This window comes from Neoarius graeffei, chromosome 5 (assembly GCF_027579695.1).
Source record: "Neoarius graeffei isolate fNeoGra1 chromosome 5, fNeoGra1.pri, whole genome shotgun sequence".
Taxonomy (NCBI): domain Eukaryota; kingdom Metazoa; phylum Chordata; class Actinopteri; order Siluriformes; family Ariidae; genus Neoarius; species Neoarius graeffei.
The window spans coordinates 78,502,008-78,790,365 of NC_083573.1; the positions used below are offsets into that span (position 1 = coordinate 78,502,008).

At 41.9% G+C, this 288,358-nt stretch overlaps 1 protein-coding gene across 1 annotated transcript; it reads right to left on the reverse strand.

Moving 5' to 3' along the window:
• Positions 1-2,808: 2,808 nt before the first annotated feature.
• sspo (SCO-spondin) lies at positions 2,809-240,478 on the reverse strand. The gene is made up of 105 exons (XM_060922454.1): positions 240,426-240,478; positions 238,214-238,423; positions 237,563-237,645; positions 236,606-236,776; positions 236,086-236,309; positions 233,713-233,815; positions 228,259-228,417; positions 227,690-227,778; positions 226,573-226,698; positions 226,307-226,463; positions 222,932-223,172; positions 222,349-222,490; positions 221,995-222,121; positions 221,196-221,368; positions 211,696-211,914; positions 211,242-211,407; positions 210,796-211,048; positions 203,376-203,553; positions 201,757-201,851; positions 197,533-197,789; positions 196,872-197,006; positions 196,414-196,616; positions 195,839-195,966; positions 176,734-176,843; positions 176,420-176,569; positions 172,877-172,970; positions 172,311-172,720; positions 171,822-172,058; positions 166,765-166,995; positions 165,825-165,925; positions 164,890-165,106; positions 163,023-163,175; positions 154,010-154,147; positions 153,538-153,720; positions 153,273-153,423; positions 148,568-148,741; positions 148,382-148,395; positions 148,171-148,290; positions 139,753-140,001; positions 139,350-139,477; positions 138,011-138,152; positions 136,627-136,847; positions 128,789-128,815; positions 125,939-126,119; positions 125,477-125,632; positions 125,194-125,355; positions 121,437-121,601; positions 120,998-121,189; positions 120,561-120,683; positions 120,323-120,452; positions 120,097-120,222; positions 119,921-120,012; positions 111,861-112,031; positions 111,546-111,716; positions 109,595-109,847; positions 109,439-109,485; positions 109,159-109,329; positions 108,556-108,690; positions 108,206-108,348; positions 108,027-108,121; positions 105,974-106,023; positions 105,716-105,886; positions 105,437-105,607; positions 105,239-105,318; positions 101,548-101,717; positions 101,390-101,436; positions 100,651-100,851; positions 97,944-98,114; positions 94,275-94,472; positions 91,192-91,288; positions 90,924-91,030; positions 88,568-88,660; positions 80,869-81,035; positions 78,495-78,640; positions 73,764-73,984; positions 73,583-73,618; positions 71,374-71,538; positions 66,687-66,896; positions 61,835-62,002; positions 61,515-61,649; positions 56,281-56,524; positions 55,986-56,138; positions 55,713-55,759; positions 53,118-53,288; positions 50,748-50,924; positions 49,047-49,202; positions 48,700-48,821; positions 42,225-42,361; positions 42,075-42,121; positions 41,720-41,974; positions 39,733-39,894; positions 39,431-39,547; positions 38,172-38,310; positions 37,751-37,947; positions 33,400-33,570; positions 30,951-31,078; positions 27,145-27,290; positions 26,667-26,713; positions 24,242-24,406; positions 23,847-24,070; positions 23,251-23,346; positions 19,597-19,657; positions 18,925-19,055; positions 6,633-6,783; positions 2,809-2,965 (listed from the first exon to the last, which is right to left on the reverse strand). The coding sequence occupies exons 1-105, from the start codon at positions 240,476-240,478 to the stop codon at positions 2,943-2,945; spliced, it is 15,726 nt and encodes a 5,241-aa protein (XP_060778437.1). The 3' UTR covers positions 2,809-2,942.
• Between the last annotated feature and the right edge of the window lie 47,880 nt (positions 240,479-288,358).

Below are 288,358 nucleotides of genomic sequence, written 5' to 3' on the forward strand. Positions count from 1 at the left end.
GGCCCATACGGCAGCACGGTGGTGTAGTGGTTAGCACTGTCACCTCACAGAAAGAAGGTTCTGGGTTCGAGTCCAGTAGCCAACAGGGGCCTTTCTGTGTGGAGTTTGCATGTTCTCGCTGTGTCTGTGCTCTGGTTTCCCCCACAGTTCAAAGACATGTGGTTAGGTTAACTGGCAACTCTAAATTGTCCATAAGTGCGAATGGTTGAGAGGAGAAAGCCTCTATAATAATCTAGTATTAGGCAACGGGAAACCCCTACTGTAATTCTTTCCCAGAAACTTTGATGGCTGAAGCTGTCAGAGCGGACCTGCCATCAGGCAGAACACTGGAGAAGAGAGAGATGGTCTTTTTTGGACTTTTTTTTTTCCTATAAGTGTTTTTGTTGACTTTCTGACAGTTGTGCCAGTCATAGCTAATTCCAATCACATGTTTTTAAACAATGAATTCAATACATTATTTTTTCCATACTAACCACTAATTCACACTACTTGTATGGCGGATGCTCCACTTAATCTAAACCTAAAACAAATAATTTTAAAATGTATGATTTAACAAAGAAAAACAATCACAGATACAATAAAGTTGATTTAGCATTTATGGAAGGAGTCTCCAGTGTCAGTACTTTGTAACGGTCAGAGGTAAAGCTGTAACTTTAGGCTTTCCAGCACAATGGACTGATTTTTAGTTTCTTGATAAGAGGACGAGATGTCTTATCGTGAAGAGAGAAAAAGAAAGGATGGAGAGGGAACGACTGTTTATAGCTGCTGTAACATAAGGCATATTAAGAAATAACTTGAGGATGTACCACAACATCTAATGTACATATAAATGGATTAAAAAGTGTAGTGTTCTTTTGGAAGTAAAAATTTTAATAATTGGCAGATTGCTGTGGTATAAGAGGAATAAACATTTTTGGACAGGCTATATATATATTAGTACTAGTCAAAAGTTTGTACACCCCTACATATAGGTTTTTCTGTATTTTGACTATTTTCTACATTGTAGAGCAAGACTGAAGACATCAAAACTATGAAATAACATTTGGAGCATATATGGAATTTTGTGGTAAACAAAAAAAATGTGTAAAACCCACAATGTTTCATATTTTAGGTTCTTCAAAGTATCCAGTGTTTACCTTTTGCACACTATTGGCATTATCTTCACCAGCTTCATGAGGTCGTCACCTGGAATACTTTTCAATTAACAGGTGCCTCGTCAAACGTTAATTAGTGCAATTTCTTGACTTAATGTGTTTGAGATCAAACAGTAAACAGCTCAATTCCACAACTGTAGTAATCCATATTATGTCAAGAACCGCTCAACGAAGTAAAGAGAAACGACATCCATCATTACTTCAAGACATGAAGTGATTTTTAATGAAGAAAAATAAAGAAAAAACATTGAATTAGAAGGCGTGTCCAAACTTTTGACTGGTAGTATCTATCTTTCCATATGCATGCTTCATTTAATGGCAGAAATGGATCTAGTTTTAAAACTACTTTTTTTGGCCCTTTGCCTTGTGAAATCTTTCACAAGTCTGTGCTCATGTCCAAGACTGCCAGAAACTAGACTGATGAGCCAACATTTAAAATGGTGCTTGTTTAATGGCAGAAATTAAAGCTTTATGACTAGAAATATCTGACTCTTGCAAGAATAAACCCAAAGCATGTGATCCATCAAAAATGTAGATTTTCCCTTGAAATTGAAATGTAATACCTGGTGTGTTTGCATTTCCTGAAAAGGCTGCAGCTGTAATGTTAAACCACTCAAAGATTTTCTCCTCCATTGTGTGTCTAACAAGCCTGTTATATTTAGCACTTTAAAAGATCTGCGGTTGTTATCGATGTGTGTATCTGACTCCAGCTGCTGCAGTGAGTCATGCAGCAGACAGAAGGGTGAACGGACATATGAATATCGTAATGCTCATTATATTTACTTGGCAGAATTTATAAATGTACAGTCACACTATGAGTCGGACTTCAAGTGTGCAGAGAATCTTTCTCTCTCACACACACACACACACACACACACACACACACACACACACACACACTTGTATTCTTCCATTTTTATTATTAAGAATGATTTTGGTTTATGACTAATTATGTATAAATGCATGATAGATACAGCTTTTTTAAATGCATATCCTGTAATGAAAATGAAAAAAAATATACATTTTAAATTACTTTTTTTTTTCAGAAGAACAGAAATATCTTTGGTCATAAAGCAGAGCATTGAGAGTGTGAGGTTTGACTGCGTCACTTAATATCAAGTATAAAATACTGTAATATATGTGTTACCTATTCACTACAAAAAAATGAATTTGAGGAGAAAATTCCTTAATACTAGTGAAATAATCTTGCTGCATGGACAGATAATTTTACTTGACAAGACATCTTGGAATAAGTTGGTTACAATCTAGAACTAGTTTTAATAATCTCAGAGTTGGTGTCTTGTATCCTTCTACACTGCAAAAACGATCTCTTAACAAGTTAGAATATCTTGAATATAGTTGAAATGATCTAGCATTTCCTATTAGAAGAATACAAGACACCAACTCTGAGATTATTAAAACTAGTTCTAGATTGTAACCAACTTACTCCAAGATGTCTTGTCAAGAAAAATTCTGTCCATGAAGCAAGATTATTTCACTAGTATTAAGGAATTTTCTCCTCAAATTCAGTTTTTTGCAGTGTTTGTAATGTGTCTGTGTATGTGCATGTGTGCATGTGTGTGTGAGAGAGAGAGACTAAAATACATAAAAGACATTAAGACATAAAAGCCATAATTTAAAACCTGTACATTTGTCTGAGAGCTTCAGAAAGTACTCTATAAAAAGTATTCAGTCATATAATGACTACAAGCTACTTCAAAATATACTGGAGGTGTTCAAAAGATTCACTTCTTTCTTTTCCCAAGCTGTCACTTCCTCCAAAAGTGTTTAACGTTTGGCCAGATCTCCTCCTATGAGGAAAGAAAAAAGAATGAAGAACAATAAATCATCAGCAGCTAAACGTTAAGTCGAGTAACACCTGCTGTTTGTGTATACCAGTGAGAGCTAAACAATGTTACTTCACTGATCCAGACCCCTCTCTCTCCCCACACACACACACACACACACACACACACACACACACACACACACACACACAGAGCTTATTTCATTTTCAGTCCTGTTTCTAGCGAGCATGGCTCTGTAACACCACACAGTGACAAATGTGAGCCACTGAGTGACTGCCCAGCTATTCAGTTAGCCAGTGCAATCAGGCGCAATGATGAATGGCCTAATGTGTAATTGCTGGAAGGGAGGGGAAGACCCTGATACAATTACGCATGTTTGAAAAGCAAACATGCCTCATGATGAGAGTAGTACAGTTTCTGCAAAAAGCCAGGATGGTAAATGGAAAGAAGGAGAGAGAGGTTGTCACGACAACAGAGCGTGAACATCCTGGATACAGTAGAACTATGGACTTGGTGTAACGTCAGGAACTGCTGATATGAAATCTGAAGTGTGGATGTTTTGAGTATTGAAATGATTATAGCACGTTCAGTGTGATGTGCTATTACTGAGTCAGCTTTGTGACAGTTACACACTCAGCAGGTGTTAATTACAGCAAATACAGGGCAGGTCATACAGGTAAAGGCAGAACAACGGTGGACAAATCACTAGCCCAAGCACCCATAATAATAGGTTTTAGGTTACTCATTTTTTGTTTTGTTTTTTGATTCTTAGTTGCCTAGTGGACAAGTATTTTCAACAACCAGAAAAAAAATCCTACTCCTTATAGACGTTTCCATTTTTTTTAAACTCAATGGCTTCAGGGTGACGTGACACATCAATGCTGCAACTAGCATTACTAATACTAATACAGATATTTAGGCACTGCCTAAAAGTGGCACTCCTGATGAGTGTAGCGCAAAATATTTGCAAGAGCACAAAATCAGCCTGAATAGAATAATAATATTATAGCATATGAACCATTGAATTGTGTAGTGTCATGTATTTTGTGTCAGTAAATTGCTGCATCGTCTTGCGACAGTGATGCCAAAAATGAGATACACATTGCAGTTACAAATACATATTTATTCCTTTCTTTGACACTGCATGCCATGCGCCAGAAAAAACACCAGGACATTTATTATGGCGTGACTCTGCTGGGTGCCTGGTGGACAGCAGTGAACCAGCACTTTCACTTTACATTATTACTGTATAGTTACCATCGAATATCAAACTTGACATGCCACACAGTTCTCTGGTTACGTCACTCACATCCATGCGCATTGGTACTAAGTACCATGCACCTGTTCCTGATTAGAGTGCAATCACAGTAACACACAGACTTTGCAAAGTATACGCTCTGTACCCTATGTCTGAAGTTACCAAGCCTTGTATTTTACATTGCTTTTTTATTTTGACCCTGTTTGTGTTTTTGGACTGAGTATTGTATTACTTCTGATATCCAGTCTGTTCCTCACTCGACCACTGCCTGTTTTTCAACTCTGCCTTTGTTTAAGTTTTGGATCTGTTTGCTAGCTAGTTTTTAATAAAACTTTTCCTGCACTTATATCCGTCGATTGCTCTCACATGACAAACTATCGAAGCTAGTGGACTAATAAAACTGTTTTAGCTAATTTTATATGAAACTGTCATGAATATTTTCTGTACGTATGTCAGCCCTGTGATAACCTGGCAACTTGTCCAGGGTGTACCCCACCTTTCGCCCGTAGTCAGCTGGGATAGACTCCAGCTTGCCTGTGACCCTGTAGAACAGGATAAAGCGGCTACAGATAATGAGATGAGATGAGTGTTAGTAAATAATCCCATGTTATTTTTCAAAAAGCACATTAAAAGTAAGCTCTGGATAAAAACCCATCTCTCTTATGTAAATAAAGATACAAATTTCGTTGTCTGGTGGTCAAGTGTTTATGAGATGTTGCCTTGTACTTACGATTGGGGTCCCTGTGGTAGTACACATACATACGAACGTCGTACGATCAACCATCAAAAATCAGGTCGATGCATTCTCTTAAGTATGGGGCTCTGCTCTACGCGCGAAGCTCCGCTATTAATTAACAATTAATTGATTCCAGTCCCCACCACCTGCTGCACTACATACATCGACGAAAGCACAATGACCTGTCTGACTGACCAAATAACAGTTTATTTATTAGGCAGATTAATTAGCATGCACAGATCAGAATCAGGAACACTCACGTATGTGGAAATACTGATAAAAATAAAGCCAAGCACAAGGCGGTTATATAACTTCCCTGCAAGCCCCATACCCCTCGGTTAAACATACTGAGATGAAATAAAGGCATTAGCTGAATTCTAATAATATTTTTTAAATGTGACACAAGGAGAGAACGCTATACATCATAGGTGAAATGTTCGCCAATGACTTACTGACTTTTTGTCAAGGGTTCAGACACATGATTTGCTACATAATCCTATTAAATGCACTTAATTAAATAACTTGCTGCATTTTATTACATTAGCTTTTTAGCCTTGACAGATAGGATTCCAGGCAACCACAAACATGGTACTGGGCAGCACTTGTAATAATAAATAGTCACGATATAGGCAAAGACCACATCAGATTCACCTGTTTTTGTTTGTTTGTTTTTTAAGCTCTGATGGAGCCCAACAGTGGCCCAGCCAGCCATTCTAATCAAGGCTTTTTATATCCCCTTCCTTGTTTTTAAACATTTCAAGCATCTTGTGCAAATATTGTTTCTCTAGAAAGCTTGTCTCTTTATATCTCTCGTATCTCAGAGTGAACCTAATTAGTTGAGTTATTTCTCATACCGTCACTATGGTGTGGATTTTTCTGCACATAGTTGTTTAAGCCAGAGGTTCTCAAAGGTTTTTTGTCTCATCTCATTATCTCTAGCCGCTTTATCCTGTCCTACAGGGGCGCGGGCAAGCTGGAGCCTATCCCAGCTGACTACGGGCGAAAGGCGGGGTACACCCTGGACAAGTCGCTAGGTCATCACAGGGCTGACACAGACACAGACAACCATTCACACTCACATTCACACCTACGGTCAATTTAGAGTCACCAGTTAACCTAACCTGCATGTCTTTGGACTGTGGGGGAAACCGGAGCACCCGGAGGAAACCCACGCGGACACGGGGAGAACATGCAAACTCCGCACAGAAAGGCCCTCGCTGGCCATGGGGCTCGAATCTGGACCTTCTTGCTGTGAGGTGACAGCGCTAACCACTACACCACCGTGCCACCGTGGTTTTTTGTTTGTTTTTTAAATCCAGGGACCTCTTAAACTGTAAAACAAGTTCCACTAACCCCCACAGTACAGATTTATTTCATGAAAAATATTTTTAAAATATTTAAATGATATTTTTAGAGCAGTAGGACTTTCTATTCTTGAAATTTCCATGATTTCACATTATGTCTGAGTTGGCTTTTGTGCTTGGACGCTAAATATAATAACTTTCTTCATATGATAATGAGATTTCCAACACTGTAACAAAATAAAATCATATATTATGGACCCACTGGCTATATTTCAGGGACTCCTAGAGGTCCCTGCACCCCACTTTGAGAAGCACTGGTTTAAGCCATGTCTCAGTGTTTGTGTGGTCACACTGTGCCTGTACCGTACGTACCCTGACAGCTGGTACATTCGCAACTCTGTATGATGGGCAGCACCACAGGCTCTTTTTCTCCACTAGAACAGTGCAGGCTGAGGAAGCGCACAGGAGTCTGAGGGTCCAGCCTGTAACTGCAGCAGTCACACATTGCTTGTAGGTAGGGCTCCTGACACACACACACACACGGAAGGTGAATCAAACACAGATAATGCAATAAAAAAGAAGAAAGGACAGCATGTAAAGGTGAGGGGTGAAGACAAGAGCAGGGAGATAAACTGACTGAAGATAAACAGGAGGAGAAAAGGAAAGAAGAGCACAAAAGACAGAGACAAAGCACTGGAAATGACAGAGAGAGAGACACGACAGGGAGTGGAAGAAAGAAATATGAAAGGGCAAAACCACAATCATCACCAATCCAAATATTAGATTCATGGCACATTTACGTCCATATGAATGAGCTGCTCTCAGCATGACAAAGAGAGAAGGTGGTGTAAATTAGAGTAATGCTCAGGATGAGTTACTGTACGTTTCCGACACACTGGAACAAGGATTCAATTGACAGTCCTGTGGGGAGTATGAATGAAGAAAACATGGAAACAAGCTGTGCTTTTGGTGTTAAAACTAACAAACAAGAGATTTATATGGTTGCAAGTGCTCTGCTTCTCGTCTCCATGGCAACTTGAGAGACTTTCCAAGCTGAAACATATTTTTACAGTCACAGCAAACACAGACACAAAGATAGAATCGCTCAGATTAGATGGTTGGCTCGAAGAAACCTTGCAATGACAAATCAGATTTATGATGTGAGTCAGTGTTGATTTTTTGATCCCACACATGGAGCTCGAGGTCTGTATTCACAAAGCATCCCTCAGGGGGACAGCTGATTTTATACCAGATGTCCCACTGTCTTATTGGCCCTAGTCACTATGTGGTCAAAAAAACAAACTGATCCAGAAACAGAAATCCTAATATTATTGCCTTCCTGTTGCTGTAACTCTTCCTTTATTAGTCTGGCTTTACTAAGATATACTATAGTTTCACAGTGGTTATTTGTGGTTTTCAGGCTATGAACTATGATAATGTCAAGATTTTACTGTGGCATTTCATAGTACCACATACAGGACATGGAGTTATGTCTGTGAAGGTTCTCAGTCATCCATGTCATCGTAATCCGTAGGTGCTCAAGAAGGCAACTGGACTTGCTTGAAATCCTTGAAGATGTTTCACCTCACATCCAAAAGGCTTCTTCAGTTCTGTCTGACTACTGGGGAGTTCCAGGTATTTATCCTCTAGTGGACCAAAAGCAACCCTATGGAGAGTCGTTGAGGTCACATGGGTAGTTGACCCTCTCAGTCATCCTGTAGGTGTTAAGGCCAATTTATGCTGACAACCCAGTCCTCGCAGACGGCGTCGCAGATAGCGTCTGCATAGCCCCCCCACCTTCGCAGACGCTCTGCGCGCACCTCCCAAAAATTGTGACCACTGCAGAAGCCTCACAGACAGCGTCGCAGACAAGAGGGCTCTGATTGGTCCACTCTACATCCGCTGTACACGCACTTCCGCTTCCCTACTTTCCCGGTTTGTTTTGTTTTCACGACTGCCATTTTTAAAAACATGAGCAAAGATGGAGCAGCACGAAGAGCGGTTGATCGAGGAAATGAGGAAGTACGTACATCTATACGACTCCAGTTCTAGTCATTATAAGTAACCGGAGGAAAAACACTCCACTAACCACACCCACCAACTACTCCTAGCGATTTCGCGACTTCGCACCCCCTTGCGTTGTGGCGGTGAATAACATCTCGCACGCCTATTACTCCCCGCTCAACGATAAATTACAACTGTCTGCGAAAAGCTATCTGCGAAAGTCTTGTCGCAAGAGCATGCAGAGGCCTTTAGGGTAACTGGAGGCCAGGAGTGAACAGAGTCAGAGCACTGAGCGCCCACTTACGCAGTCAAAAAAAAACTATTCACATGGTCATGCAGGGGCGCCGCTAGGGGGGGAAGTTAGGACGATTCTAAGGGCCTGGCACTGACAGGGGGGCCTGTGAGGGATATTAATATTATTTTAATAGTATTGCCTTGTGTAAGTTTTTGAAATAAAATATTTCATTTCATCTGTTAAAATATGCAAATTATACATAGTTATGATTTGCTATCACATTTTCCTTGAATTATTTATGATAGTCATTTCACCCCTCCTCCCTTTTTAGTAATGGTACAGTCTGATTGTGGGTGGGGACAGTGAACTGTGTAGCTCCGTGTGTGCACAGCGCCGCTATTAGCGCAGCTCACAGCAGCTGGCAGTTTCTCTCCGCGCGCAACAGAGGTGAACATTCTAAAAGTTGCTAAGCAGGAGCAGGTGTGATGGTGGTGAGATAAATTATGAAGTCCGGATATCAAAAACGGAAGGAGAAGCAGCAGAAAGCTGAAAGGGAGAAAAAGGGTCGACAATTGGTGACTCAGTTTTTCCCAGAGGGAGGCACGGTGGTGTAGTGGTTAGCGCTGTTGCCTCACAGCAAGAAGGTCCGGGTTCGAGCCCCGTGGCCGGCGAGGGCCTTTCTGTGTGGAGTTTGCATGTTCTCCCCGTGTCCGCGTGGGTTTCCTCCGGGTGCTCCGGTTTCCCCCACAGTCCAAAGACATGCAGGTGAGGTTAACTGGTGACTCTAAATTGACCGTAGGTGTGAATGGTTGTGTGTGTCTATTTGTCAGCCCTGTGATGACCTGGCGACTTGTCCAGGGTGTACCCCGCCTTTCGCCCGTAGTCAGCTGGGATAGGCTCCAGCTTGCCTGCGACCCTGTAGAACAGGATAAAGCGGCTAGAGATAATGAGATGAGATGAGATGAGTTTTTCCCAGAGAAAGCTAGCCTATTATTCACTGACACTCGATGCCATTACAGCATGCTAGCTAATGATAGACTAGCAGATTTCATTTTAACTGAGTTGGAATATCAAGACAACACTTTTCAATAAGCAGTGCAGTGTCATTTTATTTAAATACTTAACGTTTATTGCCATGGAAGATCAGATGACTAATGTAGAAGGTCTGCACAGAACTAGCTAAACTTGTGCAGTAAACTAGCCTACTGGGCTAATACGTGAGGTAAAAATATTAGGCTAGCCTACATGATACTGGTGCTAATAACTGGTTTCAAAACTAATGAGGTGCCCTCAACATACACAGATTCAGCCTCAGGAATAGGACCCCAGCCCTCAACCCAAATCCTAGGAGAAGGAGGTGAGCAATACAATCCACGAATAAAGGATTTAGGGTTAAAAACTATTTTAATTGCTAGGCTACAGTAAGCAGCATTAGGCTATTAGGACTTACATTAAAACGAAAAGACTTTTTTTTATGAGCAACTATTCTTAGGTAACTTAGTATGGAGTTCATTCAATCAAAATGTTCATGTGTTAAATCTCGCTGGGGTACACGCTGCAGGATCAAGTGAGGAAGTGTCAGCTTTTTTTGGCTTCATCATTTGTTTTTACAAATTTGTAAGTGCCAGTCCAGAACGATGGGCCATATACAAAGAAACTACCGGCTGCTCTCTCCACAGCTTGTCTGACACTCGCTGGAGTGCAAGAATTGATGCTGTTAAACCGGCAACAGTCTATTCAGTCTAAGGTGGTGTTTACATTAGACCATATCCGTCTCGTTTTCGTCGCGGATGCACTGTCCGTGCACATTAAAACGCCGGGAAACGACTCCACAGGCGGAACAACTTGAATCCGCCAGGGCCCACGTATTCAACCCAGTTCGTATCTGATCTGGTGCTGTGTAAACATTGAGGAACGAGGAAACGCAGTGCTGAGCTCTAGCTGACATCGTCATTGGACAACATCACTGTGACATCCACCTTCCTGATTCGCTGGCGTTGGGATCACACACACAGCGGCTCAGTCCCGAATCACTGCTTGTGCGCTTCACTCGCGCGCTCTGTGAGCTGCGCAGGGCCGGAGTGCGCACCCTCCAGAGGGCACTCGCTGTTCAGGGCGGAGTGATTTGGAGCGCAGGAGGAAGCGCTGAGCCGCACTGAGGTTTATTTACACATTTCAACTTATTTACCTCCTTCAGGCACTTAAATTCAGTGAGAACATGAACATCACAGCCAGGTGTGTTTATCTGCTGGAGAAGGTGTTTGCTTGCCATCCTTCCACTTGCAAGTGGTGAGTGACTTGCGCATGCCCGATATGCACTAGGATCATGTGACGTGCCGTCTAATTAGTCATGTGATTAGCGTATCCGTGTATTGGCGTTGCTGTGTGCACGCGAATCGTGTATTGGCGTTGCTGTGTGCACGCGAATTGTTTTAAAAACGTTAATCTGATGATCCGCTGATACGGTCTAATGTAAACACCACCTAATTCTGACAGTTCTGCATTTAAAATTTTTATATACCAAATAATTGTATCACCTAAACTTGCTCGGCAGCTGATCACATGCATAGTAAAGTAGAAGTGCCAGCCAAAAACAGACTTCAAATTCAGTTGCTTGCGCTTGAAAATTTTACCGGGGGGGCCTAAATTGTAATCTTCCATAGGGCCCAAGATTTCTAGCGGCGCCCCTGTGGTCACGGAATGATGACCACTTTCACTCTTTCAGTTTTGATTGGTTTCTCTTTCGTGGTGGGAACACCCACTGTAAACAGGATAAAACATGTCAGCCATAGTTTAGGGCTACCTGTTTGGAGGTAAAACTTGTTGCGAGATACCACGCGTATTTTATGTGTTTCAGATGATTCAGGACAGCGATTCAATTTCAGGACAGCATTTCAATTCATGATTCAGGACAGAGATTCAATTTCAGGACAGTGATTTGATTTATGATTCAATTCATGATTCAGGACAGCGATTCATTTCAATCTTGAGAAATGCGACACTGATGAGTGGTGCCTTTTTTTTTTTTTACTTCAACTTGATCCAGCCAAAGATCAACTCGAGTAAGTGTAGATATTTCTTCTATTTCTGATGAGCAGCTCGGTGGATATGCGTGTGCTGTAGTGCATACACAGGAAAAAATGACTGAGCAATTTTTCCAGAATTAAAAGCAGGGCTTTGAACCGGTTCAAGGAACGAAAACCGGGAACTTTTTCTATTTCACATGGAACAGAAATGAAACCAGAAACTTTATTATTTTTTATGCTCCGGAACAGAAACGCTTATTAAAAATAATGGTAACCGGTTAATACCGGTTTTTATTTCGTTCCTCAAAGTTTCCGTAGCCTACAAATAAAAAAGCCATTCTTCTCCTGCGCAAGTTTCTATGACCCGCTGGGGTTCACTTCCTGTGTGACGTTCGCTGACTGAATGGAGAGAGCGGGAAGGTGGACTGCTAGTGAATAAGTGCATTACTGAGTGTCTGAGCAAAGAAGAGCCTGAACGATGCAACCTCCCTATTGGCTGTTTGTAAAAATGTATCAATTGTTGCCTTTCCCACGGGAATCATCGCGGGCTCGAGAGACGAGACCTGACGAGTTAGTTCATTGGTAGCAGAACAAAATGTCTGGACACAAATCGGGTTTTCAGAAAAGGAAAGAAAATAAACGGAGGGTTGAAAATACAAAAAAGGAGGCAGAAAATGCAAAACGAGTTTTAAGGTAGGACAAATGGTTACTTTTCTGAGGCAGCCCGCCGTGGCTGCCTGCAGGCTTATTTATTATAGCCCATTTAGTTAAAATAGTTGATATAAAATGTTTATAGTTATGTGATGGTTGTCCTGATTTAGACTGGTGGGGGTTTTTTTTGGGGGGGGGGGTTGCGCGATGTTGCACCCGGGTCCAGATTAGGGCAGAACCGGCCCTGGCTACATTTCAGGTGTAGTTTGTTTTATGTATGTATGTACTTGCATAGATGTGTACTTGGTCTTCCAATATGGCGCCTAACAAAATCTCGCGGCGCGGTGACGTCATGCGGTAGCCCTCTATAGGGCCTGACTAGCCTTTGGTAACACACTAAACGAATTATCTTTCATTTTTGGCACTTTTTCTGTTTGTGTAGATGGGAAGACATACTGAGAATCCAAATCGCCAACATTTGAAATAATAATTGTTTTGAATTATTTCTTGTCTTATTTAATGAAGGTTGTAATAGAATTAGCCTACATTTGGCTTAAGCTGGATGAGACAGAGACATAATTTTATAGCCATTTGTTAAACAGCTGACAGGGAACGTAATTAACCGTTCCGGGAACGAAATTTTTTTGTTCTAACCGGTTCGGGAACGTCTATTTAATGGTGGAACCCAAAACCGGAAACGTTAAAATTCCGTTTCTGTTCGGAACGAACCAATAGGAAAAAAATTCTGGTTCAAAGCCCTGATATAAATAGAGTTTGGGGGGGCTATTTTGTGAACACACAATCTTTACATCATTTGTAACCAGAAGGAGAGCCGAGATGAACTTTCATTCACTATTTTCTTTTAAAGTGCTGATGACAGGTTTTTGACATCTTTGGCGATGTTTTATAACATAAAAAGTAATTCCCGATGAGCCATATATTAATTCACGAAGGCGCCTATTTTACAAGTTATGATAAAAAACGCGGCTATTTGGGCAAATTTGACAGGGCTGCAGCACCCAGGAGACGAAAGAGGAGGAGGAGCTATATGACGTCAGCGAAAGAACCTTCCTCCTAACTTACCAGTTTGTTGTTGATGCGACAGGTGTTCAGTTTGTCATTATTAGTATTATTATTACACATTATATATATATATTAGTTATTATGCCTTCGCGTTGTGTTGCCGGCTTTTGCTCCAAAACCTACAAGGATGGGGTAAGTTTATTCAAGTTTCCCAGAGATCCCAAGCTGCATGCGAAGTGGGTGAAGCAAGTCAGGCGCACTCGTGACAAGTGGGAGCCCTCACCAACATCCGTCCTGTGCTCTGAACACTTCGATTTGGATTGTTTTGACACCCTTCCCAGCTTAAAAGAATCTCTTGGGTGTTCAGTTCATCACAAATGTGTGTTACTAACATCAGCAGTGCCTACACAGTGTTGCCAGATTGGGAGGTTTCCCGCCCAGTTGAGCGGTTTCAAGTGCATTTTGGTGGGTTTTGAACATATTTTGGGCTGGAAAACGTCAGCAGTATTTGGCAACAGATACTGCTGACGTTTTCCAGCCCAAAATATGTTCAAAACCCACCAAAATGCACTTGAAACCGCCCAACTGGGCGGGAAACCTCCCAATCTGGCAACACTGCCAGTATTCCGGAGGGGGTCTACTAGTAGCTATGCTGGATCCAAAGACAGTCCTCCTGTCAGAACATGTGTTGTGAAACGACATAAGATAAAGGTACGTAGAGCTATAGATTCTACATGATAATCATAAATGTAATCATAAAGTCGGCGTGATATCAGTCATGTATTTGCTTGTGAAAGCTTGCGGCTTTCATGTAACTGCCGCCTAGCAACAAGAGGCAAAGGGTAAAGAGGGTAGGCTATCATAGATTCTATTCGGAAGAGATCAACACAATTCTAGACTCCCAGAAGAGGAAGAGTTAGCACTAGAGAGTTCACCGGCGTTTTCATGCGCCATTTCCATTGAATAGAACCAGAGTACAACAGCCAGTGAACCGCAGCGTGTTCTTCCACTGACGTCACAACATGGCCACGAGCCACGGACCCAGTTTTTTTGCGCTGTGCAATTAAAAGTTGGATATTTGTGTAACAACAGCTTCTTTTCACGTAATTATAACAGAAATCTAACATGTTTGCCATGTTGTATAGTTTATTTAAGAAATTGCATAGAGTCATGTTCGTGTCATCAGCCCTTTAAAGTTAATTTTACAAAAATGCAGGTTCAGAGAGTCAGGATCATTTGATTAGATCAGATCAAATTAGATCACTGATGGATGACTTAGGACAAGAATATCTCAAATCTGGCATCTCCCAACATTTTTCCCCATTGGTTAACAGTCTATACATTTAAAGTACAGAGTAAAATATCAATTTCTCCAAATTCTCTCATAGTTCCTTCAAATAGTTAGTCAAGTCTTATTATGTTTACGAGAGGAATGACATGGTGATCACAGTAAAAAGACTGACTGCTACGCAGTAACATAGTTTGCAATCTTTGGGTTTGTTTTGAACCTATAGGATATGATATCTTGAGTTTACAGTGGTGCTTGAAAGTTTGTGAACCCTTTAGAATTTTCTATATTTCTGCATAAATATGACCTAAAACATCATCAGATTTTCACACAAGTCCTAAAAGTAGATAAAGAGAACCCAGTTAAACAAATGAGACAAAAATATTATACTTGGTCATTTATTTACTGAGGAAAATGATCCAATATTGCATATCTATGAGTGGCAAAAGTATGTGAACCTTTGCTTTCAGTATCTGGTGTGACCCCCTTGTGCAGCAATAACTGCAACTAAACGTTTCCGCTAACTGTTAATCAGGCCTGCACACCGGCTTGGAGGAATTTTAGCCCATTCCTCTGTACAGAACAGCTTCAACTCTGGGATGTTGGTGGGTTTCCTCACATGAACTGCTCGCTTTAGGTCCTTCCACAACATTTCAATTGGATTAAGGTCAGGACTTTGATTTGGCCATTCCAAAACATTAACTTTATTCTTTAACCATTCTTTGATAGAACAACTTGTGTGCTTAGGGTCATTGTCTTGCTGCATGACCCACCTTCTCTTGAGATTCAGTTCATGGACAGATGTCCTGACATTTTCCTTTAGAATTCACTGGTATAATTCAGAATTCATTGTTCCATCAATGATGGCAAGCTGTCCTGGCCCAGATACAGCAAAACAGGCCCAAACCATGATACTACTACCACCATGCTTCACTGAAGGGATAAGATTCTTATGCTGAAATGTGGTGTTTTCCTTTTTCCAAACAGAACTCTTCTCATTTAAACCAAAAGGTTCTATTTTGGTCTCATCTGTCCACAAAACATTTTTCCAATAGCCTTCTGGCTTGTCCACATGATCGAGCAGCAATGTTCTTTTTGGAGAGCAGTGGCTTTCTCCTTGCAACCCTGCCATGCACACCATTGTTGTTCAGTGTTCTCCTGATGGTAGACTCATGAACATTAGCCAATGTGAGAGAGGCCTTCAGTTGCTTAGAAGTTACCCTAGGGTCCTTTGTGGCCTCGCCGACTATTACACGCCTTGCCCTTGGAGTGATCTTTGTTGGTCGACCACTACTGGGGAGGGTAACAATGGTCTTGAAGTTCCTCCATTTGTACACAATCTGTCTGAGTGTGGAGTGGTGGAGTCCAAACTCTTTAGAGATAGTTTTGTAACCTTTTCCAGCCTGATGAGCATCAACAACGCTTTTTCTGAGGTCCTCAGAAATCTCCTTTGTTCGTGCCATGATACACTTCCACAAACATGTGTTGTGAAGATCAGACTTTGATAGATCCCTGTTCTTTAAATAAAACAGGGTGCCCACTCACACCTGATTGTCATCCCATTGATTGAAAACACCTGACTCTAATTTCACCTTCAAATTAACTGCTAATCCTAGCAGTTCACATACTTTTGCCACTCACAGACAACCCTCTCAATATATTTCTGAGAAAGGGGCAAGTAAGAAAGAGTAGTAGGCAGAGGTTAAGCCAGGGATCCCAGCAGTAATTGAAAAAAATAGAGGAATGTAAGAAACTATCAGCATGGGTCAAGGGGGCTGCAAGCCCTTTGCGGGGTGCAGGGGCAGTGCCCCTGCTGGGGGTACAGGGGGCAAAGCCCCCTGAAGCTGTTGAGATTTTAACATTTAAAGATGCTATAGAACACATTTTTTACATTGATTTAACATAGAAAAGCAACAGAATTTAACAATAATGTGTATCTATTTGATGCCATATTTTGTAATTATTACATAAGTGGCAAAAAAATTATTTATAAAAATTAGACGAAAATGTAGCTTTGAAGAATATACTTGCCTAAATATTCCACTGATTTTGTTATAACAATAGTATCCATAGTTCATCTCATTTGTTTATTTTTTTGTTTCGAGTTAAATGTCAGTACTCGTCTAATATAAGCCACATTCATTTTTCAAAAATCATGAATATGAGCAGAAATCAATGATTCAGTAATATTAGATATATACATATGTACAGCAAATATTGGAGATATTTGATTTAAACCTTTCTCTTTTTGAAAGGTTTCACTGCAGAGGAATTTAATGCTCTTTTCTGGGGTGCATTCTGTGATCTTTCCTCCAGTTTCCTCTGCTTTTGTTTCTCTGATCTTTCCTTCTGCTTTTTCTGATGTTCCTGCAGTGCTCTTTTGGATAGTTTCTTGGCTACTCTGTTTGCATGAGCTTTTGTTTCAAGTTCTGTATTCACCACATTCATTAATCTCTTCTTGGATTCAACTTCCTCTCTGGCTAAGCGCAACTACGCTTTCCACGACATATTGAATTAAGTTCAACGCATTAGAAACAAAAGCACAAACGGAGTTAAAGCACATTTTCTAGCAAATGGGCGCAGCCATATTGTTTTCTCGTTCTATCGCGTACAGTCTCACGGTATTTACCGGTACATCAATTTAACTTCCAAGTGTTCCCGAATGTCAATGAGAACAAACGAAGCCGACAAAAACATTGCTAAACAAGCAAACCAAATCAGAACGTATTCTGCTGGTCATTTTACTTAAACATATTTTTAATGGATATACAAGAGATTTAAAAAAAAAAAAAAAAACACTTTGGCTAGAAAAATAGCGGAATTCCACTAAATAGCGGACGTCTTGGATCCATGTTAAACGTAAGCTGAGCGGAGGCTGTGTTAGCCGCCGCTGCAATGTATGAAAAAGCGGGGGGTCCGGGGGTCCTCCCCCGAAAAATTTTGAAAATGTAGATGTTAAATGGTGAATTCTGAGTGATCCTGAATGCAAAATTTTATTTTTATGAAGTATAAATTATGAAGTAAAAACTTCTGAATTTCAATTCTTTGAAAAGCCACTGTGAGTAGCCGGCAATGGAGCGTTTGTAGGTGGCAAAATCGCCGGTTGCCGGCAGTTATTGAGAGGACTGACAGATATGTAATATTGGATCATTTTCCTCAATAAATAAATGATCAAGTATAATATTTTTGTCTCATTTGTTTAACTGGGTTCTCTTTATCTACTTTTAGGACTTGTGTGAAAATCTGATGATGTTTTAGGTCATATTTATGCAGAAATATAGAAAATTCTAAAGGGTTCACAAACTTTCAAGCACCACTGTATTTCTCATCAGGTTCTGTGCAACATCCCATAGGTTTACCAACACAAATGACCTCATAAACTTTACCTCATAAAAATTACCTCATAAACTCTATATGGTGTCTTTTAAAATCATTCTTGTACATGGTAGTACAATGTTCCCAAAACTGATCCATAATATGGCACCAAAATCAAGTAATCAAGATACACCAAACACCTGATACAGGAGCTGAAAGAAATTAAACACGTGGACCATTTGGTATCCTTGGACTAGTTTGAGAAACTTAGAAAAAAATAGATACATGGAGATATGCACTAGAGAGAAAGGGGATGAAAGTCAGTCGGAGCAAGATGGAGTACATGTGCATGAATGAGGGTGAGGACAGTGGAATGGTACAGCTACAAGGAACAGAGGTGGTCAAAGCAGAGGAGTTCAAATATCTGGGGTCAACTGTACAAAGTAATGGCGAGTATGGAAGAGAAGTGAAGGAGAGTGCAAGCAGGTTGGAATGGATGGAGGAGAGGAGGATGTCAGGAGTGATTTGTGACAGAAGGTTGCCAGTAAGAGTGAAAAGGAAAGTGTACAAGACAGCAGTAAGATCAGCAATGTTGTATAGTTTGGAGACAGTAGCACTGACAAAAACACAGGAGGCTGAACTGGAGGTAGCAGAGCTGAAGATATTGAAATTTTCACTAGGAGTGACAAAGTTGGACAGGATTAGAAACAAGAATATTAGAAGGAGAGGACATGTAGGATGGCTTGGAGACAAAATGAGAGAGGCGAGATTGAGATGGTTTGGACACGTACAGAGGAGAGATCCAGGTTATATTAGGAAAATAATGCTGGAGATAGAGTTGCCAGGTAAAAGGAAAAGGGGAAGACCAAAGATGAGGTTTATGGATGTGGTGAGGGAGGACTTAGGATGGTTGTTGCTACAGAAAAAGATATGGAGGACAGGAGGAGATGGCGGGAGGGACATTATCCACTGTGGCGACCCCTAACGGGAAGAACCGAAACAAGAAGAACTACTTTGAGAAACACTGGTGTAAATCACATACTAGAGTTTCTATTTTTGGCATGTCAATTCGACACCTTCCAGCACCAGATCAGTTATTTGTATAGTGGAGTATTTTTGTACCTCTAGAATGACATCAGTTCCAGACAAACAGTGCCCCCTGCAGAAGCTGACCTCCACATTGTCCAGGTGGCAATCGCCCTTTGTGATGTTCCTGATCTCAGTGTGGCGGTGACACTGAGAGAGCGGCTCTTCTACAGGCAGAGAAAAGAGCGAGATGCACAGAATAGAAAGGAAGAGTTACAGAAATGTCAGTTTGATTAAAGGTTTTTAATACCTGATTGAATTCTAAACATATTCCGATGGTGTTGGGGGTGGTTTAACTCCTGATAAGAATAGTTCAGAGCATGTATAATTGGCATTTTTCTTATTTGTGTCAACCCTACATTGGTGTCCATATTGTAAGACTGCATTAGCTAGTTTTCAGAAAAAAAAAAAATCTGCTGACGAGGTGACTCATTGGACATCGTTTGTTTAAAAAAAAGTATGTTTCTGGAGCTTAAAACTTTTCTGTTGAGTCCTCCAATTCATTCCAGTTCAAATCCAGGGAACAGCAAATGAGGTCTGACAATCCTTTATACACACCCCAGAGTTAATAGTGTGCAACAAACCTGTCATCCGTTGCACATGGATCCTTAGGAATCGCTGACAAAGCTCAGCAATTCCACAGAGGCCAAAGAGTAGCACTAATATCAGTGTATGTCTAAGTTGATGTAAGACTTTGGCCATTCCTACCAGTGTACAGTTTCCTGCAGACAGGGCAACACTGTCCATCCTCCAGCACTTTGACTTCACTCTGGGCACAGCAGAAGGGATAAACAAAACAAAGGGGCAGAGTCAGCAAAGAGAAACTCAGAATAACACGCACTTATTTGTGATTCATCTCTCCAGAGATGGACTACAGCAGCAGGATGAGCCGTCAGGCAGCGACAGCCGTAATACTCCAGCTCCCACTGGGCCCTGTTAAAGCTCTACCTTCGGGAGTGGTGAATGTGTAAGAGGAGGGGTGAGGTTAAAGGTCCATAAAAACATTTAAAAATATTTTAAGACATTAAAATTTAATAACAGTATGATTTGGAGACTCAAAGAGGAAAGCAGCAAAATGCAAGCAATATTAAGTAGCACGTGTAATGAGTAAATAGCACCATTGCTTTTTGGCAATTTTGGGAACAGTTTGTTAAGGACCATATTCACAAAAAAAACCAAACATTCTTATAAGTTCTTAAGGTGCCTGGGTTTAGAGAAAATCTGGGGGCACTCCTATTTTTTATAGTCTGTGATCCAAGAGGGCTGCTCCAAAAAAGCTCTCTTTAAAAGTAAATAAAATTAAGTATTAGCCTCTAATTGATCCATGATGTGTCATGGATCATGACAGTGAATTTTATTGATATCTCTGACCCCTCCAGGAGGTATGAGATTACAAAAAATACACGTTCATAAAACACAATGAATATTTTTTACAAAATGACAGCAGTTGAACATTTCTAACTACAATTTTTGCCAACATGCAACAAGTGAATACAAAATAAGATTATTACGGTACATGGTACACTAGTGTTTCCCAAAACTGGTCCATAATATGGCACCAAAACCAAGTAATCAAGATACACCAAACACCCGATTATAAACTCTCGATTATTTGGGTTCCACTTTTAATTATAATGGGTGCTACAGCAAAGCTAGTCACAAACAGGTATGTCAAGCTAGACGTGCTATGTTCAAATTTCAACAAAAAGCACGGAAATTACAACTTCCTATTGATATACTGTGTGAACTTTATGATCAGCTAATTGTACCCATACTTTTACATGGTAGTAAAATCTGGGGTTATGAAAATCTTGATGAAATTGAAGCTCAACGCAGGAAATTTCTGAAGAATTTGCTGAAACTCAATAAGAGGACAGCTAATTGTATGGTGTATGCAGAACTAGGATGTGGAGAGCTAAAATCATTACTAAAATGTAGAATGACCTGTTTTTGGCTTCGATTAGCCCAAGGTAAAGAAACAAAACTGTCTTGTATAATGTTAAAATTGTTAAGGAAAATGTATGTATCCAATGTCTACCAATCCAAATGGTTGACCCATGTAAAGGGTATACTAGATAACTGTGGCATGTCAAATGTGTGGGATGATTATGAAAACATTAGTCCTGAATGGTTTAAACAGAGTATTAAGACAAAAGTTAATGATATTGATGCTTAAAACACGTTATCTGAAATAAATAAAAAAAACAGACTGTGTTTTAACTATAGAATGTACAAAGACAGAATAGCTTTTGAGGAATATCTAGTCAAACTAGACAATGTAAATAGAATAAACTTATGCAAATTTAGGTGTGAGGGCGGCATGGTGGTGTAGTGGTTAGCACAGCAAGAAGGTCCTGGGTTCGAGCCCAGCGGCCGGCGAGGGCCTTTCTGTGCGGAGTTTGCATGTTCTCCCCATGTCTGCGTGGGTTTCTTCCGGGTGCTCCGGTTTCCCCCACAGTCCAAAGACATGCAGGTTAGGCTAACTGGTGGCTCTAAATTGACCGTAGGTGTGTGTGTGAATGGTTGTTTGTCTCTGCGTTAGCCCTGTGATGACCTGGCGACTTGTCCAGGGTGTACCCCACCTCTCACCCATAGTCAGCTGGGATAGGCTCCAGCTTGCCCGTGACCCTGTAGAACAGGATAAGCGGCTACAGATAATGGATGGATGGATGGAAATTTAGGTGTGATAACCATAAGTTGCCAATAGTTCTCATCTCATCTCATTATTTCTAGCCACTTTATCCTGTTCTACAGGGTCACAGGCAAGCTGGAGCCTATCCCAGCTGACTATGGGCGAAAGGCGGGGTACACCCTGGACAAGTCGCCAGGTCATCACAGGGCTGACACACAGACAACCATTCACACTCACATTCACACCTACGGTCAATTTAGAGTCACCAGTTAACCTAACCTGCATGTCTTTGGACTGTGGGGGAAACCGGAGCACCCGGAGGAAACCCACACGGACACGGGGAGAACATGCAAACTCCACACAGAAAGGCCCTTGCCGGCCACGGGGCTTGAACCCGGACCTTCTTGCTGTGTGAGGCGACAGCGCTAACCACTACACCACCGTGCCGCCCTTGCCAATAGCTGAAGATAGATATTTACCCAATCAAGACAGAAAACCTTGCAATCTGTGTGACACCCATGAACAGGGTGATGAATTCCATTATATACTTGTATGTCCTTATTTTAATGTGGAAAGAACTAATTTCTTAAAAAGATACTTTTACACTAGACCAAATGTGTTTAAACTGAATCAGTTATTCAACTCTCGAAATGTGAAGGGGTTGCATAAGTTAGCCCGTTTCATCAGGGTAATAATTTCACATTTTTTAAAAATCAAAATTTGTAAGTACTGTAGTACACATAGATATCTTGTTATTTAGGATTCACTTGTTGCATGTTGGCAAAAATTGTAGTTAGAAATGTTCAACTGACTGTCATCTTGTAAAAAATATATTCATTGTGTTTTATGAATGTGTATTTTTTGTAATCTCATACCTCCTGGAGGGGTCAGAGATATCAATAAAATTCACTCTCATCCTTAGACTAGCATTCATCACAAATAACCTAATCATTTGGATTATTGCTTCAATATCCAAAATCAGTGACATTTTAATTTTCTTCATCATCATCATTTTTTGGTAAGGCAGCATTTCACAGTTTAGCATGCAGTCTGGGAGCATATCAACCAATTACTGTCAAAATACATTCATTTAAAATGCAAATACGCAATATTAGCCCGGATTTGTAATTTTACATCACCTTTTTTTTTTCTCAACACAAATAAACAAATGACAGGGTACACGCACGCGCACACACACACAGACATGGTGAATTATTCAGGATTATTCAGGGCTATATCGAATTATTTGTGAATTAGTTAAGTCCTTAAGAAAAGCTTAATTTTTAATAGAGGTTGCTAAGGTTTCAATTTTGTAAATAGGTTTAAAAGAAAAAACAAAGCTCCGAGGAATGCTAGGAATATTTATTTAATTTTAAGACCTTTTCAGAATACAACCCCTGAATTATTCCAAAAACAAACAGCAGAAATGCCATCTGGGAGCCACTCTGTGACAAGAGCAGTAGCCTGGACAGTGAGACACTTTAACCAGCAGCATCTGCTACTCTCCTGGGACTCCTTTCACACTCAGGACACTTTCTGATGCAATGCCTACAGTATGGTTTCCGATTGCTGCATTTTTTGTCTGGATGGTGCAAAGCTGCACAGTATGCCACCACCAACAACAAAACAAAGTTATGTAAAGGAGAATCTAAAAAAAGTTTTCTAATAAATCAACTTGGGGCATGTTACAGGTGAATAATTATCTGTAGAGAGCCCTGTGGATTTCTCACCGCGTCACACAGAAGTGGAGGACAGCTGGCTTTACACTGCTTTAGGCCATTTACACAGCGACAAGTTTGGCATGCTTCTTCCCACTCAGAGCCAGGCTGGAACGAACACACACACACACACACACACACACACACACACACACACACACACACACACACACACACACACAGAGAGAATAATACATTTGTTTTAAATACATTTCTGGTTTAATTAAATCCTACCCATAAAACATACTGTGCATTTCTTTTCTGAGATTGAGATTTTATGCATTATTAATAAATGTAATTATAAAAGATGCCCGAGAGACTCATCCATCAGGTCCAATAATCAGTCCCCTAAAAGGATAAACATACAAATAACTAGCAATACAACCGTCGCATAAAAAGAAAGCTGTCGTTTTCTTGATGGATGGTTCTGTGCATTGCTCTGGGATCTGACTGTCTGGAGGAGTGAATGATGGCTCGAAAGCACTAGCTGTAAGACTATACCCTGCATGTTTTCTAATGTGTGTGAGTGTATAAGCATTTGTTTTGGTCTGCCTAGAGATAGTCAAACCTGGCAACATTTTAAAGACAATGTGTGTTTGTGTATACACCTCTTGCAGTGTGCCGTCCTCCCCCTCACACTGACAGAGAGCAGGAATCACACACCGGCCCTTTGCATCACGATAGCGCCCTTCCTCACACACGCAGCCCTCAGAGAGCCTGCTTGCTTCAGTGCAGTTCAGTGGTTCAGCGCTGTACATGTCCACACACCCTCTGTCACACACACGCTCTGACTCAGATGTGCTCCGTCTCCAACGCTCTCCCTCTGGACACACTACAGCAAAAGAAAGACATCTTAATAAACAGTCCCACACACACACAGTGGTATAATCAAAACAGAGCTGCACCATAGGCAATACACACACACACACACACACACACACACACACACACACAATCCTAGAATATTCCAACCCTATCCCTAAAGTCTTATATGACTTCTTACCACAATCAGGTCCTGTACACACTCTGCTCCTGTGACCGGGGCCTTCACACTCACGTCCTCCATACTGCCTGGGCTGCACTATAAAGTGACTTGAGCTCTGCACTCCATGGCCACACGACACTGAACACGAACTCCACTCGGACCAGCTGCTCCATTCACAGTCCACTAAAACAGATACGCATGCATCAAGTGACAAGTTGCTTGTCTTTCTCTAAATTTGTCTCCTCTGTGTTCGTAGAAAACCGCTGTTGTTGCTTTTATACACACACTCTATAATTACATGCCATTATGTGAGTATTGTTTCAGTGTTTTAATACTGTTGAAAAAGGAGAACAAGAAGAAGAATAGACTAGACAGAAATAACAGGCTGTATAATGAAATGCAGTAATTGACCAATCAGAATTGAGTATTCAACAAAGCCGTTTTATATATATATTATGATGTTTGATTAAGCACAATTGGTTTGTTTGACTGAATCGACTGAAAGCAGTTTTTTTTTTTTATAGGGCCCATGGGACTTTCAGGGGGTTTAGGGGGGCCTCGATGGGCTTCTTTGCCTGGGGCTCTCCAGGGTCGAGACTGGCCTCAAGTCAACTGTCTCCAGAATCATTGCTCCTTGTCACAAACTGAAACAGGAAATCAGTGGTTGTCTGTCACTTATTCATATGATTGTAGGGTGACAGACAGACATTCTCAATAATTATATATGAAAATATTTAAATGCTACTTTGAAGTCACTGCAGCCATTAAGACAGTGATTTCAACTGTGAAAACATAGGCTTTTCAATGACAGCAATGCTGGAGCAAATGCACAAGGCGTGTAATACAATACCATTACCTGTATCTCTTTCATGTTCCAAATATCCACATCTGTATTTGTATTCAGATTCAAAACAGAAGTGGGTATGGCTTAAACCGGAAGGGGTTTTTGTGAATAAACATGAATCCTACCACAACACCTCTGGAATCACTGGAAAACACTGGGGGGGAGGGGGACAGAAGTAGAAATGCCAGCACTTTCAATAATCACTATTCTTAAGTGCAATCTTTTTAAATTCCTCTCATGGAGTTATTATTTTTTGTTTGTACCTGCCTGCGATACAGTATAACAAATTTACTTTATACATCAAGAGAACAGTCAGTTCTTGAAGTTGATGCGTTGGAAGCAGAAAAAATGGGCAAGTGTAAGGATCTGAGCGAAATTGACAAGGGCCAAATTGTGATGGCTAGATGACTGGGTCTGAGCATCTCCAAAATGGCACATGTTGTGGGGTGTTCCCAGTATGCAGTGGTCAGGACCTACTAAAAATGGTCCAAGCAAGGACAACCAGTGAACCAGCAACAGGATCATGGGTGTCGAAGGCTCACTGATTCGCATGGGGCACGAAGGCTAGCCCATATGGTCCAGTCCCACAGAAGAGCACAAACTGCTGAAAAAGTTAATGCTGGCTAAGAGCAATTCCAGCGTTATGGACGTGACACTTGAACTCAAAATGGCAACAAATGACCCAGTGCATGTTTTATTGTCTCCCAGTATTTAAAACAGGTGTTGCATATTTTAAGGCTGTACCATACTGGAGAAGTGATAGAACAAGAACAATTCCCATAGTACATCTAGGGCATGCCAGAAAATGCCAATAAAAGATGCGTTATGGATGTGACAGAAAAAATATCACTTTTCTTGGGTGACTGTACATTTTTATCAAACTCTGTGAAATTGTAAACCTAATGTCGAAATGGAGATATCCATTTGATAGAGGGGTCCCAAGGTGAATATTAAAAAATCTTTGTTTAAAATATTTTGTATTTCATGCAGAGTTTCGGAAGGAAAAGTCAGCGTTATGGATGTGACGAAATTCCGTTATGGATGTGACGCGTCTGAAATAGACATGGCATACGTTTAGAAAATCAGCAATTTAACCACCATAACCCTTTGAAAAACTCTCTAAATATCAGCTAAAACTATCAAAGTTCTTAAATAATATTTAGGATGGCTATTGTTTTGCTGTTTTGTGGATTTTAGCATACATTTCTGTGGCTTGTGGCAATAATATAGAATTGTACATGATCAAAGTTGATTTTAGCTTGGGTTTTACATTATAAGAAAGAAAGACTGACAGTGACATATTAGGTTGGTTACAAATTGGTTCAACTTATTCACATCTGTAAAATACAGGCCTAGGTGATATCTCTGGGAGTGGTTTTGATGTATTACATGTTGCTTTATTTTTGCATGGTGAGGTTGACATTTATATGGAATTGCCCCCAAATAAAAGGTGTCCGTATTAACTTTTTCAGCAGTTTCAGCACAGACACACTTTTCAGTGATTTTCTTCACTAAGCAGGTGCTACTGTGTTAACAGGCATTGAAGCTTTCTGCCTAGCTTAATGAAAGGCAGTAAAGAGACAAGCTAATGACACTCACCATTACATGACTCTTCCGTACAGTTGAATACTCCATTTTCACACACACTTTATGCACAAAAGGTGAAGAACACACACAAAAAGAAGAATTAGATTCACATATCAATCTACCAATGCAGATGTTTTGTTTGTGTGCTACAGCATAATGGCCAAATCCCCCCAACCCCCTATTATATCAAAAGAACCACTCTAATCATCACGCTGTTCAATGAGAGAGGCGTTTGTTTTATGCTGCCACCATGTACCCTCTCTTTCTATCAAGCCTGCCATAACCCAGCTCAATGTGTGAGTGCAAAAACCATTTGCGATCTGATATAAAGTCTATACGCTGAGCCATTTTCACCCCGTCTCCCTCAATGTCCTCTTAGTACCCACATGACATATTGCACATTCGTAATCGATAAACTCTTGGAAATATTCTCTATCCCAGTGGGAAAGGAAATGAAAACAAGGCAGGGTTACTGAATGAGAATCATTACCAGGCATTGCAGAGATGTGGTATAATGGTTCCAGGTGGAAACTCTTCCTGCAGGGGGTCCAGTGTGACATTGGCTAACTCCAGTGGCAGAGACAGTGGGGAACAAGGGCACTCAGAGAAGGGCATGCATGATCCATTAAGCATAACCTGGGAGCAAGAAAAACAGTTACTTGCACTGTAATGCGTTTCTACGACAGTTTGTTTATCTCAAAACAAGGCTGTGGGAGTGTAAATAGCATTTCAATATTTATCTCTGGTTCGGTGGGAGGATGTTTATACTTATATTGTTGAAAAGATATCAGGGTTGTTCTTGTTTTTTTTGTTTTTTAAGAAATCCATTCTACAGTTTCTGAATTGTGTGAGCACTGGACTGTGTGCATAGCAAGACCATTGTTAATGTATTCATTACACTGAAGAAAAACAAAATGAAAACTAGACAGGGACACTCTAACGAGTGCAAACCCCGCCTTTTCCCTATTAAAATACATTGGGCGAAAATTTCGAAGTTCTGCCATGACCTTGACCTTTGACCTCCAAAATTTAATGGTTTCCTTCCTGGGTGATTGGCAACACATGTACAAAATTTGGTCCAAATCGATCCATTGGTTCTTGAGATATCTTGCAGACACACAGACAGACAGACAGACAGACAGACAGACACAGACTGACGCAGGTGAAAATAATAACCCCTCCGACTACTGTCGGCGGGGTTAATAAAAATGGCATTGAAGTTGTAACCTGTTAGAAAAATAAGAGTAGTTGAGTTCTGGGGCTGGGAATATGACTTCTCAGGTGTTTTGGTTGAGTATATAGCTGTTTTTAGGTATTTGGGTTGAGTACTAAAGCACTGAGCTAGTGTATAAAGCTGTCCTTAAGCAATGGGGTTGAGTATTGAGGTGTTGCATTGGTGTAATAAGGTGTTACAAGGCATTTGAGTATAAATCTATATCGAGGCGTTCGGGTTGAGTAAAAAAGCACTTCTGAGGTACTTTGAGCATAAAGCTGTTCCACTGCATTTGGGATAAGTCTAAAGCTGTTCAAAGGTATTCAGTTTTAGTATATAGCTGAGGAATTTGGGTTAAGTAATAAGCTATCCAAGATAAATCCCAAGGCACATTCCAAGTATACTGCTGTTACAAGGCATTTAGATTTAGTATTGTGCAGTTCCACTGTATTTGGGTTTAGTATACAGTAAGTTGCTCCAAGAGATTTGGGTTGGGTATAACTGTTCCAAGGTTGAGTTGGTTGAATACAGAACTCTTCTGAGGCATTCTGGTTATGCCTGACTCTGTTCCATTGCATTTGGGATGAGTTTGGACCTGTTCCAAGGTATTCAGATTAAGTATAGAGCTGTTACAAAGCATTTGGGTTGAGTGTAGTACAGTTCCAAGGCATTCAGATGAAGTATAGAGCTATCCCAGTACATTTGGGTTTAGTACAAAGCTGTTCCAAGAGATATGGGTTGAGTAAAGAGCTATTCCAAGGCATTTGGGTTCAGTACAATGCTATACGTATACAACCCCATTTAAAAAGGTTGGGAAGCTGTGTAAAATGTAAATAAAAACAGAAGGCTATGATCTTCAAATCATGGAAACCTGATATTTAATTCAAAATAGTACAAAGACAACATATCAAATGTTTAAGATGAGAAATCTTTTTTTATATTTGCTCATTTTTATTTTAGTGCCAGCAACATGTTGCAAAAAAGTTGGGACAGCAGCAAGAAAACACTGGAAAAGTTGTGCAATGTTAAAAAAAAAAAATCAGTTAATTGTCAACAGGTCAGTAACATGACTGGTATAAAAAGAACATCCCAGAGAGGTGGAGTCTCTCAGAAATAAAGATGGGGAGGGGTTTACTGCTCTGTGAAAGACTGCATGGGCAGACAGTGCAACAATTTAAGAATAACTTTCTTCAATGTGTAGGGACCGGTGAGTGGCCTAGTGGTTAGCGTGTCCACCTCTCGATCAGGAGCTCGTGAGTTCTACTCATGGTCAGGTCATACCAAAGACCATCATAAAAATGATGCCTACTGCCATCTGGCAAGGCATGCTGCAATACAGATGCAAGTAGGGAGTCAAACTCTCGTGGTTACCAGAGGACTAGCCCCCCACTGTAACCCTAGCTATGTAATATAGGCGAGAGGCCGAGGGCTACGAAACAGAGATTGGCGCCGCCAGACGTGCCATGAATGGTGCAGGAAGGACTGACTTTTGAATGTGTAGGGTGAGAAGCTTGGTCATTCAGGAGAGACTCAGAGTAGAACCGCTGCTCCTCCACATTGAAAGGAGTCAGTTGAGTCAGTTGAGGTGGTTCAGGCACCTTGTTAGGATGTCACCTGGATGCCTCCCAGGGGATGTTCTCTGGGCATGCCCCACCGGGAGGAGACCCCGGGGCAGACCCAGGACATGCTGGAAAGATTACATCTCTCGGCTGGCCTTGGAACGCCTCAGTATTCCCCCGGAAGAGCTGGTGGAGGTGGCTGGGGAGAGGGAAGTCTGGGCTGCTTTGCTTAGGCTGCTACCCCCGTGACCCAGACCCAGATAAGTGGCAGAAAATGGGTAGATGGATTTCTTCAGTGTAAAACTGCAAAGAATTTGGGGCTCACATCATCTGTGGTACACAATATCATAAAAAGATTCAGAGAATCTGGAGAAATCTCTGTACAAAAGGGACAAGGCTGAAAACTGACATTGGATGCCTGTGATCTTCAGGCCCTCAGGCAACACTGCATTAAAAACAGACAAGTGTCTGTAGTGGAAATGACTGCATGGGTTCAGGAACACTTCAGAAAACCATCAACTGTGATCACAGTTCATCACTGCATCCACAACTGCAAGTTAAAGCCAGATATAAACAATATCCAGAAACACCACCACTTTCTCTTGGCCCAAGGTTATTTACGATGGACTGAGGCGAAGTGGAAAACTGTCCTATGGTCTGACAAATTAAATTTGAAATTCTTTTTGGAAATCATGGACACTGCATCTTCCAGGCTGAACAGCAGAGGGACCATCCGGCTTGTTCTCAGCACATAGTTCAAAAGCCAGCATCTGTGATGGTATGAGGGTGCATTGGTGCACATGACATGGGTAGCTTGAACATCTGGGAAGGCATCATTAATGCTGAATGATATATACACGTTTCAGGGCAATCTGCTGCCATCCAGACAATGTCTTTTTCAGGGAAGGCCTTCCTTCTTTCAGCAAGACAATGGCAAAGCGCTTTCTGCATGCATTACATTTGCATGGTTCCGTGGTAGAAGAGTCTTGGTGCTAAACTGGCCTGCCTGCAGTCAGGCAATCAGGCAAGAACATGACAATAGTTCCCTTTCCAAACTACACCACTTGGTCTCCTCAGTTCCCAAACATTTGCAGTGTTTTTAAAAATAGTGGTGATGCAAACATGCCCCGTCCCAACTTTTTTGAAATGTGTTGCTGCCATCAACTTCAAAATGAGCATATAATTTTCAATAAACAATAAAATTTCTCGGTTTTATCATTTGATATGTTGTCTTTATTTTCAATGAAATATAGGGTTATCATGATTTGGAAATAATTGCATTTTGATTTTATTTTACGTTTTACATAGCATCCCAATTTTTTTTGGAATTGGGGTTGTACGTCTGGTTGTGTATAAAGCTGTTCCAAGGCACATGTTATAGTATCAAGCTATTAGATTACATCTGGGGTGAGTATAAAGCTGTTCCATTGTATTTGGGATGGGTATAGAGTTGTTCTATCTACATTTGTGTTGTGTAAAAAGTTGTTTAGAGGCATTTTATTTTTAGACCAAGGCTGTGCTCACCATGGTAGGGGGGCAGGAGCAGCCTGGGTTGCAGGGTCCCGGCACACACTGGTTCTCAGGCCACAGATCCTGGCAGGAAAATGGGCATGAGTCTGCACATAGACTGAACACCTGATCTGGAGGACACTCTAACACATGACAAAGAGAAGAGACAGGGGAAAAAAAAGAAAAAATAATAAGACTGTGCTCTTAAAAACTTCTCTTTGGGATTACCTTCTGGCTCCATAAGATAAGAAAATTGGCAGATATAGTTTTAGCCAACATAATGAAAGCTAAAGATTTAAGTTTAAAGCTTATGCTGAGTCACTGTTATGAATATTGCACCAGCAGCACATCCCTATTACTCTTGAGAAAACATTCATTTTTTATCTTACAGCTTCAAAATTGGCTTGTCAAATCATGGTCTGTTGGACTCCAACACGACAATTTATGAAGATGACAGTAGCTGAAGGCCTAATTTCATTGACGTATGAGAGAGATAAAGCATTAGATGAAAGCAATTTTATTGGGGCTTTTCAACAGTCAGAATGGTCAAATACACAGGTGCATAATGTTGTCAGAGGCTGACCTGACCCACAGTTTTATATCAGAAACATGAAATAAATTAGCAGACTAAGCCAAACTTTGTAGGTAGTGTTTCTAATAGTAAGCCAAGAAAGTAGTTAAAGGGTGATTTGTTTAAAGCCCATTTGTACTTAGATCTACTCAGGAATCTCTTCACATTCTACCTCATAGTAAACAGGTCCTGAGTTCGAACCTGCCAGTCAACCGGGGCCTTTCTGTGTGGAGACTGCTGCTCTCCCTGTGCCTGCGTGGGTTTCCTCTGGGTGCTCCGGTTTCCTCCCACAGTCCACAAAACATGTGGGCTAGGTCAACTGGCTACTCTGTAGATGTGAACGTGTGTGAATGTTTGACTGTGTCTCTGTGTTAGCTCCACGATAGATTGCTGACCTGTCTGGGATGTCCTCCGTCTCAGCTGGGATTGGCTCCAGCTCATCCACGACCCATAATGGATAAGTGGTATAGAAAATGGATAGATGGTCTGGTTGGAAAAATTGGGTGTTTTTGATAAAAGTTGTTTTTGAAAAGCTAGCAGCACATTTTTTTAATCTGAACTATATGATTTACCTTTAAGGAGAAATGTTCTCATCTACTAGCATGGCACTATTCTCCAGTGATGCAAGTTTCCATAAAAATGCAGCAGGCTTGCTGTACATGAGATGAGTAAGGCTGTTTTTATGGCCCATTCAGCTCAGAAGAAATATAAGCACTAAAATCTATAATAAGGTTTAGACTCTCATTTTCAAGTTGTGTGTGGTGTGTGTATGTGTGTTTATATACTACTGAGGATCAAATGTCCCCACAAGGATAGTAAAATCTGATAATTTCGACCTTGTGGGGCTTGCTCATTGGGGATAGAGGAGGGATAAAATTAGCTCATGTTAAAGTCATTAAAATTCTGTAAAGCTGCTTTGCGACAATGTCTGTTGTTAAAAGTGCTATAAAAATAAACTTGACTTGACATTTGGATGGTCCCCATAAGGAAATTGCTGTTATGTTGAAAAAAAGGCCAAAAAAGTTTCCTTTTCATTACTGAGGTTAAGTTTAGGTTTAGGTGCAGCATTAATTAACTGCAATAATAATTGTCAATGGAAGGTATTTCCAAGACTTTCCATTGACAAACGTGTGTATGTGCGTGTGTGTGTGTCTAGGTGTGGTGAAAGCATGGAAAACTTATTGGAGTTCCTCATCTTAAAAAAAAAAAAAAGTGAATTAAAATTGCATTGACTAGATTTAATAGAAAATTTCAAATTCAGCCCTGCGACAGATTGGTGTCCTATCAGGGATGTATTCCTGCATCATGCACAGTGTCCCCAGGATAGGCTCTGGTTCCACTGCAACCTTGACCAGGATAAAATAATTTAAAAAGGTGAATGAATGAATAGAGGAAAAAAATTAACTTACTGAACAACTCAATAACCAGCTTGGTTGCACTGTTCAAAGTCAAGGGAACATGGGATGATGATAATATGCATATGTCTGTTTGTGTGTGCATGCGTGCATACCTGTGTATATAAGAAAAATATATTTTTCTTAAGAAAAACAAAATTGGGGCCTAAAGGTCAGAGAAGCAACTTTAGGACCAAAAGGTCACCGGTTCAATTCCATGGACCAGCAGGAAAAACGTGTGAGTGGAGGGAGTGAATGAACAGCAGTTTCCCCTCCCTCTACACCCATGGCTGAAGTTGCCTTGAGCAAGGCACCTAACCCTCAACGGCTCCCCAGGTGCTGCAGCGCAGCTGCCCACTGCTCTGGGTATGTGTGTGTGGCCACTGTTTCAGATGGGTTAAATGCAGAGAGAGAATTTCACTGTGTGCTTGAATGTACACAGATAAAGGCTTAAAATTCCGAAAAAATAAGATGTGTAGTGTATGCACATTCTCCTCACCAGGCAGGCAGCTGTTGGTGTTGCAGGCAGTGTGCTGCTCAATAGGAGTCAAGCAGGGCAGTCCTCCAGGTTCAGACTTCTGTTGAAGAGCCTTCCTGCGCACTGACACTCCTCCACCACAGGAGGCGCTGCACTCACTCCAGGAGGACCACTCACTCAGCACACAGTCAGCTAACAGGAGACAACACTGAATCAGAGCAGAACTTCAGCCTAAAATACAACACTGGAGGAATTTTTTCTTCATCTCATCTCATTATCTCTAGCCGCTTTATCCTGTTCTACAGGGTCGCAGGCAAGCTGGAGCCTATTCCAGCTGACTATGGGCAAAAGGCGGGGTACACCCTGGACAAGTCGCCAGGTCATCACAGGGCTGACACATAGACACAGACAACCATTCACACTCACATTCACACCTACGGTCAATTTAGAGTCACCAGTTAACCTAACCTGCATGTCTTTGGACTGTGGGGGAAACCGGAGCACCCGGAGGAAACCCACGCAGACACGGGGAGAACATGCAAACTCCACACAGAAAGGCCCTCGGTGGCCACGGGGCTCGAACCCGGACCTTCTTGCTGTGAGGCGATAGCACTAACCACTACACCACCGTGCCGCCCCTAAACTCAACATGAAATTGTTCAAATCATGCACATAAAATGCTTCAAATCTACATTAAACACATTATAAGTGGTTTCAGTTTCTGTTTGTGGAAAGAAATAAATTGCTTCAATAAGTATTTGACACCGCTGATCACCTCATCCTCCTGTCATCCCTATCAGCACTGGGGATCTGTGGGACAGCCCTGGATTGGTTCTACCTCTCCAGTTGCTCCTTACAGGTTACCTGGGCTGATACAGTATAGGCACCACACCTACTTGGGGTGTCCTCCAAGGTTCAGTCCTTGGTCTGCTTCTCTTCTCCTTCAACACCCAGTCTCTCGACCTGATTATCTCTGCTCATGGTCTGTCCGACCACAGTTATGCTGATGACACCCAATTGTTTCTATCTTTTCCTCCTTCTGACACACAGGTCTCTGCTCGCATCTCTGCTTGCCTGCGTGACATCCAGAGCTGGATAGACAACCACCACCTGAAGCTCAACCCAGGCAAGATGGAGGTCACCTACATTCCCGCTCCATCTTCTCCACCCCTGGACTTTGTCATCTCCCTGTGGGACATCTCTATGTCACCTTCGCCTAGCACAAAGAACCGAGGGGTAGTGTTCATCGACAGAGTCTCCTCTTCAGCGAACATTGCTGCAGTGACCCAGATGTGCAGAGTTCTCCTTTACAACAGCCAAAGGATTTGCCCCTTTCTTACTACCTACTCTATTCAGCTCCTGGTCTAAGTCCTTATCCTCTCCCACTTGAACTACTGCAACTCTCTCCTTGCTGGCCTCCCAGCATCTGCCACCAGACCCCTGCAGCTCATCCAGAACACTGCAGCCCACCTGGTCTACAACCTCCCTAGTTCCTCTCATGTTACCCCTCTGCTTGCTGCCCTTCACTGGCTGCCTGTGGCAGCTCACATCAAATTTAAGACATTGCTGCTAGTTTACCAGGCAGTCAAGGGGTTAGGTCCAGCATACCTCCAGAGTCTGATCTGCCCCTACATGCCAGCCAGATCCCTATGCTCTGCTACTACTGGTCACCTTGCCCTTCCTCCTCTCCATTCTTGCCCAGCCCGCTCAAGACTGCTATCTGTCCTGGCTTCCCGTTGGTGGAATGGCCTTCCCATCAAGGTCAGAACGGCTCACTCCCTGACCACCTTCAAACACAGACTGAAGACCCACTTCTTCAGGCTGCACCTCTCCCCTGCCCACTGTGTAATTGTGTAGCAGTCTTGACCAACCCAAGCTGTATACTGTCTAGCCTGGTCATGACGGCTTAGTTTTAGCCATTGGAGTGTTTATTTTTCTCTATTTAGTTGTATTTTGTCAGCTCATTTGTATGGTTGGCCTGTTTTTCTTGGCCGTTTGCTGATTGTTACTTCAACAGAAAAAGTGTTATTTTGTCACTTGTTCATTTGGTATGAGAACTTTCTTGGCTAGAAGTTCAGCACTTCTTGTACCTGTCTTTTACACTCATTGTACATCACTCTGGATAAGAGTATCTGCTCAATGCCTGTAATATACAACCCCAATTCCAAAAAAGGTTGGGACAAAGTACAAATTGTAAATAAAAACGGAATGCAATAATTTACAAATCTCAAAAACTGATATTGTATTCACAGTAGAACATAGACAACATATCAAATGTCAAAAGTGAGACATTTTGAAATTTCATGCCAAATATTGGCTCATATGAAATTTCATGACAGCAACACATCTCAAAAAAGTTGGGACAGGGGCAATAAGAGGCTGGAAAAGTTAAAGGTACAAAAAAGGAACAGCTGGAGGACCAAATTGCACCTCATTAGGTCAATTGGCAATAGGTCATTAACATGACTGGGTATAAAAAGAGCATCTTGGAGTGGCAGCGGCTCTCAGAAGTAAAGATGGGAAGAGGATCACCAATCCCCCTAATTCTGCGCCGACAAATAGTGGAGCAATATCAGAAAGGAGTTTGACAGTGTAAAATTGCAAAGAGTTTGAACATATCATCATCTACAGTGCATAATATCATCAAAAGATTCAGAGAATCTGGAAGAATCTCTGTGCGTAAGGGTCAAGGCCAGAAAACCATACTGGGTGCCCGTGATCTTCGGGCCCTTAGACGGCACTGCATCACATACAGGCATGCTTCTGTATTGGAAATCACAAAATGGGCTCAGGAATATTTCCAGAGAACATTATCTGTGAACACAATTCACTGTGCCATCCACCGTTGCCAGCTAAAACTCTATAGTTCAAAGAAGCCGTATCTAAACACGATCGAGAAGCGCAGACGTCTTCTCTGGGCCAAGGCTCATTTAAAATGGACTGTGGCAAAGTGGAAAACTGTTCTGTGGTCAGACGAATCAAAATTTGAAGTTCTTTATGGAAATCAGGGACGCCGTGTCATTCCGACTAAAGAGGAGAAGGACGACCCAAGTTGTTATCAGCACTCAGTTCAGAAGCCTGCATTTCTTTTAAAGATATTTTTTGGGCTTTTTTTCACCTTTATTGGATAGGACAGTGTAGAGACAGGACAGGAAATGAGTGGGAGAGAGAGACGGGGAGGGATCGGGAAATGACCTCGGGTCGGAATCGAACCCGGGTCCCCGGATTTATGGTATGGCGCCTTAGCCACCTGAGCCACGACGCCCCAGAAGCCTGCATTTCTGATGGTATGGGGTTGCATTAGTGTGTGTGGCATGGGCAGCTTACACATCTGGAAAGACACCATCAATGCTGAAAGGTATATCCAGGTTCTAGAGCAACATATGCTCCCATCCAGATGACGTCTCTTTCAGGGAAGACCTTGCATTTTCCAACATGACAATGCCAAACCACATACTGCATCAATTACAGCATCATGGCTGCGTAGAAGAAGGGTCCGGGTACTGAACTGGCCAGCCTGCAGTCCAGATCTTTCACCCATAGAAAACATTTGGCGCATCATAAAACGGAAGATATGACAAAAAAGACCTAAGACAGTTGAGCCAATAGAATCCTACATTAGACAAGAATGGGTTAACGTTCCTATCCCTAAACTTGAGCAACTTGTCTCCTCAGTCCCCAGACGTTTACAGACTGTTGTAAAGAGAAAAGGGGATGTCTCACAGTGGTAAACATGGCCTTGTCCCAACTTTGAGATGTGGTGTTGTCATGAAATTTAAAAAAAATCACCAAATTTTTCTCTTTAAATGATACATTTTCTCACTTTAAACATTTGATATATCATCTATGTTCTATTCTGAATAAAATATGGAATTTTGAAACTTCCACATCATTGCATTCCGTTTTTATTTACAATTTGTACTTTGTACCAACTTTTTTGGAATCGGGGTTGTAATGTAAAGTAGCAATAATAAATATGATGGTATAAATAAATTGCATTTGTGCCTAATGTCCAGCATGTGGTAATTTACGGTAACTCATCACTGCAGTGTTCCTTCACTGAGTACGAGAAACTACAGAGCAAATATTAAGCCAGAACCATAAACCATAAATGTCCATTAGGATTAATATCCATTCATTTTAGCCGAAGGAACAAATGGACTATTTAAATATAAATGCAACTTTATTTAATACATTATTTCATGGTGATTGCTCTTTAATGTGCTCTTGCTAACTCTGAAAAAACACCACTGCTGCAATCATAAGATGGTCTGTGGATTTTTTTTTTTTAATTGGATGGCTGAGAACCCATTACATACAGTACAGTATCTCTGTTTGTGTGTGAAGTGTAAGTACATATATTTAAGCACACCTGGACATGCAAGCAGAGTGCAGTTTTGGCTCTGAATGGTCTCTATACAGCTAGGGCCACCAGGTGTGTGTTTGCAGGTACGTGTTCGTGTCCTTTGTCCTGTCCCACATGACACTGAGCACTCACTCCAGGAACTCCATGCTCCATACATTGGACAGGGCCGGTCCGTACACATCAGTGACCCATTCACACACACACTGCAGACATTAAACATGAAATGTTTTAAAATCAAGTTCAAAGCTGCAGGAATGTGTAATGAGAACGTTAGTGTGAGGTTATGTTTATAACTCACTTATCTTCATAATCTTCTATTGTTGGCTAAGATCTTCATAGTGGAATACAGTATTACCTCATACTGTATCATGCTTGAAACATTAAACCAAACCCATTGGTATGTGTATGTCGATGTGTATGTTCTCACCAGGCGTTGCACTCGACTGTGACATTCTGTCCAGGTGTAATCTCGAGTGTGCCGCTCTCTATAGGAAGCCCACAGCGACATGCTGACACTCTCACACACTCGCTGTCCTGCAGCAACCATCCGTCAGGACACCTACAACCTGCACACATATCAGTTAAAAAAAAAAAAACTTAGAGGATAAATTGTAGCTTCACTTTAGTTTGGGTAATAAAAATAATCTTTACTGTGTAGATGTTGTGACTTTTTACTATGTGCTGAAATTTTGGAAAATTGCAAGAATTCCTTTTTAACACAGACGTAAAATAAAGCAAGTCTTTTCACGCTTCCATGGTGCATTGTCCTGGTGCATGTTTTGGAAAGAATGACTCAGCATGGAGTAACCATTGTTACTGAAACTATTAAAGGTCAACCGTCTTTCAGATTTTTCAAGTGTAGCTCATAAAAAGAACTTTCCCTGACACCCAATTATTTTTGTTTAGTGGACCGAAAGCTACTGAATTTGGATCACAGGCTTCCAATTTTATTAGTTTTTTTTTTTTAAATAGAACAACTAATGAATTTAGCGCCACATGGCCCTAAATTCTCCGCTATTTTTTCCTGCTTCACCATGACCCAATTCAAGATACTACATCATGCATCACATGGTGGGCTTTCCCTGTTTGTGCAAGGCATTGTGAGATACAAATTTGAAACAGGAGAGAAAAATGGAGGACGCGAGTGTGCGAATGAAACGTGAAAGACCGACTACAGTAACGGAAAGCGAGAAGAAAAGACGTTATGTTGCGAAGGAAAGGAAACGCAGGACCAAACTAATAAATATGAGCGGTCAGCGAGCACCTCGGTGTGATCAGCTGTTTGTTTAGCGACAGAATGATGGAACTGTCAGTGCACGGTCAAAGATAAACCTGTAGATGGCAGTAATGCAACACTGGATGCCGCATGCTGTAAAGCCCAAAAGAAGAAGGGAAAAAAAAAAAAGGTAAACCTGCGCATGCGCACACCAGACTTCCTCTGTCTGCTTGACTGCGAAATGAGTATTTCATGCACATTATTTGCTCAGGAATCCCCTCAAATTAAATAACTTCCCAGCCACAGAATGACCTGATTTTTTTTCTTGACATATTGCAGAAATAAACATATAATTACAACAACCAAATTTCAGAGGGAACTAAATTTCACCGATTTTATGAAATCGAAAGGCCGTCTAGCTTTAATAAGTGAAATATAAAAGTAAAATTTTGATGTGAATTTGGTTGTACCTGGCTGACAGACTCCCTGGAGACACTGCACATGCTCCCACAGGTCAGCACAGCTACGAGGACACTGGTTAGCACAGGACGCCTCGTAGACCCGCCCCCTGTCTTCACAGCGCTCACCTGTAAGCAGACACTGATTCTCAGTAAAATAATGCATATTTTAGTTTAATAGAAAATAACCATGATGTTTGACATGTGTGAAGGTTAACGTATATGCACGAATAAATTAATGTCCACGCATCCTTTTGACTCTTATCATATTATGTACAGCACACATGTCTGTGTATATTTGTGTGCGCGCATACTTGGACAGAGGCCAGTGTTGCAGTTCTGTGATTGGCTCTGCCGTCTTGTACATTGTGGTCCGAGGGTTGTTGCCAGGGCTGTTCGCTCACGCTGGCGGAATCCTCCACTACATGGCTCCTGACACACACTCCACGGCCCCCACACACTCCACTGGCATGGGTCTGCAGATGACAAAACATCAGTGTAACACACTTTATGGACAGCATGGACTGTCAAAGTTTTTCATAAAATTCTGACACAGAATTTTAACATAAGGTCAAGGGTTTTTATTTATTTATTTATTTATTTTATTTTGTGTGTGTGTCCCCCCCCCCGTGTGACTCAACCATGTAAAATCCTGCCAGAATTACTGCACTGCGTTTCATATTGTGGTTCCTTGATAAGGTTTTTGGTATTGGGGCCACAAATAGAAGGACTATTCAAGCATTTCCAATTTAATCTTCTCCCACTTCTTCTGTAAAAATTTCAAAAGAATTTTGACAAAATAAAAAGAAGAAAGATTGATGTCTGGTGGAAAGACCTTTCACATTGTGAAATTCTGACATTTTCTACTACACTCACTGGCCACTTTATTAGGAACACCCATACACCTGCTGTTTTATGCAGTTCTCTAAATCAGCCGATCCCTTGACAGCAGCACAATGCACAAAATCATGCAGATACAACTCAAGAGCTTCAGCTAATGTTCACTTCAAACATCAGAATGGGAAAAATTGTAATCTCAAAGTGTGACTTTTGCTGTGGCATGGGTGTTGGTTTGAGCCAGATGGACTGGTTTGAGTTTTTCAGAAACTGCTCATCTCCTGGGGTTTTCACACACAACACTCTTTAGAATTTACACGGAATGGCGCAAAAAAACCCAAAAAACACTGAGTGAGCAACAGTTCTGTGGGTGGAAACAAATGCCTTGTTGATAAGAGAGGTCAGAGGAAAATGGCCAGATTGGTTTGAGCTGCCAGGAAGGATATAGTAATTCATAGCAACTCTTTACAACCGTGCTGAGCAGAAAAGCATCTCAGCATGCAACAGCAGAAGAACACACTGGGTTCCACTCTTGCCAGCCAAGAACAGGAATCTTACACTACGTTCACACTGCAAGGCTTAATGTTCAATTCCGATTTTTTTGTGAAATCTGATTTTTTTGTGAGGTCGTTCACATTAACAAATATATGCGACTTGTATGTGATCCTCAGTATGAACGAAAAGCGACCTAAAAGTGTTCCGCATGCGCATTGCAGGATACGACGACGTCACACGCAGTGAGCATGGCCAGTGTTTATGGAAGTAACCTAAAGTTTCCTGTGTATGACAGTAGCCAGCGTGGAGTACCTGGCGATGATGCAGTTGTTGTTGCGACGGAGCCAGAACATGCACAATAGCCTGATGTTAAGGAGGAGGTTGAGAAGGAAGAGGGCAAGGGTTTTGGCTCAGGCGTTCTGCGGGGTAGTGACTGCAACCTCCGTTCAAAGGAACATCAAAGCCATGTTGTTGTAACTTTTTTTGAGAGACCCGCCGCCTACTTCAGCGCAGAATAGTGACGTTTGTGGCTTGTTGATGACGTGTAAGTCGGATGAATGCGACCTGGCGGTTCAGACTGAAGTCGCATATGAAAAGATCGGATAGGAATCGGAATTAGGACCACATATCCAAACGGCCTGGGTCGGATTTGAAAAAATCGGATCCGTGTCGTTCATATTGTCAATAAAAGATCGGATACAGGTCACATATGGGCGAAAAAATTGGATTTGAGTCACTTCAGCCTGCAGTGTGAACGTAGTGTTAGAATCAAGTACAAGTTCACATATATATATATATATATATATATACATACACATATATATATATATATATATATATATATATATATATACATACACATATATATATATATATACATACACATATATATATATATATATATAAAACAATGAAGTATTCCTTTAAGTTGACACTCATGAAGTTTCAGTAATATAAGTACTATGATACCTTTGCAGATATCAGGTTGGGGGCAGATCCTCTCCTCCTGCAGGGGTTTGGAGCACTCCCCTTCTCCATCACTGACAGGTAACCCAGAGTCCACATCCAGACATGCTCGGTAGCGCCTCTGCACTGACACCAGAGCTGTTTCAGGCATTCCACTCATGTCTCCACCATCACCCATGGCAGAGTCAGAGTGGAGGAGTGAGGAGGCATAAACACATGGAGAACAGGGGGTCCACTCTGACCACTCACTGAGTGACACTAACAGAATAATAAAGTGTGTGAGTAGCAAGCCTTGCTCTTGAAAGATTCATTGCAAGTCCAAGCCTTTTTTTTTCCATCAATTTCATTTTTTTTATACCTTCACATTCTCGAGTATCACACTGCAAAGACCCATTATAGCATAAACTGAAATACAAGAAAATATCAAAAAATATAATCTTCTATGCTTTCTCTTGAACCTTTATATAAAAGGAGAAGTGAAGTAAAAGCTGAGTGTGGATGGCCTTACCATGTGCTGCAGTCTATATTGAGCACCTCACCCTGTGGGACAAGGACAGGAACAGGTGAGCCCTTGTCCTGCTGGACGAGGTGAATACAGCCACACTGTTCTGGAGGTACACATGTCCCATTCTGTTGCAGTAGACCCTGCAGGCATCCCAAAGCACACAGAGTTCATGATAATTTAATAAGCTAATGCCAACAAGCAAAAGAATAAACGTCAGGCTGGATTCTGGAATACGGATTTAAGAAAAATACTCATTTTGTGTTTACACTAATTACCCTGTTATGTGTCATAGTAAGAATAACTCAGTGGGGTTTACAAGCTATGATTGGAAATAAAATGTGAGCTTGTATACTTCTGTTAAAAGAAATACTCCAATGTTTCAACCTAATCTCTAATCACTATAAGCTTGATTTCTACTCAGGAAAAACCAGAAAGCCTGTTGACTTGGATCGGATTTGGAACAGATGTCGAAGGGGAGTTGTTAAACTCCGTAAAAATAGATGTAAAAAATATATAAAAATGTACAAATAAAAAATGTATCAGACTGAAAATGTGCATATTCCAGAACTCATTCACAATGTGCTCATATTGAACATCCTTTAAAAGACACTTAGTATCTTTACTCTTTACCTTTACTCTTCTACAACTATTCACTCAAGCTGTTAAGACCAGCATCAAGTCCAAAATCAGATCAAGTCAGGACTGAATGTTAAAGGAGATACACACAGCCATGGCCTCACTTTCGTTTATAAATGCCTCGAGACCTCAAAAATGGCACAGAAATAGTTTTAAGCATTAAAGGAACAGTCCACCGTACTTCCATAATGAAATATGTTCTTCTCTGAATTGAGACGAGCTGATCCGTACCTCTCCGAGCTTTGTGCGACCTCCCAGTCAGTCAGACGCGCTATTACTCCTGTTAGCAATGTAGCTAGGCTCAGCATGGCCAATGGTATTTTTTGGGGCTGTAGTTAGATGCGACCAAACTCTTCCACGTTTTTCCTGTTTACATAGGTTTATATGACCAGTGACATGAAACAAAGTTCAGTTACACAAATTGAAACGTGGCGATTTTCTATGCTATGGAAAGTCCGCACTATAATGACAGGCATACTAACACCTTCTGCGCGCTTCGACAGTGCATTGATACCTTCACTCCTGTTTTCCCCCTCTCCCCCGCCCCCCTGACTAGACTGTGTTCCAAGGAGTGCAGGCTACTTGTCTTGGTGGTCACGTTGGTTGTATTGACGGAAGTTAGGGGGGGCGGGGGAGAGAAAAAAAAACAGGAGTGAAGGTATCAATGCGCTGTCGAAGCGCGCAGAAGGTGTTAGTACGCCTGTCATTATAGCGCGGACTTTCCATAGCATAGAAAATTGCCACATTTCAATTTGTGTAACTGAACTTTGTTTCATGTCACTGGTCATATAAACCTATGTAAACAGGAAAAACGTGGAAGAGTTTGGTCGCATCTAACTACAGCCCCAAAAAATACCATTGGCCATGCTGAGCCTAGCTACATTGCTAACAGGAGTAACAGCGCGTCTGACTGACTGGGAGGTCGCACAAAGCTCGGAGAGGTACGGATCAGCTCGTCTCAATTCAGAGAAGAACATATTTCATTATGGAAGTACGGTGGACTGTTCCTTTAACAACAATTCTAATATAGTATTAGTGACACAGACAGACAACTTCAACACAATGTCAGAATTTTGTTTAATTGATTACGAGACTCTTGAAAAAACTGTACAAAATCTCAGTTCCTCAACATCTGAATTGGACATTCTGCCCACCAACTTTTTTAAGTCTGTTCTTCACCTCATAATTACAGATGTGCTTCAGATCATAAATACATCCTTAGAGACTGGCATTGTTCCTGTGTCCCTGAAAAAAAGCCATTGTAAAGCCCCTACTTAAAAAGAATAATCTGGATGCTTCAGTATTAAACAACTACAGGCCAATATCAAATCTACCATTCATCGGGAAAATCCTTGAAAAAATTGTCTTCAATCAATTAACTGCCTTCTTGATATCAAACAGCTGTTTTGATAACTTTCAGTCAGGATTTCGTGCCAATCATAGCACTGAAACAGCGCTGATTAAAGTTACAAATGACATACGTCTTAATACTGATGCAGGCAAAACATCGGTCCTGGTGTTACTGGACCCCAGTGCAGCTTTTGATACTGTTGATCACAACATACTGCTATATTGACTTGAACACTGGGTTGGGTTGACTGGTAAAGTTATCAATTGGTTAAAATCATACTTAAAAGATAGAAGCTTCTTTGTTACCATGGGAAATTGTACTTCAACATCAATGTCCTTGACCTGTGGTGTCACCTAGGGGTCGATTCTTGGACCATCACTATTCAACCTTTATCTGCTCCCACTTGGACAAATTATCAAGAACAACTCAATTTTGTATCACTGCTATGCAGATGACACCCAAATTTATTTTGCTCTATCACCTAATGATTATGCCCCCCTTGAATGTCTCTACCAGTGTATCGACCAAATCAACAACTGGATGTCACAAAATTTTCTTCAGCTGAACACAGATAAAACAGAAGTAATTCTATTTGGGAAAAAAGATGAAAGACTCAGGATTACCACTATTCTTGACACAAAGGGGATTAAAACAAAAGATATGATTAAAAATCTTGGTGTTTTCATTGACAGCGAGCTAAACTTTGACAGTCACATGAAAGCAATCACTAAAACGGCATTTTATCACCTCAAAAACATTTCCAAACTAAGAGAACTTGCGTCAAAAAATGATCTGGAAAAACTGATACATGCCTTCATCTCTAGTAGGGTTGATTACTGCAATGGCCTTTTCACAGGCCTGCCAAAAAAGACCATCAAACGACTTCAGGTGATTCAAAATGCAGCAGCTAGGGTTCTCACATGAACAAAAAGAACAGAGCACGTTACTCCAATTCTAAGGTCCCTTCACTGGCTTCCAGTAAGCTACAGAATTGACTTTAAAGCATTGCTGCTGGTGTACAAATCTCTAAATGGTACAGGGCCCAATTACCTCTCTGATATGTTGCAGCGGCCTAACCCAATCAGATCTACCAGATCGCAGCAGCAAAATTTACTGGTAAAACCTGTTGTTAAAACAAAGTGTGGTGAAGCAGCTTTTAGCTACTATGCAGTACAGCTATGGAACCGACTCCCAGAGGACGTTAAAAATGCTCCTGCTGTTGGCAGCTTCAAATCTAGACTAAAGACCAAGCTGTTCTCAGATGCTTTCTGCTAACTGATAAATATCATCATCTTTACATGTTTTAAACTTTCTTAACTTTTACAGTCTCTGCATGTTTTAAACTTTACTTAACTTTTATTCTATTTTATTCTGCTGGTTTTTTACTGAACTTTTACTTCATTTTATTATTTTATTTCTACTATTGTTTAATTCTTATTATTTTTCTTCCCCATTTATTTTATGTAATTTTATTTTCTATTGTTTACTGTTTTGCTTTTACTTCTGTAAAGTACATTGAACTGCCACTGTGTATGAAATGTGCTATATAAATAAACTTGCCTTGCCTATAGTAATTTTTACGATTAAAGTGATTCATATAGGTAGCGGTCTGAGTGAATGACCTTGACATCTGTGACGTCACAGCAGGAAGTCTATCGGTCTCATTGCCATTTGTGCTATACTAAAACACAGAGCTGACTACAACTCCGATCCTCCATTTTGAGCTAATTTATCGCCATGCCACGTAGATGTGTTTTTGGCTGGTGCAGCAACACAACAGAAGGTGGATTTATGTTGCATTCATGGCCCAAGAATGTTCAAACTGCAAAGATTTGGACGCGTTTTGCAAGAAGTTCATGGGCACATTGAGCGCCTATGAAGTGGTCTCTCCTCTGCTCTGCACATTTTACTGAAGACTCGTACGAAACCTCTGATCTGTTGAGGAGCATTGGCTATACGCCCATATTGAAAGAGGGTGCAGTACCAACAATTAAGTAAAACTACAAGACAAGGAAAGTATTTATTTATTTTATTTTATTTTTTTTTAAAGGAAAATGAGTTTAGTTGCACCAGTCCTCCCTGAGCGTGAGCCAAGAGTTGTTGGTACAACCCGGGACAGAACGAGACAGGACATATCGCTCAAGCAGTGACCTCCCCGTGGTTGTTGCTAAAACCGGTGACATCCCGTTCCATCCCGGGTTTTAGTAATTGCCTGAGCCGAGCAGTAATGGCGGAGTACTCCGTATGGAGAGAATGGAGAATGAGTGGACCAGCCGTCTGATTTCTAAACTGGATATCGCTGCCATCTTGCCCTTACGTGGAAGAAGCGAATGAACAGAGAACTGAACGACCAACTGAAAGTCAGATTGTTTCAAAACAATCAGCCACAAGATCGGCCTTCAAGAAGTGAGAACACAGACGGGTAAGCTCCGACTCTCATTTGGATAAAAAAACCCAACAAAAACACAGGTTGTTTACCTGCATTTAGATTAATACATGTAACTTGTATTGTGTGTTTAAGTTACCAGCATAAGATTATTTAATTTGCTTCAGAATATGATTGCCTCAGTTCATCTGATTATTTAATTAGCCTTTTACGTTTTATCAGTGAAAATGCATGCATGTACATGTATGTTGCGTAAGTTATAACACCGATCCTGTTTTAATGAGAGTCAACCCACAATCAATGAAGTCAAATCAGTCTTAGTTGAGCAAGTCGGTAACGGTATTTCTTACTTTCACCATAATTTATTTATATGACCTTGGTCTATAGCTGTAAAAGGCCTTGGCCTTAAAACCGGTTACCGCTGTGACGTCACGCACTCAGGGCTGGCTGGCTCAGCGGGGCAGCTCGAATGACAACTTTGCGGTCGATTTTAACTCTCAAAAATAGATTTTTTTTATTCCCATTTATGCAGCATACAAGAGTCAAGGATGGAGATACTATCCACTCAGAAATGTATTTAAAAATAAAGGGTCTGCATATCTCCTTTAAGGAACTCGATGCCAAATTGAGAATCCAAGATTGAGACAGAAATCCATCAAAATCTATTTCAATGCCAAGCCTTTGTGCTAATGATTCAGCTGTTTTCTAAAAGAATGAATTACTTCTTGTTAAAAGAAAATAAGAACATTATTTTTTAACAAACTTTTGGTTGAAACCAAGGGTGGCACAGTGGTGTAGTGGTTAGCACTGTCGCCTCACAGCAAGAAGGTTCTGGGTTCGAGCCCAGTGGCTGACGGGGGCCTTTCTATGTGGAGTTTGCATGTTCTCCCTGTGTCTGCGTGGGTTACCTCCGGGTGCTCCAGTTTCCCCCAAAGACATGCAGGTTGGCTAACTGGTGGCTCTAAATTGACTGTAGGTGTGAATGGTTGTCTCTGTGTCAGCCCTGTGATGACCTGGTGACTTGTCCAGGGTGTGCCTTGCTTTACCCTGCCTCTCACCCATAGTCAGCTGGGATAGGCTCCAGCTTGCCTGTGACCCTGTAGGACAGGATAAGCGGCTACAGATAATGGATGGATGGATGGATGAAACCAAAACCATTTTTAGTGAGATCACTGCCCAAGTACAAATGCCAATAACTCTGAGACACAAGTCAATACAAACAACATCTGGAGCCCGGACTCAAGTCCTTCATCCCTACTATATACTATAATGGATTTTAACCCTGGTTCCTCTCAAGGTTTCTTCCTTATGTCATTTCAGGGAGGGTTTCCCCCCCCTCACTGTTGCCTCTGGCTTATTTATTAGGATCCAAATCTCTGGATTTCTATAAAGTCGCTTTGTGTGGATTGTTAAACGTGCTATGCATTTTTTCCAAAACTGTTGGTAGGTGGATTGGGTTTGCTAAATTGCCTCTAAGTGTGAATGAGTGTCATAAGATCCACAGTGACTCAGACCATAATAAAGTGATTACTGAAGATGAATTATTTTTTTTCTCTCACTAGAAAAAAAAATACCACAGCCCATTTTATTTTATTTTATTTTATTTTGGCTCATGCTCAATTTTAATTCAAATGATTTAGATTTTATTTTTGCCATGGATATTTTATTTACATTCAGCCTGATGAATGAATGCATGAACATGCAACCATGCAATGTACATTACAAAACCACAGCACAGCCACAAAAACAGTTCACTTTATAAAAGAGAAACTTGTACAGATTTAGAGCTTAACTTTCAAATATCTGTGACTGCTTCAAGATAAATACATTCCATCGAAATTTTTTCTGCCTTTGTAAGTGATTTTCAGGGAAATGAGCTTTTTCCCCCTCTGTGCAGGAAAGCAGACCAAAATATTTAATGTACACATGCCTCAGATACAACTGATAGAGAGAAACTCTGGAGTATTTCCTTTAAAAACACAGAGAGCCTGAGTCTTTTTGCAGGTCAGCACTTTAAATCGTACACATTGAAAGAGGCAGCTTAGCTACGTAAGGACTCCTGGGGATATTCCTCTTAATTATACGGTGTAGAAGGTTATGCTGACCTGAGGACAGTAGCAGCCGTCTGTACACCCCGACTGCCCCTCACATGCGTCCACCTGCCCTTGTAATGCACACTGCTTCTCACATGGAGAACCACAGTCTGGCTGGAATGGTTCCATACATTCTAAAGCATGTGTGCACACACACACATAGAAGGACAAATACATGTGATAGAAAAGGTTACACACCAGATATATCTCTCTCTCCATATGGACAATAAGGTGAGATATAAGGTTGAAAAACCAGGGCAAAGTTTTTATGACCTTAACTTTTCTTAGGAGTCTCTCTCTCTCTCTCTCTCTCTCTCTCTCTCTCTCTCTCTCACACACACACACACCAGTAGGCTCACCCTGGCAGTCCTGAGGTTTGCAGGCTCTGCTCTCCTTCTTAATCTCTGTGCAATTCTGCCCCCTAGTGGCCAAAGACAGTGGCACACGATAGCGTTGCTGCCACTGAGACACACAGGAACAGCCTGTCCACTCACTCCACTCAGACAGGGGACAGTCTGTGAGAGGGTGTAAAAGAGGAAGAGAAAGAGGAAAAGAGACTTCACATACACTTGACTGAAAACACATTGAACACCTTTCCTTATTGTTCTTCACTTAAACTGTACTCCATCCCATGATTTCATTCGAGTACTTCGATTTTGATTTTTTGTTTTGATTTTCACACTGTCGATGTGTTCAAAGCTACACATGTTCAGATAATAAGTATGAAGACAAAAAAAAAAAATGCTGTCTATAATGATTCATACATACAGCCTTAAAATACAGCTACCAAATCTGGACAAAAGTTTATGCTAACCGTTTATGTAAGAGGGCGAACAACATTATCAAGGACTCAACACACACAGGTCATAAACTGTTTATCCTACACACAAGTTGCTGCTAACACACTGATCACTTTACATTCAGGACTGTAAATGCAATTATTACCGTCTGTGCAATATCTGCTTACACTGCACTTTATTTTACTCACTTGATCACTTTACACATAGGAATGCAAGCACACCTAGTACAATTGTGCAATATCTGCCTATACTGCAATTCCCCCACTTACTTTATCTTGTATTTTATTTATTTTATGTTCTTTTTATTGCTGCTGTTTTCTCTTAGTGCTACCAGTTTCGTTGTACAACTACAATGACAAAGTCTCATCTTATCTTAACCCAATTGAAATTGGGTCAAGGAGTTACAATAGATCAAAAAAATTCAACTGTCCAACCATCTTCATAAACCTGGTCAATGGGACATCTATTGCCAAGTAGTGAACAGAACAGGAAGGCTAAGTATAAATACAAGTCAATATCATTCCCTTTACTAGCTTGAGCTAGCAAATGAATACGTTTGGATTGTACTAGATAGATAGATAGATAGATAGATAGATAGATAGATAGATAGATAGATAGATAGATAGATAGATAGATAGATATTGTCATTGCGCAACTACAGGTACAAGGCAGCGAAGTACCATTTCGCATCTACCAAAGTTTGCACAGTATGTGAACAATATAATGTTACAGGATTCTATTTTGTGGTTGAATTCAATTCAATTCAATTCAATTCGATCTGATTTCTCTAGCAGGTTTAACAACAGACATTGCCACTAAGCAGCTTTACAGAAATCTGGATGGACGTTTAGATCCCTAATAAGCAAATCAGGGGTGACAGTATCAAGGAAACACACCCTGAGATGACATGAGGAAGAAACCTTGAGAGAAATCAGACTCATCCTCTTCCAGGACACCGGGTAGTGGGATTAGAAATAATTCCAATATACAGGTGTAGAAGTGTAAAGTTAAACAGAACTACATGTGTAGAAAGGTTGTTCAGTATGAGTGTACTGTGAATGAATAAGAGTCCTGGGATGAACAAAAGACCCAAGTCTTTAGCAGTTCTTCGGTAAAGGATGAGATGGACAAAGTATTTTGGGGGGAGTGCAAATCTTTCGGATATCTACAGTATGTGAGACCATTCCATTTTCAGTATGAACTATTTTCTTCTTGTGTGCTTTAACACCATATCTGGTGTGATCTATGGTGCCAATTCACCTGGGCATGGCCGCTTGTAGCACAGACGAGTCTCCTCTCTGTGTCTTTCTGTCTCTGTGGAAATGGGACAGGCGTGATCACCTGCTTCTTCACACAAACAGTGCCTACGCCTGGACACCACTCCTGCACCACAGCTCCGTGAGCATGAAGACCAGCGGGACCATGGACACAGATCATCTGAGGAGAAAAAAAAACCAAAACAAACAAACCACATGATCAGGATATTACTCATCATCAAAAGGTATTTTGTTACCATGAAATATGACCAAAATGGAGATAGCAGTTTTAACAATAGACGACGCCAGAAATAGATTTATGAACATCAAGATCAATTTGAACGAATGAAACTGGAAACATGAAACATGGCTTCTAGGGAAGCCATGGCCAAATGGTTAGAGAAGCAGCTTTAGGACTAAAAGGTTGCTGGTTCAATGCCCTAAACCAGCAGGACTAGCTGAAGTACCCTTGAGCAAGGCATCTCAACTGCTTTGGCCAGAGTGGTGGTGTACCTTGTGTCTGATTAGCTAAAAAAAATGTGATGATCAGTTCAGGAGGTAACCTGGCCAAAGCTAATTTATAAAAAAAAAAGCCCCATCAAGATTAAGAGAGTGTAGAGTGGGCAAGAAAAAAAATCCACTTAGAAGAACTGGGTCTTTAATTATTTATTAAAATGTACAAGTAAATAAAAGTTTTTTGCATGTTCTCCCCGTGTCTGCATGGGTTTCCCCTGGGTGCTCTGGTTTCCCCCAAAGTTCAAAGACGTGCAGATTAGGTAAAGTACCTAGCCACTTGGGTTGCACAAGTCATTGCATGTCGGTCCCAAGCCCAGATAGATTGGGTAGGGTTGCATCAGGAAGGCCATAGGTAAAACCTATGCCAAATCAAATATGCGGATCAGAATGATCCGCTGTGGCGACCCCTAACGGGAGGAGTCAAAAGAAGAAGAAGAAGAAAAAGGAAGAACTAAATAAAAGTGTTTCCTTAAAGGGGACATTAACCCTGTGTCCGAAATCACTCCCTACTCACTATATAGGGGACTATATAGTGGGGACGCCATTTTGTAGTGCTGTCCGAAACCTTAGTGAGGATTACTTACATCCAATATAGTGCACTCAAAGTATCCCACAATGCATCACGAAAAGTAGTGTACAACCAATGGTCACTAACCAAAGCAATATATCCCATCATGCATTGTGGTCGTGCTGAAAGAAATCAAAGTCAAATTTGATTTAATAAAAGGCAGCGGCAAAGAAGAAAGTATTCAGCCTTGATTTAAAAGAACTGAAAGCTGCAGGTACTTTGTATTGATTGTGGGAAATGCGCTCAGTATAATATGGATTTATCACAAAAATACATCTCATCTCATCATCTCTAGCTGCTTTATCCTGTTCTACAGGGTCACAGGCAAGCTGGAGCCTATCCCAGCTGACTACGGGCGAAAGGCGGGGTACACCCTGGACAAGTCGCCAGGTCATCACAGGGCTGACACATAGACACAGACAACCATTCACACTCACATTCACACCTACGGTCAATTTAGAGTCACCAGTTAACCTAACCTGCATGTCTTTGGACTGTGGGGGAAACCGGAGCACCCGGAGGAAACCCACGCGGACACGGGGAGAACATGCGAACTCCGCACAGAAAGGCCCTCGCCGGCCACGGGGCTCGAACCCGGACCTTCTTGCTGTGAGGCGACAGCGCTAACCACTACACCACCGTGCCGCCACAAAAATACATGTATGTGTTTATTATTTTAAAAACCCACCAGCCGACTGATCTGGCATGTTTTAATTGTGCGACAGTAATGACGTAAATACCAGCGCGATGGACTAGTGTCTGAAAGCGTTTTTTTCATTTTACCAATGAGCTCACTATATAGTCCTCTATATAGTAATTCCCTATATAGGGAGTAGGGAGTAGTGAACGAGTGAGTGATTTTGGACACAGGGATTATGAAACACTTTTCTTTTTTTTTTTTCAGTGCTTGCACATATACTTTTGGGTATTTGGAGTGTCTACCAACCCACTAACTCTGAAATAAGACAACCCAGTCAGTGATATTACATCTTGATAATTAACACTTTACAGTCAGAGTAACCATTTGAAAGAGATACATGGAAACACAAAAGCAATAATAATAATAATAAATTATTATTATTATTATTATTATAAAGCTATTCAGATATAATTCAGTTTCAAGCAATAATTTATTGGTCTGAATTTTAAATAATTGTCAAAAAATACATTTTAATTAATAAAACATAATTAAATAATAATATGTCTGAATAAAGGATTCAGATATTATTAGTCTACTGTCAATAAGCAGTCCTGAGTTCTGTATAGCACATGTAAAGAAAACACTGTTACCGATGCAGGGAGCAATGTGGCAGTGCTGCGTCTCTCTCTCTGTCCCAGGACAGTGTGTGCCATTGTTTCGTGGTGGAGGGTTAATACAGGCCCGAGTGCGGATCCGATTTCCTCGACCACATGTCGCAGAACAGTCAGACCAGACCGACCATGGAGTCCAGCCTCCATCCACTGACAAGACAAAATCTTTCTTAGCTTTATTATTTACAAAATAAGAGGGGAAACCTAGCCCTTACAGTATTAATGCCATCAAGATTGTTTTGGTTTTGACTAATATACTTCGTAAAATGATGAAGTGTGTAAAATGTGATTTCTAAAATGTTAAGTTTTGATCTGTCTGTCGCGAAGGAGGTTGAACTGACAAAGTATGATCTAGGAATGTAGATCTCTGACACCTAAGAGATTCTGCCTCACAGATCGATCTGGGACCAAACAGTCACCGACACAGACACAGCTGTTCAGAGATGTTTCTCAGTTTATTGTAGGACAAACATGAGGATATATTCACATTCAAGAGTGCGTTGTAGCTGTGATTGGATGATGATTTCATTGACGAAGCTAGGTTATTTATGCATAACGTAAATGGGTGATGAAGCATTACATCACTGGTTTAGACTACACCACTGTATGAAAGAAGAGAGACATTATGTACCATTTACACCACCCGTCAGGATCATAATCTTGTGAAAAAAAGAAAGACATTACTGGTCATCATAACCTTCATTAAGCAGAGAACAGAATGTGCGAGCAAAGGTACAGTGGTGCTTGAAAGTTTGTGAACCCTTTAGAATTTTCTTTATTTCTGCATAAATATGACCTAAAACAACATCAGATTTTCACACAAGTCCTAAAAGTAGATAAAGAGAACCCAGTTAAACAAATGAGACAAAAATATTATACTTGGTCATTTATTTATTGAGGAAAATGATCCAATATTACATATCTGTGAATGGCAAAAGTATGTGAACCTCTAGGATTAGCAGTTAATTTGAAGGTGAAATTAGAGTCAGGTGTTTTCAATCAGTGGGATGACAATCAGGTGTGAGTGGGCACCCTGTTTTATTTAAAGAACAGGGATCTATCAAAGTCTGATCTTCACAACACATGTTTGTGGAAGTGTATCATGACACAAACAAAGGAGATTTCTGAGGACCTCAGAAAAAGCGTTGTTGATGCTCATCAGGCTGGAAAAGGTTATAAAACCATCTCTAAAGAGTTTGGACTCCACCAATCCACAGTCAGACAGATTGTGTACAAATGGAGGAAATTCAAGACCATTGTTACCCTCCCCAGGAGTGGTCGACCAACAAAGATCACTCCAAGGGCAAGGCGTGTAATAGTCGGCGAGGTCACAAAGGACCCCAGGGTAACTTCTAAGCAAGTGAAGGCCTCTCACATTGGCTAATGTTAATGAGTCCACCATCAGGAGAACACTGAACAACAATGGTGTGCATGGCAGGGTTGCAAGGAGAAAGCCACTGCTCTCCAAAAAGAACATTGCTCTCGTCTGCAGTTTGCTAAAGATCACATGGACAAGCCAGAAGGGTATTGGAAAAATATTTTGTGGACGGATGAGACCAAAATAGAACTTTTTGGTTTAAATGAGAAGCGTTATGTTTGGAGAAAGGAAAACACTGCATTCCAGCATAAGAACCTTATCCCGTCTGTGAAACGTGGTGGTGGTAGTATCATGATTTGGGCCTGTTTTGCTGCATCTGGGACAGGACGGCTTGCCATCATTGATGGAACAATGAATTCTGAATTATACCAGCGAATTCCAAAGGAAAATGTCAGGACATCTGTCCATGAACTGAATCTCAAGAGAAGGTGGGTCATGCAGCAAGACAATGACCCTAAGCACACAAGTCGTTCTACCAAAGAATGGTTAAAGAAGAATAAAAGTCCATTTTGGAATGGCCAAGTCAAAGTCCTGACCTTAATCCAATCGAAATATGGAAGGACCTGAAATGAGCAGTTCATGTGAGGAAACCCACCAACATCCCAGAGTTGAAGCTGTTCTGTACGGAGGAATGGGCTAAAATTCCTCCAAGCCGGTGTGCAGGACTGATCAACAGTTACCGGAAATGTTTAGTTGCAGTTATTGCTGCACAAGGGGGTCACACCAGATACTGAAAGCAAAGGTTCACATACTTTTGCCACTCACAGATATGTAATATTGGATCATTTTCCTCAGTAAATCAATGATCACGCATAATATTTTTGTTTCATTTGTTTAACTGGGTTCTCTTTATTTACTTTTAGGACTTGTGTGAAAATCTGATGATGTTTTGGATCATATTTAAGCAGAAATATAGAAAATTCTAAAGGGTTCACAAACTTTCAAGCACCACTGTAAATCTCAAGGATTTAACTAACCAAAACAAGTAGCAATCAGGATCGCCTGTACCATTTTCAAACATGCCAGACAAATATTTTTATTATAAAATGTTTTTTACAAATGATGAAAAAGTGGGAAATCATTATTGAGCAAAAATAATTATTGTGGAACTACAGATTTTAATGTAAGTGGGGATTGTGTGATATAGTTTTTGAGATAATAGTAAGTTATTAATTTATTTTTAAGGCTGTACCTACCTCGGCAGTAAATATCCTGGCAATATTCTCCTTCAGGAATACATGTGCTGAATAGAAAAACAAATACCAAAACAACTCGTAACATATAGCACATAACACAGTATGCTTGTGTGTGCAATCTTCCCATGTGCATGCATCGTACACAATATTTATTTAGCTGGTGCTATTAGTCACATCACATATCAAATTCAATTTTCAGTTCGGGAAATCTGAAAACCTAGTTACAGAAATAAATATTGGCAGAGTTTTTTTTTTTTTTTAACAGTAACTCACCATTGTTTACATTCCCCTTCTAACCATGTGTCACCAACAGACAGTGACTGGTTGTCATGGAGACAGAGTGGTGGGCAGGGACCTGAATCACATGGCTTGTGTTGAACTTCCTCAAACTGACAGTCGGCATCTGGAGTCTCGGGAATCAGTGACCTGAAATAACAGTACATTTCTCAGCATTCATTCATCCATTTTCAGTATATGTCCCATTCCCTCCCTGTCCATCACCACCTTCTTATCTATGCAAGCTACAGCTTTCCTTCATCTTCAACAAACTCTCCGTCTAACTCCTCACCTGAAGCGTGTTCTCTGTCCTGCCTCACAGGTAACACTGCAGGAGGCCCAGCTGGACCACATGCTCCAGGAGCAGCTGCTCTTTCCTGCACAGGTGTAGTTGGTACAGGAGAGCACACCGTCTGCGCAGCTGCAGTTGTTGCAGTCAACTTGGTGCTGACTGCCTGCAGCCCAGCTTTGCCCGAGTGCATCTATGCAGTCACACTGCCACAACTTCACACACACCCCATCCTGCTCCAGCTCACCTACATACAGACACGTGCACTAATGATGAAGGAAGTAACTACTCACAGAAGGATAATGCTAACCCTGTCAAACACCTGCTTTACACTGGTATACAGTGGGGCAAAAAAGTATTTAGTCAGTCACCAATTCTGCAAGTTCTCCCACTTAAAAAGATGAGAGAGGCCTGCAATTTTCATCATAGGTATACCTCAACTATGAGAGACAAAATGAGGAAAAAAAATCCAGAAAATCACATTGTCTGATTTTTAAATAATTTATTTGCAAATTATGGTGGAAAATAAGTATTTGGTCAATAACAAAAGTTCATCTCAATACTTTGTTATATACCCTTTGTTGGCAATGACAGAGGTCAAACGTTTTCTGTAAGTCTTCACAAGGTTTTCACACACTGTTGCTGGTATTTTGGCCCATTCCTCCATGCAGATCTCCTCTAGAGCAGTGATGTTTTGGGGCTGTCGCTGGGCAACACGGACTTTCAACTCCCTCCAAAGATTTTCTATGGGGTTGAGCTCTGGAGACTGGCGAGGCCACTCCAGGACCTTGAAATGCTTCTTATGAAGCCACTCCTTCGTTGCCTGGGCGGTGTGTTTGGGATCATTGTCATGCTGAAAGACCCAGCCACGTTTCATCTTCAATGCCCTTGCTGATGGAAGGAGGTTTTCACTCAAAATCTCACGATACATGGCCCCATTCATTCTTTCCTTTACACGGATCAGTCGTCCTGGTCCCTTTACAGAAAAACAGCCCCAAAGCATGATGTTTCCACCCCCATGCTTCACAGTAGGTATGGTGTTCTTTGGATGCAACTCAACATTCTTTCTCCTCCAAACACGACAAGTTGAGTTTTTACCAAAAAGTTCTATTTTGGTTTCATCTGACTATATGACATTCTCCCAACCTCTTCTGAATCATCCAAATGCTCTCTAGCAAACTTCAGACGGGCCTGGACATGTACTGGCTTAAGCAGGGGGCACTGCAGGATTTGAGTCCCTGACAGCGTAGTGTGTTACTGATGGTAGCCTTTGTTACTTTGGTCCCAGCTCTCTGCAGGTCATTCACTAGGTCCCCCCCCATGTGGTTCTGGGATTTTTGCTCACCGTTCTTGTGATCATTTTGACCCCATGGGGTGAGATCTTGCATGGAGCCCCAGATCGAGGGAGATTATCAGTGGTCTTGTATGTCTTCCATTTTCTAATAATTGCTCCCACAGTTGATTTCTTCACACCAAGCTGCTTACCTATTGCAGATTCAGTCTTCCCAGCCTGGTGCAGGTCTACAATTTTGTTTCTGGTGTCCTTTGACAGCTTTTTGGTCTTGGCCATAGTGGACTTTGTAGTGTGACTGTTTGAGGTTGTGGACAGGTGACTTTTATACTGATAACGAGTTCAAACAGGCGCCATTAATACAGGTAACGAGTGGAGGACAGAGGAGCCTCTTAAAGAAGAAGTTACAGGTCTGTGAGAGCCAGAAATCTTGCTTGTTTGTAGGTGACTAAATACTTATTTTACAGAGGAATTTACCAATTAATTCATTAAAAATCCTACAATGTGATTTCCTGGATTCTTTCCCCCCATTCTGTCTCTCATAGTTGAAGTGTACCTATGATGAAAATTACAGGCCTCTCTCATTTTTTTAAGTGGGAGAACTTGCACAATTGGTGGCTGACTAAATACTTTTTTGCCCCACTGTAATTGCATAATTAAGCCAGCGATAAAAATATTCCTGAGAAAGAAAGTTAGTTTAATGTTATAAAAGAACACTGCTGAATTCTTGAATCGAATTGGTGAGAAAATATTGATTGAGTTTCTACAAGGGCAGTATAATAATAATAATAATAATTATTATTATTATTCTATCCACACTCACTGGATATGAGCAATGGCACACTCTGATTGGCTACTCTACTACTAGGATATCAGCTCATATACCATGGGTAGAGAAAAACAAAATGGCGGCGCGTGTTGCTGAAACAACCGAGGACGAAATAAAAACTCTCCTCGAAAACAAAACCCCAAAAACATACAGAAAGAAAGCAACAAAATATGGAATAAAAGTATTTGATGGTAAGAACATATCTTTAAAAAAATAATTCAAGAATTATTATAGCATTTTTCACTAATTGCTACTGTCATTTCGCCGGTTTGTTTACATTCTAAGTGGAAATTATTTTGTCAGAGGTTTTGTATAAAGTTTTTATTCATCAAATTTGCAAAAATTAAAAATAAAAATGCTCCATTTCTCAAAATCCAGTGAATGTGGATAGAATAAAACAGTTATTCCATGAAATCGAGTCATACATGAGCTGTGTGCCAATGAGGCGCATAGGACAGAAGAATAGTACTATAATAATTCATGCAAGGTTTATACCAATCATTCTAATTTGGTATTTTTAACAACTTAGACAGGTACTTCAGGTACTTCCAATTCATTATATGGAGGTCCATCCATATAATGAATTAAAAAAAAAAAGTCTGTGACTGTTGTTACTGATATGGTGAAATTTTTGGAAAGAATAATTTTGTTGGCGTTTATGGAGAGAGTCTCCAGTGTTCGAGTTTTAGAGGTAAAGCTATAAGTTTTCTGAGACATGAAAGTCTTCAGATCTGAGGACTTTGCACTTTGATTAATTAAATAACAGAATGATGCCCTGTTGCATTTTATCCCTTACTTACAGCGGCTTCTACTGAGATACATGCATAAAAGTTGGAAGACTACCTTAAAGGTATGTATTGTACATGCATATTAAATTTGGTGTCAATACAGTTGCTCTCTTTGAGGTAAACTACAGTGCTCTACTGTATATACTGTAGTATACAGTATTATGAGGTAGCATGGTGGTGTAGTGGTCAGCACTGTCGCCTTACAGCAACAAGGTTCTAGGTTCAAGCCCAGTGGCCGATGGGGGCCTTTCTGTGTGGAGTTTACATGTTCTCCCCGTGTCTGCATGGGTTTCCCCCACAATCCAAAGACATGCAGGTTAGACTAATTGGTGGCTCTAAATTGTCCGTAGGTAGGTGTGTGTGTGTGTGTGTGTGTGTGTGAGAATGGTTGAGAGGAGAAAACCTCTATAATAATCCAGTAGAAGGCAACGGGAAACCACTACTGTAATGTTCCCTTGAGACTTTGATGGCTGAGGCCGTCAGAGCGGCTACGTCACTGTAGTGATATGCCAAAATGGATGGATGGATACAGTATTATGGGCTGACTGAACACTTGTGACTATTTTCATTTCTATAAAGCTGTGAATCTTTTATCAGCCTGACTCTACATATCGTCCGACTCCATTTTGATGAAGAGATGTGATCTTCAGTAGCAAAAAGAACAGGTACGTACTGTATAATACAACAGAGCAAAATACTTCCAAGTTTGTTTGGTGTTGAGCAAAAAGTAGTTGTTAAATAATTAAACATAGGAATTGTGTTGGCTAATAATAGGTTAAATAATCTTAATCCATTAAACAAAATTACATGGAAAAAACAACTAATATAAAGTTTTGACAAACCTGGACAAGCTGCCAGGTACTGCCTTTTGCCTTAACGATGTACAATAATTATTATGTCCCTACAGTTTCAGTCAGATGTTTACATACATGGACACGAATGTCATAATGGAGATGACATTCATGACAATATCTGGCTTTCAGTGATTTCTTGGAACTGTTCTTTTTCTGTGACAGAATGATGGTACAATATCTTTAACAGAAAAAAACAAGAATTTGGTGCACAAGATATAATTTATTTTGTGTTTTCTAAAATCAACACAAGGTTAAAATGATATATCCAAATGTTTGCATACACGCACTTAGATTATTAATTCAGTGTTGCTGAAATTTCCAAAATGTCTTTTAACTTGCCAAGGACTCTTAACTTCCTGTTAGTGATCATGGTTGACTGCAGCTGGTAGCTTCTCTGTGCCAACAAACAAAAGGCTTGTTTGACAGCACTTATTGGATTGACCAACACACAGTACACTGGGAAAATCCAAGGATCTGATTGCAGATCTGAGAAAGAGGATCATAGATTTACACAAATCATGAACATCTCTTGAAGACATTTCTAAACAGATCCCAAGATCATCAATTCAAGCCACTGTATGTAAGTACAAGTTATTGGGAGGTGCAGACACTTTCCTGGAAGGAGACCCAAACTGCCACCTGGAGATGAGAGGAAACTGGTTTGGATGGTTAGGAACAACCCAGAAACCACCAAGGCAGCGGGCTGCCATGAACTGGAAGCTATTGGAACACTGTCTACGGTCAAGCGAGTTTTACATTGGCATGGATTGAGAGACTGTTTTTCTTGTTTTGCTGCCAGTGGAACTGGTGCATTGCACAAAGTGGATGGATAATAAAGAAGGAAGATGACCTCAGAATTCAACATAACTTCAAACCATCAGAAACTTGGACACAAATCGGTGCTCCAAGAGGACAATGACCCCAAACACACATCAAAGCCGGTTGTGGAATGGATAAAGAAGACGAATATTAAGCTTAAAACAAGTCCTGACCTCAACCCAATGGAAACTATGTGAATGATGTTCAAAAGTTAGGTCCGTGCCAGGAAACACACAAATTGTCAAATATCCAACCAGAATTCTGGCAGAAGCTCATTGATGGTGACCAAAAGTGTCTGATGAAGGTAAAGCTTTCTAAGGGACATTTAACTAAATATTCGGTGTGTTGTATTTGACTCTGTGTTGATTTCAGAAACCAAAAATAAATCAAAACTTATGCAAATTATTTTCCTCTTTTTTTTCTTAAAGATGGATGTTGTATAATCATTCTGCCACAGAAAAAGAACAGTTCAAGGAAGTTTGTAAATATTCATATATTCAAAATTGGCAATAACCTTCATGTCCATGTATGTAAATTTCTGACCGCAACTGTATCTTCACAGTAAAACTGATCCTTTAAATATAGTAATAAGTGCTAATATTTTATGCTAATATCATTATTATAAGTGTCAGATTGTCTTATCCCTGACCCCTTACCCTGAGGGCAGCGGCAGCCTGGCTGGCACTCAATACTGTCATGGCACTGAATGTCTTGCTGTAGGTCGGAGCAACGCTGAGGGCACTCATTGGCACAGGGTACAAACTCCTGACCTATTGGGCATCTATGCTCGTCTGAAATGTAGAAATCAATTAAACAGCACCACTACACACTAGACTGCATATACAGGACATCTGCATACAACTGTGCCGCCACCTCCTCCTCCTCCTGTACACAGATCTATAACAAGTGTTCATTTTAAAATGTTCTTCTTTTCCACCTGGCTATAAATATTAATGGGTGCATTGGTGAGGCATACCACATGGTTTAGTGTTGCAGGGTTTGACCTGGATCTTCTCTCCAAGACATTTGAGTCCTCCATTTTTGGGTGGTGGGCTGGAGCAGGAACGAGTGCGAATAGAACGACCACCCCCACATGACTTATCACAGTGTGACCATGGACTCCAGCGAGACCAGCTCCCATCCACTGATACAAAGAAGATACAAAAACAAAGAGCTGCAAGGTTTATATTTAAAATACAAACTCTCAATTTGATTTGGCAGACAAACCAAATGATCTTATGGTCAGATCTGATATATTGATTTAGATTTACATTTTTTTTTTAATTTACAGTATATTCAGAATACAACCCCGATTCCAAAAAAGTTGGGACAAAGTACAAATTGTAAATAAAAACGGAATGCAATAATTTACAAATCTAAAAACTGATATTGTATTCACAATAGAACGTAGACAACATATCAAATGTCGAAAGTGAGACATTTTGAAATTTCATGCCAAATATTGGCTCATTTGAAATTTCATGACAGCAACACATCTCAAAAAAGTTGGGACAGGGGCAATAAGAGGCTGGAAAAGTTAAAGGTACAAAAAAAGCAACAGCTGGAGGACCAAATTGCAACTCATTAGGTCAATTGGCAATAGGTCATTAACATGACTGGGTATAAAAAGAGCATCTTGGAGTGGCAGCGGCTCTCAGAAGTAAAGATGGGAAGAGGATCACCAATCCCCCTAATTCTGCGCCGACAAATAGTGGAGCAATATCAGAAAGGAGTTCGACAGTGTAAAATTGCATCATTTACAGTGCATAATATCATCAAATGATTTAGAGAATCTGGAAGAATCTCTGTGAGTAAGGGTCAAGGCCGGAAAACCATACTGGGTGCCCGTGATCTTCGGGCCCTTAGACGGCACTGCATCACATACAGGCATGCTTCTGTATTGGAAATCACAAAATGGGCTCAGGAATATTTCCAGAGAACATTATCTGTGAACACAATTCACCGTGCCATCCGCCGTTGCCAGCTAAAACTCTATAGTTCAAAGAAGAAGCCGTATCTAAACATGATCCAGAAGCGCAGACGTCTTCTCTGGGCCAAGGCTCATTTAAAATGGACTGTGGCAAAGTGGAAAACTATAGAATCAATTTTGTGCCAAAATGTTCATACAATACTTTTGAAATATCAAACAAAAACGACAAATCTAAATACGAAAAAAGAAAAGTCAATTTTTTTAGACTGGCAAACAAATTATTCGTGTAATCGTGCAAAATATCAGTCTATTACTCTTCAGAAACCTTTTATTTTTGTTCTGCGTCTTTCTCAGTTTTGCTTGACGTAATTTATTTTGGCTGCGATTCCAGCTTTCTTGTTTGCGCTCCCTGACTTTTTGCTTGCAGTTTTGGCACAAACTTAACGTGTGGGTGGGCTGTCCAGGAACGCATTCCCATTGGCTAACTTGTGTTTGACTGACAGCTACGCTCAGCCATTCCCTACTCGGATTCTGGCGGACTGTTTGACGAGTGACCGATCCATTGACGGTAAACAAGGATCGAGTGGACTTCAGTGGCGACTATGATATTGAATTAATTCAACAAAGTGTAAATTCAATATCATAGTCGCCACTGAAGTCCATTCGATCCTTGTTTACCGTCAATGGATCGGTCACTCGTCAAACAGTCCGCCAGAATCCGAGTAGGAAATGGCCGCAACAGCCTCCGGGGAATGGCTGAGCGTAGCTGTCAGTCAAACGCAAGTTAGCCAATGGGAATGCATTTCTGGACAGCCCACCCACACGTTAAGTTTGTGCCAAAACTGCAAGCAAAAAGTCAGGGAGCGCAAACGAGAAAGCTGGAATCGCAACCAAAATAAATTACGTCAAGCAAAACTGAGAAAGATGCGGAACAAAAATAAAAGGTTTCTGAAGAGTAATAGACTGATATTTTGCACGATTACACGAATAATTTGTTTGCCAGTCTAAAAAAATTGACTTTTCTTTTTTCGTATTTTGATTTGTCGTTTTTGTTTGATATTTCAAAAGTATTGTATGAATATTTTGGCACAAATTTGATTCCATAGAAAACTGTTCTGTGGTCAGACAAATCAAAATTTGAAGTTCTTTATGGAAATCAGGGACGCCGTGTCATTCGGACTAAAGATGAGAAGGAGACCCAAGTTGTTATCAGCGCTCAGTTCAGAAGCCTGCATCTCTGATGGTATGGGGTTGCATTAGTGCATGTGGCATGGGCAGCTTACACATCTGGAAAGACACCATCTATGCTGAAAGGTATATCCAGGTTCTATAGCAACATATGCTCCCATCCAGACGACGTCTCTTTCAGGGAAGACCTTGCATTTTCCAACATGACAATGCCAAACCACATACTGCATCAATTACAGCATCATGGCTGCGTAGAAGAAGGGTCCGGGTACTGAACTGGCCAGCCTGCAGTCCAGATCTTTCACCCATAGAAAACATTTGGCGCATCATAAAACGGAAGATATGACAAAAAAGACCTAAGACAGTTGAGCAACTAGAATCCTACATTAGACAAGAATGGGTTAACATTCCTATCCCTAAACTTGAGCAACTTGTCTCCTCAGTCCCCAGACGTTTACAGACTGTTGTAAAGAGAAAAGGGGATGTCTCACAGCGGTAAACATGGCCTTGTCCCAACTTTGAGATGTGTTGTTGTCATGAAATTTAAAATCACCTAATTTTTCTCTTTAAATGATACATTTTCTCAGTTTAAACATTTGATATGTCATCTATGTTCTATTCTGAATAAAATATGGAATTTTGAAATTTCCACATCATTGCATTCCGTTTTTATTTACAATTTGTACTTTGTCCCAACTTTTTTGGAATCAGGGTCATATCTCTATATTTAAAAAATAAAAATTCAGGAACATCTCAGCAGTTGCCCAAAAGCTCTGGGAGATGTTCGCTACCGTTGGCACCATGACCAGGTCCTCAAGGCAATTGCGGACAGTGTAGCCACAGTTATCCACAACAACAAGGGCCACCACCAGTCCAAGAGGACTGTCTTTGTGAGAGCTGGTGAGAAGCCACACGCACATTTAGGACCAAAGGCTGGCCTCCTCACCACTGCCAGCAACTGGCATTTGGAAGTAGACCTTGGCAAGCAGCTTAAGTTCCCAGCCCAGATAATACCATCATGTCTGCAGCCAGACATGATCATTGTCTCAAGATCCACCAAGCAACTGATCATGCTGGAATTAACTGTAGCCTGGGAAGAGCGTGTGGATGAGGCCAACAAGAGAAAGCATGCCAAGTACCAGGAGCTTGTGGACACATGATAAAGGCAAAGCTGGTGGGTCCAATGTGAGCCAGTGGAAGTGGGTTGCTGAGGCTTTGCAGGGCGGTCACTCTGCAGGGCATTTACAATGCTGGGCATCACAGGGCAAGCACAGGAGAAAGCCATGAAGAATGCAGCAGAAACTGCAGAGGAAGCCACAAGGTGGCTTTGGATTAAGAGGGCAGATCCGTGGACGAATGCTGCTGGGATGCAAGCTGGGGTCTGATCAACCCTGGCTGGGTCGCCTGGGAGTAGTCTGGCTAACGCGACTGCAAAGCTCTACGAGCTATTGGTCTGGCCAAGATATTAAGCCCAACCGTTTCCCAGAGCGCGTGGTTGACCCGTCTCCCTGAAATGCCTCAGTTTGCTACTGGTCGACGCCAGAAAAGGCTGTGATGAAGCTTAAACCAATCACATCACTCTTTCCTCTGACGTATGCGACGCGACGTGGCTAACTGGTAGATTAAACCATAGACATCCTATTATTAAACTCTTACCGAAGCCAGTCGGAAGCAAGGCGAAAACGTCCTTCCTTTCAATAAATACCTCCAGGGCTGCTCTTTGCTCCGTTTTCAATGAGAACTTCCCGTTGAATGCTTTCAATACAGCATTCGTGAATGAAGCGCTTCTGGCATAGATTCTGTAAACAATCTATGGCTTCCGGTCGCAGTTCTACTACATCAGTGCCTTGAACACGCCTCTACCCAGGGCCATTGGAGATGCTCAAAGTTGATTGGTTCCCGATTTTTCGGGAGCTTGGAAGAGCTGTAGATAGCTTGCCTGGTCAGACTAAGCTCGCAACAGGCCCTCGTGTTGCGTCACGCTTAGGATGGGCGGGCCCAGGCTACCTGGGAGAGGGTTATAATGTTGAAAGACCCGAAACACCCAATGACTCCAGGTTACATCACTGATGATGCATCCCAGCGCATCCATGAGATGCATCTTTCATCTAGACTACACTACATTTGGTATATTTCTATATTTAACAAAACCCCAAACATTTATTCCAGATCTGATCAATGTTGTTCTATATTTGACTATATAATAAATATACACAGGGCTGACACATAGACACAGACAACCATTCACACTCACGGTCAATTTAGAGTCACCAGTTAACCTAACCTGCATGTCTTTGGACTGTGGGGGAAACCAGAGCACCCCCACGCGGACAACATGCAAACTCCACACAGAAAGGCCTTCGTCGGACACAGGGCTCGAACCTGGACTTTCTTGCTGTGAGGCGACAGCGCTAACCACTACACCACCATGCCGCCCATAGGAAAATATATCATGTAATTTTCTCTATTATATTAAGAACAGAGGGAAACTTCGATCTGGTTTTATACATAAAACTAAAAAAAAAAAAAACTATTATCTCGAAGAAGTTTAAGGTTCTTACATGTCCATAAATTAAAAAAAGAAAAACATTTACAAGACACCATCATCACAATTAAGAAATGCATACTAATATTAAGAAATACACAGTCTGCATTCACTGATACAGTATACTAAACAAATCAATCACTACATAAAACTGAATTGTCTCACCACGGCAGGCACGTATGTTGCAGAAGCGGTTCTCTACATTGCCATCGATGATGCCTGAACACCAGGTTCCATTAATCCCAGGGGCGATGAAGCTGCGGAAGCGCTGCTGCTGACCAACGCCACAGGAGCGTGAACATACACTCCACTCTCCCCACTCCGTCCATGAGCAGTTTCTATGGACACATGTCTCATTGACACATACTCCACCATCTACCAAACAACAACAACAACAAAGCAGGTGAGTTCAAGAGTGTTTTCAGTACAAATTGTCAACAAGGACTTATTTACTGAGTCCCTGAGAGCTTGGAAGGTTAAATAAGGTTAATTGAATGTTTAAACAAACATGCAGCGTGAATTGACAATTCGCTATCTGGATTAAGGTCACAGAGCTATCCATGACTTGTACAATAAAGATGGTACAGTGGATATAAAAAGTGTACACACCCCGTTAAAATGATGGGTTTTTCTGATGTAAAAAACATGAGACTACGATAAATAATTTCAAAACTTTTCCCCACCTTTAATGTGACCTATAACTTGTACAATTCAATTGAAAAACAAACAAATCTGTTAGAGGGAAAAACACTTCAATCGGTTCAACTAGCCCACGTCCCCCCCACCCTCTCCCTCACTGCAGCCATCTCTCCTTCTTAGGCCAAGTTTACATTAGACCGTATCTGTCTCGTTTTCTTCGCGGATGCACTGTCCGTTTACATTAAAACGCCGGGAAACGGGAATCCGCCAGGGTCCACGTATTCAATCCAGATCGTGTCTGGTCCGGTGCTGTGTAAACATTGAGAATGCGCGGATACGCTGTGCTGAGCTCTAGCTGGCGTCGTCATTGGACAACGTCACTGTGACATCCACCTTCCTGATTCGCTGGCGTTGGTCATGTGACGCGACTGCTGAAAAACGGCGCGGACTTCTGCCTTGTATCACCTTTCATTAAAGAGTATAAAAGTATGAAAATACTGCAAATACTGATGCAAATACTGCCCATTGTGTAGTTATGATTGTTTTTAGGCTTGCCATCCTTCCACTTGCAAGTGGTAAGTGATGTGCATGCCCGATATGCACTGGGATCACACACACAGCGGCTCAGTCCCGAATCACTGCTCGTGCGCTCCACTCGCGCGCTCTGTGAGCTGCGCAGGGCCAGAGTGCGCACCCTCCAGAGGGCACTTGCTGTTCAGGGTGGAGTGATTTGGAGCGCAGGATGCCTGCGGAGCCGAGCGTATCCGTGTATTGGCATTGCTGTGTGCATGCGAATCGTGTATTGGCATTGCTGTGTGCACGCTAATCGTTTTAAAAACGTTAATCTGATGATCCGCTGATACGGTCTAATGTAAACCCCACCTTAACCTCAACACACCTCCCCCCAGTCATCACAGCAGTCCCCTCCTCCCCCTCATCCCCCACCTCAACACAGACTCCTCCATGCATTACTGCAGATCAGGTCAGAGGTCAACTGAGGAAGCTTCACCCCAGGAAAGCAGCAGGCCCGGACAAGGTGTGTCCCCGACTACTGAAGACCTGCGCTGCTGAACTGGGTGAACCACTACAACACATCTTCAACCTCAGCCTGCAGCTGGGGAGAGTGCCCACCCTCTGGAAGACATCACGTATCGTTCCAGTTCCCAAAAAGAATCGGCCCAGCGAGCTGAACGACTTCCGACCGGTGGCACTCACTTCACATCTGATGAAGACATTGGACCGGCTCTTCCTCAGCCTCCTCAGACCCCAGGTACAACATGCCCGGGACTGTCTGCAGTTTGTGTACCAGGCAGGTGTTGGTGTGGAAGACGCCATCCTCTACCTGCTACACCGAGCCCACTCGCATCTGGATAAGGGAAATGGCACAGTGAGGATCCTCTTCTTAGACTTCTCGAGTGCCTTCAACACTATCCAGCTCCTATTGCTTCAGGACAAACTGAACAGGATGCGAGTGGACCCCTGCCTGGTCACCTGGATCTCCAGCTACCTCACCGACAGGCCGCAGTATGTCAGGCTGAAGGACATCACATCTGACACTGTGATTAGCAGCACCGAAGCACCCCAGGGCATGGTGCTGGCTCCTCTTCTCTTCACCCTGTACACCGCAGACTTCTGCTACAACTCGGAGCTGTGTCACATTCAGAAGTTCGCCGATGACACAGCCATCATGACACAGAGAGGAGGAGTATAGGAGCCTGGTGAGGGACTTTGCTGTGTGGTGCAACAGAAACCATCTGCAGCTCAACACCTCGAAGACCAAGGAGCTGGTCATTGACTTTGGGAGGTCCAGACCAAGGTCACGACCAGTTCTGATCGAGGGAGACGAGGTGGAGGCTGTGGATTCCTACAAGTACCTCGGGCTGTGGCTGGACAGCAAGCTGGACTGGACTTGCAACACCAAACACTTATACAGGAAGGGACAGAGCAGGCTATACTTCCTTAGGAGGCTGCGGTCCTTTAACATCTGCAGGAAACTCCTGTGGATGTTCTATCAGTCTGTGGTCACCAGTGTCCTGTTTTACACCATGGTGTGCTGGGGGGGCAGCACATCCAAGAAGGACATATCCAAGCTGGACAAACTGATCAGGCAGGCCGGCTCTGTGGTCGGCATGAAGCTGGACTCTCTGGTGACGGTGGCAGAGAAGAGGTCTATGGACAAAATATTGAACATCATGGATGATGCCAGTCACCCTCTGCACACCATCATCAGCAACCAGAGGAACCTGTTCAGTGACAGAATGCTCCTTCCCAAGTGCAGGACTAACAGACTCAAAAACTCCTTTGTCCCTCACGCCATCAGACTCTACAACTCCTCTCTGGGGGGGAGGAGGGGGAACAGGAGGACAGAGGACGGGAAGGAGCAGTAGCCTAGCCTAATAATAAGCAATACCAGACAACGTGCAATATAATGTGCAATATCTCTCATGCTGCCCCCCTTCCCCCCTTTTTTATTTTTCCTCCCCCTCCCCCCTTCCTCTCTTCCCCATATCTTATTCTTTTTATATTTGTATATCTAAATACTTAATTTATTTTAATTTATCTAGAAGTTTTCCTCCATTTCTTTTCTCTGTTTATCTGTAATGATGCTGCTGGAATCTTAATTTCCCTGAGGGAACCCTCCCAAAGGGATCAATAAAGTTTTATCTAATCTAATCTCATCTAATCAAATAAAAAATTCAAAATGTACAATAAGCTGGTTGCATAAGTGTGCACACCCTTAAACTAATATTTTGTTGAAGCACCTTTTGATTTAATTACAGCATTCAGTCTTTTTGGATCGGAGTCTATCAGCCTGCCACATCTAGACTTGCCCACTCTTCCTTGCAAAAGCACTCCAAATCTGTCAGATTATGAGGGCATCTCTTGTGCACAGCTCTCTTCAGGTCACCCCACAGATTTTCAATTGGATTTAGGTTTGGGCTCTGGCTGGGCCATTCCAAAACTTTAATTTTCTTGTGGTGAAGCCATTCTTTTGTTGATTTCGATGTATGCTTGGGGTCATTGTCATGCTGAAAGATGAAATTCCTCTTCATCTCCAGCTTTCTAGCAGACACCTGAAGGTTTTGGGCCAAAATTGGCTGGTATTTAGAACTGTTCATAATTCCCTCCACCTTGACTAAAGCCCCTGTTCCAGCTGAAGAAAAAAAACCCCAAAACATGATGCTGCCACCACCATGCTTCACCGTGGGTATGGTGTTCTTTTGGTGATGCGCAGTGTTGTTTTTGCACCAAACATACCTTTTGGAATTGTGGCCAAAAAGTTTAACCTTGGTTTAATCAGACCATAACATTTTCCCACATGCTTTTGGGAGAGTTGATGCTTTTTTTTTTTTTGCAAAATTTAACCAGGCCTGGATGTTTTTCTTTGACCCTACCCCATAGTCCAGACATGTGGAGAATACGGGAGATAGTTGTCACATGTAGTACACAACCAGTACTTGCCAGATTCCTGCAGCTCCTTCAGTGTTGCTGTAGGCCTCTCGGCAGCCTCCCTGACCAGTTTTTATCTTGTCTTTTCATCAATTTTGGAAGGACGTCCAGTTCTCGGTAATGTCACTGTTGTCCCATATTTTCCCCACTTCTTGATGACTGTCTTCACTGTGCTCCATGGTATATCTAATGCCGTGGAAATGTTTTGTACCCTTCTCCTGACTGATACCTTTCAACAATGAGATCCCTTTGATGCTTTGTAAGCTCTCTGCGAACCATGGCTTTGCTGGAGGATGCAACTGAGTAAATATCAGGAAAATCCTACCAGGACAGCTGAACTTTATTTGGGGTTAATCAGAGTCATTTTAATTGATGTGAGGTGTGAACCCAAAAAGACTGAATGCTGTAATTAAATCAAAAGGTGCTTCAGCAAAGTATTAGTTTAAGGGTGTGCACACTTATGCAACCAACTTATTGTAAGTTTTTTTTTTTTTTTTAATGGTTTCCCCCTAACATATTTATTTGTTTTTCAATTGAATTGTACAGGTTATAGGTCACACTAAAAGTGTGAAAAGTTTTGAAATTATCTATCGTGGTCTCATTTTTTTTTTTTTACATCAGAAAACCCTATCATTTTAATGGGGTGTGTACACTTTTTATATCCACTGTATTAACTAATATTATACACTTCTAAAGCTAATTATATTTCTTGGCTGTTGCTATAATTTGAAGAGCAGAGTGTGGATAGTAACGGCATGTTTACCAGGACACTGAGGGAGGTTGCAGACTTTCCGTTGTCTGTTTTGTCCTGAGCAGGGTGCAATGAGACACTCTCTCTGACGAAACTTGAGTGCAGGGTGACCTGCTTCATTGCAAGATTGAGAACAAGAACTCCATGATGTCCACTGGGAGAACCCCATGTCCTCATCTAAAGACAGACAAGGCACAGAAAGAGAAGACAGGAAACAGCTCAGTGTCCTAATAATGCTTAGTGAGACTTGTGTCTGTTTCTTTTTGAACCTTGAGCATGACTTTACTTCAACTAATGTTAAAGACTGTACAGATTCTGGGTGACGTTTCTCAAATTTTTGCTCTCTCTCTCTCTGTGTGTGTGGGCTCTCAAGACCAGTGTTCCCAGAATGGGCTCCAGATTCAGCATGTCCATGACCAGAATGGCTGTTACTGATGATGAATAAATTAAAGAATTAATCCATCCATTTTGTTTCTCAGGATTTAAACCAGGGCTTTGAACCGGTTCAAGGAACGAAAACCGGGAACTTTTTCTATTTCACATGGAACAGAAATGAAACCAGAAACTTTATCATTTTTTATGCTCCGGAACAGAAACGCTTATTAAAAATAATGGTAACCGGTTAATACCGGTTTTTATTTCGTTCCTCAAAGTTTCCGTAGCCTACAAATAAAAAAAGTCATTCTTCTCCTGCGCAAGTTTCTATGACCCGCTGGGGTTCACTTCCTATGTGACGTTCGCTGACTGAATGGAGAGCGCGGGAAGGTGGACTACTATCACTTCTCCATGTGATAATAAGTGAGTAATTGCATTACTGAGTGTCTGAGCAAAGAAGAGCCTGAACGATGCAACCTCCCTATTGGCTGTTTGTAAAAATGTATCAGTTGTTGCCCTTCCCACGGGAATCATCGTGGGCTCGAGAGACGAGACCTGACGAGTTAGTTCGTTGGTAGCAGAACAAAATGTCTGGACACAAATCGGGTTTTCAGAAAAGGAAAGAAAATAAACGTAGGGTCGAAAATACAAAAAAGGAGGCAGAAAATGCAAAACGAGTTTTAAGGTAGGACAAATGGTTACTTTTCTGAGGCAGCCCGCCGTGGCTGCCTGCAGGCTTATTTATTATAGCCCATTTAGTTAAAATAGTTGATATAAAATGTTTATAGTTATGTGATGGCTGTCCTGATTTAGACTGGTGGGGTTTTTTTTTTGGGGGGGGGGGTTGCGCGATGTTGCACCCGGGTCCAGATTAGGGCAGAACCGGCCCTGGCTACATTTCAGGTGTAGTTTGTTTTATGTATGTATGTATGTATGTATGTATGTATGTATGTATGTACTTGCATAGATGTGTACTTGGTCTTCCAATATGGCGCCTAACAAAATCTTGCGGCGCGGTGACGTCATGCGGTAGCCCTCTATAGGGCCTGACTAGCCTTTGGTAACACACTAAACAAATTATCTTTCATTTTTGGCACTTCTTCTGTTTGTGTAGATGGGAAGACATACTGAGAATCCAAATCGCCAACATTTGAAATAATAATTGTTTTGAATTATTTCTTGTCTTATTTAATGAAGGTTGTAATAGAATTAGCCTACATTTGGCTTAAGCTGGATGAGACAGAGATATAATTTTATAGCCATTTGTTAAACAGCTGACAGGGAACGTAATTAACCGTTCCGGGAACGAAATTTTTTTGTTCTAACCGGTTCGGGAACGTCTATTTAATGGTGGAACCCAAACCCGGAAACGTTAAAATTCCGTTTCTGTTCGGAACGAACCAATAGGAAAAAAATTCTGGTTCAAAGCCCTGATTTAAACACTAGAAAGAAAAGACCGATCAACGTGTTTTGTATTGGCTCATACTCTAAGTTGACGAATATGAAGTTAGCACAAAGTAACTGTTCCAAGAAGTTAATTCCTTTTTTTCATGGGTGGTGCAGGGGTTTGAACTGTCACCTCACAGCAAGAAGGTTCTGGGTTCGAACCTTGCAGCTGACTGGGGCCCTGCGATGCTACAGATAAGCAATATACTGGATGGATATTCTTTTTTTTTGTTTGACAAAAAATGTTATTTGCATTTAGTTTGGTAGCTCCTTATGGATGCAACACTGAGTATGAATAAGTGGGTGGGAAAGTAATAATAATTATATTATAGATATATACTTTAATATTTGGTAAGTGTTTGATAAGTTTACAGTATTAACTTTGTGATTGCCTGATTACCTGATAATGGAGGTTCACCTGTTGGATGCACAACCACTGCAAATAGAGAGTGGCTATAAATTAGACTCATATGACACTTGGGATCACAGTTTGAGGAATAGCTTAACAATTAGAAAGCACAGCAAATTTAGGATGAAATTACAACAATCAGGCTTTAAAAACAGGAAGGAACTAGGCACACCTGGACAGTCTGGGGTCTGGCAATACGCTGTCTCCTGCAGGTCTCCCACACAGTCTTGACCTCCATAAGCAGGGCTTGGATTAGTGCAGCTCCTGTTGCGCACTTTCTGCCCCAAACCACCACAGCTGAGTGAACAGGAACTCCAGGGACCCCAAGAACTCAGACCACCATCACGAGGACAGGGCACTAGAGAGCAGTTCCAGAGGCCGCGCTCACACACACTGAGGAAAGTTCCAGATATAAACCAGCCATTGTTAACTCACATTCCAAATGTGTGGTGCCCAGAGAAAACCTTTCAAATTCTCTCATTTTATATATATATATATATATATATATATATATATATATATATATATATATATATATATAAATAAATAAAAGGGTGCATCAGTTGCCCTCACTTTCATAAAATCTGATGCATTTTTGTTTGGGTGTTCCTTTTCACCAATAAAGACATCCTGTAAAATTTTTTGACCATATTCAAAAGTCTAATGGTGGCACCATGAGGTTCATTTTTTGCCAGAAAAATGCTTATTTTATGTTTTCGCGTAAGGTTTGAATCACAATGTTGGACTCCATTTATTGATTTCTTGTGACCCAGAGATCATGTTAAGAACCTTTGCAAGGGATTGAGAAGCATTAATGTGATTCATAATACATTTGTATTGTTTAAAAGTAGTTGAACAATGATTCAATGAACAGCTGTGCTTGATAATATATTTAGAATATGTACTAAAAATGTGTATCTAAGATATTTGGTATACTCTATAAGGTGCCATAATGTTTCATGAAAAGTGATCGAAATTTTGTCATAAAAGTCATAAAATAGCAGCTTTTTCCATAACTTTGAGCTCCTGATGCCACCATTAAACTTTTGAATTTTGTCAAAATATTTCACCCAGTGTGTTTTCTTACCAAAAGGAACATAAAAACAAAAATGCATCATGATCGGAGGAACTTTTCATTTTTAGGGGGCAACTGATGCACCGTAATATATATATATATATATATATATATATATATATATATATATATATATATATGAATAATATTACATGGTTGCGCGAAGATATGAAGTTTATCTTTGAGTGGTGAATGTATATTTCACGAGTGAGTGAAGCGAACGAGTGATATATTTTTCAACACGAGAAGATAAATTTCATATCTTCGCACCACTGTGTCATGCTCTTGATATTATACAGATACATTCACAAAAAAAAAAAACCCACAAGTTAATCCAAAGAATTTTAATTTTTAATCGGTTCCCCCATTTTGACAATGCACGTCCAAGCAGTGGGAAAACACTGGGAGTGACATCATAGGTGTGAAATATCGGGAATTATTATACATACAGGACACTTCTTCCATGGAATAAAAACATGTATTCTATTCCCTTCTAGCGGGTTTATTGATGGCATACAATATTGTAATCATATCGCTTATCCTCCATGTATTACGCCACTCTCCCCAAAAGAGAATGAGCGTGCAATATTGTTATAATATTGCATGTTGTCAAGACAGCACGACGTCACATGTCAGAGCACATGCGAAGATCCAATGACAAAACTTTTCTGCTGCGCATGCGCACAATCATTTCTTTGTCAGCCGGGAAAGAGAGAAGATGAGGCTAATCCAGTGCTAGATTTAAGCACTAAATAAATAAACTGAAACTAAAGACGCGCTAAACACCTGAAAGGCTACCAAAACTTCATTATATATTCTTCACACATATTTACAAGAGAAAAACATACCAACAGACATAAAAAAACCTGGAAAAAATACACAGCGAAGATGTAAAACTTCCATGCTCGGTAGTGACTGTGACAATTTGTAAACAAACATGGCCGCGAGGTTTGCTTCATTAAAAGTGGAAGATTTTGAGAGAATTTTGGCTGCCAGGTCACTCCGTTGTGTGTCGTTGTCAATGTTTATTTTAAAAATAACTAAGTAAATTACACAGGGATAATAATAAGAAGAAGTAGAATATCAGCTTGACTACTAGCATTGGCCTTTGCTAACACTGCACCAGCTAGAAGGTAACTGGACTGCCGCGCTAACAGCACCAAGTCGTGGGTAAGCTTGCGCTGGCCTTCAAGAATGCTGATATGAAGAGAGTGTGTATTATAATAATAATAATAATAATAATAATAATAATAATATTGGCTGGCTTTTTTTTCGTGGTCTATCAGATATATTCCATTCAGCTACTTGTCTTCGACTCGTTCAGTATCATGCTAGCTGAATGGAATACTGTATATCTGATAGACTAGTCAAAGCCAGCCAATATTTTTAAAATATATCACTCAGATCTGCGATATATTTCGTATGAAAAATGCGAGTTTTTCAACATGAGAAGATAGACTTTGTATCTTCAATCTAACATGTGATGTTTTTATTATATAGACACAAACAAAAAGTACCCAAATTTATCAAAACAATTCGATTTCCTCACAAGCAACATAGAGATTTATGTCACGATTTTAGTTCTCCATGTCCCGGATGTAGCACATAAGAAAAATACGAGTGGTGTATTTCCCAGTAAAACCAGGGCTGCCAACTTTTTGAAATTCCTTGGAGTGAGATTTTTTTTGGGGGGGGGGGGGGGGTCGACGGCAAAATTTTTCCGCACACCATGCAGTAAGTGGGAATTTTGTATTCAGTTTGATATTCACTTGTCCCCCTGCATTCTGGTGTTTTGTTTGTGGGTCGTCCAGCTGGAGATGGACAATGAAACTAAATGTTAAGTTTTTAATAACTGTTGCAAAAAATAAGATTGTCCCTCACTGACTATTCATTATGCATTTAAGGGCTTTCCCCACCACTGGGTTCAGCAGAAGATTGGCATGGGGAAAAATATCAACAGCAAAAGAACAAATAAAATGCTTAAACAGTAAGCAAAATGTGCATGTGCTACAAGAAACATTAAAATGATTAAGTTTGAACAGTACTGAAACACAAAAAGCTGAACCTTGGCCATAGGTGGGAATGTGCACACAAAGTTGGGCTTAAAAATTTTGGTCATACTTAAATAAGCTATATTAATATATTTCTTATTAATTTATTTCTTATCTATGTTTCTTATTAGTAATAGAGCATTCGTCAGGGCCTGTTATCTGACAAATATTCTCTACCTGTCTTGCCCTCTTTGAAACCCTGTCTCCTCAGTATATTGTTCTCAGTCTTTTTTTTAATTATTCACAAGTTCAAGTTCTTTGATATTACAGGTGACCATGCTTTATTTACTTTAACTGAGCAATTACATACATCATAAATAATTAAAAATAAATACCCTGTAAATAAACAATAGGTATGGTGGCTAATGGCTCTTCTTGCATTTGTAATATTATCTCTTACTTGCTTTATTTTACAACATTTCCAGTATGGCTTCAAATAAAGTTATAAAGTATGATAACATACAGTAAACAAACTAAAAATGCACCTCAATAAACGTGTGCTAAGGAGGTGCTCTCCCGTGCTGCTTGTTGGGGAAGATAGAGGCTGTGGCACGGCAGGAGGCCTATAATGATTTAGCATGCCTAGTACACAGCTCTCGATATGGCATTAAATATTCTCACAACACTTATAGGCTAAAATGATTAAGAAACTTTATATAAGTTCATAATTACACCAGTAACACCACACATTGGCGTGCATATGTACAAACCTGTCTGAGACACCCATCTTCAACTCGGATACCTTCTTCTCTCTCATCTTCCTCTAAATTGACGGTAGGCAATTATCCAACTTCCGGCGAGTGCAGCATCATTAGATGCGCCACCTACCATAGGGGAGTGTGTACAGAAGGGAACACCTCTCTGCCTGTTTAGCCGTGCGTAAGGCGTAATTGATCGATCGCAAGTGGTTGGCGCGACACAATGGGTAGCCTAGATCAGATAGATAAACTAGATTTTTTTCTAGCGTGAGAAATCGGAGGTATGGCGTGTGAGCGTGTGAAGACAATCAAATGCGTGTGTCTCACGCTCATTGCGTGAGAGTTGGCAGCCCAGGTAAAACACTTGTGTCTGTGTAATATATAAAGCTCTAGAAACTCCAGGATTTCCTGAACAGAAATATTTTTCTCTTTTATATATGCGTGTCTTCACCACAAGTTTTAATATGTTAAAGTCTGCTTAAACTCAAAAGTGAAAAAAGAGAAAATCAGATTTCATGATTCCCTTCTGACTGCACTGTAGGACCTCTGCAAACATTTTCACTGCCAATATCTGATTTCAAACTGAACTGCATTAGGCTTATGCCTGTTTTGCTAGTGTGAATAGCTATACACCAAGTTGATCAAAGCCTGACATTCACTGAGTAAGGAAATCACACTTGGCTATCAAGGGCTTAGACATCTCTCCACAGACTGGCCGTGTTTGTTAAGCTGGCTCCTTATCCAACATGATATTTGCAGAAGGATAGCCTATGCAAGGCTGAAAAGTCATTTTGGTGAAATATTTATGCTTTCTTAAATCTGAGTGAGAAATCTGAGTGCCAAAATTCACTCAGAGCAGCATGCAAAGGGTTTTCCTAGACTCCCACACAAACAATTACAGAATGTGATAAGCGGAGATTTTATGCTTTCTATATGTGTAATAGCGGCTCTGCAGGTTCACAGGATACAAAATGGTCCTGGCAATGAGCCTTGGGCCAGGCTGCTCTTTCCATATTGCTATGAGTAATTAAAAAATATGGCACTATTGTAACTAATGTACAAAAAAAGCCTCTCCTTACCAGGAGCTACACTCATGCATCAGCTCTTCTCCAGACCTGAGCTCTGTTCCCATGGTAATGTTGTCGAGGTCTGGGGTCAACTCTGGAGTCACAGACACTCCTTGAAGTGAAGCCAGGAGCTCACTGTCCACTAGGCATGGACACTCCTACACATTATCAAATAGTATTTAGCCAAAGTATTATACACAAATGATACACAAATATTTGTGCCTTACATATAACTTAAAATGCAATACATAATTTGGAGTACTGCTGATAAATAATTTTATTGTATATTGTATTTCTACACTCATAAATGCTTTTAAAGGCTTAAAATTCTTGGACATTAAAATTCTTGGTGGGTGCAGTCTTACATTTCTCCATCTTGTACCTACACACTGTCTTTTTTTCCTATTGTGTTCACTGTAACTCATAGCAGTTGCTCAATATTATGCTTCAAGATGCATAACTAAAAAAAATAGCCTCAATGAGGCTGTAGCTCATACCGGCCACTGTTGTTGTGTGCGAGTTTGAAATCTGATCAATCCTGTGGGAGGAGTAGCGATTTTTGTGAAATTGCATATGACCCCTGTGTAGCCACATCCATGGTAAGTGGCACCACCTGGTGAACAACTTGTCTTTAGAGTCTTCTGGGTGAGTTTCAGTGAAAACATCCTAAGGCAGCTGGGCCATAGAAGGTTCACGCTGCACGCTGCACGCTACACGCGTGTAAAGAAAAGTGGACAAACATAGCATGACTTGCTCTGGGCCATAGAACGGAGTTCACGTTGCACGCTGCACACTTCACGCGTGAAGCGAGAAATGAACATGCACACTTTTTTCTAGGCGTGAAGATGGAAATTCCAGTCAATGCATGCAGTCACCGCCGCGCCAGCCAATCAGAACGGGTCTAGGGAGATAACTCTATGCTTTCAGGGGAAAACTTCAGAAAAAATATAATTGAATGGTATAATTGAAAAATAGTTCTTCATCGGGATTGTCAAGCAGATTATAGAATGTTCGGTGAAATTCACCACGGGTTTCTCTCAGAAGGAAGTGTTCTCGGCTCCAAATTCTGTTCCTTTTTCTCTTCCTCTGTCTCAGTAAAAGCAGAATGAGGCAATCGTCGTCATCCGAAGAGTTCATATTGTTGGTTACTCGGTCAAAGTAGAACAGACGCAACACATGAACATCCAAGCATGAAGTTTAATGGCCCAGGGTCCGGTTCTTCACGTGAACGTGTAGCGTGTAGCGTGCAGCATGCAGCGTGAACCTTCTATGGCCCAGCTGCCTAACAGTTTACAAACAGTAGTGTTTGGTGTGACGAGTCACCCAAAATTTTCAAACACCCATAAAATGCTAAATATGACAGGTGGCGCGACCATCTGGACAACTTTTATACATACCAATCTGAGGAACATTCCACAGGAGTTTGATCAAAATCTGATCACTCTTGTCAGAGGAGTAGCGATTTTTGTGAAATTGCACGTGACCCCTCTGTAGCCTCATCCATGGTAAGTGGTGCCACCTGGTGAACAATTCTTGTTGGTATATGTCTTTAGAGTCTTCTGGGTGAGATTCAGTGAAAACATCCTAGCAGTTTACGAAGAGTAGCGTTTAATGTGACGAGTCACCCAAAAATTTCAGACCCCCATAAAATCGTAAATATGACAGGTGGTGCCACCATCTTGACAACTTTTATGTACACCTACCTGGGGAACATTTTATATGAGTTTGATCGAAATCTGATCAATCCTGTAGGAGGAGTAGCGATTTTTGTAAATTGTGGACGGACGATGGACGGATGACGCGTGATCGCATAAGCTCATCCGGCCTGGCCTGCGGCTGGATGAGTTTATAAACTGGGACTATAAGGTGTTAGATAGTCTTTGAGGTGCACGTAATTTTGCAACATATTTTTGAGAGAACATTTGTTTGGGGAAAACTAAGCAGTCAATTGCTCAAATGGAACATTTGAATCATTCTGTTTAATGCCTTTTTTAGATGATAGTTTTGATTTTTTAAATACAAAAGTAGTTTATCAAATGGTGCCAATATTTATGGAGTTTAATGGAGGTTATATAGCCCATGAAAACCTTCAAAACAGTGGCATTTACAGGCTAAAAGGTCCCCACCTTCTGCTTAGGCACACTCAGTTAGAAGTCATCCTGGGAAACTACAGGAGGAATAAATCAAGGCAACTGGACTTTTGGGAAAATCCTCAATATGTTTATTTACTTTTTCAGTTCTTCATGCAAAATGATGAAGCCTCTTAAATGCATGACGAAATGACGAACATCTTCACAATCTTTCCACAAGTCCAAGTCCACTGAGTTACTACTACTAGACAATGTATATTCATGCATCCATCAGCAGTTATAATGAGTCATGTGACCTGTAGGCAGGCTCCATGGTGCTGGTAGGTGCTGGGTGGACAGTGACATCCTTCCTCACAACCCTCGGAGTAACAGCCTTCGAGCCCACTGAACTGAGCACAGTTGAATGGACAACCCTCACCTTGCTCACACTCCCGGTACAGACGACCTGGAGGACAGCCCACCTCTGATACACACACACACACACACACACACACACACAATTCCTCATGATGTATCATACCAGGGGCGGTTCTAGCCATTTTGGGGCCCTAGGCGAAATACAGACATGGGGCCCTCAAAAGTCAGTCTTGAAACACACATACAGAATAATGGTCATCCCTACTTGGCACATGCCATATCTCCTTGCTGTAAATTCAGAAAAAAAGATACCAAACTGCCACTAACAATGTGCCCCAAGTAAGCGCCACAGTGAAACAGGTTTGAGATTACTCCAGCATTTGCCAAAATTCTGACAGTGTTTATTGCTCAGATCAAGTCAGAAAGAGAGAGAGTGACAAGGCAAACAACAGAAGAAGAGACAGTAGAGAGAGATAGCCAATTTTAAGAGTCAATCTCCATATTTTAATAAAACAAGGATATCTGAAATCCAATTATTATTTTTACTCCACAGATACATATTACCAGATATAAAATGATCTTATTCTTATCAGAAGTAGAACACAAATGGATACATATTACCAGATACACATTACCAGAGATACAAAATGATCTTACTGTTATCAGAACTACAACACAAATGGATATTACTCTATCGAAACCTCTACATTTCAATGGGATAAGACTGATGCCAAGATAAATGTACGAGAGAGAGAGAGAGAGAGAGAGAGAGAGAGAGAGAGTGAGTGAGTGAGTGAGTGAGAGAGAGCCATTTAGTGACAGGCAATACAGTGGTTGAGAGACAGATACAGAGGGATTGTGAGTTTGTAAAGGATGCAGCCAGTACATTATTGAAATGTCCTTAATCTTCAAAATTCCATTGTTCATGTATTCCATCACCATTCCATAATGGGGTGTGTGTGTGGGTGTGTGTGTGAGAGAGTGAGTTTGTGTGTGTGCGAGAGAGAGAGAGAGAGAGAGAGAGAGAGAGGGTAGAGCAGGGGCGATTCTAGTATCTGATCTTTGGGGGTGCTTAGCCCCCAGAGCTGACAGAGGCACCTGGCTTGAACGACAGTGTTTCCACATTTATTCCGCATTTAGACTAGACTTAACTAGACAAGAAGACTAGACTAGACAAGACTAGACTTATGCAATGTTTTAACAGAAGCTGACCCAATAAACTATGATATCTACACATTTACAACCACTGACACAAATATTTACGTTATATTTTTAACTAAACAAGACCTACTACTGCATTTGTAATGTTGGAGCTATTCATTTTGAACAGTGGTAATTGTTAATTAATGTGTTATTGTGTATTGTGTAATAATAGTGTGTATTATTATGATTTTACATTAGTTTACATTTTTTGTTATATTTGTTATATTTTGGTCGTGTTCTTTTGATAGTCATTTGTTTAATTGTTTGCTTCGTGCATGTACGTTTCAGTGTCTGTTTTGATTAATTTGCTAATTATTATGATGTTATTTATGATAAATATATAAATATAAATATATAAATGATAAGCAAACGTAAACGCTCTGTTACAGTAAATAAAATTGACTAACCCACGGTGGTCTAGCACCGTAGCACTTGTACAGCTCTGCACAAAAGTATCTCGATATGGATGATAAATGTCGTTTTTATCATTCTGTTCATAGACCAGGGAACATCAATATTGCATTATGCATATTATTGTGTTGTGTTTAACAACTGTAACTCCAGTCCGTACCTTCACATCTCGCTATGCCAGTAATACTCAGGTGCTACTTCGAGTTCCTCATTGGCGTGGAATCCAGTTAAAAAACCACCATGTCGTAGCAAGCACTCGCGCGGACAGGCAACCCAATCAGAGGGGACGCAAGGAGGAGAGGGATTTTACTGCTCATAGAACTATCACCTAACAGGTGAATTCAAGAACACACACACGGCCGCGCACACATTCATTGCGCAGTGCGCAAGGGCGCTTATTTCTGAAAATTACGTCCAAAAGCAGTGTTTTTGAGGATGCTGAGCTAGGGGGTGCTGAGCTCGTTTTTGGGGGTGCTTGAGCACCCCCAAAAATAGGCTAAACACGCCCCTGGGGTAGAGAAAGAGAGAGGTACGAGTTTTTAAAGGTTGCAGCCAGTGCATTACTGAAAAGTCCTTAATCTCCAAATGTCCATTGTTCATCATAAATCATATGAGAAAGAAAGTCCTATTTGTTGCTGGCTTCTCCAAAGTCTTTTGGAGCACAAGGAACACATTCCTCAACAGAGTCAATGTAGTAGACTCAGGCGATTTGAAAAATGTAGTTAGTTTCAGAAGTGCAGCTGCATTCTTTTTGCTTTGTGCCCTTTTTTTCGTTTAGCGCAACCACTCTCATAACTGCGCTTCATCTTGTTCACATTTCCCTCTGCTTTGGTTTGAATTCCCATTGCGCACCTGTCTACGTCATCAGAATCAGATCATCGACTAGTCCAATGTAAAACAACCAGGGGTGTGTGTGTGTGTGCTGGGACAAATACTATATACACATGAATTCGATATTCTGATGCTATTTTGGTGTGTTTTTCCATTTATATCGTTGACTACTTAATATCAGAGACAAGATGACATATATATTGTTTGGTGTTTACCGTGACGGGACTGACTGTTAGGGGCCCCCAAACTTTGGGGGCCCTAGGCAACCGCCTTGGTTTGCCTAATGGTAAGTCCGCCCCTGCATCATACATAAATGGAACAGAATCCTATATAAATGGATTCTGATGACTGGTGTTGGTGCTACACCCTTTACATAGGCACATTCTGCTGGAGGATATGACAGGTGGTGTAGTGATTAGCACTGTCACCTCACAACAAGAAAGTTCTGGACCTTTCTGTGTGGAGTTTGCATGTTCTCCCTGTGTCTGTGTGGGTTTCCTCCGGGTGCTCCGGTTTCCCCCACAGTCTAAAGACATGTGGTTAGGTTAACATGGGGCAGCCATTGGACTGAAGTGCCCTTGAGCAAGGTATCTAACCCTAACTGCTCCCCAGGCACTGTAGCATAGCTGCCCACTGCTCTGGGTACAGTATGTGTGTGTACTCATTGCTCACTTCTGTGTGTTCACTGCTTCAGATGGGTTAAATGCAGAGGAGGAATTTCACTGTTCTTAAGTCTGTGCTTGAGTATACGTGTGATAAAGGCGGCTTCTCTTCTTCTTCTTCCAGAGTTCACTGCACATGAGCAACATCTGTCTTTTGATTTGGTCTTGGCCTAATACTACTTTCATTCATTCATTCATTCATTCATTCATTCATTTTCTCTAACTCTTATCCATTGTGGGTCATGGGTGAGCTGAAGCCAATCCCAGCTCACTTTGGGCGAAAGGCAGGGACAAATCACCAATGACAAACACAGATAGACAGATGGCCATTCATACTCACCTATGGGCAATTTAGAGTAGCCGGTTGACCTAATGTGCGTGTCTTTGGACTGTGGGATGAAACTGGTGCTCCTGGAGAAAAACCCATGCAGGCACAAGGAGAACATGCAAACTCCACACAGAAAGGCCCCAATCAGCCAGCAGGTTCAAACGCAGAACCTGCTTGCTGTGAGGTTGCTGTGCGAACCATTGCACCACCGTGCCACAACTCAGTACTACTTATTCATCTGATTTTCTCTATAAGAAGATCCCATTTTTCCAGAACTGGACTCAGAGTTTTAGCAGCTGATTTCACAGCAGGTCCCCAGAAAGAGCTCATCTGAATTTCTGAAAGAATGAGTAAAGACAGCGAGCTGTGAAAAGGAGACATTTCACTTTTAGATGAGAACGCTGCTTCACTGGGTGTTTCAGCAGGCCAACTCGGGAGGCCTTCACAATAGGTTGGATGATTAGGCAAATCTCAAAGCCAGACACTGCTGCTCTTGTGGGAGAGTTCAATCACAATTGCAAACACACCTGTGCCTCAGTGTGGAGGAGCAGATGGATATAACTAATTGCAGAACCCCAGAAGACACAGATAGCTGATTTTCATGGATTTGAGCTTTAAAGCAAGCCTGTTCACCATTGTGTTCTCAGACATGTGCTCTCAGATAGGGAATCAGTTCCACAGACCCTAGTCCACATTCATTTTATGAACAATCCAAATGTTAGGATCATGAATCAAATTTATACAGTAATGTTCTGGCCATTTGTTAGAGCCATAGAGCTTTTTATTCCTGAACTTTCCACCAATACAACACATTAAATTAATCAAAGTTGCTAGTCATTATTTGAGCTCCAGCTTATGAGATATTGAGGTTTGGATTAAAGTGACACAGATCGATGTGCTGGTTCAGGAATAATTTAATCCACTCCCCTTTCTGAATTGTTTGAGCTAATACCCATCCCCATTGTTGGAATGCATCATCTTGTTTCAATACATTTTATTTCCTACTGCAAGGCATCCTAACCACGTCAGTCTGTTTACAAACCGCTCAGCAGCCAGTTCAGAAAAGTCATGTAAGGTCATGCATGGGTCAGAGGTCGCGACTGCAGAGCTACAGCAAACATGGCGGATCGCCCAAATTGAACACAGATTCCTAAATCGAAACAAAAAATTATGATTTTAAGGAAGTATCTGACATTGTCAGAAGCAAAACACGCCAGAAAAGAGAGGGAAAATACATGGCTGACAAGCCGTGTCCGTACCCAAGTGTAAACATGCACGCTGTGTTTTTCCAGCTCATTCTCCTTCACAGGCATGAGGCAGCAGGCAATAAAGCATATGATTCAAGTACCAAGGGGTTATTCTAGCTCTACAGGGGACTATTCATATTTTTAATACATTGACCTGTGTCACTGTAAATCTATTCAATAAAATTAACTCACCAGTCAAACAGGCATTGGAGGGGATATACCGTATGATGTCTTGCAAAAGTATTCATCCCACTTTGTCTCTGTCCTGTTTTGTCGCATTACAAGCTGGAATTAAAATGGATTTTTGGAGGGTTAGCGGCATTTGATTTACACAACATGCCTACCACTTTAAAGGTGAAAATTGTTGTTTTATTGTGACACAAACAATAATTAAGATGAAAAAACAGAAATCTGGAGTATGCATAGACACCCTCCCCAGTCAATACTTTGCAGAGCTACCTTTTGCTGCAATTACAGCTGCAAGTCTCTTGGGGTATGTCTATTAGCTTAGCATGTTGAGCCACTGGGATTCTTGCCCATTCCTCAAGGCAAAACTGCTCCAATTCCTTCAAGTTAGATGGGTTGCGTTGGTGTACAGTGATCTTCAAGTTATGCCACAGATTCTAAATTGGATTGAGGTCTGGGTTTTGATTAGGCCATTCCAAAACATTTAAATGTTTCCCTTTAAAACACTCCAATGTAGCTTTAGCAGTATGTTTTGGGTCATTGTCCTGCTGGAACGTGAACCATCCCAGTCTCAAACCTCTGGCTGACTCAGACAGGTTTTACTCCAGAATTGCTCTGTATTTAGTGCCATCCATCTTTCCTTTAGGCCTGACCAGCTTTCCTGTCCCTGCAGATGAAAAACATCCCCACAGCATGAAGCTGCCACCATCATGCTTCACTGTCAGAATGGTGTTCTCAGGGTGTTGGGTTTGCACCACACATGGTATTTCCCATGATGGCCAAAAAGATCAATTTTAGTCTCATTTGACCAGAGAATCTTCTTCCATGTGTTTGGGGAGTCTGCCACATGCTGTTGGGCAAACTCCAAACGTGTTTTCTTCAGCAATTACTTTTTTCTTTCTACTCTTCCATAAAGCCCCACTCTGTGGAGTGTACAGCTTAAAGTGGTCCTATGGACAGATACGCCCATCTCCGCTGTGGCTCTTTGCAGCTCCTTCAGTGTTATCTTTGGTGTCTTTGTTGCATCTCTGATTAATGCCCTCCTTGCCTGGTCTGTGAGTTTTGGTGGGCAGCTTTCTCTTGTCAGGTTTGTAGTGGTGCCATATTCTTTCCATTTTTCTATAATGGATTTCATGGTGCTCCCTGGGACATTCAAAGTTTGAGATATATTTTATAACCCAACCCTGATCTACCGGTATATTTCTTCACAACTTTGTCTCTGACCTGTTTGGAGGCTCCTTGGTTTTCATGTTGCTTGCTTAGTAGTGTAGCAGAGTCAGGGTCCTTCCAGAACAGGTTGATTTATACAGATATCATGTGACAGATCATGTGACACTTTGATTGCACACAGGTGGATCTTAATCAACTAATTATGTGACTTATGAAGTGAATTGGTTGGACCAGCTCTTAAGGGGTTTCATATGAAAGGGGGTGAATACTTATGCACACTCCAGATTTCTGTTTTTTCATCTTAATTATTGTTTGTGTCACAATAAAACAACAGTTTGCACCTTTAAAGTGGTAGGCATGTTGTGTAAATCAAATGGTGCTAACCCTCCAAAAATCCATTTTAATTCCAGCTTGTAATGCAACAAAACAGGACATAAACCAAGGGGGATTAATACTTTTAAGTCACATTTAAGAACTATAAGAATTAAATTATAAATATACTAATGTATGGTAATAATAGCATGTTGTAATTTCCACCACTGTGGAAAAAAACAATGCAGAACCATTAGATGTGCTTCATTAACCCTACTCTGATGGGGAGCATCTTGTAGAATTTTTTTCTCCTTTAGACCTTCAGAAAATAGATGTAAGCAGGCATAAAACTTGTAAAAAACTGCAGATGGATTTTGTTGAAGCTTTATGCATAAAGATCTCATCCATTCCGACTCTGATTCCACAACAACTGTAAAACTCTCCATTTAACCATTCGTGCATGGGTGCTTAAGGTCATGTATGGAGGACTTTCACGTGGCATCATCATAACTACGGATCTGTTTACGCAGCCATGTTGCTGGGCGAGCTTTGTTTGACAACGACTGGCACAAGTGTACACGAGTGATTGTAAGTCCAATTCAGTACATCTACATATAATATTTATTGTAGGAGTTACAGCTAAAAGAACAATGCCAGAAACCTGTAGTGCTTTTGGATGTAATAACAGACGTGGAAATAAACCTGGTTTAACTTTTCACCACTTCCCGGCGAACCCAGAAAGACAAAAAAAATGGCGAGCTGCAGTTAAACAGGAAGACTGGATGATAAAACCATTCCCGTGCGTGTGGAGAAAATTTTATATTAGGTTAGTGTGAAAGCTCTGTGCAACATTAAAATGTATATCTGGATGTGGGCTATGGACGCGATATATTTTATTAGACCTCAAGCTTGGCTCAACTAGCAGCATGTTTGTTATGTACTGATAATGTAGACTAGGCTAAACACCAATAGAGAAATTGTACTGACTGCAGTCATCTCAATTTTCATTATTAACTGTCGCGGCTGTTTTTTTGTTTGCTCGGCAATATGGCGGACACTGCGTGATAAACAAAAACCTGTGATGTCAGTGAAAGATCTCTAGTGTCTACAGGAGATAACTTCCTTTCCCTATGGCATTCTTTGATCCCTGTAGTACTGGGGGGTAATAATTCCACATTATTAACATCTATGGCTCAAAAATACCTGGGTCATGTATAAATAATGCTTTCTCATTTTCATCATCCCTCTCTTCAGTGCAGGTTGTTTAAAGACGCAGCCTGTGACTCACCCAGGCACACTTGTGTGTTACAAGTCTTGCTCTGGCGCGTCATGCCGCTGCATGGAGGAATGTGGCAAGAACGAGTGCGTCTCTGTTCTCCTCCTCCACAAGTCACAGAACACATGGACCACGCAGACCAGTCGTACCACATCCCAGAGTCTGAGGAGCACAGTTATACATGTTAGATGATGGCTGCAAAAAAAAATTGCATTTAAAATGTGTGCATGGTAAATCTGTATTATGGTTGCAAATTGAACATATCGCTGTTATTATTTAAATCACCTCTATTTTTCTGTATTCAGTTCTATCTCTGCATGAATAGATGAATATACAGGACACATATCAGATGGTATGGTATGCATACACTAAATAATCTGATTATTGAGCAAGAATTCAGGTGTCTTTAATCCAGTTTAATACATCATAGTGTGTTGTTTATATAACCAATCATAATCTGGAATCAGGTAATTAGATTATTAGTGCACGTTAATACTCTTATACCTCAGTGCTGTTGCACGCTAGATTGTGATCATAAGATGTTGATTACTTTTCTATTTTCTAACAGCTCTGATAATAGTGTCAGCAACAAGGTAAGATCACAGGTTTATATTAATGTCCTTCAAATACATTGCTGTTTGTGTAATAACAACTTATGTAGGGACTTGTATGGAATACATTGCACAGAAATTGATTTATATGTACATAAGTGTGTAAATGTTGATATGGTGCAGACTTCTGTGCTTGTTTTTAATTTTTGCAAGGAGTCTCCAGTGCTATCACAGTGTAACCGTCAGAGGTCAAGCTGTACCATTTTTGTCTTATTAACTTCGCAAAATAGAAAAAAAGAGGCTGGTGAGAAAACAATGTTGAGAGTTGTTATGATGTAAGATAAAAGGGATGAACTTGTTTCAAGGACAATCCACAACATTAAAAGTAACTAGAAGCAAAAAGGAAAGTATGATGTATATTTCATAAATGAATGAAAATATGTAACTGCTGGCAAACTGTAATGGTATCAGTGAAATAAAACACTTCAAAGATGTGGTGTTTTAAGAAAATAATCACACCACCCTGTCTCTGATTATTTTCCTTTAAGAGCACTCCCCATCATGCTTCCTTCCTTCCTTACTGCCTCCTGATATTGTTGGCTTGCTGACTTTAGGGCTGCAGTTGACTTGCTGACTTTAGGGCTGCAGTTGGCTTGCTGACTTTAGGGCTGCAGTTGACTTGCTGACTTTAGGGCTGCAGTTGACTTGCTGACTTTAGGGCTGCAGTTGACTTGCTGACTTTAGGGCTGCAGTTGACTTGCTGACTTTAGGGCTGCAGTTGACTTGCTGACTTTAGGGCTGCAGTTGACTTGCTGACTTTAGGGCTGCAGTTGACTTGCTGACTTTAGGGCTGCAGTTGGCTTACTGACTTTAGGGCTGCAGTTGACTTGCTGACTTTAGGGCTGCAGTTGACTTGCTGACTTTAGGGCTGCAGTTGACTTGCTGACTTTAGGGCTGCAGTTGACTTGCTGACTTTAGGGCTGCAGTTGACTTGCTGACTTTAGGGCTGCAGTTGACTTGCTGACTTTAGGGCTGCAGTTGACTTGCTGACTTTAGGGCTGCAGTTGACTTGCTGACTTTAGGGCTGCAGTTGACTTGCTGACTTTAGGGCTGCAGTTGACTTGCTGACTTTAGGGCTGCAGTTGACTTGCTGACTTTAGGGCTGCAGTTGACTTGCTGACTTTAGGGCTGCAGTTGGCTTGCTGACTTTAGGGCTGCAGGTGACTTGCTGACTTTAGGGTTGCAGTTGACTTGCTGACTTTAGGACTGCAGTTGACTTGCTGACTTTGGGACTGCGGTTGTCATGAACGGTTTTGCGCTCGGGTTTCTGTCGGTGGGGGGTTTATAGCATCAACGAAGCTGACTTTATGTTAGGACTGTTAATGTTATAGTCATGTTGTCTGTTGTCACCCAAATGAGGATGGGTTCCTTTTTGAGTCTGGTTCCTCTTGAGGTTTCTTCCTCATGTCGTCTGAGGGAGGTTTTCCTTGCCACCTTTGCCAAAGGCTTGCTCATTGGGGATAGATTAGTTAAAAGTGCTATACAAATAAACTTGACTTGACTTGATATACCTCAAAATATATAAGTTGATCAAACTTAAACATAATTACTTGTGACCGAACATTTAAACCTTACTCATTTGAAATGGACTGAGTACACAATACTGAAATGCTTGCACCAGTGATCAGTGCAAGCTTACATACCTGTGCAGGCGTGACCATTACACTCCTTCTGCTGGTCAGAACCACCACTGCACTCTCTCCCACCTCCCTGGGGGACGGGGTTATTACACTGACGAATCCGCTGTTTAACTCCACCCCCACATGGGGCTGAACACTCTGACCACGGTCCCCACTGGCTCCACCCACCGTCAACAATACAACCAGGAAATGAGTCACAGTGTAAGACACCAGCTTCACACGTGCTAATAAAATAATGACAATCCCAATGCAAGTCAGCACAATATATCAGAATAATGTAAGAGTTTTTGAAACGTCATAATTTCACTCTCAAGAATGAAAAAAAAATATGTAGACTGTAAATATTAAATACGTATTGTATAAAATTGCAAAAGATTGAGGTTACCAGTTGCTGCAGTCTGTGATGATGCTCTCTCCTGAATTTGCATATTGCCAGTCTGTCCTCCCTGGCCATTCCCATGCAGTATTTGTGATGTTTAAATCTGCTCATATATGGGGAAAACAGAAAGACACCCAGTTAATGGCTTCAAAATTTCTTAAGCTTTTACAAGGGAGGGTTGTAGGGCAGCATACTGGTGGCATTTCAAAGATTTCTAAACATTTTTAGATCAAATATTTAACAATTCTTTCACTGTGCCTGAAATCTGATATAAATTACCAAGCAGCTTGACACAAACACAATTAGCACAATTTGCTGTATTAGAAGAAGAAACCTTTATTTGTCACATGCACACTTCAAGCACAGTGAAATTCATCCTCTGCATTTAACCCATCTGAAGCAGTGAACACACGCACCCAGAGCAGTAGGCAGCCACACACAGCACCCAGGGAGCAGGTACCTTGCTCAAGGGCACCTCAACCCAAGGCCACCCCACGTCAACCTAACTGCATGCCTTTGGGGGAAACCGGAGCACCCGCAGGAAACCCACGCAGACAACATGCAAACTCCACACAGAAAGGCCCTCGCCAGCCATTGGGTTCTAACCCGGAACCTTCTTGCTGTGAGGCAACCGTGCTAACCACTACACCACTGTGCCGCCCAATTATTAAATACACCACCTTCAAGTATGTGTTGAATTTATGGGTCTTAAACAACATTTATCTATCTAGCCATCAATCTATCTAGTGTCATGGCCCCTCGAGCGTGGTGCCTGTGTTACTGTGTTTCAGCCCTGTGGGCTGCAGCGTTACACCGGGGCACTACGTGTCCCTGTCTTTGTCTGGAGTGTGTGTTACAGGGTTGTGTAGAGTGGCCGGCCATCAGCTGATTGAGCTACACCTGGGTCCATTGTATCGTAGTCTGTCTTTAAATCTCAGTTTGCTGCAATTGTTCTCTTTCTCTGCTCACCCACTTGTATGATCTGCCTGGGGGAGGTGTGCATTGCCAGCAGACCAGATGACAGCAGCATTTTTTATTTTAGATTGATTTACCTTTTTTTTTTAGATCTACATATTTTTTGCAAATTAATAATCTTTTTCTATATTCTACCTCTTGTGTTGTCTCCCATTTTTGTTGCAGTCTTGAGCCAAACTGTGACACTAGCCATCTATCCATCCACCCGTCCATCCATTCAGAGACAAATGAATCCCTCATCAAGAAATATTTATTTTCAACAAAAACAGATGTTCCACTATTACTAGCACCTCTGTAAATGATAGTGAACACAATGTAACTAAAGCATGTTTCCCATTTAAACCGTACATTTTTTAGTTGATTGGAGTGTGTAGGAACTTTCAAGCTGTAACCCATGTCTTCCTGATTAACTGGGGGACAAATCTGAGGTGACACAGAGGCCAAATTCCCTTCGGCATCCATCAACATGGGAAAGATAAGAGAACACACAAACCAAATGAGGGAGAAGTGTATTGACCTTCATAGGGGAATGGGTATAAAAATAGCTACTCACCTGAAAATGTCCATTTCTACTGTTAGGGCCATAATAAAAAAGTGGACATCAACTGGAACTGTCACAAATTTACCTGGAAGAGGAACCAAATTTATTTTGCCTCCACCCTGCCCCCAAGGATCACTGTTGATGAATTCCAAGAAAAAGTAAAATCTTGGGGTTTCCAAGTCTCCAATACCACCATCAGATTCCACCTCCATGCCAACAGATTATTTGGAAGGTTTGCCAGAAAAAAGCCTTTTCTGTCAGTTAACTACAAACAAGTGCCTGAAGTTTGTGAAACACTACTAGAATTTTGACTGGAATCATGTTCTATAGTCTGATGTAATAAAAATTGAGCTTTTTTTTTGCAATAAACACTCAAGGTGGTTTTGGTGTAAAAAGAAAGATGGCGGTAATGAAAAGAACCTGATCCCAACTGTAAAATATGGTGGAAGTTCTGTGATGTTTTGGAGCTGTTTTTCCTTCAAAGGCCCTGGAAACCTTGTTATGGTACATGGCATCATGGACTCCATGAAATACCAGGACATTTAAATCAAAATGTGGCTGCCTCTACCAGGAAACTAAAACTGGTTTGTTATTGGCTCTTCCAGCAGGACATTGATCTGAAGCATATGTCCAAATCAACACAAAAATGGTTCACTGACCACAGAATCAGGTTCTGCCCCAGCCATCTCAGTCCCCTGACCTGAACCCCGTTGAAAACATGAAATATCAGGACATTTCAGGGAATGGTTATGAAAAATAGCTACTCGCCTGGAACTGGAACTGTTTCAAACTTGCTTGGAAGAGGACCCAAGTTTATTCTGCCCCCATGTACAGTGAAGAGGATAGTAAGAGAAGCAAGAAATCCCCAAGGATCACTGACAGTGAATTCCAAGAAAAAGTAAAATCTTGTATTTTTGTCTGTAATCAGCATGCCACACTACCAGTTAGAGGTTAGGTGCCTTACTCAAGGGCACTTCAGCCATTCCTGCTGATCAAGGGAATAGAACCAGCAACCTTTTGGTCCAAAAGCTACTTCTCTAAGCATTAGGCCATGGCTTCCCCCAACATACTAGCTGTCCATTATGCCTTACATAATTAATACACTCAAATATGTTATTGTTTTGATATTAACAACTCCTTTACAGGGACTTGTAGTGTGGCACACTGATTTAAGACTACAGTGATGCTTGAAAGTTTATGAACCCTTTAGAATTCACTGATAGTGAATTACAAGAATAAGTAAAATATTTTCTCCAACCTTATAAAATATTATAGGAGAGACTCAGTGCTGTTTTACTGACAAAGGGAGGTTGTACAACGTATTAAATGCAGGGGTGCCAATAATAGTGGCACATTCTTTTTTTTTAAATAAGTATTCCTTGATAAGGGATTTGTTTTTCTCTGAATAAATTTATTAACACTTCAAATAGTGCACTCCATGGTGAACAGGGAATGAATTCAGACATTTTTTTCCAGAGCTGCTGTCAAAAATGTACAACAACTTTTAAACCCACTAAACATATATAATAATAAAGAATGCAGAAATTATTTCACCCTTAAATGCTTTTCTCACCAGTAGTGCTGTTGCGGAATTTACACCGGCACTCTTCTCTCTCCACACACACGCCATCCTGCAGGACCATTTCACCCAGGCAACCACAGGTTGGACTGCACCCTGATGGGTCTATACACTCAGTACCACCATGGAGATCTTCACATGAGCGAGGGCACGGCTTCCCACAAGGCCACTCCTCCTGTCCGCCCCCACAGTCTGAGTTCAGACAAGGAGAGGAACAGAATGACGAAGCAAAGCTGAAATCATGCTGCCATTCAATTCATGTCAAACAGCATTTAGGGCCCACAAGTCTGAGTCAGCTATGAAGAAATGTGTTTATTTCATCAATAATCAAAAGAAATGAATCACATTTTGAAATATTATATTTAATCAAAAGATAATACACTGTTCATCACTAATATAAAAAAAAAAGTATTTTACTTCTTTAAATCAGTACTTCAGTCAACACTGATTATACCACAGTTCTGCTGAATCCTCAACTCTGATTGGTCAGGAGTTGTGAATTCATTAATTTTTTCTACAGCGGCTCTGACAGTAGTGCCAGATGCAGGAAAAATTACACGTTTTTATTACACAGCTTTGTTGAATACTCGATTCTGATTGGTCAATTATGACATTCTATGGTCTGGTATTTCTGTATAACAGACCATTGCTATGGACCACGTCTTTAACAAAAGCAATAAAATCTTTTTCAATCAATGAAATCATTTATAAATCTATATTATGTGTCAAATAATTGATTTTTTTTATTAAGTAGCCAAATGATAAGCAGGATAATGTACAACCCCGATTCCAAAAAAGTTGGGACAAAGTACAAATTGTAAATAAAAACGGAATGCAATGATGTGGAAGTTTCAAAATTCCATATTTTATTCAGAATAGAACATAGATAACATATCAAATGTTTAAACTGAGAAAATGTATCATTTAAAGAGAAAAATTAGGTGATTTTAAATTTCATGACAACACCACATCTCAAAAAAGTTGGGACAAGGCCATGTTTACCACTGCGAGACATCCCCTTTTCTCTTTACAACAGTCTGTAAACGTCTGGGGACTGAGGAGACAAGTTGCTCAAGTTTAGGGATAGGAATGTTAACCCATTCTTGTCTAATGTAGGATTCTTGTTGCTTAACTGTCTTAGGTCTTTTTTGTCATATCTTCCGTTTTATGATGCGCCAAATGTTTTCTATGGGTGAAAGATCTGGACTGCAGGCTGGCCAGTTCAGTACCCGGACCCTTCTTCTACGCAGCCATGATGCTGTAATTGATGCAGTATGTGGTTTGGCATTGTCATGTTGGAAAATGCAAGGTCTTCCCTGAAAGAGACGTCATCTGGGTGGGAGCATATGTTGCTCTAAAACCTGGATATACCTTTCAGCATTGATGGTGTCTTTCCAGATGTGTAAGCTGCCCATGCCACACGCACTAATGCAACCCCATACCATCAGAGATGCAGGCTTCTGAACTGAGCGCTGATCAGAGGTGGAAAAATTGGACTGACAAAGTAAAAGTCCTGCTTAGGTTTTCCTTCTGCCTGTGCTCTCAACACAGGTGATTTCACTAATTAGCTCATCAACCTGGCTTAGGGGATGTGGTAATTAGGATCAGCTGGTTCACTGAATTGGCTGGAGCAAAAATGTGGCAGGGTTTTTACTTTCTGCACCCGGGTTTTTCCACCTCTGGCGCTGATAACAACTTGGGTCGTCCTTCTCCTCTTTAGTCTGAATGACACGGCGCCCCTGATTTCCATAAAGGACTTCAAATTTTGATTCATCTGACCACAGAACAGTTTTCCACTTTGCCACAGTCCATTTTAAATGAGCCTTGGCCCAGAGAAGACGTCTGCGCTTCTGGATCATGTTTAGATACGGCTTCTTCTTTGAACTATAGAGTTTTAGCTGGCAACGGGGGATGGCACGGTGAATTGTGTTCACAGATAATGTTCTCTGGAAATATTCCTGAGCCCATTTTGTGATTTCCAATACAGAAGCATGCCTGTATGTGATGCAGTGCCGTCTAAGGGCCCGAAGATCACGGGCCCCCAGTATGGTTTTCCGGCCTTGACCCTTACGCACAGAGATTCTTCCAGATTCTCTGAATCTTTTGATGATATTATGCACTGTAGATGACGATATGTTCAAACTCTTTGCAATTTTACACTGTCGAACTCCTTTCTGATATTGCTCCACTATTTGTCAGCGCAGAATTAGGGGGATTGGTGATCCTCTTCCCATCTTTACTTCTGAGAGCCGCTGCCACTCCAAGATGCTCTTTTTATACCCAGTCATGTTAATGACCTATTGCCAATTGACCTAATGAGTTGCAATTTGGTCCTCCAGCTGTTCCTTTTTTGTACCTTTAACTTTTCCAGCCTCTTATTGCCCCTGTCCCAACTTTTTTGAGATGTGTTGCTGTCATGAAATTTCAAATGAGCCAATATTTGGCATGAAATTTCAAAATGTCTCACTTTCGACATTTGATATGTTGTCTATGTTCTATTGTGAATACAATATCAGTTTTTGAGATTTGTAAATTATTGCATTCTGTTTTTATTTACAATTTGTACTTTGTCCCAACTTTTTTGGAATCGGGGTTGTACAGCGAGCCGGTCATTATTGCAAAATAACCCCCTTCAGAGTGATTCAAGACCCCTCTTCTTCACATCAGGGTCCTGCATCACCCTGTCAGGGTTTATTTCTCAATAATGACCTGCTATATGGCATTTAACAGACACTCTTATCCAGAGCAACATACAACATACCCAGAACAGCCTAGGAGTTAGGTGCCTTGCTCAAGGGCACTTCAGCCATTTCTGCTGGCTAAGGAATTGAACCAGTAACCTTTTAGTCCCAAAGCTGCTTCTCTAAGCATTAGGCCATGGCTTCCCCAACATACTAGCTGTCCATTATGCCTTACATAATTAATACACTCAAATATGGTATCGTTTCGATATTAACAACTCCTTTACAGGGACTTGTAGTGTGGCACACTGATTTAAGATGACTGTAACTATAAAATTTTTAATAGTGTGTTAAACTTTTAGCAGTGTTAATATTTAACAAAGAAAGATAAGGTAATGCTTTCTTGGAAGAAGGTTTCAGTGTCAGTGATTTGCAACAATCACAAGTAGGTAAAAAAAAAAAACCTTTAAATTGTCAGCTACAAGGAAAAGTCTTCAAAATAGGAGTTTCCACTTGTACTGCGGTGACATGATAAACTCCGATTTGGTCGTATTAATGTCAAAAAAAAAGAGAGAGAGAAAAATGGTGCTCATAAGGGATAGACTGCTTATAGCTGTTGTACTGATATATAACTTGACAGATCATGCATTGTTTTGCAGTGTATTCTGTAGCATTAAATCCAATAAAAAGCATAAACACATCATTCCAAAATTTAAAATAAAGAAATGACAGGATGTGCTATTATTGGAAAATAATCAAACCCGGAATATGACACTACCCAGATGTTAATTATTTTATCTGGAATATTAATGCATTAACATTTGAATGATATGACATACAAATAATGTGTGTACAGCATACAGTATTTATTTGTTTCTGTTTTAAATAACGTACCTGAATATAAATTATCAAGTGTATAAAATATTACTTTTTTTTTTTGCACCCCACTGTGTGCAGGACACTGAGTATGAGGAAAGCTGACCTGAACAGATGGTTTGGTTGTCATGGCAACCATGACTCTGGAGGGACTCGCCGTGGCACGGCAGACCTCCGAATCTCGCAGGGGGGCTGTTACACTCTCTCTTCCTGACAGACACACCCACACATGCATCACACTCTGACCATTCACTCCACAATCCCCATGAACCATGGACTAGAAAGGAGAGAGACATACACAAGCAGTCAGGACCTTCCACTTATCTAACCAGGAAACCATACCTAAAAAATAGCAAAATAATACTCAAGTCCATGTTAAGGTTTCTAGTAAGTAAACTATACATAACATGAGAACAACCAGAGTTAAGAGCCAAAGTCAGAGTTGATTTGAGCATAGGTAGTGAGGTGTTGATAAGGAACTCATGTAAACTAAAGAGTGAAAATGCAAACTTTCTTGCTACTCAGACATTTGTGCATATTGGGTAGAGTTTGGGGCGGCACGGTGGTGTAGTGGTTAGCGCTGTTGCCTCACAGCAAGAAGGTCCGGGTTCGAGCCCTGGGGCCGGCGAGGGCCTTTCTGTGTGGAGTTTGCATGTTCTCCCCGTGTCCGCGTGGGTTTCCTCTGGGTGCTCCGGTTTCCCCCACAGTCCAAAGACATGCAGGTTAGGTTAACTGGTGACTCAAAATTGACCGTAGGTGTGAATGTGAGTGTGAATGGTTGTCTGTGTCTATGTGTCAGCCCTGTGATGACCTGGCGACTTGTCCAGGGTGTACCCCGCCTTTCGCCCGTAGTCAGCTGGGATAAGCTCCAGCTTGCCTGCGACCCTGTAGAACAGGATAAAGCAGCTACAGATAATGAGATGAGATGGGTAGAGTTTGCTTAAATCTGAGGTAATTAATGTGAGAATTACAACATGGACCATTCGTGCAGCAATTTATTTACTAGATATTCATTGCACAATATATATATACACACACACACAGGATTAGTCAAAATTAAGTTAACACTAATGAATTATTTTTCTCCTGCTGACAGACGTACGCCATGGGTAACAGATTAAAAAGTACTGTTGCTTGCTGGTTTTTGTGTGTTGAAAACGATGGCGAACAGGTTGAGACCGTCCTGCAAATCATCTTGCACATATGATGCATGTTTTGTGAATAAATGGTTTCTACCATTTACCGCAAGTGTTAACATAATTTTGACTAACCCTATATATACAGGTAGTCGTCGACTTATGACTGCGTTTGGTTACAACTGACCGGTCGTAAACCGATCTGGTCGTAAGTCGGCCTATGTTAAATGAACGCAAGTATATTATGATGTGTAATGATATTGTAATCATCTTAAAGTCTTATTTTATCAACATTTTCTTATTTCATTACCTTGGCTCATTATTTGGTTTAAGTCAAACACTGCATACAACACTGCGTACAGGACAATTCATTTAATATGTGCAAAACAAAAAATATGAAATACAGGTGTGAAAAATAGAAAACATTTTAGTTTGAAACATACCAAAATACAAATGTAAAACATAGCAAAATACAAAATTTAGTGACCGCTGGCATCACTGGTGCTTGGCTGTGGGTCGTCTACGTCATCATCAGCTGTTGCAGCGCTCGGGCTGGCGGGAGGATTTGCTCATTTCGTAAACCAGGAGCTGGGGCGGAAACTGTATGACGGAGTGTGGAGGGAGCGCGAGAGAGACTGCGCATGTGCCTGGAGCTGGGGCGGAAACTGTTGTACGTGGCGAGAGGCGCTGCCGGGAGCTGGGGCGGAAACTGTATGACGGAGTGCGCGAGGGAGCGTGAGAGAGACTGCACATGTGCCTGGAGCTGGGGCGGAAACTGTCGTACGCTCAGCTAGCTCAGCTGGGAAACACTTGCCAGTCATAACCAGACGGTCGTAAAGTCGATCGGTCGTAAGTCGCATAGGTCGTAAGTCGACGACTACCTGTGTGTGTGTGTATATATGTGTATATATATATATATATATATATATATATATATATATATATATACACACACACACACACACACATTCACTGGATATGAGTAACCGTGCGCTCTGATTGGCTACTCTACTACGAAGCTATCAGCTCATATACCGTGAGTAGAGAAAAACAAAATGGCGGAGTGTGTGTTATTGAACCAACCGAGGGCGAAATAAAAACTCTACTTGAAAACAAAAGCCTCCAAAATAGAAAAAAAGCAAGAAAATATGGAATAAAAGTATTTGATAAGAACGTATCTTTTTTATTTTTCAACAATTATTATGATGGTTATAACATTTTTCACAAATTGCTACAGTCATTTCGCCGGTCCGTTTACATTCTAAAAGAAAATGATTTTGTCGGACATTTTGTATGAAGTTTTTATTTATCGAATTTACAAAAAATATAAATGCTCTGTTCCTCAAAATCCAGTGAATGTGGATATAATAAAACAGTTATTCCATTTAATCTCTTCATACATGGCTAATAGCCAATTCGGTGTAACGCTCCTTGTCAGCTATCAGCTCATGTACGTCTCGATAGATTGGTCCTTTTTTTTCAACTGTTTTTTTTTTCAAAGAAAGGAGAACAACCCACCCACTTGTTTTTTGTTGGCTCATATGTACCAAAATTTGCACATTTGTGGGGTCAAAGTTCAACGAGATAAACTTAAATTATCAGTCTACTCACTTCTTAAAAAAAAAAAAAAAAAACTACCTGTGTCATCAGTATTTATGCAGTAGATGTGTATATCACCTGGGCAAAAAGTGACTGAAGGACAAGGCTGTCTTTCAATCTGCACTCCGAGGCCCTGGTGCTCCTCTTGCTGGCCTGGACACGCTGCCCCGCCTGCCACTGGAACAGGACAAGCACAGCTCCTGTAGCGAGAGACCCACTCAGCACCACATGTCTTAGAGCACGGAGTCCAGCTGGACCACTCACACCAGGCTCCATCCACTGAGAACAGATTTTAAATAAATAAATAAATAAATAAATAAGTGACAATTTTCCATCAAGCACATGAAACTGGAATCGGGTGTAAATCTAAAATGTTTCACAACAGATTCAAGGAGCTTCATTTATTCATTAGGGAGTCCCTCACATTAAGGATAAAAAATGTCTTTCCAATCATGCCAAGTCCACTCACTGATTTATTACTACAAAAAGAGAAATGATGTTTTCAGTTATTAAGAAATGCCGACAAAGTAAAAAAAAAAAAGGGTAACTTTTAAATCATTTCTGATTTAAATTTCTTATTAAACATTTTCTGGACCAGAAATGAGCTCCACCCACTTTTCAATTAAAAGGAAGTTATGTAGCATACATATGGAAGTTTCAACAGAAGGGGTGGGGTTAGATATGGAAAAGAGGAAGGTTTGTCATTGTTTTACTGCAATTGCAGGCAGCAAAGACCTTGAATTACAAACTGCTCCTTTAATGTAAAGGGATAAGAATCTAAATGTGGACACAATAGGAATTAATTTGTTTTCCAAACCTGGACATGGGTTGTTGCTACAAGTGAGCTGTCCTCCATCACAGGTACTAGAGACAGAAAACAGCAAAACAAACTAACTGAACAGTACGAAACTGAAAGAGTTAAAAATGGCATCAATTACTGATTCCACACCCCTCATTCCAGAGCTCTGTCCTCACCAGTTGTTGCAGCCATCAGGAGTGAGGACTGTCTCTCCAGGCTCGATGCGCTGGCCACTGGTCAGGTCCAGACAGGGACACTGCTCTCTCTCTACACACGCTGTACCATTAACATTCAACACTTTCTCATCAATGCAGTAACAGCCAGGTTCACAACGCCACTCACAGTGCTGTGGGATAATCATCATCATTGTTACCATCATCATCATCACCATCATCACTGTCATCATGAGCGGTACGGTGGTGTAGTGGTTAGCAAGAAGGTTCACAGCAAGAAGGTTCTGGGTTCGGACCCCAGTGGCTGACGGGGGCCTTTCTGAGTGGAGTTTGCATGCTCTCCCTGTGTCTGCATGGGTTTCCTCCGGGTGCTCCGGTTTCCCCCATAGTTCAAAGACATGTGGTTAGGTGAACATGGGGCAGCCATGGCCTGAAGGTTGGGCTGTAGTGCCCTTGAGCAAGGCACCTAACCCCCAGCTGCTGCTCACTGCTCTGGGTGTGTGTGTGCTCATTGCTCACTTGTGTGTGTATGTGTGTGTTCACTGCTCCAGATGGATTAAATGCAGAGGAGAAATTTCACTGTGTGCTCAAGTCTGTGTATGTGTGATAAATAAAGATGAAATTCTAATTCTAGGGGCAGCATGGTAGTGTAGTGGTTAGCACTGTCGCCTCACAGCAAGAAGGTTCTGGGTTTGAGCCCAGTGGCCAATGGGGGCCTTTCTGTGTGGAATTTGCATGTTCTCCCGTGTCTGCGTGGGTTTCCTCTGGGTGCTCCGGACATGCAGGTTAGGCTAATTGGTGGCTCTAAATTGACCGTAGGTGTGAATTTGAGTGTGAATGGTTGTTTGTATCTATATATCAGCCCTGCGATGACCTGGCGACTTGTCCAGGGTGTACCCCGCCTCTCACCCATAGTCAGCTGGGATAGGCTCCAGCTTGCCTGCGACCCATTGTCATCTCATCTCATCTCATTATCTCTAGCCGCTTTAGCCTTCTACAGGGTCGCAGGCAAGCTGGAGCCTATCCCAGCTGACTACGGGCGAAAGGCGGGGTACACCCTGGACAAATCGCCAGGTCATCACAGGGCTGACAGACACAGACAACCATTCACACTCACATTCACACCTACGGTCAATTTAGAGTCACCAGTTAACCTAACCTGCATGTCTTTGGACTGTGGGGGAAACCGGAGCACCCGGAGGAAACCCATGCGGACACAGGGAGAACATGCAAACTCCACACAGAAAGGCCCTCGCCGGCCCCGGGGCTCGAACCCAGGACCTTCTTGCTGTGAGGCGACAGTGCTAACCACTACACCACCGTGCCACCCCCCCATTGTCATCATCATGAAAATTAGCATAATCTTTTGGTTTCATCGACAAATGCCCCTACAGTCTTGGCTAGAGCTAAGTATTCATTAAATTCTGAAGAACTGAAGCAAAATGAATCACACTTTTTAAATACTTTTTACATCAAGACTTAACAAGGATGTACAGTTGTGCTCATAAGTTTACATACCCTGGCAGAATTTTTGCTTTCTTGGCCTTTTTTCAGAGAATATGAATGATAACAAAAACTTTTTCCCCACTCATGGTTAGTGGTTGGGTGAAGCCATTTATTGATAAACAACTGTGTTTTCTATTTTTAAATCATAATGACAACAAAAAACATCCAAATGACCCCGATCAAAAGTTTACATACCCCAGTTCTTAATACCATGTATATACCCTCTAACATCAATGACAGCCTGAAGTCTTTTGTGGTAGTTGTGGATGAGGCTCTTTATTTTCTCAGATGGTAAAGCTGCCCATTCTTCTTGGCAAATAGCCTCCAGTTCCTGTAAATTCCTGGGCTGTCTTGCATGAACTGCGCGCTTGAGATCTCCCCAGAGTGGCTCAATGATCTTGAGGTCAGGAGACTGAGATGGTCACTCCAGAACCTTCACTTTGTTCTGCTGTAGCCAATGACAGGTCGACTTGGCCTTGTGTTTTGGATCGTTGTCATGTTGGAACATGAAAGTACGTCCCATGTGCAGCTTCCGGGTTGATGAGTGCAAATTTGCCTCCAGTATTTGCTGATAACGTGCTGCATTCATCTTTCCTTCAACTTTGACCAAGTTTCCTGTGCCTTTGTAGCTCACACATCCCCAAAACATCAGCGATCCACCTCTGTGCTTTACAGTAGGAATGGTGTTCCTTTCATCATAGGCCTTGTTGACACCTCTCCAAATGTAAACATTTATGGTTGTGGCCAAAAAGTTCAATTTTGGTCTCATCACTCCAAATTACCTTGTTCCAGAAGTTTTGAGGCTTGTCTCTGTGCTGTTTGGCGTATTGTACGCGAGATACTTTGTGGCATTCGCTTGGTTTTAACAGAGCCCCTGATTTTCCATTTGTTAATCACAGTTTGAACACTGCTGACTGGCATTATCAATTCCTTGGATATCTTTTTGTATCCCTTTCCTGTTTTATACAGTTCAACTACCTTTTCCCGTAGATCCGTTGACAATTCTTTTGCTTTCCCCATGACTCAGAATCCAGAAACGTCATTGGCTGGATGAAAGGTGCAAGAGTCTGTCTGGATCCCAGAAACTCACTCAGCTTTTATGCACACACACTGATTACAAGCAAACAGATCACAGGTGAGGATGTTACCTTTAGTAGCCATTCAAACCCATTTGTGTCAACTTCTGTGCATGTTATCAGGCCAAAATCACCAGGGTATGTGAACTTTTGATCAGGGTCATTTGGGTAGTTTCTGTTGTCATTATGATTTAAAAAGAGAAAACACAGTCGTTTGACAATAAATGGTTTCACCCAACCACTAAGCATGAGTGGAAAAGATGTTTTTGTGTTATCATTCATATTCTCTGAAAAATGGCCAAAGAATCATAGATTCTGCCAGGGTATGTAAACTTATGAGCACAACTGTACTTTCAAGTGTAAAGTAGCACTCTTATATTGCACAGCATGTTTTTTTTTCCTCCATAACACAACCAAAGCAAAAACAATTAGAAGATTTTAAATATTTATAGATGTTTACCAATTCTGTATTTATGATGCGACACAATTTTGGCTGGAGATGTTTGATTCATGAATATAGTAATTGACCTGTGTAGCTCAGTTAACAGAAATATCTTTGTTATTCATGAAAAAAAAAATCCTAAAATATTTGATAATTTAGCTGAAGTTGTTCTCTTAATGGTTTAAAAAAAAAAGAACTGTTAAGTGGAAAAATAACTGATTTCAATCAGTTAGCGCTCTCTGAATTTGCACAGGTTGTGTGTAAGGCCTCAGGTTCAGATTAGAGCTGGAAATATTGATTGATTTGTATTTCAATATTCTGCTAAATGGTCTGAATAGAATTCAAATCATGTGAAAGGCTTTTCTGTGTGACCTCCATTGATTAAATCTAAAAAAAAAACTTGAAACCTAGTTCTAAAATAGACAGTTAATCAATTTGTCCAAACAATTTTTACAGCAGACTGCACACTGTAGATCTCTGCTATTATTCTTCTTTGAGGCGTGAAATCTGTTTACCAACATTCCTGCTACAGAACTTACCAAAGGCCACAAAGTTGGCACAAGACTAAAGTAACAAAAAAAATTATAAATGATTATAAAATCACAATGCAACCATGTGGTGCATTGTATTTAAAAAGCAATGGTGTGAAAAGAGCAGAGCTTGTACTCACAGTCAGTTCATCACAGGTGCGGGGACACGAGGGTCCACAGCTACTGAACACAGAGCCAGAAATGTCTGAGCACTGAGTCACTGTGAGCACAACACACAGGTAATGTTTACTATAACACATAAACAAGCATAAAATCAAATAAATGCCATTTAAAAAACATATCAGTCTACAACAAAGAAGGTCATAAATAGTAAGTACCTGGACAGTGCTCTATGTTACAGGCCACAAGCTCGGTTTTTAGGCCCTCGCAGAAGTCTCCGTCTCCCTCAGTGGTCGGGCTGTCACATTCACGCCGGCGGCTGCGCACACCCCCTCCACATGACTTGGAACACTCTGTCCAGGACGTCCACTCGCTCCATCCACCGTCACCTTTGAACAAGATCAGTGACATTTGAAATTGCATCCGTCTACAGTATCTACTCCCAAGTATAGGTCTTATGTAAGCTTATGTAATTTCACACATGGAGGATCACTCACGGCTGCATGCTGTCTGAACACACGCTTGATCCTGGCGGTCTGGGCCAAGGCAGGGTAGTCCAGCACCGGCCGGCTTAGGATTGGAGCAAAACCGATAGCGTGACTGCAAGCCGGCACCACAAGACACTGAACACACACTCCAAGGAGTCCAGGCTGACCAGCCACCATCCACTGCAAGGAGTTACACACTCGATTATAAACACACAAGTACATAAAATTCTCAGAAGGTAGAATATAGGAACCCCAGGTCAATCTTACCATTGCAATCTAATTGGGTGCAGTTTACCAGTCTCCCTGAATCACAAGTGCTGTAAGACAAGGTGATTGAGAAGAAATTATTTTAGCCAGTCAAATTCTAAATTCTTCAGGAGAATGTTAAAAAGAATAGAGGACATTTGACAGCAAAAGCAATAAATGTAAATTATATAAAATGTAGATTAAATGGAAAAAGTCATAAAATGAAGAATAAAATGAGAAAGTATCGATGTCCATTTGTAAGTATCCGTGCAATGCCATTAACAAGCACTTGTGTTCACAGTCAAAAAAGTTATATGACTGATTACTGAGATATGTAAAGCCAAATAATGCTTTTTAGCTCATCCGGCTGTAGGCCAGGCCGCGTGAGCTTATGCAATTACACGTCGTCCGTCCTTTGTCTGTCTGTCGTCTTCCGTCACTGTCGTCCATCCACAATTTACAAAAATTGCTACTCCTCCTACAGGTTTGATCTGATTTCGATCAAACTAAAATACCATGTTCCCAGGTAGGTGTGCATAAAAGTTGTCAAGATGGTGGCACCACCTGTCATATTTACGATTTTATGGGCGTCTGAAATTTTTGAGTGACTTGTCACATTAAATGCTACTCTTCATAAACTGCTGGGACGTTTTCACTGAAACTCACCCAGAAGACTCTAAAGACCAACAAGAGTTGTTCACCAGGTGGTGTCACCTACCATGCATGAGGCTACAGAGGGGTCACGTGCAATTTCACAAAAATCACAACTCCTCCTACAGGTTCAAGTCCTTCCCACACCACGTGGCGGTGCCAATCTCAGTTTCCCTCTCGCCTATTACATAGCTAGGGTTACAGTGGGGGGGGCTAGTCCTCTGGTAACCACGAGTTTGACTCTCCACTCGCATCTGTATTGCAGCGTGCCTTGCCAGACGGCACCATTTTTTATGATGGTCTTTGGTATGACCCGACAGTGAATAGAACTCACAATCTCCTGATCGAGAGGCAGACACGCTAATCACTAGACCACTTGCTGGTCTCCTCCTAAAGGAGTGATCAGATTTTGATCAAACTTGTATGGAATGTTCCCCAGGTTGATATGTATAAAAGTTGTCAAGACGGTGGCACCACCTGTCATATTTAACATTTTATGGGCATTTGAAATTTTTGGGTGACTCATCACACCAAACACTACTGTTCGTAAACTGCTAGGATATTTTCACTGAAACTGACCCAGAAGACTCTCAAGACAAATTCAACAAGAATTGTTCACCAGGTGGCGCCACCTGCCATGGATGCGGCTACACAGGGGTCATATGCAATTTCACAAAAATCGCTACTCCTCCCACAAGATTGATCGGATTTCAAACTCACACACAACAACAGTGGCCGGTATGAGCTACAGCTTCATTAAGGCTTTTTTTTTTTTAACTACTGCCCACTCAAGGTTATAGGACAGCTAAAGGTGCTTGTTAGTGTTCTGTGTATATGAATATGCAGATGCCTGTGAGATAGAAACTCTCCAGTAGGTCCTTGGTCTGCCATGGGAGGACCAAGGACAGCAGGCCCTTAGCAGAGAGCATCAGTTCTACTCCAAGGCTTTGCCGACTTATCAAGCTCCTCAGCGTATCATAGAGCGTAAGCCCAGAAACCCTGTGGAGGAACCTCCTTTTCCTCTACATGACTGAAAACTTCAGTCATTATCCACAATTCATGAAAACAGATAAGGAGCTAGGTCCGAGGATACAGGTAGGAAAGTAGACTGACCAGCTCTGTCTAAAAATAAGGTCCTGCACCGCTGCAGAGACTGGTACAGTAACTTTAATGCTCACCAACCCTCTTTTTTCCACCTTTCATGAATGAGATACTAAGTTACATGAATTCCTCCACCTCAGGCAAGGTTCTCTCGCTTCACCCGAAGGGAGCATCCCATATACAATCCATATACACACAGAAAACGACCAGTGATTCCAAAATGTTTTGGCCTCAACTTGAATACAGATAACTTAATTCATTCGAAATGTTAATCCTCATTAAAAATTAATAGTAGTGAAACCACTTGTTAAGAAATTATTACCAATTGTTGCAGTCTTTATTGACCACAGCTCCAGGCTCATACTGTTCACCATCTACATCACAGCGACACAGAGGCAAAGACACACACCTCCCATCCTAAAGAACACACAATTAATGAGGATTAAGCAAGGAGACAGGTATGGAGCAGCATTTCAGATATCCAAAGCAACATTTACACACCTGTAGTGCAGAACCCTGTGGGCATTGACATCCTGGTGAACAGGTGGAGTTCACATCAGCCTCCGTTGCCAGATCAGAGCAGAGCAGCACCTCTCTCACACATGCTGTCCACTCCTGACCACCAGCACAGCCACTGCCACCACCTACCACACACATACGAAGTAAAGAGACACAGTAAAAAAAAAAATTATCTATCTATCTATCTATCTATCTATCTATCTATCTATCTATCTATCTATCTATCTATCTATCTACTTATTTAACTACTGTTTTGTTTTTTAATTTGGAGTCCCACCATGCACACACATGCACTGTATACACACATTATTGTGCATACTGTATGTACTCACTGCAAGGGTGCAGGTTGCAGGCACTAAACTGCTGCGGTGTGCCGTGAGATCTGATTGGACCTCGGGTTCTGCTCCTGTATCCACCACCACAGGTCACTGAGCACTCAGACCATGCACTCCATGGGCCCTTCACGCCTGGAAATACACACACACACAACAAGCATATATCTATCAGATATCAGTAAATCTGTTCCACATTAACATTATCTGCCATAGAAGTCATTGAGTAAATATATCGAAACAAGAATGTATTAGAACAGATGCCTTAACTAGAAGAGCATCTGATAGAGTGCATACCTCCACCCAGCCACATATCATCAGCATCAAAATCAAATCACTTGACTTGAGTATAATCCTAAAGCTGTTCACCAAATTTCATCAAAATCCATTCGCTACTTTTTTGAGTTACTTTGGGAAAATTCAAACAAACAGGGGCGAAAACAAAACTTCCTCCAGCAAAGATAGCAGCAGTAATTAAAACCTTACAATCTGGAGCTATGGTCAGAGGTACTGTTAAACAAATAATCAACACCTTCTGATCAATAAATGAAATGTGAGAAGTGCATTTGCTAAATTAGAACTGCATATCTCTTAAAGACCTACCACTACAAGGATAGATGCTACATGTGTCCAGCTCAGCACGGTCACCGACACAAGGAAGGCCCCCAAATGTTGGCAGAGGATTGGTGCCTGAGCGGTACCTCCTCCTGACACCAACATCACACGTCCTGCTGCATGCACTCCAGGACGTCCACTCACTCCAACCGCAATCAACTGGATGAAAATATGCAAGTATGGACAAGTGGAAGCATTTAACATGGCAAGGTGTATAGATTTGTGTAAAGCAATTTAAGAAAAAGCTTGAAAGGAAAATCTATCTCACCAGGGCAGGGAGCTGTGCCACACTGCATCTCTCCATGAATGCAAGTGCTGTGACCACAAAATTGCAAAAACACACAAAGCAAATACATGACTAATATATTTCAGTGCAGCAAGATTAATAGCCATCAAACATTTAAACAAGACTGGTAAAACATACCAGTTGTTGCAGGCATCATATGGGATGCTGGAACTCTGTGTATAGAGCACCCCCTGGTGGTAGCAGGGGCAGTGGCTGAGAAGCACACAGGAGTTGTTAAACAGGTAGTGACCCGGAGAGCAGTAGCAACCATCATAGCACTCTGTGGCACACTCCACTGAAGGCAAAGCATCAAGGCACACACGTGGACATGCTCCTCCCTGCGCCTGGCACTGCTCTTTAGTCAAGTAACTCATACCAATTGGACACACATCTACAAATGCACACAGAAAACAAAAATAACAGATATATATTTTTAATTATTATTGCAAGGACTTGTGCCCTGCGATAACCTGGTGACTTGTCCATGGTGTACCCCGCCTCTCGCCCATAGTCAGCTGGGATAGGCTCCAGCTTGCCTGTGACCCTGTAGAACAGGATAAGTGGCTACAGATAATGGATGGATGCATAGATCTAACCTGTCCTGAAACATATGAAAATTAACTCTGATTTTTTTTCTTTTTTTGAAAACAAAAAGGAAACCATAAGCTGTTGCTAAGTCTGTTGTAGTTTTCCTGTTACTAATATTAGAGTTAGCATCAGTACCAAAGCAGGCCCATGCTAATGTCATGGTTAAGGACATGCCTTAGTAAATAGTAAATAACATTATTTTTAAAGCAAGAAATATGACAATACTTTTTGTACTTTTTAAAAACATTGAATTTTTTTTTTGCACATGAGGTTTCATTTAACTAAATATGAATAGAATATAAATATGCATGAATCATATCTATTCATATAAATAAATATGAATATCATCTTAAAGCTAGACTGCCTTTCAGATTTTTCAAGTTTAGGTCATAAAACTAATTTTCCCTGACACCTAATTATTTTTGTTCAGTGAATGGAAAACTACTGAATTTGAATCACAGACTTCCAATTTTATTAGTTTTTTTTTTAAAATAGAACAATTAATGAATTTAGGGCCACATGGCCCTAAATTCTCCGCTATCTTTTCCTGCTTCACCATGACCCAATTCAAGATACTATGTCATGCATCATCATGTGGTGGGCTTTCCCTGTTCATGTACTGTAAACATTGTGGGATACAAATTTGAAACAGGAGAGAAAAATGGAGGACATGAGTGTGCGAATGAAACGTGAAAGACTGACTACAGTAATGGAAAGCGAGAAGAAAAGACGTTATGTTGTGAAGGAAAGGAAACGCAGGACCAAACTAATAAATATCGGCGGTCAGCGAGCACCTCGGTGTGATCAGCTGTTCGTTTAGCGACAGAATGATGGAACTGTCAGTGCACGGTCAAAAGTAAACCTGCAACAATGTGGATGCCGCTGCTGTAAAACCCAGAAGAAGAAGGTAAACCTGCGCACGTGCACACGGACTTCCTCTGTCTGCTTGACTGCGCGAAGCGAGTGATTTCATGCACATTATTTGCTCGGGAATCCCCTCACATTAAATAACTTCCCAGCCACAGAATAGTCTGATATTTTGTGAAATATTACAGAAATAAACACATCACAATGACCAAATTTCAGAGGGAACTAAATTTAACCGGTTTTATGAAATCAAAAGGCTGACTAGCTTTAATAAAACCACAAATCTAGTCTTTTAATGTTGTCCGAATTAACTCTCAAGAAAGATTTATATAGAACAGCAATTCAAAGTCAGTGTGTTGGAAACAGGAAAAATGGGCAAGCATAAGGATCTAAGCAACTTTGACCAGGGCCAAATTATGGATGGATGGATGGATGGATGGATGGATGGAAAGATACATAAGTTTCCAATAATTTTTATGTTGAGTTTTGCTATTTTTATGACTGCACTTTACAAGAAGACATAAATTTGGCATATCAAACAATCTGGAAAATGATTGATGTGATCAAAATGATCATTTCTACCTATATTCAGAAAAACCTTCATGCTATATGTTCATATAATGAGTAGCAAAACCTGTGCAGGGCTGAGAATTGCAGTCTCTGGTCTGTATTTGAGGTCCCACACAGCTGCTGCCTCCGTACAGAGGGGGAGGAGAACTACAGAAACGTTCTCGAGTCTGAACCCCAGTATCACAGTCAGACGAGCACTCAGACCATGCAGACCATGTTGACCAACCCCCATGTACTGCAGAGGCAAATGGAAATGTAAAAACAGCAAATGAATATCACAGCATGACCAATTTAATGCCAAAGTATGGAGATTCGTGTTGTGTATCAAAAGTACTTCAGGACAATTTAAGAGGCTGAGAACCTGCATATCTATGTGTACCTGGACAGTGTAATGTGTTACAGGGCTCATGCTCTTCTCCATCACCAAAGCAGGCGGCAAAGTCAGTATAGTTACAGTTCCTAAAGCGGCGTCTCAGTCCCACAGCATCCACATGATAGAAACATGTCTTACTGCACTCAGACCATGAAGACCACTCAGTCCATGGAGCTCCTTTTAGAAATGATGAAATGTGAAATGAAAAAGTGGCAAAGGTTTATATGCATGATAGCTATCACATGATTGTCATATCATAATCTGACCTAGGTGACCCATTTATAGAAAGAACCTCTGAATGTGTCATTTTAAACCTGTAAAATGAAACAATCTGTTTTTAATAATTAATTTTAGTATATTTGTAATGGCGGCACGGTGGTGTAGTGGTTAGCACTGTTGCCTCACAGCAAGAAGGTTCTGGGTTCGAGTCCAGCGACTGACGGGGACCTTTCTGTGTGGAGTTTGCAAGTTTTCTGCATAGGTTCCCTCCAATTTGCCCCACAGTCCAAAGGCATGCAGATTAGGCTAATTGGTGTCTCTAAATTGACCGTGAGTGTGAATGGTTGTTTATCTCTGTGTCAGCCCTGCGATAACCTGGCGACTTGTCCAGGGTTTACCCCACCTCTTGCCCATAGTCAGCTGGGATAAGCTCCAGCTTGCCCGCAACCCTGCAAAGGATAAGTGGCTATGGATACAAATGGAAATTACCCCCATCTTGCCTTGCCATCTCTTCCCTTTCCCCACTATTCTCTTTTATGCTGGGTTCTTGTCTTGACCTATGGCTTGTTGAGCTATTATACAAAGACCATGCTGGAGAGAAATAAATGCAACCCTCAGACTGAAAAAAAAATCAAAGAGGAGACATTACCTCATGAACATCATGAAAAATGGGAAAGGTAAGTCTAATTATTGACCTTTACCGAAGATTTTACTGTCATTCCTCCAACTACTGTACAACTATAATACTGCATTATAGTTAATGATGGCACTTAACGAGCTAAGTGACTGCTAGCATATGTCATCAGTGAGATTTCAGAATTTGTTTTACATTTTCACATTCAGAGCATTTTATATAATAGTAAAAAGAAAAAAAACTGCTAAAATATATCACAACAATGATTCTGTTCATCACTGTCAGACCAGCTCAGGATATTACACCTCCTCACCAGCAGAGGTCCCATTCTCCTAAATTCTAACATATCATTTCCATATTACTTTTTGGTATACAACATATAATACCTTTGCAAAGTCTGACCCAATGACATGGACAGCGTAACATCTCTAAAAAGCAACCTAGCAACCAAGGGTCTAGCACCCCTGCTGGCTGGCTGCAGTATAATGTGCAGCACCACCCATCACCATGTGTTACAATGACAAAATAGTCGATTTCCCATGTCACTTTTCTTGTCAAATCTATCTTTCCAGACACAATGTCTAATTCAACATTTTTTATTTTCCATAAGAAATTTGTTTTTAAAATATTACAGTGTCTTGCAAAAGTATTCATCCCCCTTGGTGTTTGTCCTGTTTTGTCGCATTACAAGCTGGAAATGAAATGGATTTTGTGGGGTTTAGCACCATTTGATTGACACAACATGCCTACAACTTTAAAGGTGCATTTAAAAAAAAAATTGTGACAAACAATTAACCCTCTGGGGTCTGAGGGTATTTTCTGGCACTCTAATTATTTTGGTATGCTCCGATATTGTTGTCAATCTCAACAAATCTAAGCGGTATTTTCAAAGTCATCTGACTTTTTTGCATTCAGTACAAGTTCAGCTACAATAATATCCATGTAGTATGTCATGATTGTACTTAAAAAAAAAACAGATAAATGAAGATGTTGTAAAAAGCAGTTTTAGAACTGTGTTGGAATGTTTGAAAAAACATGACCTTACCCATTGTGACGAACTGTTTTGGTCACTTGAGGTGATTCTGTTCAGTCTTATGAATGTATCGAGGACAAAGAAAACATAAATCTGCTCCACTGATTTGGATAGGGGCGGCACGGTGGTGTAGTGGTTAGCGCTGTCGCCTCACAGCAAGAAGGTCCTGGGTTCGAGCCCCGTGGCCGGCGAGGGCCTTTCTGTGTGGAGTTTGCATGTTCTCCCCGTGTCCGCGTGGGTTTCCTCCGGGTGCTCCGGTTTCCCCCACAGTCCAAAGACATGCAGGTTAGGTTAACTGGTGACTCTAAATTGACCGTAGGTGTGAATGTGAGTGTGAATGGTTGTCTGTGTCTATGTGTCAGCCCTGTGATGACCTGGCGACTTGTCCAGGGTGTACCCCGCCTTTCGCCTGTAGTCAGCTGGGATAGGCTCCAGCTTGCCTGCGACCCTGTAGAAGGATAAAGTGGCTAGAGATAATGAGATGAGATGAGATGATTTGGATAGTTAACTGGCCATCAAAAAAAATGTATGTCCTATTGTTTTGGGATAAAGAGTTGGCAGTGGGAGGGGTATTCAATGAGAAGGGTAAAAATTTCCATTCCATTCAATGAAAGGAGTGAAACCCTCTCCCACTGCCAACTAATAATCCCATCAGATCAAGTCACAATGGGTAAGTTAATGTTTTTTCACACATTCCAACACAGTTCTAGAACTGATTTTTACAATAGCTTCATTTATCTGGTATTTGATTTTATTTTGGTATTTGACTCTATTCAGTGTGTCTTGAAATTAACTCTTGTACTATTTTACTCAGTTCAGAGCCACAACCAACTCTGTTACACAATTACTCTGGAATTTTGCTCCCGTTCCAACTCCAAATTTTATTCTCTAAACTCAAAATAGAGCAAAATTAACTATCTTTGAGGAAAATATTTTTAACTCTGGGAAAAATTGCTCAGATATTTTTTCCTGTGCATGTGCTACAGCACATGCATATCAACCGATCTGCTCATAATAAACAGAAGAAATATTTATACTTACTCGAGTTGATCTTTGTCTGGATTGAGTTGAAGTAAAAAAAAAACAAAAACAGCACCACTCATCAGTGTCGCAGTTCTCAAGATTGAATTTAATCACTGTCCTGAATCATGAAATAAATCATGAATTGAATCGCTGTCCTGAATCATCCAAAGTGCATAAAATCTGCATGCCATCTCACAACAGGTTTTACCTCCAAATAGCCTAAACTATGGCTGGCATATTTTATCCTGTTTATGGTGGGCGTTCTCACCGCAAATGAGAAACCAGTGAAAACTGAAAGAGTGAAAGTGATTATCATTCCATTACCATATGAATAGTCTTTTATGAATGCGGAAGTAGGAGCTCAGTGCTCCGATTCCAGTGTGACTGAGTAAGGTGACATGTTTCATCGAATTTAGGTAATTTAAAAACTATAATATTTGGCAGTGGGCACATAGGAAAGTGTAAAGTATAAAGTTTCTATCAATATGTTTATCATGCTTGTATGATAAAAAAAAAAAAACCTTACGAAGATATTTATCTAAAAATACATGACCTACTCATTCTAAACCTGCCAAGCTTCACCGGCGAAGATCTTGACCCCAGAGGGTTAAGATGAAAAAACAGAAATCTGGAGTGTGCATAGGTATTCACCCCCTTTCAGATGAAACCCCTAAATAAGAGCTGGTTCAACCAATTAACTTCATAAGTCACATAATTAGTTGATTAAGATCCACCTGTGTGAAATCAAAGTGTCACATGATCTGTCACATGATGTCTGCCCACTAAAACTCACAGATCAGGCAAGGAGGGCATTAATCAGAGATGCAACAAAGACCCCAAAGATAACACTGAAGGAGCTGCAAAGATCCACAGCGGAGATGGGAGTATCTGTATATAGGACCACTTTAAGCTGTACACTCCACACAGCGGGGCTTTATGGATGAGTGGCCAGAAAAAAGCCATTGCTTAAGAAAATGCATTTGGAGTTTGCCCAACAGCATGTGGCAGACTCCCCAAACACATGGATGAAGATTCTCTGGTCAAATGAGACTAAAACTGATCTTTTTGGCCATCATGGGAAATGCCATGTGTGGCGCAAACCCAACACCCTCAGAACACTATACCTGCAGTGAAGCATGGTGGTGGCAGCATCATGCTGTGGGGATATTTTTCATCTGCAGGGAAAGGAAAGCTGGTCAGGATTGAAGGAAAGATGTATGGCACTAAATACGGGGCAATTCTGGAGGAAAACCTGTTTGCATTGGCCAGAGGTTTGAGACTGGGACCAAGCTTCACATTCCAGCAGGACAATAATCCGAAACATACTGCTAAAGCTACACTGGAGTGGTTTAAAAGGAAACATTTAAATGTCTTGGAATGGCCTAGTCAAAGCCCAGACCTCAATCAAATTGGGAATCTGTGACATAACTTGAAGATTGCTGTACACCAACGCAACCCATCTAACTTGAAGGAGTTGGAGCAGTTTTGCCTTGAGGAATGGGCAAAAATCCCAGTGGCTAGGTGTGCTACGCTAATAGAGACATACCCCAAGAGACTTGCAGCTGTAATTGCAGCAAAAGGTGGCTCTACAAAATATTGACTTTGGGGGGGTGAATACCGATGCACACTCCAGATTTCTGTTTTTTTTAATCTTAATTATTGTTTGTGTCACAGTAAAACAACAATTTGCACCGTTGAAGTGGTAGGCATGTTGTGTAAATCAAATGGTGCCAACCCCCCCAAATCCATTTTAAATCCAGCTTGTAATGCAACAAAACAGGACAATCACCAAGAGGGATGAATACTTTTGCAAGACACTGTATTCTCCTAAATAGTAAGAAGGCATGGATACACTTAGAAACAAAGTGACTGACAACTTTGGCAACACTGACTTTGACTCTCTTCTCTACTGAACAGACTCTGGCTGCAGATAACAGCAGAAATTCCCAACTGAACAAACTCTGGCTCCAAATTTGACAACATGGTGGAGGAAATTTGGTTTCATTTCTATAGAATGGAAGGCCATGGAGCCACGTTGTCGATTTTATTTTTTAACAGTCAATGGTCTAACCAATGTGGATATTTCATAAACACTTCCATGTTCTTCCTCGTATAGCTCCTGTGTTTCCATTATTTCTTCACTACACACACAATGGTGGTATTCTACAGTCTATGTCTGCAAGAGCTCTAGAGAATGAACCTCAGTGACAAAAATCCTTGCAAAGTCCCTTCTAGCAAGCTGGACAAAGACTTCAACTGTATGCCTCAGCATATATACACAAAAACAAATCTAAGAAATGAACCCATATACACTACCGTTCAAAAGTTTGGGGTCACCCAGACAATTTTGTGTTTTCCATGAAAAGTCACACTTTCATTTACCACCATAAGTTGTAAAATGAATAGAAAATATAGTCAAGACATTTTTCTGGCCATTTTGAGCATTTAATCGACCCCACAAATGTGATGCTCCAGAAACTCAATCTGCTCAAAGGAAGGTCAGTTTTATAGCTTCTCTAAAGAGCTCAACTGTTTTCAGCTGTGCTAACATGATTGTACAAGGGTTTTCTAATCATCCATTAGCCTTCTGAGGCAATGAGCAAACACATTGTACCATTAGAACACTGGAGTGATAGTTGCTGGAAATGGGCCTCTATACACCTATGGAGATATTGCACCAAAAACCAGACATTTGCAGCTAGAATAGTCATTTACCACATTAGCAATGTATAGAGTGTATTTCTGATTAGTTTAAAGTAATCTTCATTGAAAAGAACAGTGCTTTTCTTTCAAAAATAAGGAAATTTCAAAGTGACCCCAAACTTTTGAACGGTAGTGTAAATACGTAAATAAGGGACAAGAGTTAAAGAAAACTAAAGGACAAGTTGCCGTTTCACTGTACTGGTGAATGTAAACAATGCTTCCAGAAATACAAGGGTCACACTATTTCAGACAGGAAATTCATCATAGCACCAAATGCAATTAGTCCATCTCAGCATTTGTAAGCTCTGAGCTACTCTAATTCATCATTATTGTGTTTTGGCCTGTTTCTGCCAATTGTTGCCCTGCTTCTGTGTTTGAGCTTTGCCACCATTTCAGCAATTTTGGCTGTACATGGATATACAACCCCGATTCCAAAAAAGTTGGGACAAAGTACAAATTGTAAATAAAAACGGAATGCAATAATTTACAAATCTCAAAAACTGATATTGTATTCACAATAGAACATAGACAACATATCAAATGTCGAAAGTGAGACAAATATTGGCTCATTTGAAATTTCATGACAGCAACACATCTCAAAAAAGTTGGGACAGGGGCAATAAGAGGCTGGAAAAGTTAAAGGTACAAAAAAGGAACATCTGGAGAACCAAATTGCAACTCATTAGGTCAATTGGCAATAGGTCATTAACATGACTGGGTATAAAAAGAGCATCTTGGAGTGGCAGCGGCTCTCAGAAGTAAAGATGGGAAGAGGATCACCAATCCCCCTAATTCTGCGCCGACAAATAGTGGAGCAATATCAGAAAGGAGTTTGACAGTGTAAAATTGCAAAGAGTTTGAACATATCATCTACAGTGCATAATATCATCAAAAGATTCAGAGAATCTGGAAGAATCTCTGTGAGTAAGGGTCAAGGCCGGAAAACCATACTGGGTGCCCGTGATCTTCGGGCCCTTAGACGGCACTGCATCACATACAGGCATGCTTCTGTATTGGAAATCACAAAATGGGCTCAGGAATATTTCCAGAGAACATTAATCTGTGAACACAATTCACCGTGCCATCTGCCGTTGCCAGCTAAAACTCTATAGTTCAAAGAAGAAGCTGTATCTAAACATGATCCAGAAGCGCAGACGTCTTCTCTGGGCCAAGACTCATTTAAAATGGACTGTGGCAAAGTGGAAAACTGTTCTGTGGTCAGACGAATCAAAATTTGAAGTTCTTTATGGAAATCAGGGACGCCGTGCCATTCGGACTAAAGAGGAGAAGGACGACCCAAGTTGTTATCAGCGCTCAGTTCAGAAACCTGCATCTCTGATGGTATGGGGTTGCATTAGTGCATGTGGCATGGGCAGCTTACACATCTGGAAAGACACCATCAATGCTGAAAGGTATATCCAGATTCTAGAGAAACATATGCTCCCATCCAGACGACGTCTCTTTCAGGGAAGACCTTGCATTTTCCAACATGACAATGCCAAACCACATACTGCATCAATTACAGCATCATGGCTGCGTAGAAGAAGGGTCCGGGTACTGAACTGGCCAGCCTGCAGTCCAGATCTTTCACCCATAGAAAACATTTGGCACATCATAAAACGGAAGATACGACAAAAAAGACCTAAGACAGTTGAGCAACTAGAATCCTACATTAGACAAGAATGGGTTAACATTCCTATCCCTAAACTTGAGCAACTTCTCTCCTCAGTCCACAGACGTTTACAGACTGTTGTAAAGAGAAAAGGGGATGTCTCACAGTCGTAAACATGGCCTTGTCCCAACTTTTTTGAGATGTGTTGTCTCATCTCATCTCATTATCTCTAGCTGCTTTATCCTATTCTACAGGGTCGCAGGCAAGCTGGAGCCTATCCCAGCTGACTACAGGCGAAAGGCGGGGTACACCCTGGACAAGTCGCCAGGAGATGTGTTGTTGTCATGAAATTTAAAATCACCTAATTTTTCTCTTTAAATGATACATTTTCTCAGTTTAAACATTTGATATGTCATCTATGTTCTATTCTGAATAAAATATGGAATTTTGAAACTTCCACATCATTGCATTCCATTTTTATTTACAATTTGTTCTTTGTCCAAACTTTTTTGGAATCGGGGTTGTACATGGATATATAGAGAAGCCATGGCCCAATGATTAAAGAAGCAGCTTTGGGACCAAAAGGTTGCTGGTTTGATTCTCTGGACCAGCAGGAATGGCTGAAGTGCCCTTGATCAAGGCATCTAACCCCTACTGCTCGTCAGGCTGCTCTTGGTATGTTGGGCATCGCTTTGGATAAGAGCATCTGCTTAATGTAATATACTGTAATAATTGTAATGTTTCTGCACATCCCTCTACCATATCCTGATTCCGTGAGCCAAGTTTAGCTACCTAGCTTAGCAGAAATAGTAAATAATAATCATAAATCTCTGGAATCTGACCTGGTGGGCAGGGTGTGTAGCATTGCCGTGCCTCTGTAGAATCTCCGTCACATGGTTCTACATTCACTGCTTCAGAAGGACTCAGAACTGACCTTTTTGGGAGGGATAATGCTAATTTAATAAAAAATGTGAAATAATTTCCAAATGATCAATGGAGTGTTGGAAGATAATTCTACCTAAAGCGTTGTTGTATGCCGATTCCACAGCTGCTGTCACATGAGGTCCATGAGGACCAGGCTGACCAGTCACATTTGGGGATACAGCTCGAGTTGTCACAAGAGACATGACCATCTCGACACATGCTGCAGAATAAACACAATAATAATACATTTGGTTGCTATTCTCAACTCTGCTAGACTTTTAAGAGAAAGCAATAAAGATATTAAGAGAAGCATTATTCACCAAAATGTACAGTTGTCTCTGATGACCTCTTCCCCTGGCTGAAGCACTGACCCTTCCCATAAGCAAGTACATTTGCTCACATTGACACATCGGCCATCTTGAAGGAATAAACCAACTGGACACCGACACCCTGGAAAAACAGTGACAGTAGTGAAAAATGTCCTGTTCCTTGATGCTATAAGATGGCTTTATTGGGGTCATGAAATATAACAGAACTCTTATGTTAGGTCAGTGGTACCTGTTATACAGTGGGAAGAACAATTACTCTCAGAACTAAGGTCTGAGCAGGTCAAAGGGCACGACTCCATTCTACCCGCCGCACAATCTGCGTCTGTCACCTGCACCATGCCATTAGTGCAGCCTACAGCAAACCACAGCTATCAATCTCAGCAAGAAAAGATAACTCACAGCACAAAGGGAAATTCACACACAGACAAATCCTAAACAGTCAGAGCCATGATGTGTCCCCAGATAGCAAACAAACATCCAACCAATGCTGGTACAATGTGTACAGGTTATGTCTTTATGTCAATTTATGTAAATTGCTAATTGGGAAGAAGTTTCTACAGTAGTGCTTTTTAGTCACTGTAAATTCCTTTTCTTAATATCGATAAATATTGTATTCTTTTAATGTGTTCTTAAATTAAATATTCAGCAGCTGGTGCACTCCCACACCTGTCTGTGATTCTGTGCCAGTTCCACATCGGTGTGTGTTGCAGCTCTGAGTCTGCATAGTCATCCCCTCACACGCTTTCCCTCCGTTTTTGGGTGGAGGGTTTGTACAAGATCTGCTCCTTATCTTCAGGCCACCACCGCATTCAGCATCACATTCTGACCACTCACTCCACTCAGCCCACTGTCCATCCACTGAGAGAGGGAGAAGGACAGGGATGAGAAAGACATAGAGGAATGGGTTAAAAGAGACATAAAGAAGAAAGAATACAAGGAAAAATGAAACACAGAGGGAAATGAGGCAAGAAAGTAAGGAACCCCTGTATCATTCAACATCCTACTACTCAGTGAAGTGAAAAATCAGAAATATAATACAGTAAGAAAAAAAATAAGACGAAGAACAAGGAAAAATAAAACCTTCAGTTGGAAAACTAGCCCTCACCAGGACAGGCCTGGAGGAAGCAGGCTCTGCTGTCGAACTGTGCGCCCCCACAGGAGCCCCCGGGCCGAGCCTCTCTCAGAATCTTACGTTGCCGGAACAGAGAACCCAGACCACATGACACACTGCACTGACTCCATGCTGTCCATGCAGACATCACACAGTCCACTGCAGGACAGAGCAACGACAGAGAGGAGATCAATCACAAGCACAGGACAAAGACTATACTTCTTGCCAGGCATCTACATTTTCTAAATTTTTTTTTTTTTAATTTTTAAAATGTTTTCCTTTGGGTAAATAAGTCTTGAACTGCACAGAAATTTGAACGTTTAAATGCTGTAGATCGAATATAACTCATTTGCTATGCAAACAGCCAACAATACTATAAAAATGTCCATCCATCCATCCATTATCTGTAGCCGCTTATCCTGTACAGGGTCGCAAGCAAGCTGGAGCTGATCCCACCTGACTATGGGTGAGAGGCGGGGTACACCCTGGACAAGTCATGAAATCATTGCAGGGCTGACACACAGAGACAAACAGCCATTCACACTCACATTCACACCTACGGTCAATTTAGAGCCACCAATTAGCCTAACCTGCATGTCTTTGGACCGTGGGGGAAACCGGAGCACCCGGAGGAAACCCACGTGGACACGGGGAGAACATGCAAACTCCACACAGAAAGGCCCCCATAAGCCACTGAGCTCGAACCCAGATCATTCTTCCTGTGAGGCAACAGTGCTAACCACTACACCACCGTGCCGCCTTTATTTATACAGTATTTTTGATATCACCTAAAAATAAATCATCTAAAAAGTTGTTCTTTTTATGGTTCAAAGTTATTGTACATTAATTAGTAATTTGTCACAAACCAAAAAGGTGAGTTATATTAGGAAGGATCTAACTAAAAAAAAAAACTGATGAGCTAAATGACTGAAATGAGGTCACAGATTGCTAGCACAAGTGTATATTCAAGGGTTGCATTTTTAAAACTACATCTAAGTATAGTGTGTAAAACAGTTACCCAGTGTTTTTTACAGTAAATTATTTTCCACCATTCTGACTATTTCAAGCAAAGTAGGTAACAAAGAAAAGCACAAACAAGATGCTGAACAAGACAAAATCATGTGTGCTATGACAAAAGGCCAACTTTCTACTAATTTCTCCGAGATGCAGTGAGCATGAAGCATTGAAGTGAGCATGCTGGGAAATTGACTGAGCACTGACAAATGAACACTTCCTTTCCTGTTCTGCAGGCCTATGAATCAATTCAAGGTGCAATTCATGGCAGGCTGGGTTTATTTTTATAGTCCACACTTGCTGAAACAGTGTAAAGGTCATTGTATTTTAAATATAAAAAACATAGCATGAGGTGTTTTGCTAGCTACACACAGCAGCAACCAACATAAACAAAAATTTTACACTTTACCGTACCGCTGGAATTATGTTATATATAATGAAGGGTGAAGGAACTGTTTAGCCGGTGTCAAAATGAAAACAGTGAGAGATAAAGCAAAGTTAGGTGCATAATCTGAAAGAACACTCCAACATATGTTATTACTAAGTAATAACTGAAAATGAAACAATCGCTTCAATACAATAGATATTACTGAAGAAAATCGTGATTGAAACATTGACCTAATTTTACCAAACTACTTTTGCTGACCCAAACATAACCCCATACATTATGACATATGGAATGTGTATATGTGTTCCCAGCTGCTTGTGTGCTCGGAGCCTGTCATTTCTGTGATGGTGGCCCATGAGCCTCCCTTGATTTATGATGATATTTTCCAAGTTTGTTCTACTCAGGAAGGATTACACGGATGGTTAAGGGATAGAAGATTACTGGGGGACTTTTGTGGTGATGATTGTGTTAAGTGTGGTGCAGGAAGTTTGCTTCTAATCAAAGACAAAAGTTACCCAAAGGACAGGCTAGTGTGGCGCTGTCGCTCCTGTCATCACAGATGCCCTTTTCCACCAAAGCAGTTCCAGGGCTGGTTCAGGGCCAGTGCTTAGTTTGGAACCGGGTTTTCTGTTTCCACTGACAAATAACTGGCTCTGGGGCCAGAAAAACCGGTTCCAGGCTAGCACCAACTCTCTGCTGGGCCAGCAGGGGGGCGGAGTTGTTAAGACCAACAACAATAAGATCGCGAAAGATCGCCATTTTTAAGCGACGAGAAGCAGCAGCTATACAAATGCGAAGTCATCCATTATTATTATTATTATTATTATTATTATTATTATTGTTGTTGTTTTTGCTGCTGCTTCTTCCGTGTTGTTTTTGCTTTGATATTCGCGCCAAGGTTTATGTAAACGTAGCGCCATAACTGACATATACAGCGACGTAACTGACGTATACAGCGACGTAATGACGTATACAGCGACGTAATGACGTGGCTCCGCTTAGCACCGCGAGCTATGAAAAAGCAAACTGGTTCTCAGCTGGCTTGCAAGTTGAACGAGTTGTGAACCAGCACCAGCACTGGCCCCGAACCAGCCCTGGAACTGATTTGGTGGAAAAGGGGTAAAAGTGTCCATTCGTAAAGGAAGCTGGTTTGCTGATTCTCACCTGGATATTGTGCAGATTGTAAAACTTACCTATTATTGGGTATACGGTAGCACTGTTCAGAACAATTTGTTCAAAGGGAACTAAGGATTGTCTCCAACTCAAATATTGTGGACTGGTATAATTTTGCCAGGGAAGTGTGTGTTGTTATTTTGGAGAGAGATTCTGAGCCAATTGATGGACCAAGACACATAGTTGAAATTGCTGAATCAAAATTCAGAAAAATAAAAATATCACAAAGGTAGGAGAGTAGAGGGAGTCTGGGTCTTTGGTGGTATTGAGCGTGGATCAAGGAAACGATTTCTGACAATTGTTCCTGATAGAATATCTGCCACATGAATACCGATCATCAAGAAATTCAGACTTCCTGGAACCAAAATTATTTCTGACTGTTAGAAATCATATGAATGCTTCAGTAAGGAAGGCTATATTCATGGAACCGTCAACCATTTGGTGGAATTTGTGAATTCTGAAACTGGAAACCACACACAAACTATTGAATCTACATGGCAAGCTGTCAAAAGGTCTCTCCCTCATTCTGGCACAAGAAAGGGTCTCTATGACTCTTACTTTGCTGAATTCATATTCAGGAGGCATCATCTTGGGGACAAAACTGATAAATTCCTCGCTTTTTTCAACCAAGTTACATGCGTTTACACGCCACATGCTTGCCTGTCACTACCTGCACCAGCGCAGCCAGCGGTTCCTCGGACCCCTTTTGCACAAATCCAAAATTTGCAGCCAGTCCAGGCCAGCAGTCCCCAGTCTCTTGATCTTTTTGATTAAATATATAAGGTAGGTTGCATTACACTTTATTTCATTCATTAAGTTAATTAACTTGTGATTTATCAAGTGAAATGTCGTTTGAATCAAAGGAATGTCCGCCATATTGTTTTTGTATGGTTTGTTTACATTGTGCATGAATACAGAAAGAAGTGGTTCATTCATGGTTCATGTACCGCATGACACATTTCTGAATACGCAGTATGGTAAAGTGTAAAATTTCCAAATGAAAAAAAAAACCTAAATAAAATCTTCATGACACCTCAAGTACCATGTATGCACATTTGGTCTGAAAAGAAAAAAAAAACACTTAGGTGATCCATACCTTTCTACTTTCTATCTTCTGCCTCAATCAAATCTGCCTTTAACATTAAACAGATCTTGGAATTGTAATGGCACACCTACCACAGTTTCTCTCGTCTGAGCCATCAGCACAGTCTTTGTGGAGGTCACACTTCTTATCCAGATGCACGCACTCTCCACTGCTGCAAGTGAACTGCTTGGCAGAGCAGGGACTGGGTACCAAAGGGTGACGTGTTGATGTTAGTGGAGGGAGTGTGGAGGAACCTAACAGATGAGATTAGCTGTATTACCAAAAAAAATCTAGCAAAATTGTAATGAGCACATTCTTTTTCAGTAAACAATTTTTATCATGGTGAGTTTTTTTGTGTGAATATACTGTATGTACCACAACTATGTTCATCTGAGCCGTCTGGGCAATCCTTTCTTCCATCACACACAAGTGTTGCATCCACACAGCCAAAGCTTTTGCAGGAAAACTGGCCTTCTACACACAGTACTTTGGGTAAACCATCGTCATGAGGTGTCGTTATGTTCCACAATCCTATAAATCATTTATGCTACAGGTTAAAAATATATTCATTCAATTCATTCATGGGATAATTTAGCTACTGAATACTATTATAATAAATAAATAAATAAATACCATAATACATACAGTACCAGTCAAAAGTTTGGACACGCTTACTCATTCATAGTAATGAGTGTGTCCAAACTTTTGACTGATACTGCATCTCTTGTTCTGCATATTTCAGAGAGATTTCTAGACCTTAGCCTGCAGTATTGAACACAGAGTACATCTGTATACCTGGCTGTCCAGTTGGTCCCTGAGGGCCAATAATAGGTACACCAGTAGCAATAGGTGAAACACTCGCCACTCCTGGACGGCCATCTTGTGGAGTCTTGGTGTGTAGTCCTGGAGAGCCTGACGTGTAGTTTTGGTATCCAGGAATTCCTGATGTTACAGTGTGATTCCATAAACCTGGTAATCCTGGAGTGGAAGCTGTGCCTAAAGATGAAGAAAACACAAACTATTGTGTCCGTATCAAATAGAAATTGTGTGTGTGGTGTGGTGTGGGTAGGGGGGATCTATATACAAAAAGATGTCACACCCTCTCAGCTTTGAGCTTTCAAAACATTTGAGATAGAAATGGTAATTAAAAGTCTGATGAATATGTGAGCATTATTTTAATTCAAATATGACATGAACACTATGTGGCCAAAGTTTGTGGACACCTGACCATCACAACAATATGCGCTTTTATTTGTTAACATCCCATTCCTGATTCAGTCCCCCTTTGCTGTTCTAATAACTGTCATTGCTCTGGAAAGGCTTCCAGTAGATTTCCACAAGAGCATTAGTGAGGTCAGGCACTGATGTCAAGGAGGTCTGGGCCTCAGTCAGCATTATAATTCATGACAAAGGTGCTCAGTGGGTAGTGTTGTTCATCTCATCTCATTATCTGTAGCCGCTTTATCCTGTTCTACAGGGTTGCAGGCAAGCTGGAGCCTATCCCAGCTGACTACAGGCGAAAGGCGGGGTACACCCTAGACAAGTCACCAGGTCATCATAGAGCTGACACATAGACACAGACAACCATTCACACTCACATTCACACCTACGGTCAATTTAGAGTCACCAGTTAACCTAACCTGCATGTCTTTGGACTGTGGGGGAAACCGGAGCACCCGGAGGAAACCCACGCGGACACGGGGAGAACATGCGAACTCCACACAGAAAGGCCCTCGCCAGCCACGGGGATCGAACCCGGACCTTCTTGCTGTGAGGCGAAAGCGCTAACCACTACACCACCGTGCCGCCCGGCAGTGTTGTTCATGGAACATATTATATTTTTGGTGAATGGTGAACTGAACAAATTTATTTGCAACTAATGAACATGCACCAGAAAGTCCCTACCAGAAAGTGGCATTAATGTGTTAAAAGCTGTTTGCCAACCACCAAAAAGCATCCAAAGAAGAACAATTGTGTTTTATGGCAGCACCCAAGGAATTTCATTTGTAAACCGATGCAAACTGTTTTGAGTTGTCCTGCTTGATAATACATTAAGTGATAAAACATATACTCACATTGATTTTTCTTCCAGAAGTTTTTATTTATTCATTTGATTTGCCAGAGCAATATATATATATATATATATATATATATATAATCTCCTTCTCACCCCTGGCGGGGGGGTGGTATCCATGTCATCCTCAAGCTCGGGTCCTCTACCAGAGGCCTGGGAGTTTGAGGGTTCTGCGCAGTATCTTCGATGTTCCTAGGACTGCGCTCTTCTGGACTGAGGCTTCAGATGTTGTTCCTGGGATTTGCTGGAGCCACTCTCCCAGTTTGGGGGTTACTGCCCCAAGTGCCCCCACTACCACGGGGACCACGCAAACCTTGACCTTCCACATCCGTTCCAGCTGCTCTTTCAACCCTTGATACTTCTCAAGTTTCTCATGTTCCTTCTTCCTGATGTTGGCGTCAGCTGGGATCGCCACATCTATCACCACCACCCTCTTCTGCTCTTTGTCCACCACCACTATGTCCGGTTGGTTAGCCAGGATCTGTCTGTCAGTCTGGAAGCTGAAGTCCCACAGAATCTTGGCCCTGTTGTTCTCAGCCACCTTCTGTGGTATGGCCCATTGGGACTTGGGTATTTCTATTCCATACTGGTTGCAGATGTTCCTGTATACTATCCCAGCCACTTGGTTGTGCCTCTCCATGTACGCTGATCCAGCTAGCATCTTACACCCTGCTACTATGTGCTGGACTGTTTCAGGGGCTTCTTTGCACAGTCTGCATCTTGGGTCTGATCTACTCTGGTAGATCCTGGCCTCTATAGCTCTTGTGCTTATGGCCTGTTCTTGTGCTGCCATGATTAGTGCCTCTGTGCTGTCTGTCAGTCCTGCATTATCCAGCCACTGGTAGGATTTCTTGATATCAGCCACTTCCTCTATCTGACGGTGGTACATGCCATGTAGGGGTTTTTCTCTCCAGGTTGTCTGTTCCTCCTCCTCTGCACTCTCATCAGGGTTCTGCTGCCTGAGACATTCACTTAGCAGTTCATCCTTTGGGGCCATCTTTCTGATGTATTCTCGGATTTTCGATGTTTCATCCTGGACCGTGGTCTTGACGCTCACTAGCCCTCGGCCTCCCTCTTTCCGCTTAGTGTATAGTCTCAGGGTGCTGGACTTGGGGTGGAACCCTCCATGCATGGTGAGGAGCTTTCTAGTCTTGATATCTGTGGCTTCTATCTCCTCCTTTGGCCAGTTTATGATACCAGCGGGGTATCTGATGACTGGTAGTGCGTACATGTTGATGGCTCGGACCTTGTTTTTACCATTCAGTTGACTTTTCAGGACCTGCCTTACTCTCTGGAGGTATTTGGCTGTGGTTGACTTCCTTGTGGCCTCTTCATGGTTTCCATTAGCCTGTGGGATGCCAAGGTACTTGTAGCTGTCTTGGATATCACCTATGTTGCCCTCTGGTAGGTCAATCCCTTCAGTCCGGATCATCTTGCCTCTCTTTGAGACCATCCGGCCACACTTGTCCAATCCGAATGACATCCCTATGTCATCGCTGTAGATCCGGGTGGTGTGGATCAGCGAGTCTATTTCTCGCTCGTTCCTGGCATACAGCTTGATGTCATCCATGTAGAGCAGGTGGCTGATTGTTGCCCCACTACGGAATCGGTACCCGTAGCCGCTCTTCGTGATGATCTGACTGAGGGGGTTCAGGCCTATGCAGAACAGCAGTGGTGATAGCGCATCTCCTTGGTATATGCCGCACTTGATGTTGACTTGGGCAATGGGTTTTGAGTTGGCCTCTAGGGTTGTCTTCCACATTTCCATTGAGTTCTGTATGAAGGTCCTTAGGTTCCTGTTGATCTTATACAGTTCCAGACATTCCAGTATCCATGTGTGTGGCATTGAGTCGTAGGCTTTCTTGTAGTCAATCCAGGCAGTGCACAGGTTGGTCTGTCTCTTCTTACAGTCTCGGGCGACTGTTCTATCGGCCAGTAGCTGGTGCTTGGCTCCTCTGGTGTTACTGCCAATTCCTTTCTGTGCCTCGCTCAAGTATTGAGCCACATGCTTACTCATTTTTGCCGCAATGATGCCTGACAGGGCCTTCCATGTTGTGCAGAGACAGGTAATTGGCCGGTAGTTGGATGGGATGGGTCCCTTCTGGGGGTCCTTCATGATTAGGACTGTCCTGCCTTGGGTTAGCCATTCTGGGTGGGTTCCATCCCTCAGCAGCTGGTTCATCTGTGCTGCTAGGCGTTCATGGAGTGCAGTTAGCTTCTTCAGCCAGTACGTATGGATCATATCAGGGCCTGGTGCTGTCCAGCTCTTCATCTTTGATACTCTTTCTTGGACGTCTGCCATTGAGATGGTTACTGGTTCTTGTTCTGGGAGGTTGCTGTGGTCAGCTCTTAGGTCCACTAACCATTGGGCATCGGTGTTGTGTGATGCCTTTCTTTCCCATATGTCTTTCCAGTATTTTTCCACCTCAGCTCTTGGTGGGTCTGACCGGTTGTTGTTCCCCTGCCATTGAGAGTACACCTTGGCTGGTTCAGTGGAGAACAGCTTGTTTATTCTCCTGGCCTCTCCTTCCTTGGTGTATCTCCTCAACCGGGTGGCCAGAGCTGTTAGTCGCTGTTTGGCAGTTTCGAGTGCCTCTGGTATGGAGAGTGAGTTGTACTTCCTGGGCGCCCCTTTATTCACCATGTTCCCTTTCTGTAGTTCAGCTAGCTGGCTAACTTCTCTCCTTGCTGCCTTTATCTTGGCCTCTAATCATCTCTTCCATGGTGGATACTGTTTGTTATGTCCCGAGCCCACCTTGTGTCCAAGCATCTCCATGATTACTGTTGCTGTACTGTGTATCAGCTTATTGGTCTCAGTGATGGTTCTTGTGGAGATTGTCTTCAGAGCAGCATTCACATCTACTAGTAGATCTTCTGAAGGTACTTGGCAACTCAGCTTCGGTATTCGTCGGGGGCTCCAGGTTTCCAGTTGGGTCACGATCTTCCTTCTCATATATATATATATATATATATATATATATATATATATATATATATATATAAAAAATGGCTGGGAAACCACTACAGCTTGTGCCAATTACAGTGGCCCCATTGTACCGAATCTGCATGTCTTTGGACTGTGGGGGAAACCGTAGCACCCAGAGGAAACCCACACAGACACGGGGAGAACATGCAAACTCCACACAGAAAGGCCCCTGTCAGCCGCGAGGTTCGAACCCGGAACCTTCTTGCTGTGAGACAAGTGCGGTGTGACAGTGATAACCACTACACCACCATGCTGCCCACGTAATCCCCGTGGTGCCCAAGTAATCTGTCTGTGATTCTGTCGTAGTATACAGTAATTAATTTAGTTTGGGAAGTGGCAGTTATTGGGGTCTAGAGAGGGATGGGTAACAGGAGGTTCTGCTGAAAAAAGAACAGCTTTTGGTGCTAAAGAAGGCAACTGGACTTGCTTGAAATTCTTGAAGATATTTCACCTCTCATCCAAAAGGCTTCTTCAGTTCTGTCTGACTAGTGGGGAGTTCCAGGTATTTATCCTCTAGTGGACCAAAAGCGACCCTCAGGAGAATTGTTGAGGTCACATGGGTCGTTGACCCTCTCATCCATCCTGTAGGTGTTCGGGTCACTGGAGGCTGGGTGTGAACGGTGTTGGCAGCCTAGAGAGTCATTAGGGTGAGCTGTAGGTCATTGCCTCTCTCTCCCATCATGTGTCATTGAAGTCATCTGACTCTTGGTATGGATGTATATTCAGTTTTCTGGGAAGTGTGCCAAGAACTGCATTGTAAGTGGTGTCTCAGACCACCTCCTCTGTTCAGTGATGGTCGTTCCAGGTTAATAAAGATGGCTTCTTTTACTCCTCTTTCAAACCACCTATCTTCTCTGGCTAAAATGCATATATTGCAGTTCTGAAGTGAATGTCTTTTGTTATTGAGGCCAAGTTTACATTAGACCGTATCTGTCTCGTTTTCTTCGCGGATGCACTGTCTGTTTACATTAAACCGCCTGGAAACGCCGGGAAACGGGAATCCACCAGGGTCCACGTATTCAATCTAGATTGTGTCTGGTCCGGTGCTGTGTAAACATTGAGAATACGCGGATACGCTGTGCTGAGCTCTAGCTGGCGTCGTCATTGGACAACGTCACTGTGACATCCACCTTCCTGATTCGCTGGCGTTGGTCATGTGACGCGACTGCTGAAAAACGGCGCGGACTTCCGCCTTGTATCACCTTTCATTAAAGAGTATAAAAGTATGAAAATACTGCAAATACTGATGCAAATACTGCCCATTGTGTAGTTATGATTGTCTTTAGGCTTGCCATCCTTCCACTTGCAAGTGGTAAGTGATATGCGCTGGGATCACACACACAGCGGCTCAGTCCCGAATCACAGCTTGTGTACTTCACTCGCGCGCTCTGTGAGCTGCGCAAGGCCGGAGTGCGCACCCTCCAGAGGGCACTCGCTGTTCAGGGCGGAGTGATTTGGAGCGCAGGATGCCTGCGGAGCCGAGCGTATCCGTGTATTGGTGTTGCTGTGTGCACGCGAATCGTGTATTGGTGTTGCTGTGTGCACACTAATCGTTTTAAAAATGTTAATCTGATGATCCGCTGATACGGTCTAATGTAAACCCCACCTGAGATGAAGATAGACTGCAGAGTCCTGGCCTGAGGAACTGGCTCACCTGTGTTGAGCCATGTGCTCACGAAGCGGTTGTTTCATTTCCCCAGTGTACAGGTCTGTGCATTCCTCACTGCACTGAACTGCGTAGACTATGTTGTCCTGTTTGTGTCTTGAAGAATTTCAAGCAAGTCCAGTTACCTTCTTTAGCACCTATGGTTTACGATGACCTGGATGACTGAGAACCTTCAAAGACAAACAGCTCAGAACAGCTCATTAAAAAACTCAGAAGAAATGAATGTGAAGGAGTTCATTTTTTGGGACTGTTAACTATGAACGTAAACTAGTTCATTTTAATCTATGTGAACTGAACTCTGAGCTAGCTCTTGTTAAGTGTAAACTTGCACAACACTGTCAGTTGGGTTGAGGTCAGGGTCCTGTGCAGGCCATTCAAGTTCTTCTACACCAGCCTTGGCAAACCATGTGTTTATGGACTTCGCTTTGAGCACAGGAGCATTGTCATGATGGAACATGTTTGGACCCCTTAATTCCAATGAAGGGAAATTGTAATGCTGCAGCACATGAAGACATCCTATACAATTGCGTGTTTTCAACTTTGTGGCAACAGTTTGGAGAAGAACCACATATGGGAGTGATGGTCAGATGGTCATGCTTTTGGCTATATAGTGGATCTGTAAAGTCATAAGGTGACTTTTTAGCATCAGTTTCAAGGAGATTCTTCAAGTTGATCTAAATTCCTAACAAATCTCAACTTTAACAGTTGTCACAGCAAGAATGAAACATAATACCCACCACTGTAATCAACCTGCTGCCACGTACACTTTGTATTTATTAGTTTAATGAGTTATAAAGCATTCAGATAGTTTGTAGTGTCACAGCTTGCTACAGGAAAGCACTGAAATAGTCTCTTAGTTATTTTTTATTTTTTGCCATTTAGTGATACTGTAAACATGCATTAACTCACCACAGTGCAGCTCATCTGAATTATCTGCACAATCTGGTCTTCCATCACAGAGAGCTGCCACAGGAACACACTGCCCACTCACACAGGCAAACTGACCCGCCTCACAGAGACTTGGTGTCACTACACCAACACCAGAAGGCGCTGTGGTCACTTCAGCAGTGCCTGGAGTGACTAATTCTTCTATGAGCAGGAAACATGCATGAATCCAGCACTTAACGCTAAGCTTAGAAATACATTAATGATTTCAGTTTCACTTGCTGACTTGATATATTGTGTTAAATTTAAATAGTTTCATGGACATGTGTTTTAATCTTTGAAGGTCTTGTCTCAACTAAAAAAAATGCTAATAAACTGGAAAGGATACTGTTAAATTTTCAAGTATCTCAGTTTCTTTATGAAGAAAAGAGAAAGCTTACCTCCTCTGCAGCCCAGGATCTCCACTCGGAGATAGAATGTATGGCGGTACTGGACTGGTATGATACGCAGATAACGAGCCCTTACCAGTCTGCCCAGCCAACGTGTAACTGGTGTCGTGCCTACCATCCGCACCTCAAAGATCTGTCAACAAACAGTCAATTCGTGATCATTAAAAATATGCTTTACACCATATGAAGTTTGAGTATGAGTATACTCAAGTGGTTATTATGATTATTATTATTATTATTATTATTACTACTCGGTATAATATACCTTTGAGGCTAAGCCCTTGTCTCCACTCTCAGTAAAGTTCGTGAAGTGGTCCTCAGACAAAGCGAATGACAGACGGTACTTGGAGAGGTAGCCCCACATCCGCTCACTGCCCTGGGTGATGAGCCCTGATATCCAGACGGGCTCCAAAAAATCCACCTGGAAGTAGGGTTGGGGGTCTCCTGGTAAAGGGCTCCACCCTGGTTCCATCACTAAACTATTTGGAGAATATTATGGAATGGTTCCAATTAGTGAAAATAAATTCTATCCATCCATCCATGATCTGTAACCACTTATCCTGTGTAGGGTCGCAGGTAAGCTGGAGCCGATCCCAGCTGACCATGGGTGAGAGGCGGGGTACACCCTGGACAAGTCACCAGATCATCACAGGGCTGGCACATAGAGACAAGCAACCATTCACATTCACACCTACGGTCAATTTAGAGCCACCAATTAGCCTAACCTGCATGTTTTTGGACTGTGGGGGAAACCAGAGCACCTGGAAGAAACCCATGCACACACGGGGAGAACATGCAAACTCCACACAGAAAGGTCACCATCGGCCACTGGGTTTGAACCCAGAACTTTCTTGGTTCTGACAAGAAACCAAGAAAGTTTAACACTGACAGTGCTAACCACTACACCACTGTGCCACCCCTAAAATAAATTCTGTAAATGGAAGGTACAACAGTTCTCCTTAAGTAGGGAAAAAAACACGACATTATCAATGGCAATGACAGGGTGGTGCCCAAACCTACCCACCATAAACCTGAGTTATTCCTACCACCATGAAAATGGTTATTTTTCAATAAGTGCAGGTCCTTCTTCCTCTTCTACCAGAGCAATTTGACAATAATTCCAATTTTAAAAGTTTAACAAAGAAAGCATTGTACTTTTTGTCATTTTACAGTTACACTTGTGGACCATCTGAGAAACAAGTTAGTTCCGATTATTACTTATGGTACCTTATAATAGATATAAACAGTTCCCTTCTAAGATTTACAAAGAGCTGACACTACAGACTCCCTCCATCAATGTTAAATACTGTGAAATAGCTGTTCAATAGTAATCATATTGCATCAGAATGAGCGCACTTCTATAAACCTGTAATTTTTGCTATAGAAAATTAATCAACATGTTTTGTCCAATCAGAATCATGAATTCAACAGTGCTGTGGTACACTGTCTTATTATACAGTATACTGTACCTTAAATACATTTTAATGGTCCACTACATCCTCTATGTGCTATAACTAAAGGTATAATATACTTAGTCACTGAGTGTACCACCCTAGGGACTACAATTTTACAAATTTACAATTTACTAAAAGAGTTTACTAATATAACATACTGTATAGTCTTTGCTATACACTGCACATTCGAAATATAGAGCCAAATTATGACTTGTAATAAAGAGTCAGCTCTGAAAACACACCAGATATGAGATACAGAAAAAAAAAGTTCTGATTTGTTATTTCAAATGAGACTTAGTCATCTAATTCAAGGATAAACATAACATCATGCAGCTTTTGCTCTACAGTACATGTCCAGACACTTACACATTAGGGACGATGTTGAGACGCCCCGTGTCAGCTGGGTTATTCTCTCTGAATGACGAGGCGGTCAGCTGACCGTAGCGCACACGGCCATCCTCCAGTCCCAGAGGAGAGGAGCAGATACCTGTGGAGCACAGATACCACACTGACCAATTTATACTATACATATAAAGGAAAAGTAATGCTACTTGAGCCAAGAAAGTTTTACATATAGATGATTAAGATGATTAGAGGCTTGTTTTTAATCTTATTTTTGTTTATATGTACAGTATAACAATACTACTAACTCCTTGTGACATTGAAAACTTCATTTGATGCACAAGCTTTCTCGAAAATGAATCTGTACCCTTACAATTTTAGCTCAAATGATAAGAAAACAAATAAGTAGTCACAGAATTATGAAATAACTATATATATATATTTATTCTATCCACATTCACTGGATATGAGCAATCATGTGCTCTGATTGGCCACTCTACTACTAGGATATCAGCTCATATACCGTGAGTAGAGAAAAACAAAATGGCGGCGCACATCAAGCCAGATATATCACTTTGTTATCAAGTATTTAAAAGAAACAGAAATAGCTCAAATAATATAGTTTGTTCCCCCCCCCCCCCCCCCCCCCCAGTATCTCCTGTTCCACACTCCAGCCCAGTTGGTGGCAGTAACGCACCTTTAAGTTGGTTTGCCAACCGCCAAAAAAAAAACCTAAAGAAGAAGGAGAACAAAATGGCAGAGCATGTTGCTGAACCAACCGAGGATGAAATAAAAACTCTATTCAAAAACAAAACCCTAGAAAGTACTTTTTAAAAAAGCAACAAAATATGGAATAAACAAATTTGATGCTAAGAATGTATCTTTTTTATTTTTCAAGAATTATTATAACAGCATTTTTCACAAATTGCTATTGTCATTTCGCTGGTTTGTTTACAGTCTAAGCGGAAATTAGTTTGTTGGATGTTTTGTATAAACTTTATTTATCGAATTTGCAAAAAACAAAAATAAAAATGCTCTGTTTCTCAAAATCCAGTGAATGTGGAAAAAATAAAGCATTTATTTCAATCTTGTCATACATGGCTTATAGCCGACTCGGCACTACGTGCCTCGTTGGCTATCAGCACATGTATGACTTGATTTCGTGCAATAACTGTAAAATATACAAATACAATAAGACCAAATACTTAAGAAAGAAAGAAATACATAAACAAATAGATAAACAAACAAATAAATAATCAAATTTTCATTTTCGTTATCAAATGCATCAATGCTGGAAAACAAACGTAAATGTTCAGCATTAGTAGTTACCCAAAGACCCAGGTTCTCCATGCTATACAAAAGAAAGATGAGAGAGAGAGAGAGAGAGAGAGAGAGAGAGAGCGCATCAGTCATATTAACACAAAGTACAATATCAAGTTTACAAGTTACAAGATATGCATAATTCTAAATGAACATAATATAAATGAATCAGTAATAAGAGTACAGTAAAATAATAGCCTTTAAATAGAATCAACGTCTTTGTTGCAGAATTTAATCTGATTTAATTTTCTATCCTGCATGCATTACTGGATTTTTTTTTTCTTTATACTATATTAGCAGGTTGTGTTTTAGGTCTTACAGCTGTAACAGTGGGAGTTGGGAAGGTTGCTGATGTGACAGCAGCCATATTGGGCGTCCTGAGTGGAACAGGGATAGGTGTGACATGGGTGTGATTCGTTTCAGAGCCACAGCCTCTCTCATCAGCTCCATCCGGACACTGAGGAACCCCATCACAGTGCTCTGTAGCCTCAATACAACCCCCTGGAGGAGGGCATGCGAACTGACCCCTGGGACAGCCTTTAGAGGTCGGCGTAGGAGACGGTTGAGTGCCTAAAAGATATAAGCAGTTTCAGAATAGGAAAACACACTAAAGAAGAAAAGAAGAAAAAAGAAGAAACCTTTATTTGTCACATGCACACTTCAAGCACAGTGAAATTCATCCTCTGCATTTAACCCATCTGAAGCAGTGAACACACGCACACACTCAGAGCAGTGGGCAGCCACACCAGAGCGCCCGGGGAGCAGTTAGGGGTCAGGTACCTTGCTCAAGGGCACCTCAGCCCAAGGCCGCCCCATGTTAACCTAACTGCATGTCTTTGGATTGTGGGGGAAACCGGAGCACCCGGAGGAAACCCACGCAGACACGGGGAGAACATGCAAACTCCACACAGAAAGGCCCTCGCCGGCTGCTGGGTTCGAACCTGGAACCTTCTTGCTGTGAGGTGACAGTGCTAACCACTACACCACCGTATCACCCACACCATATCCTTTTTTTTGACATCACAAGATACATTGCTTAATTAATGGTGGAATTATTTTATGTCACGTGAGCCATCCTTGGCCAATCCCTGCACAGGAATTTTTTGATAAGGGATATAATGTAAATTATAACAGTAGTAAAGATCTTGTTAATATCTCTGGCCAATCACAGCTGAGTTCATCTGAACTCTCTCTACGGTCATTAACCCCACACTGTAAAAAATGATTTGTTGTTTTAACTTAAAAAAGTTAGTGCAAGGGCTGCCTTAACATTTTGAGTTCACTGAAATTAATCTAGTAAGTTCACAACAATTTAACTTACTATGTGAATTCCAGTGAACTCAAAATTTTAAGGCAGCCCTTACACTAACTAAGTTAAAACAACAAAAAATTTTTTTACAGTGCATCACAGATGACTCCCTGTAGCCCACTAGGAACAGAGGCCATTTCCACACTGAAACTCCATCTCTCTGCAAGGCCTGAGTGACACTGTGGGAGAAGGAGTAGACAGCCACTCATACTCTGAGTGATGATGTGGAACAGAGGTAGAGAATACATGACAGATTTCAGAATCCTGACATGTACAAAACTGTGGCTGGAGCAACAGAGTGGCATAAAAAAAGGAATACAAGTCAGAATAATATGACAGTACAACTTAATAGGAGTGTCCAAGGGTACACATTCTGTTTTGCTCTGATACACATATCAGAAAAAGGAAAATGAGCTGTACACACCATCTTCACACCCCATCAATTCCACTCGCAGATAAATGCCATTCTGGAAGTCGTGCGGCAGCACCCTTACAAACCGAGCTAACACCATCCTGTCTAGTCTGTTCTGCATCACACTTCGATCATCATGGTTACCCAGGAACACCTGCAGACACATCATTATTCAATAGAAATTGATATTGTATGGAATTTATCTGATAACATGCTTAATAACACAACTATCACTAAACTTATACCACTTTATACATCCACTGTCCACTTTATAAGGAACATTAATATTCACATCAAACATCAGAATGGAGATAAATGTGATCTCAGAGACTTCACCCATGGCATGGTTGTTGATGGAAGAGGAGCTGGGTTGCATATTTCAGAGCATTTCTGTTCAGTTTTGATGACCCTGTGCCCACTATAACATCACTTCTTCGCTGACAGGAGTGGAACTTGACATGGTACTCAATGTAGCGTGCATTCTGAGATGTTTTTCTGCTCACCACCAATGAAAGAGTGCTTATTTGAGGTCTCTCTCTCTCTCTCTCTCTCTCTCGGCATGTCACTACAGTGACGTGGCCACTCTGACATCCATCAGAGTTTCTAGGGAACATTAGAGTAGTGGTTTCCCGTTGCCTTCTACTGGATTATTATAGAGGTTTTCTCCTCTCAAATATTCACACTTATGGGCAATTTAGAGTAGCCAGTTAATCTGGAAGCCATGGCCTAATGGTTAGAGAAGCAGCTTTGGGATCAAAAGGTCACTGATTTGATTCCCTGGACCAGCAGGAATGGCTGAAGTGCCCTTGAGCAAGGCACCTAACCCCCAACTGCTCCCCAGGCTGCTCTGGGTATGTTGTACATCGCTCTGGAGAAGATATAATCTATAAGGTAATGCAAACTAACCACATGTCTTTGGAAACCAGAGCACCCAGAGGAAGCCCCTGCAGACACAGGGAGAACATGCAAACTCCACACAGAAAGGCCCCTGTCAGCCACTGGGCTCAAACCCAGAACCTTCTTGCTGTGAAGCAACAGTGCTAACCACTACACCACCATGCTGCCACTTATTTGAAACTTTTCTGTCAGCTCAAACCAGTCCATCTGGCATCAACAACCATGCCATGGTCAAAGTCTCTGAGATCACATTTTTCATCATTGTGATGTTCGATGTGAATATTTAACTGAAGCTCTACACCTGTATCTTCATGATTTTATGTATCATGAGCAACTGTCTAATTGGATAATGAATGAATGATCATGAGTAGAGGTGTTTTTATTAAACTGGTTGGCAAGCATATAAAAACCATATATCACCCATTTTTTATTGCTTACTACTATTTCTATTCACCTTGGCTGTAGGGCGACCGTCTGTGATGAGGTCTTGGTAGGTGAACCACTGGCTGCCGTTAGTGCTAAACTGCAGGTAGAAACTGGACACAAAAGTGTCGAACTGTCCACCACCTTGAGTAAGCAATCCTAAAACACACAGCACAGGTACAGTCTAAGCATTATTGCCTACACTACAGATCAGTAAATCATAGCATCGGTCAGGGCTATACATAAGCATACCATGGTTATGTGTTTAGAAACAGATGTCATTATCTATGAGGTGGACAGAGATTAAATTGAAAATTACCATAATTACATTAATATACTAGCATAGGACAATCATCAAACATGGCTGGTTTATTCCACTAATGTGCCTGTAGCATTAAAAACAATAGTGCGTATTTAACCTTTATGACACGCACCTGTGATGTTGTATGGTCTGAGTAGGTCAATCTGCAGGTAAGGAGCCTGGCTGTTGTGTGTATGGCCATGGGGGGAAGATGGTGGGAGCTCCCTGTACTCCTCAGGTTCAGGGCTCCAGCCCTGTAGGTCACTGTGAGGGTCATGAAAGTGGAGGCGCCCTGCAGAGGCTGGATGACCAGGCTGTTGTGATGATGCACTGAAACTGGAGGTAGGCAGAGACTGCACTACCAGAGGAGACCAACACTCATCTATAAAGAGCACGGAGGAAGTGAAGTCGATGCCAGGGTCTGATGAGTGCACTTCAGATAATTTGGTAAAATTTTATATATATATATATATATATATATATATATATATATATATATATATATATATATACACACACACACACACACACACACACACACACACACACACAGTGGGGCAAAAAAGTATTTAGTCAGCCACTAATTGTGCAAGTTCTCCCACTTAAAAAGATGAGAGAGGCCTGTAATTTTCATCATAGGTATACCTCAACTATGAGAGACAGAATGGGGGGAAATAATCCAGGAAATCACATTGTAGGATTTTTAATGAATTAATTGGTAAATTCCTTGGTAAAATAAGTATTTGGTCACCTACAAACAAGCAAGATTTCTGGCTCTCACAGACCTGTAACAACTTCTTTAAGAGGCTCCTCTGTCCTCCACTCGTTACCTGTATTAATGGCACCTGTTTGAACTCGTTATCAGTATAAAAGACACCTGTCCACAACCTCAAACAGTCACACTCCAAAGTCCACTATGGCCAAGAACAAAGAGCTGTCAAAGGACACCAGAAACAAAATTGTAAACCTGCACCAGGCTGGGAAGACTGAATCTGCAATAGGTAAGCAGCTTGGTGTGAAGAAATCAACTGTAGGAGCAATTATTAGAAAATGGAAGACATACAAGACCACTGATAATCTCCCTTGATCTGGGGCTCCACGCAAGATCTCACCCCGTGGGGTCAAAATGATCACAAGAACGGTGAGCAAAAATCCCAGAACCACACGGGGGGACCTAGTGAATGACCTGCAGAGAGCTGGGACCAAAGTAACAAAGGCTACCATCAGTAACACACTACGCCGCCAGGGACTCAAATCCTGCAGTGCCAGACGTGTCCCCCTGCTTAAGCCAGTACATGTCCAGGCCCGTCTGAAGTTTGCTAGAGAGCATTTGGATGATCCAGAAGAGGATTGGGAGAATGTCATATGGTCAGATGAAACCAAAATAGAACTTTTTGGTAAAAACTCAACTTGTCGTGTTTGGAGGAGAAAGAATGCTGAGTTGCATCCAAAGAACACCATACCTACTGTGAAGCATGGGGGTGGAAACATCATGCTTTGGGGCTGTTTTTCTGCAAAGGGACCAGGACGACTGGTCCGTGTAAAGGAAAGAATGAATAGGGCCATGTATCATGAGATTTTGAGTGAAAACCTCCTTCCATCAGTAAGGGCATTGAAGATGAAACGTGGCTGTGTCTTTCAGCATGACAATGATCCCAAACACACCTCCCGGGCAACGAAGGAGTGGCTTCATAAGAAGCATTTCAAGGTCCTGGAGTGGCCTAGCCAGTCTCCAGATCTCAATCCCATGGAAGATCTTTGGAGGGAGTTGAAAGTCCGTGTTGCCCAGCGACAGCCCCAAAAGATCACTGCTCTAGAGGAGATCTGCATGGAGGAATGGGCCAAAATACCAGCAACAGTGTGTGAAAATCTTGTGAAGACTGACAGAAAACGTTTGACCTCTGTCATTGCCAACAAAGGGCATATAACAAAGTATTGAGATGAACTTGCAAATAAATTCTTTAAAAAATCCTACAATGTGATTTTCTGGATTTTTTTTTTCTCATTTTGTCTCTCATAGTTGAGGTATGCCTATGATGAAAATGACAGGCCTCTCTCATCTTTTTAAGTGGGAGAACTTGCACAACTGGTGACTGACTAAATACTTTTTTGCCCCACTGTGTGTGTGTGTGTGTGTGTGTGTGTGTGTGTGTATATATATATGATGAATACTTTATTCCAGACTCATAGTTCCATATAAAAGACATAAAAAGACAATACAAATACAAGATCAACACATATCAATATACATATAAACATCTATTCCAATGTTTCCACATCCTAGAGGTGTACCTTGTGTCACTCTGTTTAGTGTCAGTGAGTGCAATTATTAATCTGTTTTTTGACACTCGCAGCCGACACATAAATTCATCTCATCATCTCTAGCCGCTTTATCCTTCTACAGGGTCGCAGGCAAGCTGGAACCTATCCCAGCTGACTACAGGCGAAAGGCGGGGTACACCCTGGACAAGTTGCCAGGTCATCACAGGGCTGACACATAGACACAGACAACCATTCACACTCACATTCACACCTACGGTCAATTTAGAGTCACCAGTTAACCTAACCTGCATGTCTTTGGACTGTGGGGGAAACCGGAGCACCCGGAGGAAACCCACGCGGACACGGGGAGAACATGCAAACTCCACACAGAAAGGCCCTCGCCGGCCCCGGGGCTCGAACCCAGGACCTTCTTGCTGTGAGGCGACAGCGCTAACCACTACACCACTGTGCCGCCGACACATAAATTTATACATAAAATTCCTCAGCACAGCATGGAAGGTGGGGACATTACTATGGACAAATAAAGTGCTTGCACTTGTCCATTTGGGAAGCTTAAGGAGGATCCTAAAAGCATCATTGTATGCTACCTGTAGCTTCTTCAGCTTTGCTGTGCTACGGTATATTTGGACCAGAGATGAGCTGTGTATAGAGGAGTACAGTAGGCTCTAAATAGATTTATTTTAACATCATCCGTGCACATATGAAATCTACGGGCCAACATATTGGTCTGTGCATAGAGCTTACAGTACTGACGCTGAATATCATCATCATCATCACAAAGATCATCAGTGATGATGTGTCCCAAATACCGTACTTTCTTAACAACACCTAGAGTGCGGTCAGACAATAACAATGAAGGAAACTTTTGCTTCTGATCTTCCTTAGTTTTAACAATTAAAATGACATTCTTTTTAGGATTGAACTTAATGTCATATTGAACTCCATAGCTGGAGCATACTTTAAGCAGTTGCTGTAGCCCAGCACTGTATGGAGATATAATAACAAGATCATCAGCATATATGAGATGGTTGATGAGACTCTCACCCACCATACATCCTGTCTTACACTGACTAAGCTTCTTGGAAAGATCATCCATCTATACATTGAAGAGGACGGGTGACAAAATGCCACCCTGTCTCACCCCATTCGTCACATGAAAGGGTGCAGATATACTATTGCCCCACCTGATTTGCATGGTTTGTTGTGTGTACCAAAACTGCAAGACCCTTATCAAATAAAGTGGAACACCTCGCTCTTGGAGTCTGGAAAACAGTTTACCATGATTGATCCTATCAAATGCTTTTGATGCATCTAAAAAGCACATAAACATGGTGGAATTCTGACGTCTGTATTTACTTATGATTTCTTTTAGTGCATACACACACTGATCTGTTCCAAGTTTACTTTTAAAACCAAACTGGTTATCAGAGGTTTCCACATTCTCACTAAGCCTATCTAAAATAATTCTTTCTAACACTTTAGAAATTATGCTAGCCAGAGCAATTGGCCTATAGTTATCTACGCTGGAGATTTTCCCAGTTTTGTCTTTAATCACTGGCACTAACAATACAGACAGCATAGAGTCAGGTAATATGCCATGCATTAATAACCCAGTAAAACACATAGCAAGAAAGACATGCAGTCTATGACTAGCATGTTTTAGATGTTCTGCTGTTATCTGGTCAAGACCACAAACTTTGTTCATAGACAGTTTCTCAATGGCATAGTACACCTCATCAGGTCTAATAATCACGTCATCATTAAAGGGAACATTTCCAACATAAAATTTCTCACTCTTAACACAATTAAAAATGTCACTATAGTGTTTGCTCCAAAGTTCTGCAATATTTTCAGGTCCAGTGACCCCAGCAATACTAGACGGCAAGGGCATCTTACTGTTATTGATAACCTTAACTTCTTTCCAGAAATCATTGGCATTATTCTGCTGAAGCTTTTTAGCCATGGAGTTAGCCCTCATAGCCTGCTCATTTCTTTTAATGAAGCGGACAGCATACTTAAATTGTGCATTTGCCAATTTCTTGCGATCACACCCTGGGCCATGTCTAGCTCTCCCTGATAACACCCAGGTTTTAAAAGCTTCTTTGGCCTCTGCATGGAGCTCAATATTCATTCCATCCTGGTCTGACATTATGTTGTTTTCATCTTTTATTGCAGTGAAGCTTACCACTACTGATAAGAGTGTCTACAATCTTCTCATACATTATATATATATATATATATATATATATATATATATATATAAAATCTCATTCTCATCTCATTATCTCTAGCCGCTTTATCCTGTTCTACAGGGTCGCAGGCAAGCTGGAGCCTATCCCAGCTGACTACGGGCGAAAGGCGGGGTACACCCTGGACAAGTTGCCAGGTCATCACAGGGCTGACACATAGACACAGACAACCATTCACACTCACACCTACAGTCAATTTAGAGTCACCAGTTAACCTAACCTGCATGTCTTTGGACTGTGGGGGAAACCGGAGCACCCGGAGGAAACCCACACGGACACGGGGAGAACATGCAAACTCCGCACAGAAAGGCCCTCGTCGGCCACGGGGCTCGAACCCGGACCTTCTTGCTGTGAGGCGACAGCGCTAACCACTACACCACCGTGCCGCATATATATATATATAGATAGATAGATAGATAGATAGATAGATAGATAGATAGATAGATAGATAGATAGATAGATAGATAGATAGATGACTGTTTATAGTCAAACTGCTTTAAATGTGAAACCAGAACAAGAAAAAAAATATTCGGATGACATAATAAATAAACCTTATTGCTGCAGTAGACATGGGCTGATCCTATGTATTGCTCACTAGCTCACGAGACAACCTTTTGAACGGTAATCATTGCCAAAGTTGACTAAAATTCCTTGCTCTTACAATTACCATCGATTTCTTTCAGATAATGAGGTCAACAATAATGACACCAACTAAGATACTTAACTTTGCATAGAAAAAAGTAGAAAACTCATGCTGCAGGATACAGTGGTGCTTGAAAGTTTGTGAGCCCTTTAGAATTGTCGATATTTCTGCATAAATAAATAAAGTTTGGAATGGCCAAGTCAAAGTCCTGACCTTAATCCAATCGAAATGTTGTGGAAGGACCTGAAGCGAGCAGTTCATGTGAGGAAACCCACCAACATCCCAGAGTTGAAGCTGTTCTGTACGGAGGAATGGGCTAAAGTTCCTCCAAGCCGGTGTGCAGGACTGATCAACAGTTACCGCAAACGTTTAGTTGCAGTTATTGCTGCACAAGGGGGTCACACCAGATACCGAAAGCAAAGGTTCACATACTTTTGCCACTCATAGATATGTAATATTGGATTATTTTCCTCAATAAGTAAATGACCAAGTATAATATTTTTGTCTCATTTGTTTAACTGGGTTCTCTTTATCTCCTTTTAGGACTTGTTACATCAGCACAGGAATCAACCAGGAACTGCTAAGTGTCCCATGAACACTAAGGGACTACTATCATGATTGACACAGACTCTGACTCCCTACACTAGCTTTAACACACCAGCTTTTTGATTGTGAACACCTGCCTCTCATCATTCACGTACCACAGACTATATAAGAACTCTGCAAAGCTCTTATCACTGTGCCTGTTCTACTTCTTCCTCCTTCCATCCAGCACTGTTACCAGGTTGGGGTTCATGTGGACCCTATTGATCCACATGTCATATTAATTGGAGCATAGTTATATATCGGATGCCCTTCTTGCTGCAACCCTTGCATTTCTGAGCTTGGGAAACAACCATTCACACCTATGGGCAATTCAGAGTAGCCAATTAGCCTAACTGCGTGTCTGTGGGGGAAAACGGAGCACCCAGAGGGAATCCATGTAGACACAGGGAGAACATGCAAACTCCACACAGAAAGGCCCCCGTCAGCCACTGGGCTGGAACCTAGAACCTTCTTGCTGTGAGGCGATAGTGCTAACCACTACACCACCGTGCCACCCACTGTGCCTGTTCTGCCTTTTTGATAATTGACTTTAGCTCTGTGTACCCGGTTCCTGATTTCAGTATGTGCCTGTGATATTCTGTCTGCTGATCTCGTGACCTGTGCCTATTTGCCCACATTGAATTTTGTCTGTCATTTTGGATTTGTTTGTCTGCTCTAATATTCAGTAAAGACTGAATTGCATTCTGCATCCAAATCTGTCTCTGTGTGAGCATAACATTATGATCCATTTTAGATCAAATCCATCATGGTGTCATCTGAACACAAGCTCTAATAGAAGTGATTAGGGATGAGGAGAATCTGACAAAGCAGTTAATATCACAAATTTGCTTACATTTCAATAGAGACCTAGGAATAGTGCAGAACTGTGAAAATTAAATCTATACTACTAAAGGAAGGCTGCCCGTCTCTCTGTCTGTTCACCTATGCAAAGCGACACGGCTGGATGCACATACTTCATACTTTGCACATGGATTGGTGACACCCCAGAGGGGCCCAAGACAACATTTTCGATTTTCCAAAATATGGGATTAGTGCTAATCCAACACACTATTCATTTCCTGTAGGCTACAAGCTCACGCTAACACACTGTGCTAATCCAAGACACTATCATGTCCCATAGGCTACATGCTCACGCTAACACACTGCGCATAGCCTCAGTGGGGAATTCCCTCCCTGACTCGCCTGAGAGTTTTGATTATATGGGGCCTCACAATCGGCCCCACTAAGGCCAAGTCTATGTCACCGAGGAGACACGGGGATCGATTTACATCATTTTGACAGGACACAGTGAAATTTTTTTTATCTATCTATCTATCTATCTATCTATCTATCTATCTATCTATCTATCTATCTATCTATCTATCTATCTATCTATCACATCACGTGTGTCCACTTAACTCTCCACTGGGCCTTCTAGACCTGTGTTATGCAAAGGTATTTGATGTTCAACTCCCTTTAGTTAATGGAAGTGAAGGGGTGAAGTGTGGAGGGACCCTCACTCAGCCCCAGCACCATGTGATGCAAACAATTAGCCTCTCCGTGTGTGAAGACCATCCGTGCATGGTGAAGAGCCACATCCTACTTGAGGTTACCCCGTTTTTGCAAAATGAGGCAGATCTAGAGGAGTAAACCTTAAATAAAAATCCCTCCTTCTGGCTTCAGGGAGGAGGTAAGTGTGTGGGGCGTACACTGAAAGACTGTTTTTCGGCTCACCACTGTGTTCCGCTTGGCATATGAATGAGTTATTCTCATCACTGGCAAGGGGATTCCACTCTCAGTTACAGTACTGCATCCGGGAATGCTTGCAACACACTTGTACACTTTACGATATGAAGTCTATTCACAGCACCAACGTTACAGCCCATGCCAACAAGCAGTCCTTTAATAGGCCAACATTTGTTCCAGGAACAATGGTGAGGAGCTGTTGGTGGCTATGAAGGATCGAAGTCGTCGGCGAAAGGATTTCATACTGTCACCGACTGTTGTCAGATGACAGTAAATAAGTAAGTAAGTAGTTAATGGTGCGATTTCGCCACACTGACCAAAACTCTAGGACAAACACAGCCCCTGTGAAGAGCACCATTCAGAGGAAATCAGGTTCACGGGCAATAACTCATCTCATCTCATTATCTCTAGCCGCTTTATCCTTCTACAGGGTCGCAGGCAAGCTAGAGCCTATCCCAGCTGACTATGGGCGAAAGGCGGAGTACACCCTGGACAAGTCGCCAGGTCATCACAGGGCTGACACATAGACACAGACAACCATTCACACTCACATTCACACTTACGGTCAATTTAGAGTCACCAGTTAACCTAACCTGCATGTCTTTGGACTGTGGGGGAAACCGGAGCACCCGGAGGAAACCCACGCAGACACGGGGAGAACATGCAAACTCCACACAGAAAGGCCCTCGCCGGCCCCGGGGCTCGAACCCAGGACCTTCTTGCTGTGAGGCGACAGCGCTAACCACTACACCACCGTGCCGACGGGCAATAACTACTCGTATTAAAGATACTGAACATTCTTTGTTTTAAATATTTCTTGATTCTAAAAGCTAAAATTATTGAACATTGCTAACTTCAAGTGAGCTGCATTGTAGCTGAATTGATAAAACCTTTGGTTTAAGTCGTCAACTCTGAACACAACCCGAAGTCATCTTGAAAACATTTACTCAACATTTTTCAGCATTTTCAGTACTGATAAACAAAACGCTTCCCTTCCTACTCCCTCAAAATATCTACCATTTTTGTCAACACTATTTTAACTGACCTCCAGGTGGGAGAGGAAACGTTGGCACAAATGGTGTGACCTCGGGTGCACTGGAGGGCTCAACAGTGATCGGCAGAACTGCTGGGGTTGTTGGGATGATACTGACATTTTGAGCTAAAAGGATTTGAACAAATAATGTTTCCACCTTGTTGCCATTCAAATCAATATTTTCACTTGATTCTATAATATGCTCATCAGTTACCTTTGTCTTCACAATAGCAACACCTGTTTTCTTCCCCTCGTATCAGGATTTGACCCTACAGAAACAAAGCACACAATCTAAGTGTGAAGAGAAAAACATACATCAGAACCAGCTGCTATCCTCCTCTGAATTAAATCTCCAGGTCTCTAAACAGATGAACGATAATCATTTCAAAGAGCTTTGTTTGGGAATTACACACACATACACACCTGTGGGCAGCCAGTGGTAGCGTACGGGCAGAAAGGGGCACACTGCACTTTAAGGTTGGATAAACAGTGGCAAAGTTGACAATTACTTCCTTTCCAGCGATCACCCACTGCATAGGTGTGTCCCTGATACTCACACTCTTCGCACAGCTCTGTCTTACAGCTAGCACACACACAAATACACACATGAAACACACATATATAAACTCAATATACTGTATGCTAGACAGTGCAAAAAACAAGCACCTCTACTATGATAAAAAAACATCAGTGTTTAGTAGTAGATGACTTTATCTGGATTATATAATCGGATTTTAAAATTAAACATGTTTGTAGTATGTAACAGAGTTGACTATGCATGCATCAAAAATATGTGGATTAAATGTTTGATTTCAATAATTTACATGCATATAGAATTACAGTAACTGAGATAATAATTGTAAACTAGGTCTATTCGTGCAGTAAATCTAATCATCATAGCTAACTCTCTGTTAGTTATCAGCTTCCAATGTATTAATTTATTGGATATACATTATATGGATAAAAATTTATGGACACCTGACCATCACTCCCAAAAATGGACCTTCCCTAATTTTTTTGGAAGTGTACAATTGTATAGAATGCCTTTTTATGCTGTAGCATTACAATTTCCCTAAGGACCCCAAACCTGTTCTTGCATGACAATGACAATAATCCTGTGCACAAATAGAGATCCATGCACAAAATTTCAATTCAATTTACATAGTGATTTCAATAATGGACATGTGCCACAAAGCATCTTCAGGGATATCCGGATTAAAAAAAAAGGAATTCAAATTTAAAAAATTTATCCCATTCTATACAATTGTATGGTACACACTGTTAAAATGGATCCTGTGCAATATATCTACTTACTTGTGCAATACTACCTGTGCAATACTTACACATGTAATACCACCTGTGTAATACACTTATATTAACTGTATATTTGTAAACCTGTTAATTTATGCAAATTTGTAAATTTTATCTTCAAATTTGTAGTTTATTTCTTTTTATATATAACTTTTTTTGTATACTTCATACTTTTTGCACTACTCCTTCACTGCCTTGTCTTTTTCTTTCTATATTTTGCTGCTCTTTTGCTGCTGTAACAATGTACGGTAAATTTCCCCTTGTGGGATAATAAAAGGTTATCTTATCTCATGAGCAAACAAGGGAAAAAATAGTAAGAAAAAAAACTGAGGTAACGAGAAGAAGAATCCTTGAAGAAGACAAACCAGACTCAGTGTAAATAATACTACATTTTGCAGTTCTGGTTAGATGCTAACTGTGTTCATTGGCTTTGTACCTGTACTCTACACAATGACAATAAAGCTGAATCTAATCTAATCTAATCTAATCTAATCTAATCTAATCTTCCCATAGCCAGCAAGGGCTGTAAGGGCACCACTGATGACATTTTAACAGTCAATCATTGGTGTGTCTAGGGCTACGTTTACATTAGACCGTATCTGTCTCGTTTTCTTCGCGGATGCACTGTCCGTTTACATTAAAACACCTGGAAACGCCGGGAAACGGGAATCCGCCAGCGTCCACGTATTCAATCCAGATCGTGTCAGCTCCGGTGCTGTGTAAACATTGAGAATACGCGGATACGCTGTGCTGAGCTCTAGCTGGCGTCTCATTGGTCAACGTCACTGTGACATCCACCTTCCTGATTCGCTGGCGTTGGTCATGTGACGCGACTGCTGAAAAACGGCGCGGACTTCCGCCTTGTACCACCTTTCATTAAAGAGTATAAAAGTATGAAAATACTGCAAATACTGATGCAAATACTGCCCATTGTGTAGTTATGATTGTCTTTAGGCTTGCCATCCTTCCACTTGCAAGTGGTAAGTGATATGCGCTGGGATCTCACACACAGCGGCTCAGTCCCGAATCACAGCTTGTTCACTTCACTCGCGTGCTCTGTGAGCTGCGCAAGGCCGGAGTGCGCACCCTCCAGAGGGCACTCGCTGTTCAGGGCGGAGTGATTTGGAGCGCAGGATGCCTGCGGAGCCGAGCGTATCCGTGTATTGGCGTTGCTGTGTGCACGCAAATCGTGCATTGGTGTTGCTGTGTGCACACTAATCATTTTAAAAATGTTAATCTGATGAGCCACTGATACGGTCTAATGTAAACATGGGCTAGGGCATTGAAACTTGGTGGAGCCCATCCCTCTCCAAGCTTGCTCAATGGGCAATTTAGAGTTGCCAGTTAGCCAAATCTGTATGTCTTTGGACTGTGGGGGAAACCAGAGCACCTGGAGGAAATCCACACAGATAACATGCAAACTCCACACAGAAAGACTGTTAGGTTTGAACCTGGAACCTTCTTGCTGTGAGGCGACAGTGCTAAGTACTACACCACCGTGCCGTCCCATCTAATCTAATCTTCTTCTAGGTGACACTGAATAATGTAATTATAAATGAAGACATGGTTTGTAAAGGTTGGTGTGGAAGAACCTGAATGTCCTGCACAGAGCCCTGACCTCAACCCCACTGAACATCTTTGGGATGAACTGGAACACTGAGTGCACCCCAGCCTTCCTCAACCAACATCAATGGCTGAATGAAGAAGATGGCTTTATTTTGTCACATGCACCTTCAAGCACAGTGAAATTCCTCTTCTGCATTTAACCCCTCTGAAGCAGTGAACACACACATACACACAAGTGAGCAATAAGCACACACACACATTGGGCTCAAGGCTGCTTCTCTAACCTTCAGACCATGGCTGCCCCCCAATCCCTACAGCCATGCTCCAAAATCTGGTAGAAAGCCTTTCCAGAAGAGTGGAGCTTATTATAACAGCAAAAGCAGAATAAATCTGGAATGGGATGTTCAATAAGCACCTATGGGTGTAATGGTGTGATGGTCAGGTGTCCCCACACATTTGGCCATATAGTGTATCTTTACATAAACAGTATTTGCATGTAAAGAAGCACTTCAGGGTCTCTTTTTAACAAACAAACAAACAAACAAACAAACAAACAAACAAACAGCATATTAATTTACAGAACCGCTAAAAGGACAGGTGTTAAAAAAAAAACCTCTCTGGTGCACATGACGATCTGTGCTCACATAGTCTGTTAGCTGATTTATGATATCTTCTTGTACATTTCATGTTCTCACAATTTATCCCTCTGTTAGGCCATTCCCCTGTCAGAAACATTTTGTTATATTTATGGAATTCGGGCTTCTCTCAGGTAGTTTCACATGCACAAGATAAACTTTATTTATTTATTTATTTATTTAAGCATATGTCGAGAGAGAGTGCCGCCGAATAGGGCTAGTCCTCAATGACCGGAAGACCAAGGTAATGACATGTAACATGACCCTTCCGTCTCCTATCCTCACAAGTGACGGGATGGCTCTCAAAGTAGTGGAGGACTTCAAGTACCTGGGTTCATGGGTCAACTCCAGCGAACAGGATATCAAGGTTCGCAAGGCCCTTGCCTGGCAGGCCCTCAATTCGATGAGTAACGTGTGGAAGTCAGGGGTACCTGCGAGCCTCAAGCGTAGGCTTTTTGTGGCTACCGTGGAGTCAGTTCTGCTCTACGGTTCTGAGTGTTGGTCACTCACGTCAACTTCTGAAAGATCCTTGGATGGTTGCTACACCAGAATGCTACGCACGGCACTAAACATCAGCTGGCAGGACCACATCACCAATGAGGAACTCTACGGCAACCTCCCAAAAATATCCGACAAGGTGGCATGGCGACGACTCGGTCTCGTCGGGCATTGCTTCCGACACAGTGACATCACCGCCTCCAAACTCATACTGTGGGAACCATCACATGGTCACAGAGGCAGAGGCCGTCCCGCGGCCACCTTTGTGGACACACTAAGGAGGGATGTTGGTGCCACCAGCACGACCGAGCTTAAAACCTGCCTGGCAGATCGACACGATTGGAGCTTCCGGCATGCGGCTCGGCTGTGGCCGCCGTGAGTGAGAGTGAGTGATATGTCCCTTTAGCGCATTCGTATGAATTCAACAGTACTGTGCAAAAGGAAAATAATAAAATAAAAATTTAAATATTTCTCTCAATGTGTTTTGTTTTCTTAAAACATCCATCCATTATCTGTAGCCACTTATCCTGTGCAGGGTTGCAGGCAAGCTGGAGCCTATCCCAGCTGACTATGGGTGAGAGGCGGGGTACACCCTGGACAAGTCGCCAGGTCATCACAGGGCTGACACACAGAGACAAACAACCGTTCACACTCACATTCACACCTACGGTCAATTTAGAGTCACCAATGTCTTTGGACTGTGGGGGAAACCGGAGCACCCGGAGGGAAGCCACACAGATACAGGGAGAACATGCAAACTCTACACAGAAAGGCCCCTGTCAGCCACTGGGCTCAAACCCAGAACCTTCTTGCTGTGAGGCAACAGTGCTAACCACTGCACCACCGTACCGCCCTTGATTAAAACAGTACAAAGTTATTCTACTCTGAAATGTAATAAATCCAAATAAGCCATCTTAATTAAAAGTCTGGAAGTAATCCAAATGACGATAACACTTTTAACCCTTTGAACTCCCATTGTAGTATTCCCTCTTTATCTTAAAGCACATTATTCAATAATTATGATGATTTATTCATTACCTACAGCAAAACTAATAGGAAAAATGTGTAGTTAAAAGAGTGAGGATCTGTTGTAAGTATTCTCACCGTCTGGCTTTCCGGTAAATACCACGGCACTGTCTACCGCTGCCATGTTTGGAGGGGTTATTTGGGCTGCGAAAAGACCACTGGACACTCTGGACACCACATGGACCCAAACACTCACCCCATGGGGACCAGGATGACCAACCACAGTGGACTAAAATATCATACACACAACACAAATATACTGTCATAGATTCAGAGAGAGAGAGAGATTCAATGAATGATTCAATTATAGTCGAAGTGTGCACATCTGTGTGTGTGTGTGTACCTGAACACTCTGGGTTGGCTTGACAGTGCTGTGGTCTTCCTCTCTCACACCTACAAATCTCACAGCCCATCTTGACCTGCTGCCCCGGCCAGTACCGCACCCCTGACACCTCACACACACACTCTTCCGGTAGCACACACTGCTGCATGTGGTTCATCACTTTCCCTTCTGGGCACCAGCAACCTAGAGAAAACAGCAAATGTGACGGAGAGCAGAAAAAAAAAGAAAATACGAAAGAGCAGAAGAATTAACAGGAACTATAATACATTAAATAAGAGGGAGGAAGACTTGTTAACAGTACAATACAGTTGACATGCGCATATTAAAATGGAAAGAGTGTGATGTAAGCCATAGTGCTTACACAGGTAGAGATGGATGAGTAATAAAGAAATATGAGCGCTCAAGTCAGAAAAAGAAACAAAAACAATAACAAAAAAAAAGACAAATTATTTTCCATAATATTACAGCTTACCTGTGAAACACTCAGCACTGGGATCACAGGATGCATCACTTGATATATGAGCACAAGTCAAAGGACAAGGAGCACAAGTGTGTGAAACCAGACCAGCAGGGCAGGAAACATTAGCACAGGCATCCTGAGGACACGGCTCTGCAAGCAAGAGCAGACGGATGGATAGAAAAAGAGAGATGTAACCAGTGCTGCACTGTCACTGACTGACGCATGAATGTACAAAGAAATGCAGGGTGTTTTAAAAAATTTGATATGATTTGAGATGTAAATATCCCAGAAACTACATAGTCTCTGCAAATGAAACTGAACAGGCTTAATGTTGAACAATATAAAGATTTATTCCTCAAAATTTGAATGAGAAATTCAAAAGGTATGTGGATTCCATGAATGATTTCACAAAATTTTCAATATGCATGCCGCCTGCAACATGACGCACCTCAAGTCGGTAGGCCAGCTCCTGCCAAACACGCTGCAGCATGTCTTTGGTAAGAGTCTTTTCTGGTAACAGTGCATTTTTAAAGAATTCTTTTTTTTTTTTAAAGATTTTTTTGGGGGGCTTTTTTTTTTTAAAGAATTCTCTCATAAATGCACGCTGCACAGTCTTGTTTGACTGTGTTCAAGCATATTCTAACACACAAAATGCCTTTTCTTTTCCAGTGAATGGCATTTCTATACCTAAAAAGATCTCATCTCATCTCATTATCTCTAGCCGCTTTATCCTGTTCTACAGGGTTGCAGGCAAGCTGGAGCCTATCCCAGCTGACTACGGGCGAAAGGCGGGGTACACCCTGGACAAGTCGCCAGGTCATCACAGGGCTGACACATAGACACAGACAACCATTCACACTCACATTCACACCTACGGTCAATTTAGAGTCACCAGTTAACCTAACCTGCATGTATTTGGACTGTGGGGGAAACCGGAGCACCCGGAGGAAACCCACGCGGACACTGGGAGAACATGCAAACTCCGCAAAGAAAGGCCCTCGCCGGCCACGGGGCTCGAACTTGGACCTTCTTGCTGTGAGGCGACAGCGCTAACCACTACACCACCGTGCCGCCTGATTGTGAAATTATCTCATCTCTATCTCTAGCCGCTTTATCCTTCTACAGGGTCGCAGGCAAGCTGGAGCCTATCCCAGCTGACTATGGGCGAAAGGCGGGGTACACCCTGGACAAGTCGCCAGGTCATCACAGGGCTGACACATAGACACAGACAACCATTCACACTCACATTCACACCTACGGTCAATTTAGAGTCACCAGTTAACCTAACCTGCATGTCTTTGGACTGTGGGGAAACCGGAGCACCCGGAGGAAACCCACGCGGACACGGGGAGAACATGCAAACTCCGCACAGAAAGGCCCTCGCCGGCCCCGGGGCTTGAACTTGGACCTTCTTGCTGTGAGGCGACAGCGCTAACCACTACACCACCGTGCCGCCCGATTGTGAAATTATATCAAATCTTTTTGAAACACCCTGTGTAATAAAAGCACATTAAATGTAGTCAGAATGATCTAATAAAATGACAGCTTAAACTGTTGATTTAGATCTTCTTTTCAAAGCACATTAATAACTAACTACAGTGAACTAAGTAGGCTAAGTAGTAAGGGCAGCACAGCTGTGGAGTGGTTAGCACTGTCGCCTCACAGCAAGAAGGTGCTGGGTTCAAGCCCTGTGGCTGATGGGGGCCTTTCTGTGTGGAGTTTGCATGTTCTCCCAGTGTCTGTGTGCTCTGGCTTCCCCAACAATCCAAAGATATGCGGTTAGGTTAATAAGGGCTGAAGTGCCCTTGAGCAAGGCATCTAACCCCCAACTGCTCTCTGGGCGCTGTAGCATAGCTGCCCACTGCTCTGGGTATGTGTTCATTGCTCACTTGTGTGTGCATGTGTGTGTGTTCACTGCCCCAGATGGGTTAAATGCAGAGGAGGAATTTCACTCTTTGTGAGATGTGTATGTGTAATTTAAAAAGAAAGAAAAAAAGGCTTCTTGTTCTTGTAATTTATTTTGTGTAAATGTACCAGTGAATAGTTTTTGAACTCCTGGCACTTTTTATGTTTAATTACTTTTTACCCGTTATTATAAATTAAAGGGGAACTGAAGTAATTTTTAAGCTTGCTTTATTTTTTAATTAACGTGTTATTCAATTATGTTTTCGGTTTTATTAACCTTATATCATGACTCGTATTGGCATATTATATGACACTTATTGGCCTTTTCGGTTTTTAGCCATGTTGAATGTAGTTCGTATGATCCACGGCAGGCGTTGCTTATCTGTGCGATCTTCACTAGACTTGTGCGAGACTTCAAACGTGAAGTGTCAGTGCTGCCATTTTGAAAACCGTTTACACAGTGGCCAGATCGCCATATTATTCCAGTTTAGATTAATTTCGAGATTTGCCAGCTTCATCAGTGATGGAGTGTCAGTCCTGTGCGCTGTGGCACGTGCACCTGAAGGCGCGCCTTGGACTGGGTGCGTGCTGAATGGACTCCAGCACGCGTGCCGTGAACAAGGCGCACCTGAGCTCAATTAAGGAACTATGTGTTTGCCTATTTAAGGACCGTGCTGATGCATTCGCATCGCGAAGTATTACGATACGCATGTATGCATTACTGAGCCTTTCTACTCGTTGTCTTGATTTCCTGTTTCACGATCCTTGTGCTTGTTTCTCGTTCTTGTCCTCGCTTAAACTTTGATGTACTGTTTGCGCCTTGACTGACCCTTTTGCCTGTATTCTCATTTTTGATCTAGCCTGCCGTTTTGGATTGTTTGTCTGTGTATATATTGTCTCACTGTATATATATTCTGCACTTTATTAAACTGTATACTTCTGCACATGCGCTACCGTTCAAAAGTTTGGGGTCACTTTGAAATGTCCTTATTTTTGAAAGAAAAGCACTGTTCTTTTCAATGAAGATCACTTTAAACTAATCAGAAATCCACTCTGTACATTGCTAATGTGGTAAATGACTATTCTAGCTGCAAATGTCTGGTTTTTGGTGCAATATCTCCATAGGTGTATAGAGGCCCATTTCCAGCAACTCTCACTCCAGTGTTCTAATGGTACAATGTGTTTGCTCATTGCCTCAGAAGGCTAATGGATGATTAGAAAACCCTTGTACAATCATGTTAGCACAGCTGAAAACAGTTGAGCTCTTTAGAGAAGCTATAAAACTGACCTTCCTTTGAGCAGATTGAGTTTCTGGAGCATCACATTTGTGGGGTCGATTAAATGCTCAAAATGGCCAGAAAAATGTCTTGACTATATTTTCTATTCATTTTACAACTTATGGTGGTAAATAAAAGTGTGACTTTTCATGGAAAACACAAAATTGTCTGGGTGACCCCAAACTTTTGAACGGTAGTGTACATCCGCCTCCCTCGTGTACATGACATGGAGATTATTCCATACAACTTCGAACCAACTGAAAAGAGTTGGAAAGACGACAGGATAAGGACTAGTCTGTCACACTGGTATTTACGTCATTACTGTTGCACATTTAAAACATGCCAGATCAGGCGGCTGGTGGGTTTTCAAAACATATAAATACATATTATACTGAGCGCATTTCCCACATAATCCTTACTAAGGTTTCGGACAGCGCTACAAAATGGCGTCCACACTATATAGTGCCCAAAATAGTGAGTAGGGAGCGATTTCGGACACAGGGAAAACTTCCGGCTTGATTACATCAGCATTCGAAGGAGGGCGTGTGCATCTTTTGACAATGTTGGCAGATGTTGGTCACTTTGATTTCCGCTGTACGTTTTACTTCTGTCCTACGATGTCTCGCACAGGTCTCAGCGAATCTCATTTACGGCCACTGCTTTGACATATGGACTGATATATTACAGAGCATATTTCAAACACTCATAACTTGCTATAGCAGTGACACAATAGTTATCAAAATGCATTCCTATATTTAATAAAATGAGATAAATTGAATTTTGATAATAAAAAATTTGCCTTCGGTTCCCCTTTAAGTAAGTGGAAAAAAAACCCTCATCAGATCTTTATATTTAAAAGAAAATTCTGGGACTTTTTAACCTGGACTGTATTTCCCATCTCTTTGGATCCAACTATTTACAAATGATTAAAATCAGTCCAGTATTGCGTTAGAACGTGAAAACTCACAACCGCAAAACAGCTGTACAATATAATCCTATGCAGCAAACATCAACGTCAAAGCAAACCGCTTGTTTTCACCACTGACAGGTTCATAATATTATTACAAGTGTCTGACAACATGGAAACGATCCCTACAGAAATACGCCTGTGTCCTTTTACTGTACCTCAATAACTGTAAAGTAACTGTCAAAAATGACTGTTTCTGCACTCATTGTTTTAAGTCAAGTCAATTTATTTGTATAGAGCTTTTAACGGCCGCACGGTGGTGCAGTGGTTAGCGCTGTCACCTCACAGCAAGAAGGTCCTGGGTTCGAGCCCCGGGGCCGGCGAGGGCCTTTCTGTGTGGAGTTTGCATGTTCTCCCCGTGTCCACGTGGGTTTCCTCCGGGTGCTCCGGTTTCCCCCACAGTCCAAAGACATGCAGGTTAGGTTAACTGGTGACTCTAAATTGACCGTAGGTGTGAATGGTTGTCTGTGTCTATGTGTCAGCCCTGTGATGACCTGGCGACTTGTCCAGGGTGTACCCCGCCTTTCGCCCGTAGTCAGCTGGGATAGGCTCCAGCTTGCCTGCGACCCTGTAGAAGGATAAAGCAGCTAGAGATGATGAGATGAGAGCTTTTAACAACAGACACTATCGCAAAGCAGCTTCACAGAAAAATAAAGACTTTTAACATATGAACTAATTTTATCCCTAATAAATGTATTTATCCCTGATGAGCAAGCCTGAGGTGACAGTGGTGAGGCAAAACTCCCTCAAATGATATGAGGCATAAACGTTGAGAGGAACCAGACTCAAAAGGGAACCCATCTTCATCTGGGTGATAACAGATAGCGTGATTATAAATCTCATCTCATTCTCATTATCTCTAGCCGCTTTATCCTTCTACAGGGTCGCAGGCAAGCTGGAGCCTATCCCAGCTGACTACGGGCGAAAGGCGGGGTACACCCTGGACAAGTCGCCAGGTCATCACAGGGCTGACACATAGACACAGACAACCATTCACACTCACATTCACACCTACGCTCAATTTAGAGTCACCAGTTAACCTAACCTGCATGTCTTTGGACTGTGGGGGAAACCGGAGCACCCGGAGGAAACCCACGCGGACACGGGGAGAACATGCAAACTCCACACAGAAAGGCCCTCGCCGGCCCCGGGGCTTGAACCCAGGACCTTCTTGCTGTGAGGCGACAGCGCTAACCACTACACCACCGTGCCGCCGTGATTATAAATAACTGGCTTTTATAACTGTCCTATATAGTCACAAAGTGTGACTGTGTAAACAGGAAGTTCATTATAGTTTTAGCATGAAGTCCATTTTGTTGAAGTTATCAACTGTATTGATGGAGACTTGAGTGCAAAATTGTTCATGACATTGCAGTCCTAAAGTTATCATGGCAAATTTAGTCCTAAATCATCGTAGCAAAACTGTAAGTGTCCAGAAACATCTTCTAAGGGTGTATTCAGACCAGGATAGTTCGATAGTTCACTTGCTTTGGTCTGAACCAAATGTTTTTTTTATTTTTTCATTTTGGTGCGGTTCGCTTTCACACTGTACATTTTAGTAAGCGGACCAAAATCTGTCAACAAAGCCACACGCCCTGAGGTCGTTCAGCTATTGGTCAGAGACGACACACGCACAAAGCGTTAAGTTCAAAAGTAGTCATGGAGGCTTTCCGTGCTGTTATTCTTTTTAATGTCATCAAAGCTATATGTTTTTTCCAGTTTTTACTGTTTTCACAATTGTGCGATTACTATGCTGTTGTACAAGTAATTTATCAACGATGACGACAAAGGGCAAGGCGGCTACGGAGGATAGCGCTGATGAGTTCACATCATGTTATGACAGTTCTGGCTCTTCACGCAAGACGGAGGAGGTACAGTATGTGTCGGGATATTCGCCTTATCCATCGTAATAGATGAATTTCTTTTTTGCATCGCTAGTACCGCCACTTTTTGAAAAAATGTCCCTGATTTTAATGTAGGTCTGACGGAGTTTCTTCACTTTTAGCCGACATTGTTCTGGGGAGCGCGTGAACCCCTTCTCCATTTTCTCACTGAATACAGCAAACACGTCGGCATTTTTGTGTGTTCTCTCCAAAAGCTCAGATATGTGGACATCTGCCCAGATATCCACAAGGGTACGCGTTTCTTCCTCGGCCCACGTTTGCCCCCTACTCATTTTTTGTACTCTGTAGTCTAGCCTACCACTGGTCTGAATGACTGAATGACTGTTGTAAGGTTCCCTTGACAACCGAAACAGTGTTTGCACTTTGCGGTGGAGTGTCAAGACTCTGTTTCCCATAATGCTCGACAAATGACGGAAGCTCCCGAGGTACAAAAAAGAAAAACTGTCAGATTAGGTCCGGTCTGTTTTCACACCTCCAAAAGGTCCGCACCAGGGTTCCTTTGGTCCGGACCGAGTCCGACCTTGCAGCTCGGTCTCGGTCCGCTTGTTTGGTCCGGACCAGAGTTTGGTGGTTTGTATTCAGACCAACCCAAAAGGTCCGGACCAAGGGAAATTTGGTTCGTTTGGTCGTTTGGTCCGGACCAAACAACGTAGGTGTGAATACGCCCTAAGTGTATCTTTCAACTGTCCATGTGGGACCATTCTCCACAGGAGCAAGGTCATGAGACTCCAGCCAGAAGTAAGGCATCAGGATTATCACAAGGGGGATGTTTTCTGATGTTTACAAAAGAAGAAGTCACACAGAATTTGTGAAGAAATCTATTCTCAAAGTCATGCCCAAATATTTAGCTGATTACGACAATATGCATAAGTGTTTGACAACATGGAAAGGATCCTTTTTAAAATATCAGACATTTATAATAGGCAGCGCGGTGGTGTAGTGGTTAGCACTATCGCCTGACAGCAAGAAGGTCCTGGGTTCGAGCCCAGTGGCCAACGGGGGCCTTTCTGTGTGGAGTTTGCATGTTCTCCCTGTGTCTGCGTGGGTTTCCTCCAGTTTCCCCCACAGTCCAAAGACATGCAGGTTAGGCTAATTGGTGGCTCTAAATTGACCGTAGGTGTGAATGTGAATGGTTGTTTGTCTCTATGTGTCAGCCCTGCGATGATCTGGCAACTTGTCCAGGGTGTACCCTGCCTCTCACCCATAGTCAGCTGGGACAGGCTCCAACTTGCCCGCAACCCTGCACAGGATAAGCAGCTACGGATAATGGATGGGCATTTATAATAATATTATGAGCTTGTCAGTGGTGAAAAAAAGTGGGTTGCTTTGACGTGGATGATTGCCCCAAAGGATTACTGCGGCAGTGGGGGCGTGGCCAAGCAGCAGTCTGTGAATGGAGGGCAGGGTCGGGGAAGGTAAGTGGCTAGGTCATTACACCTGATGTTAATTTGTCTGTGTGTATGTGTTGCAGGGATGGAGTATAAAGGGAGGGGGAGAGGAGAGAAGAGGCTCGCTCCCCAACCAGATGACTGATGGGTGTGTGCGTGTCTGTGTGACTGGGAGTTTGTTAAATAAGCTGAAAAGCTGCAAATAAAGAGTTTTGTGAAACTCAGTTCTGGCCTGCCGTACTTCTGTGTTCCACCCACCCGCTCAACATACCACAATTACATTATAGCCATTTTCCGGTTACCAGTTAGAGTGTTCTGACCTAGTACTGGACTGACTTCAATCGTTTTTGTCCCTAGTCAATATATGGACCAAAAGAGATGGGAAAATAGAGCCCAGGTTAAAAATCCTGGAATTTTTCTTTCATAACTTTTTCACTGTCCACTCTCAGATTGTAATGGGACATTAAATGAATGCTTTATTAAAGGTACATGTAGTCTTTAGTGTTGGTCAAGCACTTACTGTAAGACTAAGTTACTGTAAGCCTCGATTTGCCTTACAGTTGATATTAGAGTGTTAGTATTTGTATCACTGTAAGCCATATATATGTTGTCGTGATCCACATCAGCTTTTTCCAGTTAGATCTAGATTTTATTTTCCCAATAAAATCAAAAGTCAGAAACATCATCATTTCTTACTTATATTTGTTTATTATAAAACTTATATTGTTAATATGTGTAACTCCTCCCCCTTCTGTCATCAGACACTGAGAACAAAAATATCAATATCATATTACTCTTTCAATATCATTGCAATATTACTTCTTAATATCATATGCAATTAATATTAAGAATCAATATCATAAGCAACCTTACTCTTCAGTGTGCAGTAATTATTTTTACTACGTTACAAACATTTAGCAGATGCTCTTATTCAGAGCAACATACAATATACCCAGAGCAATCTGAAGGTTAGGTGTCTTGCTCAAGGGCACTTCAGCCATTCTTGCTGGTCCAGGGAATCAAACCAGTGACTTCTTGGTCCCAAAGCTGCTTCTCTGACCTTTAGGCCTTGGCTTCCCCTATTATTTGCAATATCATTGCCAATATGACTTTCATGTGCAATATTACTTTCCTACTCTTCTATTTTTATTTTTCTTCTTTTAGTTTACTAAATTTATCTTACTTTTATTGTTATTCTATTAGGTGCTGGTGTTACATTTATTTATTACTCTATTTGTTTTTTTTATTCTGATGTTGCAATTTTTGAGCAACCTCTGGCACTAGAATTTCCTTCGGGATGAATAAAGATCTAAAGACCTTATCTTAAATCATTTAACTTGAACCCATGTCTAACAACTAAACTGTATTCATATCCAGAAACCTATTAATGCAAACTATCATCAACCCCCAGCACTCTACTGTGTTTGCTGGCATCACATCGATTAATGCGGCTTTTCTGAATATTTTAAAAGACTTTATCTGTGCTTTATCAGTGTGATGGCAATATGTCAATATTTATATCAAAACTGGTATAGCCCTAGTGTGCGTGTGTGTGTGTGTGTGTGTGTGTGTGTGTGCTCTCACTGATCTCAGTGCTCAGGGCTGTGTCTCCTGGCAGCTCAGTGCATGCTCGGCCTCCGTTCTGTGGTGGAACACACACTCTTTTGCGGATCTCCACTCCACCGCAACCTTTCGAGCAGTTCGACCATGTCGTCCACGCTGACCAATGTCCATCAACTGTTCAACAAACACACATCCACATATCAAGTCAAAGCAAATGATCAGAATCAAATCCCATTCCTTTAGTTTATCATTTTAGTACAAAATATCTGCATTAAAAACAACTGCATCCAGGGTTAGAAATACCCATAATTTCTAATAATTATGGGTATAATAATTTCTAAAAATAATTACTTGCGTAATTGTTCTTCATTACTATATTTAAGTATTCCATCCATCCATCACCTGTAGCCGCTTATCCTGTCCAACAGGGTCGCAGGCAAGCTGGAGCCTATCCCAGCTAACTATGGACGAGAGGCGGGGTACACCCTGGACAAGTCGCCAGGTCATCGCAGGGCCGACACATAGACACAAACAACCATTCACACTCACATCTCCAGTCAATTTAAAGCCACCAATTAGCCTAACCTGCATGTCTTTGGACTGTGGGGGAAACCGGAACACCAGGAGGAAACCCACGCAGACACGGGGAGAACATCCAAAGTCCACACAGAAAGGCCCTTGCCAGCCACTGGGCTCAAACCCAGAACCTTCTTACTGTGAGGCGACAGCGCTAACCACTACACCACCGTACTGTCCCATATTTAAGTATTATTTTAGAAAATTTATACGTGAGTATTATTAACACGGAACGCTTAAACTCTTATTTAATGACATTTCCAAGGAAATCTCCATAAAAAACAAAGCTCACAGGTACAGTTATAGCAGAGTGTCAGATGTCATAAGCATGGACTGGGTTCAGTTGCCTTTTAGGGTGCCAGTTCTTTACCTTTTGATATAGACCTTCAAAGTACTCATTACAAAGCAAGTCAGATTCTATGGTGAATATTGGTCATGAATAGAGTTAAGGATGGATTCATTCGCCCCTTTTTCATTTTCTGTTCTCAGCTGGAGAAATCTCATTTCAGATAGGTATCTATGTCTAGTTTATTTGTATATTTGTTACTTTTATTTTTTTAATTTCACATAAAACAAGACATGACATAATTTCACCAGTTTAAAATTACTGTTTACGCTTTAATCCTTGAGTACATCTCACAACTTTTTTATTTATTCATTTATTTTAACTTTCACTGGAGTACATTTGGGCGGCACGGTGGTGTAGTGGTTAGCACTGTCGCCTCACAGCAAGAAGGTCTGGGTTCGAGCCCCGTGGCCGGTGAGGGTCTTTCTGTGCGGAGTTTGCATGTTCTCCCCGTGTCCGCGTGGGTTTCCTCCGGGTGCTCCGGTTTCCCCCACAGTCCAAAGACATGCAGGTTAGGTTAACTGGTGACTCTAAATTGACCGTAGGTGTGAATGTGAGTGTGAATGGTTGTCTGTGTCTATGTGTCAGCCCTGTGATGACCTGGCGACTTGTCCAGGGTGTACCCCGCCTTTCGCCCGTAGTCAGCTGGGATAGGCTCCAGCTTCCCTGTGACCCTGTCGAACAGGATAAAGCGGCTACAGATAATGAGATGACATCTGTCTTTTCACTCAAGTCTAATTTCTCGGTGCATTTTCTGTATCTTTCATAATGTCCCAGTGGGTTAATTATCCACATTTCTATCTACAACTGCAGTCCTAATTAAGCCTAACCAAGTGTAAATCACATCATCAGCTCTAATTTCAACATCACATTTACAAGACCAGAATTGTAATGAAGATTGCCTAATCACTCTTATTATTAAAATGATGGTTTTGATTATGATGATGAAGAAGTGAAGGCTCTCACCAGGACAAGCTGTGGAGTAACACTGCTGTCTCTGTGTATCATCTCCCCTGCAGTGTGTGAGCATGTCCCCCACAGGGCAGTGTCTGTATCTGCTCATAATGCCAGAGCCACAGGATTGGCTGCAGGGACTCCAGGGTCCCCATGGGCCCCAACTCCGACAGTCTTGTTCATCTGAGGGGCTTACAGCATTAGGGCAGTCTGCTACTCCGTTACATACCTAAAACACACACGTTCAGATAAGGTTTTATTTGACTAAATACAATGAACACTGAAGAGGAGAGTGTGGTAGTCTTTATAATACACCACTGTTTTTTTTTTCCTTTATTCATCAGAAGGATCTTGGGTTATCTTGAGATTTTTTTAAAAGAAAGTGTAGTAAAATATTGTTGTTGTTGTTTTAAACTGTGATATATTGAATTCATTACTCTTTGGGAAATTATGCTAAAATTTCATATTAGAAAAGGATCCTGTAAATGCTCCGATCTCTCTTACAAATATCCAGAATGTGATTGGTGGCATTTTTCACTCACTTTGCTATAATCATAATGCTGAGGTAAAGCCAATCTTCCTATTGTCAAAGTCCCTTTCACGCCAGAATCTGGTCTTCCCAGGCAGTCTCCTGTCCCAGTACTAACCAACTCTTTAAGGTGTATGGGTGCGGCGCCGATCTCTGTTTCTATAGCTCTGAGCCTCTCACCTATACAGCTAGTTTTACAGTGGGGGGCTGGTCCTCTGGCAACAGTGAGAGTTTGACTTCCCCACTCACATCTGTATTGCAGTGTGCCTTACCAAATGGCAGTAGGTACCATTTTTAATGATGGTCTTTGGTATGTAGAACTCGCGATCTCCTAGTCCAGAAGCGGACACACTAACCACTAGGCCAACTCACAGTATCTTCCTATTGTGAAAATGTATTCATGTGTTTCCTGTCTTACTGATTTAAAAGAGACACAGGATCCATCCAAGCAGGTGAACTCAGGACAGATGTGAGTAGTGTTCCTGCCACCAGGGGGCAGTGGAGAAATACTGGGCTTTCCTGTACATAGAAAAGAAATAGTCATGATTGGACACATGGTTTAAAAAAAAGAGTCAATGTAAAAAAATAATAATACTGCAAATAATAAAGATAATTGTGCCAAAATGCACTGCTTTAATTAGTTATTTCTAGGCAGCATTATATCCTTCGTATGTCTTAGTTTTTTCGATGTGTAACTTGATTTCTGTATATGATATAAATAAATTATTATTGATTGATTGCTGATTATTGCTGCATTGCTATCCTTTATTTTATATGCTATTCACTGTGTCATGCACCATGTCCTTTTGAGAAACATTTGCAGACTCACCACACAGCAGTTCGTCCTCTCCTCTGGGACAGTCAGGAATACCATTACACACACGTGATGTATTCACACATGTTCTGTTATCACATGAGAAACTGCCAGGACAAGGTGGGATTCGTGTAGACCCTGGAAAATGATGGGGTAGAAAATACACACATAATAACTAGCGAGTGTATGCTGGATAGGACCAGATGGAGATTGAAATGCTTTGTTGCTTGGTATAACTTATTTCATTCATTTGTACATTTTCTGCAACGTTTCCTGGCAGGAGTTGCAGAGGTCTCAATCGTCAAGGAGGACTGACTTTAATTTATACTTTATGTGAAAGAAAAGATGCAAATTCACCCATTTTCTCAATGAAAATAGTTTCATTTCGGCATACCAGTGTCCTGGTCACAAAAGCAAAGTTTGAGGGGATAAATAGCCATTTTCTATATGATTTGAGCAAAAGCAATTAGAAAATGGCACTTACTACCCAGGAACAAAAATGAAGTTACATCATGTTATTAGTGCATATGAATAAATATCTCACCACAATTGTCCATGCTTTCATCAGAGGCATCCCGGCAGTGTGGTGTCCCGTCACACAAATGCATGTGCTGGACACACTGGTCTCCACTTTGACAGGAGACCTGGTCAGGTCTACAAGGACGTGCACACTGCTGTTCATCACTTCCATCCAGACAGTCTGTTTCATCATCACAACGCCAAGCCAGCGGCACACACTGACCATTCGCACACCCAAACTCATACTGATTACACTCTGAAACACAGAAACATAAACTCACAGTGATGACAATCTTAAAGGTGACATATTCTACCCCTTTCCAACAAGTTGACACAGTTCCCTGAGGTCTTAATGAAATGTCTGTGAAATAATTTGGTCAAAACACCATAAGGATAAAGCACCACAGCACCTTCTCACCCTGTCTAAACAGGCCTGTTCAAAATGGCTGATCTGAGTATCTGTTCCTTTAAATGTTAATGAGCAACAGCTCCCCCCCCCCCCCCTTTTATGGCCAATCAGGTAGCACTTCCCTCATGAATATTCTTTCACAAACGCAGCTCTCAAGCCATGAGTGGAGATACTCAGATGAGGGGGCAGGATCATTTTAATGAGCTCCACTAGTGACATAGAAAGGGGAACCAAATCTGAACAGCTTGTTGAAGCACATGTTTTCTGAAACAGGCAGCCCAAAAGAAACTGACTGGGTGTCTTGTTTCAGAGTTTGTGAGTTTATAGGCACTCCAGATACCTAAATGTAAGCTTTTCAGAATATGTCCCCTTTAAATGACAGAAGCTTGAACACTTATTACTTGTACATCTACTACTGTTATCTGTTCTGTGATATTGATCTTAATATTCTGTAGAAAATCCACTAAATCAGTTAAATTATTTACACTATAGAACATATCCAGACAAGCAAAGTGAAAAAATAATTTGGGATGCAGTAACTGTGTGTATTGCACCAATATTGACCTGGAATTATGGATTGATATCATGTCTGGTTCTATGCCACTATGAGGATGTTGACATCAGATCCTTATCAGGTACTGGTTGATTCTCAATTTATTAAATTTTATGAGTATATTCCAACAAATAATGCTAAGGCCTATACCAACGATACCGTCAATGACGGCGTAGCTCATTCCGGTCCCTTGCACAAGAAATGTTGCAAGCTATATACACTATATACAAGCTGTATATAGAAGATATATACACCCTAGGAATACTGACCTATTTGCCAGAAAGAATCCAAAATGGTGAGGAATTGACCGAGAAGAAGCTATTTTTATTGAATTGCTCATTAAGGTTTAATTAGTCCATAACCCTGCTCCAACTTTTGATCCTCCTATCTGCTCCAGAGAACAGTAATACTCTGGAAGTTTTACGTGATAACAACACTCCGTCTCTGGTAGGTTTTAGAAGAAAATTTTTCAATGTCACCATCCCGTACGGCCTAAATCGAGTTGCATGTTTCAACCCATGTGAAACTCGACTCGTCGGCATCCATCCCAATCCTGGACCTGGTCACTGGAGCGAGAGTCTCCGTGTTCTGTATTTGAACACGAGAAGCTTGAAAGCAATGGTAAACTCCGAAAGCGATTGTGCGAGTAAAATCTGCAAAATTATGATCCTACAGAGACTTGTTTATGGCGGGGGATTAGATGTTATTGCTCTCACTGAAACCTGGCTAAATGACTCTCTTTTCGATAGTGAAATTCTACCTGGCTTCAATATCTTTCACCAGGACAGAGTCGGCCGTGGTGGTGGTGTGCTGGTAGCGATTAAAAACGACATTCAAGTTTGCAGACGTAATGATTTGGAGGAGGAAGGAATCGAAGTTGTTGTTGTTGAGCTGAGGAACGGCCATGATAAACCAGTCTTGCTCTACTGTTTTTATCATCCTGACACGGAGCCTGAGCCTATTCTTACTTTGAACTCTTCCCTTCAGCAGAATGGCGAATCCACCTGCCTAATCCTTGTTGGAGACTTCAATCTTCCTGAATTAGATTGGTCTGGCGACCAAACAGCCCCGATTAATACTGGATACCGAAGGGATCATAATGTTTTTTGCGAATTAATGGGCGACAATTACTTCCAGCAATTTGTCCCGGGCCCGACGCATATATCTGGTAATAAGCTGGACCTGATTCTTACCAACTGGCCTGAAGTAATTGAGAACGTTTCTACACTCCACCCTCGTGAGAGTACTTTCCCCTCAGATCATTATGTCATTGAATTTTCTATCAAACTAAGATTCAAGAGAGCTAAGGGTACGGCGCGACAAGTTTTCGACTTTAAAAAGGCGGACTTTGATGCTTTGCGGGCCGCTCTGGCTCGGACACCCTTTGAAATAGCCGTATCTGATGATATTGATGAATATTGGTTGGGATGGAAAGACTTGTTCCTGATGGCTGTCAAGGATTATGTCCCGATGAAAACAGTGCGTGGTACTAATTCGCCTCCTTGGATTGATGCAGAAGTACGTCATCTTATCCGCAAGAAATACACTGTGCTGCGCAAATACCGCCTCAATAAAACAGCTGAGCGCAAGCAGAAACTCAGGACTTTAAGTCAAAACATAAAGACACTAGTACAAAGAAAACACCAAGAGTATCTGTCTAAAATTCAAGCGTCATTTACGGACAATCCAAAACAGTTTTGGAGTTATCATAAAGCCTTCCTAGGCGGGAGATCGGGAGCTAACTCTGTCATTTCTTACAATGGCAAATCGAGCGAAAAACCCCGACAAAAAGCGGAGCTACTTAATCAGTATTTTAGCTCAGTTTTTCGCTCTCCGTCAAATTCTGTAAACAACATTCCTATACAGACGGATATGGAAATTTCAGAAGTTGAAGTGTCGATCGATGAAGTCAAGGAATGCTTGAATGCACTCGACATCTCTAAAGCCCAAGGTCCAGATGGCATTCCAGCGCGCCTGTTAAAGGAGTGTAATGAGCAAATTGTGTCAAGTTTATGCACACTTTTTAACTATTCGCTGGCAAAGGGCAAGATTCCTCGTGAATGGAAATCAGCCGACATAACACCTATTCACAAAAAGGACTCAAAGGAACATGTTGAAACTTATCGGCCAATTTCACTTCTTTCAATTATTGGCAAAATCTTGGAACGCTGTGTTGGCTCACGGTTATACGATCACGTGAAGCTTTTAATAACCGCACTCCAACACGGTTTCTTGAAAAACCGCTCATGTGTAACGCAGTTGCTGGCTGTGCTGCATTCTATCGGGGAGACTCTGGATAAAAACATTCAAACGGACGTCATATATTTGGATTTTGCGAAAGCGTTCGACACTGTCGATCATTCTGTCCTTCTCACCAAGCTGAGGGTATACGGCGTTTCTGGTCATTTGTTTGCTTGGCTTACTGACTACCTGCAGGGTAGGGTACAAAGAGTCGTCATTGATGGGGCAGCATCGGAGTGGACACCTGTCACTTCCGGTGTGCCACAAGGAAGCCTTCTTGGCCCTTTATTGTTCACGATCTTCATCAATGACCTCCCTGAGGAGGCCCTTGACGGAGTTAAGGTGGCTCTCTACGCGGATGACACTAAAGTTTACAAGCTAGTGAAATCCACCGATGACTGTCTATCTTTACAGTCGACTCTAACGAACATGCAGGATTGGTCTAAACGCAATAACATCAGCTTTAATGCATCCAAATGCAAATCACTTAGTATTACGCGCAAGAAATCCCACCTGGTACATGAATACCGTCTGGGTATCTTTCAGCTAGAACAGGTGCGCAAAGAAAAGGATCTCGGAGTCACCATCTCTAGTGATCTAACATGGAATTCTCATATTCATTCCATCTGTGCAAAGGCAAATAAGCTGCTGGGCCTATTGATACGGACCTGCCCGCTGCTGACAGATAGGGCGATCAGGCGCATACTCTACTTGTCCCTTGTTAAATCTCAACTGAGCTATGCAACTCAAGTATGGTCACCAGATAAAGTCACCTTGAAAGGACAAGTGGAGCGCGTCCAGCGGCGCAACTAGGTGGATTCTCCAAGTTAAGATAGGTGAGATGTCATACAAGGACAGGCTGGTGGCTTTAAAGATCTTGCCACTAGCACTAGACCGTGAACTTAAAGATCTTGTATTTTTCTTTAAATGCTTGTACAAAGAGATTGATCTAGACGTAAGCAACTTTGTCACCTTTGTATCGCACGGGAGGACATGAGCCAGTAATTCCTTTAATCTAAAGCCGCCGCTATGTAAGACAAGTACCTACCAGGCATCTTTTTTTTAACCGTATTGTTAAATTATGGAACCGTGTCTGTAGCGCAGTGGATACTTCCATTGCCTTTTCTAGCTCTGCCTCTTTCACTTTAAGTGTCAAGAAATTAATGTTTAAGCACCTGGATACTTTCTTTGACCCGGACTGGCCATGTACATGGACGCTTGCGCCAACTTGTTCCTGTCACAGGTTGTAACTAGTTTTAGACATATTAATTGAATTTTTATATAATTTTACTGCTTTTGTAAGGCTAAGGGTTGCACCCAGCATGGGACTTGTTCCCATTCATGCTCACCCTTTTGGGCTAACTTTAATTTTAGTTTTTGTTTTTTTTCTTTATTATTGCTTATATTTTTGTAAATGTTAATTTCTTATTGATGTAATTTTTTGTAAGTAGCCCAATAAAGTTGTTAAAAAAAACTTCATTAATAATTGGAATTAAGCAAATCTGGGTAAAAGTTATATGCACCCTAGGTACCCCTACCTTCATGCTAGCTAGAATCAAAATCAGTGAAGAACTGAGGGAGAAGAAGCGATTTGTGTGGAAACTGCTTGTTAGGGCTTAATTACTCCATATTTTCATTATGAATTGCAATTATCCAAATTTGGGTAGAAGGTATATGCACCCCAGGCAGACCCACCTTCCTGCCAAAAAGAATAAAAATCGGTGAAGAATTGGAGAGAGAAGAAGTGATTTTCGTGAATTTAGACGACGCCTGACGGACAACGGACAAAACATGATGGCATAAGCTCACTGCCTGTCAGCTGGATGAGCTAATAATCAGTTAATAATGCACATATGTTTGTGCTCCAGTAGTAAAATACCTTTAACAGGACAAATAACTTCATCAATCCCAGATGGACAGTCCTTATGGCCATCACACACTTTCTGTGCAGGTACACACTGATCACCAGGGCACTGGAACTCTCCCGGAGCACAAACACACCCACGCTCATCGCTAAAGTCTCCACAGTCGTCATGACCATCACAACGATGCAGATAGAGAATGCAGCGTCCAGCTGAACAACGGAACTCCTCTTCAGCACATACCACTCCACAATCTGTTTTAGGTAGGTTAGATAGTTAGGGAGACAATGAGATGTCAACTCATGAATCTAGTATTAGCAACAGTGAAAATATATACAAGCTCATGCAAGTATTTAGCAGCTAATGGAGAAAAATTCAATTCAATTGAATATAATTGTATTTGTAGAGCACTTTTAACAATAGAATTTGTAAATCAGAATGTTCCAAGCAGAAGTACTACGATTGATTAAAGCATAGCCTTCCGTGTTAGATACTTCATGAGTTACCTCGCTCATCTGAGTCATCAGCAAACCCACAGTCCAGTCTTCCATCACACACTTTAGCGGCAGACAGACAGAGTCCATTAGTGCAACGGAACTCCCCAGAAACACACCCTGGGACTTCTGTAACCGGAGCACAGAACTCCTCATCAGATTGATCAGCACAGTCAGGATGGCCATCACAGCGCAGCTCCAGGGGTAAACAGGCTCCTCCAGAGCAGTGGAACTGCTCAGGAGGACAGGTGGTGGGACAAAGTTCATCTGATCCATCTCCACAGTCATCTTCATTATCACAGAGCCAGAGAGAGGGAATACAGCGACGAGAACCACCGCTACACTGGAACTCTGAATCCAGACAGGGAACAGTGGGAGGACATACAGGGCCAGTGCAGTGCCAGGTACTGTTCAAACATGAGCTGAAAATACAAACGTACATGTCTGAATGATGATGTGTTCTGAATCACTATAGGAGTTTTATTATTGCTGAAAGCCTAAGATCAGAAGTACACAATAGTGTGTTAGCAAAAAGGCCTCATGATCACTTAGCATCACTATAATATTATCAGTCTGACCAGTTCTGACAGTGTTGAGTTACAGCAGCTCCAGGAGGAAACAGTGAGCCATCCCACTCACATGGGCACTCGGAGGGGGAAATACAGCTGTCGCCTGCAGTGGGAAGAGCACCATTAGATGTTATTATCTCAAACAAACAACCCAACATGTACATACAGTATGTCATAGTTTCCAAACAATAAATTGCACAAGAATATAGGATTCACCTAAGTACAGTTCGTCTAGTGGTGGCTGGTGTACAGACTGTATCACGTTCATAACTATGTCTCACATTACATTGTCAAGTCAAGTCTTTTTGGCTACAGTTCAGGGATTTCTGTTTGTTATGTCAACTCTGCTTTTGGTTCCATACTAAATAATTTTTGAAACACTTTCAGTTTAATGTTTTAATATTTAATAGGACACTGGGTGAAATAAAAAAAAAAAAACCTGTCACATAGATATAGATTTGCTATATAAACCACAGCACCTGCAAAAGAGGCAATGAAAAATGGCCTATGGTTTTTAAAGTAAAATTGTCCCAAGTAAATCCAAGCAGATCACTACCTATCTTCTTTTCTTTCAGCTGCTCCCATTAGGGGTCGTCACAGGGGATCTGTTCCGTATATATGATTTGGCATAGGTTTTACATCGGATGCCCTTCCTGACACAACCCTCCCCAATCTATCCAGGCTTGGGACCAGCACTAAGTATGCACTAGCTTGTGCAACCCCAGTGGCTGGGTATTTTACCTAACCTGCATGTCTTTGAACTGTAGGGGAAGCCGGAGCACCACGCAGACACGGGGAGAACATGCAAACTCCACACAAAAAGGCCCCCGTCGACAACAAGGTTTAAACCCAGAACCTTCTTGCTGTGAGGCGACAGTGCTAACCACTGACCTACTGTACCACCCAAGCAGATCACAAATATTTATATATTCTGTCCACATTCACTGGATATGAGCAATCAATCGCATGCTCTGATTGGCTACTCTACTACTAGAATATCAGCTCATATAACGTGAGTAGAGAAAAACAAAATGGCGGCGCGCATCAAGTCAGTTATACCACATTGTTATCAAGTATTTAAAAGAAACAGAAATAGCAAAATAAAATAATATAGTTCCCCCCCAATATCTCCTGTTCCACACTCCAGCCCAGTTGGTGGGAGTAATGCACCTTTAAGTTGGTTTGCTGACCGCCAAAAAAAGAAGAAAAGAAAAGCGCGTGTTGCTGAACCAACCGAGGACGAAATAAAAACTCGACTTGAAAACAAAACCCCCCAAAATACAAAAAAAAAGCAACAAAATATGGAATAAAAGTATTTGATGGTAAGAATGTATCTTTTTTAATTTTTTAAGAATTATTATAGCATTTTTCACAAATTGCTCCTGTCATTTTGCTGGTTTGTTTACATTCTAAGCAGAAATTATTTTGTCAGACGTTTTGTATAAAGTTTTTATTTAGCAAATTTGTAAAAAAAAATAAATAAATAAAAATGCTCTGTTTCTCAAAATACAGTGAACATGGATAGAATAAAACAGTTATTCCACTCAATTTCATCATATATGGCTTATATCAGTGCATATATGACTCAGTTTCATGGAATAACTGTTAAATATATAGCTTTTGTCAACCACCTAGACCATCAAGGCATTCCCAAACCAAAAGCCCTGGATTTTACTGGCAAAGGGAGGTGAACTATATTAATCCATATTATGTCAAGAACCGCTCAACTAAGCAAATAGAAATGACATGCATCATTACTTTAAGAAATGAAGTGTATTTTAATTCATAAAAATAAAGAAAAAACATTAAATTAGAAGGTGTTTCCAAAGTTTTGACTGGTACTGTATATATGAATATCCTGTTCACATCATCTGAATTGGCAGCACGGTGGTGTAGTGGTTAGCACTGTTGCCTCACAGCAAGAAAGTTCTGGGTTTGTGCCCAGCGGCCGACGGGGGCCTTTCTGTGTGGAGTTTGCATGTTCTCCCCGTGTCTGTGATGGTTTTCTCCGGGTGCTCCGGTTTCCCCCACAGTCCAAAGACATGCAGGTTAGGTTAACTGGTGGCTCTAAATTGACCGTAGGTGTGAATGTGAGTGTGAATGGTTGTTTGTCTCTGTGTCAGCCCTGCGATGACCTGGCGACTTGTCCAGGGTGTACCCCGCCTCTCATCCATAGTCAGCTGGGATAGGCTCCAGCTTGCCTGTCGCCCTGCACAGGATAAGCGGTTACGGGTAATGGATGGATGGATGGATGGATGGATGGATGGATGGATGGATGGATGGACATCATCTGAATTGCTTTCCTGAATGCTCCGAAGACAGTGTTCGTGGCCTTAATGGCTAACATCTGGTTCTCTGTGTGTTATGAATTGTGGTCACTACTGTACTTCTCATCTCATCTCATTATCTGTAGCCGCTTTATCCTGTTCTACAGGGTCCGAGGCAAGCTGGAGCCTATCCCAGCTGACTACGGGCGAAAGGCGGGGTACACCCTGGACAAGTCGCCAGGTCATCACAGGGCTGACACATAGACACAGACAACCATTCATACTCACATTCACACCTACGGTCAATTTAAAGTCACCAGTTAACCTAACCTGCATGTCTTTGGACTGTGGGGGAAACCGGAGCACCCGGAGGAAACCCACGCGGACACGGGGAGAACATGCAAACTCCGCACAGAAAGGCCCTCGTCAGCCACGGGGCTCGAACCCGGACCTTCTTGCTGTGAGGCGACAGCGCTAACAACTACACCACCGTGCCGCCCGGTCACTACTTCCTTTAGATAATAAACTTTTTACTTTTACTAATGTGGAAGGAATATTGTTTCACAGACAATTATATTGGTTACCATTAGAAGAGTGATTTACAAACCAACATTAACACCCAAACAGTAGGTTAAAGTTGTATAATATAAGCCTTCTTGCTAAATTCCTTTTTCTTATTTTTTTTGCACAGAGGCAATCTTTCTGATTAAACACTTCCCACAGTGACCCATATTTATAATCGCTGTATACAGACCTCTGCATCAGAAATGAAAAATATAGTGTGCATGAATGACATATGCCATACATGAACATTATCCATCCATCCATTATCTGTAGCCGCTTATCCTGTTCTACAGGGTCGCAGGCAAGCTGGAGCCTATCCCAGCTGACTATGGGCGAGAGGCGGGATACACCCTGGACAAGTCGCCAGGTCATCGCAGAACTGACACAAAGACACAGACAACCATTCACACTCACATTCACACCTATGGTCAATTTAGAGCCACCAATTAACCTAACCTGCATGTCTTTGGACTGTGGGGGAAACCGGAGCACCCAGAGGAAACCCACGCAGACACGGGGAGAACATGCAAACTCCACACAGAAAGACTCATCAGCTGCTGGGCTCGAACCCAGAACCTTCTTGCTGTGAGGTGGCAGTGCTAACCACTACACCACCATGCCGCCTACATGAACATTATATTTGTTTGTAAATCTATGACAGTATTAGTAGAAGAATTTAAAAAAAAAAAACTATGTATGAAAAATGAAATAATGTCCTGACCATGGCGGATGGTGCCCTGAGGGCAAAAGCAGCCCTCCACACAGGATAGAGCGCTGCAGTGAGAGTCAGCATGAGGAGATGTGCCAGGACAGACTTCAGAACAAGCAGAACCACAGGCTTCATAAACCAAACCATCATCACACTGCAGGGCTAGAGGGAAAGCGGAGGCAGACAGAACAATCTCAAATTCATTCAAATACAGTGATTTTGAACAAAATGTAAGATGAAGCCTGAACACTGTATATCTGTATAAACCGGTTTGCATTTGTGTTTGTGTGTTTTTGGACTAGTGATAATGGTGCATTCATACTTACGGCAAAGCTCTTGAGATCTCCAGCGAATGTAAACTCCTCTACGGTTGCACTCCTCAGCGTAGGCAGCGATGGCTGTGCAAAGACACTCACAGTCTCCTCCTGAATCACAGCTACATCATATACACAGACATTTTGATCTGCAGAACCACACTCACCTTTATACAACCCCGATTCCAAAAAAGTTGGGACAAAGTACAAATTGCAAATAAAAACAGAATGCAATGATGTGGAAGTTTCAAAATTCCATATTTTATTCAGAATAGAACATAGATGACATATCAAATGTTTAAACTGAGAAAATGTATCATTTAAAGAGAAAAATTAGGTGATTTTAAATTTCATGACAACAACACATCTCAAAAAAGTTGGGACAAGGCCATGTTTACCACTGTGAGACATCCCCTTTTCTCTTTACAACAGTCTGTAAACGTCTGGAGACTGAGGAGACAAGTTGCTCAAGTTTAGGGATAGGAATGTTAACCCACTGTTGTCTAATGTAGGATTCTAGTTGCTCAACTGTCTTAGGTCTTTTTTGTCGTATCTTCCATTTTATGATGCGCCAAATGTTTTCTATGGGTGAAAGATCTGGACTGCAGGCTGGCCAGTTCAGTACCCGGACCCTTCTTCTACGCAGCCATGATGCTGTAATTGATGCAGTATGTGGTTTGGCATTGTCATGTTGGAAAATGCAAGGTCTTCCCTGAAAGAGATGTCGTCTGGATGGGAGCATATGTTGCTCTAGAACCTGGATATACCTTTCAGCATTGATGGTGTCTTTCCAGATGTGTAAGCTGCCCATGCCACATGCACTAATGCAACCCCATACCATCAGAGATGCAGGCTTCTGAACTGAGCGCTGATAACAACTTGGGTTGTCCTTCTCCTCTTTAGTCCGAATGACATGGTGTCCCTCATCTCATCTCATTATCTCTAGCCGCTTTATCCTTCTACAGGGTCGCAGGCAAGCTGGAGCCTATCCCAGCTGACTATGGGCGAAAGGCAGGGTACACCCTGGACAAGTCGCCAGGTCATCACAGGGCTGACACAGACAACCATTCACACTCACATTCACACCTACGGTCAATTTAGAGTCGACATGGCGTCCGTGATTTCCATAAAGAACTTCGAATTTTGATTCGTCTGACCACAGAACAGTTTTCCACTTTGCCACAGTCCATTTTAAATGAGCCTTGGCCCAGAGAAGACGTCTGCGCTTCTGGATCATGTTTAGATACGGCTTCTTCTTTGAACTATAGAGTTTTAGCTGGCAACGGTGGATGGCACGGTGAATTCTGTTCACAGATAATGTTCTCTGGAAATATTCCTGAGCCCATTTTGTGATTTCCAATACAGAAGCATGCCTGTATGTGATGCAGTGCCATCTAAGGGCCCGAAGATCACGGGCACCCAGTATGGTTTTCCGGCCTTGACCCTTATGCACAGAGATTCTTCCAGATTCTCTGAATCTTTTGATGATATTATGCACTGTAGATGATGATATGTTCAAACTCTTTGCAATTTTACACTGTTGAACTCCTTTCTGATATTGCTCCACTATTTGTCGGCGCAGAATTGGGGGGATTGGTGATCCTCTTCCCATCTTTACTTCTGAGAGCCGCTGCCACTCCAAGATGCTCTTTTTATACCCAGTCATGTTAATGACCTATTGCCAATTGACCTAATGAGTTGCAATTTGGTCCTCCAGCTGTTCCATTTTTGTACCTTTAACTTTTCCAGCCTCTTATTGCCCCGTCCCAACTTTTTTGAGATGTGTTGCTGTCATGAAATTTCAAATGAGCCAATATTTGGCATGAAATTTCAAAATGTCTCACTTTCCACATTTGATATGTTGTCCATGTTCTATTGTGAATACAATATCAGTTTTTGAGATTTGTAAATTATTGCATTCCATTTTTATTTACAATTTGTACTTTGTCCCAACTTTTTTGGAATCGGGGTTGTAATACGTTCATCTGCATTGCATACTGTACATCTTTTATCAAGCAATGATGGAGAATATCGCAAAGGCTTGTGTCAAAACCCATGATGTGTTAATTGAATTTGTTTTTGCATGAGAGAGACACTATTCTTCAGTTTTCCTTCAGACGACTGATCAAGTTTGATACTCCATCCATCCATTATCTGTAGCCGCTTATCCTGTCCTACAGGGTCACAAGCAAGCTGGAGCCTATCCCAGCTGACTATGGGTGAGAGGCGGAGTACACCCTGGACAGGTACATCCTGAACAAGTCGCCAAGTCATCACAGGGCTAACACAGAGACACAGACAACCATTCAGGCTCACATTCACACCTACGGTCAATTTAGAGCCACCAATTAGCCTAACCTGCATGTCTTTGGACTGTGGGGGAACAAGTTTGATACTGTAATTTTTTTTTGTATTTTTAATCATGAGTTGTTTTGTTTTTATGAACAGCACACTGGTGACATGTTGAAAAAGTTGCAGGAATGATGTATAGAATTTACACTGGCAGTCAATGAAAAAGTCCAGGTCAATAATTCAGCATATTATGCAATACGGAGTTGGGGAAATGTTTGTTTTGAGATGTTTCTATTGAATAGCGTGCACAGAATTCATTAATGAGTTCTCCTCAATCCAAACATTTTTCAATAGTCTTCAGGGAGTGGTCTTTAGGAATCAGCTCAAAGTGCTGTTTTGGAGAAAAACAAAAATTTGTACACGGTTGAAAGGATGGGTTGGATAGCCTTTATTAAGGCCATGAAAAAGCCGACTTTTGTATTCCTTATGTCCAAGATGCCACGGTTAAATCCAGATGACAGATGGCGGGCCCTCGGCATGGTGCAAGCCGGCCTAAGTTTTTCAGAAGTTGGGCGTCGATTGAATGTCCAAACCCTGCCATGGCCTGCGTATTCACCTGATCTCAATCCCATTGAGCATTTATGGGATCACCTTGGTGTTCAGATCCAGAACCGTGTTCCTCGTCCCATGAACAGAGGTCAACTGATCCAGGCTCTTCAAGAGGAGTGGCAGGCCATTCCACAAGACAGGATTCGCCGTTTGATACGCAGTATGCGTCGCAGACTGACGGCTTGTATTGCTGTTGGTGGGGACAATACTCGGTACTGAAGCTGCAACTTTCCAATTACAGGGTATCCATTTTGTTCGGACTGTACATTATCAAAGCTCACAACAATTGTGATTTTTTGTTTATTCATCTCGAGTTAAATGTCAGTATATTGATCTGTAAGCTTCTCGTACATGATTTCATAGCTTATGAATAAAATTATTTTCATAAATGTCACCTGGACATTTTCATTGACTGTCAGTGTATAATAACATTGTTATTCATGTGAAAGTTAATTAGCATTTTTGTTCGGGGAATTAAGACATATTTGTCTGGCATATAAACTTCATTAATATGTAAAGTTTTGAATACAAATGCAACACTGGCACTCCTCCTGAGGATCATGCAATTCCAAATCTTTTAAAAGTAAATATATCTAAGTACAGTAAATATACCTCCCAAAATGTAAATACATGGAAGATGGACACTACACAGAAGATTTTACAATACTTCCTCAATGTGATAAGGTTAAAAAAATACTGTATTACATTTAACAATTATTCGCCGAATGCGAAGTGAATATCGATATAGACAAAATCGAGGTTATTACTCACTGAGTCTGAGGCAGATAATTGTTTTAGTATCAATACACAGGTGATTATTTTTAAAAAAAACTGTATTAAAAATCTTTTATTTCAAACTTCAAAAGCGTTATCCAAATGTAATAAAGGCGTGGCGCAGGCTCATGTCACTTATCTATGCCAACTCACATAAAATACTTTGTTTTGAAATCGATAAAATAAATCACAATTACACCTCACCTTTGAATAGTTTTAGACCAAACTTTGTAGCATCTTTTGTGCTTTTAGGAACAGCATTTTCTTTCATCATTTGTAATGCTTCCAAATCAAATCAAAGTGTCTAGGAAACATTACAGTAGTGGTTTCCTGTTGCCTTCTACTGGATTATTAATAAAGGCTTTCTCCTCTCAACTATTCACACCTATGGACAATTTAGAGCCACCAATTAGCCTAACCTGCATGTCTTTGGGGGAAACTGGAGCACACCCAGGCAGAACATGCAAACTCCACACAGAAAGGCCCCTGTCGGCCACTGGGCTCGAACCCAGAATTTTCTTGCTGTGAGGCGATGGTGCTAACCACTACACCACCGTGCCACCCCAATCTCAGACAGTTGACTCTTAATAGTATCTGAGGGGTCTTCTTTATATGTACTGATTCACACAAAGACAAAGCAATATATTTCACACACACCGATATCCTCCATGCTCCATGTGCTATAAAATATTCATTAAATGCTGATTAAAGTGTCATGAAGATTGACTGTAGATGTTCTTCAAAGAAATACGTAAAAAGTTCCTATTTTCTCTATATTCAGCCCTGTCTCTCAGTACCTTTAGCTCAACCACATACATGTAAACCATTTCAGTTAGATTTGTAGACACTGAACATTGACTCCTAAAAATAGAATTGAATACCATAGTACATGTTTCATGGTTGATTCATGAGATACAATCTGAATTTAAGGAAATGAGTGTGTGGCACCCCTGGGAGGGAATGGCCACATTAATGTTATTTTATGCAAATTAATGGAACAATTTCATTAATGGATGTATTTCAATTTCAGTTTCAGTTTAAAAGTGAAGAACCAGTTAAAGGGGTAATATTAGTTTAAAAGCAGTGGGGCGGAACATTTGTTGTTGCTTCAGGTGTTCGGGGGGTACGGTAAGGGAGTCCCACCTCCCGCCGCTCCCTCAGACGCATCCTGTCTTCCTTATTCTGCTTTTCACCTGCTTTTACAGGTCGGTAAACGGTGTGTTAACTTAAAAAAATTTTTGTTTTATTTTACTGCTTTTTATCACCGCTAGCTAACATAAACAAGAGAGGTTCAGATGGTTCGCCGAAGTTATTGCCGGAGAAACGTAACAGTAAAGGGAGAAATTTCCCGCATGGCCGCCATTACGGGTCGAGCTCATCTTGGCTTAGCACTTGCTAACGTGAGCCTGTACACTTTACACACTTACAAACGGCGGGTTATTATTTGTATCTTTCCTTTAACGTATTTTTTGTTAAGATGTAAATAATTTATGTTATATTTAAAAGTGACTGAGTTGATTAGCTGATGTAGCACAAGCATTCGATTAGCAATTCTGTGTAGCTGAGAGACGCGCTTAAAGGGCCAATGTGTTCAACATGCTGGATTTTCATAAGGCACTATGAATAGTGATTTCTACCAGTAAATTACTGAAAAAGACAAACATATAATGTATTTACTTATTTTGGTTATTGAATATAACTGTAAAGAGAAATGTGAAGATTAGAGAAACTGAAGGAGTCTATAGAGAACAGATGTGGAATATTTAAATGTACATGATGTGAACAAAGAATTGGCTGAATTGTATGGCAAAGACTGATGTTTGTTGTTTACAAAGCTTTTATTTTGTGGAAAATAAATCAGACTCAGACACATTCTGGAGGAAAACGGAGACGCATCCTGTCTTCCTTATTCTGCTTTTCACCTGCTTTTACAGGTAATTTATTTGTCGCTGTGGTCCCTGTTCACTGGTTTTGACACAAAGTGCATATAAAAGCCACTTTCTATGTCTGATAAAACCATAATTTGGACAAAAAAAAAGTTTCTTGGTCATGACCTGCAGTCTGTTTGTGTGTTTTGGAAGTGATATATTCATGAATGTATATAGTATGTGTATATGAGCAGTTTCAATATTCAAATGAAAAAATGATTTTTTTTGGACCTAAAATAAATTTGACACCCCTCATCAAAAGCTTCTTGGCTTTTAATAAATCTCTAGGATAAATGATCAGTTGGTCAAATCATTCATTACCTCCGCCAAGGAGGTTATGTTTTCGGTAGCGTTGGTTTGTTTGTTTGTTTGTTTGTTGGTTGGTTGGTTTGTCTGTTAGCAACATTACGGAAAAAGTAATGAACGGATTGCTCTGAAATTTTTTCCAGTGGTGTGACTGGGCACAAGTAACAATCCATTAAATTTTGGCGGTGATCCGGATCACCTTCTGGATCCCGGATTTTTTTAAAGGATTCTTGGCGGAGGTCTGCGCTCTCCGAGTGCTTTTCTAGTTCATTCATTCATTCATTCATTCATTCATCACTTTATCCCTATCAGAGCAAGGTGTAGCATGTATAACATGTGTAACAAGCGTAAATGTTTTGGATGAAGCAGTTAAGGCGAATACTAATATCTACTGTATGTCCATAAAGGAATTGTTGAAAGGGTATGTGTTTGTTTGTTTGTTTGTTTGTTTGTTTTTGTGTGTGTGTGGGTGTTTCTTTTTTTTTGTCTGTGAATATTCTCAGTCATCCAGGTCATAGTAACTATGGGTGGTAAAAGAGAGCAACTGGACTTGCTTGAAGATTCTTGAAGACGTTTCACCTCTCATCCGAAAGGCTTCTTCAGTTCTGTCTGACTGGTAGGGAGTATCAGGTATTTATCCTCTCATGGATGAAAAGCTCATCTAAGGTGTCGTTGAGTCATCCTGTTGGTGTGGGTCACTGGGGGCTGAATGTGAATGGCCTTGAGAGTCGTTAGGGTGATCAATGGATTACCCGTTAAGGTGATCAATGGAATGCTGATTCTCTCTGTCCTCCTGTGAGCCACTGAAAACAGCTGGGTTTTGGTGTGCATTCAGTTGTCTGGGAAGTGTGCCAAGGACTGCATTGTAGGTGGCTGATAAATTATGTCTAAAGGCCTCTGCCTGCTTGTGCGACAAGGCTTTCGCAGATAGCTTTTCGCAGACAGTTGTAATTTACTGTTGAGCGGGGATAATAGGCGTGCGCGATGTTATTCACCGGCACAACGCAAGGGGGCGAGAAGTCGCTAGGAGTAGTTGGTGGGTGTGGTTAATGGAGTGTTTCCTCCGGTTACTTATAATGACTAGAACTTTTTTATAATGACTAGAACTGGAGTCGTATAGATGTCCGTACTTCTTCATTTCCTCAATCAACCGCTCTTCATGCTGCTCCATCTTCGCTCGTGTTTTTAAAAATGCCGGTCGTGAAAACAAAACAAACCGGGAAAGTAGGGAAGTGGAAGTGCATGTACAGCGGATGTAGAGTGGACCAATCAGAGCCCTCTTGTCTGCGAGGCTTCTGCGGTGGTCACAATTTTTGGGAGGTGCGTGCAGAGCGTCTGCGAAGGTGGGGGGGCTACGCAGACACTGTCTGCGACACCGTCTGCGAGGACTGGGTTGTCAGCATAAATTGGCCTTTAGACCCCCACCTCTGTTCAGTGATGGCCGTTCCAGGTTGACAAAAATGGCTTCTTTAACTCCTCGCTCATACCAACGATCCTCTCTGGCTAAAATGCGTACGTTGGAATCCTGAAATTAGTGTCCTTTGTTGTTAAGATGAAGGTAGACAGCAGAGTCCTGGCTTGAGGAACTGGCTCTCCTGTGTTGAGCCATACGCCTGTCAAGCAGTTGCTTGGTTTCACCAATATACGAGTCAGGATATTCACCAATCGTGGGCTGGAGCAGCTTGGCGTAAGGAAGGGCAGATCTCAGGCATGACGATAAACAGAATTGACTCCATCCTAAAATGGTGTTGTTAGTCCAGTTGACATGAGGGTTATGTAGAGTTAGCCAGGACAGACCAAGAACTATGGGCACATGGGAGATTACTCATGACAAAAAACTGGATGGATTCAGAGTGGTTGCCAGAAATTCTTAAGGTGACCGGGGCTGTTCTATGGGTGATGGTGGTCAGACCAGTACCATTAAGGGTTAGGACAGTGAGGGATGAGTTCAGAGCCAGTAGTGGAATCCCCAGGCACTTGGCGGTGGTTGAGCAGATCAGGTTTCTGTCAGCTCCTGAATCAATGAGTGCCTAGAGGTCGTGAGGCTGATTGCCATGGATAATGACCACTGGGAGTAGCGGTCGATCGGTAGGGGGCTGATTCTGAACATTGCCCACCAGGGCCCCTAAACTCACTGGTGGGCTCTTCCTTTTAAAGGGCAAGATCAGCAGAAATGCCCCAGCTGTCTGCAATAAAAACATGCCCTCATATCCTGACGGTGCTGTCATTCCTCAGGTGAGATGCGGACTCAGTCTACCTGCATTGGCTCAGTGGAAGGAATGGGAGGCTGAGGGGGAGCAAGACTAGTCTGAGTTCTCCCTTTCACCCGCTGTCTGATCTGGGAGTCAATACAACTGATGAGGTCCATGAGACCAGGGAGATCAGGTGGCAGTTCTTGTGAGACCAGCTCATCCTTGATGGAGTCTGACAACCCGTTCAAAAATGTGTCAAACAAGGCACTCATTCCAGCCACAAGATGCCGCCAAAGTGCAAAACTCAAATCACAGTCAAAAGCGGACTGGGCACCCTGCTGCAGCCCCATTCTCTTGCTGCCTCTCTGCCAGACAGAGAACGATCAAAGGTTCGCCTCATTTCCTCTGTGAAATCCTTGAAGCTGGCGCAGCATGGTGCATTGGCGTCCCACATAGCTGTTCCCCACTTCCTAACTTTGCCAGTGAGGAGAGTGATGGTGTAGGCCACTCGGGAACACTCTGTAGGGAAGACCAGTGGTTGAAGCTCAAGGGTTAGCGAGCATTGAGATAAAAATTATTTGCAGGTACCTGGTTCTCTGTCATATGGCTGTGGGGCAGGAAGTCTCGGCTCTCTGAAGAGGGCTGGAGCAGGAGGAGCGGTAGGTGGAGGGGTTGTGTAGGAGCAGACATTACTTGAAGCTGTTGTAGCTGAGTGGCAAGAAGATCGAGAGTGTCAGAGATGGCGACAAGGTTTTGATTCACCTGTTGGATGTCCTGTTGGTGGGTCCCAAGGAGAGCTACCCATTTCTGCACCGCTGCTCTTAGCTGGGCGAAATCTGCTGGGTCCATGTTGGCCAGACTGTGCTGTCACGAGTGGCGAGCTGAGGTGAAATGAGGACCCAAGAGCAGACTCAGAAAACAGGCAGTGTAAAGAGAAAACTTCTTTAATGAAGGAGATGGCAGAAAGGCAAAAGGTACAGTAGGGCTCAGGCAAAATTAGTAGTAAAAAAAAAACAGGCCGGGAGGTCAAAAACACAGGAGCAGGTAGACACGATCAGGGACAAAAAACAGGACAGAAAAATCTTCACAAAAACTGATGAACACAGGGACAAGGGAAATCCAGGCAGAGGTAGCAAAAGACACAATTCAAAAGAACAGGAAGGCAAAAACAGGGACAAAAACTGGACAGAAAAACTTGACAAAAAACAAGGACAATTTCAGGCAGGGGGGAATCAAGAAGACACAATACCAATGAGCTGTAGTGAGGCAAGGAAAGTCTACAAGAGACAGTCTGGCAAATGGAGTAGCTCCAAACAGTTCTTAAAAAGTCCTGACTGATGGGAGAGGAATGGTAGCAGGTGTGGGAGTGCCGCTTCAGGAAATGGCCTTCAGCAAGGCAAGACTGAATTCCTGTCCTGGATCCGGCCTGGAAGTCCCACAATCTAAGGCATGGATGGACTGGACCAGACTGTGACGCATAATATCACAGTACCACATACAATTTGTTGTTATTCTCAGTGATAAAATAGTGGCAAAGTAGCGACAAAGTAAACTTTATCAGTTGTGGTCAGAAGATAAAGGGAGCATGAATACAATGAGTAAACCCCAATTACAGAAGCATTTCAACACCATTTAACCTTGTACAAGTATATTCAAATATCAACGCTACATTAACTACCCATTTACAACAACTGTCACTTTCCACTTGCTTATACTTTATTCTTCAAGGCCATTGTGTCAGTAGCTTATAAATGCAGCACTGTACCCACATTAGGGCTTGAACTATATTTTACTTACAGTATTAGACATGTTGTTGAGAATACAAAAAAAAGAAAGCAACTGGACTTGCTTGAAGATTCTTGAAGACGTTTCACCTCTCATCCGAAAGGCTTCTTCAGTTCTGTCTGACTGGTAGGAAGTATCAGGTATTTATCCTCTCATGGATGAAAAGCTCATCTAAGGTGTCGTTGAGTCATCCTGTTGGTGTGGGTCACTGGGGGCTGAATGTGAATGGCCTCGAGAGTTGTTAGGGTGATCAATGGATTGCCCGTTAAGGTGATCAATGGAATGCCGATTCTCTCTGTCCTCCTGTGAGCCACTGAAAACGGCTGGGTTTTGGTGTGCATTCAGTTGTCTGGGAAGTGTGCCAAGGACTGCATTGTAGGTGGCTGATAAATTATGTCTTAGACCCCCACCTCTGTTCAGTGATGGCCGTTCCTGGTTGACAAAAATGGCTTCTTTAACTCCTCGCTCATACCAACGATCCTCTCTGGCTAAAATGCGTATGTTGGAATCCTGAAATTAGTGTCCTTTGTTGTTAAGATGAAGGTAGACAGCAGAGTCCTGGCCTGAGGAACTGGCTCTCCTGTGTTGAGCCATACGCCTGTAAAGCGGTTGCTTGGTTTCACCAATATACGAGTCTGTGCATTGCTCACTGCACTGAATTGCATACACCACGTTGTCCTGTTTGTGTCTGGGTATTCTGTCCTTAGGGTGGACCAATTTCTGCTTCAAGGTGTTACTGGGTCTGAAACGTACCGGAATGTTGTGTTTGTAGAAGATCCTCCTGAGTTTCTCAGATAGACCAGAAATGTAGGGAATGACAATGTTCTTGCGTTTGTTCCTGTTATCCTCCTTGTCCGTTATGTTCCTTTTCCTGCTCTTGAAGAAAGACCAGTTGGGATACCCACAGTTCTGAAGTGCTTTCCTGATGTGATTCTGCTCCTTCTCTTTTCCCTCTACCGTTGTAGGGATGTTCTGAGCCCTGTGTTGCAAGGTCCTAATGACCCCCAATTTGTGTTCCAGTGGGTGGTGAGAAACGTGGTGACATCATAAGAAACCATGGTTTCATCTAAGTCTAGTTTGAGGTCTGCAACTTTAGTAGACCTCAAACTAGACTTAGATGAAACCATGCTTTCTTATGATGTCACTTCTCTTTTCACCTGCATTCCCACCACAGAAGCAATTGAATCTGTTAGAAAACGACTCCTTCAAGACAACACCTTACTGGATAGAATGAACCTCACCACGGACCAGATTTGCACCCTGCTTGACCTCTGCCTGACTACCACTTATTTCCAGTTTAATGAAAGTTTCTACAGACAGAAGCATGGATGTGCCATGGGCTCACCGGTGTCCCCTATTGTGGCCAATCTTTACATGGAGGAAGTGGAACATAAAACTTTGACCACTTTTTCAGGAGTTGCTCCCAGCCACTGTTTCAGATACATGGATGACACCTGGGTTAAAATCAAAGCCCATGGAGTGGAAGCCTTCTCTAAACACATCAATGCAGTGGATATCAACATCAATTTCACTCGGGAGGACGTAAGTGGGAATAATCTAGCCTTCTTGGATTGTGATGTACACATTAGACAAGACAGAAGCCTTAGCATCGAGGTCTACCGGAAACCCACACACACGGACCAGTACCTACTCTTCGATTCTCACCACCCACTGGAACAGAAATTGGGGGTCATTAGGACCTTGCAACACAGGGCTCAGAACATCCCTACAACGGTAGAGGGAAAAGAGAAGGAGCAGAATCACATCAGGAAAGCACTTCAGAACTGTGGGTATCCCAACTGGTCTTTCTTCAAGAGCAGGAAAAGGAACATAACGGACAAGGAGGATAACAGGAACAAACGCAAGAACATTGTCATTCCCTACATTTCTGGTCTATCTGAGAAACTCAGGAGGATCTTCTACAAACACAACATTCCGGTACGTTTCAGACCCAGTAACACCTTGAAGCAGAAATTGGTCCACCCTAAGGACAGAATACCCAGACACAAACAGGACAACGTGGTGTATGCAATTCAGTGCAGTGAGCAATGCACAGACTCGTATATTGGTGAAACCAAGCAACCGCTTTACAGGCGTATGGCTCAACACAGGAGAGCCAGTTCCTCAGGCCAGGACTCTGCTGTCTACCTTCATCTTAACAACAAAGGACACTAATTTCAGGATTCCAACATACGCATTTTAGCCAGAGAGGATCGTTGGTATGAGCGAGGAGTTAAAGAAGCCATTTTTGTCAACCAGGAACGGCCATCACTGAACAGAGGTGGGGGTCTAAGACATAATTTATCAGCCACCTACAATGCAGTCCTTGGCACACTTCCCAGACAACTGAATGCACACCAAAACCCAGCCGTTTTCAGTGGCTCACAGGAGGACAGAGAGAATCGGCATTCCATTGATCACCTTAACGGGCAATCCATTAATCACCCTAACAACTCTCGAGGCCATTCACATTCAGCCCCCAGTGACCCACACCAACAGGATGACTCAACGACACCTTAGATGAGCTTTTCATCCATGAGAGGATAAATACCTGATACTTCCTACCAGTCAGACAGAACTGAAGAAGCCTTTCGGATGAGAGGTGAAACGTCTTCAAGAATCTTCAAGCAAGTCCAGTTGCTTTCTTTTTTTTGTATTCTCAACAACATGTCTAATACTGTAAGTAAAATATAGTTCAAGCCCTAATGTGGGTACAGTGCTGCATTTATAAGCTACTGACACAATGGCCTTGAAGAATAAAGTATAAGCAAGTGGAAAGTGACAGTTGTTGTAAATGGGTAGTTAATGTAGCGTTGATATTTGAATATACTTGTACAAGGTTAAATGGTGTTGAAATGCTTCTGTAATTGGGGTTTACTCATTGTATTCATGCTCCCTTTATCTTCTGACCACAACTGATAAAGTTTACTTTGTCGCTACTTTGCCACTATTTTATCACTGAGAATAACAACAAATTGTATGTGGTACTGTGATATTATGCGTCACAGTCTGGTCCAGTCCATCCATGCCTTAGATTGTGGGACTTCCAGGCCGGATCCAGGACAGGAATTCAGTCTTGCCTTGCTGAAGGCCATTTCCTGAAGCGGCACTCCCACACCTGCTACCATTCCTCTCCCATCAGTCAGGACTTTTTAAGAACTGTTTGGAGCTACTCCATTTGCCAGACTGTCTCTTGTAGACTTTCCTTGCCTCACTACAGCTCATTGGTATTGTGTCTTCTTGATTCCCCCCTGCCTGAAATTGTCCTTGTTTTTTGTCAAGTTTTTCTGTCCAGTTTTTGTCCCTGTTTTTGCCTTCCTGTTCTTTTGAATTGTGTCTTTTGCTACCTCTGCCTGGATTTCCCTTGTCCCTGTGTTCATCAGTTTTTGTGAAGATTTTTCTGTCCTGTTTTTTGTCCCTGATCGTGTCTACCTGCTCCTGTGTTTTTGACCTCCCGGCCTGTTTTTTTTTTACTACTAATTTTGCCTGAGCCCTACTGTACCTTTTGCCTTTCTGCCATCTCCTTCATTAAAGAAGTTTTCTCTTTACACTGCCTGTTTTCTGAGTCTGCTCTTGGGTCCTCATTTCACCTCAGCTCGCCACTCGTGACAGCACAGTCTGGCCAACATGGACCCAGCAGATTTCGCCCAGCTAAGAGCAGCGGTGCAGAAATGGGTAGCTCTCCTTGGGACCCACCAACAGGACATCCAACAGGTGAATCAAAACCTTGTCGCCATCTCTGACACTCTCGATCTTCTTGCCACTCAGCTACAACAGCTTCAAGTAATGTCTGCTCCTACACAACCCCTCCACCTACCGCTCCTCCTGCTCCAGCCCTCTTCAGAGAGCCGAGACTTCCTGCCCCACAGCCATATGACAGAGAACCAGGTACCTGCAAATAATTTTTATCTCAATGCTCGCTAACCCTTGAGCTTCAACCACTGGTCTTCCCTACAGAGTGTTCCCGAGTGGCCTACACCATCACTCTCCTCACTGGCAAAGTTAGGAAGTGGGGAACAGCTATGTGGGACGCCAATGCACCATGCTGCGCCAGCTTCAAGGATTTCACAGAGGAAATGAGGCGAACCTTTGATCGTTCTCTGTCTGGCAGAGAGGCAGCAAGAGAATGGGGCTGCAGCAGGGTGCCCAGTCCGCTTTTGACTGTGATTTGAGTTTTGCACTTTGGCGGCATCTTGTGGCTGGAATGAGTGCCTTGTTTGACACATTTTTGAACGGGTTGTCAGACTCCATCAAGGATGAGCTGGTCTCACAAGAACTGCCACCTGATCTCCCTGGTCTCATGGACCTCATCAGTTGTATTGACTCCCAGATCAGACAGCGGGTGAAAGGGAGAACTCAGACTAGTCTTGCTCCCCCTCAGCCTCCCATTCCTTCCACTGAGCCAATGCAGGTAGACTGAGTCCGCATCTCACCTGAGGAATGACAGCACCGTCAGGATATGAGGGCATGTTTTTATTGCAGACAGCTGGGGCATTTCTGCTGATCTTGCCCTTTAAAAGGAAGAGCCCACCAGTGAGTTTAGGGGCCCTGGTGGGCAATGTTCAGAATCAGCCCCCTACCGATCGACCGCTACTCCCAGTGGTCATTATCCATGGCAATCAGCCTCACGACCTCTAGGCACTCATTGATTCAGGAGCTGACAGAAACCTGATCTGCTCAACCACCGCCAAGTGCCTGGGGATTCCACTACTGGCTCTGGACTCATCCCTCACTGTCCTAACCCTTAATGGTACTGGTCTGACCACCATCACCCATAGAACAGCCCCGGTCACCTTAAGAATTTCTGGCAACCACTCTGAATCCATCCAGTTTTTTGTCATGAGTAATCTCCCATGTGCCCATAGTTCTTGGTCTGTCCTGGCTAACTCTACATAACCCTCATGTCAACTGGACTAACAACACCATTTTAGGATGGAGTCAATTCTGTTTATCGTCATGCCTGAGATCTGCCCTTCCTTACGCCAAGCTGCTCCAGCCCACGATTGGTGAATATCCTGACCTCTCTAATGTGCCTCCCGAGTATAATGACTTAAAACCTGTGTTCAGCAAGTCTCAAGCTGTTTCCCTTCCTCCCCATAGGCCCTATGACTGTGGAATTGACCTTCTCCCTGGGACTGCATCACCTAAGGGGCGACTTCACTCTATCTCTCTCTCTCTCTCTCTCTCTCTCTCTCCCCTTCTTAAAGGCAAGCCATGGATAAATACATTACCGAGTCCTTAGCAGCTGGAATTATTCGTCCCTCCTCTTCTCCTGCAGGGGCAGGATTCTTTTTTTTGTGTGTGGAGAAGGACAAATCCTTGCACCTTTGCATTGATTACAATGGGCTAAATGACATCGCCATCAAGAACCGTTACCCCCTACCTCTCATGTCTACGGCATTTGAGTTACTCCAGGGAGCCCAGATTTTCACCAAGCTAGACCTGCGTAATGCTTACCACCTCGTGAGGATCAGGGAAGGGGATGAATGGAAGATGGCGTTCAACACCCCCATGGGCCACTGCGAATATTTTGTGGTTCCGTTCAGCCTGACTAATGCTCCCGCGGTTTTCCAGGCCCTTGTTAATGATGTCCTGAGGGACTACCTTAATGTTTTTGTTTATCTGGACAATATATTGATTTTTTTTCCCACCCCATTGATGAACACCACATCCACGTCAGGCAGGTCCTTCAGCGACTCCTGGAAAATAAACTCTTTGTTAAGGCCGAGAAATGCAAGTTCCATAGAAGTTCTGTCTCCTTTCTGGGCTTCATTATCTCCCCCACACAGATTCAGATGGACCCCCTGAAACTCAAGGCAGTTGCTGACTGGCCCACCCCGTCCTCTCGGCAAGAACTCCAGCGGTTTCTTGAGTTTGCGAATTTCTACAGGCGATTCATCAGGAACTTTAGTATGGTGGCTGGGCCCCTCACAGCTCTAACTTCCACCAAGGTCCCTTTCAGCTGGGAGGAAAGGGCCGAGAAGGAGTTCTCCGAGCTCAAACAAAGGTTCACGTCAGCACCGATACTCACCATTCCAGAGCCGTCCCGGCAGTTTGTGGTTGAGGTTGATGCTTCGGAGTCAGGGATAGGGGCCATATTGTCCCAAAGATTGGCTAGTGACAACAAGCTTCATCCTTGCTCCTTCTTCTCTCATCGGCTTTCCCCTTCTGAGAGAAACTACAACGTTGGCAATAGGGAACTGTTGGCGTGAAACTGGCCTTGGAAGAATGGAGACATTGGTTGGAGGGGTCAGACCTTCCCTTCATCGTATGGACAGATCACAAGAACCTTGAATACCTCAGGACTGCCAAGTGCCTCAATTCTCATCAGGCCCGATGGTCTCTCTCTTCTGTTCTTGCTTCAAGTTCATGCTTTCCTTCCACCCAGGCTCTAAGAATGGTAAGCCTGATGCCTTGTCCAGAATGTTTTCTCCCCTCCAGGAGGAATTGGCCTCCCCTGAGACCATCCTTCCTCCATGGTGCCTGGTGGGGGCCGCTCTGTTAGAGGAAACCCTGGTCCAGAAGGCACATGAGCAGGACCCAGGGCCCAGTAATGCACCTCCTAACCATCTTTTTGTTCCTGTTTCTGTGTGGGCACAGGTGTTGCAGTGGGGTCATGGCTCCAGAATGGCATGCCATCCAGGAGCAGCCCGGACTCTGGCACTCATCTGACAACATTTTTGGTGGCCATCCATCAAGGAGGACATCCAGAGGTTTGTGGCAGCTTGCAACATCTGCACCAGGAACAAGACTGGCAACAGACCCCCTGCCGGCCTGCTGAGACCCCTTCCTGTTCCCCACCAGCTCTGGTCACAGGTAGCCCTGGATTTCGTCACAGGACTCCCTAATTCAGGTGGCAATACTTGTATCCTCACTGTTGTTGACTGTTTTTCTAAAGTTGTTCATTTTATCCCTCTGCCCAAGCTTCCCACTGCCAAGGAGACCACTGAATTGCTGATACTCCATGTTTTCCATTTACACGGACTCCCCTCAGACATCATATCAGACCATGGACCCCAGTTCTCTGCCCAATTCTGGAAGGCTTTCTGTAAACTCATTGGTGCTTCTCACAGTCTGTCTTCAGGTTTTCACCCTCAGACCAATGGACAGATGGAACAGGCCAACCAGGGGCTGGAAGTGGCTCTCAGGTGCATGGTGTCCAAAGATGCTGCCTCCTGGAGCAAGAACCTTCCTTGGATAGAGTATGCTCACAACTCCTTACCCACCGCTGCTACAGGTCTTTCCCCCTTCCAGTGCTCTCTGGGTTACCAGCCACCACTCTTCCCCATCCAAGAAGAAGTCGCCATGCCCTCTGCCCAGATGTTTGTGCGCCACTGCAGGAGAATGTGGGCATTGACCAGGAAGAAGCTCCTACGTTTTGTCAAGATGTTTAAAGAGCAAGCCGACAAACAGCGCTCGGCAGCTCCCATCTATCGGGTGGGGCAGTGGGTAATGCTCTCCACTTGCCCCTCAAGACAGTCTCCCACAAATTGGCTCCCAGGTTCGTAGGACCTTTCCCTGTCTCCAAGGTAATTAATCCCTGCCCTCTAAAGGGGTGTTCACACGGCACATATTTGCATCGATGCTGCACCGATGTATTTTGTTGCGATATATCTTACACCGGTGTAAATTTTGTGGAGCGTTCACACATCACAAACCTGCTTACTAGAGAGATGCATGTTAGCACCGGTGCAGCCCCACTGGCATTCACATGGCAGTTTTTGCGACCATGCTATATGATAGTAATAATGCGGAAATGAAATATGCGCATGTGAGAAAATGTTCTTCCTTTTCCTGGTTGTCATGGCATCACCAAGCACCGGGAAAACAATGTGGAGGAAGACACCAGTGTTGCCAGATACTGTTGACGTTTTCCAGCCCAAAATATGTTCAAATCTGCCAAAATGCACTTAAAACCGCCCAATCTGGTAACACTGGAAGACACGCAGTTCTGTTGTTGTTGATATTCGCCATTTTGGAAGCGCAAAATACCAGGATGCAAATTATGCAATGCCCGTATGTAATCAACTCTCTTCATGCGTAGCGAGTCTACCCCTGTAGCGTTCAGACATCCCATTTTATATTGGTGCTGCCCTGCAAACTAGCATTTACTCTGGAGTAAATTTCTTAAACCACCTCCCGAGCAGGGTTAGATTTGCACCGGTTTAAGCAGCTTTCAGGGGCTACACTGGTATAACTTTGTACCGTGTGAACACTCTACCGGGGCAGCCCCGGTGCTACACCGGAGTAAAAGTTGCTGTGTGAACACCCCTTAAGGCTATCTCTGCCCGTAGCCATGCACTGTATTCACCCAACTTTCCATGTCTCCCAAGTCAAACCCTTGTCTCCAGTTCCCTGTCTAGATTGTAACCAATAAGTTGGTTACAATCTAGAACTAGTTTTAATAATCTCAGAGTTGGTGTCTTGTATTCTTCTACACTGCAAAAATATCTTAACAAGTTAGAATATCTTGAATATAGTTTAAAAGATCTAGCGTTTCCTATTAGAAGAGTACAAGACACCAACTCTGAGATTATTAAAACTAGTTCTAGATTACAGTATAACCAACTTATTCCAAGATGTCAAGTAAAATTATCTGTCCATGCAGCAAGATAATTTCACTAGTATTAAGGAATTAAGTATTCAGTTTTTTGCAGCGTTTAAATCAAATACTAATAAACATTTGGGCGCTGTGGACTTTTATAACTTGCTAGCTGGATTAACCTCATGGCTCTGGTGCAAGATTAAGCAAAACATCTCATCTCATTATCTGTAGCCGCTTTATCCTGTTCTACAGGGTCGCAGGCAAGCTGGAGCCTATCCCAGCTGACTACAGGCAAAAGGCGGGGTACACCCTGGACAAGTCGCCAGGTCATCACAGGGCCGACACACAGACAACCATTCACATTCATGGTCAATTTAGAGTCACCAGTTAACCTAACCTGCATGTCTTTGGACTGTGGGGGAAACCGGAGCACCCGGAGGAAACCCACGCGGACAACATGCAAACTCCGCACAGAAAGGCCCACGGGGCTTGAACCCGGACCTTCTTACTGTGAGGCGACGGCGCTAACCACTACACCACCGTGCCGCCCCGCAAAACATCTCTTGGCTGAAAAATCTCAACTATATTAAGATAAGGGAAAGGTTGTGTGTATTCGAGGTTTTTTCCACTTTATCACCAAATTGCTCCTTCATCAAAGACTCAAACGAAATTCTTTCATCCCTTACCCACAGGCGTCAAAGACACACCAATCGTAGTACTGCTGGTGTGGCACTTCAGCATGACATGAGGCAAATAGCTCTTGGGTAATCACTGCACACTTCTTCTTTGCCCAGCTTACTCTGTGAGGATTAATCTAAAAAGATAGAAAGGATAGACATGATGTTCTAAACATTATATGGTTATTGTTAATTTGTGCTAGCAGTGGTAGCGCAAATTGTTACCCTCACTCAGGATCTTTCTATTTTATTATTATGTTTTTAGGATGCTATTTCTCCCTCAGTTTTCAACCAATCATCCCCAAATTTCACATTAAGAATACCTCTGGGCTGAATTAAGTTGCTGTGACTTTTGGTGGTAATCCAGATCATTGAACTGGAATGATCCATGAAAAACAGGCTTTTTTCCCCCCCAATCACTTATAACTCTGTCAATTTTCATGAATTTTTTAATCAGAGTTTATTTATTTATTTATGTCCAGGTCAGCTAGCACAAATCACTGTGACTTTAGTCACAGTATCTATGTAGTTTATATTGGCACTGAAGTGGCAGAAACAGCACAGAGAGGGTCAAGTTCACTCACGTTGCAGGGATCAAGCAGGTCTTGCTCAGAGACATCCGGGCAGGATGGGCTAACCTTCCAGGAGTTCCCAAACAGCTCCGGTGTGGACTCCACTATGCCTTGCCTTGTAGTGAAGTCATTCTCTGTGTCTCCATCAAAGTTCCCACACAAACCCCCAACCCGGCCTCGCAAGTGGGGTTCCAAGCGTACATACACACGCATCCCTTTTCATGGTACACCATTTAGAAAACAAGCATCAAAATCTGTTCATCCTTCTTTAATATTACTAATCAGTATGCACACTACATTCAAGACAAGATGCTACAGGTTACAGTCAGGTGGATATATCTCTTTTTTAAACAATAGATATCACAACTGATCTTCACAATTTGAGTGCTGATATTATTACAAGTATTTTTTTTTTGTATTTGACCTTTTTTTTTTTTTTTTAGAAACTGACAATTAATTGATGCAAATACCTCCATCCCAAAGAAGCGTAACACCATGTTGAGATGAGAGAGACACAAACAGACCAATGTTCTCTAGTACTAAGCCACTGCCTGAGTAAGACTTAGGAAGAGTCACAGGCCTGCCGTTTACTGTCACAGCCTTTCCTAAAGAAAGTAAACGCAAATCAGTAACAAGAACTACCTTACATTTTGTGTGAAAAATAGTTATGTCTCATCACATATCTGACCTGACATTTTAAAAAATAAGATGGTCAATTTAGTTAAATAATAATAGGCTCTATATGTGTTGGTGTCACCTAAAAGAGGATGAGTTCCGTTTTGATTCTGATTCCTTTTACGATTTCTTTTTTTCCTGCCACAGTCAGCTCTAGCTTGCTCATGAGGGATCTAGATCTGTATCCAGATTTCTTTAAAGCTGGTTTCTTATCCTGAGCATGGCATTGGTGTGTATTCTCTGTATTTTCATAACTGTTAGGTCAGTGGGGTTGGGTTAGAAAAAATATATTGTTTAAAAAATAGTGTGGTTTGGTGTACTGTTGCTGGTTTAGCAAATCAACTCATAAAATAGATTCCTGTCTAACATTTAAATTTTGTGTAGTGAGAAAATTATGGAGTGTTAGAGAGAGAGAGAGAGAGAGAGAGAGAGAGAGAGAGGGAGAGAGAGACTGACCCCTGAGCAGGTGAATGGCTGTGTTGCCAATGCTTAGCGTTACAGATTTGGTGCAGGTGACCCCAGTGCTGCCACAGGGTACATTCTCTGCAGTTACGCTGAACAGGCCTTCTTTCTCCTGCACCAGCATGTACTCACAGTCTCCCAGGAAGGAGAAACAGCGTCCATCAAAGGTCACATAATGTGGGTCACCTGTAGCTATACATATTCCAGCACATAAAGACTGGGTGCAGTGCCATCGACGCTGTTTACATACACTGTAGATAAAAGAAGAGTACAACATGGTGAAGTCAATAAAATTATTTATTTAAAAAAAAAAAACTACTCATGGATATTTAAAAGGAAAATATGGCAAATCTTGCACAATTTTATGTAGTTCTTTTGGGTTTGATATCTAATACATATGTAATTATGTCTTTGGTGTGTGTGTTTTATTTTCACATGATTTAGTTATTTCTACATGTTACTCTTTCACATGGAGGGTATTTACTTTTATGTTTTACATCATTTCTCACATGAACAATTCTTTTTTTTTTTTTACATGATTATACCGGTATATTCACGTGTTTACTTGAATTGACAGTGCAATTTCAGGGCATTACATGTTGAAATGCATCTTCCTATGTTTTTCACATCATATATTCATCATATATTTAAATAATATTGGCTGGCTTTTTTAGATGGTATATCAGATATATTCTATTCAGTTAGCATCATATTGAATTCGTCTTTGACTTGTTCAAAATCATGCTCACTGAATGGAATATATCTGATATACCACGAAAAAAGCCAGCCAATATTATTATTCATCTCATCTCATCATCTCTAGCCGCTTTATCCTTCTACAGGGTCGCAGGCAAGCTGGAGCCTATCCCAGCTGACTACGGGCGAAAGACGGGGTACACCCTGGACAAGTTGCCAGGTCATCACAGGGCTGACACATAGACACAGACAACCATTCACATTCACACCTACGGTCAATTTAGAGTCACCAGTTAACCTAACCTGCATGTCTTTGGACTGTGGGGGAAACCGGAGCACCCGGAGGAAACCCACGCGGACAACATGCAAACTCCACACAGAAAGGCCCTCGCCGGCCACGGGGCTTGAACCCAGGACGTTCTTGCTGTGAGGCGACAGCGCTAACCACTACACCACCGTGCCGCCCTTATTATTATTATACACATTCCTTTTGGGTGTTCAACACATCTTTCTTTTTCAAAATTCTCTCAAAATCTTCCGTATTTAGTGAAGCAAACCTGGCAGCCATGTTTGTTTACAAATTGTCACAGTCACTCGCTAGCACGGAAGTTTTAAGTCTCCGACATGTGAGATCATGTCGTCTTGACAACCATGCAATATTATAAACAATATTCAACGATCATTCTCCATTGGGTAGAGTGATGTAATACACGTAGGATGAGTGACATGCTAACAATATTGCACGTCAAACCAAATGAATGAAACCTGCTAGAAGGGAATAGAATACATGTTTTTATTCCATCAAAAAAGTGTCCTGTCTGAAAATAATACATATTATATCCCTCATCAAAAATTTCCTGTGCAGGGATTGGCCAAAGATGGCTCATGTGACATAAAATAGTTCCATCACTGATTAATCAATGTATCTTGTGACGTCAAAAATTTAAAAAAAATGGATATGGTGTGAGTCAGTCCATGGTATATCCTGGATATACCATGAACTGACATCACAATTTCAAGTTATACAGCTGACTTGAGTCACAGATGTGGCTCCACGAGCATTTCTGTGAGTGTAGATCTATGTATCATGATCATGCCTAGCAAGGCAGGTGATAGCATGGTACATTGCATATGCACAGGTCAAAGGTCACACCGACATAAACAACAAACATGGCTGTCTCCGGTGAGTTTATACCAAGATTCAATCTTAGCACTTCTAGTTTGGAATTTTTTGATGAGGGATATAAATCAAATATACCATGCACTGAGAGGTTCTGGTCATTATGGATTCTTTATGGTGACTGGCACAGTACTATTTTCTTCAGGACTGTGCCCCTCACAAAACAGTACTATGCCAGTCACCTCAGAGAATCCATCTTCTCTACTGGAGCCGCTCAGTGCATGGTATATTTGATTACTATTATTCATCATATATTATACAGATGTGAAATGTATGTACTTTTTCCAGAATGGGAATAAGAATTTAATTACTGTATTAATAGCGTCTCTAATCATATCATAGGATATATAAGTGAATGTGTCATTTCCCCAGTTTGCTGGGAATGTGACACAATACTATTGTTTGTATTTGAATCACTTAAGTCATCCTTAAAGCATAAACCATGGCCTCACTTTTGTTTATAAATGCCTTGAGACCTCAAGAATGGCATAGGAATAGTTTTAAGCATTAACAATAAATTTAATGTAGTAATTTTTATGATTAAAGTGATTCATATAGGTGGCGGTCTGAGTGAATGACCTTGACGTCTGTAACATCACAACAGGAAGTCTATCTGTCTCATCGCCATTTCGACTATACTAAAACACAGAACTGACTGCAACTCCTATCCTTCATTTTGAGCTAATTTATTGCCATGCCACATAGATGTGTTGCTGGCGGGTGCAGCAACATGACAGAAGGTGGATTTACGTTGCATTCATGGCCCAAGAATGTTCAAAGTGCAAAGATTTGGATGCAGTCTGCGAGAAGTTCACAGTCACATTGGGTGCCTATGAAGTGGTTTCTGCTCTGCACATTTTACTGAAGACTCGTATGAAACTTCTGATCTGTTGAGGAGCGTTGGCTATAAGCCCGTATTGAAAGAGGGTGCAGTATCAACAATTAAGTAAAACTACAAGAAAAGGAAAGTATTTATTTTATTTATTTTTAAAGAAAAGTGAGTTTAGTTGCACCAGTTTTCCCGGAGTGACCTGAGGGTTGTTGGTAAAACCCGGGACGGAACGGGACATGACATATCGCTCAGGCAATGACCTCCCCGCGGTTGTTGCTAAAACCAGTGACATCCCGTTCCGTCCCAGGTTTTAGTAATTGCCTGAGCCGAGCAGTAATGGCGGAGTACTCAGTAATGGAGAGAATGGAGAATGAGTGGAGCAGCCAGATTTCTAAACTGGATATCGCTGCCATCTTGCCCTTATGTGGAAGAAGTGAATGAATGGAGAACTGAATGAACAACTGAAAGTCAGATTGTTTCAAAACAATCGGCCACAAGCTCGGCCTTCAAGAAGCGAGAACACAGACGGGTAAGCTCCGACTCTCATTTGGATAAAAAAAAACAACAAAAACAACACTCATTTTTACCTGTATTTAGATTAATACGTGTAACTTGTATTGTGTGTTTAAGTTACCGGTATAAGATCATTTAATTTGCTTCAGAATGTGATTGTCTCAGTTCATCTGATTATTTAATTAGCCTTTTATGTTTTATCAGTGAAAATGCATGCATGTACATGTATGTTGCATAAGTTATAACACTGATCCTGTTTTAATGAGAGTCAACCCACAATTAATGAAGTCAAATCAGTCTTAGTTGAGCAAGTCGGTAACGATATTTCTTACTTTCACCATAAATTTTTATTGATATGACTTTGGTCTATAACTGTAAAAGGCCTTGGCCTTAAAACCAGTTACCGCAGCAACATCATGTACTCAGGGCTGGCTGGCTCAGCGGAGCAGCTCGAAAGACAACTTTGCAGTCGATTTTTAACTCTCAAAAATGTATATTTTTTAATTCCCATTTATGCAGCATACAAGAGTCAAGGATGGAGATACTATCCACTCAGAAATTTTTTAAAATAAAGCTTTCTGTGGCAGCATGGTGGTGTAGTGGTTAGCACTATCGCTTCACAGCAAGAAGGTCCGGGTTCGAGCCCCGTAGCCGGTGAGGGCCTTTCTGTGTGGAGTTTGCATGTTTTCCCCGTGTCCGTGTGGGTTTCCTCCGGGTGCTCTGGTTTCCCCCACAGTCCAAAGACATGCAGGTTAGGTTAACTGGCGACTCTAAATTGACCGTAGGTGTGAATGTGAGTGTGAATGGTTGTCTGTGTCTATGTGTCAGCCCTGTGATGACCTGGCGACTTCTCCAGGGTGTACCCCGCCTTTTGCCCGTAGTCAGTTGGGATAGGCTCCAGCTTGCCTGCAACCCTGTAGAACAGGATAAAGCGGCTAGAGATGATGAGATGAGATGAAGTTTTCTGCGTATATCCTTTAATGGCCAGTATACTCACCATGTGTTGCAGTCTTTAGAAATGGTATCATTTGTGAAGAAGAGCCTGCCATTGTGGTGACATGGACATTCATCAGGAGACACACACTGATCACCCTGTGGAGAAAAAAAAAGCTAGGATACATATGTGGAGGAGATTAAAAACAATGCCACCAACTGTATTTTTTTTTAGCTTATCATTTTTACACTAGAATGCTGCTCTACCAGTTATAGGATGGTGATGGGAAAGTACAGAACTTGGCTTGGCTTGCTTGGCACAACAGTGAAAATATTATTGTGACACCACATCATTACCATCGTCATTTCGGCAGGGATTGGAAAGTTTTTAACTTATCACAATGTTCTTGGTTTCCATGATGCATGTGCATGATTGTACAAGACTTTCAATGAAATGAAAAACATTGTGAAATATAAATACAGAAATGATACATCATCAGCACTTTCATAGCAGCAAAGTTGGATTAAACTCCTAGACCACAACACTTTTAATCCTTATCATTACTTTGACCCAGGACAGTGTCATTCTCTAATCTGTACAAATGATGCTCTGTACACTATGGGCCTGTTTTAGGTAGAATATTATTGTAGTTTCACTTAGATATCGTGTTTGAAATTTGCAGTTGCACACGTTATTGAAAGCAAAGCAACACTGAAACAGGAAATTCTCATCAGACAAAAGCAAATGCATGTCTGTTTCCCAATAGAACGTACTGCATATATCTTGCAATACACATCTCTCCACATTCACTGGATATGAACAATCGCACGCTCTGATTGGCTACTCTACTACTCGGCTATCAGCTCATATCCTGTGAGAGGGAAAAACAAAATGGCGGAACGTGTTGCTGAACCAACCGAGGATGAAATAAAAACTCTACTCGAAAACAAAACCCCAAAAATACACACCAAAAAGCACCAAAATATGGAATAAAATATTTGATGGTAAGAATGTATCTTTTTATTTTTCAAGAATTATTATTATAGCATTTTTTACAAATTCTTACTGTCATTTTGCCGGTTTGTTTACATTCTAAAGTGGAAATGATTTTGTCTGACTTTTTGTATAAATTTTTTATTTATCAAATTTGCTAAAAATAAAAATGCTCTGTTTCTCAAAATCCAGTGAATGTGGATAGAATAAAACAAAGAGTTATTCCACTCAATCTCATCATACATGGCTTATAGCCAACTCGGTGCAACACGCCTCATCGGCTATCAGCTCATGTATAACTCAATTTCGTGGAATAACTGTTAAATATTATCCTGTGGACAAAGTGAATTAAACAGTTTCAGCATTTAACTCTGCTATATTATGATTTCTTTGGAAGGGTTTACTTACAGATATTGTTCAGGGCTGCTGCTGCAGACACTAACATTGTAGCAGCTCAAAAAACAACTACAGTAACACTAGCAGGATGAAATGTATACTCATGAAACAGAAACAAAATATATTATGAATATATTAGATTTAAATCAGTGCACTTTATAATCTGACAGATTTAGGCCCTGAGAAATCATTCTTCCTGATGTGTAGATCATGTAGATGCCAGCCTGCATCACTGTATTATAGCCCTGGTAAAGTGGATATATCTGAAAAGATTAATGAAAGAGGAGACACACCAAGAGCACGGTTCCCTCAGGACAGACGCAGCCATAGATGGGCTCTGCACAGGACCCCTTGTCCAGACTAGAGCAGGTCCTTAGACAAGATTGAGGGAAGAAGACCAGAGAGCCTGGACACTCTTTAACCTCAGGGCAGGTATGATCAGTACAGTTCCACACACCATGTCCACACACACTATAGGGGGGGAAAAACACCCAGAAAGAGTAAAGTACCTATTAAGTGATGATCAGTGTACTGAAGCTTACATAATGGTGTTCTTTTTTACATCAACTCAAGGCCCCTGGGATGAATATGGCCCTCTATCCAAATTCATTTGGCCTGTGCAAAAAAAAAAAAAAAAACATTTAGAATAAGGGTGGCACGGTGGTGTAGTGGTTAGCGCTGTTGCCTCACAGCAGGAAGGTCCGGGTTCGAGCCCCGTGGCCGGCGAGGGCCTTTCTGTGTGGAGTTTGCATGTTCTCCCCATGTCCGCGTGGGTTTCCTCCGGGTGCTCTGGTTTCCCCCACAGTCCAAAGACATGCAGGTTAGGTTAACTGGTGACTCTAAATTGACCGTGAGTGTGAATGGTTGTCTGTGTCTATGTGTCAGCCCTGTGATGACCTGGCAACTTGTCCAGGGTGTACCCCGCCTTTCGCCCGTAGTCAGCTGGGATAGGCTCCAGCTTGCCTGCGACCCTGTAGAACAGGATAAATTTAATGTTAATGTTGCTGAGGCAGAAACTGAGTTTCACATGATTAGCCCATAGGGTTGAAAGAAAGAAAGAAAGAAAGAAAGAAAGAAAGAAAGAAAGAAAGAAAATGTATATTATTGGAACTTTTGTTTCAATATAGTCTAGGACTAAATGATGTGTATAGACATCAAATATAGATCAATCACTGAGATCATGTGTGTCTTATCAATGAAATATCTGCTGAAGAAAAGAAAAAACTGCTTATGCAATGTCAAACTCAAATGAGGATCATTATATTGCACAACTCTCTGGTATGAGCCAACATATTATGGCATTAGACAATAACCAATAAAATATAAATTTCTGACGTGTTCATACACGCATGCACACATTTGTCTTATTGTCCTTGTGAGGACTTTCCATTGACATAATGATTAATGCAATTAATTAATACTTCAAGGTAACCTCAGTAACCAATTAAAAAAAAAAGCTTTTGCTAAAAAGCTTGCAAGACCCCAACACACTTTCCCACACACAGGCATGTCTTTACGAACACTTAGGTCTTGCTATTGTGTTCCATGTAATGAGATAAAAAAGCTGCAATGAAATCAACCTATCCCAATGAGAAAAGCAGCGGGTTATAGAGTGACTTCATCAGAGCTCTCCTACCCCAGGAACTCTCAGGGGTCCACAACAATTTATTTTATTGCTGTATATTAGTGACTGATTTAATCCTCTTCATAAATAAATCAGTTTGTAAAGAAATGTGTTCCATTTTCTAACATCATGAGGCCAGACATGATAAGGACAACAGATAAGAGAGTCAGTTAAAAGTTTAACCCACAGCACACCAACCTTTTAATCATTCACCAAACAATGGAGGCAAAGAGGGCAAAACAAATTGCATAGGGATTCACATCTTTCAACTATTCACATAAAATCAATTTTTATACCAGACACTGGCTGTCATATATTTCATGTCTGTTATCATGTAATCAAAGGTTACGAAAGGATTTGTCTGTCTTCCAAGAATTTAAAATGGGGGCATGTATAATATTTCACAAGCATAAAAACAAGAAACGTGATAAAATATGGTGTATGCTGAGTCATTGTGTGTTATCAAGCATAAGATAAAGAGTTACCTTTAGATGGTAATAAAAACTTACCGTGAATGTTATCACAGAGAAACCGGGATAAGCCTCTTTGTGTCTCTACCTTTGTGAAATATATTCCAGCAAAGTGGTGAGACCCACCAGCCCTTTCCATTCCAACATCCATGCCTTAACACGTGTCCCAGAGCACTTGTCTTAGCTTTAGACTCCCGAGTTATCCTCCCCGTTATTGCACCCCAAAACGATGTTGCAGTAACATAATACAACACATAATACTACAGATGTGATTCTTGGCTGAACCCTACGATTAGTGATGGTGCATTAAAACAACACAATAACTAAATAATAATGATAAATTGAGGCAACTGGTAATAGTACAACATGGACTTTTCAAGCAATGTAACATCTCCCTGTGGTGTGTGGACATGGATGTGTGCATGCACGGCTAGACCATGCTTAAAAAAAATGATTCAGTAGATAGTTCATTTTCTTTTTTTAAACAATAGTTTTCCATCCATTATCTATAGCCGCTTATCCTGTGCAGGGTCGCAGGCAAGCTGAAGCCTCTCCCAGCTGACTATGGGCAAGAGGCAGGGTACACCCTGGACAAGTCACCAGATCATCACAGGGGTGACACATAGAGACAAACAACCATTCACACTCACATTCACACCTACGGTCAATTTAGAGTCACCAGCTAGCCTAACCTGCATGTCTTTGGACTGTGGGGGAAACCGGAGCACTCGGAGGAAACCCACGCAGACACGGGGAGAACATGCAAACACCACAAAGAAAGGCCCCCGTCGGCCACTGGGCACAAACCCAGAACCTTCTTGCTGTAAGGTGACAGTGCTAACCACTACATCACCGTGCCGCCCACAATAGTTTTTCAACTGTAAAAAAAAAAACCATAAAATGAATTGACAGTGTCTAAAGACATGCAGGTTAGGTTAACTGGTGACTCTAAATTGACCGTAGGTGTGAATGTGAATGTGAACGGTTGTCTGTGTCCATGTGTCAGCCCTGTGATGACCTGGCAACCTGTTCAGGGTGTACCCCGCCTTTCGCCTGTAGTTAGCTGCGATAGGCTCCAGCTTGCCTGCGACCCTGTAGAACAGGATAAAGCGGCTAGAGATAATGAGATGAGATACTATATATTTCAATAGTCTATCATAGGCTCCAGCTTGCCTGCGACTCTGTAGAACAGGATAAGTGGCTACAGATAATGGATGGATGGATAGTCTATCATTTAACTATTGCTCATGTTACAAAAATTATTTTCTTAAACTTGCACAGAGAATAATGTTGGCCCTGATTCATCTCAGGACATGTTTATTTGCCAGCTCTGAATCATGTTGAAACTGATGCATGAAGTAATTTTCATATTGGATCAGGATCAGTCTTTATATATATATTGTGCAACTGCAAACAATAGCCAACAAAACACTACAGTGGGTTTACACCCTGATCTTTACGAAAACTGCAGTGTATTCTTTAACATGCATTGGGTGTTGCTCTCCAATACACAGGACCTCCTTACGTCCTATCTTTTACGAACTTTTACGTCCTATCAAAGGGACAAAAATTGTTTTTCACATGGAACCAAAATTCATTGAGGAGGTAGCACACAAGACTGGAAACCCATGTGATCAGAAAAAAACTTAACCTTCCCAAAAAAAGACAGAACCAGATCTTACTGTACTGTTCTCCAGCAGTTTAAGGAGCAAGTCCAGCCAAGTTGAAGGAGCAAGTGCTCTTGTAAGCTTTACCAACAACACAACGGTCATCCGGGCAGCACGGTGGTGTAGTGGTTAGCGCTGTCGCCTCACAGCAAGAAGGTCCGGGTTTGAGCCCCGTGGCCAGCGAGGGCCTTTCTGTGCGGAGTTTGCATGTTCTCCCCGTGTCCGCGTGGGTTTCCTCCGGGTGCTCCGGTTTCCCCCACAGTCCAAAGACATGCAGGTTAGGTTAACTGGTGACTCTAAATTGACCATAGGTGTGAATGCGAGTGTGAATGGTTGTCTGTGTCTATGTGTCCGCCCTGTGATGACCTGGCAACTTGTCCAGGGTGTACCCCGCCTTTCGCCCGTAGTCAGCTGGGATAGGCTCCAGCTTGCCTGTGACCCTGTAGAACAGGGTAAAGCGGCTAGAGATAATGAGATGAGATAATTGTCATCCAGTCATGCATATTACACTTCTGGACTCCAAACATAGGATCAAGGACAACATGAATAGTTACACAAGTTGAAGTCTGTCCATCAATGGTGTAATCAAGTGTTTCCTCACTCGCTGGACATGGACACCCTTAATTTTTCCAACAACCATGTCTAGAAGGTTGTTCTATATGCTTATCACACTTACCATATGCTTATCATACATCAAACTTCTGTCAAGTGTTGATGTTTTTGCATTTGGTATAGCCAGGGCATTATCAGGCATAGATGTGCTGGTATGAGTAGTTCTGCGGGATGTGTACAAGTTTGGTAACATTGCCTGGAAGTATCTGGGACAGTCACTGATATACATTTTGCAGAGCACTGTGATAGCAGCAACGTCCCTTCAGTGTCAGAGTGTAGTGATGGCCAATTCCCTGCAAGCAGTGATTTGATCGACGTCAATGATTCAGAGAGCTTTCTGCTGAATTGAGTCAAGTTGGTTTAAAACAGTTGGTGAGGTACTAATCTATGACTGACAGGTGTATTCCATAATATTACTAGTTTGAGCTTTGTATACAGTTGCTGTTCCTGCAGTATCAAGTTTGTTGGCAATTTTCAGCAGTGCTCCAAGTCTCTGCCCAGCCCTCATCAAGATATCAGAGATGTGCCTGGTCCTGTCAGTTGTGACACTGAGGATATTAAGTTCCTTATCTACTACCAAGTTGATATTTCCAAACTGCAGACCAGAAGTTGTTGGCATCCTTTTCCTGGACAGTATCATGGTCTTACATTTTGCAGGCACAAAGGTAACTTTCTATTTGGCAACCCACACTCTCTCTTCTTCTCAAGGTCTCTATTTAGACTAGCTACTAGACTAGCTTGCCCCCTCATTTCCAGATCTTATTGGCGCACATAGCATAGCATAGAGGAGAAGAAGCCTTTGTCACATGTCTAATCAAGCACAGTGACATTCCTCCTCTGCATTTGACCCATCTGAAGCAGTGAACATATGTATGCACACACAAGTGAGCAATGAGCACACACACATACCCAGAGCAGTGGGCAGCTATGCTACAGCACCTGGAGAGCAGTTAGGGGTTAGGTGCCTTCCTCAAGCCATGATACAGAGGGAGGGAATCTGCATCATGGCACTTCAGCCATGATACAAAGGGAGGGAAAATGCTGCTCATTCACTCAACTCCCCTCATATTTTTCCTGCCGGTACCAGGAATCAAACCAGCAACCCTTTGGGCCCAAGGGTGCTTCTTTAACCTTTAGGCCATACATCAGCATACAGGTTATAGCTGGTTTTCACAAGCATCCATGAGGTTGTCTACAAAGACAGAGAATAGAAGCAGGCCAAGTACGGAGCCCTGAGGCACCAAGGCATTGATGGGTGAAGTGTCTGATGATTGGCCTGAGAGAACAACCTCAATGGACCTTCCATGAAGATAACTCTGCAACCATGGGAGAAGCATCCCTGTCACTCCCTTGGATCTCAACTTGGCACATAGACCATTGTGCCACACTTTGTCAAAGACTCCTTTGATGTCAAGCGCGATGATGCATACTTCTTCATTTCTGTCTCAGGAAGTATTCCATATCTGAGCAAGGATGGTAAGGTCAGTAGTGCTGTGATTTGGTCTGAAGTCGAATTGTTTGCTGGAGATCAATTTATTATTGAGCAGGTGGTTTTGAAGTTGCTTGTTGACCACAGATTCCTTCACCTTGCTGATGATGCTGAGAAAGTAAATGGGTTGGTACTTTGTTGGATCAGCTCTAAAATCTCTCTTGTTTACTGGAATAACAAAAGCAGTCTTCCATTGGTCTGGGAAAACACCTTTGGAGAAGCATAGTTGAAAGAGATGGCATAATGGACTTGCCAGTTCTTCACAGCATTCTTTCAAGACTCTACTTGGAACCTGGTCAGGACCAGTAGCTTTGTCAGGCTTGAGATGTCTCAGGATCTTTGTGATGTCTTTGGGCCTGAAGACTACTTTGTCCAGCATGACTTGAGGGTGCATTGCAGCCCCTTGTGGTTAATGGTGACCATTGTCTAGTCTGTGTTTTTCTGCAAAAGTCTGACAAAAAAATGTTGGCTTTGTCTTTTGCTGTTATGTGCACAGTGCCAGAATATTCAGGACTTTCAGAGTGGCCGGACCTTCCAGAAAGGGAGTTTATGACATTCCACCACTTTTTACTACTTAAACTTCTGTCAGCAAGGTTATTCTTGAGTTTTATGCTGTGGTTCCTTTTAGCATTTCTTTCTGTATGATTAAATGCTTTTCTTGTTTGAACAAACTTCTTGTTTTCAGATGTGCTGTTTTTTACCTTTATGGTACATGCTTCTTTTCCTTTTTGCAAGTCTTCTGCACCTATCATCAAATCAGGCTTTGTCACCTATCTTCCTGGTAACTGTTTTGCTTGGGATGTAAGCATCTATGGCTTCACAGATGACTTCAGTGATCTTTGTGCAGACTTTCTCAGGATCGTTGCCTTTGAAAACAGCAGGCCGGTTGACTGACAACAGATGCCCTCTCATATCCCAGAAGTTGGCCTTTACGTAGCATCAGACTTTCCTTTTATACGTCTCATCACAAAATGCTGATATTTTGAACTGTACAAGAACAGGGTTGTGGTCTGAGGTACCTATGTTGGCAATAGTTGTAGCTACAGCAGGTAGGTCTGTCATGACTAAGTTTTCCCCTCTAGTTGGAGCTTTCACAATAAACTTAAGCTGCCCATAAAAAGTGGAACACTGCATGAAGCACTGATGAGTCGTTTGTTCATCAGAAAGTTTCAAGAACACTGATCGATCGATCGATCGATCGATAGATCGATCGATCGATCGATCGATAGATAGATTTAACTGCAATTAAATCGCCTATGTTGTGGTTGAAAAAGAGATATAACTGAATGTGAATATATTATTTGAATACAGATACAAAACTGCATTATCCTTTTTTAAAAGCCTTGTTAGAAAGATTAAGAGGGCATTTGGTTGAGACCATATGTGTGCATCAGGACTGGGATCCCACAAGCCACAACAAAAACTAGCCATGCAAATGGTAAGTTTTTTGCCTCCACATGGTTGTGAGAGAAATTATAGATACACTGTATGTGAACACCTAATGCTGAATCATTACAGTTTCCCTTCACTGGAACTAAGAGGCCCAAACCTGTTCCAGATGGCAATGCCCCTGTCCACAAAGCAAGCTCCATGAAGATGTGGTTTGCCAAGTTTGGAGTGAAAGAACACATGTGGCCTGCAAAGACCCCTGAGATCAACCTCTCTGAACACATTTGGGTTTGTGTTTAAATGCAAATACAGATACATATTTGAATATTTGAAGTATATTTCCCTAGTTTTGAAGCTTGTGTGTTTTGTTCCCCACCCAAGTATGATTGCTACCTAAACAAAACTGACCAAAGAAAGTAAAAAAGTACTGCACTTATGAAGTTCTCCATTTTTTTTCCATACCAGGTATTGCAGTTGATCTGCACAGAACTTCCTGGTGGATGGACAATTCCAGCATGACTACATGGACACATGCTGACCGGGATACACTGGCCTTGGTCATCCTGTGCCAGACCTGCAGGACACTGGCAGCCTGGTACACAGCTCCGAGCACCTGCATTCACTTGGCAGCTCCAGTTCTGCTGTAAGTCAGTACATGAGCCTCCACATGGCTGGCCACACTCTTGATACACCTGTCCACCAGAACACTGCATTGCTGGGTGGAGAAAGAGACATAATTAAAAAAAAAAAAAGGGATTAAAAAAAGCAGTTACGTTAATTTAAGAATGGTGCTACTGTTTTTTTTTTTTTTTTTGCTTCCTATAATTGACCATTTTGATGCCATCTGAAGATTGCATTCAACATTTATACTCAAAATATCAAAGCTAGATGATGGTGGAATCTCTTACGGCAGAAGGTGTGGTTTCTCCAGCTCACTAGCACCCCCTCCTGTGCACAATGTTGAGCATAGGCAGTGAGGACAGTACACTGGCACTGCATGTGTGGGGTGCAGCTACACACCTCACTCAGACACTGCCGCATGTATGGCTCCCGCTCCACCACGTCATGACAGTTCTGAGAGAGGGACGGCAAACTTATAGTCAATGATTTTGGGTAAAGTTAGCTCTAAATTAACAGTTAACATGATGAGCAGGCAAATAGAGACACCCCCTTGCTCTGACTGGTTAAATGTTTGTGGTCCATTTTTATAAGCCATTAACACTGTTAGATTTTTTTTTTCAATAATTTCATCCTCTGCAATAATTTTGCTCAGTCTCTGGGAATCAATTACTCTGGGAACCATTGACAAACTGGTGACACATTTGCCCAGACTACTGAACTGAGTCATAAATCCATGCTAACCTGAAACACGGGACTGTTGATAACACCACAGACACTCTCTGCATACTCTCTGTGCTGGGTGTAGGTGTTACAGGGGTCTGAGTTCACTGCTGAGGGCAAATAGCATGATCCAAGACTGAACTTTGCAACAAAGGAGGTCACACTGTTCTCAATGTCACCCTCTGGAGTGGTGAAGTCATCGTGTTGATTCCAAGTCAGTGTTCCACACAGGCCTCTCACCTGTTATAGTGTACACACCCAAACAGAGTTGGAGATTAAGTCCAAATATGATAATAATATTTATGTGGGGAAAGTTAGTGAACATGCTGAAATCAGTTTTCTGAATGCTCTATTCCGATTAAGCAAAAGTCCTGCAGGTAGCATGTCACATATTTTTCTTTCTGTCAACAGGCAATTTAATAATCAATGAAAATGCAACATAGCTGCAATTATCAAATGAATCACTGCAAATGTGGCTTTGTCAGTCCTGCACGCTTTGGCATGTGCACGCCAAGCGAACTCTTGCACGCACACCATTAACGACGCACACCTGCTTATGATTAAGGAGCAATATGTGCACCTATATAAAGACTGTTTATATGCATGCTCAGTGCAAAGTATTGAGTTTGTTGCAACACTTTACCGAGCCTTGTTTCTATGATTGATTTCCTAGTTGTCTGAATTCCGATTCCTGTTCCTAGTTTACGTTTTCCTCTGTGCCTCTGACTTCCCATTTGTGCCTTGCCTGAACCTTCGCTTGTTTAACGGTTGTGATTTTGCCTGCTGATTTGGACTGTCTGTGTGTGTGTTTTCACCATTCAATTAAAACATAATTCTGCCCTTACATCCGCATCCTACCTCGACCCTGACAGGTTAAACAATATGGCTTCCACCCTCATTATTCACCAGCTAATAAAAGTGCACTTCATCCAGCACATCCTAATATTTTGCTTTATATATATATATATATATATATATATATATATATATATATATATATATATATATATATATATATATATACACACACACACAACCCCCGATTCCAAAAAAGTTGGGACAAAGTACAAATTGTAAATAAAAACGAAATGCAATAATTTACAAATCTCAAAAACTGATATTGTATTGGCTCATTTGAAATTTCATGACAGCAACACATCTCAAAAAAGTTGGAACAGGGGCAATAAGAGGCTGGAAAAGTTAAAGGCACAAAAAAGGAACAGCTGGAGGACCAAATTGCAACCCATTAGGTCAACTGGCAATAGGTCATTAACATGACTGGGTATAAAAAGAGCATCTTGGAGTGGCAGCGGCTCTCAGAAGTAAAGATGGGAAGAGGATCACCAATCCCCCTAATTCTGTGCCGACAAATAGTGGAGCAATATCAGAAAGGAGTTTGACAGTGTAAAATTGCACAGAGTTTGAACATATCATCATCTACAGTGCATAATATCATCAAAAGATTCAGAGAATCTGGAAGAATCTCTGTACGTAAGGGTCAAGGCCGGAAAATCATACTGGGTGCCCGTGATCTTTGGCCCTTAGACGGCACTGCATCACATACAGGCATGCTTCTGTACTGGAAATCACAAAATGGGCTCAGGAATATTTCCAGAGAACATTATCTGTGAACACAATTCACCGTGCCATCCGCCATTGCCAGCTAAAACTCTATAGTTCAAAGAAGCCGTATCTAAACGTGATCCAGAAGCACAGACGTCTTCTCTGGGCCAAGGCTCATTTAAAATGGACTGTGGCAAAGTGGAAAACTGTTCTGTGGTCAGACGAATCAAAATTTGAAGTTCTTTATGGAAATCAGGGACGCCGTGTCATTCGGACTAAAGAGGAGAAGGACGACCCAAGTTGTTATCAGCGCTCAGTTCAGAAGCCTGCATTTCTGATGGTATGGGGTTGCATTAGTGCATGTGGCATGGGGAGCTTACACATCTGGAAAGATACCATCAATGCTGAAAGGTATATCCAGGTTCTAGAGCAACATATGCTCTCATCCAGACAACGTCTCTTTCAGGGAAGACCTTGCATTTTCCAACATGACAATTCCAAACCACATACTGCATCAACTACAGCATCATGGCTGCATAGAAGAAGGGTCCGGGTACTGAACTGGCCAGCCTGCAGTCCAGATCTTTCACCCATAGAAAACATTTGGCGCATCATAAAACGGAAGATACGACAAAAAAGAACCAAGACAGTTGAGCAACTAGAATCCTACATTAGGCAAGAATGGGTTAACATTCCTATCCCTAAACTTGAGCAACTTGTCTCCTCAGTCCCCAGACATTTACAGACTGTTGTAAAGAGAAAAGGGGATGTCTCACAGTGGTAAACATAGCCTTGTCCCAACTTTTTTGAGATGTGTTGTTGTCATGAAATTTAAAATCACCTAATTTTTCTCTTTAAATGATACATTTTCTCAGTTTAAACATTTGATATGTCATCTATGTTCTATTCTGAATAAAATATGGAATTTTGAAACTTCCACATCATTGCATTCCATTTTTATTTACAAATTGTACTTTGTCCCAACTTTTTTGGAATCGGGGTTGTGTGTGTGTATATATATATATATATATATATATATATATATATATATATATATATATATATATATATATATATATATATACACACACACACACACACACACACACACACACACACACACACACTATACCCCTCCTTGAATCGCCACCTTAACGTGGTGAAGGGCAGTGTTGTTTTTGGCAGCCATTTTTGATTTAGTTTTAGTCTTAGTCTTTTGGACGAAATGCTTATTAGTTTTAGTCACATTTTAGTCAATTCCATCCTTGATAGTTTTGGTCTAGTTTTAGTCGACGAAAACTAAAAGGGTTTTAGTCCAGTTTTAGTCATTCATTTTAGTCAAAAAAATAATTACTTTAAAACATTAAATTAGGCCAATACAGAGATAGGAAATTGTAATCGAGGTTGACAGGTTGTGCATAACATGCTCTCTACATAAACGCTGTCTAGTGTGCCTGCTCTCTACATAAACGCTGTCTAGTGTGTATGCTCTCTACATAAACACTGTCTAGTGTGCATGCTCTCTACATAAACGCTGTCTAGTGTGCATTCTCTCTACATAAACGCTGTCTAGTGTGCATTCTCTCTACATAAACGCTGTCTAGTGTGCATTCTCTCTACATAAACGCTGTCTAGTGTGTATGCTCTCTACATAAACGTTGTCTAGTGTGTATGCTCTCTACATAAACGTTGTCTAGTGTGTATACTCTACATAAACGCTGTCTAGTGCGCATGCTCTCTACATAAACGCTGTCTAATGTGTATGCTCTCTACATAAATGCTGTCTAGTGCGCATGCTCTCTACATAAACGTTGTCTAGTGTGTATACTCTACATAAATGCTCTCTAGTGTGTATGCTCTCTACATAAACGCTCTCTAGTGTGTATGCTCTCTACATAAACGTTGTCTAGTGTGTATATTCTACATAAACGCTGTCTAGTGTGCATGCTGTCTACATAAATGCTGTCTAGTGCGCATGCTCTCTACATAAACGCTGTCTAGTGCAGACATCCCAAGTCTCCCGGAAGTTCCGGGAGTCTCCCACATATTGATAGTGGCTCCCTGATGCCCGCAAATTGGATAATATCTCCCAGAATCTAGAGCAAGCGAGTAAGAGCATGCACGTGAAACATTAATGTCTGCATTGCGCACATGACGGAGTGCGCGAGGGAGAGCGAGAGAGAGACTGTGCGTGTGCCTGTTCATGTAGCGCATGCTGGACAAAGAGCATCCTGATTGATTTACAGACATCCAAACTCATTTCAGGGAGGTGTCGTGACACCACCCCCCCAATGGGAAAAAAAGGCATGCGTCACGACACCTCCCTGAAATGAATTTCTGCAGGTTGGGATGTCTGCTAGTGTGTATACTCCATTGTTCACAGACTTGTGTTTCTGCCTCCGTTTAACATGTCGCAATGCGCTGATAGAGCACAAACATGTCATGATGAACACACAACTAGAAGGTGACCACGCTGTCCGTTAATGTAAATATGATGGCTAAACATGCTGCTAACGTTTGAGTAGCCAGGTGTGCTGCTGCTCATTTAGACATATTAAGGCACAGCAACAGGTCTGAAAAGCTACATTTCTCCCCGTACGTTTCACAGTAACTCAAATATGGGTAAATATATAACAAAGCATTCAGTTGCTGTCCCACCAATAATCCCTGCAGGACAAGTTTTACTCATGATATGTTAATTGAATTTAAGTTAGCTTAACCAAGCCAACTTTAGCATGAAGCTAGCAGTCCCATTCATTTTCGCCAGGTCACGGTGTTTTGGAAAACTTCATAGGAAATTAATCACAGCCCGATTATTGAGTGACATTAACCAAAGCTAGCAAACGTATGCATGATTTGTTAACAGGACTTCTTGTAACATTAACTTACCATCGCAGAAATAGCAGCATGGTGAGCCTTTAGATGCCTCTTGAGGTCGGTCGTATTCTTGCCACATAGTTTATAGCCACAGCCTCTGTCTCCGACTACAAGGCATTCCGTTTTATTTTCTGCTGGATTATGTGTAAAGTATGTCCATAAATCATCCCGTCTTTTCCACCCACCAAGCCCTTGTGCTGGCGTTGCCGCCGCCATGGTCCATGAACTGTGTGGCTGCCCCAGTGTGCACTGTGCCTGGTGGGCGTGACCAAACAAGGACCGGATGCAGGTGCATTGCTGATATTTTCAGCATTTGGCAGATAGATTGCATGCACCATTAGAGGAAACGCCATGCATTTTGAAAGTCCTATAGCCAACCCACTAACATTTCCGTCTCATCTCGTCAACGAAAACAAATATGTCTCGTCATATTTTCGTGATCAAAGAGTTATGTTTAGCTCGTCACTGTCTCGCTTTAGTCATGAAAAAAAGGTGCGTTAACGAAATCATTTCGTCATCGTCATCGTTAATGAAAACAACACTGGTGGAGGGATTTGAGTGCCTCCCAAGGCAAACAGGTCCTAGATGAGAGGTCAGATGAAGAGCGGCTCATAAAGGACCCTTATGGAAGAAAAAACAGGTATCCGAGTACCCTCACCCAGACCAGGGATATTGGGGCCCCACCCTGGAGCCAGGCCTGGGGGAGGGGCTCGTTGGCGAATGCCTGGTGGTCGGGCCTATATCCGTGGGGCACAGCTGGGCACAGCCTGAATAAGCAACACAGAACCACTCTCCTGTGGACCCACCACCCGCAGGAGGTGCTGTAAGGGTCCGGTGCACTGTGGATTGGGTGGCAGCCGAAGGCAGAGGCCCTGGTGTACTGATCCCCAGCTGACAAAACTGGCTTTTGGGACATGGAATGTCACCTCTCTGGTGGGAAAGGAGCCTGAGCTTGTGCATGAAGTTGAGCGGTACCAACTAGATATAGTTGGGCTCACCTCAATGCATAGCTTGGGCTCTGGAACCAATTTCCTGGAGAGAGGTTGGACTCTCTTCTATGCTGGAGTTGCCAAGGGTGAGCGGTGCTGGGCAAGGGTGGGGCTACTGGTAGCCCCCCAGTTTGGCACGCTAACATTGGAGTTCTCCCCAGTGAATGAGAGGGTTGTTTCCCTGTGCCTTCGGGTTGGGGAACAGTCTCTGACTATCATTTGCGCTTATGTGCCAAATGGTAGTTCGGAGTACCCGGCCTTCTTGGAGTCCTTGAGTGGGGTGCTAGACAGTACACCACAAGGGAACTCCATTGTTTTACTCGGGGACTTCAATGCTCACATGGGCAAAGACAGTGAGACCTGGAGGGGTGTGATTGGGAGGAACGGCCTGCCTGATCTGAACCCGAGTGGTGTTCAGTTGTTGGACTTTTGTGCCATGCATGGTTTGGCCATAACGAACACCATGTTTGAGCATAAGGGTGTCCATAAGTGCACGTGGCACAAGGACACCCTAGGCTGCAGATCGATGATTGACTTTGTAGTCGTTTCATCTGATCTACGACTGTATGTCTTGGACACTCAGGTGAAGAGAGGAGCAGAGCTGTCAACTGATCACTACCTGGTGGCGAGCTGGATCAGATGGTGGGGTAGGAGACTGGACAGACCAGGCAGGCCCAAACAAGTAGTGAGGGTATGCTGGGAACGTCTGGCGGAGGCTCCCGTCCATCGGATCTTCAACTGTCACATCCGGCAGAGCTTCAACTGCATACCGGGGGAGGATGGGGACATTGAGTCTGAGTGGACCGTGTTCCGCATCTCCATTGCTGAGGCGGCCGTGCAGAGCTGTGGCTGCAAGGTTGTTGGTGCTTGTCGTGGCGGTAATCCCTGAACCCCCTGGTGGACACCTGTGGTGAGGGGAGCCATCAAGCTGAAGTAGGAGTCTTATCGGGCTTGGTTAGCCTGTGGGTCTCCAGAGGCAGCTGACAGATACCGACGGGCCAAACAGAATGCGGCTCTGGCAGTCACTGAAGCAAAAACTCGGGTGTGGGAGGAGTTCGGAGAGGCCATGGAAAGTGACTTTTGGTCAGCCTCGAAGAGATTCTGGCAAACCATCCAGCGGCTCAGGAAAGGAAAACAGTGCTCTGTCCCTACTGTTTACAGCGAGGATGGAGTGCTGTCGACCTCAACTGGGGACATCATCCAATGGTGGAAGGAATACCTTGAGGATCTCCTCAATCCCACCTTCATGTTGTCCAAGGAGGACGCAGAGTCTGAGGGTGCTTGGGAGGACTCACCTATCAGAGGGGCTGAGGTTGTTGAGGTGGTTAAAAAGCTCCTTGGTGGCTGGGCTCCTGGGGTGGATAAGATTCGTCCTGAGTTCCTGAAGGCACTGGATGTTGTTGGACTGTCTTGGCTGACACGCCTCTTCAACATTGCATGGAGGTTGGGGACAGTGCCTCTGGATTGGCAGACTGGGGTGAGGGGGACTGGAGAGTGTGTTCCAACTATAGGGGGATCACACTTTTCAGCATCCCTGGGAAAGCCTATACTGGAGAGGAGAGTCCGGTCGATAGTTGAACCTCAGATTCAGGAGGAATAATGCGGTTTTTGTCTGGTCGTGGAACACTGGACCAGCTCTTTACCCTTGCAAGGGTACTGGAGGGTGCATGGGAGTTTGCCCAATTGGTCTACATGTGTTTTGTGGACCTGGAGAAGGCTTACAACTGTGTCCCTCATGGTGCCCTGTGGGGGGTGCTTCAGGAGTACGGGGTTCAGGGCCCACTACTGCAGGCCATTTGGTCCCTGTATGACCGGAGCAGGAGTTTGGTTCGCATTGCCGGCAGTAAGTTGGACTTGTTCTCGGTGCATGTTGGACTCCGCCAGGGCTGTCCTTTGTCACCGGTTCTGTTCATAACTTTTATGGACAGAATTTCTAGGCCCAGCCAAGGCGCAGAGGGTGTCTGATTTGGTGGCATCAGGATCACGTCTCTGCTTTTTGTGGATGATGTGGTCCTGTTGGCTTCATCAATCTGTGACTTACAGCATGCGCTGGGATGGTTTGCAGCCGAGTGCAAAGCGGCTGGGATGAGGATCAGCACCTCCAAGTCCGTGGCCATGGCGCTCAGCTAGAAACAGGTGGAGTGCCTACTCCAGGTCAGGGGGGAGTTGCTACCGAAAGTGGAGGAGTTTAAGTATCTCAGGGTTTTGTTCACTAGTGAGGGTAAGGGGGAGCGGGAGTTGGACAGAAGGATCGGGGCAGCGTCAGCAGTGATGCAGACACTAAACTGGTCTGTTGTGGTAAAGAGAGAGCTGAGCCAAAAGGCAAAGCTCTCAATTTACTGGTCCATCCACGTTCCCACAATCACCTATGGTCATGAGCTATGGGTAGTGACCGAAAGAATGAGATTGCGGATACAAGCAGTAGAAATGAGTTTTCTCCGCAAGGTGGTTGGGCTCTCCCTTAGAGACAAGAGAAGCTTGGTCATTCAGGAGAGACTCTGAGTAGAACCGCTGCTCCTCCACATTGAAAGGAGTCAGTTGAGGTGGTTTGGGCACCTTGTTAGGATGCCCCCTGGATGCCTCCCAAGGGAGGTTTTCTGGGCATGCTCCACTGGGATGAGACCCCGGGGCAGACCCAGGACATGCTGGAGAGATTACATCTCTCGGCTGGCCTAGGAACGCCTCGGTATTCCCCCGGAAGAGCTGGTGGAGGTGGCCAGGGAGAGGGAAATATGGGCTGCTCTGCTTAGGCTGCTACCCCTGCGACCCGGATCCAGATAAGCTGTAGAAGATCATCTCATCTCATTATCTCTAGCCGCTTTATCCTTCTACAGGGTCGCAGGCAAGCTGGAGCCCATCCCAGCTGACTACGGGCGAAAGGCGGGGTACACCCTGGACAAGTCGCCAGGTCATCACAGGGCTGACACATAGACACAGACAACCATTCACACTCACATTCACACCTACGGTCAATTTAGAGTCACCAGTTAACCTAACCTGCATGTCTTTGGACTGTGGGGGAAACCGGAGCACCCGGAGGAAACCCACGCGGACACGGGGAGAACATGCAAACTCCACACAGAAAGGCCCTCGCCGGCCCCGGGGCTCGAACCCAGGACCTTCTTGCTGTGAGGCGACAGCGCTAACCACTACACCACCGTGCCGCCCGCTGTAGAAGATGGATACATATATATATATATATATATATATATATATATATATATATATATATATATATATATATATATATATATATATATATATATGGAAAAAATTTAAGAGACCATTTCATTTTTTTCTTAAATCAGCATCTCTATATATGGCAGCCATTTCATTCCAGTGTCTGTACACAAGCTCACCTCATTTTACTTAATGAATTACTGATTAGGTGATTACCTGTATCAAATCTGATTTAATGAGGAAGGATATAAAAAACACTGCTGTGGTCATCACTATGCTCTTGCAATCAGACCAGTTTGGATGGCAAAAACAGTGCTAGTAATACCTTAAATTTAATTGGAATACATAATATCTATTCATCATGCCAAAAGAGTTGAAAATAAAAGTTTTCCCATTGTTATAGCTACCAACTCTATTGGATAAACTAACAGATTATTGTACAAACACATTTATGGCTTTCAAAGTAGTGCTGAACCATCCTTCTAGGACATTAGTTTCTTCTTAAAGAGATTGTTTTGCTTATTTGGACACCTGTTACAAAGTACTGCATTCATTCTAAAACTCAAGGAAAAGCCTTTCTTTTGGGAATCATAAACTTATTGGAGTAGGGACAGATGTTCGGTAGGTCATGAAAACAGGAACTGAAATATGCTGCGTGCTGTATTTTTTGGTAACATTTAACTCTCACATTGTAACAATAGCATTAGCCATAACAACGTTACTGAAAACAGTCTTGGATATTTATCCAAGAGTACCCTGCACAGGAAATGACCATGATCCTTACATCAAGTGTTACTGATTGGTGATTCACGTGCAGCATCACTAATGCTGCAATACAGCATCATGTCAAACTGACAAAGAAGATGGCTGAGGTTTTTTTTAATGGAAGTCAGAAAAAATACCATGCTGTACCTTATGCGCAAACCCTGGCTGCAGAGTGATGAGGATCAGAGGGCCTTCAGTGTGCCACAGCAGCTGAGCCCCAAACACATGGACCATGAGGAAACTTGAAGATGATCTCCGCACAACCAGATCGGCTGTTAACACTGGCAAAGACTCTGGCTGTCCATTTAGCATCACAGAACCTGAGAGAGAAGACAAAACAGAGTAAGGAGGAAAGAGAGAGGAGAACAGAATCATGCATAGCAAAAAGGATAAATCAGTGATTAAATGCACTACATTTGTTCAGTGACTTTAATTAATAGACAGACCAAAATATGAACAAAAAACATTGAGGTCAGTGTACACAGGTAAGGGCCAGAAATTTAATGAATAAATGAAAGGATGGATGGATAATTTGATAGATAAAGGGGTTGATATGGAAGCTGGATGTTTATGGAGGTACACTGAAGAATGAATGGGATAAACAGACAGAGTTTAATGGTGGATGGCTGGCTGGCTGGCAAATATTTAAACTGAAATATAGGCATACTGGAATATATGGATATAGGTTGAGATGTATGGATTAATAAATGGAATAATGAATGACAGATCAATAAATGGATGGATGGTGAATATTTAAACAGAAAGAAAGGCATACTGGAATATATGGATATAGGTTGAAATGTATGGATAAATAAATGGAATAATGAATGACATCAGTGGATGGATGGATGGATGGATGGATGGATGGATGGATGGATGGATGGATGGATGGATAATGAAGAACAGATCAAAGCAAAACATCCTAATGGACAGATAAGCTGCTCACCCATGTTAGTGAGGGTCACTGTGGTATGGAGGGCAGTGATGGTCGTATCCCATGGGCAGCGCATGCCACCTCCCTTTACACACTGCCCACCTCTGATGGTCACTGCAATTTTCTTATCCACAAAGTCCTATACAACCAGTAATACAGAGCAGGTGTTTTCTAGGAGCCAGTTATGCAAATCACATGTTTGCTAGTTTCAGAAGTTCAGATCTTTGATCTTTTTTTTTTATTAACCCAACCTCTGATATTGCATTTCAAAAGATAAACATGCAGTATACATTCCATAAAAAGTCAAAGAAGAAGCCATAAAGATGTGATAAGAGGGATTGTATCAGCAATGAATATTGCACTCACCTCAATGGCTGTGATCTGACAGTCACCGGCCTGGAAGTTATACCTCTTCTTATCAAAAGTAGTGATTTGCATTGTCCCTGTAATACTGCACTGAGCTGCACACCTTTCTGCAGAACACTGCCACTGGCCTGCCTGACACACACTATCAAAGATAGTGAAAGAAAGAAGGATGAACAGAATAGCTGAACTTATATTTAACACACAGGCTTCAATTACTCAACAGATTAACAATGCTATTAATAACTGCATGGTTCTTATTGTGTGATTCGCTTTGTGACCCTTTTTAGTCTTCAAATGTCTGAACAAGGTTTTGTCTCCAAGTGTAAATGGTGAACATTTTATCATGATGCAATAAAGATACAAGATGTTTGAAGCAGCCAGATCTAATAAGGTCATGTTTGTCTTTTACATTATATGTATGAACATTAACTGTTACAGTTTGCGATTTGTGATCCCTGTGCCCACTAAATGGTAAATGTCTTAGCTACTGAAACTGCTCATTTTTGAGCACAGTAATCATACTGATAAAATTAAACTTAGCACAGGGTTTACAGCATATCAGCAGTACTGCCAGTGCACGTACCAGGTGTTACACTTGTGTTTTATGGTGTCTCCTTCCTGGTAAGAGTGTCGCCTATGGAAGCAGGGGCAGTGTTCCCTCCGTAAGCATTGGCCATGATGCAGATAGAGCCCAGGAGGACACTCACAACCCCCAACACACTCCTCCCGACACTGGCCCGATGCTGGGGGAAGAGCCGAAGAGCAGCTGGGGGGACAGGAAGACACGCAGTCTGAGAAAAGCTGACCCCCAGGACACACTCGCTCTGTATGACAAATGAAAGGCAAAGAGAGAGCAAAAAAAAAAAGCAAGAGAAGAAAGCCAGAAGAAATAAATAGATAACAGGGAAATTTGTTGTTTAAAATAAACCTATGCTATCCTAGAGGGTGAGTCAGGATAGTTTTTGTGGCCTTTTAAAGTCATCAGCTACAGAGTAAAGTTTAATGGTGCTACAATGGTGTTTTATCAGTATTTTGTACAAAACCATGCTATTTCTATCTCTTGAAAGTATTAAATTTGCCTATAAAATCCTCATCACATTGTAAGTATTTACAGTGGTGCTTGAAAGTTTGTGAACCCTTTAGAATTTTCTATATTTCTGCATATGACCTAAAACATCATCAGATTTTCACACAAGTCCTAAAAGTAGATAAAGAGAACCCAGTTAAACAAATGAGACAAAAATATTATACTTGGTCATTTATTTATGGAGGAAAATGATCCAGTATTACATCTGTGAGTGGCAAAAGTATGTGAACCTTTGCTTTCAGTATCTGGTGTGAACCCCCCATGCAGCAATAACTGCAACTAAACATCTCCGGTAACTGTTGATCAGTCCTGCACACCAGCTTGGAGGAATTTTAGCCCATTCCTCCGTACAGAACAGCTTCAACTCTGGGATGTTGGTGGATTTCCTCACATGAACTGCTCGCATCAGGTCCTTCCACATTTCAATTGGATTAAGGTCAGGACTTTGACTTGGCCATTCCAAAACATTAACTTTATTCTTCTTTAACCATTCTTTGTTAGAATGACTTGTGTGTTAGGGTCGTTGTCTTGCTGCATGACCCACCTTCTCTTGAGATTCAGTTCATGGACAGATGTCCTGACATTTTCCTTTAGAATTTGCTGATATAATTCAGAATTCATTGTTCCATCAATGATGGCAAGCCGTCCTGGCCCAGATGCAGCAAAACAGGCCCAAACCGTGATACTACCACCACCATGTTTCACAGATGGGATAAGGTTTTTATGCTGGAATGCAATGTTTTCCTTTCTCCAAACATAACGCTTCTCATTTAAACCAAAAAGTTATATTTTGGTCTCATCCGTCCACAAAACATTTTTCAAATAGCCTTCTGGCTTGTCCACGTGATCTTTAGCAAACTGCAGATGAGCAGCAATGTTCTTTTTGGAGAGCAGTGGCTTTCTCCTTGCAACCCTGCCATGCACACCATTGTTGTTCAATTGTCTTGGCCAGGCCTAAGGGTCCCCTCTGCATCTCATCATTGCTGAGGAGTGTGCTCCCATCACCCAATCAAGCATCCAGCCAGAGCAGGTCATGATATATTTTTTACCATATTAACATGCCATTGTGTGTTATGCCTGATGTAAAGACTCTCGTCTCTGCGAGCCTACCACACAGATTTAATACTTGTCATTTTTAGGGCATACCTAACAACGTGTTTTTCTTTCTCTCTCTCTCTTCCCCCCCCCCCATCTGTCCCTCTGAGTTACATGTTGATCCTGGGATTGAGATGCTGGCCTCTTCTGCCCCTCGGACCTGCTTGATCCATCCTGGTGCCCTGTGTCTGGTCGGAGTTTTATCGCCCCACTCCTGTGAAGGACGGCCCCATGAGGACAGTTGAGGGTTATACCTGTTAAAACTGTTAATATTATAGTCAGGCTGTCTGTTGTTGCCCAAATGAGGATGGGTTCCCTTTTGAGTCTGGTTCCTCCCGAGGTTTCTTCCTCATGTCGTCTGAGGGAGTTTTTCCTTGCCACCGTCGCCACAGGCTTGCTCATGGGGGATAGATTAGGGATAAAATTAGCTCATGTTTTAAGTCGTTCAAATTCTGTAAAGCTGCTTTGCGACAATGTTTGTTAAAAGCGCTGTACAAATAAACTTGATTTTTTTTTTCTCCTGATGGTAGACTCATGAACATTAACCAATGTGAGAGAGGCCTTCAGTTGCTTAGAAATTACCCTGGGGTCCTTTGTGATATCGTCAACTATTACATGCCTTGCTCTTGGAGTGATCTTTGTTGGTCGACCACTCCTGGGGAGGGTAATAATGGTCTTGAATTTCCTCCATTTGTACACAATCTGTCTGACTGTGGATTGGTGGAGTCCAAACTCTTTAGAGATGGTTTCGTAACCTTTTCCAGCCTGATGAGCATCAATCAGAATCAGATTCAGAATTACTTTATTAATCCCTGGAGGGAAATTCAAATTTGCTACAAAGCTCCTGAATCAGAGAAGTAAACATGTCTGAAAATAGAAGATGAAATCATCTAAAAAAAGAATAAAAATAAAATAAGTTCAAATAAAAGCAGAATGAAGTGATTATATATACACATGATTCCTATATACATATAATGCACCTGAGTTAAGTATACACTGTATACATGGTAAGGCAGTGTTTCATTGTTATACAGTGGCATTGTACAGCTTGACTGCAACAGGTAGGAATGATTTCCTGTGTCTCTCAGTTGTGCAGCGTGGAAGAATCAGCCGTTTATTGAACGTGCTCCTGTGGCTGATCAGCTCCTCATGTAGAGGGTGGGAAGGACAGTCTAAGATTGTCTTTATTTTGGACAGTGTCCTCTTCTCCAACACCACTGTCAGAGAGTCCAATTCCTCACCTATAACATGGTCGGCCTTCCTGATGATCTTATCAGCAATGCGTTTTCTAAGGTCCTCACAAATCTCCTTTGTTTGTGTCATGATACACTTCCACAAACATGTGTTGTGAAGATCAGACTTTGATAGATCCCTGTTCTTTAAATAAAACAAGGTGCCCACTCACACCTGATTGTCATCCCATTGATTGAAAACACCTGACTCTAATTTCACCTTCAAATTAACTGCTAATCCTAGAGGTTCACATACTTTTGCCACTCACAGATATGTAATATTGGATCATTTTCCTCAATAAATAAATAAATGACCAAGTATAATATTTTTGTCTCATTTGTTTAACTGGGTTCTCTTTATCTACTTTTAGGACTTGTGTGAAAATCTGATGATGTTTTAGGTCATATTTATGCAGAAATATAGAAAATTCTAAAGGGTTCACAAACTTTCAAGCACCACTGTAACTCTATTCCTTCTGGAGATGGTGATTTGTCGGATCAAATGAGAATTGGTAACTACTTCTGCAAAAGAAATGAGACATACCACAGAGACCAGGGCCCCTCCAGCTGAGGATGATATGTTGTTGGGCACATTCACGGGCATAGCTAGCAAGTGTATCACACACAGCTGCCTCTCTCTCATTAGCCCCCAAACTGCAGTACACATATAGACAGGTATCTACATAGGGACCTGGATCCACCTGGAGCACAGTAAAAGGATTTAACATCACAAATTATTATTCTTCAACAGTACAAAATGCAGAATTTGAAAATGGAAGAGCCTGTGAAACATTCTGAAAGCTCTCTCACTTGATGATGGCACTGTGAAAAGGGATGCTCCTTGAGATGATGACATGCCAGTTCTGCTGCTCTACGCAAGTTGATGTCACCCATAACATCACAGCTGTGGCCCAACTCTGCTGCATCGCTACAGTCCTGGGGATGTTAACACCATTGGAAACTCAGAGCTTTGTCTTAGTTTTGGACTTATTCATATTCTCATTAAATAATTTAGTGCAGTCGTCATCAATCTTATCCAGCCTTGGACTGGTTTGGATGCTGATTTTCATCCCAAGTAAGTAAGATCCACTGCTTGTTTGAAGCCCAAAATAAACTGGAATCAGGTGTAGGTTATGTTTCATTGCAATGAAAATCTGCAGCCACACCATTCCTTTGCAGATAAGACAGGTGAGCCCCACTTTAGTACAAGAACTAAAAGCATATTGAAAGTATCCTGAAAGGCTTGGACAGGATACTCGAACCTCAGAGTGACCAGATAATTAGCAGTTATTCCACGAAATTGAGTCATATATGCACTGATAGTCAACGAGGCACGTAGCCCTGAGTTGGCTAAAAGCCATGTATGACGAGATTGAGGGGAATAATTGTTTTATTCTATTCAGTCACTGGATTTTGAGAAAACAGACCGTTTTTATTTTTTGCAAATTCGATAAATAAAATCTTTATACAAAACATCCAACAGAATCATTTCTGCTTAGAATGTAAACAAACCGGCGAAATGACAGTAGTAATTTGTGAAAAATGCTATAAAAATAATTTTTGAAAAAATAAAAAAAGATATTTTCTTACCATCAAATACTTTTATTCCATATTTTGTTATTTTTTTTCAATTTTGTGGGGTTTTTTTCCAAGTAAAGTTTTTATTTCGTCCTCAGTTGGTTCAGCAACACACTCCACCATTTTGTTTTTCTCTACTCACAGTATAAGAGCTGATATCCTCCGAGTAGAGTATCCAATCAGAGCGTGCGATTGCTCACCTCCAGTGAATGTGAATAGAATAATACTGAATATACATAGTTTACATTAGTTTTTCAATCTGTCTGCAAAGTCTGGTTGAAAATCCCCTTTGGAAAGAAATGACTGTCAACAAGTGAAAAAGAATGGAAGTTTGTTTCAGATTAATAACTACCTCTGGCTCTTGGTTTGGAACACGCCATGAATTTCCAAAGCTGGCAGCATAGTGCGATAGACTTCCAGTGCTACTGATGAAGTCATCTATACAAACACAATACCAAATAAAAAGAAAAGAGACTTCATGAAATATATTCCACACTTGTGTCTCAACAGTCTGAACAGGACTGAACCAAGCACATAGTCTTGGGGATCACCCAGTCAGAAAGTACAGGATCCAGGTTGTTTTCTCCCAAAAGAGACTAGCTTCTTGAAGTACTTCATGATGATTGAAGTGAGTGTTATGGGCCAATAATCATTGATACAAAATGCAGCTGACTTCTTTGACATGTGAAGAAATGGTATTTACAATGCTGGAATTACCACCTGTATAACGGAGATGCTACAGGTGTCTCTAAGGAGGCTTCCAAGTGACATAAGAGAAAAGCATTTCCAGGAGTCCAAAAGTGCATAATTGACCCCGTCCTCTGGGTGAATGTAGTGGCTGACTTCATAATTTTCACAGAAAATAAGTGCCCGCCCTTGAATTTGCTAGTGTGTGGAAATTCAAAAGAAATCTCTTACCATCAGCATTATTGTTGTATAATCCACAGAGGCCTCTAGTAGCAGCAAAGTGTTCTCCTGTAACTGTCAGATACACAGTGTTCCCCATGTCGAATTTCACTCTGATGCCAAATCCACTTTCAACAAACACAAAATCTCCCAGCCAGTGAATACTCACTCCTATGGGGGAAAAACATACTCTACGTAACTCAAAATGAACACTTTCTAATGATGATGATGATTATCATTATTATTATTATTATTATTGACCAACTGTTAAATTCTAAGAGGCAGAAACTTATTCAGGCAGCATGGTGGTGTAGTGGTTAGCGCTGTCGCCTCACAGCAAGAAGGTTCGGGTTCGAGCCCCATGGCCGATGAGGGCCTTTCTGTGCGGAGTTTGCATGTTCTCCTCGTGTCTGCATGGGTTTCCTCCGGGTGCTCCGGTTTCCCCCACGGTCCAAAGACATGCAGGTTAGGTTAACTGGTGACTCTAAATTGACCGTAGGTGTGAATGTGAGTGTGAATGGTTGTCTGTGTCTATGTGTCAGCCCTATGATGACCTGGCGACTTGTCCAGGGTGTACCCCGCCTTTCGCCCGTAGTCAGCTGGGATAGGCTCCAGCTTGCCGGTGACCCTCTAGAACAGGATAAAGCGGCTAGAGATAATGAGATGAACGAGATGAGAAACTTATTCAACAACAAAAAGTATAGCCTTGAAAAACTGAATTGTCATCAATGACAACTTGCTTTTTGTAGCTTCCATTACTGTAGTGGACTATTGGTGCAGCAGCACGGTGGTGTAGTGGTTAGCACTGTCACCTCACAGCAAGAAGGTTCTGGGTTTGAGCCCAGTGGCCAACAGGGGCCTTTCTGTGTGGAGTTTGAATGTTCTCCCCGTGTCTGCGTGGGTTTTCTCCAGGTGTTCCTGGAGGTTTCCCTCACAGTTCAAAGACATGCAGTTAGGTTAACATGGGGTGGCTTTGGGCTGAAGTACCCTTGAGCAAGGCGCCTAACCCCCAACTGCTCCCTGGGTGCTGTAGAATAGCTGCCCATTGCTCTGGGTATGTGTGTGTGCTCACTGCTCACTTATGCATGTGTTCACTGCTTCAGATGGGTTAAATGCAGAGGATGAATTTCACTGTGCTTGAGTGTGCATGTGACAAATAAAGGCTTCTTCTTCGATTGAAAGACATGCCTAACATCACGCAATTCCATCAATTTTTCTATTCTTTCTGTCCAAAGAAATGTATACAGTTTTGAATGTGCAGAAATCATGTGTTTCATAACTGTGTGCTATATATTTATGCCTAATGCTACTCATGTACACATTGCAAATGTTCTTCCCCTGTGCCCAGTATACAAAATATTTATCAAACATCTGTCAGTCATTTTAATACAGGTGTGTTTCAATTCCCAAAATCCATCCATCATCCATAACTGAACCGCTTGTCCTGTGCAGGGTCACGGGCAAGCTGGAGCCTATCCCAGCTGACTATGGGCGAGAGGCAGGGTACACCCTAAACAAGTCGCCAGATCATCGCAGGGCTGACACACAGAGACAAACAACAATTCACACTCACATTCACACCTATGGTCAATTTAGAGCCACCAATTAACCTCCAGTGGTGCTTGAAAGTTTGTGAACCCTTTAGAATTTTCTATATGTCTGCATAAATATGACCAAAAACAGCATCAGATTTTCACACAAGTCTTAAAAGTAGATAAAGAGAACCCAGTTAAACAAATGAGACAAAGTATTATCATTGGTCATTTATTTGTTGAGGAAAATTATCCAGTATTACATATATGTGAGTGGCAAAAGTATGTGAACCTTTGCTTTTAGTATCAGGTGTAACCCCCTTGTGCAGCAATAACTGCAAGTAAACATTTCCGGTAACTGTTGATCAGTCCTGCACAACGGCTTGGAGGAATTTTAGCCCATTCATCTGTACAGAACAGCTTCAACTCTGGGATGTTGGTGGGTTTCCTCACATGAACTGCTCGCTTCAGGTCCTTCCACATTTCGATTGGAATAAGGTCAGGACTTTGACTTGGCCATTCCAAAACATTAACTTTATTCTTCTTTAACCATTCTTTGGAAGAACGACTTGTGTGCTTAGGGTCGTTGTCGCGCTGCATGACCCACCTTCTCCTGAGATTCAGTTCATGGACAGATGTCCTGACATTTTCCTTTTGAATTTGCTGGTATAATTCAGAATTCATTGTTCCATCAATGATGGCAAGCTGTCCTGGCCCAGATGCAGCAAAACAGGCCCAAACTATGATACTACCACCACCACCATGTTTCACAGATGGGATAAGGTTCTTATGCTGGAATGCAGTGTTTTCCTTTCTCCAAACATAACACTTCTTATTTAAACCAAAATGTTCTATTTTGGTCTCATCCATCCACAAAACATTTTTCCAATAGCCTTCTGGCTTGTCCACGTGATCTTTAGCAAACTGCAGATGAGCAGCAATGTTCTTTTTGGAGAGCAGTGGCTTTCTCCTTGCAATCCTGCCATGCACACCATTGTTGTTCAGTGTTCTCCTGATGTTCATTAGAACATTAGCCAATGTGAGAGAGGCCTTCAGTTGCTTAGAAGTTACCCTGGGGTCTTTTGTGACCTCGCCGACTATTACACGCCTTGCTCTTGGAATGATCTTTGTTGGTCGACCACTCCTGGGGAGGGTAATAATGGTCTTGAATTTCCTCCATTTGTACATAATCTGTCTGACTGTGGATTGGTGGAGTCCAAACTCTTTCGAGATGGTTTTGTAACCTTTTCCAGCCTGATGAGCATCAACAATGCTTTTTCTGAGGTCCTCAGAAATCTCCTTTGTTCATGCCATGATACACTTCCACAAACATGTGTTGTGAAGATCAGACTTTGATAGATCCCTGTTCTTTAAATACAACAGGGTGCTCACTCACACCTGATTGTCATCCCATTGATTGAAAACACCTGGCTCTAATTTCACCTTCAAATGGATTGCTAATCCCAGAGGTTCAAATACTTTTGCCACTCACAGATATGTAATATTGGATCATTTTCCTCAATAAATAAATGACCAAGTATAATAATTTTGTCTCACTGGGTTCTCTTTATCTACTTTTAGGACTTGTGTGAAAATCTGATTATGTTTTAGGTCATATTTATGCAGAAATATAGAAAATTCTAAGTGGTTCACAAACTTTCAAGCACTACTGTAACCTGCATGTCTTTGGGGGAAATCGAAGCACCCAGAGGAAACCCACATAGACACAGGGAGAACATGCAAACTCCACACAGAAAGGCCCCCGTCAGCCACTGGGCTCAAACCCAGAACCTTTCTGCTGTGAGGCGACAATGCTAACCAGTACACCACCGTACCACCCCAATTCCCAACATGCAAGAGCAAATTCCTTTACCTAAAAAGTACTGGCAAATATGCACACTGATTCCCAAAATAGCAAAGGTTCATGGGATACAGTGCTCAGCGTAAATGAGTCTACCCCCTTTGAAAAGTAAGATTTTAAACAATATCTCAGTGAACACAAACAATTTCAACAAGACAAAGTTTAATATAACATCTGTTTAATTTATAATGTGAAAGTAAGGTTAATAATATAACTTAGATTAAACATTTTTCAGTTTTACTCAAATTAGGGTAGTGCAAAAATGAGTACACCCCACAACAAAAACGACTACATCTAGTACTTTGTATGGCCTCCATGATTTTTAATGACAGCACCAAGTCTTCTAGGCATGGAATGAACAAGTTGGTGACATTTTGCAACATCAATCTTTTTCCATTCTTCAACAATGACCTCTTTTAGTGACTGGATGCTGGATGGAGAGTGATGCTCAACTTGTCTCTTCAGAATTCCCCATAGGTGTTCGATTGGGTTCAGATCAGGAGACATACTTGGCCACTGAATCACTTTCACCCTGTTCTTCTTCAGAAATCCAACAGTGGCCTTAGATGTGTGTTTAGGATCATTGTCATGTTGGGAAAGTGCACGACGACCAAGGGCACGGAGTGATGGTAGCATCTTCTCTTTCAGTATACAGCAATACATCTGTGAATTCATGATGCCATCGATGAAATGCAGCTCCCCAACACCAGCAGCACTCATGCAGCCCCACATAAGGACATTGCCACCACCATGTTTCACTGTAGGCATCATGCATTTTTCTTTGTATTCCTCACCTTTGCGACGCCATACAGTTTTGAAGCCATAAGTTCCAAAAACATTTATCTTGGTCTCATCACTCCAGAGTATGGAGTCCCAATACTCTTCATCTTTGTCAGCATGGGCCCTGGCAAACTCTAGGCGGGCTTTTTTGTGCCTGGGCTTTAGAAGAGGCTTCTTTCATGGAGGTTATCCATGCATGCCATTCCTCTGCAGTGTACGCCATATTGTGTCACAGGAAATAGTCACCCCAGTTTGGCTTTCTACTTCTTTAGATAACTGCAGTGAACTTGCATGCCGATTTTCTTCAACCCTTCTCATCAGAAGACGTTCCTGTTGAGGTGTTAACTTCCGTGGACGATCTGGATGTCTCTGTGAGATGGTTGCAGTTCCATCTTTCTTAAATTTTTGTACCACTTTTGCTATAGTATTCTGACTGATAAGTAAAGCTTTGCTGATCTTCTTGTAGCCTTCACCTTTGTGGTCTAAAATACTTATTTTCTTTGGGGAATTCTGAAGAGACAAGTTGAGCATCACTCTCCATCCAACATCCAGTCACTAAAAGAGGTCATTGTTGAAGAATGAAAAAGATTGATGTTGCAAAATGTTACCAACTTGTTCATTCCATGCCTAGAAGACTTGGTGCTGTCATTAAAAATCATGGAGGCCATACAAAGTACTAGATGTAGTCGTTTTTGTTGTGGGGTGTACTCATTTTTGCACCACCCTAATTTGAAGTAAAACTGAAAAATGTGTAATCTAAGTTATATTATTAACCTTACTTTCATGTTATAAGTTAAACAGGTGTTATATTAAACTTTGTCTTGTCAACATTTTGGAAATTGTGTTAATTGAGATATTGTTTAAAATCTTACTTTTCAAAGGGGGTGGTGTACTCATTTACGCTGAGCACTGTAATTCTTATCTACGCCCAGTACATTTATCAGATGTATCTGTCAGTAATTTCAATGCAGGTGTGTTTCAATTCCCAATATGCAAGAGCAAATTCCTTTACCTAACATGCAGTACTGGCAAATATGTGTATTGATTCCCAAAATGGCAAAAGGGTAATGGAATAATTATAACTTATCACCTGACTACTTGAAATAATAACTTCACTTCATTCTTCATAACTGATAATGAATTTTGACAAACATAAATCATTGCATTGCATGCAGTGATGGAGGGCTCATATTCTCTTTCAGTTATGCAGGGCACAATAAATGCATTAGCAAAAGTCTAATTAACAGGGTTCAGAATATAATTAAAAAGTTATATGGAAGGTGGTATTAATACCATTTTGAAAGAAAGGTTCACCCTGCTGTAACAGGACACTGTTGAGTGATAGGTTGCCCTTATGAACAGACACAAGGTCAAGTCCCAACATCATCTTCAATGCCTAAAGAACACAAAATGGTTTAGTGTAAACAGCAGTCAATAGCAACATGGCTCTTGAAGACAGGATAAACCTAAAAGCTCATTTACATCCTTACTTAAGTATAAGTCATTGCTTTTAACTTATACATTGTCAAAACCATCATGTAATCTGTAATCATAAACATTGACACTATGGGGCCAAATGTTTGTGGATACCTGACCATCACACTTTGCATGGCTTAGCATTAAGTATTCCCCTTTACTAATATTAAGAGGCCTCGTCCAAACCTGTTCCAGCATGGCAATGCTCCTTTGCAGAAAGAGGGGTCCATAAAGACATGGTTTGCCAAGGTTGATGTGGAAGAACATGAGTGGCCCTGACCACAACCACACTGAACACTTTTGGGATGGATTGGAACACTTATCTGAATGGTCCAGGCTTAAGTCCTTAAATCACTGAAACAAGAACCTGCGTCTCTTAGTGCCTGTCAAAGTTGTAACACTAGAACACACTGGTGGACATCTGGTGAGGGAAGCTGCCAAGTGCTAACTTCTGAATAATGCTCAAGGAAGGATCTCCTAGTTAGTTTGAGAATAAGAGGCCAGAAGGACTGGAGCCAAAACAGTTGTTGAAGCAAAAGTTTTAGAATTGGAGGAGTTTGGGGATGCCATGGAAAAAAAGTCTTCAGGTAGCCTCAAAGATGTTCTGGTAAATCAGCACCTCAGCAGAGGGAGAGGAGTCCATGCATAAGCTGTGCAAAGTAAACATTAGAGAACTTTGACCATTACTAGGGATACTGTTGAACAATGGAAGAACATTGAGCAACTTCTTAACCTGGTGGACATGTCCTCCCTTCAGGTTCTGTGAAGGTCATGAAACACTTTGTGGGTGGTCACAAGAGCATACTAATCAAGTACTGTACATATGTCAAGTGTATTTGGAGAAGGACTATGATTGTGTACCTCAACAGCTGTTGCGGAGGCACTCTAGCAGTCGCATGTATATGAGACACTAATTTGGGGAATCCTGTCTCTTTATGGGCACAGTGGTGTGCCTGCATTCTTGGAGTGAAGTCAAACGTGTTAAAGGTGAGTACCGGACTCCATCAAGGGTGTGTCTTATCTCCACCCCTATTTGTGGAGGCAATTACAGCCATGTTTGAAGAGGTATTCAGTCTGGAGGGCTTGCTGTAACACCCCACCAACATTGCCTTAAACATTTTGTATCTGAGTATGAAGCAGCTGGGAGGAGAAGAAGGATCTCTAACTCTAAGGCCATTGTTCTCTTTTAGAAAAAGTGAAATACACTCTTCAAGCATAAGCAGAGCTTTGCACTGAGTGAAGAACTTTCAATACCATACAACCATTTTCATGAGTAAAAAGACAGTATAAGCCTGACAAATGGATTGGGTGTGGCAGTCACTGCAGCAGCTTTGTTTGTTTGTTTATAAAATCACTCTATTTACCAGGCCTTCTCCATCGTCTCTCCTCACCTGCTGCCATGAACCTGGGGTAATAACTGAAAGAATAAAGTCCCAGGGAAAGGTTGTTCTTCTGTGGGATTTCTAGGCTTACTCTTTATGATAGGTCAAGAAGCTAGGCAATCCTTGATTGCCTGGCTTTATATTAGACCCACTGCTCCTTCAAATGGAGAAGAGCCAGCTGAGGGGGTTGAGTGGGTTCAGGTATCATGGTTATTTTGTCTGTAACCGCTTATCCCATGTGGGGTTGCAGGGCAAACTGGAGCCTCTCCCAGCTGACCATGGGCAAGAGGCAGGGTACACTCTGGACAAGTCACCAGCTCATTGCAAGGCTGACACACACATAGAGACACAAACAACCATTCACACTCACGGTCAATTTAGAACCACCAATTAACCTAACCTGCATATCTTTGGACTGTGGGAGGAAACCCATGCAGACACAGGGAGAACATGCAAACTCCACACAGAAAGGCCCTCGTTGGCTGCTGGGTTTGAACCCAGAACCTTCTTGCTGTGAGGCGACAGTGTTAACCACTACACCACCATGCCCATGGTGATTTTGATGTATAATTATGAGATTTCCAACAGTTATTTACAGTAATGTGCACTTGGTATCTACCTCAAGGTTTTGCTTCATGCCAAAGAAAATAATTCATCTGTTGAAACATTTTTGAAACCATTTCTTCAATCATTTTTGGAATCCTTATGCAGTCATCTCTGCTGTATTTTCCCTGATCACCAACATATCAGATACAAAAGAACTGAAAAACATAGCATAGTCTAATGTGAATGCTAGTGGGTGGTATACCTTGCTACAGTGTCCTCTGCCATCACACACGGTGCTAATGTAGACAGCCCAGGTCCCATCAGTGGATGAGGCCAGCACATAGGTGCAACCACCATGGAAATGGAAGTGCTTTCTGTCGAAGGAACGATAATGTGCCCCACCCCAGCTCATGCAAGTGGCAGAGGCCTTGGGATCTCGAATGCTTCTAAGAAGACCCCTGTGAAAAAGGGGTGATGGCTGAGCATCTGAAGGCATAGAACAATGAGAAGGTAGTCACGAATACAGTTTGACATTGAGACAACAATCTCACTGAGGCTTACTGAGGTATTTTCATGATTTTGATTATTGTTTTTTTAATCGTGTAAAATGTCCATATTTAGCCTACTTTCTTTAACTGATTTTGGTGATGCATAATTCAGTTGAATATTGAATACATTTTAGATTGCCTATGCATGAGAAGTTTGAAGGAACTCTACCAGTGATAATTCAGCCAAAAGGTTTTAAAGAATGAAGTAGTGAATTAAAACAGTAATAATGTCACCTGGCAAAAGGGTGTAGGAACAGGACAAGCAGGTCTGGTCAGAAATATTTTTCCAGCTAAGTCCCCACAGGCTGCCACAGCATTGCTCAAAAGGCATCAGAGAGGAGTTCTGAATCCCGGGAAATTCCTCACAGCTCCACGTAGAGAAACACAGACCACGGATACTCACACCTATAAAAAGCAATTTTGTATATATACAGTATATACAGTATACATACATATATATATATATATATTCATTCTATCTACATTTACTGGATATGCACAATCATGTGCTCTGATTGGCTCCTCTACTCCTAGGATATCAGCTCATATACTGTGAGTAGAGAAAAACAAAATGGCAGAGCACATCAAGTCAGATATATCACTTTATCAAATATTTAAAAGAAACAGAAATAGCTAAAAGAATATAGTCCCCCCCCAATCCCCTGTTCCACACTCCAGCCTAGTTGGTGGTGGCAAACCAACTTAAAGGTGCATTACCAAGTGTCAAAAAAAACAAAAGAAGAAGAAAATGGCAGACCATGTTACTGAACCAACCGAGGATGAAATAAAAACTCTACTATAAAACAAAACCTCACAAAATACAAAAAAGCAGTAAAATATGGAATAAAAGTATTTGATGGTAAGAATGTATTTTTTTTCAAGAATTATTATTATAACATTTTTCACAAACCGCTACAGTCATTTCCATGGTTTCTTTACATTCTAAGCGGAAATTATTTTGTCGGACATTTTGTATGAATTTTTATTTATCGAATTTGCAAAAAATAAAAATGCTCTGTTTCTCAAAATCCAGTGAATGTGGATAGAATAAAACAGTTATTCCACTCAATCTCGTCATACATGGCTTATAGCCAACTCGGCACTCCGCATGTCATCAGCTATCAGCTCATACACAACTCAATTTCGTGGAATAACTATTAAATATATTTCTGGCTACATTTGTTATCTTACCCTCTGAGCAGTGAGGACCAGACCAGCCTTCACAGCAGGCCCTTACTGTTCTGTTCACCCGTTCAGTCACAATGTTTGCAGGTCTACATCAGAAAATACATTGCTCAAACATTGTTCTTGCACAAAGATGTAAACCATGACAGTGGGGTCCAAAGTTTGAGACCACACTGAAAATCTAGAATGTTTTCTCCCTTAAAAGAATTTAGAATAAACAAAGTTTTTTTTATAGAAAAAATAGAAAGAACATGAATATACACAATTTGAGGTCACAGTTGAAATTTAAGCAAATTTGTGATGTCAAGAATTCTCCTGAGTGTATCCTTTTACTGAAACACATGTTCAGATGACTCTACAGTGAACAACTAACACAGATCATCAGGTTTAGCTTGTGGAGTCCATGGTAGCTTGAGTGCATGCTGTCAATAAAGCCAAAGCAGGATGAACAAAATACTAATTCTGAAATGCATGTCAATATTTCTGAGATTCTACTCCTTAAGCACAGTGTCACTGATAATATCATCTGTAATGAAAAATGTATAATTAAATTTGAAAAGAATGCAAAACTGAACCATTTTCAAGATTGGGCTCGAACTTTTGGATGCCAGTGTATATGAACATATAAGCTAATGCTGCTACAATAATCTTTCTTACTTGAACAGGTAGCAGGAAGCATTGGGTCCTTGTCTTTTATAATATAGAGCAATGCCATTATCACCCCCATGTGTGTGGCGCATCCTGTCTACATCCAGCCTCCAGCCTTGAGTGTTGGACTGGTACACCTCTGAGCATGCCACTTCAAGCTGCAGGCGAGGGGAGATGATCTTCTCCAGTTTATCTTCCACTCTGTGTTCACACCAGTGACTAAAATTGAAGAATATGATGTGAGAATTTTCTTCTCATTTCAGTGCATGAAACAGAAGATGGAAACAACTGAGGAAGAGTTACAGATTTACAAGAAAATAACATTTTTAAATACCCATTTTGTTTTTTCCTTGAGTTTAGATAATTTTATGTCACATGGAAACACAAACGAAAACACACACACAGTTAGGTCCATATATATTTGGACACTGACACAAATTTTGTTTTTTTACCTGTTTACTGAAACATATTCAAGTTATAGTTATATAATGGACATGGACATAAAGTCCAGACTTTCAGCTTTCATTTGAGGGTATCCACATTAAAATTGGATGAAGGGTTTAGGAGTTTCAGAAAACCAACACGTTCACACAAAACATTATTATTAAATGAAACCTAGCACTACTATTATCTCATCTCATTATCTCCAGCCGCTTTATCCCTCTACAGGGTCGCAGGCAAGCTGGAGCCTATCCCAGCTGACTACGGGCGAAAGGCGGGGTACACCCTGGACAAGTCACCAGGTCATCACAGGGCTGACACATAGACACAGGCAACCATTCACACTCACATTCACACCTACAGTCAATTTAGAGCCACCAGTTAACCTAACCTGCATGTCTTTGGACTGTGGGGGAAACCGGCGTACCCGGAGGAAACCCACGTGGACACGGGGAGAACATGCAAACTCCGCACAGAAAGGCCCTCGCTGGCCATGGGGCTCGAACCCAGACCTTCTTGTTGTGAGGCGATATATATATATATATATATATATATATATATAATTTTTAGCACACTACATGGCGATGTGACCCTTTTATAATTCAGTTCAATGTACTCTTTGTTAAGTGTAAGTGCTAAAATGACTGCTAGTAGTTTGACATCCAACCACCTTTCAAATTGGTTTTGAATTATAATGTAATCAGTTTTGACAAAAAAACATTTGCAAATTGGGCTGTAGAGAGACATTGTTTTGTTGGGGGTTAAAAAAAGGGAGGAGAAAAATATACACAAGGCATACGTTCATTAAACGCATTTTGTGTCAAAACAAAAAAAATGTAGTGACAATTTGGTCCACATTCAGCGCTGTTGTGCTCACTGTGTGAAGATTGTTGACGTGTTTCTGCGTCAAACTGGTAGTACCTAAAACTATAAATGAATACTCAATATTATACTGAGAATAATATTTTCAACAGACATAAATAAGCAACTGAACCTTCAGAGAATACCTTTTCAACTTCACTGTTTGGAATCGGTTATTTTTAACCATTTGGAATCACATCATTCAGTTACACTAATATACTAGAGTCAGATATTAATGAAATAAAATTAACGCATACATTTAAAGTTTGTATTTCTATATTTAAAGTTTGCTATTTTTACCAGTGAGTTTGGGTTAACAGAATGTTTCTTTCCCCTAAATTATTCAAAACTCGGGGGCATTGTGGCTCAAGTGGATAAAGCGCTATACCATAAATCTGGGGACCCGCGTTCGATTCCGGCCCGAGGTCATTTCCCGATCTCTCCCCCGCTCGTTTCCTGTCTCTACACTGTCCTATCCAATAATAAAGGTGAAAAAAAGCCCAAAAAAGTATCTTTAAATTATTCAAAACTCTTATTAAAATATATATATATATATATATATATATATATATATATATATATATGAGAAATCAACAAAGTAAGAAGAAATGTAGCCATAACGCAAGTGTGGGAAAAGCCACAGATTTTGAGTTGTAATCCATGTAAATGGAGCAAGTATTACGATTACATGGATTACTATGATTGATAACCAACATGTTTAAGATGTCACCTAAATTGTCAGTGCCACTATTTACAATTCATCAGGCAAATTTAAAAATAAATGTATTAAGAATCCATTCAAAAGTCAAGAAAAATAAGTAATTCTCTGGTTGCTTCAAACACAAGTTGACTACCCACAAACCAAAACATAGCATTTTTGGGGACAGTTAATGTCGACAAATATTTTAGAAATGGTTACCCTATTCCCATGACCAGATGAAGACTCAACAAAGATACAAGCAGAGCCTTCATAATGTTTTTGAAGACTGTAGTTCCTTGATAATGTGACCTACTGGAAAACAAACAAGAGTGTATTACATTCCTATATTCATTTAAAAGTGTGTACTGTATGATCAGGTCTAATATTTCTGAAATAAAAATAAATATCAAGTATAATCACATCCAGACTCATTCTACTCAGAACTGAAGATTCTTGTTGCTTAATTCTTTTATCATTCCTTTATAAAATAATTTATTTGTCATTTACAGCACATTGACACACCTCTCTCTTTAAAAGAATCTCTGTTATGCAGGGTCAAAATTCAGAAAATAGCTACTCAAGCTTGAAATAAATTACCTGTGTTGTCAGATTCAATGTCTTTTCAGTTCCAGTGGAGCTTCTTTATCTTCGGAAAATTGTGTTTTCTAAAATCTTGTCTTTATTAAATCTCTAGTCATGTTGCTTTTCCCCTGTTTTTTATTTTCCTTTATTTCCAACTCTCTGAAGACCTCCTTGCATGTCATTCCTTTTTCAGTTTTGCTCACAGATATAACACAATTCCGTCGTAAGGATAATGAAGGTACTTTTCACACTGATGAGTATTTTTTCTTTAATGTAGGGAGAGCTGTAAACTTGTGGTAGCATCTGAAAGCCATGCAATTGGAGGACAAACCAATGGGCCACAGCTGCAATGTCAGCCATTAGCTGTTCATTTGTTATTGACTGCTCAGTACCCACCCACTGTCTTACATGCCATTGTAGAGAGGATGGGGGAGCACAGGGGTTAAATTCAGTTCCTTTTGCAAGAGGACTGTTTGTGTAAGTGTAATCCTATAAAGAAATTCTTCTGAGGAAGGATTTCATGGGTATTTATTTCATCAAATGTGTCAAAAGGGAAGGGTCGGGGCCATGTGGCCTAACCACTTTTATTTGCTAAAACATTTAACTTCAGATGAAGACCCAAACACAGCTGCCTCCATCCTTAGCACTTCCTGTAGTCTACAGCGTCTTCTTCATTCTGTATCACACACAGCCAAGGATGAGTCATGCAAAGTCAACCCAGCAATATAGTTCTCACAGTAAACTAACCTTTTTTTTTTGTACTGAGATTTTAGCTAGTTCTGTCATGCCATGGTGTGGTGATCTGGGAAAATCCTTGATATGGTGAAATTCTGACATTTCCTACTCAATAGTTTTGAAAAAAAGCATGGTTTCCTGAACTGAAGTGAGTTAACCTTTTGCATGGTTCTCAATCATGTGTAAAGTTCAAGCATTTTAAAGCATATACGCAGACCCATGGCCTCACTTTCGTTTATAAATGCCTTGAGACTTCAAGAATGGCACAGGAATAGTTTTAAGCATTAACAATAAATCTAATATAGTATTTTTTATGATTAAAGTGATTTATATACATAGCGGTCTGAGTGAATGACCTTGACGTCTGTAACGTCACAGCAGGAAGTCTATCGGTCTCATCGCCATTTCTGCTATACTAAAACACAGAGCTGACTGCAACTCCGGTCCTCCATTTTGAACTATTTTATTGCCATGCCACGTAGATGGCATGGCAATAAAACACTTTTAAGCACAATTAAACACTTCTTGATGAATGTATTTTTATTTATGTATCTGTTTTTATGGTTTTTTTATATCTCAATTGTGACTGTATTTATTGTGGGTGCGTGTTTTTTTTCTGCTGGCTGCAAAATGAATTGCCCTCAGGGGATATTAAAGATACCTTGAACCCTAGATGTGTTGCTGGTGGGTGCAGCAACACGACAAAAGGTGGATTTATGTTGCATTCATGGCCCAAGAATGTTCAAACTGCAAAGATTTGGACGTGTTTTGTGAGAAGTTCACAGGCACATTGGGCGCCTACAAAGTGGTCTCTCCTCTGCTCTGCACATTTTACTGAAGACTCAGACGAGACCTCTGATCTGTTGAGGAGCGTTGGCTAAAAGCCTGTACTGAAAGAGGGTGCAGTACCAACAATTAAATAAAACTACAAGAAAAGGAAAGTATTTATTTTATTTTTATTTTTTTAAAAAGGAAAGTAAGTTCAGTTGCACCAGTTCTCCCAGAGTGTGAGCCGAGGGTTGTTGGTAAAACGCAGGATGGAATGGGACGTGACATATTATCGCTCGGACAGTGACCTCCCCGGGATTGTTGCTAAAACCGGTGATGTCCCATCCTGGGTTTTAGTAATTGCCTGAGCCGAGCAATAATGGCAGAGTACTCAGTATGGAGAAAATGAAGAATGAGTGGACCAGCCATCTGATTTTTGCGCTGGATATCGCTGCCATCTCACCCCTACGTGGAAGAAGCAAATGAACGGAAAACTGAACGAACAACTGAAAGTCAGATTGTTTCAAAATGATCAGCCACAAGCTCTCCTTTCAAGAAATGAGAACACAGACGGGTAAGCTCCGACTCTCATTTGGATACAAACAACAAAAACAACACGTTGTTTACCTGCATTTAGATGAATACATGTAACTTCTATTGTGTATTTAAGTTACTGGTATAAGATTATTTAATTTGCTTCAGAATGTGATTATCTCAGTTCATCTGATTATTTAATTAGCCTTTTACATTTTATCAGTGAAAATGCATGCATGTACATGTACAGTATATTGCATAAGTTATAACACCTATCCTGTTTTAATGAGAGTCAACCCACAATCAATGAAGTCAAATCAGTCTTAGTTGAGCGAGTCGGTAACGGTATTTCTTACTTTCACCATAAATTTTTATTTATATGACTTTGGTCTATGGCTGTAAAAGGCTTCGGCCTTAAAACCTGCTGTGACGTCACACACTCAGGGCTGGCTGGCTCAGCGGGGCAGCTCGAATGCCAACTTTGAGGTCAGTTTTAACTCTCAAATTATATATTTTTTATTCCCATGTATGCAGCATACAAGAGTCAAGGATGGAGATACTATCCACTCAGAAATGTATTTAAAAATAAAGGTTCTGCGTATCTTCTTTAAAATCTTGCTACTTCCAAAATTACAAATCACATTTCAAGATGTTATTCCAGCTCCAGTGAAAGACATTTCCAGAAAAGTTGGGATATTTTCCAAAATGCAATAAAAACAAAAATCTGTGATTTGTTAATTTACATGAACCTTTATTTAACTGACAAAAGTACAAGGAAAATATTTTCAATAATTTTACTGACCAACTTAATTGTATTTTGTAAATATAAATGAAGTTGGAATTTGGATATTTCACCCTCAATTGCGCATAATATCATTAAATGATCCTGGGAACACTGGGCGTGAGGCAGGCACATTCACACCTAAGTTAGAAAATTATCTCCACATTACACAGGCCTGGAGATGGCTCTGAGACACAAATTTCTCAGTATTCTTATGAACACTCATGTATGGCAATCATTTCTTTTCAGTGTCTGTGCTGGAGTTCTAACACAAGCACACCTAATTTTATTTAATGAGGTACTGATTAGGTGATCTCCTGAACCAAATCTTATTTAACGAGGAAAAGTATAAAAACCACTGCTGTGGTCGTCACTATCCTCTTGCAATAGGGCCAGTTTGGATGGTTAAAAACAATGCTAGTATTGACTTAAATTTAATTGGAATGCGAACGTGTCTATTCATCATGCCAAAAGAGTTAAAAAGAAAAGTTTTCAATGAGAAAGGATTCAATTCTGGCTTTACTTGCAGAGGGGTACAGTGAGTATCAGGTTGCTTTCTATCCTCAAATTTTCACAGATGGCAGTTCATAAGAACAAGGTCAAACAGCAGGCATTGAGGACAATAAAGTTTTAGACTGGCAGAGGGCAAAAAGGGCTCTCCACTGATCAGGATGATTGCCAACTCCTTCGAATATCACTCAACAACCATAGGATGACATCAAGTGACCTCCAAAAAGAATGGCAAATGGCAGCTGGGGCTCAGTGCACTGCAAGGACCGTTCGAAACCGGCTCCTCCAAAAAGCCCTTCATCAATGAGAAGCAAAGAAGAGCCAGGCTAAAGTTCGCTAAAGACCATAAGGATTGGACCGTAGAGGATTGAAGTTGCGTCATCTTCTCTGATGAATCCAATTTTCAGTGTTTCCCATCACCTGGTCATCAAATGGTTAGATGGAGACCTGCTGAGGCCGACAAGACACAGTGTCTTGCACCCACTGTGAAATTTGGTGGAGGATCGTTGATGATCTGGGGGTGCTTCAGCAAGGCTGGAATGGGACAGATTTGTGTTTGTGAAGGACACATGAATCAAGACATGTACAAGGTTATCCTGGAAGAAAATCTGCCTCCCTCTGCTTTGACAATGTTGCCTAATTCTGAGGATTGGGTTTTCCAGTAGGACAATGCTCCATGCCACACCTAAGTCAATCAATGTGTAGGTGGAGGACCACAAGATCAAGACCCTGTCATGACCAGCCCAATCTCCAGACCTAAACCCCACTGAAACCCTCTGAAATGTGATCAAGAGGAAGATGGATGATCACAAACCATCAAACAAAGCTGAGCTGATTGAATTTTTGCCCCAGGAGTGGCATAAAGCCACCCAAGAGCAATGTGAAAGACTGGTGGAGAACATGCCACAACGCATGAAAGTTGTGATTTAAATGTCAGGATTATTCCACGAAATATTGATTTCTGAACTTATCCTAAGTTCATACATTTGTATTGTGTTTAAAATTAATATGATCTTGATTTCTATGCATTTTTGAAGGTCTTAAAACTCCTCTTTATTCTGACCAGTTATCATTTTCTGCAATTAATTGCTCGAAGTGACAATATTTGTGGAATTTGGGGGAAATGGTGTCAGTAGTTTATGGAATAAACCAAATTTTCATGTTATATTTTACATATCTATAAATAATAAAGCCAGGGAAACTGATAATTTTGCAGTGTTCCATATATGCAATTTTAAGTGTGAATGACTGATTGGGATAGATTGGTGATCTGCCCGGGGTTTACCCCAGTTCTCACCTTAAGTCAACTGGGCTTGGCTCCAGCTTCCCCTGCAACACTGATAGTATAGATAATGGTATAGATAATGGGTTGCCAACTTAACTTTTTTATCAAAACATAGTTTAATAAACATGGTGTCAACAATAAAAAAATTAATTTAATGATTAAATGATGTAACTACAAAATCTCTGTAACATTAAAAAAGAAAACTATCCCACAATGCTGGCCAATCATAATATACTGTCTAAACAGTTGATTGTAATTATGTGATTTAATTAAATCTTATACACTGTCAAACCCAATAAGTTAATTTAACTTAAAACAATAGTATATATAATATAGTATAGTATATATAATAGTGTGTGTGTGTGTGTGTGTGTGTGTGTGTGTATATATATATATATATATATATATATACACACACACAGTTAGGTCCATATATATTTGGACACTGACACAAATTTTGTTTTTTTACCTGTTTACTGAAACATATTCAAGTTATAGTTATATAATGGACATGGACATAAAGTCCAGACTTTCAGCTTTCATTTGAGGGTATCCACATTAAAATTGGATGAAGTGTTTAGGAGTTTCAGCTCCTTAACATGTGCCACCCTGTTTTTAAAGGGACCAAAAGTAATTGGACAATTGACTCATAAGCTATTTCATGGGCAGGTGTGGGAAATTCCTTCGTTATGTCATTCTCAATTAAGCAGATAAAAGGCCTAGAGTTGATTTGAGGTGTGGTGCTTGCATTTGGAAGATTTTGCTGTGAAGAAAATATGCAGTCAAAGGAGCTCTCCATGCAGGTGAAACAAGCCATCCTTAAGCTGCGAAAACAGAAAAAACCCATCCGAGAAATTGCTACAATATTAGGAGTGGCAAAATCTACAGTTTGGTACATCCTGAGAAAGAAAGAAAGCACTGGTGAACTCATCAATGCAAAAAGACCTGGACACTCACAGAAGACAACAGTGGTGGATGTTCGCAGAATAATTTCCATGGTAAAGAGAAACCCCTTCACAACAGCCAACCAAGTGAACAACACTCTCCAGGAGGGAGGCGTATCAATATCCAAATCTACCATAAAGAAAAGACTGTATGAAAATAAATACAGAGGGTTCACTGCACGGTGAAAGCTACTCATAAGCCTCAAGAATAAAAAGGCTAGATTGGACTTTGCTAAAAAAACATCTAAAAAAGCCAGCACAGTTCTGGAAGAACATTCTTTGGACAGATGAAACCAAGATCAACCTCTATCAGAATGATGGAAAGAAAAAAATATGGCGAAGGCGTGGTACAGCTCATGATTCAAAGCATACGACATCATCTGTAAAACACGGCAGAGGCAGTGTGATGGTTTGGGCATGCATGGCTGCCAGTGGCACTGGGTCACTAGTGCTTATTGATGAATTGACACAGGACAGAAGCAGCCGGATGAATTCTGAGGTATTCAGAGACATACTGTGTGCTCAAATCCAGCCAAATGCAGTCAAACTGATTGGTCAGCGTTTCATAATACAGATGGACAATGACCCAAAACATAAAGCCAAAGTAACCCAGGAGTTTATAAAAGCAAAGAAGTGGAATATTCTTGAATGGCCAAGTCAGTCACCTGATCTCAACCCAATTGAGCATGCATTTCACTTGTTAAAGACTAAACTTCAGACAGAAAGGCCCACAAACAAACAGCAACTGAAAACCCCTGCAGTAAAGGCCTGGCAGAGCATTAAAAAGGAGGAAACACAGCGTCTGGTGATGTCCATGAGTTCAAGACTTCAGGCAGTCATTGCCAACAAAGGGTTTTCAACCAAGTATTAGAAATGAACATTTTATTTACAGTTATTTAATTTGACCAATTACTTTTGAGCCCCTGAAATGAAGGGATTGTGTTTAAAAAATGCTTTAGTTCCTCACATTTTTATGCAATCATTTTGTTCAACCCACTGAATTAAAGCTGAAAGTCTGAACTTCAACTGCATCTGAATTGTTTTGTTCAAAATTCATTGTGGTAATGTACAGAACCAAAATTAGAAAAATGTTGTCTCTGTCCAAATATTTATGGGCCTAACTGTGTATATATATATATATATATATATATATATATATATATATATATATATATATATACCTGTGAGTGTTTACCCTTAGTAAAAAGAAGTTTAATCAAGTGTGCTACAAGTATACTTATTTTATACTAAAATCGAGGAAGTGTACTTGAAGGTTACTTCTTATGAACTAATTCTTGATACACTTACAACATAGTACAGGGAAGTATACTTGGTTTATACTGAACCAAGTATAAAAAAGTATAAGTAGACCTATATCAATACTAAAACTTATACTTGGACCTAAGTATACTTTGTAAATCTTTCTGCCACAAAATAGGAATGCTTAGCATATATCTTGCTTCAAGAGCACAATAAGGTCAACTCATTAATTGACTCAACATTTAATTTATATATTTATACTATATGTATATATTATATTTATAATTTATTACATTATATTTTATATATATATATTATATTTATAATTTATATTACATTAGCTGAGCTATACAGCTGGTAAGTGATTAGGGAATCCAACCTGATCAGAGGGCCCCTCTCACCCCCTCCATCACTCCTTCCAACTGCTCCCATCAGGCTGGTGCTACAATGTACCACTATAAACAAAAAGTCCTTCATCCCCTCTGCAGCAGCCTTACTCAACAGCACATGATGAACATTACCAGCCAACCCAACCGTCAACATGCATGTCTTGTTTAATGTCTTATTATAATTCTGGAGATTAACACTTAGTCATTATGTGTACTGAATTGCATTATCTTCATGTACCTTACACTTCATCATACACAAAAACAGGAAAACAGAAAAAAGTTTGGCTTGACTTTATTTATTTAACTAGTCCCTTTCAAAAGGGTTTGGCAATGGTGTTATGTACAGTGTGTCAGCTGTTTCAGCAAGGACACATTTTGTTTTGATCATGTCAGGCGAGACAGCATGAACAGTTTCAGTTTTTTGAACATCATATACAAAATGACTTTGTACATTTATTTGCGAATCTTTACATACAGGCCTGCCTGATTTACTAAGTACGTCAACTAAAACACAACATAGTTTGCGACATGGACAAAAAGCAGAGATTTCATGTGAACATATTTGTTTGAAAACAACCAATTCTATAATACAACAAAATGTACCATCTTTCAAGTATGCAGCACTGTTGAATCTCTTCTTTAGTCTGTCATAGGTTTTACTGTGGTACGTAACTCCATCAACCAAAAAACGGTTGTAAGACCAAAAGCAGTTACTTAGTTTCCCACACAACTTTTCAATGACAAGCCTATATGACATTTTTATACTGGTTTCCCTTAGCAAAAAGTAGTATACTTAAAGTTCATTTTGTAAAGTATTCTGAAGTGTACGTATAAGTATATCAAGTGTACTACAGGCCATGTACTTCAAGTGTACTAGAAAGCATACTAATTTAATACTTCTTCGGACTAAATTGGAACATTTTAAGTTTATAAAAGTATACTTCAAAGTTACTTTTAAGTTAGCAAAAGTACTCTTTAAGTACTCTCATCTATACTATATGTATACTGTAAATGTACTTGGTATATCCCTCTTGTATACTTACAGTATATAACTAGTACAATGGCAGTACATAAATAAGTGTACTTATGATATACTTCAAGTACACAATAAGGATATACCAAGTACATTGATAGTATATAAATGAATATACTTACAGTGTATAACTAGTACAATGGCAGTACATAAATAAGTGTACTTATGATATACTTCAAGTACACAATAGGGATATACCAAGTGCATTGATAGTATATAAATGCGTATACTTGAAAGTGTACTTTTGTAAACTTAAAACGGACTTGAAAGTATACTTTTATAAACTTAAAATGTTCCAATTTAGTCCGAAGAAGTATTAAATTAGTATGCTTTCTAGTACACTTGAAGTACATGGCCTGTAGTACACTTGATATACTTATACTTACACTTCAGAATACTTTACAAAATGAACTTTAAGTATACTACTTTTTGCTAAGGGTAGTCTATGTCTATTTCTTATCTAGAGTTTTATATTGTTTATTTCAGTTATTCTATTTTTATTTATTGCATTGCCTGTTTGCACCGTGGGTCAGAGAGGACTGAAATTTAATCTGTGCTGTATGTCGAGCATGTATCGCATATTTGACAATAAAGTTAACTTGACTTGACTAGTTGAAACTGCAGAGTTTGCATGTTCTCCCCGTGTCCGCGTGGGTTTCCTCTGGGTGCTCCGGTTTCCCCCACAGTCCAAAGACATGCAGGTTAGGTTAACTGGTGACTCTAAATTGACCGTAGGTGTGAATGTGAGTGTGAATGGCTGTCTGTGTCTATGCATCAGCCCTGCGATGACCTGGGGACTTGTCCAGGGTGTACCCCGCCTTTCGCCCGTAGTCAGCTGGGATAGGCTCCAGCTTGCCTGCGACCCTGTAGAACAGGATAAAGCGGCTACAGATAACGAGATGAGGATTCTTGATTTAGTAACTTTTACGAGTAATTTTAAGTGACACTAACTTAACTTTGTAAGTTAGAAAAACAGTCCTGTTTAAGTACATTTTACTAGGTATTTTGTTTTCACAGTACAAATAAAAATCAAGGATAGGTAACAAATTTTCATTATCTTTAAAATAAAATATTTAACTCTTCAGTTAGAGAATTTTTTTCTTTGTTGTTTGTTTTGTTTTGTTTTAAACGGGGTAAAGCCTTTACAAAAAACAAACAACAAAGAAAAAAACTCTCATATATACTAACCCTGATTAGCCTGTATACCCTGTATGCCCCCACATTTTGTATGCTGCTGAATCTGTCCTTTTTTCAGTAGCTTTGTATAAACAATAACCGCTAAATGTAATGCAATGTTATGTAAGGTGATCGCCTAGGCATTCTCATTGTGAAAAGTAAGTCACGTACATGGACTGGCATTTAATGTTGTATTTGTTCCTTTCTATTTGTTTTTTGTCTGTTCATATTCTTTTTGGGGGAGTAAAGTCAGTTTAAAAATGCCGTTAAATGCATAGGCCTATAGGCCAAGTTTAATGACCTTGAGGTTATCAGAGGGCGGCACGGTGGTGTAGTGGTTAGCGCTGTCGCCTCACAGCAAGAAGGTCCGGGTTCGAGCCCCGTGGCTGGCGAGGGCCTTTCTGTGCGGAGTTTGCATGTTCTCCCCGTGTCCGTGTGGGTTTCCTCCGGGTGCTCCGGTTTCCCCCACAGTCCGAAGACATGCAGGTGAGGTTAACTGGTGACTCTAAATTGACCGTAGGTGTGAATGTGAGTGTGAATGGTTGTCTGTGTCTATGTGTCAGCCCTGTGATGACCTGGCGACTTGTCCAGGGTGTACCCCGCCTTTTGCCCGTAGTCAGCTGGGATAGGCTCCAGCTTGCCTGCGACCCTGTAGAACAGGATAAAGCGGCTAGAGATAATGAGATGAGATGAGATGAGGTTATCAGAGGTCATATATCGTTTTACAAATGAAAAATGAATTCAGCACCCAAACATTTAACAAACAAGGCCATTTGCTAACTTCATTAATCATTTTAGTACATTTCATTCCTTAGAAAGCTGAGAAACTGGGTTCAGCTGAGACGTTTACAGGCCCAAAGTTCAATGACCTCTAGAGGTCAACAGAGGTCAGATAGAGCTCGGCATATTGCAGATTTGAATTCGGCACACCCAAATTGACAAAATAAGACTGTTTGCCGACTTTGTCTCAAAAATGCCTTTGGGTGTCACAATTCTGGATTTTGGTACCAGTCTATTATATTAGTGAGAGTAGGGGTCTTCGCATAGCACAATACAATTTAACAGTACCAAATACTGCAGCCTCCAAAATGACCACAAGGTTAACTCAACACCTCTAAAACAAAAAAATCAAAAATTGAACATTATAACCTTCATGAGGGAAGGAAGTACACTGTAAGAAATGATTCTGTGGTCATACACACTGTAAGAAGTCGTTCAGTGGTATTGTCCATTTTACTTTATTTTTAAAAGTATATTTATTCCAATAAATCAATTTATTTTTCTTTTTTTAGTTTTTTGAGTTATCTATAAGTAAAAAAGTGTGAATATTTTCGTAACTTACTTTTTATGTGATAAAATTAATTTTATTGGACATCAACATAAATTGATTTAACAAAACTCAGTTTAAACATTTATATCAGACGTAAAACGTCACGACCCGCCCACCTGCAGCACTTTAAAAAGTTGAGGTCATGCATTCTATGCACGAAATATGCATGTTAACTGTTCATACTGTCCAGCTCATTGCCACTGTTTTGATATGGTAATGATTTAATAAAGGTTGGAATTTGATGTCTTGATTTTTTAATTATTATGCTAACTAATTATTTTAAGCAGTTTCTATTTTCGGGCGGCATGGTGGTGTAGTGGTTAGCACTGTCGCCTCACAGCAAGAAGGTCCGGGTTCGAGCCCCGTGGCTGGCGAGGGCCTTTCTGTGTGGAGTTTGCATGTTCTCCCCGTGTCCGCGTGGGTTTCCTCCGGGTGCTCCGGTTTCCCCCACAGCCCAAAGACATGCAGGTTAGGTTAACTGGTGCTCTAAATTGACCGTAGGTGTGAATGTGAGTGTGAATGGTTGTCTGTGTCTATGTGTCAGCCCTGTGATGACCTGGCAACTTGTCCAGGGTGTACCCCACCTTTCGCCCATAGTCAGCTGGGATAGGCTCCAGCTTGCCTGCGACCCTGTAGAACAGGGTAAAGCGGCTAGAGATAATGAGATGAGATGATTGTCATCCAGTCATGCATATTACACTTCTGGACTCCAAACATAGGATCAAGGACAACATGAATAGTTACACAAGTTGAAGTCTGTCCATCAATGGTGTAATCAAGTGTTTCCTCACTCGCTGGACATGGACACCCTTAATTTTTCTTGGCTTTTTCATCTTAAACATCTGAGGCGGTGGCTTGGAATACCTCCCAGCTTCACAGCAGTGGGGCTCTACATTCGAACGGGACAGCTCCAACTTCCATTTTCCTCTGTGGTAGAAGAGTTCAAGGTGGCTAAGTGCAGGGTGGCAATGATGCTCAGAGACTCAAAAGATGAGTGAGTCAGCAATGCGGGGGTCGCAACAAGAACAGGCCGTAAGTGGGCAGCAGACACTGTAGTCAGGCAAGCCGAAAGCTCCTTGGAGTTGAGGGATATCATTGGCAATGTCTGTACTGGCCGGCAAGGACTGGGAACATCTCACGTCACCCAGTGGAGGAAGGCAAGCGTCCAGCAGAGGAGGGAGATGGTGCAAGCGGAAGTGCGTCACCAAGGGGAAGAAACATGGAAGGCAAAGGCTGTTGAACTAGCAACCCAGGGAACATGGACTAGATGAGACCTCCAAAACATGAGGGTCACATGGACTGAACTCTGGAGGCTGGAACCTTTCCATGTGAGCTTCCTCTTGAGGTCCGTATATGACACACTCCCATCGCCAGCGAACCTAGCCAGGTGGGGCCTGAGGGAGGATCCACTCTTCAAGTTGTGTGGGAAGAAGGGTACACTGTCCCACATTTTAGCAGGGTGCCAAACTGCTCTGGCCCAGGGGAGATACAGGTGGCGGCATGATCAAGTGCTCAGTGTGATTGCTGATATCTTCGAGCAGGCCAGGAGAAGACCACAATCACTCAAGCCACAAGTACCATCATTGCAGTTTGTCAGGGCAGGAGAGAAGACATCCTCTGTAAAAAGAGCCAGGACCAACACTGGGCTCACGCTAGCCGCTCGCACGTCCGCAAATTGCGAAGTTTTATTCCAATTTGCGAAAAGAAAATCATCTGTATTCGCATTTTATGTGAAAGTCATTTAAAGTTTAAGCAAAATCCATCAAACAATTGCGATTTCTCAAGATAAACAGTACCTTTCAGGGCCTGAATTTGGGCGCGGGATTGCGGGTATCGCGCATATATATTTTTTTTAATTCCCACACCTTTAACGATTCTAATGCGAGAGATTCCCGCACACATTACTGCATTGCCCAACAACGTCAATCTAATAATGGATCAGTGTGAATGCACGACTACCTTCTGTTCTCAAGGTTACTTGAATTGAACCCTCCTTTTACTGACTGACCCCCCTCTCCCCCCGTAGCCTACTCAGAAAAAAAAAACAGCAGACACAGACAGTTCACACACACACACACGGATCCCAATTATACACACACACACACACACACACACACACACACACACATACCCACACAGGCCAGTCAGCGTACTACAGAGGGTGACTAAGGGCTAAAAGGTGCATAGATAGCAAAGAATGCAAAGCACATCACACCAGATGTTAGATATAATTATAATTAAAAATATGGACTCCGTAAACCAGATTAAGCGGGTTAAATTAAACACACAATTTCATTACATATATACAGTTGATGAAATGATCAAAATAAGAGGATTCAAGAATAAATAAGCATGCTATGAACATAAATCAAGAACATGGAAAGACAAAGGCAGGAAACAAGCTTGCAAACACTATTGAAACACCAACAAACTACAATAACAATTCATTTTTCAATATTATGTCAGTGCAAGAAACATTTAGAAGTATAACATATCTTGCTAAAAAAATTACTTTGCTAAAAAGAAAATTGTTCTTTTAGCATTTCTTGCTAAGTGAAATTGCAAATTGCTAAAGAAAAATTTGAGTCTTTAGCACTTTTCGCTAAAACAATTTGGGTCCTAGAGTGAGCACAGCAACATCCTCCAGGGGGCACAAGGATGGGAGATGTTAGTCGACCTGGGGAAGAAACTTATTTTTTCCCCCATCGTCCAGACCACCTTGAGGCCTGACATTGTCATCTGGGCAGAGCAGGCAAAGAAAATCATCCTGGTAGAACTGACTGTACCTTGGGAAGAAGGCTGTGATGAGGCCCATGAGAGGAAGAGGCTAAAATACCAGGACCTCATCATGGAGTGCAGGGAGAAAGGCTGGCAAGTATGGCTGTTTCCAGTGGAGGTGGGGTGTAGAGGGTTCCCGGCACAGTCTGTATGGTCGGTGCTCACTACACTCGGCATATCTGGCAAGGAGAGGAAGACGGCTGTGTGCAGGATTTGGGAGGCAGCAGAGAGAGCCTCATGCTGGTTGTGGTTTAAGAGGGAGGAGGGGGGCTGGAGGCCTGGAGCTGATGGGCAGTGACCTGGCCACCACTGCTGACCCGCCAGCTGGAGGGTGTAGCGGTTAAGGGTCGAAACACCCCGTGAAGGTTGGGCACCGTCTGATGACATCGGCTCCAGGCCAAATTCACTCAATATTCTCTCTATTTGGGATTAGGTAAACATAATGTTTAAGTTTTATTTAACTACAATGGGTGGATTTTATTCCAAACATTTTTATTTGAAATAAAATCCACCCATTGTAGTTAAATAAAACTTAAGCATTATGTTTACCTAATCCCAAATAGAGAGAATATTGAGTGAATTCAAATTAATGTAATCAGGCAAATTTTAATTGAAAAGCACTTCCTGTCAAAGTGCGCCTTTTTTTTTTTGAATGCAGCAGGCTATCAACTAGCCACAGTACATTTGGAGAGAGTACAGGCAGTGAATGTTCGTCTTCTTCGACATTGCTCATCTTGCAAAACTTAACTGGTTGACTAAGGTAAGAAAACTTCTTTTGTTATCACTGGGCTAGTAAGAAGAACGGCCATTTAACATGGAGATGACTGGTGATGCATGGCTGGTTAACAGTGGCGTGCACAGATAGACACGAGGTGGTCCTCAAGCACCTGCCCCTCTGCCCTCTGTCCAAAAAAGTGCCCTTTTGATTTTTTTTTTTTTACAGTTTACTGAGGCCAATGTCTACATGATCTTTTAGAAAAGCCGCGGCATTAAAAGCGTGTGTGAAAATAATGTCCCGATGTGTGCCCCCTCCGCACACACACCGGACCTCTGTCTCTCTTGCTCTGTCACGTGAACAAGCGTGCAGTGCATTCAATGTGAGGTTGCAGCAGCATAGCGTCCTGGAAGCCACGGCCTTGTCATAGCGCAGACAACACATCGGGCAGTCAGTCAGCTCTTCCCCTGCCCCACCAGCCAGGTAACACATGAATCGAGTGAAAATGTATTGTTTGCCCTCTAAGCCCAATCTGTAATTATTTTGTCGTGAAGTAGCCCATCGCATACAGAAACAACTGCACATGGCAGCCTTTGCCAGCTTACTTGCTCCCTTTCCATATGGAGAAACAAACTGAACAACATTTTAAATGTAGCCTAAACCACTGAGGCAACCCCACTCTCCATCAATTCCGACCTGTTTTTATAACATGATTAAGAATATCACGTTATGCTAGTATGCACGCCGTTATGCAAATAAAGGAGAGCTCTGTTGAGCCCAATGAGTGTGTATATTTCGTTACAAATTTTAAGATGATCTCACGGAAATCTGTGAATAAACACAGTCTTGAGACTCAAGTCAGTGACGGGAAGATCAAACTTTCAGACTTTATCAGACTTTTTAAAGATGGAACTACAGAAAAATACCCAAAACTTTGATATGATTATGAACACGAGGAGGGTTAAATCTCAGACTTTTATAATAAGGTGTTCCACATGTACAAAAAAGTGCCCTTTTTTCCCCCAGAGCACTTGCCCCCCAAAATGTCTGTGCATGCCACTGCTGGTTAACTAGTCATTTAAGTAATATTTTTACCGAAGTGAATGGTTGTCTGTGTCTATGTGTCAGCCCTGTGATGACCTGGCGACTTGTCCAGGGTGTACCCTGCCTTTCGCCCGTAGTCAGCTGGGATAGGCTCCAGCTTGCCTGCGACCCTGTAGAACAGGATAAAGCGGCTACAGATAATGAGATGAGATGAGATGAAGTCCACATTTACCCACAAAATAGTTGCCGAATAAAACAGCAATTCCTACCGTTACTTCCTACCGTTCTTTCCTGAAGGCTTATTTCAATGTGTGTATTTTTATTGGGGAATTCTGCATGAATTTATTTATTAAAAATATATTATGTTGGTGTTTATATTGGTGTTGGTGAAAAATTTTCAATTATCTCATTAAAATGCTTGAAATTACATCTACTCCATCTCCCTCATTAAAAATCCTAGGATCTATAAATATGCATATATTTTCATTCATTCATTTCATCAACAACAGGGATGATTTTCATTTGTAAATAAGTAATGTGAAGCTGAAAGGTGGATCTCAAATCTAAAACTTTGTTTTTTCCTTAGGTGCCTCCAAGTGAGATGGCAGTGTAAAATCTGTGGATTCAAAGTGACATCAAGGGATGATCTTCACAGCATCACACAGGACATTTGAGATTGGAAATTAGGTACCTTTTCTCAATTATGATTTGAGTTGTAATTCCTGTTAAGAGATAAGAAATGAAAATGTGACAATGACCCTGCAATTGATTGCTTCCTGAATTTTGTCTTTCTTAACTTGATCAAAGATCCCTCCGGACATGACCGTAGGTGTGAATGTGAGTGTGAATGGTTGTCTGTGTCTATCTGTCAGCCCTGTGATGACCTGGCGACTTGTCCAGGGTGTACCCTGCCTTTTGCCCGTAGTCAGCTGGGATAGGCTCCAGCTTGCCTGCAACCCTGTAGAACAGGATAAAGCGGCTAGAGATAATGAGAATGTTTTACAATGTTTTATAAAAAAGACTACTTATAATTATAATTAGTTTAATATGGTTTTTCCACAAAAAAAGTTAAATAATATCATTAAAATCCTTAAAATGTCATAAACTCCTTTTCACTCATTAAAAAATCCAGGATCTATAAATTGTAAATATTATGCATGAATTCATTTCATTTTTCACACGGATGATTTTCATCTACAGAAATGTGAAGCTGAAAAGCACTTCTCATATCTAAAACTTTGTGTTTTCCTTAGGTGCCGCCAAATGAGATGGCAGTGTAAAGTCTGTGGATTCAGAGCGACAACAAGGGGTGATCTTCTGCAACATTACAGACTACAGCACAGGACATTTGAGATTGGAAATTCAGTACCTTGTCTTGATTATGATTGTCCATGCTCCTTTAAAACATTAAGTGCCCTCTGCACACATTTGTCAAGATATCATGCAGAGGATGAAGCTTAGGGGCCAGGAGTAGTCCTCTCTTTCACATGTGTTATTTGCTCAGCTAAATATCCAACTGAAAAAGAATACTCCTAGCATCTTGGCAATCACCTAAGGAGTCATGAAACCATAGAGTGTGTTTTTGTTGGATGTACATTTAAGACAAATATATATGGAACGTTTTTTGTGCACAAAAGCAGAAAGCACAATCCTCATTCACTTGAAGTCCTGAAGCCAGATGTCATTGGTCAACACCAAACTTTACCAAATGAAACTGATCTTTTAGTCCCAGGTGATAGTGATCATCATGACACCAGTATAAATCCTCCTGTGGATATAGCAAATGAAATTTACCAAAGAATTGGCTCACTTCTCTTAAAGTTGGAAAGTGTGCACAACATTTCTGGTAAATATATTGATGATTTGGTGGAGGAGCTTCATTTTATATACACTGCTTCTGCTCTAGTAATTCATCAGCTTGTTGATGCAAGTTTGAAGAAGTATAATTGTGCTGTGGAGGAGGGCACTGTTAACGAATTGGTGGAGGAACTATGCAAGTCACACCCTACAAGCAAGACACTGGGAGAAGATGGGCCCTTTGGTTCTGTTTATAAGAGAAGACAGTATTTCAAGACCAAGTTTGAATTTGTCCAGCCAGTAGAGTACATCCTTGATTCCCAGGAGAATCTCAGCTTTCAATATGTGCCCCTTCTTCAGACCTTGGAGCATATATTGACCAATAAGGATATTGCACATGAGGTTTTGAAAAAAACAAACTCATCTACCGAGTATAAATCATTTCAAGACAGAAAAAATTTCAAACAAAATACATTTTTTTGCTGTAGATGAACCAAGAATAGCGTTAATTCTCTATGTCGATGATTTTGAGGTTTGCAACCCGTTAGGGACCTCACGTAAGAAACACAAGATCACCGCTGTTTATTGGATCCTGGCAAATGTACCACCTGGACTGTGCTCTACTCTTTCTGCAATAAACTTGGCCATTCTCTGCAAAGCCATTGATGTTAAAAGATTTGGCTATGATATTGTTTTAGAGCCTCTCTTGAAAGATCTGTCTGTCTTGGAACAAGAAGGAGTTTTTGTTGCCTGTGCTGGAAAGAACATAAAAGGGACAGTATATTGTGTGGCAGCAGACAATCTTGGTGCACACTCCCTCGGTGGACTTGTTGAAAACTTCACTGGTCCTTACATTTGCAGGTTCTGCTTAGGATCTCACTCTGAATACTCTCAAAAGGAGGTATGCTGTGGGGAATTTCCACCTCGAACAGAGGAAACCCATAACCTGCATCTCAAAACCGTAGAAGACAACCCCACCTTGCCTCATTGCTATGGAGTCAAGAAAGCCTGCCCACTGACTAAGAAGCTGAGTCACTTCAGTTTTGTTAGGGGTTACCCTCCTGACATACTCCACGACCTGTTTGAAGGCATTGTCCCTTCAGAATTAGCACACTGTCTGAATACTTTCATTAAGAACAAATACAGTACTTAACATTATCAGAACTTAATGACTCAATAAAGCAGTTTCCGTTTAAGTTTACAGACAATCTTGACTGCCCTCAGTCCATCCCAGTAAATTTTGGTAGTCGTGGTACTATAGGAGGAAATACTCATGAGAACTGGGCACTCATCAGGTCACTGCCACTTATCATTGGCCCAAGGACACCCTCTGATGATCCAGCATGGCAAATTCTTATGACCCTTAAGGACATTGTACAATGAGAGTTTTGTACAAGCCTGATAGTAGAGTATAACCATGGCACTGCTGTACAAGTATTAGAGCCTCTTTTGCCTTATACTCACCAGTTTCCAGACCATCCTGATGCCACCTGCCATGTTTGAGCCCTGGCCAGTATCTACGCACAACAGGTAGGGGGTGATGTCACACGAACTTACCTTGACAAGCTCAAAGGAGTAGCCAAGCTCAGTGGAAAGGACTTTGAGGAGGTGCTAAAGGAGGTAATGTCCCAAATAGAGGAGTCTATCGAGGGTGCTGGATCCAGTGAGCAGGCTGCTTCCCCCCAACACTTACAGGAAGTTGAGCAGGCTGCACAGCCCAGCCAACATGATGCTCCATCACATCGGCTGGTTGATGTTCCACCTTTCATTGGGCTTGGTCTCTTGGATACTAATCAGAGAACCACTGCTCCCTCCTTTAACTCAAAGACACTCACAACTCTGAGCCCCAGTGAACTAAATCTCCCTGACGTGCAAAAGATAGTGGTGGAGCACATTGTGAGGAGTGAAGACAAACCCTCACACTCTCATCCTACTCTGAGATTGAGGGCTTTTTCTGGGAAGATCCCTAGACCATACAGTGAAGTCGATTATGACACTTGGAGGTCCCATGTTGATTTTATGATGAAAAATGTTTCTGTTTCTGATCTTGAGAAAACAAGGAAAATCCTTGAGTCTTCTTGTCCCAGCTTCTGATATGGTCAAACATCTTGGTCCTGAAGCGTCCCCTACGGCTTATTTGCAAATACTAGAATCTGCATTTGCTACCATTGAAGATGGAGAGGAACTGTTTGTATGGTTCATGAACACGTTCCAGGACTCTGGAGAAAAAACGTCTTCCTACTTGCAGCGTCTTCAAGTTGCCCTGGGTAACACTGTGTGCAGAGGAGGCGTCCCAGCACAGGATGTAGGCAACCACCTGCTCCGACAGTTCTGCAGGGGCTGTTGGGACAACGTTCTGCTTGCTGACCTCCACCTAGAACACAAAAAACAGAACCCCCCATCATTCGCTGAACTCTTGGTGCTTTCACATACTGAGGATGATAGGCAAGAAGCCAAAGCCATGAGAATGAAACAACACTTGGGCACCACAAAGCAGAAAGCTGTGTCCCATGTGCAAACTGTGTGTAACTGTTTTGAGGCCCAAGCTGAGCCTGACACTAGTTGCATAAATGAACTAAGGAAACAAGTGGCAGACTTGAAAAGTCAGCTAATATCCCTCATGAAAAAGAAAAAGACAGCATCTCCCAAAGGAGAAACTTCAAAAATGGCAAATACGCAAAAAACTGACCGTGCGACCATAGAAACCAACTTACCTCCTCACAAGGGTGCGACTTCCAAGCCAAAGCCTTGGTACTGCTTTTGCTGTGGGGAGGATGGGCACATCGTTGCCACCTGTGAGTCTGATCCAAACCCTGCCCTGGTAGTGGCAAAACGAAAAGAACTGAGACAACGACAGCAGTTGTGGGAAGCACAGAACATCCCCACCTCTCCTTTAAACTGAATCCAGTTCCTGTCGAGGGACAGACAAGAACTGATATTAATCAACCATGTCCCACTAAATCCAAGCGACGTGCCACGCTAAAACAGTCTTGCATAAGAGGTTGTCCCTTTAAGTTGCTGAAAGGCTTAGTAGGCACAAAGAGCACAGCATGAGTGGAGGGGAGCCCCACAACCTCTTTACTGGACACAGGCTCCCAAGTTACAATGGTCCCTCAGTCCTTCTATCAGCAACACCTTTCTAAACATGAAATCAAGCCACTGTTTGACTTACTTGAAGTTCAAGGAGCCAGTGGTCGGTGTGTACCTTACCTTGGATACATTGACCTGAGTGTCACTTTCCCCGAAGAGTTCTTGGGAGTGGAGATTGAGGTGCCAGCACTCGCTTTGGTGGTTCCAGATGTTTGTGCTGATTCCGACTCCCTCATGCTGATAGGTACAAACACGCTTGATGTACTGTATGAAATATACTGTGAAACTGCACCTGGGGCACCTCAGCCAGCAGCACATGGTTACAAGGCGGTGCTCAGAGTCCTTGAGCTCAGGCAGCAACAGAGTAAGGATGGTAACCTTGGGTTGGTGAAGATGCATGGAAAAGACCCTCAGTTGGTCCCCGCTGGCCAAACCGTGGTCTTGGAAGGTTGGGTAGCAGTCAGTGTGTTCACTACTGAAAAATCCGTAGTTCTGGAGCACCCTTCCTCATCATCATTGCCAGGTGGACTGTTAGTGAAAACCTGCCTCGTTGATTTGCCCACTAAATGGCCATGCAAGGTCCCAGTAGTACTAACCCATGAGTCAGACCATGATGTTATTGTCCCCCAAAGGTGTATCATTGGTGAGATCTATGCCTTTCAGAAAGTTCTCTCACAAGAGCATAGTGTACTTACCTCAAAATCAGAGTCTCTCCAAAAGTCAGAAATCACACTCAACTTCAGTGATTCTCCAGTTCCTGCTGAATGGAAAGAGTGTATCACACAGAAACTGAACAGCATGCCTGAGGTTTGCGCACAGAATGATCTTGACTTTGGCAGAACCAATCAGGTTAAGCACCAGATCAAACTTTCGGATGAGACGCCGTTCAAGCACAGAGCCCGTCCCATACATTCCCATGATTTGGAGGCTGTCCGTAAGCATTTACAAGAACTACTACAAGCTGGAGTGATCAGAGAATCTGAGTCTCCATTCTCGTCACCTATAGTCGTAGTGAGGAAGAAGAACGGGGAAGTCTGCCTCTGTATCGACTACAGAAGACTCAATCTTCGAACTGTGAAAGATGCTTATGCACTCCCAAACTTGGAAGAGGTGTTCTCACTCACTGGGTCAAAATGGTTTTCAGTCCTTGGGATGGAGTCACAACTGACCCTGGAAAGGTGAAGGCCTTGAAAACGTGGCCAAGGCCCAAAGACCTGAAACAGCTGCGGTCCTTCCTTGGATTTGCAGGCTACTACAGACGCTTCATAAAGGACTATTCCACCATCATCAAGCCCCTCACAGAATTGACATTGGGTTATCCCCCACTGCATAAGAACACCAAATACAAGACACAGACATACCACTACCATGATCCAAAGAGGCCCTTCGGTGATCGCTGGACTGACAGGTGTGAGCTAGCCTTCAATACCATCATTGAAAAGCTCACCACAGCTCCGGTTCTTGGGTTTGCCGATCCCAAGTTGCCCTACGTCCTCCACACTGACGCCAGTACCCTGGGCCTTGGGGCAGCCCTATACCAAGAGCAGGATGGTTACATGCATGTGATTGCATATGCCAGCAGGGGCCTATCACGCAGTGAATCCCGGTACCCTGCCCACAAGTTAGAGTTTCTAGCTTTGAAGTGGGCTGTTGTTGAAAATTTTAATGACTACCTGTATGGAAACCAGTTCACTGTCATGAAAGACAGTAACCCTTTGACATACATTCTGACCAGTGCCAAACTGGATGCCACCAGTTACAGATGGCTAGCAGCCCTGTCAACGTTTACCTTCAAGCTTCAATACAGACCTGGCAAACTGAACTCTGATGCAGACAGTCTTTCTAGAAGACCACACGGCAAGCTTTCAAATGACCTAAAGTCTCAGAAAGAACAGGAGCGCATCAGACAGTTCACACAAACACATTTGGCCGATCTTGAGGGTGTTGTGAGCCAAGACATTGCGCATGCCATCTGTGAGAGGCACCTTGTTTGTGGTGTATTGGATGAATGTGGAGACAGAAATGGAGGCATGATGCTGGTGCAATCTCTAACAATCTCTCCTGAGGCCCTACCAGATGACTTTATAAATGAACAGCAGCATGGTGGTTTGCCTGGTCTTCCCCATCTGTCTGAGAGAGAAATCAAAGACAAACAGCGAGCAGACCCCTGTCTCCGGGAGGTGATAGCTCAAATTGAGAGTGGGGAAAAGCTGCCTCCAACAGTCAGAAAAGAACTCCCAGATATTCCCTTCCTCCTAATCTCAGAATGCATAATGAGGTGCTGTACAGGAAATGTCAAGACAATTGCAGAGTCACATATCAACTTGTCTTGCCTGAAGAGCTGCGGACTGTTGTTCTGCAGAGCCTTCACAATGATATGGGTCACCTAGGCATCGAACGTACCTTGGATTTGGTATGGACCAGATTCTTCTGGCCAAAGATGGCGGCCGATGTGCAAAGTAAAGTTAAGACCTGCGAATGGTGCATCCGTAGAAAAGCACAGCCAGAAAAAGCAGCACCATTGGTGAACATAAAATCCACCAGGCCTCTGGAACATGTATGTATGGACTTCTTGTCTTTAGAGGCTGACAGAAGTAATACAAAAGACATCTTGGTGATCACCAATCATTTCACAAAGTATGCCCTTGCCATCCCAACGCCAAATCAGAAAGCTCTGACAATCGCCAGGTGCCTTTGGGACAACTTCATGGTTCACTACGGAATCCCTGAGCACTTGCATAGTGACCAAGGACCTGACTTCAAGTCATGGACAATCAAAGAGCCATGCAAAATTGCTGGAATCCACAAAATTTATATGACTCCTTATCATCCCAGGGGGAATCCAGTTGAACGTTTCAATAGAACATTGCTGAATATGCTGGGAACACTTGACAATCATGACAAATCACAGTGGTGAAATTTTGTAAAACCCTTAGTACACGCGTACAACTGTACGAAGAACGATGTAACAGGGTTCACATCCTATGAACTCATGTTTGGTCGCCAACCAAGGCTGCCCATTGATCTGGCACTTGGGTTACCATTGAGAGATGGTGAGCAGAAATCTCACTCACAATATGTGCAAAAGCTCAAGTCCAATCTAGAAGAGAGCTACAAGATAGCCACCCAAAACGGCACAAAGATAGCAGCAAAGAACAAGGCAAGATTCGACAAGCATGTCACTGCCTCCAAGTTAGAGGCTGGTGACAGAGTGTTGGTGAGAGCTGTTCGCCTGCGCGGCAAACATAAGTTTGCCGACAAGTGGGAGTCAAATGTTTATGTGGTGGTGAAGCAAGCTGGAGATCTTCCAATCTACACCCTCAGGGCAGACAGCAGGGAAGGCCCTTTGTGGACCCTTCACAGAGACCTCCTACTTCCCTGTGGTTCTCTCCCACTAAGTGTTGAAAAGCCAGATTTGCCAAAAGCATGCAGGCCACAAACACGTAAGTCAGTTGAACAGTCTGCTGATGTAATTGATCAGTGTGATTATGAGGATGACTTTCCATATGAGTGGTTCAGAGAACAACCAGACCAAGAGATTGGAAGATTTACAATGGTCTATGAAACTCCCAGATCAAACATCAACCCTAAGTCCACCCTCTTTGAGAGCGAGGGGAGAAACATAACCAAACAATCCCAACCTGTTGATGCTCCAGTGGGTGAAGATCACTTGCCTGTTAGTCCATCTGGTGACTCAGGCAGCGTTGAAGCAGGAGACCTACCTGATGCTCTGCCAGCTGCTGCCGGGAGTGGATGTTCTCCTGCTACTTCTCGTGCATCACTTGAAAATGAAATAAAGATAAAGAATCGACAAGTCCGAACTTACCTTTCAATGTCCCTGGATCCACTGAAGGTGACCTTCTTATGGAAAGAACTAAACAAACTCCTGGAAAGGATGTCCCAGTTGAAAGAAAAGAAGGAGAGATTGATAAAGGTGCAGAAGTCACCAGTGATGCAGTGCCTTCTGAAAGTATTGCAACTGATGCACAAAGCAGCCCTGTATGACATTCGACCAGAAGCAGTGCAAGACCTGAACGACTTCAGTATTCACACTTTGGAAGCCCACTGGCATCCATTGTCCAGTCTCTGTTTCAAGGCCTGAGTACGGCTTTTACCGATGCTTTGTTGGAAGTTGAGGATTCAAAGAAACCTGAACCCATCCTTCAGTCCTCTTACCAAACAGCCGCTCTCATGCACAGAGGCGTGCATGGATTCAAGGGGGGAGGGTGTAACCCAGGTTAAAAATGTATATTAAAAAGAACAGTTGTATACATGTAAAAAAAAAAACTAAAACATCTGTATAAGGGGTTAAATTCATATTCTCATCTCATTATCTCTAGCCGCTTTATCCTTCTACAGTGTCGCAGGCAAGCTGGAGCCTATCCCAGCTGACTACGGGCGAAAGGCAGGGTACACCCTGGACAAGTTGCCAGGTCATCACAGGACTGACACATAGACACAGACAACCATTCACACTCACACCTACGGTCAATTTAGAGTCACCAGTTAACCTAACCTGCATGTCTTTGGACTGTGGGGGAAACCAGAGCACCCGGAGGAAACCCACGCGGACATGGGGAAAACATGCAAACTCCGCACAGAAAGGCCCTCGTCAGCCACGGGGCTCGAACCCGGACCTTCTTGCTGTGAGGCAACAGCGCTAACCACTACACCACCGTGCTGCCTAAATTCATATTAAAAACCCAATTCATGATATATTCATATATTATTAATGTTAAAGATTTAAAACTGATATTTGTCTAAAAAGCAATTGAATTGCGAAAAGAGATAAATAAATAAATAGGAAGTTTATTTTGAAGGAGATAGGTTAGAGACATGCTTTCAGCCAATTGGGAAGAAGCTCAGTTTGTTGACCTGCTCGGAGCAGAGTTCATGTCCCCCTCGAGCTTCTGGGAGAAAGAGAGCAACCCTCATGTCGAGCACGATACCTACCTCCGTGGAGATATTAAAAATAAAAGTTGTTAAAACTGACTGGAAACTCATTGAAAGCATTCCGTGTGGAGCCCTGGACCTGTGAGAGTGCAGTTGAAGAGACTTGACGTCTCCCACACCAAGGAAAATGCATCAGTCAGGGGTTTTTTTTTGTTGTTGTTGGACCTCATTGAACCTTTCACCTGCTTGGATGTTGGAGCTTGGATCAAGACGTTGATGGTGAGCTACAGCCCAGAGGAGAACTAGAGATACGGCGCCTACAGAGAACTGAGAGCCCGAACTTCAACACTTCATTACACACACATACACCACCAACTGTGCGATAGGACAAACTCTCTCCACGTCCTCAGTGGACTGAATAGAACTGAAATTAAAATGTGTGAAGTGACTGAAAACAAGGGAGAACTTTTTACTTTAAAATCACAGCTATGAATCTTCTTTTTTTTTTTTACATTTTTTATTTTTCCTACTTACCCGAGTAAGATTCATGTCAAAGTGTACATGTATATGTGTCGACTCATCCTTCCCATCTTTTAATTAAAAGGGAAGTGTTTGTTTTCTCAGAGAGAGTACAACTGTGTCTGAGTCATTCCTGGTGTATTGTTTGGTTAATCCTTGGCTCCGTAGTCAGACATAGAACTTCTGATTCCCCTGGTTATTAGTAATCATTACATACAGTAATCTATTCCCGTTTCCCATCTCTAAAGGGTTACAAATGCTCTGAAACAAACTCCCTGCTGACAGGAAGTCTGCAAAAAACGTGAAAAAAGCAAAAAGAGCAGAGGGCAATTATCTGCCACCCTACTCAGCTGGTGAAAATGAGCAGAGCTTGGAGAAAGTAAGGGAAGAGCTGGTCACCGAGTCAAAAAAGAACAATGAAAAGATAGTCAAAGACAAAATGAGCAAAACATTTGCCCTCAGATGACATGAAATCATCAATCGGTGTCGAACTGTTCAAGCCATAAAGGACCGCTGGCCTGCCCTGTTTGACCCTTCTCAAGTAAGTTGGAATTTGTAATTCCTGTTAAGCAGTGCTGTTAAGAGATAATGAAAATGTGAAAATGACAACCCTGTAAGGGATTGCTTCCAAATAATTTTGTCAAATTGACTTCAAGATGTATAAAAATACTCTTACTGTCTCTTTTGTCTCTTTTGTTGCCTTTGTGTTTCAGATCAATGCAGAATTTCAAAGAACAACTACTTTACATCTGGAGCTGAAATTTATGTCTGCGTTAGACCGTCACACTCCCAAACTACTGACACTGTTTCGTGCCAAAGGAGGAGCACTTGGAAGAATACTGGAGATCATAATGGAACTGCTGGAGGTACAATACTTTTTAAAATTAGAAGTAGGTTTATTCCACAAGATTTCCAAATGATATGAATAAGGACATCAAACTGAATGATAGACAGTTGTCCTCCAGAAAGTAGCCGTTTACAACATGGAATATGGGAAAACATGCAAATGGTTAATGAAGGCAGCTTCTGGTGGGAGGGAAAGCAGGGAGAGCAGGCCAGCTTAATGGGAGTAGTGGATGGCAGACTGGGTCATGGACAGGGAGTGCAGGCCGGTTTAACAGCAGGGGAAAGGGGATGATGCAGGCGGCGGTTGGTGCAGAGGGATGGAGCTCTGGAGAGATCTGTGGAAACACAGAGTGAGACACCAAGGCGCACAAGGTGCAACAACATGACAATGGGCTTTATGCACAGCTCCACTATTTCCTGAATTTAAGCCAGTTCCTTTATTTCCTGTCCTACATTATTGGACAAACTGATTTATCCAGGTGTGTCTGACCATTGTTGTGACTAGTACTGAAGTCAGACACACCTAGATTAATCAGTTTGTCCAATAATGTAAGACAGGAAATAAAGGAACTGGCTTAAATTCAGGAAGTAGTGGAGCTAGGCATAAAGCCTATTCAAAATCTGCTAGATGAGAGGAAATGAAAGGAGAGGGTGGAGAGGAGAGGAAAAGAGAGGAAGTCCTCTCCCATTGGCGCTAGCTTCAGAGCATTCAGTTCTAGTCAAAACAATGCAGCTTAGCTGCCCTGCTGTGTTTTTCTTATCCATCATCCCTCACTGTGAATCCTCCGGAGAATTCACTGTTGTATTCACACATGGGGTCATTCAGACATGACATTGACTTTGTGCTGTAGAGCTGTCACGGTTAAATCCATTTAATGTCAGATTGAAACATTTGTGCTCACATTCAGCTCCTCCAGTTCATGCCTTTATAATTTCAGGTGTGCAGTGCATGTGTGAAAGGGGGTAATGGATAATCACAAAGTCATATACAGTACATTGTCTACTTTGAAGCCATTATGAAGCTGTGCCTTTTGGTCTGACGAAGCTTTATACATGAGGTAAAGCAGGCATGTAAAGTACGATCAGAATTGATAGGCATGATGACCAAAACCACAAAAATAGGATCCAGGTTGTACAAAAACTGTTTTTCCCCATAAGTGTTTACATTTCTAAATTACAGAAACATCCAGTGATTTTTTTTTTTTTGTGATTGACATCAGTTGTTGCATTCCTTCCCAGGACTCGGTGCACTCTTCGGTTGAGAGGACCAGAGAGGTTGTCCTTCAGTGTCTTATAGAATACCTTGGAGAACGAGGGGGACATCTCATCAAAGAATTCAACGTAGGTGAACTTAATTTGCATTAACTTATTTCAAGGACCATATTTCCTTAATTCCTCAAATAGGTGCTGTTGTCAAGTAAATTGACACAGATCTGTGACCTTTGTTTTTGTTTTTTTGCTTCAGTGCTCCTTGTCATAGATTCTCCAAATGTCTGAACTCAACTAGACAGATGAACACTATTCTTCCACAAGATACTGTATAATAGTAGAACAGCATAAAGCCCTCATTACAATAGAAGAACAATTGTAAACTATAAAAACATCAAAGTAGAGAAGAAAACAAAGAACAATTTGAGACCAAGGCCTGCGAGAAAGTAAAATGTCATAAAATAGATTTATAAGCTATGAAAACAATAATGAATGTATTGTCTAGTAATGTGATATGCTTGCAATATATTTCTGACAGTTTTATACTAAGACACTTACAATTTCATGTTGCAGGACACTGACAACTTGGAGGAACTTGAACAGCTCATAATGGCAATTATTGTGACCCCAAAGCCCGGAGCTTCTACAAGCAACAGCCCAAAAAACATTGCAATCGTCATAGAGGGCGTGGAAGTCATCACAGGACTTGGAGATATCGCAAGGGCTTGCTCTATCCTCCTTGGCTTGACCTATGCACGGAATCTCGATTATCCCAGACAGCTGAAGTACACCTTTGAGGTATTCCAAAAACTTTTCTTGGAACTGGATGATTCAAAGCTGTCAAACAAAGTCCAGTCCCTCAAGAGCAAACTTCTGGCTTGAAATGAGACTGAAGTTGCACTGCAGACTTTTGTGCTACACAATGTCCAGCTTCTACATAGCTTGAGAATTGTACATTTGAAAGTGCTATGTTTGTAAGTTAGCACTGATTTGGATGGTCCCACAAATGTCATTGACATTTCAATTGTTGTTAGTTCAAAGTACAAATGTTTTATACTCTGTACAAATTGCACTTTTATGATTTATGTTTTGGCACATGCACTTATGGAGGATTTTTCTTTAAGATCTTTATCAATCTAATTTAGTGGCTCAGTGACGTGAGAAAGGATGGAAACACATGTTTATGGACATATCACCATTCTGTAATATGACATTTTCTTTGTATTTTTTTTTTTAAATAGTTAAAGTCGGCATTTTGTCCTTTTCAAAGATCTGGTTTGAAATGCGTGAGCAAACTTCTGGCTTGAAAACGAGACTGTAGTTGCAGTGTACATGTTGTGCTACATAATGTTCAGCTTCTACAGAGCTAGGGAATTGCACATTTGAAAGTGCTGATACCGTATGTTTGTAAGTTAGCACTGATTTGGACTTTTATCCCTCAAATGTCAGTGACATTCCTACTGTGATTAGTTCAAAGTACTAAATGTTTTTTACTCCATACAAATTGTTTTGGTACAACTACGTGCACTTCTGAATGATTTTTCTTTAAGATCATTATTGATCCAATTTAGTGGCTAAGTGAAGTGAGAAAGCATGGAAACACATGTTTATGGACACTGTGTAAAATGGAATTTCTTTTTTACAAAATAGTTTGGTAGTCAGCATTCTGTCCTATTCAAGTTTCTGGTTTGAAATGCAAGATCTAGCTTCTAGCTTGAAATGAGACTGTGGTTGCAGTGTACACTGATGTGTTACAATGTGTCAAAAGCACAAAAATGAATTGTTAATAAAAGTGTTATTTGAGTATTTAAGTTCTGTACTTTCTGGGCTATAGACTAGTTATTCCTAAGAAAGAATAATATTTAGATTGAATTAATTGCATTGAATAAATTCAAATTAATGCACAGATAAATGTAGATGATTATTACTCAATTTTATATAATTGATATGTAGAATTAAATTATTTTTTATTAGTACTATTTACACATGAGGGAGTCTATCTTTTTCAAATGAACTCTATTTTTGCTTAGATTATAATTAATTCTGTACTGTTTTCTATTTGGATCTAGTCATTAAATGGATAACTATTGAGGGTTTCATTTAATTAATATTTACTCAATACCAAACATTGTGAAATTTAATAATATTGCTTGTAATCTGTTGCCTCATTTTTATTGAGTAGATATGGTGTATCTTTTCTTACAGTGTATTGCAGGACTGTATTAGGCTGTTTGTTAGTTTTAGCTAGCTGTACCCAAGCTGGCAACAGAATACATTTTAACAGTAATCTCCTTTTACGATGCTGAAAATACATATAGGTACACTAAAGGTCATTTTCTATTGATCATTGATACTGCATGAAAGAAAGCTCTCCCTTAAGTGTGAATTTCAAAACCCCAGAGGAGCCCATTTTTACTCTGAAACCTTAGCTTAATTTTAAAGACACCCATAAGTGGAAATCCAATCAAACACTTGTTGAATGAAGTAAGGGGAGATGATTAAATATGCTGCTTGTTTTCTGATTTGCATCTATTCTATACCCTACAATAACTACAATACTTATGGTACTGTTCAAAACTTGCAACGAAAATCTGAATGAGATGAGCAAAAGAAGAGACAAAGTTTGATGAATTATTCCTTGCTGACACAATCAACCTTTGATGACACCAGGACAGTTCATACTTTTCCAGACTCAATATTGATTTTATAAAAAAAATTAAAGATTTTCTTCCTGGGTGTCAGAGAATGTGTTTTGTGACATATCACCAATCTGTCTCATCTCATCTCATTATCTCTAGCCGCTTTATCCTGTTCTACAGGGTCACAGGCAAGCTGGAGCCTATCCCAGCTGACTACGGGCGAAAGGCGGGGTACACCCTGGACAAGTCGCCAGGTCATCACAGGGCTTCACCAATCTGTAATATGACATTTTCTTTTTATTTTTTTTAAATAGTTAATGTCGGCATTTTGTCCTTTTCAAAGATCTGGTTTGAAATGCGTGAGCAAACTGAAAATGATAGATGTGTTATGACAGTTAGAGTCGTACGAGACACGGGGGATTTTACGGCAGTCTAAGTTATGGCTGGAACGTGTGTTAAAGGAGAAGGCAACTTTTGTACAAAACCAGGTGTGTAATAGGAGAAAAACATATACGTAATCAATTCCGTTAATTATTTCCATTATATATCTAACATGAAAAATATTTTTAACTTTGAAATCATGAATTGACACAGAGGAGTCGAAGTTGGAGGAGTCAGACATTTTGAGATTGTGGGCAACTATAAACCAATCAGAATCTTCCGTTAATGCGCCTCCCTCTGATCTGTGACGTCACTGGGCCCATGAAAACAGGGTTTACAAGCAGATCACTGTGATTAGGAGTCCCGGTGGGTGGCTTGTATTCGATTCGTTTATATCCCGACCTTGTCAGCTGTCAGATTTATGTTCATGGACCCGGTAAGCTGGTAAATAATTTTTTTTTCTTTACCAAATTCTAACAGAAAACGAGAGCGCCCGAAAGGGAAAACCGAGCCGAGTCGCTTCACGCATGCGCAGTAGGCTTGGTAGGACAAATCCAAATAGGAGTCATTCAGGATTCAGCCATGTTTTTGCTCCATGTTTTTACTCAAAGTTATACAGTATTATGAGCTTTAAGTTGCATAAATAAAACCATTTGGTGAAACTTTGAAGAAGCGATTGTACTGGTTTTTTACCTTATTACCATGAAGCACTGAAGAGTTCTTTTCAGTGGTGGGCCGCATGACGTCACGCAGTAGATCAATATGGCGGAACGCATCTTCGCTGAGCTCAGCGCAAGCCCATATTATTAAAAGTTAAAAGATACTGTTATGCGGTCTGTTCTTTCTCTATAAATTCCATGATCGATTACTTTATATATTTATCTATCTATTTGTGGTGATTTTGTACAAAAGTTGCCTTTTCCTTTAAGAGAGCACTCTGTCGATAAAAGACAGAAGTTGAAACAACAAAGAACTCTCATCATTTTAGGATAAACTAACAAGTTTATTACACTGGGTAACTCTGACAAAAAGAAAAAAAGATTAATTATATTCCAGAATAAACAATTAATATGCTGCCTTACATCCCAGACTTTCAGAAACCTGGAGTCATCCTCATGCAGATATGCAGGGAGCACACCTCCAGGAGTCACTGAAGTTTTGGGTCACCTCTTCAGCGCTTATGACCTCCAGGAGGTCATGAGTTGGTTCTGCTTTGTTAGAGCTCTCATCTCTGCAGTCATGGGAGGGTTTTTTCTTGTGATGTATAGTATTGTTTGGCTATGCTTTTGAAATGAAGCAAGAATATGTTCTCACACTCAACGAACAAGTTGACGTCCATGTCAACGTCCATTGGAGAGCGGACCGAGAGGTTGCGCGGGAGCGAAGCTGCGCGAGAGCGGGCCGAGAGGTTGCGCGAGAGCGAGGCTGCGCGAGAGCGTACCGAGAGGTTGCACGGGAGCGAAGCTGCGTGAGAGCGGGCCGAGAGGTTGCGCGGGAGCGAAGCTGCGCGGGAACGAAGCTGCGCGGGAACGAAGCTGCGCGGGAGCAGGCCGAGAGGTAGCGCGGGAACGGGCCGCGTAATAACAACAAACGCAATGACCCCGAAGAAAGCTCCTACGGTCGAGGAGATAGATGATATTAAAAAATCCCTCGACTTTCTGGGGGAAGAAATCTCTGCTGTCAGGATGCAGCAGAAGACCATCCTGGACCTGGTAGAAGAGGTCAAAGCTCTGAGGCTGCAGAATTCAGAGAAGGCAAAGAGGATCGCCATTCTCGAGAACCGAGTGGAGGAGCTGGAGCAGTACACCCGGATGAATGACATCATTGTGACCGGACTGCAAATTCAACCCTGCTCATATGCTGGAGCAGTGGCAAGAAGAGATGGAGAGGAACTGAACGAGGAGGATGCTAACTCTGTGGAGAAACAGGTGTTAGCATTCCTGCACTCCAAGGGGATTGAGGTAAAAAGCAATAACATTGAAGCATGTCACCCTCTCCCACGGAGAAGCAACACAGGCAAACCAGCTGTAATAATGAGATTTGCCAGCAGAAAGCATAAGATGCAATTGTTAAAACAAGGGAAGAAACTGAAAGGCTCAGATGTGTTTTTAAATGAGCACTTAACAAAAAAAATGCAGACATTGCAAAAAAGGCGAGACTACTAAGGAAACAGGGGAAAATCCAAAACACTTGGACACAAAACTGCAAGCTTTTCATCAAGCTGAAGGGATCTCCAGAAGAGGCCAAGATCTTGGTCATCCGAGATATTGGGGAACTGGACAAATTCTGAGGGAGCCAAATAAAGCAATTTACAATCATGACACAAGGACTGGACACTGGACACAAGAACTGGACACTTTCCTTTATACTGAGCACAAAATACAAGATATGGAAAATAATATTGATCCGGAATGATGTGCTTGAATGATCCTAGGAGCTATGTTGTCGGGGGCATTATGCCCCTGGTAGGGTTTCCCAAGGCAGACAGGTCCTAGGTGACAGGCCAGACCAAGAGCAGTTCACCAAAAACCCCCTATGGAGAAAAAATCCAGGACCATGATGTCGCCCGGTAGGACGCAGCCGGGGCCCCACCCTGGAGCCAGGCCCGGGGTTGGGGCTCGTATGCGAGCGCTTGGTGGCCGGGCCTTTGCCCATGGGGCCCGGCCGGGCTCAGCCCGAAGAGGTGACGTGGGCCTGACCTCCTGTGGGTTCACCACCCACAGAGGTAGCAGTAGGGGTTTGGTGCAGTGTGGATTGGGTGGCAGTCGAAGGCAGGGGCCTCGACGACCTGATCCCCGGACACAGCGGCTGGCTGTTGGGACATGGAATGTTACTTCGCTGGGGGGGAAGGAGCCTGAGCTTGTGCGGGAGGTTGAGAGGTACCGGCTAGAGATAGTCGGGCTCACCTCCACGCATAGCTTGGGCTCTGGAACCCAGCTCCTCGAGAGGGGCTGGACTTTCCACTTCTCTGGAGTCACCCGTGGTGAGCGGCGGCGGGCTGGTGTGGGCTTGCTTATAGCTCCTCAGCTCAGCCGCCATGTGTTGGAGTTTACCCCAGTGAACGAGAGGGTCGCCTCTCTGCGCCTTCGGATTGGGGAGAGGGCTCTTGCTGTTGTTTGTGCCTACGGGCCAAATAGCAGTATAGGGTATCCGGCCTTCTTGGAGTCCCTGGGAGAGGTACTGAGGGGTGCTCAGACTGGGGACTCCATTGTGCTACTGGGGGACTTCAATGCTCACGTGGGCGACGACAGTGACACCTGGAGGGGCGTGGTTGGGAGGAACGGCCTCCCCGATCTGAACCCGAGTGGTGTTTTGTTATTGGACTTCTGTGCTAGTCACGGTTTGTCCATAACGAACACCATGTTCGAGCATAGGGGTGTCCATAAGTGCACGTGGCACCAGGACACCTTAGGTCGGAGGTCGATGATCGACTTTGTAGTCGTTTCATCTGATCTCTGGCCCTATGTCTTGGACACTCGGGTGAAGAGAGGGGCTGAGCTGTCAACTGATCACCACCTGGTGGTGAGTTGGATACGCTGGCGGAGGAGGAAGCTGGACAGACCTGGCAGGCCCAAACGTATGGTGAGGGTCTGCTGGGAACGTCTGGCCGAGCACTCTGTTGAGGAGGTCTTTAACTCCCACCTCCGGGAGAGCTTTTCCCAGCTTCCGAGGGAGGCAGGGGACATTGAGTCTGAGTGGACCATGTTCTCTACCTCCATTGTGGACGCAGCTGTTCGGAGCTGTGGCTGCAAGGTCTCCGGTGCCTGTCGTGGCAGCAATCCCCGAACCCGGTGGTGGACACCAGAAGTAAGGGATGCCGTCAAGCTGAAGAAGGAGTCCTATCGGGCCATGTTGACCTCCGGGACTCCTGAGGCAGCCGACGGGTATCGGCAGGCCAGGCGTGCTGCAGCTCGGGCAGTTGCGGAGGCAAAAACTCGGAACTGGGAGGAGTTCGGGGAGGCCATGGAGAAGGACTATCGGTCGGCCTCGAAGAAATTCTGGCAAACCGTCCGGCGCCTCAGGAGGGGGAAGCAGTACTCTGCCAACACTGTTTACAGTGCGGGTGGGGAGCTGTTGACCTCGACTGGGGACATTGTCGGGCGGTGGAAGGAATACTTTGAGGATCTCCTCAATCCCACCGTCATGTCTTCCACTGAGGAGACTGAGGCTGATGACTCAGAGGTGGACTTGTCCATTACCCAAGCCGAAGTCACTGAGGTGGTTTGCAAGCTCCTCGGTGGCAAGGCACCGGGGGTGGATGAGATCCGCCCTGAGTATCTCAAGTCTCTGGATGTTGTGGGGCTGTCTTGGTTGACACGCCTCTGCAACATCGCGTGGTGGTCGGGGACAGTGCCTCTGGAGTGGCAGACTGGGGTGGTGGTCCCTCTTTTTAAGAAAGGGGACCGGAGAGTGTGCTCCAATTATAGGGGGATCACACTTCTCAGCCTCCCAGGGAAAGTTTACTCCAGGGTACTGGAGAGGAGAATTCGACCAATAGTCAAACCTCGGATCCAGGAGGAACAATGCGGTTTTCGTCCTGGTCGCGGAACACTGGACCAGCTCTATACCCTTCATAGGGTGCTCGAGGGTTCATGGGAGTTTGCCCAACCAGTCCACATGTGCTTTGTGGATCTGGAGAAGGCATTCGACTGTGTCCCCCGTGGTGTTCTGTGGGGGGTGCTTCAGGAGTATGGGGTTCGGGGCTCTTTGCTAAGGGCTGTCCGGTCCCTGTACGAACGGAGCAGGAGTCTGGTTCGCATTGCCGGCAGTAAGTCAGACCTGTTCCCAGTGCATGTTGGACTCCGGCAGGGTTGCCCTTTGTCACCGGTTCTGTTCATAATTTTTATGGACGGAATTTCTAGGCGCAGCCAGGGGCCGGAAGGAATCCTGTTTGGGAACCACAGGATTTCATCTCTGCTTTTTGCGGATGATGTTGTCCTGTTGGCTTCTTCAAACCAGGACCTTCAGCATGCACTGGGGCGGTTTGCAGTCGAGTGTGAAGCGGCTGGGATGAGAATCAGCACCTCCAAGTCCGAGGCCATGGTTCTCGACCGGAAAAGGGTGGCTTGCCCTCTCCAGGTTGGTGGAGAAGTCCTGCCTCAAGTGGAGGAGTTTAAGTATCTCGGGATCTTGTTCACGAGTGAGGGAAGGATGGAGCATGAGATCGACAGGCGGATCGGTGCAGCCTCCGCAGTGATGCGGTCGCTTTACCGGTACATCGTGGTGAAGAAGGAGCTGAGCCAAAAGGCGAAGCTCTCAATTTACCGGTCGATCTACGTTCCGACTCTCACCTATGGTCATGAGCTTTGGGTAATGACAGAAAGAACAAGATCGCGGATACAAGCGGCTGAAATGAGTTTCCTTTGCAGGGTGGCTGGGCGCTCCCTTAGAGATAGGCTGAGAAGCACAGTCACTCGGGAGGAGCTCGGAGTAGAGCCGCTGCTCCTCCACATCGAGAGGAACCAGCTGAGGTGGCTCGGGCATCTTTTTCAGATGCCTCCTGGACACCTCCCTGGGGAGGTGTTCCAGGCATGTCCCCCCGGGAGGAGGCCCCGGGGAAGACCCAGGACACGCTGGAGGGACTATGTCTCTCGGCTGGCCTGGGAACACCTCGGTGTTCTTCCCGAGGAGCTGGCCGAGGTGTCTGGGGAAAGGGAAGTTTGGGCTTCCATGCTTAGACTGCTGCCTCCGCGACCCGGTCCCGGATAAGCGGAAGAAGACGAGAAGAGACGAGACAGAAAATAATCTTTTCAGCAACATCAATATCAGCTGCCGATATTACACTGAATATCAATACAATGCAAAGATCAGAGACGGAAATAAAATATCAATTATTCATTTCAATATCAGAAGTATGTATGCCAATTTCCATAAAATGAAGGAATATCTCAGTCAGTTCAATACTCCATTCAATATAATAGCCATATCAGAAACTTGGATCAATGATGAGATGGGAGTAGATTTTGAGCTGAACGGGTATGAATTAAATTATATCAATAGAAAGAACAAAAGAGGACGGGGAGTGGCAATATATGTTGATAATAGTTTGGAATATAAAATTAATAATAAAATGATGGTAGGTGTTGATGATTGGATGGAGTGTATTACAATAGAAATATGCTGTGAAAAAATGAAAAATATAATGGTGAGCTGTATATACAGATGTCCTGGATCAAGCATAGAAGTTTTTATAGATTGGATGGAAAGTATGCTTATAAAATCAACTCAGAAGGTCATGTACATCTGTGGTGATTTTAACATCGACCTCTTAAATCATAAGAAACACAAAATGACAGAAGAGTTCATTAATTCAATGTTCAGTATGGGACTGTACCCAACTATTACCAGACCAAGCAGGATCACTTCTCACAGCACCACTTTAATAGATAATATATTTACTAATATCCTGGAAAATAATATAGAGAGCGGTCTACTATTAACAGACATCAGTGACCACCTACCTATTTTTAATGTATATTACTGTAATTATAGCAAGAAAAAGGATACTAAAAATTATCAATATATAAGAATGAAAACTGAAGAAACCATGATTGCACTAAAAAATGACTTAATAATACAGGACTGGAATGTAGTTTATAAAGAAAAATATGTTGATAAAGCATATGAGGAATTTTTAATAATATTCAATGAACTATATAATAAAAATTGTCCTATAAAGAAATACAGTAATATACATAAATATACAAATAGTCCGTGGGTCACCAAGGGGCTACAAAATGCCTGCAAAAAGAAAAATATATTATACAGACAATTCTTAAAGCATCGAACTATAGAGGCAGAGGAAAAATATAAAAAATATAAAAATAAATTAACTAATATTATGAGGATATGTAAGAAAGACTATTATAATAAATTAGTGGAGAAAAATAAAAACAATATTAAAGGTATATGGACTGTATTAAATGGTATTGTGAGAAATGGATCCAAAACTACAAATTACCCGGAGTACTACACTGAAAATGATAAGACCATAAATAATATGGAGGATGTGGTGAATGGTTTTAATCAATTCTTTGTAAATGTGGGACCAGATTTAGCGGCAAAAATAAAGGAACCTGAGACAACACAATGTGGGAACATAGAAGATATGGGGGACAGAAATCCAAGTACAATTTTTCTAACTGCAACTGATGAGGAAGAAATTATCCAAATTGTAAGAAAATGTAAAAACAAAACTTCTGCAGACTGGAATGATATAGACATGTTAACAGTAAAGACAGTTATTGAGGGAATTGTGAAACCACTCACCCACATCTGCAATTTATCTTTTCAATCAGGTACATTTCCAGACAAAATGAAAATTGCAAAAGTGATACCATTGTTTAAAACTGGAGATAGACACCATTTCACAAACTACAGGCCTGTTTCTTTACTCCCCCAATTTTCCAAAATACTCGAAAAACTTTTTTCAGATAGATTGGACAAATTCATTGAAAAACACAACCTCCTTACAGTCAGTCAATATGGATTCAGAACGGACAGATCAACATCGATGGCACTAATGGAACTAATAGAGGAAATCACAAAATGTATAGACAATAAAAAAATAGCAATTGGAGTATTTGTGGACCTAAAAAAAGCATTCAATACTATTGATCATAGTATATTATTAAGTAAACTAGAAAAGTGTGGTGTTAGGGGAGTTGGGTGGAGTTGGCTGTCGAGCTATCTAAGAAACAGGCAACAGTTTGTGCAGATAGGTGACCATAAATCTGATTTCATGAACATTACATGCAGGGTACCACAGGGGTCAATATTAGGTCCGAAATTATTCATAATATACATCAATGACATATGTACAATTTCACAAGAACTGAAATTTGTTTTGTTTGCAGATGACACCAATATTTTTTGTTCCGGTGAGAATTTGCAGCAGACTTTAGAGATAATCACAACTGAAATAAATAAACTAAAACTATGGTTTGACAAAAATAAATTATCATTAAATCTAAGCAAAACAAAGATTATGTTGTTTGGGAGACATAAAATAGATTGTAATGTAGAATTGATAATAGACAATACTAAGATAGAAATGGTACAGGAAATTAAATTTCTTGGTGTGATTTTGGATCCTAAAGTCTGCTGGAAACCTCATGTAGGATACGTACGAGCAAAACTGGCAAAGTGCTTGGCAATTCTGTGGAAAACAAAATATATTCTTGATTGTAAATCTTTGCATACTCTATATTACTCATTATTTTTGCCATATCTGACTTATTGTGTCGAAGTCTGGGGAAACACCTACAAAACCACTCTGCAGCCGATATGTACAATACAGAAAAGAGCAATAAGGACAATAAACAAAACAGGATACAGAGATCACACAAACCCACTATTCATAAAATCACACATGTTGAAATTTATGGATCTGGTCAAATTCAGAACAGCACAAATAATGTACAAAGCAAGAAATAATCTATTGCCAAAAAATATACAAGGAATGTTTAGTGAGAGAGAGGGGGGATATAATCTAAGGGGAGACCTAAATTTAAAAAAACCAAAGGTTCGAACAAATATGAAAAGCATGTGCGTATCGAGCTGTGGGGTGACTTTATGGAACAGACTGGAGACAGAAATAAAACAAAGTGCAAATATAAATCTGTTTAAAAAAAGGTACAAAAAATATTTTTAAACAAGTATATTGCAGAGGAAGTATGTTAATGGAGGATGATGAGGGATAAATAGAATAGGGTTGATTGTTATATTAGAACTAGCTTAGTATATGGTATATATTTATTTATGGGGATAGATATCTTCATATTTACAGTATGTAGTAGATATTTTTTTTTGTAATTATATATTTATATAGATATTTATGAAGTGTATGTGTTTGTATGTATATATATGTATGTGTATATCTGTGTATATATATATATATATATATATATATATATATATATCAGCTGGATAGTACAGTGGTAATGCTCACTGACTACGATGCAGGAGATCGGGGTTCGAATCCCGGTCGGGGCAAAACATCATCCAGTAAGGGTCCTTAGGCAAAACCCCTCAAAAGCCTACCTCAGGAATGAGTGAAGACATAACTGATAGAGTCATACCGGCTCAGACGTCGCCCGGGTCAACAAGGTCTGCATCAGTTGCTAGGGAACCAGGGCAAACTGATGAGAAATGGGCTACTGGAACAAGACATCGATGGACGAGGACAGAAAATACGGATTTGCTGGCATGCTACTATACAAGCAATCCCAGAGAGAGGGGATCAATCAAGGCTAACAAAGAAACAGCTATTAGCCCAGTGTTCCAACATCCGTAATCGAAATCTACTATCACATAAATCTACTATGGAAGTACAACTACTATGGAAGTACAACTCACTCTCCATACCAGAGGCACTCGAAACTGCCAAACAGCGATTTGGCCACCTGGTTGAAGAGATACACCAAGGAGGGAGAGGCCAGGAGAATAAACAAGCTGGCTGGACAGCACCAGCTTGTTTATTCGATATGATCCATACATACCGATATGATCCATACATACATACCGATCCATACATACCGATATGATCCATACATACTGGCTGAAGAAGCTAACTGCACTCCATGAATGCCTAGCAGCACAGATGAACCAGCTGCTGAGGGATGGAACCCACCCAGAATGGCTAACCCAAGGCAGGACAGTCCTAATCATGAAGGACCCCCAGAAGGGACCCATCCCATCCAACTACCGGCCAATTACCTGTCTCTGCACAACATGGAAGGCCCTGTCAGCATCATTGCGGCAAAAATGAGTAAGCATGTGGCTCAATACATGAGCGAGGCACAGAAAGGAATTGGCAGTAACACCAGAGGAGCCAAGCACCAGCTACTGGTTGATAGAACAGTTGCCCGAGACTGTAAGAAGAGACAGACCAACCTGTGCACTGCCTGGATTGACTACAAGAAAGCCTACGACTCAATGCCACACACATTCATTGCCACACTCAATGGAAATGTGGAAGACAACCCTAGAGGCCAACTCAAAACCCATTGCCCAAGTCAACATCAAGTGCGGCATATACCAAGGAGATGCACTATCACCACTGCTGTTCTGCATAGGCCTGAACCCCCTCAGTCGGATCATCACGAAGAGCGGCTACGGGTACCGATTCCGTAGTGGGGCAACATGGATGACATCAAGCTGTATGCCAGGAACGAGCGAGAAATAGACTCGCTGATCCACACCACCCGGATCTACAGCGATGACATACGGATGTCATTCGGATTGGACAAGTGTGGCCGGATGGTCTCAAAGAGAGGCAAGATGATCCGGACTGAGGGGATTGACCTACCAGAGGGCAACATAGGTGATATCCAAGACAGCTACATGTACCTTGGCATCCCACAGGCTAATGGAAACCATGAAGAGGCCACAAGGAAGTCAACCACAGCCAAATACCTCCAGAGAGTAAGGCAGGTCCTGAAAAGTCAGCTGAATGGTAAGAACAAGGTCCGAGCCATCAACATGTATGCACTACCAGTCATCAGATACCCCGCTGGTATCATAAACTGGCCAAAGGAGGAGATAGAAGCCACAGATATCAAGACTAGAAAGCTCCTCACCATGCATGGAGGGTTCCACCCCAAGTCCAGCACCCTGAGACTATACACTAAGCGGAAAGAGGGAGGCCGAGGGCTAGTGAACATCAAGACCATGGTCCAGGATGAAACATCGAAAATCCGAGAATACATCAGAAAGATGGCCCCAAAGGATGAACTGCTAAGTGAATGTCTCAGGCAGCAGAACCCTGATGAGAGTGCAGAGGAGGAGGAGGAACAGACAACCTGGAGAGACAAACCCCTACATGGCATGTACCACCGTCAGATAGAGGAAGTGGCTGATATCAAGAAATCCTACCAGTGGCTGGATAATGCAGGACTGACAGACAGCACAGAGGCACTAATCATGGCAGCACAAGAACAGGCCATAAGCACAAGAGCCATAGAGGCCAGGATCTACCAGAGTAGATCAGACCCAAGATGCAGACTGTGCAAAGAAGCCCCTGAAACAGTCCAGCACATAGTAGCAGGGTGTAAGATGCTAGCTGGATCAGCATACATGGAGAGGCACAACCAAGTGGCTGGGATAGTATACAGGAACATCTGCAACCAGTATGGAATAGAAGTACCCAAGTCCCAATGGGCCATACCACAGAAGGTGGCTGAGAACAACAGGGCCAAGGTTCTGTGGGACTTCAGCTTCCAGACTGACAAACAGATCCTGGCTAACCAACCGGACATAGTGGTGGTGGACAAAGAGCAGAAGAGGGTGGTGGTGATAGATGTGGCGATCCCAGCTGACGCCAACATCAGGAAGAAGGAACATGAGAAACTTGAGAAGTATCAAGGGTTGAAAGAGCAGCTGGAACGGATGTGGAAGGTCAAGGGTTGCATGGTCCCCGTGGTAGTGGGGGCACTTGGGGCAGTAACCCCCAAACTGGGAGAGTGGCTCCAGCAAATCCCAGGAACAACATCTGAAGCCTCAGTCCAGAAGAGCGCAGTCCTAGGAACATCGAAGATACTGCGCAGAACCCTCAAACTCCCAGGCCTCTGGTAGAGGACCCGAGCTTGAGGATGACATGGATACCACCCCCCCCGCCGGGGGTGAGAAGGAGAAGAAGTATATATATATATATATATATATATATAATGTGTGTATATGTATGTATATGTGTATGTATGTGTGTATGAATGTGTATGTATATATGTGTGTATATATATGTATGTGTATATATGTATGTGTGTGTGTATGTATATATGTGTATATATATATATATATATATATATATATATATATATATGTGTATGTATATGTGTATATGTATATATATGGATATGGAATGTAGTATATATTTATTTTTGTAATTATATATTTATATGGATAATCATGAAGTGTATATATGGTATATATTTTTATAGGTGTATTAATGTAGTTTGGATTTCGGGGTAGTTAAAAAGGGGTGGGAAATTAAAAAAAGTATTGTACTTCTTCCCACTCCTTTTTCGAACAATGTGCGGTGTATTGTAATGTATTAGCTCTTTATGTTATTTTATTTATTCTTTTTTTTGTCACTTTTTTCATTTTCTTTCTTTTGTATGTACAAATAGTTACATACGTTTTTATACATGTTTGAAATAAATTCATTCATTCATTCATGTCAGACATGCTGCTGTCCTCCATGTGATTAGATCAATAAAGTTCTATCTAATCTAATCACACGGAGGACAGCAGCATGTCTGACATGGACGTCAACTTGTTCATTGAGTGTGAGAACATATTCTTGCTTCATTTCAACAGCATAGCCAAACAATACTATACATCACAAGAAAAAGCCCTCCCATGACTGCAGAGATGAGAGCTCGAACAAAGCAGAACCAACTCATGACCTCCTGGAGGTCATAAGTGCTGAAGAGGTGACCCAAAACTTCAGCGACTTTCCCTGTGCGAGCAGCTTTCTTCCTGAACGAGCTCTGAAGACAGGGGGCATGTCGATCCAACATGGCATAGAAGTGGTTCTTCAGTTTGATGTTTGTAATCCTGTGAAAATCTGCAAAAATATAAAATGACTTTTTAAGTCAGAGTATAGGGTATATGTGCCCTGTAGAAAATTAAAAGCAAGATAAACAGCAAAGAACCAGGCTACACTACGGAACCGTAATGACAAAACATTGACACGGTACTAAAAATGCTTGTCAAATTTGGGGAAAAACATGCAGATCCTTACACTACAAAAGCATATGTCACATTTTATGTAAATCTGAGTAAACCTGTCCAAGTTATCACTGACACAGCCAGACAAAGGTGTATTACAGAAAATCTTTTTTCACCTGTGACTCGATTTTAAGGGCAGGCCAGCGTTCCAGGATCTCTCCAACAGGCACGTCATCGTTAATTACTTCTTTGTGCCTCAGGGCAAAGGTAGTCTCCATTAACTTTCCAATCAGGGGAAGGTTTCTGTCAGTCTTCTTAGCTTCGTCTACAGTTTGAAGTCTAAGTCGCTCAAGGCTTACACCATCTTCACCTTTTCGGAAATTAGGCAAGAAATTAACTTCTGCCCTCTTTGGTCTTTTGATGTTAGTGTGGGGAGCTCGTTTGTCTGGGTTGTTTTTATAGGTGTTAAAAATTTCTTTATCCCAGAATTTACAGCTACCTCATGAAATCCTGCACGATTCAACTTAGTGCAGTAGTTCCCCATCTTAAACTTCAAACTATTTTTCCAACCATACCATCCTGTCCGAGATCCTGGCTCTTTCAGACAAGGATGCTTTGTGATAAGTGCCTCTGCTACCACTGAAACTTCCTTATCATTGGGATATGCTTGGAAACTATGCATTTTGGCTGTAAGGGTCTCAAGGATATCATGCCTTTGGCCCTTAGATAACTTTAGAGGTTTCCCTGTTCTCTCATACTTGGCCTTCACCAAGTAGGAGTTCTACCTCATAAGAAAAAGTGGGCACTGGAAAAACATCAGGCCATCTCTCAGCTCTATCTGGAGTCATGGCATGGGGCAATATTATTGTGTCATCTGATGCTACTGAACTGGTATCAATCTCAGACCTTATAACTTTTAGTACAGCTTTCTGTGGAAGCTCCTCAATGTCTACAAGGGAGTATAACTGCCCATCAAAGTCTGGATCTTGGTATGATAAGCTGAAGTCAAAGTCCAGCAGAAACTTTTCCTTTATCATGGTTTTTAACTCATTCACAGATTCTGGATGTGAAGACAGTCATCTTCCTGACAATGTCTGTGGAGGTACGGACATGAAGTAGTAAGCTGTGAGCTGCCATTTCCTATTATTAAAAGAGAAAGAATGGATTGAGGAAAATTTGGTTTGGTGACGCAGCACATTTTCACAATTTTGAAAGCAAAACATGATAGGTTTGGATTAAGTATTATCAATCTTAAATCTTAAATGTAAAAAAAATGCCTGTTTGGAAAAAAAACAACAATTAGTCTTTCTAGGTTTGTCATGGTGGGCACTGAGCAGTGTTGCTGATTGCACACTGACTGTGAGGTTACACCAGTGTTCATTTTCTTCACACTGCTACATGACCAAGTTCCCACTTCTAAAAACATTTTAATCCTGCAAGTCTCTGATCAAAATAAATATTTTTTGTGTCAACGTTAAATGCCCATCAATATTGTACGCTGTGAGACTTACTGTGTCATTTAGTTCTGACGGCTGATGCACAGAGAAGCTGTCTGAGGATGTCAGCTCAAACAATCTTAAATCATCACTGAACCAGCATTCGTAGTTTCTGCAAAGAAAGGAAACAGAGTTATTCACAAGCAGTATCTGCTCAATCCTGCTGAATTTTGGAAGTCCTCCAATCTGGCCTGCAGAAACAAACATTCAATTTGCATACTCCGTGCCATTTACGGAGACTTTTGATGTACTATATGTGTGTTTTGGCTATCTGTCTTTGTCTTTATGAAGTCTTTTGCCACTTGATGCAGTGTGGCAACTTGGACAGAAGTGACCCTTGAAGCTTGTGTGTGGGGTCTCAAAAATGATGCTGCACTGAACTGATACACCATCATGTGCTGATGCCTGGCAGCAAGAGTTTTTAAGACAGTCTTGAAATTGTGTGTGTCATGTACCACCCTTTTGAAAAAGTGATGTTTTCCCTCGAACCTCATGGTCTATAGGTGAACAAGAGGCCCAAAACACTTTGTGAGTTCTGGGTAGTGCTCAACATAATGATGCTTGGGGTGGAGCTTAAAGTCTGGAAAGATCGCTTGAAGACCCTGTCTGTGATCAGTTATTTTAGTCTGCATGTACTGGATGGATTCCTCTGTGAAAGATGGAGACAACGCCAGTTGCACAATGTCTTTGAGGTCCATCAATATGGCCCATGCTTCATCTCTTTCGGGGACTTTACTTCCTACCATCAGTGGTAATAACCTCAACAATGTGGAATTTTCATGGCCATTTCCACCAGTGCTTAGTTTGGCTGCAAAATTCTTTGGGATGACTTGTGATTTATCAAGCTTATCATAGTGCTGATATGGAAATGTCTGAATTTGCTTGTTTAGATATTCAAGAGTGAAATACTTAAGACGAATAATCTCACTGATGCACAATGCCAACTCAACTGGCACAATACCCTCAAATAGGTCATGAAGTATATCAGGTGGGAAACAAGTAATGGGATGAAAATGCTGCAATGCCTTTATGACAGCACATTCACCTGTAACACCAAAGTGAGTTGCAGTTTCTCCTTGCACAATATTCTGCACATGAAGATCATGGCAGGCCTTCATTCTCATGTTAAATTCTGCTTCAGAAACTTCACCGGGCTGTATCTGGTCTGCAGTACAGTAACAGAATCAGCAGAATAGTTAGCTCTAAAACCCTGCACAAAGCCTGCAAGACCATGGACAGCCAAATTATCAGCCGCCACACACAACACAGTACCCCTGATGCACTGACTAACAGTTTCAATGAAAATGCCATCCTGCTCAAGGGTCTGCAAGTCTTTCAACAAAGGTGAAAGAACACTCTAATAACCACACCTCTGCAGATCAGGTACTTTGCATAGGAGAGCTAGCTGAATGACATTTTTTTTTTCTTGGCTTGGCTTCACGAATGAAGATTCAGGGTCAGGTCTGTCCATGACAGCTGCAGACACACTGATGGCTAATGAGGCCTATCCGGGACAGGCAGGCTCCGCTGCAGCGGCTGCAGATGAATGACTGATCGGTGTTTGGAGCGGGGGGCACTTTGTTTTTCCTCCTGCTTCTCTTCTCTTCCAAGCTGGTTCTACATGTGCACTCAAAGGCTGCGACTGCCCCATGGGTGATACTGCGCCACCCAGTCAGCAGCAAGAGAGGACCAGGTGTGAATGTCAATGTGGCACATGGTCAGAGAGGCCTTGAGGAGGTCCTTGTACCTCTTCTGTTGGGCTCCTCTGTTGCATCGCCCAGTGGACAGTTTGCCATAAAGTGATATCTTGGGCAGGTGGTGGTCTTCCATCCTGGACACGTGCCCAGCCCAACACAGCCAAGCTTTGAGGAGCATGGCCTCGATACTAGAGATCTCTGCCTGCTGGAGGACCTCCAAATTCGTAACGAACTCACTCCAGTGGATGTTGAGGATGGAGTGGAGACAGCACTGATGGAAGCACTCGAGGAGTCATAGATGCCATCGATAGGTCACCCATGTCTCAGAGCCATACAGGAGTGTCGTCAGTACAGCTGCTCTGTACACTCATATCTTTGTCTCTTTTTTCAGGTCTTTGTTGGACCAGACTCTCTTGTCGAGCCTGTCAAAGGCACTGTTTGCTTTTGCCAACCTGTTGTCAATCTCTTTGTCAATTTTGGCATCTGATGTGATGGTGCACCCAAGATAGGTGACTTGATTGACAGCTTTCAGCTCAGTTTGGTTGATGCTGATGTGTGGTGGTTGGTACAGTTCGTTGGGTGCAGGCTGATGGAGAAAAATGGCATGTAAGCTGGACCTATACTCACTGGGTAAACTGGCAAGCAACCAGTATACTGCACACAGCTTGTGGATCCTTCTAGCTGTGCCTAAAGGATTAGCTAGTTCAATGTCATTCACATACAAAATCAGACAATGTCAGCTCTCCTGCTTCTGCCAATAACTGATTTTCTTTTAAATATGTTCCATCTTCATGAGACATGTACATTCCAGGTGGTGATGGTTTGGCTTCTTTCAGCTTGTCAAGAAGATCAGTATTTTTAAACATTGTTTGAAGCATCTGTAGTATTGGAACATACATGGCTGTGTGTCCAGTGGAATCTACATTATACAGCACTGGCATTACCAGAGGGTATTTGCTCCTAACAGATGTTTTCCTCCGCTTAGTAGTGAACACCTCTGCATCTTCTGAGGAAGCACTGACAAAAACATTACTTTCCATGATAGCTTCCAC

Excerpts from the sequence above, each read along its gene's own strand:
- sspo (XM_060922454.1), bottom strand. The coding sequence starts at position 240,478 with ATGAAGGCTCTGCTTGTATCTTTGTTGAGTCTTCATCTGGTCATGGGA. Across the intron at positions 105,319-105,436 it reads TAACATAGAGCACTGTCCAG|TGACTCAGTGCTCAGACATT; the intron begins GTACTTACTATT and ends TTGTGCTCACAG. Across the intron at positions 91,031-91,191 it reads ATCACAGACTGCAGCAACTG|CACGTGTGAAGCTGGTGTCT; the intron begins GTAACCTCAATC and ends TTATTTTATTAG.